Raw genomic sequence first — 288,358 nt, forward strand, 5'->3', positions numbered from 1 at the left:
GGTCTCAGGACCAGACAGAGAATAGAGTCTGGCCTTAGGGTATTGAACCTCCGGCATTAGTTCAATGGCACAGTCATATGGACGGTGAGGTGGTAATACGTCCGCCTGACCCTTGGAAAATACGTCGGCAAAGTCTGAGTAACTGGCAGGAATCCCTTCCAGAGAGACGGCTGCCAACTGAATAGGACTTTTTATGCAAGACCCAGAACACTGATCACTCCAACGTGTGATCTCTCCAGCCTGCCAATCGATCTGAGGATTGTGTTTCTGGAGCCAGGGATAACCTAAGACAACTGGAACTAAGGAGCAGGAGGTTAAATAAAAAGAGATCATCTCCTCATGCAAGATCCCCTCTCGAAACTGTAACAGAGGAGTCTGACACGTGATTACTCCACTGGGGAGAGGATCACCATCCAGCCCTCGCATGATTAGCATTTTATCAAGGTCTAATTTGGGAATACCCAACTTACTGGCAAAAGAGACATCCAAAAAATTCCCAGCTGCCCCGCTATCGATGAAGGCGGAAACAGGAGTCTCAGTCTCGTTTACCCTGACACTGGCCAGTACTAGTAGTGCGTTACGAGAAGAGATAAGCTGAAGACCAAGATGAACCCCCTCACAATTCACTTGGTCCGTGCGTTTCCCGACTTGTTCGGGCAAGTGCGCACCACATGACCCTTACTGCCACAATAGAGACAAAGACCAGCGGACATCCTACGGGCTCTTTCATCTGGAGTAATCCTAAAAGCCCCCAGCTGCATGGGTTCTTCTTCCTCCTCAGACGGAACATAACCAATCGAGGTGGGGCGAAGCACGGAGCCTCTCTCGGACTTCCGCTCGCGGAGCCGACTATCAATCTTTAAAGAAAGCTCCATTAGTTTATCTAAAGTCTCCGGTGCAGGGTATTGGATGAGGCTATCCTTGATCGCCTCTGATAACCCCTGCCGAAACTGACTGCGTAAGGCCGGGTCGTTCCAACCACAGTCGTTGGACCAACGGCTAAACTCCGTGCAGTATGCCTCTGCCGGATTCCTCCCCTGTTTTAGGGCCCATAAATGACTTTCGGCTGAGGCCTCTATCGGGATCGTCATACAATAATCCTAGTGACTTAAAGAAGGCGTCAACTGATCGGAGTGCCGGATCGTCCGGTGTGAGACCGAAGGCCCAGGTTTGGGGATACCCCTAGAGTAAGGAGATTACCAACCCTATTTGCTGTTGCTCAGACCCAGAGGACCTAGGTCTCAGACGGAAGTATAGCTTACAGCTCTCCCGGAAATTGTAAAAATTTTGGCGATTACCGGAAAACCGGTCCGGGAGGTTCATCTTGGGCTCGGGAGTCACAACGGGGGGAGCTCGGGACACCTCCTCCTGGGATTTCACACGCAAGGATAAATCTTGCACCATCTGGGTGAGGTTCTGTAGTTGGTTGGCAAACGCCTGGGCTGGATTGGGTGTAGTAGGGTTCATAGTAAATCCTGGAAAAATTATCCCCTAATACTCTGTACTCCCTTCCTGGTTTTAGTATGGCCGGTGATAATGTTATGGTTTTGTCGGGAGTGAACCCGTAGCCGGGACTGCTGTTCAGAACAGCCACAGCGAGACCCTACTCTGTCTCTGTTGGCCCCCAAAGTTAGGTAACCGGTTCCTGCTGAACTAGGCTTCGCCTTTAGCCGCCATGTTTGGAAGGGCGAGTTAAGCCCGCCCTAACTCCGGTGCAGCCAGGAGTTATGGGGTGACAAGGAACCGGGACCTCCTGAGGGTACAGCCAAGAGGAGAACTAGCTAAGGGACCTGACTGAAAATTAACAAAGGGCAGCTTGCCCAGCTAACTATGCTGCTAAGCGCCAGCGACCTAGTCGCCAACCACCGGCGACAGAGTCGCATGCACAAGAGAAATACACCACGCAAAAGGCACACTACAAACAGGACAAGAACAACACTAAACAATGAAAGAAGTGCCGGAGGCACGACCTGTAAATCAGGCAATAAGATAACCAGCGACCGGACAAAAGTGCCTGCCAGCAAGCCGCTGGACAAGGTCAGAAAATAATACGAAACCCCAGAATGGGTAATAATACAAGAGCAGAACTGCCCCTAAAAGGGGTACTCACGGATACCAGGGAAAGGCTGGACGCACAGGCCAGAAGAGCACTTCCAACAAGAATTCCCTGGAGCCGGGACAGAGAGCAGACAGGAACCACTTTCACAGGAGCTATCACAGGCGGGGCTTGTGAGAAACAGAAGCCCTTAAATAGGGACTGGCATTGGTCCAATATAGGCCAGCCCACCTCCTGGTCCAATGGTGGACTGGGCACTGGGTAATTGATAGCCTGACCCTAAGAATGCGGGCAATGGCGTCCGCGTACTAAGCAACGGTGCCGCCGCGTCATGCCCCCTTGTGCCGGGTCCTTCCGGCTTCCGGGATTACCCGGACATGATGCGGTGGCGGGCGGAGGCTGCGCCCGACTGCAGCGTCCCCTGGGGTCTCTGGTTGCCGAGCAAACAGACGGCGTTACGTCAGAACGCGCAGCCGGGACGCGCCGCTGTTCCCCTCTGCCAGCCACCGGAGACCGAGGTGCAACATAAACGAAAGGAATATATGAATGGTCTGATTTTATATGAACAGTCTAGAAATGTTTCTGTCCCTTCACACATTTTTTCATTGTTTTAGCTTATGGAACATCTATTCAGACTCAAGACTTTCCTGTTTACTTAATTCCCTTGAATATTGATTATGAAAAGCTTTTCTGTACTTACTTACTGTATTACATTCATTCTAACTGTTAAGCGCCTTGAGTCTTATTGGATAAAAAGCACTATATAAATAAAAGTATTATTATTATTAATAACAACAACAACAACAACAACAACAACAACAATAATAATAATAATAATAATAATAATAATAATAATAATAATAATAAATAGATAATTATAATGTATGGATTACACCCAACATTCAGTACTACAGGTGTCTCTGGGTTTCAAGGCAGGAATTCCAATATAGAGATATATGGAATAAATTACATATGATGCATGTTTGTCAAATAGATGTGATGTGTGCTACATTTCAGCAGTTATTACTAAGCAGATATGTAACATTCATTAGAATTAACAACAATTAATAATTACAAAAATGTTATGAGTTAATATATAACAGATACAGAGTGCTAAAACGAATACATATTTAAATAACTCTAAAAACCACATTTATAATTCAGATAATTAAGAATTAAATAGTTATTTTCCTGCTTCTGATCAGACTTGTGTTTGTTCAGGAGAATCTTGCCTGGAGCAGAGGCTATTCTAGTTTTTAGGTCAATTCTGGAACACCGCTGAAGCATAATAAATCTAGTGGGGTTTTTCAAATACATTTTATGGCATAAGCTAATGCTGAGTAATATTACATTATCCTGATTATATTATAAACTGTTATAGGAATATTGTCTATTTTAAATATCTGCTTCTATGGAATACATACCTTTATATAATGATGTTGTAACCAGCCATTTAAGTCAGTTTCATGTAAGATATGGCACATTGCCCACGCATCCATTCTCCCTCATAATAAGGGTAATTCAGACCTGATTGCAAGTGTGCGAATTCGCAGCAGCCAGTCAAATGAAATCCCGATTTTTAAATGAATACGCTCTAGATGTGTATGGATGCATGTCCATTGTAGCTGAGAGAATATGCCTAAAATCCATCTTAAAAAGCTCACCATCTAATGATTTTTACACTGGCCACAAGTCACCGCAGGCTCCTAGCATATAGCCCGCACATTGCAGGCTATACGCTTGCGCAGTTCATTCATAATCGATTGCTGTGCGAATTTGCAGCTGTGTGATCAGGTTTGAATCGGGCCCAATATGTATATATATGTGTGTGTGTGTGTATGTATGTTTGAGGTAAAGAAACCAGAGACTAAAGTAAATAGTAAAGCTGCCCATAGAGGGTCCATTCCCGGACCGTCCCTTCTGTACTATGAGATGCGCGCTCCTGCACATACTTTTTGTACTAGCTGGTAATCACATCGCATCGCATTGCATGCACACTGCATGCATAAGACATGTGATGCGATGTGATGTGTACTATTTAAGTCCCGAACGGATCCGTTAAACGGACCGTGTATGGCAGCTTAACTTAGAGTCACATTAGAAAACCAAATTCAGAGTAATAACCAAGCTTTTTAGGACTCAAACTACTTCCAGCATCTCTCCTCTTCATACCCCAGAATTTTCAGGGGTCCAAGCCTCTCTTTCAGTGCAAGTGATGTCAGTTCAGACTACAATACAGCCAACCAATTAGACGCAGTTTGCCACTCTTAAACTTTGTCAGTACTTCAACATTGTACAACTTTCAGTTTCTTTACCTCAGGTATACAGATTCAGTACAGATGAAACGAATAGTGAGAATCCCAGGCGCTGTCCAATCCCTATATTCTTTGGATATCAGGTATCTTTATGTGCTACTTGATACCTGGGGCGAAATGTAATAGAGTGCGATTTTTTAGACATGTGCGATTTTTGGTCAAAAACGGCCGAAATCGCACATTTTCCGAAAATCGCACATTTAATAGGTTGAAAATCGCGGTAAAAATCGCACTTTTTACCGCAAAATCGCACTTTTACAAAGAACGATTTCTGTTCTCACTTCAAATCGCATCCAGATGTTTTCCTATTAGAAAGTACCCAAATCGCATATGTAATAGGGTGCGAATTTAAAAATCGCAAGTGTCACCTTACCAAAAAAACGCCAAAAAAATAGACTACCTTAAGGCAGGCGATTTCACTCCCAGCATATGTTTCAAAATGTGTTTTAAGCAAAAAAAGTGTCAAACCATAAAAAAATACACCTGAACCTTTCAAACACAGGTGAACGTTATAATTGCTCACACCACCATTATAAATAACACCCTAATCATTTTCACATGTGAGGGAGTTAGCAATGGAGATTATGCAGTGTGGTTTTGAGCTACTGCTGTTGGACGATATACGGATTGAGGAGCTGCATAGGAGGAGGCAGCATGCCCAGAACCAGGTACCCATTCCACTTCGTGCTGTACGTACTTACCGTACAAGGGTCTACCTGGCCTCTCTCTCAGATCAAGAGGTTGTGCAAATGTTTAGGCTGACTCGCACAAACCTCCTGAACCTATATGAGCAGGTGAGGGATGATTTGGAGCCTTTGGCTAGTAGTAATTATGCGGTGCCTGGACTGCATAAATTAATGTGTGCCCTGTACTTCTTTGCTACTGGGTCATTCCAGTCAGTAAGCTCCTGGTCACTGGGGATCACACAGGCCACTTTCTCCAGGCATTTGACTCAAGTGCTATCTGCCTTAAAGAAGCTGTGGCGAACATATATTTCATTTCCACGGTCAGAGTCTGAGTGGCAGGATGTGAAGGTGGGTTTCTATCGGCTCTCAGCATTTCCTAATGTGCTGGGAGCCATAGATTGCACCCACATTGAGATACGGGCACCGCACAGGAGGGGGTATGTGTTTGTGAATAGACGTGGCCGTCACTCCCTGAATGTGCAGGTGGTGGCTGATGCAAACATGCGTATACTCAGTGTAGTGGCAGGCTACCCCGGGTCCTGCCATGACGCATATATACTGAGCCAGTCGTCACTCTATGCCAAATTTAATCAAGGAGACATGCCAGAGGGATGGCTACTTGGTAGGTACCTTTTACATTAATCAATGTGTGTGTCATGATTTTGCTTACTGAACTATGTAGATTACACTGCTATGTCTCTAAAATGTATACACATAAAACACTCACATTATGTAAATAATTCATACCAGTTCCTGCAGAAATGTATATATACATGTAATCTAATGAACACACTTTAATTAACATGTGCAGTGTTCTGCTGCTTTATATAAGTAAGCAGGCCATGATGGACTATGGACCCTGAGCCAAACACACATTGTAGTGTATGGGCTACAAAAAGTATGCTTATGTTGCTGTTGTTTTGTGCCTGTCCATGTGTATTCTGGGCCAAACTTTATTGTGAATGCACATTGCCTGATATGATGATGAGCGGACAGAGTGTTGTACTCACACATTTTGCCAATATCAATTTTTATCTTGTAATGGGATATGTGTTTGACATGGAAATTTTACCAAGATGCCACTAATATTTTGTCAATTGTGCAGGAGATTCAGGATATGGATGTGACTGGTGGCTAATGACCCCTCTGCGTAACCCACGTGGCCCTTCACAACAACAATATAATAGTGCACACGCTACTACCCGCAATGTTGTGGAGCGCACCTTTGGGTTGTTGAAATCTCGTTTCCGCTGTTTGGACCGTTCTGCAGGAATCCTGCTTTATCAACCCAATAAAGTTTCCCTAATTGTCCAGGCCTGCTGCATGCTTCACAACATTGCCCTGGTCCAAGGCAATGAAGGGTTTGAGAACTTTGCAGCAGTGAGGCAGGAGCCATATCCACAAAGTTCTGAGGGGGTAAGAAATACCCAGAGGGGGAATGAGATGCGCAATACAATCATTCAGCAGTATTTCTCAGGTAAAACATCCATTAACCTTACCATAACATAACTCTATGCAAGTAATGCCACAAATAGCAATCATTATGTGTGTTTCAAAATATAGGGGAATGACATCCAACTTTGTCAACTCCATAATGTAGAAAGCAGCAAAGACCCAGATGTTTGATGGTATGTAAATTTAGACCCCAAACCCCAAAACCATTTAATGTGCACTCCAACGTGTTACTGTAATGTTTATTTGTAAGTATTATATAGTATAACATTTTAATCAAAGGCAGCATTGTAATTGAATTCAAACTACTGTTTATTTTTTAAACAAAATTAACACGTGTGGCCATGTTTTTGGCCAATTTCAACAAAACTTATATGGCATACAGTACATAAAGAAATAACACTGTATGATTGAAAATTAACTAACTATTACTGTGGCTGTCTGCCACGCCCACGAGATGGTGGTTTAACTACACCACCCCTTGTGCGCACGGTCCGGCGAGGCGGAGTCATTGGTGATGTGCTGAGTGGGGTTGTGGAAATGCTGGCAGTTGTGACACTGCTTTCCCCAGCTCTCTCACTAATTAAATATGTATGCAGTGCCACCAACGCTGATGTTTGGCCTTTCACTGCCTCGGTCAGGTCTGAAAGCCTTTGATCTAGATTTGCGGCCATTCTAATCCTCGTCCCTTCAGCCACACGAGTGGATTGCGCCACTTTTCGAATGTGGTGCTGAATTGAATGGAGATGCTGACCTATTCCTTGAAGCTCATTACTTTGAGTATCCATGAAATGGAGTTGTTTTTGTCTGAAGGCCTCCAGACACTGAGCTAGCATGTCTGCTGTGGGGGCACGTGTGGTTTGGGGTTGGGGAGGTGGTGCTGTACTTTGAGCAATTAGGGGAGTGGTTGGTGGTGGGATTCCTTCTGCTGAAATTTCATGTATTGGCTCAAGGATAATGTCTGCTATATCCTCTTCCAAGGATGCAGCTTGTTGTTGGGAAGTTCCTGTATAATAGAAAAATATGTTCCTTTTGATGTCCACGTAGATTAAACACCTCCATATGGAGGGCAGTGCATTAATAATTTTTCAATATGTTAAATGATTAGCATTGCTAAATACCTCTATCCTCAACAGAAGTACAGTGCAGACATAGTATTATGAATAGCAAAATTTACTTGTTTTGGCTGATACATAATGATGAAAAAATAATAACAATATCATCTACACTCACCAGGGTCACCTGCTTGTTGTACTCTCGGATTTTTACGTCGGGGACCAGTTTGACCACTACGCTTCCTTGGTGCTGTAAACAAACAGTATGAATGAAAAATCTCAACTCCTGAAACTCAATAGTAACATCACTGTGTGTACCATTATCTAAACACAAGATTAACTGTAAATATTTGTGAAGCTGTAATGTTTATTTATTTTTTATCATTTTGGAAAATAAATGTGCTATGCTAAAAAACACACAGAAATTTTAATGTAATTATTTGCACCGTTAGCAATGAATTATTGTTCCCATTGTGTAAGGTTGACATTTGTAAGCAATATACCTGGTGCTGTAGAACTACACATCCCAGCATTTCTGCAGACTTTGCAAAAATAATTGTACAGAACAGGAAACATGCTGAGATGTGTAGTGCTGCAGCAGCAGATGACTAAAACCAAACAGCCAACTACAATGACCATGCTTTAAGAACATTAACAAAGCTAATTAACAGACATTTTAAAATTATACATTGTGGAAACTCACCAGGCCTGTCATGAGTTTGTTGCTGGTCTGTGTCATGGACGTGGGTCCCTGGCAGCACCTCGGGTGGAATTATGCGCTTCAGCTCCTCCTCAAATGGTGTGTACTCCACAATGACGCGGGGCCCACCACCTGTCCTGGTTGCCTGTGTTAGCTCTTTGCCCATTTTCTTCTTCAATTTGCGCTTTATATCATTGTAGCGCTTTTTCACGTTGGCAAGATTACGCTTATAGACGCTCACAGCATTTACTGCCTGTAAGATTTGGCGCCACATCAACCTTTTTCGTGCCACACCTGTGCGGTCCGACAACTCGCCAAAAAGGCGGGGAAAAACATCCACTACAGCCCTTACCAGGGCACAATTCTCCTGATAAGAAAAGCGTATATTTCGCCCACTGGCTGTGTGGCCAGGTAAAGGCCCTTCTCCATCATCCTCCTCCTCCTCACCTTCCTCTAATCCACCCTGTTCCTCCTCATCCTCCTGTTCCTCATCTCCCTGCACTTCCAGCTCTGGATCCGAAGTTTCAACAATTTCAGCAGCCTCCTCCACAGTACTACTGTCAGTGTGACTATCTAATTCCTCCTCCTCCTCTCTCCGCACAGGCAGTGTTCTCCTTGACATTCTCTCCTTATGCACTGTACTTCTCACTCTCATGTGCTTACACCCTCTCAAAGGACAAAATGGTGGGTGTGGGCTTTATATAGGGTGTGTGATGCATAATGTAGGGGACTAATGTCTACCAATCAGAGCCTGTGACAGATAATGCAGCATGCACTTTGTAGATAACTGTCATTCCGGTTGGTTGCTGTAAGCATGTGTCTGATTTAGAATTTGCCTAACTTTAATGAAGGCAGACACAATAACCTCACTCTAACAGCGCATATGCGCTGAAAAGCGCTTTTTAACATGACTAAAAATCGCACATGCGCTGAAAAGCGCTTTTTAACATGACTAAAAACCGCCGCATATGCGAATTCGCGGCAAAAAACGCGATTTTTAAAGGTGCGATTTGGTGCGATTTTATTTTTGTCTAAAAAATCGCACCCTATTACATTTCGCCCCTGATATCCAAAGAATATCCGGGATTGGACAGTGCCTGCGATTCTCATTATTTGTTTGGTTTATATTGTATAGAAGGGGTTTGTTCCCTTAACGTAGATACGGTCACTAGGTCTACAGCAGGATGCTACGTTTTCAGTGTCCATGTCGACTGTGTAGAAATTTGGGACAAAAAAATGTGAAAAACCCCATGTCGACCTTCCCCATGTGGACCTATTGCTTGTATCGACCTAATGACCAGGTCCACCTTCCTGCATGTCGACAATTGCTCTGCTTCGCTCTCCATGGTTTTCTCTCAAAATCAGTCTCTTCTCTCTCTCTCTCCCTGAAGCTCAGCCCTCTATACACATTTCTGACTCAATTATCCATGGCCCTCTTATTAACACTCATGAGATTTTTACATATCTCTCTACATTGACAATAACATCCACAAACTGTCGCCAGAAACAACACTCACAAACCACCTGCAGCTACACTTATCTCTCTCTACTACTTCTATTAGCTGGTGACATTTCACTTATTCCAGGCCCCAGCTGCTTGCCCCGCTCGCAGGCACCTAACTCTCAGGAACAAAGTAATCCAGCTAACCTCATAAACATCAAATGCCTCCCTTCACCCCCCAAATCACTAAAATGTGCGTTATGGAATGCACGCTCTGTTGGCAACAAATAAACATCCATCAACGACCTCTTCATTTCAAACAACTTCAACCTGCTGGCTATAACAGAAACATGGCTCTCACAATCCGACACAGCCTCCCCTGCAGCCCTGTCACATGGTGCTCTCCACTTCACACACACACCCAGGCCTGGTGACGGCAGAGGAGGTGGGGTTGGAATATTACTATCCCAATCCTTCACATACAAAGTTATACCACAGGTTCCATCACTCACATTCACATCATTTGAAGTACATTCCATCAGAACTTACACTCCTTTCTCGCTGCGTGTTGCAGCTATCTATCGCCCACCTGGGCAGACAACATGATTTCTGGAAGATTTTTCTGCCTGGCTCCCTCACTTCCTTTCCGCTGACATCTCAACCATCATCATGGGTGACTTCAACATTGCTATTGATAGCCCAAAATCTGCTGTTAATGCCTCCAAACTACTCTCTCTAACCTCCTCTCTCGGCCTCTCCCAATGGACTGACTCCTCTACTCATCGGGATGGCCACTGTCTTGATCTGATATTCACTAAGCTGTGCTCAGTGTCGGAATTCACCAAATTCTCCTTTCCCTCTCTCAGATCACAACCTTATCACCTGCATGCTGTCCTCTAGTACTTCTAACTCTAAAACACAGAAATCCTTTAATCCACCTCAAGCCCGCAGAAATATTAATGATATTAATTTTCAAGTACTCTCCTCCTCACTGCAACAACAGCTTGCTCCTATTTCTGCATTCACTACTCCTGAGATGGCGGTATCACACCTAAACCTAACCCTCAAAACAGCCCTGGATGAAGTGGCTCCAGTTACCCACCACACTCCACGTAGGCCTAGACGCCAACCGTGGCACTCTAAATTAACGAGACACCTACAAAATATCTCACGCAAAGCTGAGCGTAAATGGCATAAATCTCACAGTCCAATGGATTTCTTTACATATAAGAATATCTACCAGTACTATAGTTATGCCCTGGAAACTGCCAAACAAACATATTTCCAAACTCTCATTTCTGCTCAAGCTTCTAACCCAAAACGTCTTTTTAATACATTTAAATCCCTTCTCAACCCTCCCTCACCCAAGCCACCAACCACTATCCATGCACAAGATCTTGCTTCCTACTTCAGGGATAAGATTGACAAGATCAGAGATGAATTGGTATGCTCCAACTCAGTTGGTGATATGCTCAATTCCATACCTGAGCCCTCTGAAGCATTTGCTTCATTTGATCCCACAAATGAAGATGAAGTATCTGCACTTTTCTCTGCCTCACACTCTACTACCTCTCCTCTTGACCCTATACCCTCGCAAATAAATAAATCTCTGTCTCCTGTGCTCATTCCAATCTTAACTAAAATCTGTAACCTCTCTTTCTCTACTGGTGTCTTTCCTTCATTGTTCAAACAAGCAGTTATTACTCCGATTCTGAAAAAACAGAATTCTGATCCAAGCTTTCTCTCAAACTACCGTCCCATTTCTCAACTTCCATGCACCTCCAAACTACTTGAAAGACTTGGTTATACACGCCTCACACACTTTCTTAACTCGCACAACTTAATGGACCCGCATCAGTCAGGCTTTCATGCCCAACACTCCACAGAGACAGCACTGACTAAAGTTGTGAATGATCTGGTCACTGCTAAGTCTAAAGGCCACTACTCACTACTAATTCTTCTAGATCTCTCTGCTGCTTTTGACACTGTTGACCACACACTTCTCACACAAACACTACAATCCATAGGTCTTAAAGACACAGCCCTCTCTTGGTTCTCATCCTACCTCTCTAACCGCTCCTTTAGTGTTCATTTCTCTGATTCTACCTCCTCTTCGCTACCTCTTTCAGTTGGAGTACCTCAGGGTTCAGTTTTAGGTCCCCTGCTTTTCTCAATCTATACCTCATCTATTGGCAAACTAATCAGCTCCTTTGGATTTCAGTATCATCTGTATGCGGAGGATACTCAGCTCCTCCTATCCTCCCCGGACCTGTCCCCATCTGTATTGAGCCGTGTCTCTGAATGCCTTTCTGCTGTTTCATCCTGGATGTCATCTCGCCACCTCAAACTTAATATCTCAAAAACAGAATTAATTATATTTCCGCCAATAAATAGTAGTTACCAACCTGATATCTCTATCGCTGTTGAGAAGATGACAATCACTCCTACCTCTCAAGCTCGCTGCCTAGGTGTTATCCTTGACTCAGAACTTTCCTTTGTACCCCACATTCAATCTGTCTCAAAATCATGCCACATGCACCTAAAAAACATATTTAAAATTCGCCCTTACCTTACACAAGACACTGCAAAAACTCTAATCCATGCTCTCATCATCTCACGCATTGATTATTGCAATAATTATCTCCTTATTGGCCTTCCCCAATACAGACTCTCACCCCTACAGTCCATTATGAATGCAGCTGCAAGGCTAATCTTCCTAGCCAGACGTTCATCATCTGCAAAGCTACTCTGTCAGTCACTTCATTGGTTACCTGTATTCTACCGTATTTAATACAAAATTCTTTTACTTACACACCAAACTACACCAACATACATATCTTCTCTTATATAAAAATATCATCCAACACGACCTCTACGCTCCTCCCAAGATCTGCGTCTCTCATCCACACTCATTACTCGCTCCCATTCCCGACTGCAGGACTTTCTTCGGGCTGCACCCACTCTGTGGAATGCCCTCCCAAGCACAATAAGACTCTCCTCCAGTCTCCAAGCCTATAAGCGTTCCCTAAAAACTCATCTCTTCAGGCAAGCTTACCAAATTCCAGAACCAGTCATAGAACCTTGCATTCTGGTGGAATCGATGCAATAAAGAATACAGTATCTATCCTTATGTATCAATGCCTATTTCCCTATAGATTGTAAGCTTGCGAGCAGGGCCCTCCTACATTTTGACTGTCTGTAAATACCCTGTTTGTTGTATCACTGTCTGCTATTGTAAAGCGCAATGGAATATGCTGCGCTATATAAGAAACTGTTAATAAATAAAATAAATAAATAAAATCCTGCCTTCTAGCTATTGATCCATAACCCCTTAGGGAGTAGGAGAACAGCACCCTGAAGTGAAAATTATTCTTGACTTTTTATGAACATTGGACATACTGTATGGACATTGCTGGCGCACAAGTATGCGGATGCAGCACAGTTGAGATTATACAGTGGTGCATGTGTACAGACTAGCATTTTAGTATTGTTACATTTGTACACTGAAATGTTTCAGGAACGTTATTTGAAAGACGATCTGTCAGTATCAACTGATTCAAGAGGCACAGGTACAAGTCAGGGATATCAATATGTCCCTTAAGGTGTTATATGGTGTTATATGTCCTTTAAAGTTAAACAACACTGTCAGAGAGTAACACTGAGGCATACAAACTTGACAATCCAGTTTAGGAACAATGAGGAACAGATTTCCTGGTAGGAACTGAAAAATAGCATGGGTATAACAGGTATATGAATGAAAAATATATTTAAAAAAATGAAAAATATGAAAAAAAAGAGAAAAATATGGAAAAAAAATGGCAAGTCTGACAAATTTTAAAAATGGCATCGGAAGTTATAGTCTAAGGTGAAAGGAGTCTGCTGTCCTCTGAGCGACAAGTGCACAGGGCCCTTGTCTTACTATAAGAGTCTTAAGGGTGAAATTGTTGTTAAACGGGTGTGATTTTCCTGTCCCGGTCATACCCACACAGTTTTCACTTGTGCCACATGACAGTTACCTATAGACATATACCCATGTACAATCATTAATAAAAGTTTATCTATAAAATCACCCACAAATGGGATCAGTTTAAATGCACTTTATAGCACCTAAAAGTTTATCTCTCTCACTATAGCATTCTCTGGGGCACTATTCATATGTAGCAAGTGCCCCTTGATATATGGATCACAGCATCCAATATCTAGGTCAGCGCACCCTGTAGCAGATTTTTTTGGTACTTATTTCCTAGCACGGCACCCACGATCTAGATTGTATGTGTCGGGCTGATATCTCAAGCATTGCATGCATCTTATGTGTTTGTGCGGCATAAGATGCATGCGATGATACAATCGACGCGATCTACGAGATTTTTACATTGCAAGCATTGCATGCATCTTATGTGTTTGTGCGGCATAAGATGCATGCGATGATACAATCGACGCGATCTACGAGATTTTTACATTGCAAGCATTGCATGCATCTTATGTGTTTGTGCGGCATAAGATGCATGCGATGATGCAATCGACGCAATTGACGAGATTTTTACATTGGAATCAATGTGAAATGGTCCCTGAGACCCAATTTAACATTTATTCCAATGTAAAAAGCCCCCCAAACCCCAATTTTAATTGCTAACCCCCCCTCATGGGTGAAATGGCCCCCCCATTGTTAACGCCACCCCACTATTGACACCAACCCGAAGCTTGGCGAGCGCAGCAAGCCCGCGAGGGGCAGCGGTACGCGTCCTCTGACCTTTCCATACCCCCACTATCCACGTCGAGTTTATTTTATATAGTGTGGCGAGCGCAGCGAGCCACCGGGCCCGAAGCGTGGCGAGCGTAGCGAGCCCCTCGAGGGGACGCGGAATATATGTGAAGTAGTCCGCGTCCTCTCACGGGGCTCACTGCGCTCGCCACGCTTCGGGCTCGGTGTCTCGCTGCGCTCGCCACGCTATATAAAATCAACTCCACGCCGACGTGGGTAGTGGGGGTATGAAAAGGTCGGAGGACGCGTACCGCCGCCCCTCACGGGCTCGCTGCGCTCGCCACGCTTCAGGTTGGCGTTGATAGTGCTGGTGGCGTTAACAGTGGTTATTGGGGGCTCACGATTTAATCTTATATCATCTTATGGATCTCATGGATCTTATGCATCTTATGGATGCATAAGATCCATGAGATGCATAAGATGAGATCCATGAGATCAGGAATAACGGGTAGAAATAAGAGGCAGGGTGCCGGGTTGCTGCAAAATTATGCAACCCGGCACCCTGCCTCTTATTTCCACCCGTTATTCCTAATCTCTCCATAGGAGTCCAGCACACAATAGAGACAACCTACAAGCCTTTCCCCGCATGTAGGAGTGTAAGCCACTCAACGCGCCGGACTGTTGAGATTGTAGTCAACATAGTATTGACATATGCCCTTAGTTTGAAGTGGGCTAGCAGCCCAAGGCAATTTAGTAGACAATCCTGCACAAGAGTGCAGACAACTCAGAGGAATCTGCTCCACTGACATCAGTGACACACACGCTCCATGTAGCACACATACCAATTGCGAACTCAACTCCCCTAGGGGGAACATTCAACTGCGCAAAAATTTGGAAACAATTTCCTTTTTAATCATTTCCTTCCTTGTCTCCCTCACATCTATATTACCTTTATATAGAAATGGTCACATAGTTTTTATCTTTACTCATAGATACACATTGCTACAGCAATTATATTATACACACTCTATGTGATACGAACTTCCACCCCACAGAAGAAATGATACCCGCTCAGTTGACACGGACTGATCATGTTGATTTAATACACTTGATTCACTGTTTTTCTCATTTTTTTCACTAATGCACATTTGTCTTTATTATGTATCAGTACGTTCACCATGAACTTGTATGCAGCAATACGGCTTTGTAAAATATCCCTTTGTCACATTCACAGCACCATTGAGTCATGTTGCCTAGGCAACCAACCGGAGCGGAGTCTGAGCGATCGGGATCTCTGACAGCGAGACCTGCAAGCTAGCCGGAGGTTTCCAGTCCCAGCGGCGTGGAGTGTCCCAATGGCAACGATCGGCTGCACGTCGGCGGCATGAAGGCAACAGCAGGCGCCGTTGACGTACCAGATGCAGCGTGAGCCAGGTGAGACAGAACACCAAGGCGCTGAGGAAGGAAGCCCTCGGTATAGGCAGGTAAGGAGGCAGCCAGAGGTTTGACGCTTCAGACAGCGCCCGGCGGGGGGAGGGGCCTCATGACACAGGTGCAATTGATTCACTTCGTTATCTCTGTATATAACCAATGTATGTTCACTCATCTCACTGTGGCCCTTATTCTGGTTCGTGCGGTACGGCCCGCGTGCGGCCGTACCGCCGATGTTTTCCGTCTGCACATGCGCAGAGGTCAATCTGCGCATGTGCAGGCGAATTCGCCGCACATAACGTTAGTACGCCGCAAAGGGGGCGTATAGGGGCGTGAGGGGCTTCATGCCCTCATTTCCCTATGTATACGCCCCGCGTTTCATGGGCGTTCCCATGCAAACGCGGGGCGTACGCATGGTAATGAGGCCATGACGCAACTCATGGGGGCGGAAAGCTGACGTCGCCGGATGTCAGCTTTCAGCCCCCATACAAGCTACCACACGGACGATTGTCCGTGTGGTCTCAGCTTGCGGGAGCTGCCGCGGCGTGCGGACCTGCCTTCGATGGTCGACGACCATCGAATGCAGGGGGCAGCTCCCACCATGGTGGAGGCGTACGCCTCCACCATTTTCATGCGGATCGGCAGCCGTCCGTGTACGGACGGCCGTGCCGATCCGTCTTGTAGGCGGGGATTCGTCTGGTGCGGTCGGAGCCCAGAATAAGGGCCTGTATGTGTACTGTTCTTGAAAAAAGTCACCCGACTGAAACGTTGGACACCACCACAGCCTGGTATTGACTCTTCATTTATCAGACCTCTGAGTGCCGCCGTTCCCCCTTGGGAAAAACTGTCTACATACAAGGTATTTCATACCCTGGAGGGCACCGGAGCAATTTGACCATCTGCAACAGTAAGGAGTGCCGGCCCTACCCCACAATTGTGTGTATATATATATATATATATATATATCCATAAATTGGGGATAGCACTCTCCAAATGTGTCGACATCTGCTGGGGTGCCATCATCCAGAAAGTCCCAAAGATTCAGGTACTTCCAAATATATGCAGAGAAAAATGGAGACACTCACCGGACTTGCTTGTAACTTATTTTAATCTCACCAGTACATTAGTGCATTATAGTGGGTACAGGTCGAGGTTTCGGTCCAGTGCAGGACCTTTTTCAAGACCCCCTTCCTGCTCTCTCCAGTGTGCCAGGAAGTGGGTCTTGAAAAGGGTCCTGCACTGGACCGAAACGTCGACCTGTACCCACTATAATGCACTAATGTACTGGTGAGACTAAAATAAGCTTCAAGCAAGTCCGGTGAGTTTCTCAATTTTTCTCTGCACATATATATATATATATATATATATATATGCTTCATATGGCTGGCACTCACATTTGGGTCATGGTTAATTGCTGGAGTGACTGTCCGTTGCCACAGGTTATTTTGCAAACCATATGGAGAATACACATCCCAAATAAATGGCATCACTCACCAGTCTGTTTTTCTCAGTCAACAGAGTTTATTCAGGCAGTATGGCAGAGGGTGCAGGGCATCTACGTTTTGGTCCTCCTCTGGGACATTTGTCAAGATAACATGTGGATGGCATGTGATTTATAGTAGACATGACCCGGAAGTACTGGTTGCATTGTGATTACTCTGTCTGAAGTTAAGAGCCAATACACAGCAGTAAATAATGTATTAGTATTACTATTCGGACATAAATGTGAAAATCATCACAAAGAAGCGCTATTAATTAAATATTAAATATTAATTAAATATATAAATACCTGAAAGGTAGCATGGCGAGGAGGATCCATACCAAGTCCGGGTCACTGGTGTCAGTGACCTGCATGTTGGAACGCATGCCAGTTCCACATGCAGGCACGCTATTAGATCGGGATAATCTACACATCCGAAACTGGATGTAATGTCAGTGGAGCGAATATTGGAGCGCAACACTGTGTGTAACCTCTAATATAAACCGCATAGGTTGAAAAAAATTGGTATATTGGCGTAGCATATATTTTCACTTATAGCCAGCGTATAATATCTCTTGTTATCAGCCGGTTAGCGGGTCAGATATTTTAAATGCTTAACAATATTTCTCTTTCAATGGTCCTGGTGACACAGCTCAACACTGGGATGTAGGAGGGTCCGAAGGAGCCAGGCACCTATCCTAAAGCTTTTAGAGGGTAGGCTCCTCCCATACTGCATCCCGGACTCTTCAGTTCGTGTTAGGTGCCCACTGGAGTGGGTGCTATTCTAAAGGGCTGCAGGAGCAGCCGAAGAATTAGAGTAGTTAGGGAATTTTTATTATTTTATTAACTTTCACCCTAGCTAGGTAGGCACAGTGTGAGGATTCTCATTAGTGAATCCTCACACTGCTAGCGCAGCAGGAGCTGACAGAAGCGCGTCCTGTCAGCTCACTGTGCACAGGGGAGATGCTGTCTGGCCTCCCTGTGCAGCGCTTACAGCTTCTTTTAAGAAGCTGCCTGGGCTCCGGAGCACTCTGAAACTGGCTTCACGCAGGTGCGGATCATGGGGGACAGGCGCTCCGTGATGGCGGCGGCCATTTTCTGCGGAGCTTACACACTGAGCTCCTGTTATGAGAGGACAGCAGTGTGTTACAGGCATGTTCCAAGTTGTCCCCAGTCGAGGGGGAGATACTGGAACTAGGAGATCCTACTAAGGGAGCGGCTGACTGGGGGTGGTTGGCGCCAAAAAGTCACGGACCCCGCAGCAGCAGGGACTTGGTCTCTTCCCTCACTCTGTTTTGGCGCCTTTCAGAACGCTTGCAGCGGAGCTGAGCTGGCTTACAGATCCTGACAGAGTGTTTGGATTTCCTGGGCATCGTTTCCCCGCATCTGAAACCGACAGACAGATAAGTGGCTGGGTGCATTGACTCTGTATAAGCGCTGTTGTACATTGTATGCACTGTGTGGTTACTTTACATCATGTCTGAGCAACAAGCTGTGGTTTTGGGGGAGGGAGCCCTTAATACTATGAGCGCTTGTAATGTGTGCACACAAAAATTTGTACCTGAGCAGATGGCCAAGGGGGGTTTGTGTATTGCTTGCGCTGCTGTGAGACCCATGGGGTGTGAACCCCAGAGGGCAGAGCAAATTGAACCCGCGTGGGCTAGTGCCCTGGGCAGGTCTGTTAACGCTTTAGTGCAATTGCTGGACAGACAGAGTGATGCCTTGGTAGAATCTCAGAGACCTATGTCATCATCTCAGCAGTCCTCTGGCTCCTTGCCTCTTACCCAGGCAGATCCTGCCTTCATACAGGTGATGCAGGATACTGCAAAGGGGATCAACAGGTTTAGTGATTTACTAGACAAAATTGATGTTGATGCTGTAGGGACCCCTAAAAGGTCTTACTCGGTGCCTTTATTGGTAGATGAAGAGGAGAGAGCATATGCAGACATTCCCTGGGAGCAGGGTGATGATTCTGAAGATTCCTCAGCCGCAGGGGTGGAGGATTTGATTATAGCTGTTAAACAGGCTTTAAAACTTTCAGTGGAGGATAAAACTCCTGCTAAAGGTGTATTTAAACGGCAGCGTAAGGAAGCTGTTACTTTTCCTTCAGATAAAGGTTTACAAGAATTGTTGGAAGGAGCTTGGAAAACTCCTGATAAAAGGCTGCAGATACCAAAGAGATTCTTAAGTTTGTACCCCATGCCGGAGTCTCATGCGGAGCTCTGGGAAAAAGTGCCAGTAGTTGATGCTTCTGTGGCATGTCTGTCAAAAGCTACTCTATTACCAGTGCAAGGGGGCGCAGCTTTTAAGGACCCGGTGGACAAAAAGCTGGAGGGTAATCTCAAAGCTATATTTGAAGGGGTGGGATTCACCCTACGTCCCCTTATTGCTTCAGCCTGGGTCTCTAAGGCCATGATTGAGTGGGCCAATGATTTATGCACCATTTTACATGCTGATCCTGGTGTGTTATTGCTAGCGGAGAAGCTTAAGGCAGCTGCAGAATATGTGTTGGAAGCCGAAGAGGAAGCTCTCAAAATGGCGACCAGAGTTTCCACAGTGTCTATCAATGCCAGGAGAGTACTCTGGCTTAAGGCCTGGGAGGCAGATAATGAGTCTAAGAAGGCCTTAGAAACATTAGCTTTCAAAGGAAAGTTATTATTTGGATCTGAATTAGAAGAGATTATTAAGCAGGCCACGGGTGGCAAGAGTACCTTCCTGCCTGCCCCCGCAGCCAAGCAGACATCAAGATTTTCTGCTTTTAGGCCGTCCTTTCGGCCCTCCCCTAGAGGTGGTGCGTCCTTTCGAGGACAGTCATTTAGGGGAAAGTTTCAGTCCTCCAGGGGTAAGGCCCCAAAGTCAAAATTTGGTTCTTTCCACAAGAAACCTGTCACCAAAGGAGAGGACAAACCCTCCGCATGACTGTCAGGGGATTTGCCCGGCAGTGGTAAAGGTGGGGGGTCGTCTATAACTGTTCAAGGATGCCTGGGCGTTACTAGACCAGGATTCCTGGGTGTTAGACATTATAGCCCAGGGATACAGAATTCCCTTCAAAGGTCTTCCTCCGAGAAGATTAATTCCCACAGTTTTACCAAAGGAAGCTCGGCTCCGTACAGCTCTCTTAAGAGCAGCTCACTCTCTGTTAGAGAAGGGGGTGGTAATCCCGGTTCCCAGGGCAGAATGGAAGAAAGGCTTTTATTCCACTCTGTTTCTGGTACCCAAACCAGACGGGTCTTTCAGACCAATACTGAATTTAAAGTCACTAAATGTCCATTTGTGGGTAGACCATTTCAAAATGGAGTCTCTACGGTCAGTGCTGCTAAGCCTGGACCAGGGAGAATTTTTGGCGTCCAGGACGCGTATCTTCATGTCCCCATACACCCGGAACATCAGGCCCTGTTGAGGTTTGCGATAGGAGACCTGCACTTACAGTTCCAGGCGTTGCCCTTTGGTCTGGCCACAGCACCAAGGGTTTTCACCAAAATAATGTCTCTAATGGCGGCTGTGCTCCGACTGAGGGGAATCACAGTGATACCTTATTTGGACGACCTGCTGTTCAAAGCAGAGTCAGCACACAGGTTGCAGAGTCATTTGGCAGAAGCCATCAGTTTTTTGCAGGCTCACGGCTGGCTTTTAAACTTGCAAAAGTCTCAGTTGGTGCCGTCACAGAGACTCCAATTCTTAGGGGTCATTCTGGATACCCATCTACATCGGGTAATTTTAACGGAGGCAAAGGCCAGGGACCTGGTTGCCCTAGCCCAGGAGATTCTCAGCTCTCGGAGCACATCAGTGTGGAGGTGCCTCAAGCTGCTGGGGAAGATGGTGGCGTCTTTCGAGACGCTGCAATTTGCCAGGTTCCACTCTCGGGGGTTCCAGTGGAACATTTTGACGGCTTGGTCAGGAAACACACAGACCATGAAGTCAGAACAGATTGTGCTGTCTTCGGAAACTCGAGCCTCCCTGAAATGGTGGACAGATGTGGATTCCCTTCAGTGGGGTCGGTCACTGCAGTCCTGAAGCTGGCTGGTAGTCACTACCGACGCCAGTCTCAGGGGCTGGGGGGCAGTAGTCTTGGACCTGCGTCTGCAGGGCTTGTGGACTCCAGAGGAATCTGCCTTACCGATCAACATCTTGGAACTGAGAGCTGTGTGGAAAGTGATTTCTCTGGCGGGAGACAGGTTACAGAGGCTCCCTTTAAGGATTCAGACCGACAACGCCACAGCTGTGGCGTATCTGAATCACCAGGGAGGCACACGCAGCAAACTGGCCATGTGGGAGGTGTCCAGAATCCTCTTGTGGGCGGAACAGAATGTTCCAGCTTTATCAGCTATATTCATAGCAGGAGTGGAGAATATAGAGGCCGACTTCCTGAGCAGGGAGGAGCTGAAGGAAGGGGAATGGAGCCTGAATCCTCAGATATTTCATCAAATTACCTTGAAGTGGGGAACCCCGGACGTGGACCTGATGGCATCCAGGTTCAACCATCAGGTGCCCAGGTTTTATGCCAGGACAAGGGACCCACTGGCAGAAGCAGTGGATGCCATGACTATCCCCTGGGAGGGGAATCTTCTTTATGTTTTTCCGCCAGTCCCAATGCTGGCGAGAGTGTTGAAGAGAATACAGGCTCAAGAAATCCCAGTGATTTTAGTGGCCCCGGATTGGCCAAGGAGGTCCTGGTACTCGAGGCTTCAGAAATTGTCTGTGGACTCGTGGCGTCTACCTCTGAGGTCAGATCTTCTAAGACAAGGGCCGTTCAATCATCTGGATTCAGCTCGATTAATTTTGACGGCCTGGCTGTTGAAACCGCCATTTTAAGGAATAAGGGATTCTGAGGCAGTGGTTAACACCATGATAAAAGCCAGAAAGTCAGTGTCTTCGGCAAATTATTATAGGGTCTGGAAGACCTATATTCGTTGGTGTGAGAGACAGAAGTCTCATACATCACGCTTTAAATTGACAAAAATGTTGGAATTCTTGCAGGATGGTTTTTCCTCTGGGTTAAGCCTTCAGTCTCTAAAGGTGCAGATCTCGGCCTTGTCCATTTACTTCCAGAAAAAGATTGCATTATTGCCGGAAGTACAGACCTTCCTACAGGGGGTGTCTCGGTTGAAACCTCCCTACAAACAACCAGTAGCACCATGGGACTTATCGCTGGTTTTGGAGTGCCTTCAGAAGGCACCTTTTGAACCATTAAGGTCGGCTGACCTTAAATTCCTTACATGGAAGCTGGTATTTTTGTTGGCAGTGGCGTCAGCAAAAAGAGTATCGGAGTTGGGAGCTTTGTCCTGCAAGTCTCCCTTCCTGATATTTCATGATGATAGGGCTGTTCTTCGGACAGTACCCCAATTTTTACCGAAAGTAGTCTCTGCATTTCATATAAATCAGGAGATAGTTCTGCCTGTGTTTCAACCCCCTGAGGGTTCAAGGAAAAGGGACAAATTGAGGAGTTTGGATGTTGTGCATGCTTTACGCATTTATGTGGACAGAGTTAAGAGTGTCAGAAAGACTGATACCTTGTTAGTGTTGTATGACATACACAAAATTGGATGGCCTGCTTCTAAGCAGACCATTGCTAGGTGGTTGCGCTCTGTTATAGCGTTTGCATATACAAAAGTTGGTAGGCCTGTCCCGGCCAGGATTATTGCGCATACCACCAGGTCGGTTGCCACCTCTTGGGCGGTTCGACATGGGGCAACAGCTGAGCAGGTTTGCAGGGCTGCCACTTGGTCATCTGTTCATACATTTGTCAAATTCTATAGGTTCCATGAGTTCGCGTCGGAGGACGCATCATTCGGGTGTGCAGTGATGAGAACTGCAGACCTGAGCGTCCCAGTGTTGAGCTGTGTCCCCAGGACCATTGAAAGAGAAAAAGGGATTTTTGTAAGAACTTACCGTTCGAATCCCTTTCTCTGATATGGTCCTGGTGACACAGCGATCCCTCCCTTACGCTCAGTAAGTATGCCAGGTTCATGATGTTTCATGTTATTTGGTTAAAAGTTATTGTTGAAAAATGTGCATATAATATGTGCAGGCGTTTGTACTGAGTTAATGTATTCCAGTGGCTTTGAAAGATTGAACTGAAGAGTCTGGGATGCAGTAGGGGAGGAGCCTACCCTCTAAAAGCTTTAGGATAGGTGCCTGGCTCCTTTGGACCCTCCTACATCCCAGTGTTGGAAAGAATGGTGTGCCCCCTAGGGTGCACAGACAGGCGCTATCAAGGGTGCCTCGCTAAGAGCAGCCACTTAAAAAGGGGTTGTCAGCCCCAATAGACCAGGCAAAAAAGAAAATGAAGTGGCGCTGGTTTGATGAAAAGGGTATATAAATGTTTAATAACAATTAAAATTGATAGGTACAATTGCACAATATGAAAAATATTAAATAATGAAAAATAAATAATAAAGAATAAATAAATTGAATTGAGGAATCAGATAGATAAAAACAAATATGTTGTTATAACTGGACCGGAGGCTGAATTGATGAATCGAAAAGTGTGACCAGTTCCATTGGATGAGGAGGTATAACAATAATTTGAGAAAGATCAAGGGGCCCACTGGGCTAATAGTTACCACACGATGTCTCAGATGGTCTAATCCCAAATATGGTTATGGGGTGTCCTCAATTGGTTGCGGTGGTGGGGCCACAATGGGCAATGACCCGATGATGACGGGGACTAAGGTTGTATATAGCCAGGTATTTTCCACTTCGCTAGAGGTCCCAATTTAGCGGTTGATAGAATGCAGGTGTCCTCAAGGTTGGTAAACTTGAATGGCAAGTGATGTAAGTGGCCAACCTCAATTCCTGCGCTCGCTGTATACAAGATGTCTGGTTGGGATGATGACCGATGATTGGTATTGATGGTAACAGGCTGAGAGAGCGTGGGTGACAAGATGACAATGAAGATCCAGATGGGCTGGGTAGGCAGGGGGTATTCAATGGGTACAGTTGGTCCGGTCCAGAGGTACTCCTAACGCGTTTCGCTGCTTGAAAGGTGCAGCTTTTTCACATGATTTGTTGGTATGTCTAGAGTACTACAATAAAGTGCTAGTGCATTACAGTACAAATATCAAGTATTGCACATATATAAATCATATGATTAATAATATTTATAATTGATTAAGCGGGTCAGAAGCTATACTGCTGTGTACTTCCACCTCATTGTTAATGAGTAAAATATGGACAATCGATGGTTTCCAGCTACACATCCAGAAAAACAATGTACTGTATAGAGTAATTTAACCCACGTGGCCAGATGGTATCGAGTTTGTGTATCCACATCGCTTTGCGGCGTAACAGCAATTTTGCTCTATCTCCGCCTCGGGTCAATGGTGGAATCCTGTCTAAGACCATACAGTGTAAAGTTGATTAGGGGTGATGGGCAGTCACAAAATGCTTCACTTCTGGCTTGTCTGTCTGTCCAGTGCTCAGGGCCGTCGATATCGATAATCTATGATTTGCCATCCTTTGTTTAAATGGACATATTGTTATGCCTACATATACTAGTGAGCATGGACAGGTCAGGGTATAGACCATGTAGTCCGACATACAGGATAAGCGGTGTAAGATGTTGATCTTTTTCCCGTATGTGGGTGATGGAAATACGATCCTGTTGTCATGCTCCGACAAGTAGCACAACCAGTGCATTTATAGCATCCTTTTTTAGCAACAGTTAACCAGGTATTGCTAGCTGGCGTCGGTGTCATTTGTGGACGCATCAAGAGATCTTTTAGGTTGCGTCCCCTTCTGTAGCTGATAAGTGGTTTGTTAGGTAGCTTTCCTTTGAATATAGGGTCAGAGGCTACCACATGCCAATGCTGCCTGATCAGTTGTTGTACTTGTTGACTAGCGGTGTTATACATTGTGGATATCACAAATGGGTTGTTGTCATTTTGCTTCTTTTGGTTGATGCTGGATGCAGCGAGCTTACGGGCCTTCAGTAGACAATGTGAGATGGTTGCATTTGAATATCCCCTCGTTAGAAATCTGGCTGTCATCTCTTGTAGTTGTATTTCCGCGATGTTTGTCCGAATTATTTCTCAAAACTCGCACAAATTGAGAAATCGGCAAGTTTCTTTTCAGTCCAATGGGGTGGAAGCTTTCCGACCGCAACAGTGTGTTGCAGTTTGCGGTATAGCTTGTGACCATATCCGCCGTCAGCTGTGTAGATTGTAACATCAAGGAATTCTATAGACTCCATTTGTGCGTTAATGGTAAATCAGATTGGTGAGTCAATTTAATTGAGATGATGAAACATTTCCAACAAGGATGAGGGAGTATCATTCCAAATTAGGAATATGTCATGTATGAAACGATGGTAGCAGGTCATCTTACCTCCAAACTGCGGGCAAATGTGGGTCCTCTCATACGTATCCATAAACAGGTTAGCGTATGAGGGTACGATGTTACTGCCCATAGCTGTACCTGCAGTCAGGAGGTAAAACCAACCACCGTATTTAAAGTAATTGCATGTTAGAGTTAATTCTAATAGGGCAATCAAAACCTCGACTGGTGGTTGAACTTGGTGACTTGTCTAACAAGACTTGTTAACCCTTACAAAACTGCAGCTACTTATTCAAAATGATACACGATAAAATGTGAATGTGCCCACTTTTTTGATGGCCAAACCAGCATTGGGTCATATGCTAGTGACACCCGTCTGTTGATTTCAGGTGTCAAATTTGTGACCCAAGACTTGTTAACCCTTGAAAAACTACAGCTACTTATTCAAATGAGACATTATGATGTCTATGTGCCCATTTTGCCTGTATATTTCATGCCCAAATCAGCGTTGTGCAATGCCAAATACACTTGGGCCATTTGTAAGTGATACCCCTCTGTTGATTTGAGGTGTAAATTTTGTGGCCCAAGACTTGTTAACCCTTGTAAAACTGCAGCCTATTCAAAATTATAAAATGGTGCATGTGCCCACTTTGTCCATGTACTGTATTTCATGCCCAAACCGCTGTTGGGCCAGGCAAAATACACTTGGTTCATATGTAAGTGACACCCTTCTGTTGATTTCAGATGTCAAATTTGTGGCCCAAGACTCGTTAGTCCTTGCAAAATTGAAGTTTCTGAAGAAGAAGCTGGAGATTGAATAAGAAGTGAATAAGAAGCTAACTTCATCCTCATGACTTTAATGGTCTCTATGGGCCACATGAAATGAAGTGCAAATTGGACAAAAATGCAAGTTTAGTCCTAAACTCGCACGTTTTGCCTATCTCGCAAATATAATAGAGTGCGTATCTGGATGATTTCACATTGGTCTTTTTCATCTCACAAAAAAAACAAACAAACAACTCGCATCCAGATATGTAAGTTTGCTGTCGTAATGCACCGGGAAAATGTAAATGCCATGTAAATTAAACACAGATTAACCCCGTAATTAACAGGTCCCTATTAGGCTACGTGCTAGGTGTACCTATAGATATAGGGTGGACCTAGACTCTCTCTCTCTCAGATCTGGAGGTGGTTGAGCTGTTTACGCTAAACCTCACAAACCTTCAGAACTTATATGGGCAAGTGAGACATGACTTGGATCTTTTGACTGGCAGCAGCAATGCAGTGCCTTGGCTGCATAAATGAATGTGTGCCCTGAACCTTTTTGCCACAGTCTCTTATCAGTCTGTGAGCTCATGGGTGAAGGTGATTACACAAGCCACTTTCTCTAGGCATGTAAGTGTTAGCTGCCTTGATGAATTTGTGGTGTACATATGTCTTATTTCCCAATTGTGACAGGGACCTGATGGTGGCTTTACCTAGGCTCTCATCCTTTCCTAATATGCTGGGAGCTATAGATTACATACACATTGAGATAAAATATCTGCACTTAAAGAGCTATTTCTGTTTAAATAGACATGGCTACCATTTCCTCAGTGTACTTATGGTTTGCGATGCTAACCCTATTCACAGTGTGTTTGCAGGTTACTAAGGGTCTTGCCATGATTCCTATATCCTGCTCCAGTCAGCCCTGTGGAAGATGTTTGAGGAAAGAAACTATGCCGGAAGGCTGGATACTTGGTATGTGCCATTTCATGTTACCTAATATATGTATTTGAATGCTCCAGGTATATACGCTGACTGCATATTCGATTGAAGTATGTCACTTACTACCTAACGCACACACTGATTGAAACTATTGCTTCACATGAATCTCTGTAAGCTACTATTCCATTACAATTATCCAAATCCATGTTGTAAACATTTTATAAACAACGTTATATAATACTTGTGACAGATTTTTACACTCTACTGATACAGGTGATTCAGGATATGGGTATCAGACTTGACTCATGACACTTGTGTCAAAACCACAAGGCCCTTCCCAATAACGGTACAACTGTGCACACAATGCCTCCTGAAATGTAATTAAGCAGACATTTTGCATGCTGAAGTGCAGGTTTGCACTTCTACTCATGGGAGTAGAAGTGTATCCTGCAATAGGTTTAAAAGTTTTTCCGAGCCTTCAACACATTTTATTTAGACAAAACTTGCACAAGGATGTTTCGTGAGAAAGCTTTGTCAGGGTCAGGGATGTTAGTGTAAAGATAACAGACCTATAACTAGTATAGCTATAATTCTTAATATTAGGCTCAATAAGAGAGAGCTTTGGTCTTCCCCAAGTCAAAGAACCCCCCCAAAAACTAGGTTCTTCAGGGAGTCAAGGAGATTGCTACTACATTCAGGGAGAGTTGGAAAGTATTGTGTGCACACTTTAACCTTGACAGGTTATTGGGTCACAATAGTGTGAATTGCTGTTTTGTAAATATTATGTTCTCCACAATCTACCTAATCATTTTTTGCAAGTTGGCACGGTACACTAATTTGGGGTCCATGTGATCTATAAATGAAACCTTTTGCATGTGCGAATCTCTGTCTTTGTTGACCATTTGGTGTCGACCTATTGATTGTAGGACCCTTTATTCCATGACCGATAAGGAAAGTGGTAATTATCGTTTTATTATGTTTATTTTAAAATGTTGGATAGGTATTAAATGTATATAAACTTATTTTTAGGCTTTCTGTGGCAGTATTCAGGCCCCAAGCACTATCCTGGAGCCATCCGAAGAGATGACAGCTCAATCTCCACAGCTACTTGGTGAGTCTGGTTAAAAAAAGAAAACACACTTTAACAATGCATCATATACACTTGCACATAAAAGTCAGCACTGTATTGAATGGTCTTGCACAGGATTGGTCCAACAATAATTCCCAAGATTGAAAACTCTGGGCGTTATAAACTTGCCCCGTAGTCTCCAGGTTTGAAAAAAAATATATTTGACTCCCTTCTTAGAAGACCTACTCAAGTGATGAGTATGCCGGGCTTCTTAAAAATGGTAAAAAAGTGTTTTTTAACCTTTTTTTTCCAATTAAGACAAGCAAAACAGTGTAAATACCACACATTTCGATTATCTCATCTCTATGAATAATATATTTTTTTTAACCAAAAGTGTTGCTTTGCCCTGCATCTTGGCAAATTGCCCATTTAAAAAAAAAAAAATTATGAGTTCCATTTTTGGATTTTAGTAAATCGCTCAGTTTACAAATCACATGTGAGCGTGCAGGTACCCCTTGTATCTTGATCAATAAATATCTCATAATCTGAGAGCTTCTGGAAAAATGAACATATGCATATAGAGAAAATGAGAAATTAACCGGTGAATTGTTAACCAGGTCAGGAGAAAGTAATTATGTTTTGCAGGCATGCTAGTTTTAGAGTTCCCAAGTGCTTCAAATATGCAGTGCTGAACTAGTAAAACGAAATTTAATTTACAGTATATATTCATTAAATCCTATAATTACTGTACCCCTTGCATTTAATAATAATTAATGATTCCCCTTGTGTTTAGCATTAAGTGGGTCCACTTATATTTGTGAAATGATTTATATTTAAAATTACAGATGTGTCCACATACATCTATCCTCAAGTTGTGTCATACAAAACATTTGAGCTGTAGTGCCGGGCATCTTTGCATGTGACTTTTTTTGTTAAAAAAAGCTTATTCGCACCAGCTGCTTTTGCTGATTAAAATGATATGTGGCATGCATTTGCATTTCAAATGGAACCTGAGGATGCCTGCACCCATTGTGATACGGATCGTGCGTTTTGTCTAGACCGCATCGCATATAGGCCCTTATTCTGGTTGACTCGCTCGGGTGCGAATTTGCACGCTTGTGAGTCAACCAAAACCCGCCCTGCGAATGGTGGTACGCCTGCCCACCTTCGCACAGAGTTCGATGGCGCGGCATGCAGATGGATGTTTTACATAAACGTCCATTTGCATGCCATAAGGAACCTCCCTATCTTTCAATGGTCGCCGACAATCGAATGATGCTGAAAGCGCACGCATATGTAAGGGTGGTCCAGACCACTTATACATATGCATGTAGATTTCCAGGGAATTAAGCAGCTGACATCCAGTTATGTCAGCTGTCTGCACCCCGCACGTGCGTAACAAACGCATTACCATGGCTCGCCCAGAATTTTCATAGGAACGCCCATGAAACGCTGGGTGTTCATATATGCTAATGGTTCTGCCCACCACTCCATGCCCCTCTCCACCCCCTGCTCGAAAGGCAGGGAAGGTGCACCCAACAAATAATTTTTCGCCGAGTTCACACGCATCCAGCGTATACACATGGACAGGAATGCTGCCACGCATGCGCATACGCAAAACATCGGTTCCCTGTGCGAATTCGCACCCAAGTGAGTCAACCAGAATAAGGGCCATAGTTCAAAATGCTAAAGTAGCGGGAATTTTTAACAAGATGCAATGCGATCTAGTACAAATAGTACGTGCAGCACATACTTTTTGTACGATGTGATGTGCGTGGAAGTGCGCATTGCAAGCCCAAAACGCACTGTGTGTGGGCACCTTTACAGTATTTTTTTTGCACAAAATGAGTTTTGTCACATAAATCTGAATACTAAATAAAAGAGAGACAGTCAGGAGTGGTTTATGGTTTTCCATACTGGACCGCACAGAGGGCCAAATATATCTAGCTTCAAAAAGTGATAAAATAGAGAGAGATAAACAGCCAGCCAATCAATCAGCTTCTAACTATCATGTTACTGACTGGGTTTGAAAAATGAGATGACATATTTGTATGTTTCAAATATGTAATAGGCATCATGGTGTGTGGCATAATGTGTAACTGGCATCACGGTGTGTAGCACAATGTGTAATGGGTATTACGTGTGTGGCCTTATGGGTAATTGGCATTACGGCATGCGGCTTTATGCGCAATGGGAACTAGGGTATAGAACCTTTTGTTAATTTATTTGAATCCCACCACTGGGTATAGCGGTCCCACAGTCGGGATCCCAACAGTCATTAGCCCGACGTCAGGATCCCGACTAGCCGGACCCAGACAGCATGGTGAGAGCAACTAAGCCCCTTGCGGGCTCGCTGCACTCGCCACGCTGCGTGCATGGTGGCTCGCTACACTCACCACCTATTTTATTCTCCCTCTATGGGGGTCGTGGACCCCCACAAGGGAAAATAGCAGGTGGCCGTCGTGAACCTGGCTGTCTGTGTTTTGACAGTCGGGATCCCGACGTCGGGTGAATGCTTGTCGGGATCCCAACTGACCCCGTCCAGCACCCCCTCATTCAGCCTGTTATGTGCCGCAAGACGATTGGGCTCACTATTTTATTCTCCCACCATGCCCTAGTGTATGGTAGGGCATGAAATAGCGCCTGTCGGCGCAAAAAACAGTTACAAACCCCATGGCAACCTTTTGACTGTCGACCTAGACCCCTGACGACCTTGATTGACCCATGTTGACATAAACCCCTGTCGACCTTGCTGCATGTCGACCTAGTGGTGTTGAGCTAATGACTGGCGACTTAGTTGTTGTAAATTCAATGACCGTATACCTTCATATGGATATTGTTTATAAACAGATGTATGCTTAATGCAGGAGTTCCCAAACTGTGGGGGTTATTCTTGTTCACTCTTTCTGACAAATTCCTTCTTAGATGGACAAAACCATGAGCACTGCAGGGGGGCAGATGTAAAATGTGCATAGAGAATTAGATTTGGGTGAGCTATTTTGTTTCTGTGCAGGGAAAATATGGACTGCTTTATTTTTACACTGCAATATAGATCTCACTTTGAAGTAAAACCCCACCTAAATCTTGTTATCTCTGCACATGTTACATCTGCCCCCCCCCTGCAGTGCACATGGTTTTGTCCATCTAAGAAGGATTTTGTCAGAAAGAGTGAACCAAAATAATCCCCTGTGTGCCTAGGCACCCTGGAGTGCCTCAGGACACTTGTAATGGGATTGGTGGTTTAGGATAAATTCATTATAGGGCAAAGCAATAGGCAAAACTAGATTTGGTGGCCAATCATGAAATATGTGGGCAAACAAAAGTGAATCTGTTTTCTTGCTACATAATTGATCCTAAAGGTCCCCATACACGCTGCAATAGCAGCGTGCAATGCGACGCGATGCGTGCTCCCACGGGCATCCATCGTACAGTACATAAAGTATGTGCTGCACATACTTTTTGAACTGCCCACGTATCGCATCGAATGCAAATTGCATGCAAATCGCATGCGTTGCAATGCGATTCAACCAATAATGAGTCGCATTGCACACTACTATTGCGGAGTCTATGGGGACCTTCAGAAGGACATATAAACACAATTCACTTAATAGCTGCCCATACGACTACAAAGCTGAAGGAGCTGATTGAAAGACCTCTTTGCTGTCTTACATATGCGAGTGCCTGTATGGGAAGCAGACGGGCATCTGACATCCACTGATGTCTGATGCCGCCCCCGTACCCGCGTCGTCGGGGAATTACTATGAGCTTTTTTTATGGGAACACCCATGAAACTCTGGGTGTTCCCATGGGTGAATCCTCTGGCCTGCAAACCCATGCCCCCGCCCACATTGATTTGTTCAAGCGCCAGCATGGCTATTCGCCGTGGCTGCTCACACACAGAGGCTGCACATACCCCTAAATGGACTATGCACATGCACAGTCGCAAAACATCGCTCCCCTGTGTGAACACGCAGGGGAGAGAATGAATCAGAATAAGGGCCATCAGAGCCGGCCCTAGCCAATATGATGCCCTAGGCAAGAATTTGGCTGGTGCCCCCTAGCACTGCCACTAGTTCCGCCTCTGACCCTGCTCACCTTTCCCAGCACCATCATCACTCATCACAGCAGTCATCATTTTGGTGCTCCTACCCTCTATATTTTAAAAAGAAACATTGCGCACATTTGGCGCGCATCCCAAATAGGGGTGTGTTCTCGCTGGGAAGGGGCATGGCCACACAATAGTACCCCCAATTCAAATTATGAAACACATTAGTGCAACTTTATTCACATTATTTCATGCAATAGTGTCCCTTATTCACGTTACATCACACAGTAGTACCACTTAACCTTTTATACTTTACTTCTTACAGTAGTGCCCATTATTCACATTACATCACACTGAATTGCTCTTTTTTCACATTAGACCACACAGTAGTGCCCATTCTATATGTTACACCATACAGTAGAGCACCTTATACACATAATGCCACACATTAGTAATGCCTTTATACACATAATACCACACAGTAATGCCCCTTACACATGACATACTGTACATTATTAATGTCCTTATAAACATAATGCACATTACACATTATGCCAACCTTTATTAATGCCCTTATACACATAATGCCCCTTACACATATGCTGTACATTATTAATGCTCTTATAAACATAATGCACCTTACACATTATGCCAACCTTTATTAATGCCCTTATACACATAATGACACACGTAATGTCTCTTACACATATGTTGCACATTATTAATACATTTATACACAGCACACATATGCCCCTTACACATATGCCGAACACTAATGCACAAACAACCCACCTGCACACAGCACTCACAGAGCCACTAACACTGTGACCTCTGCCTTTGCTTGGAAAAGAATGTGACCTCATACATCTTGCCTCAATACGCCATGCAGCTCCCGACCAGCTCTGCTAACATCGGGCACCTTTTTTGCTGAAAATTCATCGTATTTGCATTATTATGTGACCAAGACACACAAGCAGCTTCCGATAATTAAAATGATATGCGGCATGCCTACATTCTGTGTGCAACTGTGGCTGCATCTGCATACGAAATGCTATATTACAGTGATTTCCATGAATACACTATTTTGTATGCAGATACAGCTGCACTCACACACAGAGTATAGGCATGCTGCATATAATTTTTATCAGCAGAAGCTGCTGGTGCCCCTAGGCATTCCAAATGCCCTAAGCTTTTGCCTAGTTTGCCTATGCCTAGGGCCGGCTCTGAGGGCCATAGTCCCACAGAATCCATAGGTAACAAATCTAAGGCAATCCTTTTGCTTTATCTACTCATCAGATCTTACGTGCGAAGGATGCGACACCCACGCTTAATAAATTATCCCACTGGTCTGACCACTAGAAATTCCGAATTAAATGTCCAGCTTGCCCAGATGCTCTAAGGTATTTACCTATACTGCCTATGCCAATGGCTAGCACTTAGTATAATGTAACATGGTAATGTATGAAAACCATGTATACAAATATATATATAAAATTATTATAAATTATCTGCAATATCTGGTGTAACAGGAACAAGCTCACCAAAAGTAGATTGCACCAAAAAATATTCAAGTATAAGGGATATATAGTCCAATCAGGGATATATAGTCACTAGGTCGACAAGAGGAAGGTTGACATGCATTGGGTCGACCACTGAAGGTTGACATGTCTGAATGTCTACATGGGACTAAGTTGTCAGGGTCATTAGGTCGACTCATGCATTAGGTAGACATGGGCTAGGTCGACAGTCAAAAGGTCGACATGGGTTTTTTTTTTTTTTTTTTTAGCCGACAGTCGGTATTTCATGCCCTACCATCCACTAGGGAGTGGTGGGAGAATAAAATAGTGTGCAAGGCACCGTGCCCGAAGCAGTGCGAGCGCAGCGAGCCATGCAAGGGGTTGCAGTGCACTTTTTTTAGTATCCATGTCCACTGACTGTCGACCTTGCCCATGTTGACCTAATGACCCTGTCAACCTGACCTTCAGTGGTCGACCTAATGCATGTCAACCTTTCTCTTGTTGACCCTTTGATTAAGGTAGAAAAGAAGGTGTACAGGTCAGAAGGTGTGTTTAATGTGGCAGACTTGCTGTTATTGAAGACCAACTAGGCAGCTCCAATGATATTTTTCAAATTCTGCTTGCAAACATTATCTGCAAAGGCATTCAAGGACTTCTGTTGTGTTCCATGATATGTCCTGTATTTCAATCTTGTCACTATTGAAATCAATACCATCAAGCAGTTACAGATAATCTCTCAGCCAATCAGCAGCCACCCATTGATTTCAATGGGACTTTTGAAATCTCCAGCCCGCTCGCTGCTGTCTCTTACCCGCCCCTCTTCTGGTCCTCGGTGCTGGCAGCAGCAGGATAACACCCCCCCTGCACTGCTGAAACAGCCACCTCCGGCTTTAAATATACCGCTGGCACTCCTGCACTGCTGACAAAACCGTCAACCCGCAATGGCGACGCCAAAGTCACTTCTGCAAAGCTTACACCACCGCCTCCTTCTGACTGAGGACATCACCACCATCCCTGTACTGCCAACACGACTGACATCCCCGACACAGTAAGTATACTTTTGCTGTATCCGACCCAAGCTGTATGAGGTTTGTACTGTATCCAACCTGCACTATATCCTGCACTGTATCTAACCTGCTCTATCTGCCGCACTGTAACAAACCCACACTGTATCCAACCTGCTCTATATCCCACACTGTGGGGGTCATGGCCAGTGATCTGGAAGCTGATGGTCACGATCCCTGCCTCCTTGTATAGGCATACACATGTGTGCATATGCATATTCACACCCCTATTCACCACAGGAGAGTCTCTCAACGGGCCCCCCATCATGTGACATTGGTGTCCGTGGGTGGGATGCATGACTATCACAAAAAAGTTGGGAGGTATGCAAACAGGTTAATCACCTACACAATACTCACCACCATGCACAGTAGGCCGAGTGGTATATGGGAAACTGAACCTGATACTGAATTTACTTGGTGATGCAGGTAACTAACTGGTGGCCAGATTCAGTGGTGGATGCAAGTTGTGTTGGTGCTGCATCTTTTGTAGCAGTGGATCTGAGCAGTTATGTAAATGCAGCAGATGTCTTTTATAAAAAGGCATTTACAATACTGCTGCTTTCTCAGATCCATCTACCCAGAGGAATTAAATAAAGCAGTGGAATTAAATAATATCATTTAAATTTACATTTATTTTTATTTTCATTATTATTTATTATTAATATATTTTTTCCTTTTACACTGTATTTATTCATTTCTAATCCATTTGCTTGTACATCATAGGGAGGGGGTGCTGAGGGAGGGGGTCAAGGGAGGGATTTTAATTTGTTTCGATCCGTTTATATTAATTACTTATTATTTTCATTATCATCAGTATTTTTACTCTTATTCTTTATCCTTAATATAATATTTCCCCACCTCTGTGTATACTCTAGAAATATTTATGATACCATTATAGCCTAACTGCCATCCAAAAAATGTTTACTGTATAATGCTAAAATTGCTGTGCGGAGAACAATGTCCACTGGCCGACTATCATAATTCCTAGTTATAGATTAAGATCTATTATCTTTCTAAATTACCAATAACGATCATAAACATCCATTATATAATAAAGGTAGCGGCCACTACATATAACCTCTCTGGACCCGTTAGCTTATTAAATAACGACCACTGTACAATGTTGCCATGGTACCCATTTCTGTGTGAAACAGACGCTAGCTGCGGCCCGCCGGAAACTATGCATTCCAGGACTAAGCAGCAAACTGCGTTCCAAAAGCCGAAAGTGTGTCATTTGACGCACCGGACACCGGAAGTTTAGCGTAAGTACCGCTACGGTAGTGTCTAGATCCCATGCAGTTTTGGTAATTTTCCCATCATGCCCTGGGTCCACGTATACCTGGAGGGGGAATATAAATCTGTGGCGAGCGAAGCGAGCCACCGTGCCCGAAGCGTACGAGCGTAGCGAGCCCGCGAGGGTACAATGCTGCAAAAATAAAACAAAATAACCGACACCTACATGAATTACACATAAATTAAAAAACGTTGTGAGGGCATCTAACAACTTCCGCCCTCACTGAACGTCACATCCTGTAACCTATACTGCATGGGAACTAGTCTCTACCGTACCGCTACTCCGGAATAACAAGTTTATGTAAGTAATATCTTCTACATTTCTGCTCGTTTTTAATGAATTTTAAAAGCGATCATTTTAGGTTTGTCTTCTGCTCATATAAAAATGTTTATAGATCTTATTTTCACAATACTATTGTTAGTTACTGGGATTGCCTGATTGATTGTGGGGAGTAACCCAATTAGTATGGGTATATAAACCCCATACAACAAGTCCACAGCATCACCTTGAAAAACCTGATACCCTCAGCGAAACACTTCGGTGGGACTGTGGACCCCTTCTTGGCACCTAAGAAATTCTGCCACCTCCATTATCTAGGCGGACTCCTGTGCAGCAAAAATCCTGCATTGGCGACTTATTGGCTAAACCCACAATACACCTTAACCTGTTTAAGGACTCTACCAATTGGGAAGCTACACAAGGTTCTTGATATTCCTCCAGTGGCTTTCTAATCTACAAACAACTACATCTCCGCATAATAGTGAGGACCATGGACCCAAATCTGGAAATAATCCCAAACTAAAGTGGTGAGACTTTACATTTGCCAAACAAACTGCCATAAACTGCCGATATTTGCATATTACAAAGGAGGACTGATCAAACTATATAGTGACCAGATGAGGGTATCAATTACTTTTTAATACCTGTTTTTTTATTATATGTTTTAATATTGTGTTATCAATAAATGTATTATCAACAGGCAATCCCCTTATGTGATAATTATACATGCAGCGCTGCCATTTCTCTGTTGTTGTGCTATCTCAGATCTGCTGTATGCGACCAAAGACACAGCATCGGATCACCCACATGCAGAAATGGTACCAACACTGTTGGGAAATGGAATGGAGCATTAAAGTGTGACTTCGTAGAATCCTCAAGGTTGGGACGGTGGTGTGTAAAATGTGAACACTTTCTCCTTTTGAGATTGTGGTGTAGATTCAGATATTTCAGACTATAGCTCTGAGTAGACGGAGATGGGAGATGTCTTCACTTAGAGTGGGGCTGGCTGTTCCAGTTTGTTTCCTGACGTATCCTCCCTCACAATTTTTTTATATTTTTTTTGTGTGTTTAGTGAATTGTTGGTGGGAAATAACAGTAGTTCAGTAGCCATCCTTCTGCGCTGCTGAGGTGTACTCCCCTTCAATACACTAGGTAGACTGATTTTTTTTTTTAAACATATGTTTATTGAGTTTTTTCTTCAAAATATAATGACAACAATTTCAGGAATACAGAAGTAAATAATATGTATGGCAATACACTGAAATGCGGATGTACAGCCGATTATTATTATTATTAGCCGTTATTAGTAAATTGACAATAAAGAGCATGAATTATTATTATTACATTTTTATTTATAAGGCACCACAAGTTGTACCTTATAAATAACCTTAATGATTCATTGTGGTCTGTGAGTCAAGTCAATCATATATTCGTATATCTTATCCAGAACGTCCGTAACAGGGAAATTCCTATGATTGGATGATTTCATTGTTAAAGATTATAAATCAAACAATAATCATCTAATATGAAGTTATAATGCGTACTTTGTAGACATGGGGGAAGGGGATACAAAAGGTTGGGAAATGTAGGGGGGGAGGGGAGGGGGGGTTAGTGTATTCATATAGTAGTAAATACAATATCTTATTTATAGTTGTGCTCCCAGAACCAAGTTTTATTTCCGCTATTGCAAATAATCACATCAGACAGAGATTGTCTTTATCGAACGTGTTTCACCTCCACCAGAGTTTTTGAGATGATGCGATATCTGAGCTTTCAGCTCAGGTTTTAATGAGTCTAGGTAGCGATTCCATTTGTTATTGATTATTCTAGTGCCTTTCTCTATGTCTGGCAACATAGATTGTTTATCATAAAGCATAAATTTCAACAGCATATTTTGTACTTCCCCAAGCAGTGGAGTGGATGATGTTATCCAATGCTTCAAGATCACCTTTTTTGGCTACAGTGACAATTTTACATATGGGTGTTAAGGATCTGTCCATCCCACTGGTCAACCATTGTTGAAAATTTGCAAATAGACAGGCGTAAGGATCTAGAGCAAGGTTAATATGAAATGTAGAGTTGAGGAAGTTTACTAATTTGTGCCAAAACTTCTTTACCTTTCTGCATTCCCACCACTTGTGAATGAGAGGTGAGGTGCTAGATCTACATTTAGGACATAGACCTAGTTCTCCAGGAATTAAGTGCTTATGTTGTGCTTGTGAAAAGTACGCTCGATGAATGAATTTGATGTGTACTTCTTGTAAGTACGAAGAACTCTGTCTTCATAAAATCTGGTAATCTAAAAGTAAATGAGTTAGGGGATGAGATTTGTGGGAGATCCCTGCCATGCCGCTTGTTTGATCCCACATTGGTTGTGAGTTGGAAGTTAAAAGTATGTAGTATAAGTGTCGTGTTTCATAAGGTGTTTTGTGTACATTTGTAAGAAGTTTTTGTATGGGGTAAATTTGGGGTGGGAGATAACCAGATGAAGGGATTGATCAAATATAGTGTCTAATTTGGAAATAAGCAAAAAGATATCTGTTAGTCAGATTAAATTTACTTTTAAAGGCAGTGAAAGTGAGCATCTCACCGCCTGGGTCAAAGACATCCGAGGTAGCTGCTATTCCTTGTTGTCGGAGTTGGGTAAAGACCTGACTTTCCATACCTGGGACGAAGGCCGGGTTGCCCCAAAGGGCAATTCTAGCACCATTACCAGGGTTGCGTTTGAGAATTGTATTGATATTTAGCCATGCCCTGTATGTATCAATAAAGAGGGGGTTAAGCATTATATTTTGTCTTTCTAGGTAGACTGATTTTAACCCAATGGCTCAGTAGCCTGACCGAATGGCCTTGTTTGTGTTATTGGTATGGAAGCGGAAGACCTCTTCTATGCAATAAATTGTGTGTTGTGTTAAGTCATGTAACTCAACTGATTAGATGAATCATCTTTCTTCCACCACCATCTCAATACTGTCTTATTGAAATAATAAAGCTGATCTCATGCCACTTATCTCTTCTGGCATTGTTAATTTGATACTTTCATATAACGTTTTGGTCTATGGATAAGACCACAATATGTGATACACAACAGAAAAATGTTGATATTGTAGTGTAGGGAATTTCCCCCCCCCCCCCTTTTAAATATACTATTAATCCCACTAGATAATATTATGTGAATAAGCAGCATGTTTATATGAACCAATTTATCTACAACAAAGTTTCTGTTATTGGCTTATTGCAGTTTTGTCAAATATTCAGGAACTCCCCCTGTAGAGATCATGGTATGTTGGAGTGAGATTAAGGTTCTACTTTATAGCTATAATATAAAAAACATATGGAAAGCAGCCATAAATTGATAGAAAATGAATAATTGCTTTCTCAAGAAGTGAGATTATTTTGTGAATAAGTGGAGGAATGATCTCAACCTGGTGCTCATTTGCCCACTTGTGTATGATTAATCTGGAAGGTCAGGCGAAGGTGAAGATAGGTTGAAGAGCAGCTATGAGACTATGCCTTGTTTTCCTCAGCTTTCCTGATGAATACATTACAGCCATAGGCGAATCTAGGGGGTGGTCCGGGGGTGCACAGGACCACCCATTAGCCCATTTTGTAGCTGAGGGATGGGGCTTTCCAACGAGCCCAGCCCTGTGTCTCTAGCCCCCTGGGAACCGGAGATACGGCCAGGCAAAGCTGGAAGTCGTTTTCCCTATAGGATAAGATGGGACCCGCTAATTGCGACCCCCCACCCAGTTCAACGGCTGCCAGTTCCCCCTTCGGCATCACTGAAGCTCGGGATTAATCTCAGTCGAACCCAAATCTCTGGGCCTTCAATCTGATACCAGGCTGGATCCATATGGGTTAATTGGTTCCAGGGATATTGAGGTTAAACCGTTTATTTTTTTTTTCATTTCTTAAATGTAATTTCATGACCGTTTATGTTATTTGAGGGCAGATTTCTCTGGAACCAAACAGCCCAGTTTCACGGGACCAAAATCATTCGAAGCCAACTCAAAAGTTCTTCAATATGATACTGGTCTCATGTAAATAGGTCAGTTGGTTCCGAAGATATAGCTGGTTGGTTAAAGGGGGGAAGGGAGAGGGGAGTGGTTGTCTCTCCCCCTCACACCGAAAATGCAGGGACTAGGCTGGTGTATAAGGGGTCAGCCTGGGAATGTCCCTGCATGATCCTGGGACCATATTCCCAGGTAAATCCCTGCATTTTCTGTTGTGAAAGGGGCATTATTTCAAACAGCCGTGACCTGCAGTGCTCTGAATACAGCCGGGCAGCCCACTGCTCTCTGCCCAGCTGTCAATGACTGTCACCCCTGCAGCTTCCGCACCAATTCTTCTGCTAGATTTCACCTCAGCCTGCCCCCCCTTTAATCATGTGGTGCTGGCGCCCGGTGTGCTCCCCCGATGTCACGCACAACAACAGCGCACACAATATTTAAAATGTCCACTCGGCTAGAGGGGACACCAGGAGGGGAGTGGGAGCGTGCTCTGCGCTGCGCTCTGCTCCTCTCCCCAATGAAGCAGCTGCACCGCTCTCCATCTCTCCCTGCAGCACCAGCGAAGGCTCATATAAAAATTTACAGTACAGTAAGTGGCACTTTTGGGGGCATTGCTTAAGGGATGCTACAAGTGGCAGTATGTGGGGGCATTACGCATAATGTGTGGCTTAATGTGTAAGGGGCATTACAGTGTGCAGCATCATGTGTAAGGGGCATTATGTGTGCAACATCATGTGTAAGGGGCATTATGGTGTGCAGCATCATGTGGAAGGGACATTATGTGTGCAGCATCATGTGTAATGGGTACTATGGTGCGCGGCATCATGTGTAATGGGTACTATGGTGTGCGGCATCATGTGTAATGGGTACTATGGTGCGCGGCATCATGTGTAATGGGTACTATGGTGTGCGGCATCATGTGTAATGGGTACTATGGTGTGCAGCATCATGTGTAATGGGTACTATGATGTGCGGCATCATGTGTAATGGGTACTATGGTGCCATCAAGCAAGAACCCCCTAGAAATGAGCACCTAGGTAAGCAGCACTTATGTGGCAAATATGTAATGGGCATTACGGTTTGTTATATAGTATGTAATGGGCATCATGATGTGTGGCACAATGTGTAATGGGCATTATGGTGTGTGGCCTTATGTGTAATTGGCATTATGGCGTGTGGCTTTATGTGTAATGGGCATTACGGAGTTTGCTAAAATGTGTAATGGGCATTACTGTGTATGGTCTAAAGCAGTGGTCGCCAACCCGTCGCTCGCGAGCTACTGGTAGCTCGCTGTAGCGATCCAGGTGGCTCGACCACTCTGTGCCCGCCTGCCCGTCCCTCCATCGCCCACCGCCGCCTTCACCTGAGACAGACGCTATCAACTCTAGCGCCTGACAGGGTGCACAGCGCTAGGCGCTCCCGGCACTTCCGGGTAGCGCTGCAGCGCTATGCTTACTATCAGATGCTAGAGGTGAAATATTACCTCTAGCGTCTGTCCCCCCCCCCCCGCTCAGCCGCCCATCCAGTCATCTATGCTTCCCCACAGCTACTCTACTCCCCCCACAGGCTACGGTGCCCGGACACTCCGCTCCCCCGCAGCAAGAGGCGAGAGGCATCAGCTTTACTTATTGGGTATGTAGTGAGTAGTAGCTTGGAAAAGACACATAAATATAATAAGTTCACAGAGTGGCTATAACACTACAGTACCAGTGGCTCAGTGCAATATACTGATGCACTGATAAGCTGCGGGGAGGGAGGGGTAGGCAGGGTTAAAACAGCCGCTGCCCAGACCAGCAGACAGGCATCAATGACAGCTGCTGGGCATCCTCCCTCTGTCACTGTAAGTGTGTGCACTACATGTTTGGTGTCACATGTGTATGTCTGTGTTATATATATATATATATATGTGTGTGCATTTATGCATGTATATATGTATGTATTCTATGTGTGTGTATGCATGTGCTGTGTGTATATATATGTATGTGTGTTGTACCATAAAAGTGAAATACGTTTTGAGGAGCATTTATTTTATGTTTTTAGAATTTAGATAATGAAAGGTGCAAGGTTGGTGAGGGGGACAGAGAGGTGCAGGGGGTACAGAGAGGTGAAGGAGTTATGGGGGGACAGAGACATGCAAGGGTTACTAGGGGATGGAGATGTGATAGAGAAGTGGAGGGGGGAAAGAGAGGTGCAAGGGGGATGGGGGCTGAAGGGGTGCAGGGTGGGCGGAGATGTGCAAGGTGGATGGGAGTACGGAGAGGTGATGGGGTGACATAGTCGTGCCACCTCGACATGCGGTAATCTGATCAATACTGTATTGTTTTGAAAAATGTCTCTATGGTCCTTAGAGAAGTTTTTCAACACAATGAAGTATTGATTTGATTACCCCAGACTCCAGAGATATATATCCCCCATGCCCCCATAGCAGAAAAAATAGGGGACATGGCCTCGCAGGAGTACCACGGTAGTAGGTCATGCCCCCTAATTTCGGGAAGATGTCCCTTCTCTAACTCCAGTGTTGGGAGGTATGTATGCGGCATATTGGACATTGCAGTGTGTGGCATATTGTGTCTGGGGCATTGCAGTATGTGGCATAATGTGTCGGGAATTACAGTGGGCGGCATAATGTGTAAAGGGCATTTTTTGTTTATTAGGCAGATTTTTTTTATGTTTTTTTTACTTTAGTAGCTCTTCAGGCGGATTATGTTGTCTCGAGTAGCTCACGCCCCAAAAAAGGTTGGAGACCACTGGTCTAAAGTGTAATACCACACCCCTTTTTGTGATGCCATGCCTCCTTCACATGAGGCCACGCCCCTTTTGAACGCGCGGCTACGCCGCGCAAAGGTCCCCCTGCTGTTGTCTCTAGATCTGGGACCACCCATTACCATAATTCTAGATTCGCCTATGATTACAGCATATGTAACCGTCAGTATTTTCAATCATGTTTTCAGCTGGAAACTACCTAACCGCAATATATAAGAAATTGACAAACATTTTCCATGCCAAAGCCACAGTAGGAACATTCACAACTGAAAGGCTAACTTTCCCATTTACCAGAGTAAAGGAAGTATCATTTTATGAAATAAAGATACAATTAATCACATAATACCACTCACATATTGTTCTTTTATTTCTTAATAAATTTTATAATGTATTTAATATTTTCAATTATAACTTCAAAACAAGAGAAATTCTGCGCTGAAATTTTCAATTAACCTTTTGGCTGAATTATACAAATTATTTTTTTTAAATGTTATTTTTTATTTTTAATGACTAGAAAAAAAGATATATCGCTGTAAAATATGAATAAAGAAATATACGATAGGTGGCCACCTTATTTCAAATGTAATACATTTGATAACACATGAATAAAATTATATAAATATAATCAAAAATAAACATATATATATTATAAACGTTCAATATATTTTAAAGTATTTTTACATATATATTAATGGTATACTGCTTTTAGAATTTGCCATACAACCTGTATCAGGATATGTCTCGTACGCTTTCCAATTAGGGTCCCAATGAGGAGAATATTGCAATTTTTGTATTTCGCAATATATTGTATAGAGTGGTCAGTCTGGACACCACTAACCGGTTGCAATGTGTATTAATATTTACGGCAGTGTCCAGCCAATATATTGTTTGTTAGGGGAAGAAATAAGCAATGTAGGGATATTAGGAGAGCACCACGTCTCTCACCCGTGGTGTGCTCACTCTCCTTTCTGTCGAGATGACGTTAAGGTTTGTCCACAGCTGTAGATGAGCAGGGTCTGTATGGTGTTTAAATGGCAGTTGGATTTATGCAGCTCTCACCCGCAATGCCGTTTAAACAAGATGACCTCCGACCAAATACCTCCCACTCGTGGGGTGCTCTAATCAACAGACTGATGTGGACACAAGGATGAATGGTGCGGCAGTAAGATGACGGTAAACTTGTCTGCTGTGGATGAGTCAGGTCTGTATGGTGTCAGGCGGCAGTTGGAATGTGCGGCTCAAACCCCCAATGCCGTTACACACGATTGACTCTGTCCTAGTACCTACCACTCGTGGGGCGCTCTAATCGACAGCTTGAAGTGGACACAATGATGGATGGTGCAGTGGCAAATGGAATTGGTGGCTCACGCCCGCAGTGCCGCTGTGAACAGTGTTCTCAAACCTGAGATGTAGACGCTGTTGTCTCCTGTGTCTCTCTCCTCAGGATAAATGGACAGGTGTGTCTGATCTCGTCGTGGGGTTTGACCAGATGGAAAGACTGATATAGATAAAAGTCTGGCAAAGTTTGATAAATGCCTTGTAGTCCTTTAGGAGTATGGCAGCAGTTTACCAATATATAGATGGTGCTGGGCAGGATCCTAACGCGTTTCGCTCATCTGCTGAGCTTTTTCAAAGAGTGATATTTTCAATTATGTCATTTAAATAAATATACGTCTTTGCAACCCACCATCCCCTTTTGTCGATAGGCCCCCATTATAAAATATCTTCTCCCCTTGCCATTAAAAATATACCCCAAGTGCTCTTAAATCTTAATAATCATATCCCACACAACACACCCCCTTAATAGCAAAAAAAAATTCCATTTCTGTACCATGGCAGCATGTGACCAATGTATATATATATATATATATATATATATATATATATATATATATATATTTGTATTATTTAACCCCCCTCTAACATTTAACTACCCCAGCCCCACTGGTTATAGATTACCCTTGCAGTTAACCCTTTCCCCTTTATGCAGAGTGCAGCGGAATGTGTGTCAGAGGGAACTGATGATCAGACACCCTGCAGAGGGTGCACTTGCAGAGATCAGTGAAATTGTGCTGGGTGAGGAGATAAAGCCCTCTGCAAACTATGCGGTGAAGTCAGTGGATATGCACGATAATCATATTATCATACATATCATTCAGTGTATACAAACGATAACAGTAAAGATGGGTCATTTGTACATGCATTTGCCTATGTTGTTTATGACTAGGTAGGTGCATGTCATGTGCGAAGGATAAAGATGCATTTTTCATAAAACAAAATGGTCAGTGGTGAAATTGTTCAGTGTGTATGCACTGTATCATAAATTCTGCAGCTCCGGATAGCTACAGAATGGACAGTCGCATCACATGTCAGGTAGCCAGGCTAGTCGTTACAAATGATGATGTGAAATGTATGATTTTATTATATGTCAGGTAGCCAGGCTAGTCGTTACAAATGATGATGTGAAATGTATGATTTTTATTATATTTTTTAATTCTGATACCCAGCAGGATTGCTGTAATCTACAGCCAGGTGATTTAAACTTTAAATTTTCATCTGGTGCTCCGATAATTGCAGGACATTCGCCCCTTTCACTGAGGTTTACACAGAGGGCAGTATTCAATGCTGTTCGTTTGACGCTTTTTCCTGTGAACAGGGCTAATTTTTTCGAAATGGCAAATTATTTAGACGGAAATGGTGTTCACCGTATTCACACTGTTCACCAAAATTGAACAGCGAGCGTCCTCCTGTTTGCCGTTTTATAGTCGCCGCTATTCGCTGTTGTTTTTCTATGGGGAATTTAGCATAGTTTTTGATTATTTCATTCTTTTTTGGTGTCTACAAGTCACTTTATTTATTATTTGAGGATCTTGATTATTTTATTTCTTTTCAAGCGCCACATTAATATATTTTAATTTTTTTGTTGTAATTGTGTTACTACATGATGCATTTGATAGGTAAGGCTTCATATGGCTGCTCTTGCCTGCCCCCTCACCTCAAGAAAAGTGTCATGCTCTTCCGGCTCCTGGTCTTAGCATCCCCAGCTGAGCTGCTGCTGCTGGACCCCGCCCTCTGCGCCAGCCATTCCCCCTCCCTACCAGCGCTGCTGTCTGCTGAATGTGTGGGCTGGATTTTGTTATTTTCGCCGTCAGAAGCAGCGAGCCCCTGACGCGTTGAATAGGGTGACCAGGCAGGCTGGCGGCAGACACAGAGGACGGTGCAATCACGGCAAGAGCATGAAGTACCCAAAACAGTTGAATACTGCACAGAATATTTCCAAAAAATTACGATCTGTAAATTAAAAGCTGGACATTTTAATCATGATATTTTGTTTTGTTAGGTTTTTTGAGGACAGGTGGCCACCTGAGATTTATTTAATTTATATCTAATTTAAAAAAATAGAACGTATTTAATATTATATCAAGTCTTTTGTTCTTGATTCAGACCTTCATTCACCTGCTAAAATTAGCGCAAAATCCACTTGCCCTTTCCAATTTATTCTTATGCCAGCACTCTTTTCTACAGTATATTAGTCAGCACATTCTTTATTGAAAAAATCAGTGTTATCCGTCTATGAAAAGGGTAGGTCAATAGCTACCAATGTACTATAGATAAATGTATATACAATCACAGCTAAAGCTGCCATGCAGGGTATAGGCTGCCATCCACTTCACTACACTAAAGGCCCCCATACACTGAGCGGGTTAGCTAGGCTCCGGGCACCGAAAGTTGACAGGGCGCCGGAGACGCACACCACAAACAACATCCTGGCCCTGTATGCCGCCCAGCCCGCCCGCTGTCTTCTGAGTTAGTTAGGACTCAGAGTTAGACACAGTCTACAGAAAAATGGCCGCCTGCCTAATGCACTGAGGGCATGTCTAGTGCAGGAGGCCGGAACAGAGGGTGGGGTAGCGAGGTTGTAGGCACCGGCAGCTAGCAGGAAGTAGTCTGTGTCGATCACAGGCTGCTGTGCCTTCCACCTTACTTCTGGCCTGTGCGTTCCACCTACTTCACTGCAGCTCGTCTCGGTGTCAGGCATCCAGCAATTTAGGTAAGGCTTTACAGGGGGAGCAGCTTGTGGGGTCCTGTTAATATACAAGGGAGTAGCCTGTGGGGTCCTGTTATTATACAGGGGAAGCAGCCTGTGGGGTCCTGTTATTATGCAGGGGGAGCAGCCTGTGGGGACCTGTTATTATACAGAGGGAGCAACCTGTGGGGTCCTGTTATTATATAGAGGGAGCAGCATGTGGTGTCCTGTTATTATACAGAGGGAGCAGCCTGTGGTGTCCTGTTATTATACATAGGGAGCATCCTGTGGTGCCTGTTATTATATAGAGGGAGCAGCATGTGGTGTCTTGTTATTATATAGAGGGAGCAGCCTGTGGTGTCCTGTTATTATACAGAGGGAGCAGCCTGTGGTGTACTGTTATTATACAGGGGGAGCAGCCAGTGGGGTAATGTTGTTGTTGTTATTATTTATTATTATTATACAGGGGGAGGTGTCGGTCTGCTATAAATCGGGGGTGGGGGGGATGGGGGGGGGTGGCATGCCTTTGCTCTGGGCACTGTGGCATCTAGCTACACTGCTGCATACATTGTCCTAAGGACATGTTAGACCCAATTTCCCCTGAGCTCCCCACGGAAGCTCCCCAGGAGAGCTCATTTCCGATTTGGCACTTGATGTGCCATTTTTACATGTGATAAATCACGTGTAATGACTCCTGGGGAGCTGCTGGGGCAGGAGATTGTAAAAAATGGCTGGCTGCCCGGCACTTGTCGCACAGCTCTTCCCGACACTGCCTGCCTGACACTGCCCAATAACCGCCGCTGCATGGCCACCTCCACCCCCTGGGCGCTCAGTGCATTCCGGCACTAGCTGCTGCCCAGGACCCACCGCTACTCCCCCACCCCCCCCGGGTGCTCAGCACAGCCCGGCACCCACTGCTGCCTGCTCCACCGCCCGTACCTGCACATAGGTGTGTGCTAGTGGTGCTTCACCACTGGCACACACTTACGGAATCAGAACCAACACATTGCGGGTGCTATAAAGCACCCGCGATGTGCTGCTGATGGGTCCGATACAATAGATTAAACCTGCAGCGGATTCAATCTGTAAGGTCGACCTGATGCACACGGGACCACACATCGGGTTAGAGAGGATGTCAAACACATCCAATTTGGGCCAATTTATCAGCCTCATCCATCGGAATCTGGTGAAATCAGCCCAAATTGTATTGGGGGTCTTAACACATTAGGAGTATTAGCTTCTTTATGGCAGCTAACACCATCTTTGTGATAGTGGGCATCTCAGTAAGAAGAACATCGACCACATGTGTGTCTGACTTGGAATCAGGACCTCTGACTCCTGTAAAGTATGTTAAAATACATTTGAGCTTGCACATTGTGTGATTATCTGGGCCATAGGTGCCGATTCTGTGGGTGCTCAAGGGCCCGAGCACCCACGGAAATTGATGAGCACCCACAGGCCTGAGTCCCGCTGCTGGGCTGCCATATTAACTTGCTAATTTGTGGCTGCAGCACCCACATCACCGGACCTGGCACCTGGGTAACAGTATGCCCGGAAGAGTGTATTCTGTCTGCGGAGTACCTGCACTGTGGGGGCATTTATGTACCTGCACTGTGGGGGCATTTATGCATGTGGATCTCTGTTGCCATAATTTGAATATTGGAGACAACTGTGCTCCATAATATAAATTGGTATTATTTTGTGGCCACACCCCTTCCCCTTGAAGCCACTCCTCTATATTTTTGGCTTGAGCACCCACCAGCAAAAACATAAATCGGCACCTATGATCTGGGCAATATGATTCTGGTATACTGTTACTAAAGTGTTAATAATTGTACAGAAATGGTACTTCAACCTATTCACATGAAAAAGAACATAGCAAAATATCAGGACTAACTTACGTGCTAGGATCTATATTCCCAAAGTGTGTATACTTTTGCTGCACTTTCTAAGAAAAATTTGAATTAAAAAACAAACAAAAAAAACATACTTTAATTAAATGCTTAAAACTGGCTTTTGACACCATTGATGAATACTTCACTAGATGAATTCTAAAAGATGACTCAGAACACCTATTAAATGGATTACCTGTGAATAATAATTATACTCCTTGTGAAGGAACATCTTGTTAGTTAAATCTTCTGTAATCAGAGTAATTACTGTATATTATTTATACTGTAAGGTATTATTTTAAAACTATAATGTGAACAATCTTTGATTCCAATATTACCTTAACAGTAAGTAATTATCTGCCCAACACATTTCATTGCCTGTCAGGGCTGGATTAGCAATGGGCCGAGTGGAGCTGCAGCTCCAGGCCCTCCTATGAAAATAGGCCCATCATCCACGGGGGATTAGCTGGAGACAGGGAAAAAAATTTCCTGTCACCACCAGGGGCTGTCCTACAGCAGCACCTCCAACAAACAACTTGTGCACTGCAGCGGTGGCCGGATTCATATAAAAACGTGCAGCGCAGTGGAAGGCTGGTTCACAAGCCCTCCGTCACGTGTGCTGCAAATTTGCATAGTAGTGCGAACGCCATGTGACATTGCACTGAGTCACATAGGCGCCATCGCGCAGGGCTCTGCGTGGGTGCCACACTTACGATGCTGTGCTACCAATATCCAGGGGCATGGGGTGGAGTGGACTGAGGATGGGAGGAGCCAGCACATCCTCGTGGCGGTGTCGGGAGTGCTGCCTGTTGCTGTATGGAGGCTGGCAGCACCTGACCTTCCTGACCATCGTGGATTTTATAAGCCTGGAGGAGCCAGAAAGTGAGTACTTTTCGGGTTGGGTACTTAGTAATGAACATGGTGGGGGCTTACTAACGTTGAAAAGTAATAATGGACACAGTGGGGGTGGGACTTATATTAATGGACACAAAAAGAGGACATAATAATGGACAGACTGGGACACATGGGCATAAAAATGACACGGCTGGGGAACACAACATAATAATGGACACATGGGGGACAACATAATAATGGACACAGGGGCATAATGGTAGGAAGGAGGACTACAGAATAATTTGATATGGGAGGGGGGATTAAAATGGAGACGAGGGGGGACAACATAGTAATGGATGTGAGGGGGGAGCACAATGCAAAACTAAGAACAAACATTTATCCCTCTCTAGTAGCATCTATTACTGGTGCTATAGAATTAATTATAGTAAATATAAAATTGTTTTATCATGACTGCAACTAGTGGCCTGTTGCTTGACTGGATCAGATACGCAATGCCGGCGGTCGGAATCCCGGCGGTTCGAATCCCGACACTGAAATCCCGACCGCTGTAATCCCGACATGGGGGGGGGACGTGGATCGCCCCCCTTGCGGGCTCGCTGCACTCACCACGCAGCGGGCCCGGTGCCTCGCTACGCTCGGCACGCTATTTTATTCTCCCTCTATGGGTGTCGTGGACACCCACGGAGGGAGAAAGTTTCGGGATTTCGGCGGTCGGGATTCCAGTGTCGGGATTCTGAACGCCGGGATCCCGACCGCTGGCAAATTGACCGCATCCCGCTTGACTGGCCCTACACAATATTATTATTGATATATAAAATATAACAATTCATAAAAAATAGTCAGCTTAATTTAATACACTGCAGTTAAATAATATAGTATAAGTCACCAGACCATGTTTAATTCTTTAATAGGAGACTCCTGGATGGAAATTATTTCTTTAAGTTCACAAGTTCAGGTACCGGCCAACCACACCGGCAGCATTCTACACACTTGTGGATTGTCGTCCTGCCAAGTAAATGCGGTAGGTTAATGAGTCCAGGATAAAGATATCCCCACAGATACGTATATTTTGGAGATCACTATATCTACCTAAAGGGGCAAACAGATGTGGCACCCCGGCTTTCTTGCTGAGCGACATGCTTAAGCACAATAGCTCAGCACACTTTGTGGGACACCCGCGATGCGCCCTGCAATGCTGTCTGCTGAGCAAGCATGCTGAGCGGGTATTTGCCTATTTTATTAGGAAAAGCCCCGCAATCTAGCAGGAAAGTCAGTGCCAGCACTGTCTTCCCTGCAGGGCCGCGCATTGCCCTCGCTACCGGTCATGCACACGGAGCAGTCAGTGGGTCTGAAATCTCCCCGTGTGTTTGCCCCTTAAGTTTCCCAAGCACTACCAAACCTGCTTGAAGTAGTGCGCTGCTATGGCTGGAGATGTATGCAAGACAATAAACAATGCATTGGGAATATGCATTGGGAATATCCTCATCCGCATTCTGGGACTTGTGATTCTCCAAGTCCGGTGATGTCAGCTGCCCACCCCCGGCACCCACATCACCTGGCAATTACCATGGGAACGCCCAGCATTTTATGGGCCTGCCACCCCACTCCCCCCGCCCACCGCCCGCAGTTTGTTCTCCATGGCCACACGTACCCGGCGTATGCACAAGTCCCAGCATGCAGGGCATTAAAGAGCTCACTGGGTCTTGTAGTTCTACAACAATGCAAATAGTTATATAAAACACTGACACACAAGTAAAACTGTAATTCAGACTACAAACATTCACACTATACTCACCTGTAGGTCAACCGCAGGTTTGTCTCTTCTCTAGTAAAAGCCAACTGTATGGACCTGCAGAAGGAAATTATACTTACCGACTCCTCTGGCGAAGTTCGGAAAACTCGGCTCCTGATTGGCTGATGGGTGGCAGATCATGCACTTCGAGGGGAAGAACAGAGAATGTAAACATTCCCGCTACTCTCTGTTTGGCTTGGTTCATGTACTGGCGTGTTTTTTTTTTTTTCCTGTCCTGGCATGCTACTTGGAACAAAATGGACCAATCTTCGCCGGAGAATGCGGTAAGTGTAATTTCCTTCCGTAGGTCTGTACAGTTGGATTCTACCGGACAAGGGGACAGACCTGCAGTGGACCTAATAGGCCAGTATATTGTGTATATGATTGTAGAGTGTGATAAACTTTTACTGTACATCTGTGTCTGTCTTATTTAACTATTTGTTAAGGAACTACAAGACCCAGCAGGCCCATTAATGCCCCGCATGCTGGGACTTGTGATTCTCCAAGTCCCTGCACACGGTGCAGGCTTGCTGGTACTTGTAGTTCCAAAACATAACACAATGATTAATGTATTTTTTACACTTAAACAGCCCGGTGCCCACTGCGCAGGGGCACCTGGGACAGCCCCGTTCTTTAATTCTGGAGGAGACCCCTTTATTGGGGGTTACCCACTCCCCCAGGGTCCCTGCCTGGTCTGACCAGCCACAGGGATTAATGCTTTGGCTGGCGGAACTTGTATAAATAGTTTCCCCTGGCTGTGGCATTACCCTGCTGGCTGTTTGTCCCCCGTATATTGGGAAACCAGGGCCAGCCCTTGAGTCTGGTGCTGGTTTTAGAAATTACGGGGAACCCCTATTTGGTTTCAACCCTGAATTTCTAAAACAAGGAACGGCTCTTTGAGCCTGGGGCTGGTTATAGCTAGGGGGGATCTGACATATACGAATGCATATGGGTGCCTAGGTACTTATATGTTAGTTGGGCCCCCACTATAGTAAGTACGCTCATACCCCCCACTATCCATGTCGGCATGGAGTTGATTTTATATAGTGAGCCCCGCGAGGGGACGCGGAAAACTAAGCGAATAGCTTAGTGGCTGCCCAACTAACATATAAGTACCAGCGCCTATGCTATCGGGAAATAAGAATCCCTTGAACACAGCATATTAGTAAATATGCCCTACTGTATTTACAAATTTTATTTTCCAAAAAAACGGCCGATGCTGGTCATATGCATTCGTACTCTGCATCAGCCGTATTCATATTTGTTTAGTAAATTCCCCCCTTTGGCAGGTGTGATAACTGCTTACTTCTTTGAGGAGTGGACTCCATCCTTTAAGACTGGAACTTAAAAGTTTAGATTATTGTTTAGACTAGTTCAAATAAAAAATAATCATTTAAAATCTCTTCAAGTTCTAATATGCCCCCCTTTTATTAGAACTTTTGCAGACATAAAGGAAGAATATGGTCTAGTACAGACACAGTTCTATATGTTCCTCCAAATAAGACACTTAATTCATTCCTTGCCACCTGTGGGATTGGAGGGAATGAATGAAGACCCGATAGGAAGCATCCTCCAGTTGGCAAATAAAACTACCTATAGATTAAGGCATTATTATACGAAGGCCTGGGTAACAGAGGGAGGGAAAAAATGGTCTAGAGCAATAAAAAGTTGGGAGGGAGATATGGCAACAAATTTACAAAGCACGATAATTTTGAAACAATGGCAACAAACATTGAAGCACTTGCACACTGCATCACTCCAAGAGGTATACCTGAAGGTATTATATAGGGCCTATGTAGCACCAGCACAGAGAGCCCATATGATTATTGGAGAGACGGATGCATGTGTGAAGTGTGGCCAGAGAAAAGCTACATTTTTTCACAATTTTTGGCAGTGTGGCAAAATAGCAATATTTTGGAATAAAATTATAGGCTTTATAAATAATATATTTAATCTAAGGATCAATAGAAACCCCAAGGTATGTTTGCTCTCCGTAATGGATGAATGGGACCTGGGGAGAAGGAAAAAAATCCTAACTCCAATACTGACGATAATCCTTGGTATAGCAAAAAAAACGATTTTAAATCATTGGATTAAACGCTTAGCTCCAACCATAGGGGAGACTAAAAACCTCCTATTTAACAGTCTATATATGGAAAGACAGGCAACCCTACCAGATATAGAGACTGGGGTGATACGATTCTATAGAAAATGGGGCCCATATATCGAAACTCTACCTGGGGAGCAACAAACACAAATTTTGCATATGTATGAGAAGACAGCATGGTCAATGACTAGACAATTGGGAAATGTCGAAAATTGAAATAGATGCCACCATTAATTGGGATACAATAGTACCATAAGGTGTGAGAGATAGAAAAAGAAAGTACTAACAATAAATAAGGAAAATAAGTAAGATGATAAAAAGACCCTCAACGGCTAAGGAACAGGTTTTGTTAGATAAATGTTTGTTTGTATTCGTCCCTTTTGTAGAAATGTATGTTTTAGTCTTCCCTATGTCAAAATTCCATCCCCGGCAGAATAATAAGAATAATTGAATAAGACATATACTGGGGTCGAAATACCCTATGAGGGTAAAAGTTAAAATAAGACGGGCAAGTCTTTTTTCTTTTTTATTTATATATATGTATATATGGGTATGTGTGTATATGTATATGTATACTGTATATCTTTTTTTTTTTTCTTTTCTTCTCTCTCTTAAGAGAGGCAAGGTAAAAGAAAGATGGGGGAAGCCCAATGGAAATAAGGTTATATGAAAACATGTGGAAGAAAGAGGAGGAGGGAAGGGGGGGGGGGGGAGGAATAAAATAGGGGGGTGGGGGGGGGGGGCATGATATAGATCACTATGGGCCAATAAGATAAATCACAATTAAAAATTAAGAAAGGGGGGAGGGGAGGTAGGGGATAGAAATATAAGGACACATAAGTAGACACGGTTAAATAAACACAATATACACAAGGCCCCAGAACAAAACACAGAGATGAGCACAATCACAATACACACACACACACACACACACACACATACACAATAAAGTAGATAAACACACGGAAACCCCCAACTCATAAAAGGGAGAAAGTAGAAGACCAAAAGGTAAAATAATACCTCCTTCCTTGTTCACCCTAGGGGAAAAAGGCTATAAACGTAGATAGAGATATATATGTTGCCGGTCAAAGATACGTTAAATATATGTTGAAGGAAACCCAACAGGGAAAAATGGAATATGTATGTTATATGTAAATGCAGAATATGCATGTTTGTATTATGTTATGTGATTATAATGTGAAAACAAAAATAAAAAGTTAAAAAAAAAAAAAATCTCTTCAAGATAACAAGTGAGGTGCTGTTTAACAATTTGCTTCAAATCTAGGATCACCTAGTCAGGCACCCATAGATAGAATAGATGTGATGCTCCTTTTTCCCCCACCCCCAGTGTTTACATATTGTAAATATGACGTTTGTTGGAAAATTATATAACACAATGTAATTTTAGCACATTACATGTGGCAGTGAATATAGTATTATTATAGACTCCCCACACTCACATAATTATTCATCAGTGTTTGCCCTTCCTCTAGCCATGGCCCATGCTATGCTCTCCTTCTACCTTCCACACCCCAAAATGTGCTCCCTTTCTGTCTACAGTCCGCACATCCTGCTCTCCTTTTTTCACTGTGCTGTGCTGTGCTCTCCTGTTCCCCAATCCATAGCCAGAGTAAGGGAGGGGCGCAGGGGATACTGTACCCTGCCCCCCACTGTCAGGGGTTCCCCTTGGCCAAAGCTACCCCTCTTGTGCAGCAGCAGGACCAGAATGCGAGCAGGACAGTATTCAGTGTAAGCAGACCCAGCAGTATCGTGTTTCCTGAGCAACCGTTTTTAGGATTCGTGATGCACGCACAATAGCGATTTTCGCAATGTAACGTGCCATCCTGAATCAGGCCCTTAGTTCTCAAGTTCTGAAATCCATTTGCTTGGGCACAAATGTTTATTATATCTTTAAAAAACTATTCCAACTAAAGCAGAAGTTTGACAGCGTAAATTACTACACTGCTAATTTGTATAAAGAGCTGTTAGTGGTCCTTCAGGGCTGAGAATTACTATGCTGTGGGGTGTAATTTCTCTGAAAATTCAATTAGTTCAGATGCATTGCACAGCTATTTTTTTTTTTATTGTTATTGGGGTACTAAAATGAGCGTTCTATCATCTTTTTTACCACTGGTAAGCTGATGACTAATTGCACGCTCACCTGTTCCATTTTCCATTCCGTTGATATACAAGGGTATCAATGAAGAGTGATACCTTTCGGTTATAATGACTTTTTGAAGTTTTCTTGTACACCATCCAAAAACTTAACATCCATATGTCTATAGTGTAGAATTTTCCAGAAATCGGCTGGCCACATAAAAGCTTTAAATGGCAACTATTTAGAGAGCACTGTTTTATAACAAAGGCACAATCGTGTAATTGCTTTTTTTATTTGTCTTTTGCTTTTCACATTTTTTTGTTCTGGGTCACGACTGCAAGAAGAAGAAAAAAAGAGAAGCCAATCGAGAAAATTGGTGATGCACATCTTTTGCATGTACATGAGTCAGAAACGTAATTATGGAGCTCAAAGGTTTCACACTGCAGAGAAACAAAAATCAACATTTAAAAGCAAGTGATGGTAGTATCACAGTTATTTTTATTTGTTCCCTTTTATGTTTTGCCAATGCAGCCAATACAATCTGCAAGGTCATCATCTAAACTGGATGTGCCTGCAAAATATAAATAATGTGATATCCTTATATAAACATAAAGCATATGGAATGGAATATGCATTTCTTGTATTATACGGAGTAATTGCAATTATGGGCTATAATCACATATTTAATTAACATGTTCCAAGATTCTGTGTGCATTTGGAAATCTTAATTGGACTGCAGAAAGTATGCTCTGTATGTGATCGGGTGACGTCTATTCGGGTTATGCGCTGAGGGTGTTGTTGCGAACTGTAGCTCTCTCTCTCTCTCTCTCTCTCTCTCTCGGCCAGATGTACTATACTTGAAAAGTGATAAAAGGAAGAGTGATAAACCACCAGCCAATCAGCTCCTACCTGGAACATCACAGGCTGTGTTTGAAAAATGAAAAATGACAATTAGTAGCTGATTGGTGGCTTATCACTCTCCATTTCATCACTTTTCAGGGCTTAGTACATCTCTCTCTCTCTAAATAAATATATATATATATATATATATATATATATATATATACCTATGCTTGTGGGCACTTTGTCATGGTGTGCATGTCTATGTATAGTTAGGAGTTTAAAAGGTACAACTCACCTGATGGGCCTAATTCAGACCTGTTATTTTTGCAGATGGACTAAACCATGCTGCACTGCAGGTGGGGTAGATGTAGCATGTGAGAGTGTTAGAATTGAGTGGTGTGTGTTCAAACTGATATCTAAATTGCAGTGTAAAAATGAAGCAGCCAGTATTTACCCTGCACAGAAACAAAATAACTCATCCAAATCTAAATCTCTCTGCACATTACATCTGCCCCACCTGCAGTGCAGCATGGTATTGTCCATCTGCAAAAATTACAGCCTTGCTAACAGTTCTGAATCAGGTCTAATAATATTGACATCCAAATTGGGACAGAACAGTGAATTGCCAGGAGTTGGGACACAAAGTCCTCTCTTGCTTGGGGTCCAGTTATTCTGTGCTAGCCTCTCAGGCCTCTTCCACTCACAAATTATAACAAATTAGCCAAACCTGCCTTTATTGGCCATTCATTAAGCCCCCCCCCCCCACCTGCACGCCAATTTTCCTGCATGCATGCGAATGGATGTTTAGTATAAACAGGCTGTTCATCCTCTTGACTTGACCGTTTGATATGTTCAGCTTTTCATTTTTTTTTTCTCTTTTTTAAAATTAGCTTTTTATTGAAATTTTTCATAAAAATTTTACAGGGGGGTTTACAGAAAGAATAGATAGGGGAAAACGGGGAATATTAGGAGCAAATTGCAAAAAAAAAAACAGTAACAAAACAACATAAAAAAACATACTTGTGTAATAGCACGGCGCCCGTTACGTAGTTAGAGTAGTGTCCCTGTCAGAATCAGCGTAGTATTCGCGCGGCCAGCATAGTCAGTCAGAAGTAGTGTAGTGTTCCCGCGGCCGCTTAGCGCAGTCAGCGTCCCTGTCAGAAGTAGAGTAGTGTTTCCGTGGCCAGCGTAGTCAGCGTCCCTGTCAGATTCAGCATAGTGTTCACGCAGCCAGCGTAGTCAGCGTCCCTGTCAGATTCAGCGTAGTGTTCCCGCAGCCAGCGGGACGCAGTTACTGTAGTCAGTCAGAGGTGAAGGTGAAGTGACTGCATTATTTCTGACGCTGCTAATTAAGAATGGCTGCAGAACCTCTCAGCATGTTTAACCTGCCGCAGACAGAGGAGGAGTCGTGGCCTTTTTTTAGCAGCACTATTTGCTGCCACTGATACAAACCTGTGTTAATGGACACCCAATGCGCCTGAGTATGAAGGAGTGTATGTGGCGCTGCCATATTAAAACCTGTCGTAAGAAGGTCAGTCTCCGTGCGGCACATTGGTTCCCAGGGTGTCATGTACCATTTCTTACCCTCATCCGTTTTATTTATTTATGGGCAGAGGAGCTCACAAGCATATCTTTTTGTGAGCGACAATAAAGTTGTTGAATTAAACCACCATGCTGTACAATACCCTTATGCGGGTGGCCTGCACCGTGGACTTAATGTCGCAGCCCCAACGCCAGATTGGTGGTCCGGGAAAAATAGTGGAGGTGGATGAGAGTCTGTTTGTACAGAGGAAAAGTCATGTCGGACGACTGCTTCCTCAACAGTGGCTGTTTGGAGGCATTTCCAGAGACACCGGTGAGTGTTTCATAACGCCTGTGGAAAGACGCGACGCCAGAACCCTGATGGCCGCCATCAACAAATATATAGAACCGGGGACAACTATATATTCGGATTGCTGGTGTGCATATAACCCCGAACAGCTGGAGAAGGCAGGGTACCACCCTGCACGGGTGAACGACTGCTATAATTTCGTTGATCCGGACACTGGGGATCGTGTAAGTGGCGCATCAGAATCTGGACTCCTATCTCCAGGAATTCATTTGGCGAAAAACTGTCGGCGCAGAAAACACTTTCCAGCGTATATTCTTTATGCCCCTACTCTGCTCCTACAGGCTGACAAAGCAGACGACACAGATGCAGACACAACTGCATCAACTTCAGCTGCAGTTTCTGTGACTGCAGAATCAGAAGAATAACTGTTTAATTATTTTCTTTGGTCTTGATAATTTCGATATTATTGTACTTTGTTAAGTTGCTTTTTTCTTCTTTATTATTAACTAAAATCCAGGTACCAGTTAACACATGTCGTTATTACTGTCTCAGATGTCAGGGCCGTAACTAGGGGGGGGGGGGGGCTGGGGGGTCACGCGCACCGGGCGCTGGAGGGGGGGGGGGGCGCTGTCAGGTTCGGGAGAGTGACAGCCAGCGGGGTTTCGGGGACTGATGTAGCCCGAGTCCCGCTGCTGTTAGCTAACCCGTCGCTTGCGAGCGACGGGTACGCCACTCTGACACATATTAGTATGACAAGCGGCCCGACTATAGCCGCTTGTCATTGACTTTTGAATGCCATTGCCGCCGCCGACGCCGCGTTACTGTCCGTCTGTGCCTGCCGCGCACAGCATTACTGGGAACGTGGGAGGGGACATGATGACGCGGCAGCCGCCCCCCAGCCATTGGTTGGCGCGGCCGTGTCACCGCGTCCCCTCCCACGCTCCCAGAAATGCTGTGCGCGGCAAGCACAGACGGCAGCCACATTATCGACTCCAAGCAGTTCTAAACTTTCCCCACGTCCCCTCCCAGGCTCCCTGAATCTGTGCAGGGCGGGCGCAGTAGGATTTTTGAGATGCCAAAACGGCTGCTAAGTAAGGAAAAGGCAATTATTTTATGTGCATTAGTGTATATATATATATATATATATATATAAATATATATACACACACACACACACACACACACACACACACAGTGTGTGTGTGTGTGTATATATATATATATATATATATATATATTTATATACACTATATATATATATACATATACACACTGTGTGTGTGACATATATGTTTAATGGAGCATCACGCTGTGGGGCATATGTATAATGGGCATCATGTGTGTGGCATAAGTTTAATGGAGCATCACGGTGTGTGTCATGTATAATGGGCATCACAGTGTGCGTCATATGTATAATGGGCATCACAGTGTGCATCATATGTATAATGGGCATCACAGTGTGCATCATATGTATAATGGGCATCACGGTGTGTGGCATATGTATAATGGAGCATCACGGTGTGTGTCATGTATAATGGGCATCACAGTGTGCGGCATATGTATAATGGGCATCACGGTGTGCGGCATATGTATAATGAGCATCCAGGTGTGGGGCATATGTATAATGGGCATCACGGTGTGCGTCATATGTATAATGGGCATCACAGTGTGCATCATATGTATAATGGGCATCACGGTGTGTGGCATATGTATAATGGAGCATCACGGTGTGTGTCATGTATAATGGGCATCACAGTGTGCGGCATATGTATAATGGGCATCACGGTGTGCGGCATATGTATAATGGGCATCACGGTGTGCGGCATATGTATAATGGGCATCACGGTGTGCGGCATATGTATAATGGAGCATCACGTTGTGGGGCATATGTATAATGGACATCATGTGTGTGGCATATGTATAATGAGCATCCAGGTGTGGGGCATATGTATAATGGAGCATCACGGTGCGGATCATATTTATAATGGGCATCCCAGTATGCGGCATAGGTATATTGGGCATCACGGACTGCACTTTTGGGGTCATGTGTATCTGGCACTGCACTATTGTGGGCATATGTGTATCACACCTCCATTTTCCATGGCCGCACCCCATGTGGCTACAGCTCTTAGAGAGCTGACCATGCCCTCATAGCGGAAAAAATGGGGGATGTAGTCTCGCAGGAGTACCACGGTGGTAGGTGAACGCTCTAATTTTGGGCGCACTGTCCCTGTTTTCAGGTTCATATAGTTTCTAGAGGGATCATTTATAAATATATATTTCATTTCAGAATACAGTGTATATATAATATATGATATATTGTCTTGTTTGTTGGTTTAATATCACCCTTCTGTTGTCTGTAAGCATATATATATATATATATTTTTTTTTTATATTTTTTGGGGGGGGGGGGGGGGCACTAAATGAATGTCTTGCCCCGGGCACCAGAAACCCTAGTTTCGGCCCTGCAGATGTATGATATGGCAGGTGTGAATGTGTTCTTAAAACACCCCCACTATCCACGCCAGCCCGAAGCGTGGCAAGCGGACGCGTCCCCCCGACCTGTTCATACCCCCACTATCCACGTTGGCGTGGAGTTGATTTTATAAAATGTGGCGAGCGCAGTGAGCCACCGAACCCCGTGACGGGACGCAAATTACTTTACATGTATTCCTTGGCCCCTCGCGGGGCTCGCTGCACTCGCCACACTTTGGGCGCGGTGGCTCGCTGCGCTCACCCCACTTTATAAAATCAACTCCACACCGATGTGGATAGTGGGGGTATTAACAGGTCGGGGAAACGCGTAACGCGTGCGCTCGCCACGCTTCGGGCTGGCGTGGATAGTGGGGGCTTGAAAATGAGGCGTTTGCGTTGCAAACTTCCCGTCTCCCTGGAGTGGACATGGGCAGGGTTGCCGTACCCTGCTGCAATAATTACTGAGACGCAGGAGCTGTCTGAGATGTGGGAGCGTCTGAGGCGCACCTGCGTCTCAGACAGCTGGAGCGCCTCTCCTTCGGTGCCCACATGATCTCTCTGCCGGCGTCCACCAGCGCAGGGGATCTGGCAATTACCGAAGATATGTGAGAGGCGCTCACTAGGCTTGCCATGGACACCGGGAAAAGAGCCATGGACACCGGGACAGAGCCATGGACACCGGGGACAGAGCCATGGACGCCGGGGACAGTGCCGGGCTGCCGCGAAGTCACTATGCTAAGTACACTAACTACGCTAGGCAGCCGTTGGCCTGCCATGGAGTCACTGAGCTAACTACCCTAGGCAGCCGTTGGGCTACGCTGACAGCGTAGCTTAGCCTACACTGAAAACGTAGCGTAGCCAGGCGCCGTGCTATTACACAAGTACCAAAACGCCATATACAAAAAAAAGAAATAGTAGACAGTTGCTCAAAAATTGCCTTAAGGAATAATGTCACATTTACATGGGATAAATGGATGTATAAGAAAGAAAATCCAAGTGATGTGTACTCAACAATGCCATATAGAGTAATAAACATACACATCACATTTCAGGGAAGACAAAGATTAAGGGGAGTGTAATGACATAAGGTTTGTGGAATTGCTATAGATCCGTGATGGCTAACCTTGACACTCCAGCTGTTGTTGAAATACACATCCCAGCATGCCCTGCATCAGTTTTAGCATGGCCAAATAGTAAAAATGTAGCAGGTAATGCTGGGATGTGTAGTTCAACAACAGTTGGAGTGTCAAGGTTAGCCATCACTGCTATAGATAGAAGTATGGCCCATCCTTTCTCTATTTAGAGACCAACTGTTACACTCACCAGGGAGTGTTGGTGAACCCTAGCAGGGTTTTCCTGGGGAGCGCCTGGAGAGTGACGGAACAGATGAAAGGGTAAGACCACTATGGATACTGGACTGCAGGTCTTCAGCCGAGGGGCCTCTGGACGTCTTCTGGGTAGCCACCCAGGACACAAAGGTCTAAGTCCACAGAGCACACAAGCGAGCCTTCTTGCCAATAACAGCCCTTTTCCCACAAGACTGTAAACGTCTACCGGTACTTGTATGCCGCCTGGTCTTACGTCGGCAAGTGGCAGTGTAGACTTAAATCCAAGGGCCCTGGGCAGCTACCGGTAGGGAGCAGCAAGCATGGAACTACACTGCCTACAGAAACTAACTAAACAATAGGATTTAGAGACAAGAAGGGTACAAGAAGCGAGGACTAGGATACATAAACTCAGACTAACTGAGACAGAGCACTGAACAATGACAAAGTGAGCAAGACTTAGACAAGGAAGGTGCAATGATTAATAGCAAGAATAAATGCAAACACAGACTATAGAGACACGTACAAATAGTAATAACTTATAATATACATACACTGAACTGTGTGGCCTAAAGCCACGGTCTAAGAACAGGCCCAAACTGAGAAGCTGACCTCACACAGCTAACTATGAATGTCTGCTAAACTCCCTGCCAATAAACAGTATAACAAAAGCTAGATGGTACTTGCTTGCAGGGGAGAAGGGAATAAGCAGCCTGAAGGTATCAAGAGGTAGCTACCTGGGATTCAGGTATCAAGAGGTTAACCAATAGGACCGGATATAACAACAAGATCAGAACAGTCTCCAAACACTTCTATAACCGGCATTGGAGCAGCCTAAATGAATCTCTTATAAAGGCTGCTTCCTGTGTGTCCACCCCTGATTAGTAACTGCTACAGCTGCATGCTGCCACAGGTGTACTGGCTAATTATTACAAATACCTATGTACTGGCTAATTACCTGCTGCTACCTTGCTTCCCCGTCGCCTAGGCAACCTCTGAGCAACTGTTGCCGGGACCAGCACTGCAGGGGAGGAGGAGTATTTGGTGTTAGTGGTTTAACAAACAAGTGTTTGAACAGATGAATCATCTTTACACACCAACTAAAGGAAACTTTATTGCCTTTTTCAAAGCTCCTTAAAATACACGCAGACTATATCAATGGTAATATGCAAAAATCTTTACCCAGTTTTTTATTAATGAGTGACTCATTTCAACTAAAAAATTATTTTATTGAATATACCACCCTTGATATCGCTCATGCGATTAGTTGATAGGTTTCTTTAATTTTTATATTTTGTGTTTGCATTGTCTTTATATATTTATATTATATTGTTTTTTACATTTTATATTATTTGAGGTAATAAATTATTTTCATCTAAGAGAACCATCTAAAATTTACTGTTCACAGCCAGCGCTGGCAGATCTTTTCCTATTTCGTCATTTTGACTGTTGGTCAATGGGTGTCGGTATTATGGCCGTTGGTATTGAGGTAAGGAGCTAGCTGATAATCAAAGATAAATGGAGCTTTCATTTGCATAAAGTCTTTAAAGGGTGTTATGCTTATGGTTCAATTACATTTTTAAGTAGGTCAGTTTCTTTTAACAGTAGTGCCTACTTTTTTCCCTGTTAGGATTTTTAACTGTGTGATATATGCATCTTATTAAGAAGATGTGACTCATTCATTGATTTAATTTATCCTCTGGTCAGTTCTTGACTACCCTATCCTTCTATCTGAGGATATGATCTATGATTACCTGGAACTCAGGACTGTAGACTCTTCTGTTGGAGTGCTGTCTTGGCAACAATGGTGGTCTTTACTTTTCTGTGGCACACTTACACCACCCCACTGATTAGTATGGAGCCGCATACATGTTGCATAGATCTCAAAAGTGCACTTCAATCAAGCTTTATGGAAATATCATAGATGGACTCACTTTTCCTTGATGCAAACTGATATCATGACTGAATTCTCCACATTGTGTTCAATGGTGCTTGTCAAGTTAGGATTTTTTAAAAATGGTCTGATCCTTTCATGCTAGCATAAGTCCAAGCAGACCAAACTGTTGTCCATAAGTAGTGCACATAAATCTAAGCATACAGTAATTCAACATTTTTTGCTACTACCAAGTATGAATCTCCTCACTACATATTACATGTGTGGATGTCCTTCACCAAAATTGATAAACGAGGTACCATTTTAGAGATTAAGTTCTTCGCTTCTGATGAATTCTTAATTTAGAATTACACATTGTATTGTTTATTTAATAAGTTAAAAATAGACTTTTGGCCCTTCGCATGGGAAATGATCGCATGGGATCACCAGTATAAGATAATGCTAATCTTCAATAAACGCAGTGGATAAATGAATACAAAGTTTTTGGTTAAGAAAAGGCAAACTGTATCGTATGAAAGCTTGGCATACTCTGGACATTGTAATGGGTGGAACACTAATTAAATTGATCAGTCAGCTCACTGTGTTAGGTGTGGTAGCCTGGCTCAGCATGCTGTGAATTACAGTTCAGCAACTTCTGGAGGGCAACAGAGCAGCCAACTATATAACATTGTACAACGTAATACCTTCATTTGTACTGAACAACATGTTTTTTTTTTAAATATAGAACTGCAGATAACCTTAACTGATATTAATAAGGCAGTTTACTTTCTTGAATACAGATAAAGCCTGAAGCTATGACTTCCCAGGGGAGCTTTTAAACCTATTATTTCATTGAATTTAACCAAAATTAAAGTAGAAAGTATGGAATAAGAGATTTATTAGTCAGAAACAGGAACAGTACTTATCGCTGAGATAATCGTTTACTGATATTTTCCAATGGTAAAAATATATTTCTTACAGAAATAATATTTTTAAGAAGAAAATACCCAATTACTTGAATTCATTGCTCTTGGAGTGGGGTAATGCAGAGGTACATAGCAGAAGTATTTTACAGCCTAAAGATTTGTAGTCAATTACCTTAAGCACAAAAAGCAGCAAAAGAAAATTATATTTCTGCTTTTTTATTGGTTGCCAGTAACTTATGTGTAAATCAAAAACTGTTTGCTTCAAGTTCAGTATTTGCCATATGTAATATCTAAACCCAGTGCTATTTTTCAGCAGGGACTAGCAGGAACTGAACCTCTCATTAACCCCTTCAGTGGTGTTTTTTTTTAGGTAGAGCTCCCCACTGGGTGAGTTGTTTAGGGGGAGCGCTACCTAAAAAAAAACACACCACACTGTGTGTAGGGTCCGGGAAGTGCCGCTGAACACTATGTCAGCCGCTGCCCAGCTCTGCGCCCCGGAACCCAGCTCTGCACCCAGCATGTCAGTAGCCGGCACTGAAGGCTGTAATACAGCAGCCGGGGAGGGGTGAGGAGGAGGCGTGGCGGAGGAGAAGGAGCTGAGCGATCAACTAAGCAGTGCTGCCCATTCTGTGCACTGAAGCATAGCCCGGAAAATTCTCGGGATTACCACTGAAGGGGTTAAATATGGCATCATCAGGAACTGGGTTAGTGCCTTCTTTTTCTAAATTATATATGTGTGTGTGCGTATACATAGAATTTAAAACATAGAATTTGATGGCAGATAAGAACCATTTGGCCCATCTAGTCTGCCCCTTTTTTTACCCTTCAGGTAAACATAGAAACATAGAATTTGACGGCAGATAAGAACCATTTATACCCACTATGGGGGTGATTCTGTAAGGCTCGGTAAGCAGTGAAGTTCGCTGCTTACCGAGTGCTGAAACGCCACCCTGCTGCCATGCCGGATGCAGGGAAGTTGAGAAGGGGGGGGAGGGGAAGCGGGTACTAATTACCCGGGCCCAGGCTTGCTGGAGGGGCGTGGCAGTGGCCCTGGTCCAACCCCCCTTCCCCTCCATCCCTACTGGGCAGCAGCACACACCTACAGCTGTAGGTGTGTGCTGCTGCTAAGTGAGGGGGGACAATTACACACCCAAACATTTTGGGGGTGTGGCCTAATAGTGGAGGTGACACACCTTCCATAATTAGGCCATGCCACAAATTTTTACCGGGGCCCAACATACCTCTCGGCTGCCCTGGCCGGATGCCCCCCCCCCGCTGTGTCCCCTTGGTACCACTAACACATCAGCTCGCATGCATCCACTAGCAGAAGGAATCATTCAATGGTTGCCAACAACCGAATGATTTCTCCTGCCTTCGGAAATAAAAGTCAGTCTCAAACTTAGACAGCGACTCTACTCTGTCCGCTTGACGCGCCGATTCATTGAAATCATTATTGGCGTGCATCAATTTATTGCTTCACAGCTCAGGAAAATATAAAAATTACACAGATCTGCTTAAGACAGTTTCCCTTTTCTTCTGCCAAACCTCATACAGTCAGTTTTACTTAAGTGTGATATGGAAAGTGCTGTCTGGCTTTTATTCAATCTTTTAAACAAACGGGATCTGTCCAAAATACACATTTGTAGAGATGCTCTTCTAATGAAGAATAATGTGAGTGCTCATTTGGCATTGCTCATAAAACTCAAGTATTTTACATTTTCACAAACTGTAATCTGGCCTGTTGAAGAAACAGTAACTTAGCATTTTTTTCCTATGATTACTACAAGCTTTTAATTATTTGGTATAATCATTGTAAGATATCTGGTACTTTTTAATTACAGATACAATAATTACAAGATTATCAAATGGTTCTTTATTAATAGCACTTTCAATGTAAACTCTAATCAAAATTGGTATACTTAAGATCCCTTATGTGCTTTTCCTTCTCTTAATTAACCATTTTCGATGGCACGAAATTCTGCGGTATTCTGCCACGCTGATACTTGTTGTTCCAGTGTCCTCTGCTGATAGCGCTATGGTTATGTACCCTGTCCTCTATTGTGTTAAACTTTAAATACTGTTTTGCTTATTTGTTTATGTATTCTGTAATTGGGCGCTGCGGATCCTTTGTGGCACCATATAAATAAAGGATAATAAATAAATCCCTGCAGTAAGGATGCTGGTGTTCAAAGTCCAACCCCGACATCGAGATGAGAATACTGCTACTCCTCTAACCCTCGCTTGCAGAAGCCTAAGCTGCAGACTTATCCTATCCCTCCCCACTAATGCTTAAACCTAACCCTGCTGCCTAAACCTATAAACCTTACCCCCCTCCCCGCAGCCTAACCCCCTTTCTAACCTTGGAGGCCATGACATGTCGCTATCTAGAAAATGAATTGCTTAATTGCATGTTACGTGTGTGTGGTCATGGGTAAGGCAAGTTGGCGGTAAGAACGTGGTATATTATTATTATTATTATTATTATTATATTATTATAATTTTATTTATAAGGCGCCACAAGTCTTTTGCAGCGCCGTACAAAGGAACAATACAGGGAGACAAAGCTTGGCATAACATTGAATAAATAACAAAAATACAGTACAAATAAAGAGCACCACAGATCAATACACATTACAGCTTAAATGTAAGTAGTGAGGACCCAATCAACATACAACTAGAGGCTTGAGGCCAATGATGGAGATGAGTATGCAGATGAAGATGGTCACTGAGTGCTGGAGTATAGGAGAGCTGTGAGTGAAATGTGAAGATAAGTGGGCTTTAACAACAGGAGGGAAGAGGGCCCTACTCGGAGCAGCTTACAATCTAGTAGGAAGGGGAGACAGACAGATTACAAGAGGTGCAAGCGAGTGGGTGGTGGTTAGATAGCAGGATGTAACCAGGCAAGGGGTCGGAGAACCAGCTGGTTTATGCAGTGGAAGGGTATGCTTTGATGAATAGGTGAGTTTTCAGTGCCCGTTTGAAGCATTGCAAGGTCGAGGAGAGTCTAATGGAGCGGGGGAGTGCGTTCCACTAAAGGGGCGCAGCACGGGCAAAGTCCTGTACTCTAGCATGGGAAGCAGTGATCAGGGTGGAGGAGAGACGACAATCATCAGCCAACCGTAGAGGGCGGGAGGGTGTATGAATGGAGATGAGGTTAGAGATATATGGAGCAATGGAATTAGAGATGGCCCTGTATGTGAGTGTGAGGTGTTTGAAGAGGATTCTGTAGGGGAATGGAAGCCAGTGCAGATTTTGTTGAAGGGGAGTGGCGGGATAGGAAGATAAGCCTGGCTGCAGCATTGAGGACAGATTGGAGAGGAGCCAGTTGGGATTGAGCGAGGCCGGTGAGGAGAGCATTACAGTAGTCAAGCCGTGAGATGACCAATGAGTGGATGATCAGCTTAGTTGCACTCTGTGAGAGAAAGGGCCTGATGCGAGCAATGTTGCGTAACTGGAACCGGCAAGAATGGGCCAGGGCTTGGATGTGGGGTGCAAAGGAGAGGGAGGAGTCAAGAGTGACACCCAGACAGAATTGGGTAACGGGGGAGATGATGGTGTTGTTAACAGTGATAGAGATATTAGTAGGGGCATAGCTCTGGGTGGGGGAAAGATAATAAGTTTGGTTTTGTCCATATTCAGCTTCAGAAATCGCTCAGACATCCAGGTGGAGATGGCAGAGAGGCAGTTGGAAACGAGAGAAAACAGTGGGGGGAATGATCAGGAGAGGAGAGGTAGATTTGGGTGTCATCCGCATAGAGGTGATATTGGAAGCCAAAGGAGTTAATGAGTGCACCCAGAGAGGAGGTGTACAGAGAGAACAGAAGGGGGCCAAGGATGGAACCCTGAGGGACCCCGACAGGAAGGATGGAAGGTGGTGAGGTGGAGCCAGAGGCAGAGACTGAGAAGGAACGGTTGAAGAGGTAAGAGGAAAACCAGTTGAAGACTGTGCCAATGTTTTGGAGTGTGTGGAGGAGAGGGTGATCCACAGTGTCAAAGGCAGCAGATAGGTCCAAAAGGATAAGCAGGGAGAAGTGACCCTTGGATTTGGCTGACAGCAGGTCATTGGTGATTTTCACTAGGGCAGTCTCAGTGGAATGAAGTGGGCGAAAGCCAGATTGAAGGGTATCAAGGATGGAGTGGTCAGACAGGTAGCTGGTGAGACGCCTGTAAACCAGCCATTCTAGTATTTTAGAGGCAAATGGGAGAAGAGGGATAGGGTGGTAGCTTGTGGGAGATAAAGGGTCCAGGTTTGTTTTTTTAAGAATAGGCGAGACCAGAGCATGTTTGAAGGGTGAGGGAAAGATGCCAGTAGAAAGAGATAGGTTCAAGAGGTGAGCAAGGTGGGAGCAGCCAGTGGGGGAGAGGGAACTGAGGAGACGGGAGGGGAGAGGGTCCAAGGGAAAGGTAGAGGGGGGAGAGGATGAGATGAGGGAGCGGACTTCCATAGCTGTAGTAGGGCAGAAGGATGACAGAGTGGGGTAGTTGGGAGGGGAGGATGATTGGGGTGGGTGGGCAGCAGAGGGGGTATGGGAGGAGATATCATGTCGGATTATCTAAATTTTAGAGAGTAAGAAGGAGGCAAAGTCAGTGGCAGTGAGGGATGAAGGGAGGAGGGGTGGTGCAGGGCGAAGTAGAGTGTTAGGACTGAGTATCACTGTCCAGGCTTGATATTACTGTTTCCCAATTTTGTAAAAACGAGTCACACCCTGTTCAATATTCTGCAGTGTGGCTAGTCTCTTAAACAAAATAATGTTCAGCATTACATGTTTGAAAAATCAGAAATTATGGAACAATGTTGCACCCGTGACACCACATTTTGGGCACAGTCCAAGGTCATCTGGTACATAGTGACTTCTGTGTGGTTGTGAAATATATACCCTATTACGAAATTTCAAGTGAGTCTCCTGTAAGGAGGTTGCTTGAAGATATTTTAAGGAGGTATCACATATTTAAAACAGATCCAAGATCTCTGGTAGTGTCAGAATATCTCTTTTCCATTTCAATTCTAGTGGGCGTCTTAAAGCAGCTTTGTCTTGAGATACTAGGGAGAGGTATAAATATTAAAGTCTATAGCCTAAAATATTATGCAGTGATAACAGGGACAAAATTGGGTTGGGAGAATCTGTATCATCCTATGCTTTCGTAAGGATTGAGCAAAATGGCGTGCCTGGAGATACATGTAAAATGTATTATTTTGAACGCTGTATTTTTCTATCAATTTAGATAAAGGTCAAATTACTCCACCTGGATTAAAGACATTCCTTTTTGCAGTGATGCCCTTTTGTTTCAATTCCAAAAATATCTACTTTTCTAAGCTGGGAATAAAATAGGGGTTACCCTAAAGGGTGAGCTAGTGTATCTTCTACCTCTTCTTCAATCTCTTATTAATCATCAGCCAAGACTTATATGTATCTCTGAAAAGGATAGATTTTCATATATGTGTAGGGATAGAAGACTTTGGGGCATGTAGTAAGGCCGCTGGAGAATAAGGGTAAAATATATTTTCCTCTACTTGTTTATTTGTATACATTGATCCATTGGTGAACCAATCCGTTATATAGCGGAACTGAGCCACTTGTTTGAAGGAGCATATGTGAGACAGTCCAAATCCTCCCTCTGATTTTGGTAGATGAAGTCTTGCTAATGGTATTCTGGGAATTCTTAACATTGTCACAATAAAATGTTTTGTAAAAAAAAAACATTTGCACAGTGATATACATCCTCCAAATGGTACATAAGGATTCTCAAACTCCTCTAGGGTGACCAATAATCAAGGCCATAACTAGGTGTTTGTTAGTGGTGGGCGCATCCACGGGGAAACAGAGGATGCGGAGCAGGGAAGTGCTCTCCCTGCTTTACATCCCTACTGGTGTCTGGCTCCTGTGCCAGATTTGCCAACCCTTCTGCTTTTTGCCCGAGTCCCCCACTGCCCTGCAAATTTAAGTGCAGCTCACACTCATTTACGTGTGCAGGAAAGTAGCCTGTGGCCCCGCCCCCAACAGATGCTGACAATGCTTTCTAGACAGCACACCAGCAGCTTCAGTGGCTGCACAGCTGGGTGCCAGCCCCACAGAGACATGCAGCTGGATCATTCAAATTGTTTGCTGTGTGCCATGGATATCTTGCTATGCGATTATAAAATCCTGTGTATTGTGAGTGCAATTTTAAATTAAAAACCAGCCTGGTTAAAGGAGTTATTTGCACTATTCTCTCTTTTTTCTTCATCTCACTGGTATCTATTTACTACGGAATAATTTTTTCCTATAGGTGATTCCATCCACATATGTTCATGAAAGTGTGATATCATTGGAAACCTTGGAAGGACTCTTTGAACCCAATTGGGTGATATTGTTCAAAATTGTTCACTTATGATTATCTATTGAGTGCTCATTGTTTTATGCACATATTTCTATATTCATATGTCTTTTTAGTAATATTTTGGGATTATTACCTTGTGCATGATATATCTGCAGCACTTTAGGTTTTATTGCTCACTTTTCATTGGATTATTTACCACATTTGAGCTGTCCTGTCTCAGTGCTACTGAGGTGAGGGCTGCTGACTGAATTGCTGGTTCTTCATTGCAATCCCCTCTCCCAGTGCATGACTCTGGCATGGGCGGGATCTGGCTGCTCAAGTCAGGCACCAGCAATTCCCCACAACCTCCTAGTGCTGCTTGTTAGTGCCCTCTGCTGCTGGACCTGACACCTGTTGGGGAAAGATATGGATTGGAAAGAAGAGCTTCCTTCAGGCCCCTAGCTCTCTCTTTGGGCCTTATTTTGGTTCATTCTTTCTGACAAAATCCTTCTTAGATGGACAAAACCATGTGCACTGCAGGGGTGCAGATGTAACATGTGCAGAGTGAATTAGATTTGGGTGAGTAATTTTGTTTCTGTGCATGGAAAATACTGGCTGCTTTATTTTTACACTGCAATATAGATCTCACTTTGAAGTAAAACCCCACCCAAATCTAATTCTCTCTGCACGTTACATCTGCCCCACCTGCAGTGCACATGGTTTTGCCCATCTAAGAAGGATTTTGTCAGAAAGAATGAACCAAAATAAGGCCCTTTATCTTTGCCTAACACTCAACCCATTCTTTCTTTCTATCCCTGACAACCTTGCACCCCTCTGTCTCTATCCCTGAAACACTCTCTCTTTGCCTGACATCTACTCTTTCTTTATCCCTGATGCAGTTTCTCACACCTTCTTTCTTCCTTCCTTCCTTCCTTCCTTCCTTCCTTCCTTCCTTCCTTCCTTCCTTCCTTCCTTCCTTCCTTCCTTCCTTCCTTCCTTCCTTCCTTCCTTCTCTCTCTGCCTGACACCCTATCTATATCCCTCTCTCTCTATCCCTGACACCCTCACTCTCTCACACCTTTCTTTCTGATTCCTCTCTCATTGTCCCTGACACCCACTCTCTCACTGCCAAGGCAGAGTGTGTGTACCCAGAGGTGCATCGACCTCTATGTGATTTATTTGTTTATTTTTGGGGGTTTCCCAAATTTGAGAGTGGTTTACTTGTTATCATAACATTTTGCATTGTTTTCTAAATATTGCATCTGTCCTTACTTCTAAATATTTAAGTTTAAATTTGAATTATATACCTTAACATTATAATGGCATATGATGCGACCGAGCCGATTTAACATTGTATGTAATGTTAAATGGCCGTTTAAAATCGGGTCCATCGCATGCCATTATAATGGCATGCGTTGCGACCAATGCGATGGACCCGATTTTACATAGGAACCAATGTTAAATGGCCCCCATACCTGATTTTTGATTGTATAGCCACCCATATGGGTAATTTGTATGTCAAATGCCCCCATTGTTAACACCACCCCATGATGAACGCCAACCCGAAGCGTGGCGAGGGCGGCGGTATGCGTCCTAAGACCTTTTTCATACCCCCACTATCCACGTCGGAGTGGGGTTGATTTAATATAGTGTGGCGAGCGCAGCGAGCCACCGAGCCCAAAGCGCGGCGAGCGCAGCGAGCCCCCGCAATGTAACGCGTAATACGTCTGAAGTAATGTGCGTCCCCTCGCATCCCCTCATGATTCGCCCGCCCAGCAGCCAATCATGTTCGCCATCTGGATTTCCCCGAACATGATTGGCTTTTGGGCGCACCTAACTCCTTCATTGGTGGGGTCCCCATTTCCCCAGGTTCCCTGCCCATGCTGTCAGGGGGAGAATGCTTTGGCCGTGGGGGACTTGTATAAAAAGTCTTCCCCGTGCTGCGGCATTACCCTGCCTGCTGGTTCTTGAAATAAGGGGGACCCCTACTCATTTTGTCCCCCGTATTTTGGGAACCTGGACCCGCCCTTGAGCCTGGTGCGGGTTTTATACAATCAAGGGGACCCCTATTTGTTTTGCCCCGTGATTTTATGAAACCAGGACCGGCTCTTTTGGGCATCCCATTTTTTTTAAATCATTTTACACTTTTTTGGGACAGAACCATGCACAGATCACACTGGTCTGTGCATGGTTCTGACAATTTGCCCATCACAATCTGGTCTGTCTGTGTGGCAATTTTTATTAATGTTTTCCCAAATTCGCATCCCATTAAATTTGCGATTTGTATACTTTATAATGGGAAAACATCTGGATGCGAATTCCGGAGTGACTAAAAATTGCCACTTCGGAATGTGCAAAATCGCAGCAAAAAGTGCAATTTTTTATGCCCCAATTCGCATCCCATAAAATGTGCGATTTTCGGAAACAAAAAAAAAAATTCCTATTAAATGTCACCCCGCATCCTATTATATCTCGCCCAAAATATGAGAAACAGCAACGCAAACAACTGAATACAGTTATTTCAAGATGAGCAGCATGCCCAAACTACACCTGCATAAAAGCTGCTTCTTTAAACGTACTTTATGCCATGTTTGTCCAGGTGTTCTCAGCTATTTTGTCTATGAGAGCATTACCATTTTTCTTTACAGTTGAGCCTAAAATCCATGATGTGTATGCTTTTGTCAGTGACTTCAAGTTTCAGTAGTGCTGAGCTTTTATATTAATCTCTTAGTGAAAAAATAAAGCAGTGCTTAAAGTACATGGTAGAAATGGGTTGTGAGCTGCACACTGAGTCAGAGTGGTTGGAGTTAGCAGAGGTACCAGTAGATGACCAGCCTGACAGTATAAGCATAGATTGGGTGGTTATACTGCACTCCACTCCTAATGGTGTAATAATGTCTATGGTGCAGATTGATACCAGGAGATAAGTGTAATGGAGTATATATTTAATGATTACAGTGCCTATCACATTAACATAAATGCACACAAGTGATGAATACACGTGGTGCTGACTTGATAATTGATGGCCTCTACTTGCAGCTAGTAGTGTAGGGTGAATAAAGTTGGTATAGAAAAGTCTTGCTGAGATAGCAGCTCACAGTGCAGGTGCTGGCAACTGTACTTGTTGTTTTTACAATGACAATAAATTATCTTATCTATCTTAGGTGCACGCTCCCATAGCGGAGGGACCAGTTGGGATGTGAGAAGGCACTGGGGAGTTGGCGCAAGAGGTGGCACCGGAGGCTGGCATTCCACCCTCCGGTGGTGCACCCGCACGTACCTGGTGTCTCCGATGTTCATGCTCTTCGATCATCCCTCTGCATCTCCTCCTTTTTTTGCCGGGGCCTGAGTGAACCGCAGGTCTGCCGGCTTGCGTTCCACGGTGTCTCCACAGGCAGACGTGACTTCCAAGTTAGTGATAGTGCGAGATCTCGCGTTCTGAGATCGCGCTGTCTGTGAGGTGTCTTGGTGAACAGAGACGATTTAGTGGAGGTGTGTTGGTGGTATTAATTGGTGTCTCCAACACATTTCAACCAGGTAGGCCTTCTTCTAGGGAGTTTTTGCAATGCTTGTGAACATTAAAATGATTTAATTTTTGGGGCGGTCTTTGTGGCAGGTTGTCCTGTATGTTTCAAATGGGACTAGTTGATAGGTACAGTGAGCTGTCACTTCTCTGTGGTCCATCAAAAAGTGGCCAGTGTTTTTTCAGAATACATGGGCAAGTTTAGAATAGTTTGTGATGAATAGTATCTCTTGTGATGGTATTTGTATGGTTGTAGTGTGATGTCTAGGTATTGTGATAAATTGAAAGTTAGTGATTTGCTCCCGTATATAATCGGTCTCCCTGGTGGGTGTATTGGGTCTTTGTGACTTTTGGGAAGTTAGTAAAAACTGGGATTACTAGATGTTTGGTCTGTACGAATTTTTGTTTATGAGTTGTTTCTGGAGATGTTTCTCTAGTTCTTTCTGGATTACGTCTGTCGGATCTTGATGTAGTTTTTTGTAAGTTTGTTTGTTGCTGAGTATTCTATGTGCTTCTGTTATACCCCTTTTAGACATACTACCTGGGATTTTGGTCAGGTTTACCCAGGATTTTCAACCCAGGTCACTCCCGGGATTTTAGTAACAGACCCCCTTTCACACTACACCTCAAATCCGGGAAAAACCCGGGTATACCCCTTTCACACATAAGCCAGGCTTTTCAAGCATTTCAGTGTGTCATCATTAAAATGGGACACGCCCCGGCAGCAAAAAAAACCAACATCACATGTTTAAAACTGAAAAACCGGGTAAACCCATTCAGACATAAGCCGGGTATTATACCCGGGAGTTAAATACCGGGAAAAACCCATGTCAATTGCAGGTGCTCAGTATCCGGGAGTGAAATCCCGGGTATACCCTTTCAGACATACGCTAGCCCCGGGTTTGGGCGCGTTCATGTGAAAAAACCCGGGATTTTCGCGTATGTCTGAAAGTGGTATTAGATAATCAGTTTTGTCTATTCCACAGCCTTTGTCTGCTGGTTTGATGATTATAGAATGGAGGTCTTGTAACTGTTTCAGGGCTGTATTTCTTATGGTTTAGGTTGTTCTTTGTGTCTCTATTCTGTTTGAGTGGTGCTGGTGTTGTAGATAAGTACTTTTGAGAGCTAATTTCTGTGTAAAGTTTAAAGGTCCAGGTATGTTTGAAATGTATCAAATTTGTTTTTGGAAACAAACTTGAGTCTCTTGTCTAGTAGGTGTAGGTGATCAGTGGTGAGAGTGTAGCTGCTTAAGTTGAATATGCCTTATCCTATCTCTGTCTCTTGTTCTGGGTTTTTTACCTTTTTTGATTTTGTCGCCTCCCTTGCATCCTCTTCTAACCTTTTTAGTTATCTTTTGTTTGTTGTATGTGTTCTGTGGGTGTGGTTATTGGTGGGTTCTCTAAACAATATGGGTGGTGGTTGGCACATCTTGTTGGTGTCAGTGAACTTGTTGGTAATGCGTTGTTTGTGTCGCTGGTCTCTATTGTGTGGTGGTTATCTGTGTAGGTCCAGAGGTTTCTGTGTGTCTGCAGTCGAGATGCTTAAAGGATTTGTCAATGTGTTCTGGTTAGTGATGGTGTTGTGTATGTTAGTGAGTGTTAAAACTGTGGCAAGGCATGCTGGGAATTGTAGTTTCACAACATCTGGAGGGCCGCAGTTTGAGGACCCATGGTTTATATCTTTGTCGAGTTTGTGAATGGAAAAAGATAATTCTGAACCGGAATTGGTGGTGAACGAGTCGGTACCTAGGGTGGAGTCTTGCAGCTTTTTCTTTGATGTTGGTTCTATGTCTTGGACATATATTTTTGTTACATGAGGTTCAGTAATTTGTATACAGGACGCCTTGAGTTCTGTTTCTTTGAGAGTATTTGGTGGGGGTTTGTGTTTAAGGATGGTCTTGTGTTTCTGTTTGTTTAGATGGGTGTCTGTGGTGGGTCTCTTAATACAGAATTTGTCTCATAGGATTTTGTTATTTTTCTTCTCGATTTTGAGTTTGTTGCTCAAACCCCGCTCACCGCCCACACGGCCACCCACCCTCCCTCGCACACCTCACCCTGTGCAGGAAGTGGGTGGGCAGCTGACATCTGCTGACATCAGCTGCCCGTCCCCCGCACCTGGGGAATTACCATGAGAATGCCCATCAATTATAATCCAGTGCAGGTGTAATTTTAATAACAGTTTATGGTAGTAACTTAAGCGAATAACTGTTATTTGCACTAGCTGTGGTGAAGCACTGCTATGGGCTTTGGCATCAATGAAACACTGCTACTGTCACTACATTTAGTAAAAACACTGCTATTGCCACTGGCTTTTGTGGTGCAATGCAGTTGGCTTTGGTATTAGTGAAGCACTGTTATTGTCATTGGCTTTAGTGAAGAACAGCTCTTGGCACCACCTGTATTGAAGCACTGCTATTGTCTTTATTGAAGCACTTCGATTTCTACTACCTTTTTTGAATCACTTCTCTTGTCAAAACCTTTATTGAAGGGACCACCTTTAGTGAAGCACTGCTATTGGCACTGGCTTTAGTGAAGCACTGCTATTGGCACTGGCTTTAGTGAAACATTGCTGTTGGCACTGGCTTTAGTGAAGCACTGCTGTTAGCTCTGGCTTTAGTAAAGAAATGCATTAGTGAAGTACTGCTACTGTCACTGCCTTTCGGGGCTGATTCTGGTTGAATTGGTAAGCTCAGAGAATCACAACTTACCGAGTTCCAGAGAGCCTGTCCCCCCCCCCCCCCCCCCGCCGTTTCCTCATATGTGCCCGTTGCTGGAGAAATCATTTGATGGTCGGTTACCATCGAATGATTCCTCCTGGGCTCACAAATAAAAGTCAGTGGAAACTGACTTTTATTTGTGTGTGCCGGGACAAAGACAGGGTGGGCGTCTTACGTCATATGACATGAAGCTTCTGCCCTGGAACACCTCCTCCCACCCGCTTTCCCATGGGAAGGCCCAGCATTTTCATGGGGACGCCCATGAAAGGCTGGGCGTTACCATGGGCAACACCCAACTTCTGGAAACTGCTTGGCAGAAATGAAGAGACTTTTAAACTCAAGATCTATCAACTTGAGCACCACACACATGGAGAAATTTAAGTAATAAACAATTTTATTGAAATTTTATTGTATTAAAATCAATGATTAAAAAAAATATATCAATTAATACAGCATAATTAGCTCCTGATGAACAATAAAAAAAGAGGTAATTATTATAATTGAGCTAAACCAACTCCGGAATAGTTTTTCCTTCTGAAGAAACCGCCACAGTTCTATAGCGGAGAAATGCGTCAAGAATGATTAAGGGCTCAGACCACCTTGTATGACATCTGTCTGGAGTGCCTTCCACCCTCATAAGATGGTTACCCTCCCTCTGCCTCATTCGCACATCGCTGACAGGCCCTCACCTGCTCATCTTTGGAAGCTGCGTACGAAGAACCTGCAGCAACATCACAGGTTAGTGCGGCTCACTCCCTACCTTGGGACTTCTACAGACATTAACTTTAATGAAGAATTGTTATTGGCACTACCGTTATTGAAGCACTGCTATTATCACAACCTTTAGTAAAGCATTGCTATTGTCACTACATTTATTGTAGCACTGCTACTGTCACTACCACTAGTGAAGCATTGCTATTTGCACTGACCTTAATGGAGCAGTGCTATTGACACTACCTTTACTGTTATTTGCACTGACTGTAGTGAAGCATTTAATAAAGCACTGCTTTTAGCTTTGACATTTGTAAAGCACCGCTTTTGGTATTGGCTTTGTGAAGCATTGCTATTGGCTTTGGCATTAGATGAGCACTGCTATTGGCACTGGTTTAAGTGAAGCACTAACTATTAACTTTATCTTTATTGAAGCATAGCACATTAGTGGAGCAAGACTATTGGCATTGGCTTTAATAAAGAATGCTCTTGACAATACCTTTATTGAAGCACAGATCTTGGGACTACATTTAGGGCCTTATTCTAATCCACTCTTTCTGACAAAATCCTTCTTAGATGGGCAAAACCATGTGCACTGCAGGTGGGGCAGATGTTACTTGTGCAGAGATAATTAGATTTGGGTGGGGTTTTACTTCAAAGTTTGATCTATATTGCAGTGTAAAAATAAAGCAGTCATTATTTACCCTGCACAGAAACAAAATAACTCACCCAAATCTAATTCTCTCTGCACATGTTACATCTGCCCCCCCTGCAGTGTACATGGTTTTGTCTGTCTAAGAAGGATTTTGTCAGAAAGAGTGGATTAGAATAACCCCCTTAGTGAGGCACTGTGTACACTGGCTTTAGTGAAGCACTGCTATTGTCACTACCTTTAGTTAAGCACTGCTATTGGCACTGCTACTGTCAGCTCTGCCAGGTCCTGGTAAAATGAGTGGCATGGCCAATGAGAGGAATGTGGCCATGCCCCTGTAAATAAACAACAACTTAGCAGTGGACAGCTGCCCCTCTCTCCAGCTCAACACTTAACAGCATGTCCCCTCCATCACACCCAGGCCCCTACATCAAACATGGTCCCGGGTAAAAAGTAGCCGCCCCCCTCTCGTCACCACTGGCTACTGTCCCTGCCTTTAGAGAAGAACTGCTATTGGTACTGGCTTTAGTGAAGCACTGCTATTGGCTTTGGGATTTGTAAAGCACTGCTATTGGCCCTGGCTTTATTAATTAAAGTACTGCTATTGGCACTACCTTTAGTGAAGCACTGCTATTGTCACTCACAACCATTAGTGAAGCAATGCTCCAAGCACTATCTATATTGAAGCACAGCTCTTGCATAGTGCTGTATTTAGAGAAGCACTGCTATTGTCACTGGCTTTAGTGAAGCGCATTGGTCTATTTAAGGTGATCATTAAGCTTATTTTGGAAAACTTTTGGGACCATTATAATATTGAGGATAAAAATGTTTTTCTCTGGCCTGTTTCTTCGGATCTTTTCTTGTAAATTTGCTAGTACATTTTTGTAGTAATGCTGATTCACTGTTCTTCTTCCGCAATAACACCCTTGATACTAAAGTAAACATAACAAGGATTTTGATTAGTTTGACATGCTTTCTTCATCCTTTGTGATGACATTTTCCAGTGTATGGACTTTGTCTCTTGATCATACTGGAAGATCCATGTTCCATCACAGGTAATAAATAATGTGAATCCAATTGAATTTGTTCCAAAATGTGTGTATAGGATTCAATAAATATTGGAACCTTGAAACCATCTTAGCACAAACTTTTGTCATGTTATGATCTTGATGCAAAACTTGGCTAACAGTTTCTTTGTCAATGTTTACCATTTCTGTTGTCATTTTAAACAATTTTCTAAACTTTTTCCATATTTTAATTTGTTTTTATGTGTGCAAGACCTTCCGATAACTATCTATGTGTAGCTATTCTGGAAATCTGTGCCGGTATATTATTTTTGCCTTTCTCCTTTAAAAAAAATAAAAATGACTGCCATGCAGACAGAACTTTGTGGGCCCTACAACAATTTGAAGAGGCCTTTGTTCCAATGCTTCTAGAGAGAGACCTTACTGCAGCAGGGGTTATGCTCCCTAATATTATTAACCTAGTTCATTTTGTGAGCCATAATAGTGCCTTAGTTAATGTATGCCAGTACACATTATGCCACACAGTTCACAAAATGACATAAAATGTCCCCAGTTCATAGTATGTCATATTATAGTGCTTCCACTTCATATTGTGCCACATTACAGTGTGCCAGTTCTTATTATGTAACAATATAATGCATCTGATTAATTTTATACCACATTAAATTGATCAAGTCCTGGGCATACCTAGATATATTGTAGGCCACAAGGTTGTTAAAGGCCCTTTCGTATCATCTAAGTCTCAGTTCACAAAGTCCAAGTAGCAAATGAGAATTGGCTTTTGAAGACCAAATTCAATATATTCCAAACTCCAGCCATATTAGTTGCAAATACAGATGGTACTGTATATTAAGCTAATGATGGAATAGCTGTGTAACCAGCCAGACTGTGCTTGATCTAATCCTCTCCAGGTAGTTAACGCCGGCAGGGCCGGCGCCACCACTAGGCAAATCTAGGCATTTGCCTAGGGCGCCGGCCACTGGAGGGCGGCATTTCGCCCCCCCCCCCCCCCCGTGCCGCGGGGGTACCTGTCCTGCGGCTGTGTATATAAAGCTTGCGGCGGCAGCGGGGGGTCCCTGCAGTCAAGAAATAACGAGCGCTATCCGCCTGGCTACGCGGAAGCGCTTCTGTTGTGGAAACACTGGCCGCACGCTGATTGGCTGAGATTCAGCCAATCAGCGTGCACCGTGCGGCCAGTGTTTTCACAACAGAAGCGCTTCCGCGTAGCCAGGCGGATAGCGCTCGTTATTTCTTGACTGCAGGGACCCCCCGCTGCCACCGCCGCAAGCTTTATATACACAGCCGCAGGACAGGTACACCCCCCCCCCCCGGCACCGGGGCGCTCCCACCCCGACTCGCCTGGGGCGCTCCGGTGCCTTGCACCGGCCCTGAACGCCGGACCCCTGCCAACTGATTATGGGGAAATGACTGTATAAAGTGGGGATAGCCATCGGTGGATTATCCATCGATTGTCTCCATCAATGGTCCTATTGATAGATAACCTCAATCATTTGAGCCATTGGCAAGTAAATTATCAATTGTTTTACCCTCCAATGGCCCCTTCTTTTAATGTGCAATGACTTGTGGGCTAGTCAGAGCCTGGGTGCTGGGCAATTTAGGAGAAAAAAACAGGTAAGTTACCATTGGTCATAGAACATCGATAGTTGATACCCATCACACTATAAAGGAAATCACATGGTGAGCTACTGGTAACCACATGGGGGAGTAATAGGTACTGTAGCTCACCACACTTAGGGCCTTATTCTGGTTGGTGCGGCCAAACGTGCGTACGTTCTATATTAGCGTACGCTCTCCGTACGCAGCCGTTGGGGTTAAGTCCACCCACAAACCAGCCGCATACGTGCGGCCAGAAACAACGTCGAAGGGGAGTGGCGTACAATTGAGCGTACGCCAACGTACACGGACGGATCAGCCCTTAGACTCCGACAACTGGCGTACAACAGAGCGTGCGCCACCGTTTACGGACGTCTCTCGTCCGTCTTCCCGCCGACTTCTTGCGGAAATCTGAGCGTACGCCAGTTTGCATGGACGGGTCGCTATTGTTTTCTATGGCAAACTCAGCTTATGTCACCGCTCATGAGAAGTGAGCGTACGTCCGTGTACGCTGGCATACCCTTCACATATATGGACCTGCAAATCTTGCCTTTCAACTATAATTCAGACAATTAATTAATTATTCTAATTGTTATTCAATTATTGTTTTCTATTAACTCAATTGTCTACCTTAATAAAGACCCTAATAAAACAACATTTTAACCCTCATTACATGTATATTTGTTATGTTCTAATGTGGCATTTTAAACACTATCTATGTGTCCCCACATTGCTTTTACTTGTAAATAAATTTATGTTGGTGTTTGTGTGTATGTACTAAATTATGTCCATAATTAGTTTGATCTGATTTTTTTAACATGTATACCTACCCTGATGTTATGTGTGATGTTTTCATCTAACAACAATAAAAAATCATGCCTTTTCACTATGTGTTATTTCACCCCAAAACACACACATTCACACATCATTCATTAACCCTCACCTCAAATTACCAATATAACTTACAGGACACATCTGTATGTACCTGCCCTTACAAACCCTCTAACATTTTTCTAATTAAAAACACAGGCAATTTCTAACTGAATATAAACTTGTATTTCTTACAAACATAAAAACAAAAATAATCAAACAATTAAAGGAGGGCCTCCAGGCGCCAAAAAAGAATGTGCAAATAAAGCAGGGTTACAAATATTTCCTGCAAAATGCGGACCACATCTTCTTGGTGCTGTTCAGTGTCTGTAGTGAAGGAAAAAAAAACATTATATTGAATATATAATATACACAAATGTTTGTTGTATTTGTACATAATAAGAAGTTGTGAGTTAAGTGTGAAGGCCACATACATTTTTAAACTACATTGAAGATGGGTATGCTGTAAACACGTTCCTAAATACTATTCTGTTAACACACACATACTGTACATCAGGGGCGGATTGGCCTACCGGGAAACCGGGCTGTTTCCCGGTGGGCCGGCATATTTTGGAGTGTAAGGGGCCGTCTCCCTCCTTTACAGGGCCGGCCGCGGCATCTACGTGCATTTTCCCCTTATCAAAGATGGCCGCGGCCGGCCTCAACTGCTGCCACAGTTAAAATGGCCGCGGGAGGGCTGGTGCGCATGTGCGTGCGCACGCAGCCGCTCCCGTGGTCCAGACAGGCTTGCTGCTCTAAGAAGCCACCCCCGCTCCTTTACAGGGCCGGCCGCGGCATCTACATGCATTTTGCCCTGAAGAAAGATGGCCGCGGCCGGCCTCAAGTGCAGCCACAGTAGAAATGGCCGCGGGAGGGCTGGTGCGCATTCGCGCGCACGCAGCCGCTCCCGTGGTCCAGACTCCAGACAGAGGCTTCATGCTCACAGGATTACTCTTGGGCTGGAGCCTGGAGTTGAGCCTGGAGTTGAGCAGGAGAGCAGCACTACCCAGTACCCACCCAGCAGCACAGCAGCAGCCAGCACTCAACAGCAGGGTAAACTAGGTAGTAGGAACTAAGGGCACACTGGCAGAATATATATATATATATATATATATATATATATATATATATCTGCTAGCAGAGGAGACATTTCTAAAAATACATTATCTTCTACATATATATATATATATATATATATGTTTATATATATATTCATATATATCTATATATTGCACAGGTAAAGGTATGTCACTTTTTTATGCATTTATAAAAAAGCTTGATAACCGTTAATAAGACTGAAACGCTGCCAAGCAACCTTATCATTCCTGTTCCTAAGTGCGGGCACCGGACGCAGTGAGGGCACCAGACGCAGTTATTCCATATAATAATTTGGAGTGCCGGACCTGCCCGCACTTAGGAACAGGAACGATAAGGTTGCTTGGCAGCGTTTCAGTCTTATTAACTGTTATCAAGCTTTTTTATAAATGCATAAAAAAGTGAAATACCTTTACCTGTGCAATAACGTGAAATGGAGTGAGTGAGACGCTCCGGCGTTGTGCGCCGGCCTGGTGCGTCCCCCAGCAGTGACGTCACTGTACAGCAGGGGCGGATTGGCCCACCGGGAAACCGGGCCATTTCCCGGTGGGCCGGCACATTAATGTCCAGAAACGACCGCTCACACCCCCTCCCGGGCCGCAATCTCCGTGGTTAGCGGCGCCGCAGCAGCAGGGAGCACTATGGCCCAATCAAACATGGCCGCGGCAAGCGCCTCCTCCCAAAGTCAAAATAGCCGCTGGAGGGCTGCTGTGCATGCGCGGCCGCACGCAGCTCCTCCCGCAGCTATTGTGAGTTGTGACAGTGCAGAGGTAGCCGGATCACGATTGCGGGTGCGCGTGTGACGTCACCGCGCACCCGCCCACTACAAGGCTGCCTGCAATGGGGTCCGCTACTGTTTAGTAGCCAGTGCCACCCCACAGAAATGTTCATTATATATATATATATATATATAGATGCATATATAGGTATATATACCTATATGTGTGTATATATATATATATATATACACATACATACATACATACATACATACGTGTAATGGGCATTGCGGTGTGTCACAATGTGTAATGGGCATTGCGGTGTGTCACATAATGTGTAATGGGCATTACAGTGTGTCACATAATGTGTAATGGGCATTACGGTGTGTCCCAAAATGTGTAATGGGCATTGCGGTGTGTTCCATAATGTGTAATGGGCATTACGGTGAGTTCCATAATGTGTAATGGGCTTTGCGGTGTGTCCCATAATGTGTAATGGGCATTGCGGTGTGTCCCATAATGTGTAATGGGCATTGCGGTGTGTCCCATAATGTGTAATGGGCATTGCGGTGTGTCCCATAATGCATACCTCCCAACATGACCCATGCCAGGAGGGACACTATGCTCTCCTCCTGGCCTTTCCTCTTAATGTATGATTACCCTCATCTGTGTTGAACTAGTTAATGGATAAGAAAGGTGTTCATCACAGGTGATGGCAGTCATACATTAAGTGGAAAGTGCAGGAGCAGAGCAATGTGTCCCTCCTGGAGAGTGTCATGTTGGGAGGTATGCATAATGTGTAATGGGCATTGCGGTGTGTCCCATAATGTGTAATGGGCATTGCGGTGTGTCCCATAATGTGTAATGGGCATTGCGGTGTGTCCCATAATGTGTAATGGGCATTGCGGTGTGTTCCATAATGTGTAATGGGCATTGCGGTGTGTTTCATAATGTGTAATGGGCATTGCGGTGAGTTCCATAATGTGTAATGGGCATTGCGGAGTGTTCCATAATGTGTAATGGGCATTGCGGTGTGTTCCATAATGTGTAATGGGCATTACTGTGTGTTCCATAATGTGTAATGGGCATTGCGGTGAGTTCCATAATGTGTAATGGGCATTGCGGTGAGTTCCATAATGTGTAATGGGCATTGCGGTGTGTTCCATAATGTGTAATGGGCATTGCGGTGAGTTCCATAATGTGTAATGGGCATTGCGGAGTGTTCCATAATGTGTAATGGTCATAACGGTGTGTTCCATAATGTGTAATGGGCATAATGGTGTGTTCCATAATGTGTAATGGGCATTACGGTCTGTCCCATAATGTGTAATGGGCATTGCGGTGTGTCACATAATGTGTAATGGGCATTACGGTGTGTCACATAATGTATAATGGGCATCAGGGTGTTTGGCATATGTATAATGGGCATCACAGTGTTTGGCATATGTACTGTATATTGGGCATCATGGTATGTGGTATATGTATAATGGGCATCACGGGGTTTGGCATATGTATAATGGGCATCACAGTGTTTGGCATATGTACTGTATAATGGGCATCAGGGTGTGTGACATATGTATAATGGGCATCATGGTATGTGGTATATGTATAATGGCATCACGGTGTGCGGCATATGTATAATGGGCATCACGGTGTGGCATATGTATAATGGGCATCACGGTGTGCGGCATATGTATAATGGGCATCACGGTGTGCGGCATATGTATAATGGCATTGCGGTGTTTGGCATATGTATATTGGGCATCATGGTATGTGGTATATGTATAATGGCATCACGGTATGCGGCATATGTATAATGGGCATCACGGTGTGTGGCATACAGTATGTATAATGGGCATCATGGTATGTGGTATATGTATAATGGCATTGCGGTGTGAGGCATATGTATATTGGGCATCACGGTGTGCGGCATATGTATAATGGCATCGCGGTGTGAGGCATATGTATAACGGCATTGCATGTGAGGCATATGTATAACGGCATTGCGTGTGAGGCATATGTATAATGGCATCACGGTGTGTGGCATATGTATAATGGGCATCACGGTGTGTGGCATATGTATAATGGGCATCACTGTCTCCCCTCCCTGCATCCCCTGCCACTCTGCATTCCCCCTCCTACCCTGTATCCGGTGACACCATGCCCCCCTCACACTCTGCGTCCTGTGCCACCCTGCGTAAATCCTCACTCCCTTCATTCTCAGCCACTCTGCATCTCCCCTCCCAGCATTCTACGCCATCCTCTGTCCCCCCCCCCTCCCTGCATCCTCTTCCACCCTGCCACTCTACTGTGTTGGGTGACCCCCTGTCACCCCCCCCCCCCATCTCTATCTCCCAAGCAACACAGGCTGCAGAATAAACGCTGTATGCATGCGCCTATTCTGCAGCCTGAGGGGCTAGGGACATAGCCAGCAGCTCAGAGAGCCACTATCCATGCCCTCACAGCGGCAAAAAATTGGGCGTGACCTCGTTGAAATAGGCCACACCCCCATATTGATAGGCCACGCCCCCAAAATTTAAGGCGCGCCTCCGGCGCGCAAGAACGCTCCGCCCCCCCATCGGGGCTGCTTCAAAATATTTCCCGGGCTGGTTTTAATTCCCAATCCGCCCCTGCTGTACATATTACATAAAATTATAAAAATTACTCCTTCTTGGATGAATGTATGCTGTATCCCAATTGGTAGTTTGGTTTTGGGGGACTCACCTCTAACCTCACAATTAGGCTGTGCTATTTAAGGGTTATGACATTGTTGCGGCTTAAGCACTCCTTACTTAGTAAAATGTTGACCATTGCCGTACTAATTATAGGCCTAAAGCTATGTTTGTAAAGCATGCATCCGCATGGCCTCACACACTATTAACAAAACAATCTATAAATTAATGTTGCACATCATGCTGGGAAGTGGTTACACAACACCTGGACCCACATAACCTCCACACCACTAATGTTGGATATGTCATTGGATGTACTGTTATGTCAATTATTCTGTACTTTCAATTATACTGTAATTTAAGCGGGAATTATCGCCGGGAAATATCGGCGTAAATTAGCTACTACATTGCGGGGAAAAATATACGCCCCCTTGTTCATGGCGGGAGATTACCATATAAATATTCAGTCAGATGCAGGCCAGAATTGCTGCAAACATGTCTAGCTCAGATGATTCCGCAGCTGAGGACGCTCTACAGAGAGCTACAGCAGAATCCCTGCTTGAAGCTTTGACCAAGAGGGAACAGGAGCGGAGAAGGAGGGCCCAAGAGAGGAGTAGCCTGCAAGACCAAGCGGGCCCCTCACTAACAGGCCCTGTTCAAACTCCACCAGCTCCACAAGGGCCAAGCAACCAGCCAGAACAAGAGGTTGCATCTCTCCAAACAGGTGTGACCCAGCAGGTGCATGGTGAGAGAACTGGGGCCACCAGAAAACGAGCTGCAACATCTAGGGTGAGGACTGAGCAGGATACCACCACCAAAAAGAGAAACCCTGCATTTGTAGAGGCAGAATTGAGAATTTTAGTGCCCAGGGCACGCGAATGGATCGAATTGCCAACCAGGAAGCCGGGTGCCAGTGCAAGGAGAAACCTTTGGGACAAGATCACAGAGGAAGTGAACCAGGTGTCACCAGTGGTCAGAGATTGGCTAGCGGTGAAGAAAAGGCAAGTGTGTTTCTCCCCCTGATAATGTCATATGTGTGTACATATGTTACATGTATGTTTTGAGAATAATAGAAAGGTGTGTTTGTAGATAGTGCTACACTTCAATGTCACATGTGAACACAACCATGTCTAATAACCCACATTTATATATGAAACATGCACCATTGGTGTGATGTGAGGTTATGGGCACAGTTCTGCTCATGTGAAGTATGTGATGGGACAAGAGAAAGTGTGTTTTTGAAAAAGAGTTGTTGTAACATGTTCCATATGATGCTACTGAAACAAGAATGACCAAACTGTGCACATGTAGCTGGTGAGAAACTACACATCCCAGTATGCCTTCCCATAGTTAAATTACTCCATAATAACCACACTGTCAAGCTATGGTGGAATGTGTAGTTTCACAACAGGTGGAGGTGCATAATTTGGCCATGGATGATGTCATTTCTGCATAGTGATCTATGTATGTGCATTTAGTGGCCTAATAAATGAGATGAGACACTGAAATGCCTCATAATGGAGACATTAATGTGTGTGTGGGACACATATGGCTAAAAAACATAAGATCACCCACACTAGGAAATGTAACGTAGTCATGATGTTCACTAGCACAGTGGTGCACATATCTCATGGTGATATTTGTATTTTTAAACTTGTAGGTGGACAGACTTCAAAACGACACTGAAGAGGAAGATGACTGACCGGTACAACCACAGCATGTCCACCGGGAGGGGGCCTATGCCAGAGAGCTTGGAATATACCCCCCTGGAGCAGGAGGCCTTGGATGTAATTGATGTGGCCGAGGTCAGGCGGATATCCAATATGGATAGTGAGCTCCCGGTGGAGGTCTTTGCTGCTGCTTTTGATGGTAAGTCACAGTAATGCATTGTATTTAGAAAGATATTTTTTAGTGCGTATGTGATGGTGACATTGTTTTCAATTATTATCCTAGAAGAAGCAGAAACACAGGATGAACCGGCAGCATCTTCCTCTGCAGAGCCACAGGTGGAGCAAGTGGTCCAGCCTCCACCAACACGACACCCCCAGCCACAGGACACATGGGATGCCAGGTGGAAGGTGATACTGGAGAGGATGGACCAGCGAGCGGAGGAGTCTGCGGTCTGTCAGCAGAAGGTGTTGGAATTTCTCGGAGATTGGAAGTTCACAAAGAGCCAGCAGTGTGAGGCCTTAAACCGCATCAATGACACTCTGGCGGCTGGCATGCAAAGCATTGACCAGCAACTCAGCCGCCAGAATGTCATTCTTGCGGAGCTGCTGACCACCGCCAGGTCCCTAAGGGACAATCCCCCATCTGCTGGCCCACCCCAAGCTGCTCCCCAACCTTCCACCTCTGCTGACCCTCCTGTGTCCACTAGGGGAAGACGGCGCAAGCCATCTGAGCCAGAGGCCCCTGTCCCCAAGGCCCCATCTAAAAAGGGGAAAAAAAGGCCCAAATAATGAGACCTGGTTCACTTCCTCTGTGGTTGGACCCAAAATGTTTAAATTGCACTGGGCATCCACTTCCTGAGTTGGCCATCGATCCATTTTCGTGCCATGGGCATTAAAGTTCTTATTTTGACCTCTACAAATGCAGGATAAATTTTTGGTGGTGTGTATCTTGCTTAGTATTCACCCTGGTTGTTGCAGTACGTATTCTGGTGTCCCCATTTCTTTCACCATTGCATTTGCAGGGTAACACATGTTTGGAGATATGCAACCTCTTGTTCTGGCTGATTTTTATTTTTGTGTATATTTTATTTGTTTATTTGATTTATGACATTAAAGTGTCAAATAAGCTGTGATGCTGAACAGCAAATAAATTTATTTTAAAAATTACAACACAATTGTTGTATGTGTAATTTCTTGTGTGAAACAAATACTACATTTATGTGTACTTACTGACCAGGGTATTTTTGAGCATTTCTTGAAGTGTGGTAGAAGTTTCCCATGTGTAACCCTCTCCATGGCCATTCACATGTTCCTATCCAACTTTTCCCTGCTAATTAGTTTGTGTCAGCACATGTGCAGAACAACTTAATAGGTGAGAAAGCAGTTTGTGTGCAGGTGAGGTAGCTCCTACATTAGTAGGTAAAAGCAGGTCCAGAACAATGCTTTCCTCATGGAGTGGGTGAGGTAGACAAACAAGGGTCAAAAGGGACATTTGTGTAGGAATGCATATGTGTCCTCCCTAAAAAAAGATGTGTGAATCGGCCAAACATGATAAAATTGCTTGTGGACAAACATGTTTAACTTTTTACATATATATGATTTTACAATGTCATAAGCAGATGTAGGAATCCTTTGTTAGAGATATGTGAGTGCAATAATGTGATTGGTGGCATCTTACATCCAGAGTGTAGTAAAATCCAATTCATAGCAGATCAGATAGTGGTACAGTTCTGTATTTTGGGTACTATACAAAGATTGTGTGCAAAATAGTGGGCATGGGCTTAAAACATTGCTGAAACATCCTTTGTAGGTGTTAGATGTGGTTTATGTTATTGTATCATAAATACAAAACCTATGTTTGTATTAGAGTGAACACGTTGACACATGTCGACTTGTGTAGATTGAGTGTGCTACTGTGTAAAGTCTATGAAAGCACGTAGTGAATGTGTATAACTGTTTAACAAATACCTACCTTAGCATATATAAGCAGGTCTTAAAAAGATTCTTAGCTTAAATTAAACAAACCTTTAAATGTAGAGAAGTATAGAAAGATAAGCTTCCAATGTGTTTGAGTGCTGTGTGTAGGCTTGCAGGTAGTGAAATCATGGTTTGGACTTAATAGACTGCAGCATTGCTTATTACATTCAGGTGTATGTGTTTGAGTAGTAATCAGCGTAAATTAGCAAACCCAGGCGCACGCTGGCATGCGGTATCTGTAGGGGTGGTCTGAGGTGGCGGTTGGCGGCCGCCTGTTTTGTGTCCGAAATGAACGGTGCTTTAGCCGATCGTGCGGTAGTAGCACCGTTCATTTTTGGTGCACACCCCCGTGTACGCCCATGTTTACGCCCATTTTCCCTCATTATTTCGGCCGCTCCCCTCAACACGCCCCTATGCCGCCCCCAATGCCCGTACTCTCGCGTACAGGTTTTTTTGCACGGAGAGACCCGTCCGTAAGCGTTGTGGAGTGCCCGCGCCTGCGCATTGGAGATGGTACGCATGCGCAGATCATTAAAAACCCCGGAACGTACGCGTACGGGCCGGCCGCACCAACCAGAATAAGGCCCTTAGTACTTTGTTCTTTGTTTTCACTGCCCCAGCACACTGAAACCAAAGCATTTATGGTAAAGATGCATGCATGGTAAACCTGTATGGTAAAGGTTTACCATGCAGAGGAGAGATAGTGGCCGCTAGACTGTAGGTGCTGAGTAGGCGATTCTCTTTATCTCACTTCTCACAAGTTGTCTGCACTTCCTGGGTGATGAAAGGTCTGGCTCCTTAACATGATGAGTATTAAAGTACTGCAGTGCTGCCCATAATGCAATCATAAAATGCACATGCCCTTGGTAATATTGTAACATTTAAAACGTGTTTGTTTATACTTATTTCACTCAGTCAAACAAGCAAGATGATAGACCACTTTTATTGAGCAATACAAATATACAAAGGAATTAAGGGATTCTCAAACTAATATATGCATAAGTGTTTCTTTAAAAACAAATATATATATATATATATATATATATATATATATACATATATATGTAATACATATACATTTATCTTTAGAAATTATATAAATGGACCTATAACGTTTCCCTAGTGTACTGTATATCAGTATCACCTTTCTGAGGTGGAATCTATGCATAGTTGCCTACCCTCCTGCATTCTGCAGGAGACTCCCTGAAATAGCAGCAATCTCCCTCTCTCCCTCATTAGTGTAGCAATCTCCCTCATTTCACCTAGCCCACATTACACTGTTACATTTTTGGGGAACAAAAGGAATGAGAGACAGATACATGTGCATTGAATCATCAACGTCATTTCCCAGCACTTTACCAAGTATAGTAGCTCTTACTAACTGCTTTGGGGCCCAATTACATTTGGATCTAAGTCATTTTAAAAGATTTCTCTCAGATGTAGCAGTACACACCCACGCTTCTAGGGGCCACGTTCACAATCTCTTTTCACAATCTCTCCATATATGGAAATAAACACGCCCTTTGGGTGGAGCATGACACGCCCCCTCAATGGGGCGCTGTGCAAAAATTTGATTGCCATATATAATCTCCCTGAAACTAGTTTTCAAAAGTAGGCAAGTATGAATCTATGTCAGCTGGCTCTGATGCTGTTAGGTGCAACATGTGACCGAGCTACTGCATGCGCAAGGGAATGTATACAGTATACACCATAAAGCTCTGATGTATCCCTGGACAACAACAGCTTGTGCCTTCTGGAAATAACCATATCTTCATGTTCCAATCTGAAAATGACTGGCTCTTTAACTTTCTTAATATCATCCTGGACATTGTACAACATCTTCCAATTAGTAGATAAGCCAATGGTAAAAGCTATATTCAGCTCTAAAAAGCATTTACCGGACCACAGATATTCATCTGATCTCCATAGACTAATGCAAACACCCCATGCAACTGGCAATAATAACTCCAGTGTATTTTAGTTGGGAATGGTGCTGGCTAGATCAAGTTGTAAATGTGCTGAAAAATGATTGCCCTGTGTCCCTATTATAAAGGCACAGCCACACTTTATTTCATAGCTGCCTGTTATTGTCTGCAGCTGTGCTTGGCTTTCTGATTAGACTCTTTGTAACAAATGGTTTGAAAACATTATAATCAGTACAAGAATCATGCCCTAAAATTATGTGTTAAAGTAGAAATGTGATTGTATGATGTGCATATAGTGTTTGCTTGGGTGAACACTGAAAACTGAAACAAAACAAAACAAATCCATTATATAACACACAGAACTTTACAAGCGTGGCCAGTGCTCATATTTGTGTAATTATAAAACAAACTAGTGAGATGCGTAAACAAACATGATTACAGATACACATTGCAGGGGATACGGAAACACAAGGGTGAGTGGACCAAGGTCTGCGCAAAAAGGAGGCAGCTGGGATGTGCACTCTTTAGGGGTATTCTTCTTCACCCCAAATGGATAAATGCAAAAACAAAGTGAACAGAGTACCCTTCACCAGCGCTTCGATATCAATAAAAAAATTATTATTATACTTCCCCTTTTTCCTCCAATTCGAGAAGAGTAGGGGGGGGGGGGCAGGTTATCCTCAGTAATCAGAGGTGGTTAAATCCATATGTGGACAAAGAACATCATCATAGTGAAATACAGTTTAATGATACAATCAATACAAGGTACATCAAAATACTTTTAAAAGCAGGCAAAAAAAGGGAGTGTTTTTCCACATATACTTTCAAAAGAAAACCTGGGCACACAAAACATAAAGTGTCTCCGGTGATGGAAATGAATAGCCAAAAAACTTTTACCAGAGGTGTTGGAACTGAGTCGCGAGAAACAGTTCAAATAGGGATTGTTAATCAGAGCAGCAGCCCGGGCAGCTTGTGTCTGGAAGCAATCCTGGTAAGGTAATCGGCGAATCGTCTCCTCCACCAGAGGCACGCCAACGCGTTTCAACCAGCAGACTGGTCTTTTTCAAGGCTCCTGAATGATCTGTGTGCTATTTAAGTCCGGTATAAATACGCTGTCTCCTGCAAACTTCCGCTCTATGCCGGAAGTTTTGCGGTTGTCATGGTTCCTGTGTTACGGAGAGAAGGGCTCCCCGCGATGTCCATCTCAAATTGCTGCAGTTCTAAAGTTCCGTGTGCTGAAGGCAGCGCTGTAGGTTCCGGCTAGACTACCGGTGACCTTAGGCGCTTGCGTCTCCTACTTCCGCCCTTATTATGATTAGAGTCCGTCTGTGGGCTTCCGCCCTTACTGTCCGTTATTTATCTGTGTGTCCGCAGCAGCCGGACCGGCTGCTGCGGACACACAGATAAATAACGGACAGTAAGGGCGGAAGCCCACAGACGGACTCTAATCATAATAAGGGCGGAAGTAGGAGACGCAAGCGCCTAAGGTCACCGGTAGTCTAGCCGGAACCTACAGCGCTGCCTTCAGCACACGGAACTTTAGAACTGCAGCAATTTGAGATGGACATCGCGGGGAGCCCTTCTCTCCGTAACACAGGAACCATGACAACCGCAAAACTTCCGGCATAGAGCGGAAGTTTGCAGGAGACAGCGTATTTATACCGGACTTAAATAGCACACAGATCATTCAGGAGCCTTGAAAAAGACCAGTCTGCTGGTTGAAACGCGTTGGCGTGCCTCTGGTGGAGGAGACGATTCGCCGATTACCTTACCAGGATTGCTTCCAGACACAAGCTGCCCGGGCTGCTGCTCTGATTAACAATCCCTATTTGAACTGTTTCTCGCGACTCAGTTCCAACACCTCTGGTAAAAGTTTTTTGGCTATTCATTTCCATCACCGGAGACACTTTATGTTTTGTGTGCCCAGGTTTTCTTTTGAAAGTATATGTGGAAAAACACTCCCTTTTTTTGCCTGCTTTTAAAAGTATTTTGATGTACCTTGTATTGATTGTATCATTAAACTGTATTTCACTATGATGATGTTCTTTGTCCACATATGGATTAAACCACCTCTGATTACTGAGGATAACCTGCCCCCCCCCCCTACTCTTCTCGAATTGGAGGAAAAAGGGGAAGTATAATAATAATTTTTTTATTGATATCGAAGCGCTGGTGAAGGGTACTCTGTTCACTTTGTTATTGCAGGGGATACGGTCACTAGGTCTACAAGCATTATGTCGACACCATTAGGTCGACATGCAGAAAGGTCGACATGACTGAAGGTTGACGTGTTAGATCAACAGGGTCATTAGGGTGACACAAGCATTAGGTCGATGTGGGGATGGTCGACTGTCAAAAGGTGGACATGGGGTTTTTCACTTTTTTTATGAGCCGACATGTGCCGACTAGGGCGTGGTGGGAGAATAAAATAGTGTGCCCGAAGCATGGCGAGCGCAGCGCACCATGCAAGGGGACGTGGTGCTACGTTTCAGTGTCCATTTTGACTATGTCGTAATTCGAGACAAAAAAAGTGAAAAAGCCTATGTCGACCTTTTGACTGCCGACATTCGCCATGTCGACCTAATGCTTGTGTCAACCTAATAACCCTGTCAACCTAACCCATGGCGACCTTTAGTCATGTCGACCTTCCTGCATGTCAACCTTAATGCATGTCTAGCTTCTTGCTGGTGACCCAATGATCCATGCCCATTTGCATAAGGGGCAATAGATCTGACACCCCTGCTGGATGGATTTACATAGCATTAAGCCACTCTTCTTGTTCAATATGTTCTTCACTTCAATGAGACTGAACAGATTGGAATTGAATACTGTCACTTACCTGGTCTGGCTTTAAATCATCTTCAGCCACTTACCTTTTCTAGCTGTCTTTCCATCATTCATTAAGTTGACATAGATACATGCTGACTTGACCAAATTACATTACGCAGCTTTATATTGATTGCAGAAAAATACCTGACACAGCTTCATATTTGACACAAAGGACTTTTCGCTCCACACATGAACCTGTCATGAATGCATTAAATGACGCAGGTCTCTATTACTGTCAAATCCCTAAAGAGGCCAATGTCCTACTTCGGCTGAAGAAGACCAAACTATTGTCATGAATAGTAAAGAACCAATAGAAAAAATAAGACCGAACTTATACATACACGCATTATTTTATATTAAATAAATGTATGTAATAGCATAAACACCACATGGTATATATACTAATAAATCTCACAGATGATATTAGTACATTTCAGGGGGGTATTAAGGTCTGCGGGGGCCCTGGACAACAAGATGGCCCCCACAGACACCCCCCTCCCCAGGGAGGCTGGTACCTGGGCAGCGCAGGCGGGCAGGAGGTCCCTGCAGAGGTCTGGGCAGTTAGTGCTGGGGTCCCTGCAGCTTGTGATAAGTCAGCGGCAGGGTCCCTGCAGCAGATGAGAACTAGTAGTGGTATTGTCTACTAGTTCCCATCTGCCGCAGGGACCCCACCTTTGACTTCCCATCCGCGGCAGGGACCCAGGCGCTGACTGCCCAGCCCGCTGCAGGGCCGCCTGCGCTGTGCCACCCGCCTGCACTGACCGACCCTGCTGCCCGAGCACAGGGCGACAGGAGCCCCACACCAGCAGCAGTGCCGGCATGGGGGCCCCTTATGTGTGGGGGCCCCGGGGTGATGTTCCTGTCGCCCCGTGCTTAATCCGCCTCTGGTACATTTCATAAACATGCATGCATTCTTTCACATTAGTTAGAGCCCACCATGAATCAAAAAATGTAGTTGAAACATTTATTGAGGTAGGTAAAAACAGGTCAATACCGTAAATCCCATGTACTGTAGGTCGACAGTTTTTCCAAATAGTTTTTAAGAAACACAAAAAATAAAAAAGCTTTTACTCGGAAAATAAAATTCTGAATAAAGGTAAATGGTAACTTCTGGGTGTGGTGTAGCAGGTTGACAGCGGAAAAAGGTTGAAACAAGGAAAAAGTTGACATGACAAAGGTCATTGACTCATGTCATGAGTTTTTCACATTTTTTGGGCATCAATATCGACACATAAGCACCCAATCAGGACCACCAATTAGCATACCACGTCTTCTTGCATGGCAAGTGAAGCTTTGACTCAATGAGTGTCCAAGTGGATGGTAAAACATGAAAAAGTGAAGAAAAATGGAAAATTCATGTAAACCTTTTCATGTGTCTACTATTGCCATGCCGACCTACTGCATGTGTCGACCTTTTGATCATTTATACCATATTATATGTTGTTAGCCTAGACATTGTCTGCCATCCGGATACCAAAACTACTGTATTACAAAGTTGTAAAATGAACCACAGATGTATCACACACAAAAAATACATTTAGTGTGCTCATTATACCAGGCATGGTCAAACTATGGCCCTCCAGCTGTTTTGAAACTACAAGTCCCATCATGCCTTGCCACAGTTTTGCTAATAGAGATTGCTAAAACTATGGCATGCTGGGATGTGTAGTTTCACAACAGCTGGAGGGCTGCGGTTTGGACATGCCTGGATTATGCATTCAGTGTGTTCATCATGTAAAGACTATTGATGGGTAGGCAAACACCAGTCTAATTAAATGGGAATAGCCTTAACAAGTGATATGGTGGAGAGTTATATGGAGTAATAAAGTACCAGTCAATCAATTCCTAACAGTCATGTTACAGACTATGGGGTAGATGTATGAAGCATTGATAAGGGAGGTGAAGTGATAAAGTGCCCGGTACTGTATCACCGGCCAATCAGCTCCTGACTGTTAAGTTACAGGCTGGGTTTAAAAAAAGGTACAGTTAGGAGCTGATTGGCTGGTGATAAAGTGCTAGACACTTTATCACTTCTCCTCCCTTATCAATGCTTCATACATCTACCCCTCTATTTGAGAAATCACAGTTGGGAGCTGATTGGCTATTCCTTTATCACGCTTTAACATTCTCTACTTTATCACTTAATACATTTGGCTCTTATTTCTTAAAGTACTTGTTAGACTTCTGTATGTTTATTATAGCAACCACTGTTCTCAACTGTGCTTATAGATAGATATTGTCAGTGTATGTCTGATAGTTGTTGATAAAGTTTTTCAGGTACTTCCTGTTTCTCTCTCACTGATCTTTAGTGCAGTAGCTGGTGATGCAGCAAGTCCAGAGTGCAGCATGCAATCCAAGTTATATGTTCATCATTAAACGTTCTTCTTGCAAATCTTACAGCATCTACTTGTTCTAAATGCGTTCCTGCTAACAGGTTATGGGCCCAGGACTGCAGAAAGAGAAGTACTGTAACAAGAGTTAAAAGTACTCAAACAGAAAGGCGGAACCCAGAAGAGACATGGCTGCCATTAACAGTGCCTCAGCCAAATTTACAGTGATGAATCTGACTAACCAGAATTACCAGACATGGAAATTCAAAGTAAAGATGCTGCTTATAAGAGAAGGTACGTGGAAATGCATACAAGAACCTAAACCTAACCCAGTCACAGAGGAATGGACTGAGAGAGATCAGAAAGCCCAGAGTACAATCTCTCTCAGTATAGATGATGATCAGATCGTGCATATATGTAACTGTGACAGTGCAAAAGATATGTGTGATGTGCTGCAGAAAGTGCACGAGAGAGCAAATTTAAGCAATAAGCTATATTTAATCAGAAAGCTGTATCAGTCTAAACTGCTTAAAGGCCAGGACATGCAGGATTATATAAGATGTACTCTAGAAATGGTAGAGCGTCTGCGTTGCATAGGAGAAGAAATAAAAGACTTTCATATAGCAGCCCTGCTACTCAGTGGTCTCCCAGATAGTTATGAGACACTTGTAACTGCGCTAGATGCCAGACCAGACGATGAACTTACATTAGAGTATGTGAAAGGCAAACTTGTGGATGAATATAAGCGCAAGACTGAGAGCACAAATAAGGATGAAGGATCCTTAGCAGAATCGGCATTAAAGGTGCAGAACTGTTTTCAGAAATCCACTCAGAGACATGAAACACGTGAATGTTTTGTATGCAAGAGACCCGGTCACTTAAAGGCAGATTGTAGAGTTTGGAAAGCCAGAATGGATCAGTTAAAGAAACAAGATGCTAAGCAAGAAGCAAAATGTGCTATAAAAGCCAGGAAACACTTCTAATGCTGAATTTGCCTTTCATAGTAACAGAGGTACATCAGTGATAAATGCGTGGTGCATTGACTCAGGAGCTACAAGTCATATGACTAATGATAAAAATTTCTTTACTCAGTTGGACCAAAGTAATTCAGAAAGAATAGCTACAGCTAATGGACAATACATGGTTTCAGGAGGAATAGGGGAAGGTTATATTTACTGTCCAGTCTCTCCAACATTTACCAAAAAAATATTTATGAAGAATGTACTGTATGTGCCCAATCTTGACACTAACCTGCTATCAGTGAAAAAGCTCGCCAAGCAAGGACATATTGTGACATTTAAAGGTGACAAGTGTATTATTACAAATGGAAGCCACATTCTTGCAGAAGGAACTATCAAAGATGAGCTATATCAGTTAAAGTGCAGAGAAGTTGTTAATACCGCTAAGCAGGAGCATGTTAACTGCATCCATGTATGGCACCGTCGTCTAGGGCACAGAAATCCAGCAGCAATAAGAAAACTAGCCCAAGAACAGCATGCAAATGGTATCAAAATTGATCCTTGCACACAAATGATGAAGTGTACCAGCTGCCTAAAAGGGAAAATGACAAGAAAACCTTTTCCAAAAGCAAGTAATAGTAGAGCTGAGAATTGTCTGGATATAATTCACACAGATGTATGTGGACCAATGAAAAATATGACCCCAGGACAGAAAAGATATTTTCTTACATTCATTGATGATTACTCCAAATTCACAACTCTTTACCTGCTGCAAAGTAAGGATGAAGTCTCAGAAAAACTTGAAGAATATCTTGCCCAAGTAAACAACAAGTTCGGAAGATTTCCAAAAATAATGCGTGCAGATAATGGCACAGAATACAAGAGTGGCAAAACACAAACCATTCTGAAAAGACATGGAGTTATATTCCAGACTACGGTACCATATAATCCAGAGAAAAATGGTGTCGCTGAAAGAATGAATCGGACACTATGTGAAAGTGGGCGGAGCATGCTCTTTGATGCAGATTTGCCAGCAACTTACTGGGGAGAAGCAATCATGACAGCCTGTTATCTCCAAAATCGTTTATTAGGTAAAACAACTGAAAAGACTCCATATGAACTATGGAATGGAAAGAAGCCTGACCTGCATCATATTAAAATATTTGGAAGTAAAGCATTTGTACATGTTCCAAAGGAAAAGCGCTCAAAATGGGATGCTCGAGCAGAGGAAGGAGTGCTCGTAGGTTACAGTGAGTCTCAAAAGGGATACAGAATTCTACATAAAGAAACCAACCAGGTGACAATAAGTAGAAGCGTTATAATTGATGAAAACTCAGTGTATCTTACATTTGAAGAAATGACACAGGCAGTGCAGCTTGAAGAACAACCACCGTCAGTAGAAGAAAATAATATTGAAGTTGCTATAAGTGATCCTGTTACTGCTGAAGAGGAAAGATTACCTCTACCTCTAGTCAGGAGTTCTACAAGGTGTAATAAGAATATTCCACCAAAGCGACTATCTTATCTTGCACGAACAGCACCAGAACCTGAACCAGAATCCTGGAAAGACATGCAAAAACTGCCCACTAATAAAAAGGAAAAATGGATTAAAGCAGCTGATGAAGAAATGGAATCTCTTAAACAGCTCCAGACATGGGAACTTACAGAGTTACCTGTAGGAAAACATGCAGTTGGATGTAAATGGGTTTTTAAAACCAAATATGACTCTGAAGGTAAAGTCCACAGATTTAAAGCAAGATTAGTAGCAAAGGGCTATACTCAAAAATATGGTGAAGATTATGATGCAACTTTTGCACCAGTTGCGAAACAGAGTACTTTCAGAACTTTGATGGCCATAGCTGCTTTAAGAAATATGGAAGTAAGGCATTTTGACATTAAAACTGCTTTTCTCAATGGTGATATTGAAGAAGAATTGTACATGGCTCAGCCTGAAGGTTATATAGTAGAGGGCAAAGAGCATCTTGTCTGCAAATTACAAAAATCTCTCTATGGTCTCAAACAATCAGCTAGAGCATGGAACAGTAAAATAAATGAAGTTTTACTAAACGAAATGTTCACAAGAAGTAAGGCAGACTCATGCCTATACTCCAAGTTTGAAGATGGGAAGTGGATGTATCTACTCTTGTATGTGGATGATTTGATTATTGCCCATGAAGAAAATGAAGAAATCAAAAAGTTAAGTGAAGTTCTGAATTCACACTTTGAAACTAAAGATCTGGGAGAGGTGACATACTATCTAGGAATCCAGATACAGCGGAAAGAAGATGGAAGTTTTCTGCTCAATCAATCTGCTAAAATTACTAAAATTCTTAATCAGTTTAAAATGTCAGAGGCTAAAGGTGTGACTACGCCAATGGACGCAGCTTATCTCAAACTGGAAGGAGAAGATGATCTCTTGCCCAATAATGAACAATACAGACAAGCAGTGGGGGCACTTATATATGTGGCAACCACTACAAGGCCAGATATTTCAGTTGCCATGTCTCATCTTTGCAGGCGTGTGAGTAAACCTCGTCAAAGAGATTGGAATGCAATCAAGAGAGTCATGCAGTACCTTAAACACACACAGGACTTGAACCTGACATTGTCAGAAAAAGGAAATCTTGAATTGACAGGATATGTGGATTCAGATTGGGCAGGTGATTACAAGGATCGTAAGACAACAAGTGGCTACCTATTCAAGGTTGGAGACAGCCTAATATCATGGTCCAGCAAAAAGCAAATGTCAGTTGCCTTATCATCAACAGAAGCGGAATACATCTCAGCAGCTTATGCCAGTCAAGAAGTTGTTTGGTTACGTCAGTTACTACAGGATTTTGGAGAGTCAGTAGCAAAACCAACGGTATTGTTTGAGGACAATCAGGGATGTATAAAACTTGCAAACAGTGAAAAGATAAATGCTAGAACCAAACATGTTCATGTGAAGCATCATTTTCTACGTGATCTAGTGGAGCAAAATGTAATTCTTCTTGAATATTGTGAGACTGACAATATGTTAGCTGATATTATGACAAAGCCAGTACCAAGGCCAAAGTTTGAGGATATCAGATCTAGAATGGGACTTGTTTGAGAAGCAGTAGTTGAGTGGGGGTGTTAGACTTCTGTATGTTTATTATAGCAACCACTGTTCTCAACTGTGCTTATAGATAGATATTGTCAGTGTATGTCTGATAGTTGTTGATAAAGTTTTTCAGGTACTTCCTGTTTCTCTCTCACTGATCTTTATGCAGTAGCTGGTGATGCAGCAAGTCCAGAGTGCAGCATGCAATCCAAGTTATATGTTCATCATTAAACGTTCTTCTTGCAAATCTTACAGCATCTACTTGTTCTAAATGCGTTCCTGCTAACAGTACTGAACAAAGATTTATATATTTTTTTATTTCTCTTTGTATTTACAGGAAGCTGGAACATGTATTTTCTATTGTAGTAAATTGCAACGATTATATTTTAAAAACATTCCTAGATTATTTTATAACCACTACCATTATAACAATCAAAGCAATTTCTATATCTCAGAAAACATATATAAGGTGGAAAATTGCAGTTTACCACGATATTTCCTTGGTTTTTCTGATGTAAATAATTACCTGTTAATTACCTGAAAATAAAATTAGCAATTTATTTGGGAATATAATAATACCACATACTGTAAATGTATTTTATTGTACGTATAACATACAGTAGTGATAAAACACAGATGTGCCCATAGTAGTCCCACATAGCATGTATCACAGTGTAATACTACTTCTTGCAAATATGTGCAAATAGCTGGCCATAATTTCAGGGATGTGACTTTGGGCCTTATTCATATCTGATTGCAGTACAAATTTGGGTACTTATGTAATATCTGGGCTCCCATTTTTCTTATGAGACCGCGTCCCCTCGCCACACTATATAAAATCAACTCCATGCGTAGTTGGATAGTAGGGGTATGAAAAAATGGGGTGCATTTAACATGGGAGCCCAGATAATACATAAGTACCCAAATTTGTTCTCAAAATAGGCAAAACCTTGTGCATTTCAGGTTGGACAGATGTAACATATGTAGAGTGAGTTAAATTTGGGTGTGGCGTGTTGAAACTGAAATCTAAATTGCAGTGTAAAAATAATGCAGCCAGTATTTACACTGCACAGAAACAAAATACATGTTACATCTGCCCCACCTGCAGTGTGCATGGTTTTGCCCATTTTGAGAACAAATTTGTACTGCGATCAGATCTGAATAAGGGCATTTGTCATAACACACATTCTGTACAATATGAATTTATTAATGCATTAGTGCTTGACACACATAACAATGTATTCAGGAGGAATTGGCGGAACAACAAGTATATGTTTCTTATCCCTTATTACATTTCATCAATTAATTTACATTCCTCGTTGTTAATAATTTGCACTAGGCACCACATGTTTGTATGCAGAAGGCTCTTGATTGAGCTATGTTTCATACTGTAATAGTTATTATGCTTTTAATAGTTTACAGTCACAGTGCTCTATGCATAGGTTGTCACTGACATTCTGATCCAGCAATCAGCACTTAAAACAACAATAGCATACCTCCCAACTGTCCCGCATACCACGGGAATGTCCCGGTGGACGTTTCCACGTCCCTCCCATGGCCGGCAGTGTCCTGCGGCGGGGGGGTCAGTTGGGAGTCTGCATGCGCACAGTGCCTATTCCTGCAAGCAGAGGGGCTGGGGGCTGGCCAGCAGCTTACAGAGCTGGTAGCTATGCCCCCACAGCATCGGAAAACGGGGGTGTGGCCTCACAAAATGATGCGATGTATAGGCCATGCCCACTTGCCGTGAGGCCATGCCCCCTAATTTCACCGGTGCACATCTGTCCCTCCCTGCCCGCGTTAAAAAGTTAGGAGGTATGCAATAATAATCTCTAAACCTTTTTGCACTATACATTAAAAAAAATAATTTTTCAAATAATTAAGCCATCCTTGAAAAAGTCCACAGACGAATCATATTGGAAAGCTTCTTAACCCACTGTACATATTTTTGGGGTGTTATGTGTAACATTGGTAACTGCTGAAAAAGCCTTTCAGAATTCCCCACCAGCTCCTGAAAACCTTTCCTGCTTCACAAGCAGTGCCGCAGCATCGCAGACAGGCTCCACCGACTGACTCTCAGAATCTCTATCAGCTTCTACACCCTGTTCTGGGCTCAAGTAGGCAAGAAGAGAGAGAGAGGCAATGGGGCAGATGTATTAAGCCTTAACAAGAGATAAATGCAAGGGTGATAAGGAGAGATAAACGTCCAGCCAATCAGCTCCTTACTGACTTTTTTCAAACACAGCCTGTAACATGGCAGATAGCAGGTGATTGGCTGGGCGTTTATCTCTCCTTGCATTTATCTCTTGTTAAAGCTTAATACATCTGCCCCAATGAGTGAGTGACACTTTAACCGGACACACTTAGGGACAGTGACTGTGAACAATCCTCATCCATACGTTTTACGAAAGCCTACTAATTTGTATGTGTGTGTCAACAGCCTTTTTCCCTCTATGTAATTTTTTATTTATTTGGTTATATATATATATATATATATTTATTCACTTAATTATTTATCTTTATTTGCATTTATTTTTTTATCACTGTTGTCATCATCTGCATATATTATAATAAAATATGTATACACTTAATACATTTTTCACATAAGACAGTAGTCTGTTTTTATTATACCACAGGTAGCATTGCATTCTCCACAACTGAATAAATGTGTTGTATTTCAGTCTCCAATTGTAATTGAATCGGGGTACTTCTGCTGTATGAAGGTCTTCTCACATCAGCAATGTTCAATGAGGGTGTTTCTGGCACCGCAGTTTTCTGGAAGTGTAAACAGTATCGGCCTGGGGTATTAATGGCCCACCAGGAGAATGTAGTGGTAAAGGCCTGTGGTCAGGTGTGTGGCCAATCTTCAGAGAGGGTGTGGCCAGTTCCCACAGAGGCCTCGATAACCATTAGAGCAGCGGTTCTCAAACTGTGGGTCCTGACCCCAAAGTGGGTCCCGACCTTCTCAGCATGGGGTCGCGACTCCATGTTGCTGACCATAAGGCTGATGACTTTTCTAATCTCAGTCAGTGATTAAAGAAGTCTAAAACGTGTTGGATTGTCTGTTATTTTAGACTCCTCCCATCATTTTGTGCCTCCACAATGCTGCCATGTATGTTCTGTCTGCTGACTACATATGTGACGTGATGACCTTCTGCAGTAACTTGCTGGGGCCCTGTAATTATATTTATTGTTTGATGGGGTCCTAGAGCAAAATAGTTTGAGGACCGCTGCATTAGAGAGTGCACAGTCTGGGCTTCTTGATAAATATATGGCATGCTGGCCAGATAGATGAAACTGGCTCCACCTGCTATATATATATATATATATATATATATATGAGGGGTACATTGCAGAGAGCACTCACCAGACTTGTTGCATATCCATATATGTTTATTCACAACAGCATAGAGGCGACGTTTCGGTCCTCTATGGGACCTTTTTCAAGACCACCCCCAGGAGCAAGTGTATATGTATACATATATATATAGCTATGCATTGAACATCAAGTACACACACACACACACACACACACACACATATATATATATCTTTTTTTTTTAATGCATTAAAAGAGCCCTCCCTTCAACAGGTGCAGCCAGGATTGCTCAGAATGGCAGGCGGTGGTGCAACAGTAGGAGCCAGAGACGCAAGTGTTTAAATTGTCCAAGCGCCTCCAGGACAAGGCCGTGGGAGGCAGAGCACAATTAGCTGTCGTGCTTGGAGGATGCTGGCATCAGCGTCTTCCAGCACCATTTACAGGGTAATGAAAGACATCTTCCTAGTGCGACAGTGCATGCGCCAGCCACCAGGTCACTCTTTGTGCTCCCACTGCCATGTCCCAGTGGCGCTGGGCCGATTTGAACGCCGAGCCGCATATTGTGAAGGGAAAAGCCACGGGTTGGCCACCCCTGTTCTAAATCTTTTGCACCGAAGATTGGGCTGGTAAAAGTTCACACTTTTAATTGACGGTATTAATCTAAGCACATATGTACGACTCTGTATATGTTCATGTACATGCATGTAGTGCTGTGCATGCAATGTTGAGCAATTATAGTCATCTTGTGTTCATCTCTGCATTAGTCTTTACTGGAAAACAAGTGATTAATATTTCACATGGAAAAAAAAGATATATCTCAAAGTTTCATATACTGTATACTGATAACAAACCTTCAGCTCTTGTCTTTTTATACTGGCTTGTGTCTAATTTTGTAAAGAAAAAAAATGTACAAATTGACAAAACACCAAAAAGAACTGCTACTTTATAATTGCAGAAAATACATTCAAAACTAACCATGTGCTAAATGCAATAAATATGAACCAGAGATATGGTAGTGGAAATATAACACACAGTGGTATCACAATACTGCAGGTTTTACGGGTCACACCACACATATGCACCCATTTCTTCCATGTTGGCAGTGGCAGTGCTGCACAAATTACTAGGAAAAAGGCGCAACGGCTATTTTCCCAGTGTTTTGCACATGCGTAGAAGGAAAATCACCAGTAAGATGGCCACTGCAACTTTTTCTGTTACAGCATCAGAGACTATTAGCAGTAAGTAAGGCACTGCTGAGGACAGAGACCAGATGGAGACTGATACCAACACCCTCCTTTCCTAATATGCCCCTGACACCACACATACTGTAGCACACACTTAGTGCATACTATTTCTATTATGTTATTAATGTAATAATGTAATAATAAATATAATAAATATAATTTTGAAATCACTGTAAGGCACCAGGAACGGCGCATGTGCAGTACCGACGTACGTACTGCGCATGCACATGCCCCTGGTTCTATGGGCTGCTTCGGCTGCAGCCCATATAAGCTAAGGAGGCAGTGCTTTAGGGAGGGAATCCCTTCCAATGGGACTGCCTTGGATGACAGCCCATAGGTAAAAACGGCCACTGGTTTAACCTTTTATTTGAGACTTTGAATGTGGTTGATTGATTGTATTATTGAAAAATTACTAACGTGAAAAATAAAAATGTAATAAGTCAATAATGTACTTTGCTATTTCAATTTTATGATAGCTCACCTTTAATTCAAAGTGGCTTGTAAGGTTCCATAAACCACTGTTCTGTACTAAATGAATGCATGTCAGTCTTTATCAGGAATGCTGCTGCATACATCCACAAGGAGTGCAGAACCAGCAGACTTCAGAGTTTACTCTAGAACTTGATGACAGCGCAGCTTCTATAACATCTTAATTACATGTGACATCACACCAGCTGTAGGACTATAAACAGAAGAATAAAGTGGAGGAATTGTGTTAAACTTTTCGGTACTTGTTTCCTAGCACGGCCACACCGATTCAGATCGGGGTGGTCGTGTCGGAAAAATCGGGTCGATCGCATCGCATGCGATTTGGTCGCATGCGATGCGATCGACGCGACCGACCGATTTTTTACCCGATTTTTTTCATTGAATCCAATGTAAATTGGGTCCCTGGGACCCAATTTTACATTGGATTCAATGAAAAAAATTCCCAACCCCCCCAAATTTAAGCGCGTTAACCCCAGCCCACGATAGACGCCAACCCGAAGCGTGGCGAGCGCAGCGAGCCCGCGAGGGGCGGCGGTACGCGTCCTCCGACCTTTTCATGCCCTACTATCCACGTCGGCGTGGAGTGAGAATAGAATAGTGTGGCGAGCGCAGCGAGCCACCGAGCCCGAAGCGTGGCGAGCGCAGCGAGCCCCGCGAGGGGACGCGGATACCTTCACAGGTAAACGCGTCCCTTCGCGGGCTTCACAGGTGTCCGCGTCGCCACGGACACCTGTGAAGCCCGCAAGGGGACGCGTATAACTGTGAAGGTATCCGCGTCCCCTCGCGGGGCTCGCTGCGCTCGCGGACACCTGTGAAGCCCGCGAAGGGACGCGTTTACCTGTGAAGGTATCCGCGTCCCCTCGCGGGGCTCGCTGCGCTCGCCACGCTTCGGGCTCGGTGGCTCGCTGCGCTCGCCACACTATTCTATTCTCACTCCACGCCGACGTGGATAGTAGGGCATGAAAAGGTCGGATCCGATTTAGCAGCATATTTGGATATTTTATAGATTAAAATATTAAACACACAGGGTGTATAAAATATTCTTGGGTACTTGTTTAGTTTCACGGCGGCCGATATATCGGATGCGATATCAGCCGATATATCAGTCGATCCGATGCCATTTTTTACCTGTTCATAACCCCATATCCACTACGCATGAAGTTGATTATATAGTGTGGTGAGCGCAGTAATCTGCGTCCCCTCGCAGGGCTCACTACGCTCGCCACGCTTCGGGCTCTGTGGAGAGCTGCACTCGCCACACTATATAAAAACAACTCCATGCCGAGTGGATAGTGGGGTTATGACCAGGTAAAAAAAATCGCATCGGATCGCATCGGATTGGCCGATATATTAGCCGATATCGCATCCAATATATCGGGCGCCGTGAAACTAAACAAGTACCTATTCTTGAGTAAATTACATTATTCAATTGATTGGTGAGGATTATTCTTATCAATGTGCTGCTTATTACTTCAAAACCTTGTACCAATGGAATGTCCACTGACCTTACTAGAAGTTAGAAGTCTTAGGATATATATCTGTAGAAGTGGCTAGGCACTGAGGTTTGAAGAATGCTCCAAGGCACCATCTCCAGTGACACTGACAGATATGGACAGTCGTGCCAGTGTTTTTCATTCTGAAAGAGCTGAGATCTATGATGAACTGAAAGGATTAATTCCAGTGACAGGGCATGCTCCAGAGAGCAGGAAGACAGCTGACAAGACGCAATAAATTCCTTGTTTCTAGAAAGTGCAGCCTTAACTCAGATAGTAAAAGCTATCTGTCTTACTGTTGCATATATGTTCCAGGTGGATTTTTAGGCATACTTTAAACTATTACAAAACACCCAAGACAAATCTTACTTCCAATAGTCTTTGCTTAAAGAGTTTAGGGGTAAAGTAATATAAATATAATCACTTAACTGTAAAGGATCATTCAAGTTTTTCATCTGGAATTCATGGCGTTTGCTCACTTTAACACCTGATGGTAAAAAATACTCAAATCAAATATAAACCAATGGGATTGCTCCCACTTGTGTAGTCAAATACGGTGCATAGCAGTTTGATGCACTTACACCATGGATAGAAAATAGAAGTCATAACAATCTACATTAGAAAGTCATATCTACAGCAGATCTGATTTTCATTGCTTTTTTACTTAATTTTCAACAAAAAAAAACAATGCCTTACAAATTAAATTAAGCTATATTGGAGCAGAATGTATAAAAATTACACCAATGGCTGGTGACCGCATTCAGTATCAGATTAATCTGAAGATGTTTGCCTTAAAACAAAAAAAGCACCCCCCCCCACTACTACATATGTACCTAACTAACTATACTATATTAGGATTTCATCCTACACCTCAGGGTCCTAGATTCTTATAGGCATAGCCAATCTAGCAAATTGCCTAGGGAATTTGCCTATATCTAGGAGCCAGCTCAGATAACACTGGTGATCTGGGGTCACCCAGTGGTCGGTGTAGTCACTTGCAGCTCTGCTCCTGTACATCTGAGCCACAAACTGAAATGCTGTAGTGGGTACAAGTGTGCTGCACAGCCAGTGATGTGGTGAGTGGTATAAGAATCTAGGACCCTGAGGTGTAGGATGAAATCCAAATGAGGAATACTCAGTTAGGGAACAGTCATCCCATCCATACATTAGATTGCAAACAGCATTGTCTTTTTGATGCAGAGAGTGCCACAACTCTGATCTATAACAAACACACACACACACACACACACACATATATATGTGTGTGTGCAGATTAATCCAGCTGTGGCACTACATGTATAGGGGCCTTACTGTGTGGCACTATGTGTATAAGGTCTATGTGTAGAAGGGACTTGTACACTATGTGTACAAGCCCCTACTGGACTTGTAACTTGGTGTGACTGCTATGCTATTACTGGTGCCTGTCCTTGTGTTTCCCTCCTATATCCCTATAGATTGTAAGCTTGCAGCAGGGTCCTCCTACCTCTAAGTCTGTCTGTTGTTACCCAGTTTGTTTTATCACTGTCTACTATTGTAAAGTGCAACAGAATCTGCTGCACTATATAAGAAACTGTAAATAAATTAATAAATAAGGGCATTACTGCATGGCACTATGTGTATAAGGGGACTTGTGCATGGCACTATACAGTAGGTATCAGGTTATTCCTATGTGGCCACATGTCTATAAGGAGTTCTATGCAGTGGCATACTGTGAATAAGGAGCACCATGGGGTTTCATAATGTGAATAAAAAGAACTATAGGATGGCGTAATGTGAACAAGGAGGATTATGGTGTGGCGTAATGTGAACAAGGAGGATTATGGTGTGGCATAATGTGAATAGGGAGCAATGTGATGTGGTGTAATGTGAAAAAGGAGCATTTCGGGATGGCATTTTGTGTATAAAGAGCACTACACTGTGGCGTAATGTGAATAAGAAGCACTACACTGTGGCGTAATGTGAATGTAAGGATCACTTGTGTGCCTTAAGGTGAAAAAGGAGCAATACAGTGTGACATAATGTGAATAAGTAGCATTTTGGGGGAGAAAAATGTGAATAAGGAGCCCTACAGGGTGGCATAAATGAATAAGGAGGCTTCCTCAAAGCAGGACCCTCCTGCGCCTATGTTAAACGCAACTCAGAGAAAGGACATGGCCTCATGTGGGAGGATCTTTTTAATCATTTTGGGGTTATGCTCACCACCCTGCACTGTATTGATCCCATTCACGTGACCACAGTATCTATTCAAGGATCACCTTCTGCTTTGCAGAGCAGCATAGTAGCGGGTGATCACTGGAATTCCATCCTACGGTGCAGGTCTGCAGATGAAACATTGTGACTGTGTCTGAATATATAATTCAGACACAGTGCTGAAATCAGAACAGTTGGGAGGTATGGAATTATATCTGTGCATGCAGACGGTAGTCAATGGGTCCCTCAGGCAGTAGGGCCCATATGGGATTCCTCCGTATGTTGAATAACAGTAAGCAGCACAGTTACTATACGTGAACTTTATGTGTTCAACTTCATGTTTCTGTTTCAAAGATTTGTAATTAAATTGTAGGGAGAGAAGCACAACGTGCAATTTGTTAAGTATGTTTGAACTTAAATTTGCTTAAAAGGATTCGGAGTTGGCACAAAATACATTCAGGCTCTTATAAATTAGAGTAATTAAAACAAAGTAAGTAGAGTAGTTAATGGGCAGACAAATTGCACAGAAGATTAAATAAATCAAGTAAATGCTATAAACTGGGAATTGTTTGGGATTATCTGTACAGGATACATGGGAGAACAAAGCACTTTTGTATTGAACAAAATAACAAAAGTGATTTAAATGTGATGCCTTTAATGGTTCATTGTCTAGGAAATCATTGGATGCTTGCTTAAGGTCTTTATATTGGGCAGATTACAAACAAAGCCAACATACACAAAGAATATAGGCCATAAACTTGAAATGCACCATGGAATCATAACGAAAGGATACACAAATATATATTAAGATAAATTATTTTCCCCAGAAATATTATTGAATGTAAATATTCAAGTTACAATATTCTGCAATAGTTTCCAATTTCTCAACTGACCCGATGTAGGCCAGGCAGTACTGTTTTAAGGGCTGTATTACCCCATCCTGATCCAGCCACCACTAGAGCAGGTAAGCCCCATTTACTGCTGCTCTTCTTACTTTATGGTAAGTATATTTTCTAATACCTATATAGTTAATATATATAGTTAATCATTCCAGTGTGGCTCATTGCCATATTTTTAATGAATTAGAGTGTCCAGACCAAGTGCCAAGTGGACTATTTATCTTTGTGGTTTAGCCAGTAATCTGCATTAAGAAAAATGATAATTCCTGTCATTATGCAACATTAGAGAGGATTTCTCTACAGGAAGGCAGAAGGTAGATACAGAGGAGAAGAAAAACATATACATATAAAAAAAAAAACTGTTTTAAGCAAAATGGCTGGTTACTGTGGCTGTGAAAGCATAAATAGGAATTGATAAGAAATATTTTAAATATCTGGGCATAATCCTAGGACTAAAATAGGAACATAATGGGGGATATTCAATGTGGGATTCCGACTGTTGGAAAGTCCCGACAGTCGGAATCCCGGGCCGTTTTCGGTCAGTACCTTTTTTACTTTCAAGAATGGTCAGGGCACAAGTATTATTTAACAAATATTAAGGGAATTTTGGCACTCTCATCTGCTTCACTACTAAAAGTTAAAATACAATATCATATGTGGGAAATGAAACTGAAACAATCTTGGACAGCAGATAAGGACCTAAATTTGGTTTCTAAGTAATTTAACGATCATTAACATGTATTTAGCAATCAATATTTGTGGGTTATCACTTAAAAATTAATATCTACAAATATTAAAATCTGCATATATGTATATATGTGGCACTGTAGTAGATATTTGCTATGATCTTTCATTTTAATTTTGAAAAGCAGTCCCCAATAAGTTGCTGCGGGGCTTCTAAAATACTGCCAGGCTACAGAATCTTCCAATGGTGTTAGCCATTGTAAGGGCTGTTTCTAGCAGAGCCCAGAACAAAAAGTTCCTTCAGTGCCCCTTAAAAGCAAAAAGTATAATATTTTTTGTGTTTACTTAAAAAAATTGCACCTTACTTACAGTATATGGTGGTTTCACTGCAAGACATTTATCCTCCCTGGGCAGACAGTGACTTCAGTCAGTATTCACAATTCATGTAGATCACATAGCCTGGAAGATGCCTGTTTTTTTTTAATCAATATAAGCAGTGTTATCATCATACAACAGAGGTTCAACCAGATCCATGTCACCATGTCCCCCCAGCCTCCCCACTTTTCTCTCTCCAGTATCCTGTCCCAATGTCACTCTAGCCTAATGCCCGTCACTCCAGCCTCCTGTCACATGTCAATCCAGCCTCTTGTCACATGTCACACCAGCCTCCTGTCTATCCAGATTCCTGACCTGTGTCAATTCAGCCTCCCGGCCACTGTCACTCCGGGCCTGTCTTTCCTGCCTTCTACTCCATAGGATTGCAAATTCCTGAACCCTGTCACTTCAGACTCATTTAACTCCAGCTATTGCCCATGTTCAGCTTCCTGTCTTTCCAGCCTCCTGTATTACCTCAAAAGTCAACCACATCCCAGCCCCCTCCAATTTACCTTCTTGACCACCTGCATGCTCCTCTTCACACTCCTCTTTCCTTTTCAGAATGTTGGCTGTACAGGACTTGTTGAGTTAAATGATGCAGTGAGCTACGCATGTGCAGAAGGCACCTATTGGAGATCGTGCATCTGTGGAGAGCCTATGGGTACTAGCTCCCAAAGGCTGTTGGCCCTACCAGCCTACCTGTTGAATCACTATTGGCTATTGTGACCTGTAGGCTACATATCACAATATTAACCAGGAAATGGATCTGGTATCATTCCCCAGCAATGTACATGCATGAACTAATGAATGAAAAAGTGCAATATCGTGGATTTCCTCCAACCAAGGAAGTAACCTAATTGCATTATTAATTTAATTTTTTTATTGTCTTGATAAGCTGCAATAAGAAGTTGTAATTATTGGTCTAAACCCAATGATTAATATATATATATTCCTAATTACCTTACCTGCACTATTTTGACATAATAAATGTAAGTTAAGCTTTGGTTGGTGATAAAGATTTGAATGCTTAATTGCTAACTGCAAAATATGTGGACATGCAGCACTTTTCATTTTGTATCAATGTCGTTATTTGCCCATCTAGTGCATATAAAATTGCACAAAAGCATTCTGTCATTTTTAAAAATACTCAGCATGACTTTTTTAAGTATTTTGGAAACACATAGCGGAAAGCGAAAAATCACTTCATTGTGACTTCTTTAAAGGGCAGACTAGATGGGCTAAGAAGTTCTTATCTGCTGTCAAATTATATGTTTCTATATTTCACTTCTTACCTCTTCTTACTTCTTCTTTGCAGTTTGTACTTTTCATCTAAAATACAGCTCAACTAAGGAAACATGTGTTATTGCAAGTGAAGGGTCGGTAAGTCAGTAATGTCTATATAAGTACATGTGTCACATCGTAGAATATTTTATAACATGGGTAAAAATTTAAATGTACATAAACTTCACTTTCCTACACAAGTGTCTGTAGCCAATATTCAGTAGCTGGCCAAGATTCTTCTTTGAAAATATACAAACATGAAAGCTATAACCCCACAGGAAGCACAATATTGAACCCATGGTCCTAATTCAGACCTGATCGCAAAGCTGCTTCTTTAGAAAATGGACAAAACCATGGCCCTTATTCTGGTTGGAACGGCCGGAGCCGCATATGCGGCTCCGACCGTGCAGGCGAATCCCCGCCTTCCATACGGATCGCCACGGCCGTCCGTACGCGGACATGTGGTGGTCCGCATGAAAATGGCGGGGGATACGCCTCCACCATCTTGGAGCAGCCCCCTGCATTCGATGGTCACCGACCATCGAAGGCAGGGCCGCACGCTCCACCAGCTCCCGCACCCATAGACCTCACGGACACTTGTCCGTGTGAAAGCATGTATGGGGGCGGGCAGCTGACATCCGGCGATGTCAGATGCCCGCCCCCAACACATGCGTCACAGCCTCATTACCATGCGTACGCCCCGCGTTTGCATGGGAACGCCCATGAAACGCGGGGCGTATGCATAGGGAAATGAGGCTAAGTAGCCCCTCACGCCCCTATCCACCCCCTTTGCGGCGTTAAAAAAAATTGTGCGGCGATTTCGCCTGCACATGCGCAGAGTGCCCTCTGCACATGCGCAGAGCGAAAACATCGGCGGAACGGCCGCATGCGGCCGTTACCGCTTAGAACAGAATAAGGGCCCATGTGAGGCAAATGTGAGGCAGGTGAGGCAAATGTTACGTGCATAGAGAGTTGGTGTGTACACATGGTGTGGCTTTGGCTAGTGGATGATTTAGACTAAGTGATTTTGACTATCTGCACTGGAGATTTTGACTATATGCACTGGAGATTTTGTCTATGGTCACTATAATAGTCTACGATCTAGTCAAAATGGACTTGCCTAAACAGTCTATTTTGCTAGGCTATACTGACTTAGCGGGGCCATGCATCAGTATCTCCTGCATGTTTAACACTTTCTAGGCGATTTTGACTATCTAGTCAAAATGCACCATGTGTACACCCCTTTAGATTTGGGTGAGTTATTTTGTTTCTGTACAGGGTAAATACTGGCTGCTTTATTCTGAAGGTGCATACACACGGTGAGAATTCACTTTCTATTCGACCTCTATTTGATCTAGGTCAGAATCTTTGTCTGGATCTGGATTGGTTACAGTGTTCACATTCGATTTTGGTTATGTATTACAGATCCGTAATATATAGTCTTGGCTGCTAATACTATTTTTCTGTTCGATTGACACTACACGGAGCATACATTGGGATCGAATCTGCATCGAGTGTAGACAAAACTTTTGATGCCCATCTGATTTTCTATTCGATTTCGACTTTGCTTCTATAAACAAAATTAAATTAACAAATAGTGCATATCTCACTGTGAGTACCCTCATTTAAACTGCAATTTAGATTGTAGTTTGAACACACCTCACCCAAACCTAAATCTCTCTGCCTATGTTACATCTGACCCACCTGCAGTGCAACATGGTTTTGCCCATTTTCTAAAAAAGTAGCTTTGCAATTAGGTCTGAATTAGGCCCCATGACCGGGATGTAATGGGAGTCAGTTGAATATTATCAGATTTTTAACAAATAACCATTTTTCAATTATTTCTAACCTTAAAAATCTAAATATCTGTCAAAATAGCTCATGTACCGTACTCGTGTCATTTTAGCATTTTTTCCACATAAAATGAATATTATTCATAATGAGATGCAAATTAGATGCACAAGCAGCTTCTGCTTAATAAGATATATGTAGCATACAGTATGTCTATATATTGTATGTAATTGCAACTGTATCTGCATAGGAAATGTTATGCTACATTGTTTTCAGCCGAACACTGTATAATAATATGTTTCCTAGCATGGCGCCCAGATTTCCTACGTACAGCACCGTAGGGAAATTGCATCACATCGCATGGGACATTATAATGGCATGCGTTGCGATGCAATTTTTTAATGTAATTTTTTTTCTATGCTCATTGTACCCCACTATATCGCATCGCATTGCATCGAATATCCCGCAAAATCGCATGCGATTTAATAGAATGAAATTAGCTATTAGCGATTTTGCGTCAGATGCGATGCGATTGCCCGGGGCTGAGAGAGCAGTGAATAAATTACATAGGAAAATCGCATCGCATCGCACATCTCATGGCCCTAAAATGCAGCCATGAGGGGTGCATGGGTAGTAAGTGGGAGACTTGTCCACTGATTTGTGGGAGCCTCCTGGCCATTTAGGAGGTTAGCCAAGTATGGTACGGATTAGTGTGTAACATTGTGTAGTCGCAGTGTTGTAAAAGACTAGGCACCTGGGAAGCAGCACTGAGGCTGTTGCTTTTTCTAGATAATTAAGGCTTCAAAATTGCATATTTGAAATCCATGTGGGAGAGAAAAGCCTCTGAGTCATTGTGTGATAATGGAAGTAAGGCCTTTCCACAGTTTTACATGCTGTGTGAAATACCAGGAGAAAACCTGCTTTCTGAGAGCTCCCTGCAGCACAACCTCACTCCTACACCCAGCAGAGAGCTTCTTTATCATAGTGACAAACTCTTAAAGGCTACGGAAAACCATTCTGCTAATAGATCAGATGCAGAAAATCCAGACAATATGTAATATAGGGGCTAATTCAGCATCAGTTGTAGTTTTACGAAGATTCGCAAAACTACAACTGCAGTCACTAGCATGCAGGAGGCTGCTCAGCATAGGGCAATGCATCCCGCATGTCGTGCCCCTTTCCGCACTGAGATTGCAAAACTTTGCAATCACAATGCACAGATGCAAATGGTTCACTGTGTAGCAAATTGCTTGCATCTTATGGGTAGAACTCTGCCTGTGCAGCCTAGCTGTGAAGGCAGGTGCTAGGGCTCCTCAAACAGTCCGGACACTTCTTCGTTGTCCGGACTGCACCCCTCCAATGCCTTGTCAATGCCCTGAAAATGCCACATCAACACCCCCCACCCGGAGGCCCTTATACTGTGGTTACATTTTTAAGAATGTGGCCCCAGTGTTAGTGCTTGCATCTGCTCTCTACCGGATACACCAAAGCTCAGATTAGCGCTAATCGTCTAATAGTGATTTTTGCCAATCAGCGTGGCTTGTTGAATTAGTCCAATACTGACATATAAAGTAAGCAAAGAACCATAAGCACGGGTATGTAAATATAAAAAAAGGACTCTCTATAGATTATTTTGGCTATGGGAGATAAATGAACATGCCTGACAATAAACGATAAATCCAAACCTTCACAATCAGACTAATGGGGGCCTACACATGGGGCAATTTCAGGGCATTTTCTAAGCTAGTCAAGGAAAGGAGAGAGAGTAGTTGCGGCGTATGCACACCAAAAAAAGAAAGAAGGTTTTTGTAGGGTTTTTTCTGGAGTTTACTCCAATTTTATTCAAAAGTGGGGAATCCTATTAATCTTTAATAATGAATGGATTCAGGATTGCCCACTGTAATTGCGAAATCAGGGAGAGGTTAAAAATGACGAACATACAAGATACAAATACATGATATATGTGAGAAAAATTGTTAGAAAATATGTGCTAAATAGATTTAAAATGTAGGTAGAAGGGGCTGATGGAAATGGTGCTGATTCTAGACTTGGGATATGGTTCACCAGGATATATTGCAGGAGATATGATTTTACAACATGGTAGTCTGTCTCAGATATCTATGTGTCATTGGCTATGTTGCTTGACTTGATATCTGGCAGATAAGCTATGCAATCCTTGCCGGACCCTTATAAGCACTAGTTGGTACTCTGCTGGTGTGTGGAATTGTTAAGCTACATATACAGTTAATTTAGTTATTATAGATGGTGGTACATCTTTTGTATCTCCAATTCATAAAGGAGGGTGGTACAATTAAAGCGGAGAAGGCCGCCAAAGTGATATTTATGCCACTATATCGTATATGTGGGCATGTACATGTCACACAGTTTTTATTCGTTTGAATAATTTTCTGGATGTGATTGGTGTACCCTAGTTTATTCTGAGCTAAATATGTCGCTTAAATTCCAGTTTATTTTTATTTTATGTATACAGTGTCAACTGCATACTTGGCATATAGCCTAGGCACACCACAGATGATTGTATAACCCAAATAGAGTGATGTGGCTGTGCTTATTAATACTTTTGTGGTTTAATTCTGACCCCTAGTGGTAAGAGGAAAGAAATCATGTAAGCCAGCTAGTCTTTGACAGATACAGACTGCTGGTTCAGCATATATAGTACCAATCTTATAAGTGCGGGTATAAGCACAAGTCTAGTCTATTTACAATTGATAGTACATTAAACAGCACCCATTTACAGCCCTCTATCTAACACTACAGACATTGGAACACGTGTTTCGCATATACAGCTTCTTCAAGCCAACCAACAGACTGTCTCTCCGTTGGTTTATTTATTTAAGTGGCCCGCCAATCAATATTGGAGTAGTAATCACATGGTTCTCTGAGAACCAATGTTTAATCGTTGGTCCGGCTATTGATGCGGGTGAATTCCGCCCTTACTGTGGCATCCCCGACGGTGACGTCATCACGCCGATCACGTGATCGGTGTGTCGCGTCATACGTCGTGTCACGCGGTCCCTCTGGACCAATCCTGCGGTACGTGTGTTAAATCCGGAAGTAACCTCGTTGGTGTGTTAGCCCTGTATTGAGCATATGTAATAACACTCGAGTTATTATTGCTCTTAGGTCTGTAATGTATAATGTCAGTTCATCGGGATTAATTGGTGAGATTGATCGGATGTTATTCTTTTGATATCTCTATTGTTGGGCCTCAGAGCTTAAGGGTTGAGTGTATTATCATTAATGCTCATTAAGTTATGCTTTATCCCCAGAAACGGGGGCCCTGTACTGTGTATAGGTGATACTGAGGATATTCAGTCTGAATGCATGCTCCCCTGGAATCAAGCCCTGTACTGGGCATATGTGATATCATTTTACGTTTATGGTACCCTGTTGTCCACTAAGTGTGTTGTGATATTATGGTATTGTTAGTTGGGGCTGATCTCTTAAAGCCCTGTTCTCATATTTTAATACACTGTATCTATAAGGGTGGTGGTTTTATTTGACACTTTGTAATTTGATTGAGAATGTATTTCTATTAAAAAGAATAATAATTTTAATAAAAAAAAAAATTCTAAATTTTTTTTTTCTTTTAATCATTTTTTTTTTATTTAATAAAAGAATTGTTTTGATTTTTGACAAAAGAGTGGTGTTGTTATTTCACATGCCCTGTGGTGTTAAAATAGTGAATGGGTGACCAAACAAAAAATAAAAATTAAGAAAATAATTAGTGATAAAAAGTGATGAAAACAGGGGGGATGGCGGTAGGTGTATAGTTGAGTAGGTAAATAATATAGTGCTGTTACTGACAGATATATGTTTATACATATTAAGTGAGGATGGTACGGTGCTGTTTATATTTAATTTTGCAGTGTATACCAATTGTATACGCCTGTCATTAGTGGGTGAGTGTCTTTTGTCCTGAGTCGGATCTGTGATAGTGAAGGTGGTGAGAGGGATTTGTACGTTATTCCAACATATAGTGGGTGGTGTGGGTGTGGGTTCCAAAATTGGGGTGATTATTATTTTCCAATTTTTCAGTTGTTGTTTTCCAATTTTTGGATTGTTGTTTTCCAATTTTTCTCCTTATAGGATACAGTGTACTGAGTGCTCATGATATATGCACATCTTGTCCCTAACCTCATCAGAATTGGGGGACCTTGAAGTGTGGTAACTGGTCAACCATATAGTTGTGATAATTGTGATGATAATTAGATATAGACTTTTAATACTAAATTCTAAGTGGATTTTTGAGTACCGAGTTCATGGTAAGTATTGTTTGTAAATTGTGGAATTCCAAGTTAATGGTAAGTATTTTTATATATTATATTTTACTTTTATATTATGTTCCAGGATTCCATTTTTAATGGTTTACAGGTTTGAAGATAAGTACCGATAGGATTGATATAATCTTTGTTCCATATCCTGTTGAGAAGGTAGTGTGGCAGTTATCTTGCCTGGTAGGTGAATATTGTATGGTTTATAATCCATCAACACTTTAGTGCCGGGGAGGGATTAATGGTATCTTGACAAGATTGGATCCATATTCGTTGATACCCTAGAGGGGCTTAAGTTTCCCATGTATGTCTGGGCAGGATTTGTGTGAGCAGAGAAGGGTATGGGTACCTTTGGTTGTTTGCAACTATAGGAAATGAATATAACTATTGTATTCATTAAGGAAGATTAATTTGGTCTCGGCTTTGAGTAGTTCAGTGTCCAGATTGCCTCCTCGTATACCCATGCGGATGTGTCTCATACCGAATGCTTTAAGCCCTTGAGGGTCGTTTCCATGGTGCCTCATAAGTGTCTGGCTACTGGGGTTAGCCTCTTGAATTTGGTGGTATCTTTTATCGCATTACGGATTGAGCAGATGTGTTCTAGCACTCGTACTTTGAGTGGTCTTTTCGTCTTGCCCACATAAATTTTCCCACAGGGGCATTGGTTGGTAAATCACCCCTATGGTTGTGCAAGTTCATTAATTTTTCACGATTTACCGAATTTGTCCATATATGTTTGTGTGGGTACCATATATTGACAGGCCTTGCATCGTCCACATTTTGTCGATCCCTGTCTTATGGTCCTCATCTGATACTGGTCAGCCAAGTGACTATGTACCAGGTGGTCTCCAATGTTTTTAGCCCTTCGCCAGCTGACTTGGACTGTAGGGGGGAGGCTATCTTTCAGGTCATCATCTGTTTGTAATACTGCCCAGTGCTTCTGGAGTATCTGCCGTATTTCTCTCCAGTGGTTGTTGAAAGTCCCAATGAACCGTACAGGTTCGTCTTTGATGTCTCGTTTCTTGGGGACGAGTAAAGATTCCCGGGGTGTCTGATCAACCGATTTCTGTAATTTTTTAATGAGTCTATTGCTATAGCCTCTTTCGGCTAGGCGTTTGGAGAGTTCTTGTTCTCTTTTTTTGAAAATCGCAGGGTCTGAGCAGTTGCGCTTGGTTCTTATGATTTCCCCTTTCGGGATAGCTTTAATGGTGCTGGGCAGGTGTGCACTCGCAGCGTGTAAGACGCTGTTGGTTGCTGTGGCCTTTCTATACATGTAGGTATAGATGTTTCCCCCTGTGTCAATTCCAATGGTGAGATCTAGGAAATGAATCTGTTGCTGGCTGGCTTTGTATGTTAATTTGAGATTGAGTTCATTTATGTTTAGTATTTTTATGAACTCATCTAAATCGCTCTTGTCTCCATCCCGTAGAAATAAGATGTCGTCAATATAACGAAGGAAGAGTGGGATATTATCTGTATATTTCGTATGGGATTCTTGGAAGACCACCTCCCTCTCCCACCACCCCAGGTACAGGTTGGCATATGTTGTGGCACATGCTGTCCCCATTGCAGTGCCCCGCACCTGGAGGTAGTGGGTGCCATTGCAGGTGAAATAATTTTTAGTCAGGATGAAAGTGATGGCGTCAATCAAAAAATCATTAAATTCATAATTTGTGTCCATATTCAGGAAATACCTTGTGGCTTTAATGCCATTTGGGTGACTTATGCTGGTATATAAACTTTCGACGTCGCAGGACACCAGCCATGTGTCCTTATTGACTGCCAGATGTTCTAGTTTATTTAGCACGTCCATCGTATCGCGGAGGTAAGATGGTAATGTTGTTACATATTTTCTCAAGAATTGGTCTGCATAGATACTCAGTTTTTCAGTGAGTCCGCCTTTCCCTGATACTATGGGCCTCCCGGGTGGAGTTTTGGCACTCTTATGTATCTTGGGTAGTAGATAGAGAGTGGGAGTCTTTGGGTTTTCCACTTGTAGAAATCGGTAGTCTTTTGAGGATATGATTTTTTTGTCATGTGCTGATCCAATTAGTTTATTGTATTGACGTGTATATTCCATACTTGGATTGAAGATGAGCTACATGTAACACGTTGTGTAACATAGTTGTTTTTCTATTTCTTGGATGTAAAGGTTTCGTGGCCATAAAACTATATTTCCTTTATCAGAAGGTTTCACGATCATGTCCTGCCAGGTTGTTATCTCTTTCAATGCTCTACGTTCTTCTGCATTGGTATTGTTGTTTGTCGATCGTTTTTGTGTAAGGAGATGATCTAAATCCTGTGCGACCAAGGCCTGGAATACTTCAATTTGTGGACATATTTTGGGATCCGGTGAAAACGTGGATTTCTTTTTTATTTTAGATTTATCAAATGGTTCTGGTTTAGGTGGAGACAGATCTATTTGTGTTTGCTCTGAGAGGTTATCATGGAAATCTGATGTTAATTCCTCTAGCATCCGGATGGCCGTCAAATCCACCTCATCAAAATTTGTTGATATGCTTTGATTTGGTTGACTGTTGAACTCGTTGGTGGGGTTGGACGCTGGATTGGGATTTTCCTCTTTCTGTGTTTTTTGTTGGGCAAATAACTTTTTAAGTAGGATCTTGCGGGTAAAGAGATTGAGGTCTTTTTCTGCCTCAAATCTGTCCATTGATGATGAGGGTGAGAAGGAGAGACCATGTTTTAGAATTGATTCCTGACTGTTGGATAATACTCTGTCAGTCAGGTTAATTATTTTGAGGGAGGTTGATGTTGTGGAGATGGGATGTTGGTCTAGTGGAGTTATTCCCTGAATCTCCTCCTCTCCCTTGTCTCTTCCCTCCATTCGGGTGCAGCTCTCTTTCTCCTTCCTCCACCCCTGACCCCTCCTGATCTTTCTCCAGGGTCTCTGCCTGGTTTTCGGCCTGTTCCTAAAAAATTCAGACGAGAGAGTCTTTCATCTATGTTGTCATTATCTGAGGAATCAGGTTCCGATGTAGTGTAATTAGAAGTGTTTCCACTTCTATTGGGGGGGTATTGCGATCTTGTAGTTCTAATGCTCCATTTGAATATTTTATTTGTTTGGAAATCCACTTTATCCCGCTGGAACTTTCTCTTTTTCCTTTCTATAATTTCTGTTTCGTAGGTTTCAATTTCCTTTTTATATTTTTCATTTCGTATTTGGAATTGATCTAGGGATTCAAAATTTTTCAATTTTTCCCCTAATTCAGAAATTTCTAGTGAAAGTTTTACAAGTGTAATTTCGTCATGTCTGACTAGAATTTTCATTAGGTCTGTTGAGCATTGAAGGAGTGTCTTTTCCCACTCCTTCTTAAGGTCGTCATTGGCCAAGTCGAAGGCCGGAAAGACCCTAGGTCTTAGGCCCCTTGGGACTAGGTTGCTCTTTAGATAATTGTCAAAAGTTGCCTTGTTCCAAATTGTTTTGCTCTGCTTCATTAGAGCTAATTTGAGAGCGTAGAGATCATCTGCCCAGTTGGGTGTTGGACCTCCTGTTCTTTCAGGATTATCTAAGAATATGGAATCCATATCGCTTCTGATTTTATCTCTTCGGTTCTCTAGGTTTTGCCAGACTAAAAGTGGCCATGTTGAGAGACAGTTTTGTTGGAAGTGTGTTGATAATATTGAATTTTGAGAATAATACTTTATAAGTATTCTTGGTGCTAGAGATCGAGAAACTGCGTGAGCAGTAAGCAAGTTGAGGGGAGAGAGATTTGGATGAAATCTGCACACAAGTTAGTAAACCCAAAGTGTTGGGGGTAGTAACACTATATTCATTGGATTTTAGCGGGGGTGCTATCCTAAAACCCCGCTAAAATCCAATGAATATAGCGGTACTACCCCCAACACTTTGGGTTTACTAACTTGTGTGCAGATTTCATCCAAATCTCTCTCCCCCCATTTTCTAAGCTATCTGACTAGATCATTTAGAAAATGTCCCTACATCGCTCCATGTGTAGGGGACACAGCAATAGCGATGCATGGCCCCACTATGATCTGGGCCTGACAGATCACTCCGCACACAGCGCTGGCACATCACTGTGCTGATTAATTTAGCATCACTCAGATCGTTCAGAAAAATCTTCCCATGTGTAAGCCCTATTAACCGTGTTTATATGGATATAACAACAATATACTGGTCTACTCCACCGAATATCAGGGAGGCCTCTCAGGAAAATCAATCATGCTTCTGTTTCCTGCTTTCCTCCTTTGTGAAGTGGGCATAGCACAGACATGATGATTATTTGTGCCAACATGCCCTGCCTCACTGCATGAGGAGGCAATTTGCATCAACATCAGACAAGCAATTAAACAAGATGGAACTGGGCGGCAAGTGGCGGCCATTATGGCCCGAATAACTTCATCAAGGCCCCTGCATAAACATGTTCTCAAAGGGAAGTACATCAATGAGTTAAACATATTCCAGGTGAAACTACAGTATTCTTTCTTTCGAATATCCAACAGCAGGGCGATACCCCGGATACATCCAAATAGGATCTTAGATGTTTTTTTTCACCTCTAACCTCCACCCATAAAATACGTACACACTGATTCTAGTCATCATATATCATATTCATAGCTTACATACAGGGACACCAAGAGGAAGGAGGGTGGGTATTAAACACCTGGACCCAGGTGTTTAATACAGTATGGCGGTCTGGCCAAGGTCAGCTCATGCCCAGGCTGATGGCAGCTCTCAACGATCCTGTTTACATACAATATAAACAAATACGTATTAAACCACAGTAGAAAAATCACTGGGAACATGGCATTGGCACCATGCTCTCAGAGACCTGCATATGTGCAGTCTCTTACATGATGCGAGTCTACTCCCCTATATCCGCCACTAGAGAGGGGGGAGCCTACAATACTCTTTTAATATGCCTGAGGTGGAGACTACGGTGTGATAACAATAATTGGATCACTCTGTCTTCCCCCAATTTAGAGGCACATTTGCGTATCTCTTGCCTACTTCTGAAAACTAGTTTCAGGGAAATTATAGTTGGTAATAGAATTTTGCAAAGCACATCCATTGAGGGGGCATGTCATGCTCCACCCAAAGGGCGTATCTAGTTACAAATATGGAGAGATTGTGAAAAGAGTTTGTGAACGTGGCACCTAGAAGCGTGGGTGTGTACTGCTACATCTGAGAGGGATCTTTTAAAATTAATTACATCCAAATGTAGATGAGCCCCAAAGCAGTTAGTTAGAGCTACTATACTTGCTAAAGTGCTGGGAAATGGCGCTGATGATTCAATGTACATGTATCTATCTCTCATTCCTTTTTTTCCCCAAAAATGTAACTAGGTGAAATGAGGGAGATTGGTAGACTAATGAGGGAGAGAGGGAGATTGCTTCTGTCTCAGGGAGTCCTCTGCAGAATGCAGGAGGGTAGGCAGCTATGTCTTTAGGCGCACTGGTTGAAAAACGCAGCAATAGGCAATTGAAGAAAAAACTTATATTACAGCTGTACGAATTGTTGGTATAGATTTTATTTGAAATAGCGAAAAAATAATCTAGCAAAGATGGGCAGCCAAACAATGCAGGCTAGAATTTTTCTTTTCGACTGAAAACAAAATGTCCTCACTGTAAGTAAAAACAGGATATTTTTTTTCAGGATGGCTCCATATTAGATTAATTCCTTTTACATTTATAGATATTACTTAGGCAAATAAAAAAAATGGGTATCAAGGTATAAAACACATGCAATGCTGTATCTTTTGTAATGTCCCTTATATGTTATTCATGAAAAGGGTTTAGTGTATGCAAATATGCGTGTGGAAAGACTTTGGGGTCTACCTATCCTTTTCTAGTGGGAAGAAACATTTTCTTTTGCTGGAATATACCAATAATACATTTATCTGGCAGCTGTGACCGGACTCCAGCCCTGGGGCATTCAGCAAGCTGGCACGCACAACTACAGTGAAACTGAAATCCTGGCCTTGCAATCCTTCTTAAATAAACAACTATCTATGGGTGTAGCTGGCTCATGCATGCACAGTAAACTTTGGAGCCTGGACATGTGCTTTAAAAAAAAAAAGTGAAAAATATAATAAAACATGTCAACAGTACAGCATCTGTAAAGTTAATCCTTCTTAATTAATCTCCCCAATGCTTTTCATTGCGAAGATATTGTAAGGGGTAACTGGTGTAGGCAATCACTGATGATACCTTGCTATCTACAGCCTGGGCACTTGCACACCTCCAACATCTGAAGGGTAGAAACTGGTACAAATTCAGAATGGGCACAGGTAAAGGGGCATGGCCACACAGTCAAGGGAGACAGTGTTTCCCCTATAATTTTTTTTTAAATAATACAAAGAATATAGCTATGGCACACATTCTGGGCCTTATTCTGATCGGAGAGGCCAAACGTGCGTACGTTCACAATTACCGCACGCTAGCCGTACGCGGCCGTTAGGGTTAAGTCCACCCACAAATCAGCCGCTTACGTACGGGCAGAAATACCGTAGAAGGGGAGTGCCGTACAAATGAGCGTACGGCAACGTACGCGGACGGGCCAGCCCTTGCACTCCGACAACAGGCGTACAACTGAGCGTACGGCGCCGTCTACGGCCGTCTTTCCTCCGTCTCCCCACCGCCTTCTTGCGGCGATCTGAGCGTACGCCAGTTTGCACGGACGGGTCCCTATTGTTTTCAATGGAAAACTCAGCTTATGTCACCGCTCGTGAGAGTGAGCGTACGTCCGTGCACGCTGGCATACCCTTCACATATATGGACCTGCAAATCTTGCCTCTCAACTACTAATCTGACAATTGATTAATTAATCTATTTGTTATTCACTTATTGTTTTCTATTAACTCAATTGTCTACCTTAATAAAGACCTAATAAAACTACATTTTAACCCACATTACATGTATATTTGTTATGTTCTAATGTGGCATTTTAATCACTATCTATGTGGCCCCATATTGCTGTTACTTTTAAATCAAGTTATGTTGGTGTTTCTGTATATGTACTAAATTATGTACGTAATTACTTTGTCCAAAATGTGTAACATGTATACCTACCCTGATGTTATGTGTGATGTTTTAATCGAACAACATTAAACATTCATGCATTTTCACTATGTGTTATTTTACTCAAAAACACACACATTCACACATCAATCATTACCCCTCACCTCAAATTACAAGTATAACTTACAGTACACATCTGTATGTACCTACCCTTACACGCCCTCTAACATATTTATTATTAAAAACACAGGCAATTTCGAACTGTAATAAAACTTTTATTGGATACAAAAATAAAAAGGGGGGGGGGATAAATAAAAACTTAAAGGCGGGCCTCCAGAAGGCCAAAAAGTAGCTGCAGGTACACCAGGGTGACCATTATTTCCCGCATTATTGCGGCCACCTCCTCCTGCTGCTGTTCAGTGTCTGTAATGAAGGGATAAAACAAAAAATTAATATACACAAATGTTTGTTGTATTTGTACATAATAAAAAGTTCAGAGTTATGGGTGAAGGCCACATACATTTAGAAACTACATTGAAGATGGGTCTGCTGTAAACACAGTACTAAAAAATAATATGTTAACACACACATACTGTACATAGTAAATAACATTAATTCAATTACTCCTTCATCAATGAATGTATGCTGTATCCCAATTGGTACTTTGGTTTTGGGGGACTCTCCTCTAACCTCACAATTAGCCTGTGCTATTTAAGGGTTATGACATTGTTGTGGCTTAAGTACTCCTTACTATTTTAAATTTAGGACATTGCTGTACAAATTATAGGCCTACAGCTATGTTTGTAAAGCATGCATCCGCATGGCCTCACACACTATTACCAAAACAATCTCTACATTTAAGTTGCACCAGTGGCAGATTAAGCCTTTGGGGGGCCCGGGGTACTTTAGAGCGGGGGGCCCCCTTGCATTTGTCATTACTGGCCGCACACTGCATGGGCGAATATTATACTGTCAAAACATAGAGTAAAGGCAGAATAAACTTGGTCAATGGTTACCTGCAGGGGATATATATATATATATATATATATATATATATATATATATATATATATATATATATATATATAGACAGGGGGTTTGCGGCACTCGGAATAATAATAGACACCATATATATATATATATACACACACCACATGAAAAGCCTGTGTTTGTCCCTCTGCCCCTTACTCTGGAGGAGACCTCACAGTCCTAGTGCTGCCTCTGATTAAAAACCCTCCTATGACTAAGCTGCTGCTGCTGTTCTCCATGGACCTGAGAAGCATGTAATGAGCTCCACCAATCAGAGCTCAGCACAAACTTCTCAGCCTCTGTCCTCTGGTGCAAAGTGTCATGGGACTTAGTCAACTCCCAGAAATGCACTGCACACTTGTGCAATCAGTGTGCCTTGCCTCCCGATGCTCAGCACCATAAATCATTGTCACATTGGCAGATAGGTGAAGCTGCAGCACTACCCCACCCATGCACAAAACATTTAGCTAAAAAAAAAAAACATAACTTAAACATTTTCTTTTTTAAAAAAAAAATGACAACCACAGGGGGCCCCTAGCTAGAGGGGGTCCCAGGGGCACTGACCCCTTGCGCCTCCATTATAATCTGGCCCTGTGTTGCACATCATGCTGGGAACTGGAGTTACCCAACACCTGGAGCCACATAACTACCACACCACTAATGTCGGATATCTCATTGGATGTACTGTTATGTCAATTATTCAAGGGGTGAGGCATGGCCACACTCAAAAAAACCACCAAGGGGACCCTTGTTCCTGGAGAAGGACAGGACACACCTCATGGTCGGCCTGCAGTGATATGTTGCAACTAATGTTGATGTTGGATACACATATGTGGTTGTTGTGATTGTTTATGTGTAGAAATGTGTAGGTCAACATTAGACACATTATTTACTTACGGCTACTTGAGCCATCCTGGGCGCCGCTGGTTGGCTGTGGAGTGGTTGGGGGGGGCAGGAGCAAGGAGGATGGTCCTGGTGTTTGGACCGAGGTAGTGGGTGTGACTGGGGAGTGGAGAGGTTTGGGGGTGGGTGGTGGAGAGGTGTAGGGGGGTTGGAAATGGGGTGGGGAGGGGGGGGGTGGGGGTTGTGGAGGGGGTGGGGGTTGTGGAGGGGGGGGGTTGTGGAGGGGGGGGGGTTGTGGAGGGGGTGGGGGTTGTGGAGGGGGTGGGGGATGGGGAAATTGTGTGGGTGCAAACTGCACCCTGGGTCTCCTCTTCTTCCTCCTCCTCTTCTTCCTCCTCCTCTTCTTCCTCCTCCTCCTCTTCCTCCTCCTCCTCTTCCTCCTCCTCTTTCTTCTCCTCCTCCTCCTCCTCCTCCTCTTCCTCCTCCTCCTCTTCCTCTTCCTCTTCTTCCTCCTCCTCTTCCTCCTCCTCCTCGGCTGCCTGGTCCCGGGCTGCCTGCTCCCGGGCTTCAATGCGTGCCCTTGCCCGTGCTGAAATGTTCATGTTGATGGCATAGAAATCGAAGATTGGGTTTCATAAAAAAGGGGGAAAGAAAAATTCACATTAGTCATGCTCATAACCTTCAAAATTATCATTGCTGTGAAATTTCAGACATTTATCATGCAAACTATTTGATATCCTACACCCAAAAACTGATCAACTACTTAAACCCCCCCTATACACCCCCATATACACCCCCATATACACCCATATACACCCCCTATACACCCATATACACCCCCTATACACCCATATACACCCCCATATACACCCATATACACCCCCATATACACCCATATACACCCCCATATACACCCATATACCCCCCATATACACCCATATACACCCCCATATACACCCATATACCCCCCCTATACACCCATATACACCCCCATATACACCCATATACACCCCCATATACACCCATATACACCCCCTATACACCCATATACACCCCCATATACACCCATATACACCCCCATATACACCCATATACACCCCCATATACACCCATATACACCCATATACCCCCCATATACACCCATATACACCCCCATATACACCCATATACACCCCCATATACACCCATATACCCCCCCTATACACCCATATACACCCCCATATACACCCATATACACCCCCATATACACCCATATACCCCCCCTATACACCCATATACACCCCCATATACACCCATATACACCCCCTATACACCCATATACACCCCCATATACACCCATATACACCCCCATATACACCCATATACACCCACATACTCAGGGACACATTTATAAAAAGTACAGAAAACATTTGCAAAATAACGCAGGCATACTAGTAAATAAAAACTTACATCGGGCAATATGGCGGCGAAGTGTGCTGAGCAACACTGGCTGCCGCCGGCGCAGGTCCGACCAGCGCCGCTCCAGTTGAGCCAGGCTCCTATCCACGCCGGTCCTGGCGAAAATTAGCCGCCGGGCAGCATTGTATGCCCGCCGCTTTTCCCTATTAGATACATAAGGGCCCCTGGGCCCCAGGCGGCGGTCCATGACCTCAACCAAGGCCAATAGCTCCTGGGTAGAAAACGCCCTAGCCCTGGTTGAAGTCATGGTGGCAATGGCGCAGTTATTAATTGCAGGTACATATATCACTTTTGGTGCTTGCTGATTGGTGTAAAAAATTGTTTGTTTGGTATTAACTTTATTAATCCTTCTTACATTAACAAACTGGATGCGAATAGAAACTTACGCGGACCGTTCCGATATACACACACCACAACCAACAGCATGCATTCAATGAAGAGAGAAGTACTGTATTTACAGTGTGCGGAAAATAATACACGCAACCCTCTACTTATAACTACGCTGCCTAAAGGGGGCACGATACACCGATATGCATGGAGAGGAGTACTGTATATACAGTAGGCGGAAAATAATACACGCAACCCTCTACTTATAACTACGCTGCCTAAAGGGGGCACGATACACCGATATGCATGGAGAGGAGTACTGTATATACAGTAGGCGGAAAATAATACACGCAACCCTCTACTTATAACTACGCTGCTTAAAGGGCCACAATGCAACATGTTGCTGTATGACAATTTCATACACATTACATATGTAAGGAAAGCATTATAACGTGATGTTTTGAAATGTGACTCACAAAGCATACACGAACTCCAACAGATACCAGCTGACAACACTCATCATTGGAATGACAGGTGCACACATTTCACGATGTAGCCCACAATGCTCCACAACCTGTGTATATACATATACGGGTGATTGATCAGGTGCATTGAGACCTGCGTAATTTAAGCAGCAATTATCGGCGGGAAATATCGGCGTAAATTTGCATCTACCTTGCGGGGAAAAATATACGCCCCCTTGTTCGTGGCGGGAGATTAACATATAAATATTCAGTCAGATGCAGCCCACAATTGCTGCAAACATGTTTGACTCTGACGATTCAGCAGCAGAGGACGCTCTGCAGAGAGCACAAGCCGAATCCCTGCTTCAAGCATTACAGAAGAGGGAACAGGAGCGGAGAAGGAGGGCCCAAGAGAGGAGTCGCCTGCAAGATCAAGCGGGCCCCTCAGTAACAAGCCCTGGTGAACCTCCACCAGCTCCACAAGGGCCAAGCAACCAGCCAGAACAAGAGGTTGCATCTCTCCAAACAGGTGTGACCCAGCAGGTGCATGGTGAGAGAGCTGGGGCCACCAGAAAACGTGCTGCAACATCTAGGGTGATGACTGAGCAGGATACCACCACCAGAAGGAGAAACCCTGCATTTGTAGAGGCCGAAATGCGAATTCTCGTGCCCAGGGCACGCGAATGGATTGAATTGGCAACCAGGAAGCCGGGTGCCAGTGCAAGGAGAAACCTTTGGGACAAGATCACAGAGGAAGTGAACCAGGTGTCACCAGTGGTCAGAACTTGGGACGCGGTGAAGAAAAGGTTAGTGTGTTTGTCAGGGCAATTTTTCAGCAGTCTCCAGCAGGAACTGAGGCCCTTATTCTAGTTCACTCTTTCTGGCCAAATATTTCTTAGATGGACAAAACCATGTGCACTGCAGGTGAGGCAGGTGTTACTTGTGCAGAGATAATCAGATTTGGGTGGGGTTTTACACCTGCCTCACCTGCAGTGCACATGGTTTTGTCCATCAAAGAAATATTTGGCCACACATGGCACAAAAGATCACCCACACTAGGAAATGTCACGTAGCTAGGGGTACCACCTAGTCCCTTTAATTCCGGACACATATTAATTACACAGGTTCTGTGGCTGGCTGACTTCAAGACTCCACTTCACCTAATTTTAAACTGCCACAGAACCTGTGTAAGTAACATGTGTCCGGAATTAAAGGGACTAGGTGGTAACCCTACACGTAGCACAGTGGTGCACATATCTCATGGTGATATTTGTATTTTTAAACTTGTAGGTGGACTGACTTCAAAAGTGCCCTGAAGAGGAAGATGACTGACCGGTACAACCACAGCATGTCCACCGGGAGCGGTCCTATGCCTGACCATTTGGAGTATACCCCCCTGGAGCTGGACTCCTGTGACGTCATCGATGTGGGGGAGATCAGGGGGATCTCCAATATGGACAGTGAGCTCCCGGTGGAGGTCTTTGCTGCTGCTTTTGATGGTAAGTCACAGTAATGCATTGTATTTAGAAAGATATTTTTTATTGCGTATGTGATGGTGACATTGTTTTCAATTCTTATCCTAGCAGAAGCAGAAAGTCAGGATGTACCGGCAGCATCTGCCTCTGCAGAGCCACAGGTGGAGCAGGTGGTCCAGCCTCCAGCAAGACGTCGCCCCCAGCCCCAGCCACAGGAGACATTGAGTGAGAGCCTGTTGGTGACGCTGGACAGGATCGAGCAGCAAGGGGTGGATGCTGCGATCCGTCAGCAGCAGGTGGCGGATTTTCTGGCGGAGTGGAAGGCCACAAACCAGCTGCAGGTTGAGGCGTTGAACCGCATTAATGAAACTCTGGCGGCTGGCATGCTAAGCATTGGCCAACACCTCAGCCGCCAGAATGAACTTATTGCGGAGCAGCTGTCCACCGCCAGGTCCCTAAGGGACAATCCCCCATCTGCTGCCCCACCCCAAGCTGCTCCCCAACCTTCCACCTCGGCTGACCCTCCTGTGTCGACTAGGGGAAGACGCCGAAAGCCAGCTGACCCAAAGGCCCCTGTCCCCAAGGCCCCATCTAAAAGGGGCAAAAAAGGGCCCAAATGAGACCTGGTTCACTTCCTCTGTGGTTGGAGGCCAAAGGTTTAAATTGCACTGGACATCCGCTTCCTGAGTTGCCCATCGATCCATTTGCGTGCCATGGGCATGAAAGTTCGTATTTTGACCTCTACAAATGCAGGATATTTTTTTTTGGTGGTGTGTATCTTGCTTAGTATTCACCCTGGTTGTTGCAGTACGTATTCTGGTGTCCCCATTTCTTTCACCATTGCATTTGCAGGGTAACACATGTTTGGAGATATGCAACCTCTTGTTCTGGCTGTTTTATTATTTGTGTGTCTATTTTATTTGTTTTTTTGATTTCTCACATTAAAGTGTCAAGCTGTGATGCTGAACAGCAAATAAATTTATTTTACAAATTAAATCAAAATTGTGGTATGTGTCATTTCTTGTGTGAAACAAATACTAGATTTATGTGTACTTACTGACCAGGGTATTTTTGAACATTTGTTGAAGTGTGGTGGAAGTTTCCCATGTGTAACCCTCTCCATGGCCATTCCCATGTTCCTATCCAACTTTTCCCTGCTAATTAGTTTGTGTCAGCACATGTGCAGAGCAACTTAATAGGTGAGAAAGCAGTTTGTGTGCAGGTGAGGTAGCTCCTACAGTAGTAGGTAAAAGCAGGTCCAGAACAATGCTTTCCTCATGGAGTGGGTGAGGCAGACAAACAAGGGTGAAAAGGTACATTTGTGTAGGAATTCATATGTGTCCTCCCTAAAAAAAGATGTGTGAATGGGCCAAACATGATAAATTAGCTTGTGAACAAACATGCATAACTTTTAAAATATATATGATTTGACAGAGTCATAAGCAGATGTAGGAATCCTTTGTTAGAGAGATGAGAGTGCAATAATGTGATTGGTGGCATCTTACATCCAGAGTGTAGTCAAATCCAAATCATAGCAGATGAGATAGTGGTACAGGTCATAATTTTGGGTACTATACAAAGATTGTGTGGAAAATAGTGGTCATGGGCTTCAAACATTGCTGAAACATCCTTTGTAGGTGTTAGATGTGGTTTATGTTATTGTATCCTAAATACAAAACCTATGTTAGTATTAGAGTGAACACACGTTCAGTGTGCTACTGCGTAAAGTCTATGAAAGCAGGTAGTGAATGTGTCTGTTTAGCAAATACCTACCTTAGCGTATAAAAAGATTCTTACCTTAAATTAAACAAACCTTTAAATGTGGAGAAGTATAGAAACATAAGCTTCCAATGTGTTTGCGTGCTGCATGTGTGGCTTGCAGGCAGTGAAATCATGGTTTGTAGTTAATAGACTGCAGCATTGCTTATTACATTCAGGTGTATGTGTTTGAGTAGTAATCAGCGTTAATTAGCCAACTCAGGCGCACGCTGGCATGCGGTATCTGTAGGGGTGGTTTTAGCTGGCGGTTGGCGGCCGCCTGTTTGGTGTCCGAAACGAACGGTGCCTTAGTCGATCGTGCGGTAGTAGCACCGCTCATTTTGGGTGCACACCCCCGTGTACGCCCATATTTACGCCCATTTTCCCTCATTATTTCGGCCGCTCCCATCAACACGCCCCTATGCCGCCCCATTACCCGTACGCTCGCGTACAGGTTTTTTCGCACGTTGAGACCCCGGCCGTAAGCGTTGTGGAGTGTTCGCGCCGGCGCATTAGCGTATCTGCACATGCGCAGATCGTAAAAAACCCCGGGACGTACGCGTACGGCCCGGACGCTCCAAGCAGAATAAGGCCCTCTGTGTCATAAGTATTTTCTTTATATTATTTTAGCGTTTTGAAATATTTACAATAGTTTGGGAGGCACCGACAAGCGTGCCTCCCACTAACTAGTGTAAGGGGATAAAGTGGGGGGTGGGGCGAAGACGTGGGCTAAAAAGCCAATTAAAATTAACTGCAAAAGTGGTACTTCTAGAAGTGTTTCCGACAGGGGCTGCTGTGATTGGTCAGCAGATCCAGCTGCCGTCCAATCACAGCAGCCCCTGTCGATTAAGCTTCTGGAAGTGCCGTTTGCCCCTCCGGTGTCACTGTGTCCCGGGTCCTCTGGTGAGGATAATTTATTTTTTTCCGGGGGTGGAGGGGCAGCTATGGTGATGGTTGGAGGGATGGGGGGGCAGGGTTTCTGTTGTCGGAGGCGGCCCCCGGGCAGGGGTCAGGTATCGGCATGGTGGGGGGAAGGAGGAGGGTTGCCATGGTCACTGTGACAGTGCCTCTCTGTTCACAGCCACCACCGCGCGTCACTGGTATCTTCACTGTTACAAAACAGCCTGAAAATGTTTTATTTTTTAAGATGGAGTCTTCTATTCATGTTATTTATTTAAAGGCCAATTTCTTCAGATGCACTGGCATATATTATTTTGTAGTGTAGTTACAGTGAACTTTACATGCTGTTCATGTTGCCTTTGATGGGCTAAACAACCACCATAAACAGCTCCCTTTCCACACTCTCTGTAAAAAGCAGTAATCAATTTAGCCATTAGTATGGCTCTTACACTTCAGTACTTTATTTAAAATAAGCAAACAGGAAGAAAGTACAGCGGAACATTTATATAAAATTTCATGATATTTTCCTCCCAACAACAGCAAAACTACGGGTCTGATTCAGAGTTTGTACAAGTGAAGAAACCACTATTTGGCGATTTTCACACTTCCGTGTATTTGCACGAGCTGGAGCGTGAATGTGCAATCCATGAAACTGCGATCACTGGCAATTGCAATTTCAGAGCAGATGGGGACCGTTTCTGGGAGCAGTCCACTCAATGCAGGAATGTCCGGAGCACCAGGGGGAAGGCCCACGGCAGCTGCGTGACCTCACATACAGCCACTGCAACCTGACACATGGCCAGCCTGCTTCTGGCTGCGCAGCTAGGGGGCAGCCAGTGATACAGTATGTGAACACTTTGCTGTGTAGCGAAGCACTCGCACCTTTGCCATGTGCACGAAAAATGTTGTGGACATATCCCCTGCAGCCGCCGCCACAGGCTGTAGCAAAGATTTGCAAAACTACAACCCACTATGAATGAAGCTCTCCTATCGGTACTGGGACCATGCACCTAGTACTAAAAGAACACAAATTATTGTTGCATGCAGAAGAGACAGCTGAACCTGCAAATTGTGCTCCAACCCTCCCAGTGTGTTCAATCCTTTTTTCCCTGTGTCATTTTACATTATTACACATAACTCAATAAATGGATATCTATGGTATGATTTGGATTGCCTGGGTTATTGTTGACAATTGGTGAAATTTACTCACGCATGCATACTACAAGATGTAGGCATGTGCAGTCGTTTGAGTGTCAGCCGGCCTACTACTCCTGTAACACAATTACATGCCTGTTTTTCTGTTACTGAGCACAGGTCTTTGCCTTCCAGGCTTATGTTGGGTACACACCAGATGACACTGCAAACACTATGTTGTTGCTCAGGATTTTCCTTGAGCACCCAGGGATTCCGGGACAAAAGATATAGGATCTTATTGTGGTTGAGTCGCAAGGCTGCAAATTTCAAAGCCTTGCGAGTCCACCAAACGCCGACCGTGCGATCCCCTGCCACACCTCTGTGGTGTCTTAGGTCTGCGGTCACCCTGTGCAGAAAGCGGGCAGACAGTTGACATCAGCTGCCAGCGCTCTGCACCTGCATCATCGACGAATTTCCAAGGGAATGCCCAGCATTTTCATGGGAAAGCCCATGAAATGCTGGCATTCCCATGGGCACGGCTGCTCACCACCGCCCCCCACTCTGTTCCCACAGTGCTGTGTGGGAGCTTCCGGTGAATATTTAATTCACCGTGGCCACTCACACCAAGTGGCTGCACATGCGTATAATGCATCGGTGTGTTATTGGTGTGCCGCAAGTTGGAAAAGGTTGAAAATTACTGCTCTAGTGGATGGTAGGGCATGAAATACCACCTGTCGGCACATGTCGGCACAAAAAAGGTGAAAAACCCATGTCAACCTTCCCATTGTCAAGCATGTTTGGGTCAACCTTATGACACTGTTGACTTAAAGTCATGTCAGCCTTTTTCAGGTGTCGATCTAAGCTCTGTCGACCTTCAGAGGTTGACCCAATACATGTTCAACCTAGTGATAGTATACAGAAAAGTACTGCATACTGTCACATAGAACATATATATATTTTTTAAACCCCATACACACTAGGTATAGTACAAGATACCATACACACTAGGTATAGTACAAGATACCATACACACTAGGTATAGTACAAGATACCATACACACTAGGTATAGTACAAGATACCATACACACTAGGTATAGTACAAGATACCATACACACTAGGTATAGTACAAGATACCATACACACTAGGTATAGTACAAGATACCATACACACTAGGTATAGTACAAGATACCATACACACTAGGTATAGTACAAGATACCATACACACTAGGTATAGTACAAGATACCATACACACTAGGTATAGTACAAGATACCATACACACTAGGTATAGTACAAGATACGGTACTTGTGAGTTATCCGGGCTGCCGATTTTGTCCTTAAGTTTGGTTAACTTAAGGACACCCGACCGACGCGATGCCCACGATTTAGCTCCAAATCGGGGGCATTGCGTCGGTCGTGGCCGTTATAAGGGGCCGCGACGCGATGCCCCCGATTTCCCATAGACAGTAATGTTAAAAGACACGATATCGGGGGCATCGCGTCGGTCGTGGCCGTTATAAGGGGCCGCGACGCGATGCCCACGATTTCCCATAGACAGTAATGTTAAAAGACGCGATGGACCCGATTTCCCATAGACAGCAATGTTAAAATAAAATTACAATGTGAAATTGGGCAATATGTTTTTAAAAAAAATGTTTCATGGCCCCCCACCACCGTTAACGCCACCCCGCTATTGACGCCAACCCGAAGCGTGGCGAGCGCAGCGAGCCCGCGAGGGGCGGCGGTACGCGTCCTCCGACCTTTTCATGCCCTACTATCCACTAGGGCGTGGAGTGAGAATAGAATAGTGTGGCGAGCGCAGCGAGCCACCGAGCCTGAAGCGTGGCGAGCGCAGCGAGCCCCGCGAGGGGACGCGGACACCTGTGAAGCCCGCAAGGGCACGCGGATACCTGTGAAGGTGTCCGCGTCCCCTCGTGGGGCTCGCGGGGCTCGCCACGCTTCGGGCTCGGTGGCTCGCTGCGCTCGCCACACTATTCTATTCTCACTCCACGCCCTAGTGGATAGTAGGGCATGAAAAGGTCGGAGGACGCGTACCGCCGCCCCTCGCGGGCTCGCTGCGCTCGCCACGCTTCGGGTTGGCGTCAATAGCGGGGTGGCGATAACGGTGGTGGGGGGCCATGAAACATTTATTTTAAAAGCATATTGGCCAATTTCACATTGTATTTTATTTTAACATTGCTGTCTATGGGAAATCGGGTCCATCGCGTCTTTTATCATTACTGTCTATGGGAAATCGTGTCGGAAATCGGGTCCATCGCGTCTTTTAACATTACTGTCTATGGGAAATCGTGGGCATCGCGTCGCGGCTCCTTATAACGGCCACGACCGACGCGATGCCCCCGATTTCGGGCGCGATTAAAAAATCGGCAGCCCGGATAACTCACAAGTACCCAAGATACCATACACACTAGGTATAGTACAAGATACCATACACACTAGGTATAGTACAAGATACCATACACACTAGGTATAGTACAAGATACCATACACACTAGGTATAGTACAAGATACCATACACACTAGGTATAGTACAAGATACCATACACACTAGGTATACCATACACACTAGGTATAGTACAAGATACCATACACACTAGGTATAGTACAAGATACCATACACACTAGGTATAGTACAAGATACCATACACACTAGGTATAGTACAAGATACCATACACACTAGGTATAGTACAAGATACCATACACACTAGGTATAGTACAAGATACCATACACACTAGGTATAGTACAAGATACCATACACACTAGGTATAGTACAAGATACCATACACACTAGGTATAGTACAAGATACCATACACACTAGGTATAGTACAAGATACCATACACACTAGGTATAATACAAGATACCATACACACTAGGTATAGTACAAGATACCATACACACTAGGTATAGTACAAGATACCATACACACTAGGTATAGTACAAGATACCATACACACTAGGTATAGTACAAGATACCATACACACTAGGTATAGTACAAGATACCATACACACTAGGTATAGTACAAGATACCATACATACTAGGTATAGTACAAGATATCGCTCTGAAGAGTCCTTCTGAGTAATATGTTTTACTATATAGCCTAGTCTGTACATTGAATATTGTTACCATTGCATGCTCCCATGCATCATTACGATCCCCTCCCTCACTTTAACATGTACAGATGAGGGAGGTCCTCATTAACGACATCCATGCTGCAGCTGCAGCATGTCCCCCACTCCCCCTGGCGACGTTCACCCCCTGCCGGCATCGGAAAATGTGTATGCACGGCACCCTGCTAGGTCTCCGCCGCTGCCAATATCAGCGTCAGCGGGGATCGGCTAATGTGTATGGGGCTTAAGGCTATATATAAATTTCCTATATTGGTGGAGAGACAGGGTAAACGGTGATATTTTGGTGGAGAGACAGCAATATATGGCTGAGCAATATATCTCCCCCGTGTGTACGGGGCTTTAGGTGTGCAAGCACTAAAGAAATCATCCGATGGTCACCGCAAACTGGCATGCGAGGGGGAGGGTGGCCATTTATGCAGGCAGCGTTTAGATGACCCGTAAAGCTGCAAATTTGCAGCTTTGTGGGTCAATCAGGATGACCTCCACAGTGCAATATGTACTATAATTTATTTTTATTTTGATTATATAGTAAAAATCGGAAACTCATATCGCACAGTGTGTATGCACCTTAGGAGATAGCAATGAAAAAGTCTCCAAGAGAGAAAAAAATTGAATATGTTTTTATAAACCTTTTTTATTATACTGTTTCTGTTACACCAAGGGGCAAATCCAATTAATTGCAGGTTAAGTTGCGTGGGCTGTTCACATGGGTAAAGTGCCTGGAGCTAATCAATTACAGACCCGTGATCAATCAAGGCAGCAGTTAATGCTTGTTTCTGCTTGTTCAGTACATGTTAACTCCCTTTGCAGAAGTGATACAAACTAAGCCTGACAATACCAGGGCAGTACTTATAATATGGACAAAGCAGGTAAAACTAACCAACAGTAACAATAAGCGCTTTGAGTCCTGTTGGAGATTTATATAAATTTGTATTGATTTAACTTTTCATTTGCAGTCACAAAGTTATTTAAAAGGAATTGATGGGGTAGTCAGTAATGCATAAAGGGCCTTATTCTGCTTGGTGCGGTAATTTCCGAATTCTTTCGGAGGGCGCTTTTTAGCCGTCTGCACATGCGTAGGCAACGCTATGCGCATGTGCCACGCATGGTCTCCGTACTCGTTCTCACTAATACCGTACAGAAATGTCCACCGAATTGACTCGGGAAATATGGGCGTTTTTGGGCGTCATTCGGTCTTACACAAGGGCGTGGTTTCAAAGTGGGAAAAACTGGGCGTAAATATGGGCGTACACGAGGGAGTGCACGAACTCTGGTAGGCATGCATTCGGACAGCACACCGACTGCAAACGAACCAACACGCATGAAATATGCGGTCTTCATAAGCAAGTTTCACTTTGCGGAGACCACTTGTCCATGTGCTAGGCATTTGGTTCGCCCAATTAGTACGCCAGCACCTGAAGCACTGTCAGCTGAACACAATACAATCCACTCCTCTACTCATTACTCATTAATTACACTCTTTTCATTGCTTCAATTGGAAGCATTGCTGCCTAAAGGGACCATTACTTTTAAAGACACAAAGATAAGTTAAAACACCACTGCATGTTTGCTATTTTACCCACATTTACACTGCAAGCAATGGTCAGAAATTGGTACCAATAATATAATTTTACATGTCACTTTTACATTCAGCAATAACACCACACATTTGGGGATAAAAATAGCCTATTTGCATAAGTGTGTCATGTGACAGATTTATGAGTTCAGATAATACAGTAGTCGTGAGTTTTGCGGAAATACACCACATTGGTGCGTACGGCCAGCTTCCCGTCCGTTCTGACGCTGTAAGACCGTGCAGAATCTTTGTGTGGCCTCCGCACACGCACGGTTTGGATGTTGTCTGAAAACACACCCTCTTCTTAGAGAGTGAGTCCGTCCGAATGCGGAGGACCTGTGGGCGTTTGTTCTTACAATGTCCGCACAGTGTGGCGTGCGGTCCGCTCCGAAAGAATTCGGAAAGTTACGCACCAACCAGAATAACCTCCAAAGTGACATGTCCAATTGTAAAGCGCAACGGAATATGCTGCACTATATAAGAAACTGTAAATAAATAATGACCACATTGGGCCAAACTCCACCCGCTAAGCAGCGATCACTGTCCGGTTGAACGCCCGCCCCCCGCCGTCAAATCCCCTCGGTACCATGTGTGTACGAGAACATAAGACATACAGATGGGGCAGGCCTCTTCCTTGCTGGCGAATCGCCTGAACGTCACCGCTGGCGATCCGCCAGCAGCCTGGCCTGCCATCTGACTGAGACGCACGTGCAAGGGGAACCCTGTCCGTCTCCGCCTCAGGGAGACAGACAGGGTTAGAGGGGGGGTGCGGGCAGGCGGCGGGGACCCCGGGTTACCGCCGTCAAGCTGGCGGTGACCCGGGGGAGCGTCTGGAAGCGCCGTCGGAAGGGGATGCGCGCGCCTCTCGTGCGCGCGCGTCCCCTTCTCACTATGGATATGGCCCTGGCGGAGGATGGCGGCTGGCGTCGCCATCACCATCCCCTGCCAAGATGGGACCTGCCCCATCTGTATGTCAACTGTTTTCTATGGGTGAAACGGGTTCAATGTGAAAGGTACAAAAATGGTAATTAAACGGTAATATACTATTTACAACATGCAAGGTAAATGGGGTTTAACTTGCTCTGACACATTTTAAGAAACATTTAAAATACCGGGTCTAAGCAGGTTTTGCAAAGTGAAAGCAGTATAAGTTAATGATCATGGATAAACTTAAGCTGAATACACACTATACGATTCACAGTACCGCTGATATCATTAGCAATATGGGCAATGTTCCCCGAATGCATGACCTAGTTCTAAAACAATGGACAGTATCGCTGCATTGTGATTTTGGGGGCAGAACTGTAATCGGGACCATTATGAGGAATGCAATTCGGTTCAAGTTTCATTCCCAATACTCCGCAGAGACTGCCCTGACTAAAGTTGTAAATAATACAACTGCTAAATCAATATGCGATTAGTCATTTCAAATACTGGATCTCTCCTGCATTTGACATGGTTGAGCACTCATTTCTCATACAAATCCTTAGTCTTCAGCACACTGTCCTATTCCTGTTTTCATCCTACTTAGAAAAATCACTCAGTGTTAACTTTTCCTGATCAACCTTGTACCCATTTTCTTTATCAGTCCAGTTACTACAAAGTTAATTCATAGGTTCTCTACTGTTCTCTACAGTATACCACATCTCTCTTAAAACAAACAATCTCTTTTTATATTTCTGTATAACACAGATTTATTCCCAGGCAGGGGCGAATTTAGGGGTCAGGCCGCCCCTAGGCACAACATTTTGGGCCGCCTCTTAGATACACTGTGCCAGCTATAGCCCCTTTGTCACTTAGGTATCATTACACAATTGTGCTATACACCGTAATGCCCATAACACATGTATATATGTCCACTTTAGGACGGCACTCACTAAAACCTCCAATCAATGCTCATGGTGCTCACTCCATGTGCATACAGATTCCAGTATCCAGTGGCACTCCCTCAGACTTCCCAAAAATAAATAGCCAACACAGCAGAGATAGTGCTATCATTTTGGGGTTTAACCCCATTTGCTTGCAAGCAAGTCATACTGTACAATAAGATAATCTTGACAGACATAAATTAGACTACTAGCTAACCAGAGCTTGGTCTTTTTCAAAAAGACTACACATTCCCCTTTCCACAATCAGAACATAAATGTGGGAGAAACAACAGAGTACATAGTGATTTACAATTTTAATATGAAACAATTAAAATTACATGTATAAGTGTGAAGTAAACTTGTTATAGATTACTACAGACTGGCAGCTGTGCACACTATTATATACACATCTCTTGAATTAATAAAATAATTTTACCTATATAGCAGATAAAAGAAGAGGTCCACCCTCCACAGCTGTATGCTGTCCCGGTGGCCTCCCACACCCGACAGGGGATACCTGGAAGTTCAGCTCCATGTAGTCACACCCAAATCCTACCTCATTGAACAGCCTGCGCGCCCAGCAAGTGAGTGAGCCGCAGGCTGCTTGCCCTATTGCACAGCTGAGCCGTCGCTCTGCTGCCCTGTACTGCTACAAGGCACCGGTGGCTCAGCTGTCAATCAGCAAACTGGGGAGGGAGCGGAGAGCGCGGTGCTGATCCGTAAGAGCGATCCGATCTGTGGCTGGAGGGGGGGCAGACCTGTTCTGATAACAGCCAGGCAGCCTGCAGCTCTCTGCCCGGCTGTCCCTACTGTGCTGTTAATTCTTCTTGGCTGGCAACGGCCGGGCTGTCTGGCCCATCCTGCTGCCCATGAAAGGTGCTGCCCATGAAAAGTGCCGCCCCTAGGCCCGTGCCTCACTAGTGATAAATCCGGCCCTGTTCCCAGGTCAAAGACCCAGGAATGTCAACCTAAGTTGATCCTTTCACACAAGAAAAGGTCTCCTGTTTAAAGGCAAATTAACGGGTAGAATGGCTTGACCCGATAGTTTGGTTTTCAGTGTGAACGGGGTATATTAATATCTTCCTGCAGTTTCCTCTTGGGTGACCTAGCCTCCATACGCCATGCGTTTATCCCCAGGACAGAACAAGCTAGCACTTTGCAATGGTAGAATGCTTCTTTATTTTGATTCCAGCAATAGGATCATCAGAAAAAATAAGCATTAGCTGTCTGAAGAAGCGGGCAGCAGTCCCACGAAATGAGTAACAAAGTCTATGTAGAACATCACATGCTGCACCAGACGAATACATGTTTGTTTTGATGCCATGCTAGCAACCTTTAACAAAATTTATTTTGAAGAAGTGGTACTTACTATTCAATTGAGGGAACTGGTGCCAGAAGGAATTTGGGGCAGATGTAATAAGCCTGGTGAAGTGATAAAGCTGTGATAATGTGGAAGGTGATAATGCACCAGCCAATCAACTCCACTCTGTCAATTTTTTAGACAGAACTGATTGGCTGGTGCATTATCACCTTCCACTTTATCATAGCTTTATCACTTAATACATCTGCTCAACTGTTTGCAAGGCAGCAAAAATCATTAATTGTTTACACCCAATCCCTCAAGCGGTTAGGTCACTGGACTCCATATTTATATTTGGCACAAGATGCCTTGTTTGAGTAAGCTGCCCCAGATGGTGTAGCATAACAAGTTTTCCTTTAAATAAATATGTGTCTTATTCATACCACAAATGGAGCAAAAAACAAGTCAATCTCTACCAGGGATGCCGGACTGCTACTTTAACCACACACCTGGCGTAAAATGAAGCTGCAGCTGCTGTACTGTAGCACATTGTATACAGATTCAGACTCATTCACTTGCAGATATATTCTTTATTATTATTATTATATACAAGTTTTGCAGTCTCCTTAAGATCTTTTTCAACATAGTACAGGCCGAGCATCCGTTATCTGGATATATCTGAAATCCTAAAGTTTTCAGACTATTTCGGGGTCCTCCTACCCCGCACCGGTTTTCATACTCACGGGTCACCTGGCGGTCCCCCACCATCCACGGTGGCCATCAGGCTCCTCTTTAGAGGTATCCCCGGTCCCATCATGACGTCACCAGCGCACCCGCGCAATGCATCCTTGGGACCAGGGAAACCTCTGTAGACAAACCCGATGGCTGCCGTGGATGACGTGGACATTGGGGGACCGCTGGGGGACCGCTGGGGGACAAGATGAGTATGTAAAAAAAAAAATATTCCCGAGAAATATTTTTCATGGTCCTGAGCATTTCGGACCATGAGCATTTCGGATAAAGGATACTTAACCTGTATTGCAAGTTGGAGACACATTTCAAAATGATGCTCTGTTAAATCCAGGACACACAGGACCTGGTGCGCAGAGGGCTGTTTGGTGCAAGTGCAACAATTGTGTATGAAGACTCATCTGAAACATATCCAGAATATGCATAATACTGAGGTCACTGGTTCGATTCCCACCATGGCCCTAACTGTGCGGAGTTTGTATATTCTCCCCATGTTTGCGTTGGTTTCCTCCGGGAACTCTGTTTTCCTCCCACAATCCAAAAATATAATGGTAGGCAAATTGTCTCCCAACAAAAATGAACCCTAGAATGTCTGTGTGTGTGTCCACTGGGGCAGGGACGGATGTGAATGTTCAACTATTCTCATTAAAGCGCTGCGGAATATGTGTGCGCTATATAAGAAACTTTTAATAATACCCCACACAGGACACTGCAAAAATTGTATGACTGGTGAGAGGACAAAAAGCTGCCTGTGCTGCACAAGCTTTCCCGAAAACTCAAAAGCTAAATAGAGCGTGCCCCGAATTCTAACACAGTGAAGAAAGCATAGCTCCACATATGGGTGACTAACCTTTAATATGCAAAATATTTCTAGATAACATAATTAGCAATATATTTAGTGAAATTCAGCAATTTCTGCCTGCAATACCTGATTTCTTATATGCATCTATTCGTGATTACATTTATTTTCCCCTCATTCAGCACAATATACATGATATATGTGATCACTATGCAATACATTCCAAATGCAATTTGTCCTTGTGCGAATTCTTCTTTTTAATGATCATCTCGTGGTAAAGAAATAAGAATTTTCTGTGTGTTTAACTAAAAGATTACTAATAAAACATTCCACAGCTCACACACACACACTAGCAGCAGCAGAATCATATGCTGAAATAAGAAGACACAGATCACGGGGGTCAGGAAGCTGTTTTCTCTACTGCCAGGGGTTCTACATGGTTTTGATGAAAATAAATATTAGAGTTTTCAGCTTGCCCAGAATTTCTTTGGTGGAACCATGGCTACAGATAAAAATCCCAAAAAATCAAGAGATATAGGGGCAGATTTATTAAGCTCGGTGAAGTGATAAAGTGTCTGGTTTTTATCACCGGTCAATCAGCTCCTACCTGTGAAGTTACAGGCTTGGTTTGAAAAATGACAGGTAGGAGCTGATTGGCCGGTAATAAAAAACAGACACTTTATCACTTCACGAGCGTAATAAATCTCACCCACAGTATCTGGCATGGACGGCAACAATACCTTACGGCCCCCATACACTAAGCCAACTTTTTCTTATGAGCAGCTCTCCGGGAGGATTCACATAACTCACAGGGAGCAATAGGCGGAGGGAGCCAGGCTACAGGAGATACAAAAAAACAAATATTTGAATGGGTAGTCACTGATTGGCTGAGAGAGCTCTCCGCTTGGTTCCCCTTGCTTGGCTCTCGGTGCCCCCCCCCCCCCACCCGGGCTCTCTTCCTTGACCCCCCCATCGGATGTGGTGTATTGCAGATGCTAAAAAGCACCCGCTACGTGCTGCTGACGGCTGCACAAAAGATTTGTCTTATATACAGCACGTATGATCTCACCCAATTTATTGGCCCGATCCGCCCAATCGGGAGAAATTGATCCCAAATCTCATTACACCATCCGGGGATCACGGATGGTGTAATGGTTAGCATTATTGCCTCACAGCACGGAGGTCATGGGTTTGAGCCTCACCATGGCCCTAACTGTGCGGAGTTTGTATATTCCCCCTGTGTTTGCTTAGGTTTCCTCCGGGTACTCCAGTTTCCTCCCGGGTACTCCAGTTTCCTCCCACAATCTAAAAATATACTGGTAGATTAATTGGCTTCCAACAAAATTAACCCTAGAATGTCTGTGTGTGCGTGTACATGTGGTAGGGAATATAGATTGTAAGCTCCACTGGGGCAGGGACTGATGTGAATATTCAAATATCCTCTGTAAAGCGCTGCAGAATATGTATGCGCTATATAAGAAACTGTTAATAAATAAATAATAAAATAAACAGTGTATGGGGGCCTTTACTGGTCTTCCCCTAAACAACTTTTAACACTCATAGGACTAGATGTACTAAGCTTGAAAAGTGAAAAATTAGGGAGTGATAAAGTGCCAGCCAATCTGCTGGTAACTGCATGCGGCATGCTGAGTTTGAAAAATGACAGATAGGAGCTGATTGGTTGGTGATTTATAACTCTCCATTTTATGCCTTTTCAATGTTTAGTACATCTTGTCCATAATCTATATTCAATACAGTGTCTAGAATATACTAATCTTTCTTGCAAAATTTTCTTCTAATGCTGCTCTGCTCCCAATATCAGATATTATTATTATTAATACATTTTTTTATAGGGTATGCAAGTGGTTTGCAGTGCTGCACAGATGTCACACATTCGAACAATACAGGGTACACAGAACTAAACATTACAGTAGCTGCAAACCTAAAACAGAGCACAGGTAACAATTAGCAACACAATGCTCAGTGCACAATACAACTGAGATGTAGGGAAGCAAAGTAGTTATCCAGGGCAAGGTTGTCATAGGAAGAGATGAATGATTACAAGTGACAAGAGATGCGGGTAAACACAATTGCTGATTTAGAGAGAACTGTAACTGAAATGCAAGAGAAGAGGGCTGTGAGAACAGGGGAACAAGTGGTGGAACAAGTGGATCCTGGATGACTCACCGACAGTCGGGATTCCGATGTTGGAGAAACGACCTTGGAAAACCTGACTGTCGGGAGCCCGACATTAGGAATCCTAACTTACACTATTTTCCTTTGTGTGGTCCACGACCCCCATTGCGGGAGAACAGAATAGGTGGCAAGCCAGCAAGCAACCATGCCCACAGTGTGGCAAGCATAGCAAGCCTGCAAGGGGCTTAAATGTGCTCACCCCCTGTCGGGCTCTTGACAGTCGGGGATTCCGATGTCGGAGAAACGACATTCGGAATCCTGACTGTAGAATAGTTATACCTATGGAAGTCGAGTTACACACACGCCATTTTAGGATAGTATGGCCGCCATTTTGGTTCGCAGAGTTGCGCAAATAAAGTTTCCATACCCGAGTATGTGTGACAAAGTGGACCAGAAGAGTAGCCATACTATCACACATAAATTCATAAATACATACTGACACTAAGTAAAAAGTAGTTAAAGGTTTAGAACGCCACGCATAGCTTAGTTAGCCCTGCATACATCTGTCTGTATCATGTTTAGTACCGTTCCGTTCCGTTCATTGTGCAAAGTATTCCGGTCATTGCGAATATTTCGCAATATACACGGCTCGATAGTTATGGACATAATCCATATTCCAGGGACAGTTTCTGTTGAAAGTATGTAACAAAGGAATCTAGATGAAACCGGTTCTTATCACTGCTGACGCCGAAACCACCAAACAAAGGACTCTTAAAGTTCACTCCCCTGGACCTAGCCAAACCAGGTGTATCATCTAACCCCCCAATCACAGCTGACCTGACATTCGACCTCTGACCAATGAGAACGGCCTTTGACCTCCCCTTTCTGACCCTATAAGATAGGCGACCCAGAGCAGCCAAAGTCTCTTCGGCACATCTACCTTTCCCTGACTTACCACCGGACTATAGTTCATCCCTGAACGATAGTGAGCTCTGACCAGACTGCGCTTCGCATATTTGATGAGAACGGTAACGGTTGCATTAACGGTATTTATTCTTATTGTATTGATTGGCTGATTGTGTCTTGTATCTGTTTTCTTTCCCCCTAGCTGAGCCTGTTTAGTATTCATTGTTAGTATATTGTATCACTTGTTATACCTGTTTATTCTTATTTTTGTAACCCCCTTTTGTCCATTAGGGACTTAAATACAACCTTTTTACGGAGTTCTTATCTCCTTATTTCTATACAGTGGTCGTGTCTGTTTATTCGCATAATAGCGACAAGGTATATTACGGACACTGTCCGATAAGGTATATTCGCAGATTAGAGACAAAGTACTGCGAAGGAATCTCTGATTAAGGTACTGGTTCTCTGTGTACATAATACAATAAAAGGTACACTACGCTGCGCTACGCTTTGTTCGCACGTAGTTAGGTATAAAGGGTACGTTGGTTGCGGACTTATTACGTAACCAGCGCTTTTCATTTATTGTTTCTCTAGTCATATTTAATCGCCATTAACAATTGAGGGCTCGTCCGTCCGCTCCACATTCCAGAACTCAGTACCAGGCGTGCGACCCGACCTATACCAGCAAAAGGGTGGAAGTATTTATTTGTTTCCATTGCTGGATAGGCCGAGTCCGCGGCGGTGCGGGGTTCGGGAAGTGCTAGCGCTGAACCCGGAGTACAATAAGTGAAAGCCACGTGTTTTAAAGTATATCATACCTAAGTGTTTAGTAAACTGTACTTCTGCCTGCCACAAGTAGTTTAACGGGGTATAGTGTCTTGGGTTGCTTGTTTATTACAGTATATGTACCACGTGCGATAAGGTTCGCACACGTGGAGTCTGTGTTTATTATAGTACATAGAGGATCCCCTCTGTGCAAAACTATAACTTTTATTGTTAGTTACTGCAAAACCAGAGACTCCGCCACGTGGCGACAAGCCCTGGGCCTTTTGCAGTAACGTAAAGCGTCTATTGTATATTACGCAAGGTGCGCGCGCACGTGCCCATATCGGGAAATTTTCGCATCTTTGTACGTGATTTACGGATTAAGTGCGGGATTTATTTCGCATCTTGATACGTAACTTTCGGACGGAGTTAAGGGATTTATTCCACATTTAGGCGCAATTACTGCGTATAGCGAAACCCGAGTGCAACCTTGCAAATACACTATAGAACACGTGGGTGGCCGATTCATCGGCGGCCTGTGAACAACGCATGTACACACGTGGCTGTTCATTGGTACTGCACATGCAGCACACATAGGAACTCAAAGGTGAACAGTATTAAACCACTAGCCTTATTTAAAACAGTATAGTAATATACTGTGGATGGGGCGGTGATTTAATAAAGAGAAAAATAAGTTTTTTTTTTCTTTTGTTCATTTTCTCATAAGCAAGCAACTCAAGCATTATTTTAATAGATTCCTATAGCGTATTATAAGGGATTTATACCTGCATAAGTATCTAGTGAAAAGCTACCGGCCTGGGAAGATTTTCTGTACAGAAATATTTCAAAAATAAGCATAAGACCAAGGTGTAACTAGCGCCCAGTGTGAAAAATAACTGAGGCGAACGGGTGTGTGACGGCATGACTCAAGCGCAGTGTAGTCCAGTGTAGGACAGTCCAGTTAGGACCGGGTTCACGTGACGACGTGCCCATAGGAACTGCCCCTTCAGTGGAATTGATTCCGCTAGGAGGGTACAAGAAGATACATCGGAACGCACTTGTTTCCGATTAGCTACTTTAGAAATCCAGTTTTTGGGGGTATAGGAAAACAAGTTTGTTATACCCTGGAAAAATTGTGCCGCACCAAGCAAGTTGGCTAGAAGTTCGCTGCTAGTTGAAAGACTTGGTGATTGAGTATCGTACCTCGTATCCTTCGCACCTGCTTGACTGTGGGATGTTCTAGGAAGCTGTAGAAGTGAGTGTTTGGGGAGCTCTCAGATAGGTAATAACCCACCGATATCTATTAAGCTGTGAACGTTTATTCCTGTAATTATGGGTAATAACGGGTCACGCTGTGATAACGTGCATGTTAGGGAGGAAGCAAGCCGGCCAAAAGGATCGGCTGCTTTTATTATGTGCAGGAAGCACGGTGAACTCGCAGTTGTTTACCAAAATAAATGGAGAAAAATGACACAAGGCAGCAAGTTAGAATTTCCCAGTGTTGGTAGCTTCGATCCGGAAATCTTATCGGCAGTAAAAGATGAAATATGCCTACTCTCCAGTCGTAAGGAGAGAGTGAAGCATATAGATATTCTTAAATTGTGGCAGAAGGAAGGACAGGAACAATGGGGAAGCAGAGGTCTGGCAATACCAGACGCAATCAGCCACAATATAAATGCAACCGCTGCCACAATAGAATCAGCTCCCCCACCCCCATATGTGCCGAAGGGGATAATGACTCATAAGAAAGTTATAAGTAATAATGTATCCGTTGCTAACCTGTACCCTGTCTTATCCCCTTACAAGGAAACCCGAGAGGAAAACGAGCAGCTGTTGGCACTGGCCGTCTCTCATGCAATTAATATGATTGAGGGAAAAGCTCAACCCGCTGTTGAGGCCCCAGCACAGGAGGAGGAGACGGCTGATGCCAACAGCATAGTATTGGACTCAGGTAATGATGCACCACACAGCACAGACACAGACGACTCCCAAGCAGGTCCCAGTAATGCGAATGTGGTACAAACATATCCTATGCGCACACTGGAGGTTCCCTATGGTAAGGCAGACAGAGAGGGTGTGATACCTACCAGAAAGATGACCATGCTAAACCCATGGACACGGTTAGAACTACGGTCCATCATTTCAGATTTCCCTGATCCTAGGAAAGATCTAGCATTGTGCCGGAAATTTGTAAGGGATCTAGGAAACTCTGATGAGCCCACCAACAAGGATTGGAGAATCATGTTGAGGGCCTGTCTCCCCACTCACATTGACATCCCGAAATTCATTCAGGATAGTGGATTGAAAGTGGACAAGGAGATAAATGATGAGATAAACCAGGAGAATATACGCCTGATTAACTTACAATTGGGAGTATATTTTCCTGCGGCAGTAGAATATAGCAAGATTTTCACCATCAAACAGAAAGATGGCGAAACTGCTGCTGATTATTTTACAAAGGCCTTACTGGAGGTATCAAAGTACACTGGTGTCTCCGAGCCTAAGGACGACCCCCACCTGAGGGAGATGATTGTCTCTGTGCTGGTGGAAGGGCTTAGGGAAAACCTGAGAGCCAGAGTCCAAACTTCTTTCCCAAATTGGCGCGGAATGACAGTGGATGCCCTATGGGAATCTGCTGTGGACCACGACCGCAACATTAAGAAGCACAGGGAACTGCAAACTGACAAACTGATGATGGTTAGCATCCAAGCCCTTACTAATGCCCCAAACAAAGCTGCATACCAACGAAACACCAGGGACACAGGTAGAAAACCAATTATCTGTTACAACTGCAATGGGGAAGGTCACTACTCAGCTCATTGTAGGTTAGGAAACCCCAAGAATTATCAGACACATAAGCGAGAATGGGAATCTCACAAAGGTGAGACACGGAGATACCCAGCCCCTAGACAATGGGAGGAGACAGACAGGTCACGCAACATGCCTCCTCCCCATCTGATGGCTGACACTGTGCTAAGGGCAACCCAGGTCAGACAATAGGAAACAGGTCATACCTGTATCCTACAGCCAGTTAGATTAACTCAACACCTTAGAGAGGAACCTCAGGTGAAGGTTGATATAGCTGGAGTAAGGCAAACCTTTTTGGTTGATACAGGGGCGGCCAGATCTGTTCTCAACACTCCTCTTCACTTGGGTTTCACTAACCAATCAGTAGCGGCAATTGGGGTAACAGGAAAAATACAACATTACCCACTGACGAAACCAGCGGAGGTTACAATCGGGCCTCTGCATACCAAACACTCTTTTCTGTTGGCTGCAGCGGCCCCGACTAACCTCCTAGGTAGAGATTTACTATGTAAAATGGGATGTGTCATCTATTGCACTCCCGATGGGGTATTCCTAGATACTCCTAAAAATCTTACACAAGAAGTGCAAGATATGCTGGACAGTCCTCAGAGGCTAATGTTGTATTCCACTGTTGTAGAATCAAATCCATCTAGGGTAGCTGAAATTACAGCACAAATACCGGGTTCCCTTTGGACTAAAGATGGACAGGACGCTGGGCTAATGGCAAATGTAGCTCCAGTAGAAATCCGCTTAAAAGAAGGCAGGATAGCCCCAAAAATACCGCAGTACCCTTTAAAACCTGAAGTTGAGCTAGGAGTATTCCCAGTGATCCAACGATTGCTCCAACAGGAAATCCTAGTTAGAACTTCCAGCACGGCCAATAGTCCCATCTTTCCTGTGAAAAAGAGCGGGGGGAGGGGCTACAGACTAGTGCAGGATTTAAGAGGGGTAAACAAAGTAGTTGAGAGCCAATTCCCCGTAGTGCCAAACCCAGCTGTCATCCTAATGCAAATCCCACCTCACTGTACTCATTTCACAGTCATTGATTTGTGTTCAGCGTTCTTCTCCGTCCCTTTGCACCCTGACAGCCAGTATCTGTTCGCCTTTACCTACAGAGGAGTACAGTATACCTGGACACGACTTCCCCAGGGGTTCATAGACAGCCCCAGCATCTTCTCCCAGGCCTTGCATGATTGTTTACAATCCTTTCAACCCATGAGTGGTTCGATACTGATACAATATGTCGATGACTTATTGTTGTGTTCTGGGTCACTGGAGTCATCAGTGGATGACACTAGACAACTACTGATGCATCTCTCAGAGACAGGACATAAAGTATCAAAGGATAAGCTGCAATTATGCCAGACCAGGGTTAAGTATCTGGGCCACTGCCTTACCCAAGGGCTGAGACACCTCACCGACGACAGAATCCAAGCGATTCAGAACATGACACTGCCACAGACCCAGCATCAGATCCGTACGTTCCTAGGCATGTGTGGATACTGTCGCAATTGGATCCCAGGATTCTCTATTCTGGCATTACCACTACAAGAGATGGTTTCCTCAACTAAGCCAGATCGGGTCTCTCATACTGAGGAATCTGAGCTGGCTTTCGAGGAACTAAAGGTGAGCCTAACAAAGGCCCCAGCACTGGGAATGCCGGATTATGGGAAACCCTTCGAACTGTACGGAACTGAATCAGGTGGGTGTGCGGCAGGAGTACTTGTACAAAAACATGGTGATGCCAACCGACCAATAGCGTACTACAGTGGCCAGCTGGACACAGTAGCACGCTCACTCCCAACTTGCTTACGAAGTGTGGCTGCAATAGCACAACTAGTAAGTAAGAGTGAGGACGTAGTGTTGGGACACGATTTAACTGTTCATGCTCCCCATGCTGTCTCTGCCCTCCTAAATTCTGCCCAAACACGTCATGTGTCCTCAGCACGGTTCACTAAGTGGGAACTGGCGCTGATGGCCCCAGTAAATATTACCATCAAAAGATGCAACACACTAAACCCAGCCACATTCCTTCCTCATGTGCCCTCCAAGGCACAAAGGGTGGAGGGTGATGGGAATGTTGCTGAAAATGGTAAAGCAGAGTTTGGCGAGGGTGAGGACAAGCATGATTGCATGACCTACCTGAATCAGACCTTCACAGCACGTCCTGACATAAGCGACAGCCCATTAAGTGAGGTAGACATAACCTTATTCACAGATGGTAGCTGTCATAGACAGACGGACACGGGAGAGCTGTGCACAGGCTACGCGGTAGTAGATGGAGAAGGTATTGTGGAAGCTGAACCCTTGGGACCACCTCACTCAGCACAAGTAGCGGAACTGGTGGCACTGACCAGAGCATGTGAACTGGCCCAGGGAAAAGCAGTTAACATATATACCGACTCCAGATATGCTTTCGGAGTAGTGCATGATTTTGGAGCCCTATGGCGCCTCCGAAATTTCATGACGGCGGCTGGCACACCAGTGGCGCATGCGACATACATTAGGAGACTTCTGGGAGCTATTCAGCTTCCAGACAGAGTGGCTGTTATCAAGTGCAAAGCTCACACATCAGAGAAGGACCCGGTGTCACTTGGTAACAGCCGCGCTGATGAGGCAGCGAAAAGGGCCGCATGCCCTGTAAATATTTTCACCCATCCTACCAACCTTTGTACACTGAACATGGTATCCACATCCAAACTGATAGACATGCAGAATTTGTGTTCCCCACAGGAAAGAGCAGTATGGAAGTCGAAGGGATGTGGCCAAGAGTCCACCGGACTTTGGAGAGATGGACACGGGAAACCAGTGGCCCCCAAGGCATACCTTCCTAGTCTAGCCGAGGCGGCCCATGGGCTGACACATCTTGGGAAGGAAGGTATGTGCAAGCTGGTAAAGGCCTACTGGTGTGCACCAGGGTTCGCTTCTCAAGCAGGTAGAGTGGCAATGTCATGCCTCACCTGTTTGAGGAAGAACGTTGGAAAAGCCATCCCAACAGAGCCATCCCGCATCCCTCCTACAGAAGGCCCTTTCCAGGTAATACAAATCGACTTCATACAGTTACCACCCTGTAGAAATTTGAAATATGTATTGGTTTGCGTTGACATGTTTTCCAGCTGGGTGGAGGCTTTCCCCGCTGCCTCCAACACTGCTACCTTTACAGCAAAGAAAATATGTCAGGAGTTTGTCTGTAGATATGGTATCCCAAAGGTCATTGAGAGTGACAGAGGCACTCATTTCACAGGAGAGGTCTTCCAAATCATGTGTAAACTCCTGGGGATTAATAGTAAACTTCATACTCCATATCGTCCCCAGGCGAGCGCCAAAGTTGAGAGAATGAATGGTACTATTAAGAACAAATTGGGTAAAGTGATGGCTGAAACAGGGTTGTTATGGCCAGAGGCACTGCCTATTGTGCTGTATAGCATTAGGACCACTCCCAGGACTCCGCTCAACTTGTCCCCCTTCGAGATATTGTTTGGTCGGCAGCCACACATCATGATAGACCCACAGGATGATCTAAAATGTAACAATGAGCTAACTGTACAGTATATCCTAAAGCTAAACAAACAGCTAAGGGAGCAACAAAAGCAGCTGAAGTTACTGAACCCTGATATGCCTACAGAGAATTGTCATAATCTTAAACCAGGAGACTTTGTTATGATCCGAAATTTTTTACGCTCAGGTTGTTTGATAGACCGTTGGGAAGGACCGTACCAAGTTTTGTTGACCAGCACTACATCAATTAAAGTCGCAGAGAGAGAGACTTGGGTACATTCGTCCCACTGCAAGAAAGCCAGTAACCCAGAATCCCAGTGTGCAGAGAGCGAAAGAGAAGAAGTGTCGCTAGAAGCATTGTTTCGGGAACACTGAGAAGCAGCCAAGGTCGGGCAACCTGAGCGAACAAAGGTCCAAGAGCAGAGCAAAATAAAAGTCTCCTGGGTAGAGATGATGGAAGGACTCCAAGCAACAGGTTCACAGTTATGCATATATTTCTTTGTTTTCTTTCTGTGTTCTTTTCTTCATCCCAAGATACTCGGTGGCTGCCACATTCTAGAGCGATCGGAGCGGAGTTCTGACAGTGTAATAATGGACCCAGATATGGGTGAGGTAGAATCCCTAAACCAGCTTGACACTTTGCCCATGACAGGATAAGGTAAAAGGTATGAGGGAAACGTAGTTCAAGGGTTATGTGATGAGTTATTGTCTGGCGAGTACTGTGTCTGTAGATATTGTCAACCTAAAATGGAAGAAGAATGCATCCAGCGATGTCAGTCGACAATTAAGGCAACTACAGGCCGACATCCTTTGAGTGATTATCACTCACTAGTGGGTAAGGTCTTAAACCAAACAGAATGCTGGGTGTGTTCACAAGTGTTACATAAAAGGAGTAGTGTGAGCCTAGTCCCATACCCGCTTAATATTTCAGAGATAAGCGTATTAAACAAGGGGAGGCCATTGGATAAGAGATACCTGTATACCAGGTCCCCTAGTCTTAGATTACACCCATACCAAGTGGATAAATCCCTGGTATGTATGAACTTCTCGAGTTCCAGAGCGATTGGTACTTGGGAAGTGACATGGCATAACCAGACAATAACTTACTCCCAGCGTCCAGATGGAGAGCCTATTGACAAGGAATTGATGTTAAAAATCCGAACCAGTGGAAGACATTATAAATATGTTTACACGGTGAAGAAAAGTAAAATGATGGCCGGCAGAGTATCAGCCGGCTACTGTAATATGACCCTACAGCCAGAAACTTGTGAGGAACAAGTCAGGGAGCAGGGGACGGGAATGTTCTTATGGATAATGTGTGACAAGATCATGAAATACTCTGTCCCTTATTTTCTCCCTGACGATGTTTATTATATTTGTGGTAGAAGGGCGTACAAATGGCTCTCCATGAACTACGTTGGAATTTGTTACCTAGGCAGAGTGTTACCTGAAGTGATGACCCTCACCCATGATGAGATGGTGAGCATACACAGAGGCATACCTCCTCCTTACACTCATACCCATTATGATCAAATCCATAAAAGGGATTTAACAATCAGGAAAGAACCCCTAGCTTCTGAAATGATACACGAGTCATTCGGTATCCAACTTCTCATTGCATTAGATATCACCCATACCGCCAGAGGAGTCATACATTTTAAATATATACAAGCATTAGCCAGCTTGGTAGATAACATCACTGAAATTTATGATGACACCTTTAGATACACCGGGAAGGAGTTGCAAGCATATAAAAGAGAGCTAGTCCAACATCGGATGGTGCTGAACTATCTGACAGCTATGACAGGAGGATATTGTGTCACCCTCTCTACACAGTTTGGGGTGAAATGTTGTACATATATCACCAACAATACTGAAGACCCAGAAGAAATCATCGATCATCGGATGGATGAGATTCTTCAGCTTAAATGGGAATTTAGAAGGGAACATAATATCAGCCTGGCAGAAATAGGTAACAAAGTTAGTGAATGGACCTCCTGGTTGAATCCAATGCACTGGTTCTCTGGTTTAGGAGAATGGGCGCAAGGGATCATAGCTAGCATAGGAAAACTCCTTCTCTGTATCGGTGGTGCCATCATAGTCTTTGTGCTATTGTTCAAATGTTTAAAGGTGGTGACCCGGGGAACGACAAAACGTACCGAAATCATGAGTGTAAGAACGAGAGATACAGAGGAAGACCAGGGTTTGGTATATGACCCTAGAATCGAAACCACCTCCCTTTAAAGAAACCATATTTGTGAACGTGTATATGTTGTAACCACCCTTGTTTTTATTTTTATCCCAAAATTGTACATTATCCTTCGTGACCCTGAGTAGATTGTTCGATAAATGCGGCCCATCGTTTATCCGTGATCCCGGATCGGCCAAGAGCAGATGGTTTACTCCCCTTATATGTTTAATTCATGGATCCCAATTTCTTTGTTAGGATTATGAATTTCTGTATTATCGTGTGAAATGTTTTGTATTGTAACAGTTTTATATTTACTGTTAAAGGGTGGACTATGGAAGTCGAGTTACACACACGCCATTTTAGGATAGTATGGCCGCCATTTTGGTTCGCAGAGTTGCGCAAATAAAGTTTCCATACCCGAGTATGTGTGACAAAGTGGACCAGAAGAGTAGCCATACTATCACACATAAATTCATAAATACATACTGACACTAAGTAAAAAGTAGTTAAAGGTTTAGAACGCCACACATAGCTTAGTTAGCCCTGCATACATCTGTCTGTATCATGTTTAGTACCGTTCCGTTCCGTTCATTGTGCAAAGTATTCCGGTCATTGCGAATATTTCGCAATATACACGGCTCGATAGTTATGGACATAATCCATATTCCAGGGACAGTTTCTGTTGAAAGTATGTAACAAAGGAATCTAGATGAAACCGGTTCTTATCACTGCTGACGCCGAAACCACCAAACAAAGGACTCTTAAAGTTCACTCCCCTGGACCTAGCCAAACCAGGTGTATCATCTAACCCCCCAATCACAGCTGACCTGACATTCGACCTCTGACCAATGAGAACGGCCTTTGACCTCCCCTTTCTGACCCTATAAGATAGGCGACCCAGAGCAGCCAAAGTCTCTTCGGCACATCTACCTTTCCCTGACTTACCACCGGACTATAGTTCATCCCTGAACGATAGTGAGCTCTGACCGGACTGCGCTTCGCATATTTGATGAGAACGGTAACGGTTGCATTAACGGTATTTATTCTTATTGTATTGATTGGCTGATTGTGTCTTGTATCTGTTTTCTTTCCCCCTAGCTGAGCCTGTTTAGTATTCATTGTTAGTATATTGTATCACTTGTTATACCTGTTTTATCTTATTTTTGTAACCCCCTTTTGTCCATTAGGGACTTAAATACAACCTTTTTACGGAGTTCTTATCTCCTTATTTCTATACAGTGGTCGTGTCTGTTTATTCGCATAATAGCGACAAGGTATATTACGGACACTGTCCGATAAGGTATATTCGCAGATTAGAGACAAAGTACTGCGAAGGAATCTCTGATTAAGGTACTGGTTTTCTGTGTACATAATACAATAAAAGGTACACTACGCTGCGCTACGCTTTGTTCGCACGTAGTTAGGTATAAAGGGTACGTTGGTTGCGGACTTATTACGTAACCAGCGCTTTTCATTTATTGTCTCTCTGGTCATATTTAATCGCCATTAACATACCACACCCCTCCAAGGAGCATTCAGCCAATGATTGCCTGTACATTACTAAAATCAAAATACTATATTTCTGCTTATATATACACACACACTTACACACACACACACACCAACATACGTCTCTGTCACTTATCTAATATCAAATTCAGATTTTCCTTTAGATTGTAAGCTTGCAAGAAAGGCCCTCTTTGAGATTACCCAATCTCATTTTATGACTACTTTGCTCCCAGTTGCAGAGCACAAAAGAACATGCAGTTGCTATTTAATAAATGTTAATAAACAAGTGCTTGGGACATAGTAATGCAATTTTTATTATGACAGACCCACACAGGAAGCTGAGGCCTTGTTAACATTATTAATGTCATCACACCCCTTCCGGCTTCACTGGGATTTTATCCCTATAGATTGTAAGCCTGCGAGCAGGGCCCTCCTACCTCTATGTTGGTTTGTTTCTACCCAGTTTGTTTAATCACTGTTATTTCCAATCGTAAAGCGCAACGGAATATGCTGCACTATATAAGAAACTGTAAAAAGATTATCTCCATCTCCATAATAAGACTCCATCTTGGACAATGCTCTGTATAATTTCCTCAATTTTTTTTATAGATATGTCCTCATACACCTATCCTTTCTGCACCACATTTGGCAAGATGCCTGTCGGGATTCCTGTGCCGTGCTACATTTTCCATGGTTTTTATTTTCCAATTGTTTGGTTGTAGAATCTGATATTTAAAAGGGCATTTACTAGCAAGACACGGCTAGTAAAATAATTGCTCTTTTAAATATTGGGCATAAACACATTCAGAAGCGCTGGGATCTACAATGCAACCAGCCCTGAATGACCTTTTAGGGGGTCATTCAGGGCTGGTTGCAAGGTACTGATTTTTGATACTGCGCATGTACAGGATCCATTCCTATGGTCATGGAATGGCTACTGATAGTCATGGAATGGCTGCTGCAGACAAAATTTACTTAAAAATTGACTGTCAGTAAGGGACCATTCGGAGAAAGTAAAGACGGCCCCCATACACGGTGCGATAGCACCGTGCAATTCGATGTGCGCTGCCGCAGGCATCGCATCACACAGTACAAATTGTATGTGTTGCACATACTTTTTGTACCACCCGCGGATCGCATCGCACGCAAATCACTTGCAAAACGCATGCGATCATCGCACTGTGTATGGACACCTTAAGGAGTGAGTGGTAGCAGAAACACGGGTGTGTAGGGCCATTTCAATGCATGACTCGCTCTGCACCTGTGAACCTGTATACAGCAACAGTGGCTCTGGTATTAATAAATTAAGCTGGTTGGGCAGTCGGGGGAGGGGCGGTGTATATATATGTTATGTGTGTGAATGCATTCTGTATGATCCCTGACCTCTTCCTAAACGATAGGGACATGCCTCCATTTTCACAAATAAATCACTGACCGTTTGCAGCTGGGGATACCAATCCCGGGCATTTTTTCAAACCTGGGAATTGGGATTGAAAAATGCTCAATCCTGGGATTCTGGGATTGGCATCCCTAAAAGGAAACTGCCGAGTGTCCCTTACATTTACTTACTTGGGGGAGCAGTGGAGCCGGGCAGGAGGGAGGTGGTGGGTGGGACGTTGGTGATGCTTGTGTGCGGCCAGTAGATGCTGTATGGCGGAGGGTTCTGACGGCAGAGACGCAGCAGTGCGGCCTGCTCAGTGTGATTTGGTCATAGGTCACACAGGCAGGTCGGGAACAGCTGGGCTCAGACGATACCCGGGATTAGACTGCGCATGTGCAGTCTAATCCCGAAATCCAAGGAATGGACACTCCAATCCCAGACATTTTGTGGGCCAAATCCCAGGATCCTGCCAATCCCGATCCCGGGATTGGCCACCCTAGCTGTGGCGGTGTCACAGAACCCATTTGCGTTGCCCTCTATATAATGCCTGAGCAGTAGTGGACAAAGGGCCTTATTCTGATTGAGTCAGATGGCTGTGTGTTCGGTCTGATGGCCGATGTAATGTGTTTGCGCATGTGCAGAGGCATTTCTGCGCATGAGCAAACACGGCGTGAATTCCGTACAGAAACCGATCGGTCAGAACAATCCGAGCAGGGGGTGGAGAGGGGGGCGTGAAGGGCTGTTTGGGCTCATTACCATATGTGTACGCCCCAGCGTTTCATGGGCGTTCCCATGAAAACGCTGGACGTACCTATGGTAATCCGGCCGTGACGCACGTGTGGGGGGGCGGACAGCTGACATAGCCAGATGCCAGCTGCCCGCCCATATCTTTGTTTTTGCACGGATAAATGTTCGAGTGGTCTGGAGCACTCAGAGCTGTCTGACCGCTCGGTCCATCATTTGATGGTCGGTGACCATCGGAGGATGGGGGAGGTTCCCACAGATGGGGGAGTTGTTCACATGTAAAATCCACTTGCGGTCCATTCGCTCGGCGTCTTACCGCATTCGGACGGTGTGAGCGATCCGTATGGTAGGCGGGACGAAGAACACTCGGTGGCCGTCCAAAAATATGCATCCGTCCGAGTCAACTAGAATAAGGCCCATGATGTATTCAATTTTGCTTCTGTCTGTAAGCCACTATACATTATCTAAATGTATTTATGTTTGCATCATATATAATGTTACTATATTTATATATACAGTCACCGAAACTGAAAGGTACACTGTAAATATTCAGTAAATTTAGTGCACTGAAAAGAAGAAACTGAAGTACTGTAACAAATACTGCTTAGTTGAAAAATACTACTGATTTGAAGTTAATATTTTACCAATATTGCCAAGGTGGGAATCTCGTCCATGCCAGCACAATTCCAGGGGCAGCAGGTTTTTACTTTGCCTCCTGGCTCACAAGATGTTACTGAAACTCCCTGACTGACAACAGTGAGTAGTGGATGAGCTTCCAGTAACTGCTCTGAGACTGCAGGAGTGACACGATTTGGGTCACAGCGTTGCTTCCTACTGTCATGAATGACTCTAAAGGCAAGGAAAGTGAAAAATAAATTGGAAAAAGATTTGGGAGTCAGAAAATAAGGGGAATGTCCCAGAATAAACTACAGTACAACACTATCTTGACCAGTGAAATAAGCCATTTGAAAAATAATTTTAAAAACCTGAAACTTTTGTTCTTGTTTGTTTAAAAAAAAAATGGTCACGCTGTAGTTTTGTGCAGTCTCATACCTCCCAACTTTCAAAGCAGCGCCGGTGGGACCTGCCTGGGAAATGCCCCCGGGCTCCCTGCCTGTGGGAATATACACAACTGTCCCCCCTACTGCGGGACACTGCTAACCCCAGGCGGGAATGTCCCCCAAAAAATGTGACATTCCCACGGAAAGCAGAACAGTTGGGAAGTATGCAGTCCACAAATGAAATGATGGGTGTCATTACTACTACTATACTATTATGTGAAAAAAGAATTAAAGATGTATATAACTGCTGCTGTTATGTGATGATGTCACCAAATTATAGTTTTTGCATGGAGATCTGCTAAGCAGTTCAATGACGAGTTGTGAGTTAGAAAGAGAGGGATTACGCTTATGTGTAAATTTGTATAATTTATGCACAGTGCCCAAGTTTAAATGAGTTCCCAGCAGACTTTGGCCTTAGGGAAGTATTCAATTACCAATCAATGATCACATGTAATTGTGTTGCCAGGGACTATTCAATTAGCCCCGATAAGCTTCTCAAGCCATGGCTTATCAGGGATCTTGTTTCAGCAGCCTTGGGCAGGAGAATCAAAGTCCCCCAAAACAGACACATTTTCCCTGAACCTGTAATATTTCTGGCTAAATTTTTTTCGGTTGACCAGATTAAATGTGCAAAAGCAAAAAAGAAATATATTGGAGAAATTCATCAAACAATTAAGTTTTACACTTTTAATGTTTTTGTGGCTAATTAGATAACCCCTTAATGCTTTGACTGAAATAATTTATTTTGTCTGGACACCTCCCTTTATTACAAAGTAACACACAGCACAAATTATGGACCAGATTCAGGGTCTCATGAAGGCCGAAAAGTGAACACACGTAGTGATTTATTAAAGTGAGCATGTGCCACACCCTTACATACCTATGCATAAGCACAATGATAAAGGATGAGTGTGCAGCTGGTTGTCTGTGAAATTAGTATTTATAGGTACCAACTTTGATGGATACCTCGCAATGCACTCAAGAGATCTACTTTGTGTGAGTGCTGTGTGCATGTCTAGCCAGACTGTTGTTATTATGAGTCATGTGCATGAGGAAGAGGTGTCTGTAATTAATATATTTCATCCAGCGTAGGGAAGGTGTGTCAATACTATTGATGACAATAGATCCTATGACCATGTGCATGAAGTCATGCAAATAGTACAACCTAGTAAACCTGTTTGAAGAGTTCATCCGTAATTGATTAGATTATTGGGAATTACCCCTCACATTAATTGCTGTAGCTGGGGGGAAAGATCACAAAGGAAAAGGCACAATCGTGGTTTTAATGCATGGGGAATGCATTCTGCATTTTACCCCAAATCATTGGGTAAGTGCGCATTAATCTTATTAATTGAATATCTTTTTCCCCGGGTGGTGTGGTAATCAGCTGGTAACTGAATTCCTCCCTTCCGATTTGGTACATCTATGAGCTATTTTATCAAGGCTGAACCACATAACTTTATTAGGAGTCTTTAGGGAACATAAGAGAAGGACTATCGTGGATCATTAATGCCAAGCTGATTAGCTAATAATTTCAGCAACCTTGATAGCATATTCTTTTGGTAATCAGCCTGCAGAGGACAGATCTGAGACTTTTTGTTAACAACTTACGGAAAACCAAATTAGCAATTGTCACATACTACCGATGATTGTTCTGGGAACTTTCACTGTTATAAGATTAACATTAGCAGGCATTAAATAAATCAGGATATAATCTATATAGGTATATAAATGTGTAACAAACCCCAGTATTAGATAATTACATGCAGTACATTTTTAATGCAAAAAAAAAAAAAAAGTACCTATACTTAATGCAAGTGTTGGTACTCATCTAATGTTAATGGATGTAACAGTAGATTGATTTCAGGATTTCAGTATTTAGTATGTCAACTATTAGAATAATGACACCATAAAATTGACATTGAGGATGAAGTATGTTCAGAATGTTGAAAGATAACATATCAACATCCACAATTTTGACATTGACATAATGGACACATGGTCAAAATATTGGCAGTGTGAATGTTGATACATGCAATTAGGTTAGGCTACAATGATAGGGTTATGCAATTAGGGTTATGGCTAGTGTTAGTTTTAGGCTATAATATCAGCGTTGATAATGTAAACATCAACATTCACAATGTTGGCATTTTATTGTGAACATGTCAATGTCATTGTAACGTAGTTATTATATGCTTAGCATTCTGATTGCCAAGATCACTCAGTACAATTTAGTTTTTAAATGAATGTACGAATGCTTTAATTGAATACTTCCTGTTTCTGGAACAGATTGCAATATTGAAATATTGTGCTACATACCACTGATGTGTATCATCAGAAAAAACACTAATTCCATCAAGAACACCCACCAAACTTAAAATTACATTTTTGGGGTGGAAATTACCATGCTGCCATTTGCTCATACCAGAGGTTGGGCTACATGGAGTAAAAAAATAAACACTATATTTATGATTGTGAAGGTTTATAGAAGATGTTGCCCATAGCAATCAATCATATTCCAGCTACTATCGTTTAGAAGGTGCTAAATAAATCATAAGTAAAATCTAATTGGCTGCTATGGGCAACATCTCCATTAGTTCCACCGCAACTCAGGAAGTGATTGAACCCATTTCAAAATTGTATAAAATGGAAAAACTGCTAATTTATCCAAACTAAGAAAATCACTACCAATCTTGTAGGTACTTCTAACTTTAGGTGAGTACCAACACCATGCAGTTGCAGTAATACATTGACAAACTTAACGGTAGGTTCACACTAGAAAGATCTTGGCATGATATATTGCTTCCAGCTAAATCAGAACAACATAGTCTGTTCTCGGAATTGCAAACTTCTGAGGAACGTATGCGACGTCTTCTGGTTGGTGGTGCTGCATGCAGCATTGTACATTGTCCTGTCATCCCTATCACGCAAGTGTGTATGCGTGACGGGATGAAGAGTCCTGTCACATGTCGCATCTGCCAAAAACACATCATTCTGATGTCTACCCAAAGACTACCAAGTGTGAGGCTGCTAATATACTCCTGAAGATCTCCAGCCCAATGGTACTACTCCATAACAATTCTATACTCTGTAGTAACCCACTCTGGCTTACAAACCAGAAGGGGCATAAACATATTTAAGAGCATAGTAGGCAAGTAACACCATCTGCTCTAATATCCACATTCAGTATGCCATTGCTTACCAACAGTATAGTAACATGTAAGGATAAATGAGATGGGAAAACCTCTACACAAGCTAATTTAGGGTATTGGACACTGTTGACCAAGGGTGCTATAACTTTTATTATATTTGCACATACAATGCAATTCAATTGTACAAAGTAAAAAAATAATAATTGTGCAGTTAAGTAAAAAGAATAACAATTAAGACCTTGGAGGTGATTCAGACCCACTCATGGTGGGCCAAATTCACTCCCCTGGCCGATGTTTGGGGATTGCGCATGCACTAATATGCGCATGTGCAGCCACTGAAGTGAACACCTTTGAAGAGCATCACACTTAGGGGGCCACCTAGCGTTTCATGGATGCGGCCACAAAACAGTTGGAGCACCCATAGAAATTCCGGGCGTACCCCTGCAAACGCAGGCATGTCATGACGTCAGCGCCTGCCCCGATTTATTTGGGAAGTGTATGCTCGAAAAGTTAATCCAGGTTAATTTTTCTTTCCAGTGTTGTTTGTCTGTGAATTATTTGCTCTGATTGATACTTTAAATACTACGCCCATAAATAGGGGTCTATATAATATTCTGCACACTAAGGGGCAATTCAGCACGGATCACTAAATAGACAATTTGCAAATCAGTTAATTATCGAATGAATGCGCATGCAAACCGCAGGCTTTGCGCATACACGAGGCGAATTAGTGACAGAAAAAGCCTATGGATCCTAAATACAATCCCCTTGCAGTATGAATGACTGGAGTTTAGGGGTGATACCCCGCCCATTTTTCAGAGTGGTTGGAAAAACGCAGGCATGCCCAGGCAATTTTAAACAGGGTCTGTGACATCAGCGATGACCACTTCCACCCGGTCTCAGTCGCAAATAAGTGGAAGCTTCAGAGTTACTCACATTTGCACAGATGGCAAAAAATGTGTGTTATATCATTCGGGAATTGAGTATGGATTTGGTTATGGATTGCGATTAGCGATCCATTCGCAAAACTTTCACAATTTAGCTATGGAAGATTTCTCTTTCTGTGTCGGTGGCAGCTTACTCCTCAGTCTACTGCTAGTTCTCACATTAGCGATCTATGCTGAATTAGCCCCTAAGTGTATTGTCCATAGGTTCTTTATTTTAGGTAAACAGGGCCGGTGCTACCATCAGGCAGCTGCCTATGGGGCGGCACTAAAGGTATCCGCAGCATAATAACGCAATACTGCTGACTGTCACAGCCGAGGGAGCCACCCTGCACATACTGTACCTGCTGCTGCCTGGCCGACAGCCACAGCCTGACCTGTCTGGTGTAGTTAGCCAGCACAGCCAATGCCTACCCCCTTACCTCTGCATTTTGCAGCTCCCTCCCCCGGGACCATTCACCAATGTACAATATGTCTCAGGGTCCCTTTTCCCGTCCTTCAAGAAGCCCCACCCCCTGTATATGAGGCCAAGACCCCTTTCTTATCAGCTTCTCGTCCTGCATGGCCTGCAGCTGCCTGGGCTGACACCACAGAACTTCCATGCAAGCATAGGTAAGTATTATATTTGTGAAGGAGTAGGTATTTTATTTATTATCTGAGGGGTTGGGGTGTATATTTATATTACCTGTAGAGATGGAGTGTGTTATATTGTCTGTGTGGGTGTATTACCATTATGTGGTTGTATAGTTTTATTTTATTTTTTTATTCTCTGAACTCCAATAATGAAATATCTGCAGCCAGTGTCCTAAATGTAAAATCATATCCTATCAGTGGCAGCCTATACCTTTTCTGGGAGGGGGCTGCCTCTGGCCATTATGCAGGCACCTCTTGCAGCCTATGGGTGAAAATCGCCACTGTATCCTATCATATCAAAGGTGCAGACCCCCCTCCCCCAGACAGCATAATCTCCTCTCTTTCTGCTGGCAGGTCAGTGTCTCTGTATCTCAGCATCTGTATATCTGTGTGTCAGCATCAGTCTGCCCATGTGTCCATATGTCAGCATTTGTGTGTCAGTCTGTCCATCTGAGAGTCTGTCAGCGTCAGTGTGTAAGGGGTAGTGTGCATGTCTGTGTTGTCAGAAGCATGCAAGAAGTATTATTTTAATATATATTTAGTATATGTAATATACTAAGTTATATGCGAGAAGCTGAGAAGTGGATATTTGGTGGGAGGAGGGGTGGTGGTAGGTTCTGCAGGTAAATTAAGATTAGCAGCAATGACTGAAAATGGTAGAGTCTCCCTGTGGCCAAATGGTCATAAAAATGAATAATACTTGTTTGGGAGGACCTAGTAATAACAAAGGCCCTCATGTAAAATAAGGCACAATTTCACACTGAGACACCTAGCTATGGCTGCGTTTTGGTGTCAATAAGCAGAACATACTGTAAATTCTTATCCTGTACTATGCCATAAAATGTCATAAGCAACCTTTAAATAAGACCCAAAGTGTCTCTAATCGTGTGTCCACGCGGGCTGATGTGGTGGTCGTGGGGACCAGACGGGGTGCCGGCATCAGCTGGCAGGGGGGAGGGATGTCGTGGGCCATGCTGCATTCAGATAGCAGAATTAGACTGTGCTACACAGTCTATTCCTACATTTGATTCCGATGCTGCGAGGCTGCACATCGGGATTGTATCAGGGTCGGTGCTGCTTCGCACGGTGTGATTTGCACTATGTGATATGCAATTTTTCACTATATAGTGAAAATTGCACCATGCGGACACACCATAATACATCAGAGGAGATGTAGCCAGCCTTGGAGAGTGATAAAGTGGAGTAATTGGCCAGAGAAACCAACCAGCTTCTAAGGGGCATATTTACTAAAGCTTCTAAAAATGAAAAGAAGTGATGTTGCCCATAGCAACCAATCAAATTCTGTCTATCATTTTCCAGGATGCAATAGAGAAACAATAGACAGTGGGGGTTATTCTAGTTGATTTGCACAGCTGCGAATTCGCAGCCTCGCGAGTCCCCCCAGACGCCGTCTGCTGTATGCTGATACGCCCGCCCCCTTGCACGCCACATACGTTCGCACGGGGCTGTGAATGGATGTTTAACATAAACATCCATTCACAGGCTATGGGGAACACCCACATTATTTGATGGTCGCCGACCACCGAATGATGTTAAAGGTGCAAGCACATCTAAGGTTACTCTCAGGTAACCTTAGATTTACGTGCACACTCGAGAGGAAGTGGGTGGGCAGCTGGCATCCAGCGATGTCAGCTGCCTGCCCCATTACCAAAATCATAGGGTGTTCTCCATGGGAATGCCTAGTGTTTTCATGGGAATGCCCACTGCCACCCCATGGCCCTCGCCTGCAGTGTTGGGTGCATGCGCCTGGCAAACACCCTGTTCGCCGTGGCCGCATGCACCCTGCGTCTGCACATGCGCAGAAATACAACATCGGTTTCCCTGTGCGAACGTGCGGGGGATCTGAAGAGATCAGAATAAGTGCCAGTATCTGACTGGTTGCTATTAGCAACATTCTCTGTTTTAATTTTAGAAGCTTTAGTAAATTTACCCCTAACTCATATTAAACACTGTGCTACATAAACAGCAATAAGAAGTGTATTGGTTGCTGTGGGTAATGTCTCTACCCCATCTCTTGATACACTTGACAATTTTTTTTCTTTCAACTCTCAGACTGATCGTTATTTTCAGAATGAGGAATATCATTTATGAATTTATATGTTTATCAAATAATTTTCTATAAACTGTACAATAAATATGCAATATTAGTTGCAGAACAATTTTTTTTTTTCATATACTGCACATTCATATAAGAAAAATAGCTATTACTTTACTATGGAAATATATTTATGTTTCAAAATCTCTGTGCATTAAAACAGAAGGTAAATATTCATTAGTATAAATATATGTGACCTTCTGACCACAGAGAACCAGCATGGCATCTAAAATATCACACACAGACTTGTCTGACAGGCAGTCACATCCACCTTATCTATTATTCAAATGATCTGATCTTCAGTAGATGTTTCGTAATTGGCACTGCAAACCAGAAATAGCAGTTCCAGGTCTGTTCAAGAAAATGAAATCCATAGCAACAGATGCAATTTCGTCGTCCCCCTATTCATCTGAACTGCATTACGCTGCTAAAGAAGTATGTATTTTATTGGTTGCTATGGATTTCATTATTTGATACACAACCTGATCACTGTATCAAGCTTGTCAACCCTCTGTATTTTTAAAGACAACCAATTCAACCACATTCTTCCCTGCTCAAGATTGTTCTTTTTCCTGGTGTTTGTTCTAAAAACTGAAGACTGGGAGAAATGTTATCGGCCTATTAGACTTTATGTAACTTCAGCAATGTCAGATTACCTATTGGTAATGTTGTACTTTGTTGCAGTTAGGGTAAAACACCACTATGGGAGCTGCTGCAAATGACTAGGTAAATACTGTAAGGTGATCAATTCATCCTCGGAAATATTTGCCGTTTTCACGTAGAATAGATTGAATTTGCATTCAATCTATTCAATGTTCTTCCCCCCCCCCGCCCCCCCCACATTCCGAAAGTAGGAAAAGACGTTGATTGGTGGAAAACGCAGAAACAGACTATTTTGCAAATTTAGCATCCATTTCCGTGAATGCAGATTCAGCTTTTCAAAGAGCCGAATCTACAGCGGTAAATCCCCCCAGGATTGAATAGGTTGCTGGCCGACATTTTCAGGTACTGGAAATATCAGCCAGCATTGAATATCCACTATAGGGTTATGTTTACTTAAGTGTGGGTTCTTAGTGGTGAAAGTTTGGGTTTTTTAAAGTGGACATGTTGCCCATTGCAACCAATAGGATTCTAGCTATTATTGTCTAGAAGTTGCTAGATAAATGTTAACTAGAATCTGATCTCCACCTCTAGAAACCCCCATAATGTATACTGATGAATACATTGTGTGAGCAAATCATAGACAGCAGAGTGGCAATCAGCACTATGCATTAGTCATGGACATGTTTTTCTTACTTATTATAGCTCTGTAAACGTGTTTTTCATGCATTGTAAAAACCCACTCACATCAGTCATGCTACAGCCATAATCTTCTGTAACACCCATTCTGTGCATTGGTGTTTGTCTCCAAATTATCAGCCATCATGTCCCTGACATTCTCTAGTAACAGATAGGTTTTGCTCTGAATGGTAAACTTTGTGCACTATATGGGTGTGGTTGGACGGGCCGAAAGTCAGTATACCGACATCGAAATCCTAACTGCCAGTATTCCAACAGGGGAGCGGTTGCAAAGAAGCCCCTTGCTTGCTCGCCATTCTGCGCTCGCCACAGGTTCTTTATGGGAGTCGTGAACCCCCATAAGAGAGAATAGTCTCTGTCAGTGGGGATCCTGACTGTCAGCATTTAAACAGTCGGGATTCCGATGTTGGTATACTGATCGTTGGGATCCTGTCTATCGGGCCGTCATCTAGCCCCCGCACTATATGGCAGCTTCTTGAAATACAATTTTTTTTTACAGTACCTGCACAATTCAAAATAACTTAAAGAATAATAAATATAACAAATGACTTTACGGAAAAACATAGAGAATCTATCTGACTTACAGATGCAGTTGTTCTTATCTAGCCGGACCTCGGCGTGGCATTCACCAACGCCCGCAAGTGAATGTGGTGTGCGTGCACCTGAGACGCTCACATGCAGCATTCACGTCAATGGATGCGCAAGAGTGTGAGACACCTGCGTGTCCAAGTGCGTCGGATGCCAGAAATGTATCACTGACGAAGCCGATGAGGATGGCTGCATCTATATTTCTCAATTAAAATGAGATCTTAGTATAATTATCCCATAGATGAAATGCTGAAAATTGGCCTGGCTACAAAAGTCGTGAACATTTTAACATTATTCTGTTTTTTGGTAGAAGTTGTATGACTTGGTATACCAACTTTCCCAGCACTACAGAGATTAATGGTGCCTTATAAGTAAATGATGATCATAATTATCATCAGTTTATTTTTAACCTGCCTGTTTTGCAGCTCTGAACAGAAAGAGAAAAATTAAAAACAGCATAAAACCAATAATACAAAGAGACATGAATATACATGCCACAGTTGAACATCAAGACAGGACATGTATACATCAGGTATTATAATCATACAATTCAAATTCTGTGCATTTCATATATTATGTAATTATCATACAGTTAGAGATAGCAGAAAGAATGGACAGTGAGTGAATGGGTAGATGTGGGGGTACATAAATGAGACATAGGACCAAATTCAATTAGCCCTGTCTGTTAATTCCAGTTCCTTTTTCACCAGAGACTCTTTTTAAACACTGCTAGCGTGTTAATGGTCGCTCATACAAAGAATTTGTGATAGACCTATGCAGCACCCATTAATATGCTAGTTATCAGGGATTCTATATCAAGCCTACTCAGGCTAAAAAGAAATCCCCTGTCAAGTGCAGTCTGCTATTTGAATAGCCCCATGGGATCAATCAGCCTGCAGAAAATTACTGTGGCTAATTGAATTCCCTCCCTTAGGCAGAATGAAATTCTCCTAAGCCCCGTACACACGGGGGAGATATATTGCTCAGCCATATATTGCTAGCAATATATGGCTGAGCAATATATTGCTCAGTTTCTCCTTTTCATCAGCGACCAGAGATGGTCGCTGATGAAAGGGAACCTCTGCTGGCGGTGCCGCAGAGGAAATCAGCTGGTCGCAGGAGCGGTTAGAACGGAGCTGAAAACGGGAGCGCGCATCCGGCGATTTATCGCCGGGGCACACTTCTGTCACTGGCAATATGGTCGCCTGCGACCATATTTCCAGCTATTTCAGCCCCTATCGCCCCCGTGTGTACACAGCTCTACAGTATTGCTGGTCCCTGTTGAGAAAGCAGCTAAACTTAAAGCAGAAATTAGTTTCACAGTACAAACAAGTTGGTTTTGCCTTAAAACTGATTACTACTTTAAATCTACTGCCGATATCACAAAAATGCGCCAAAACTAGTAATTAATATACTTTTTTAGTTTAGACCATTGGCTACATAGGGCCCTGCTTTTAAGTACTTACAGAGGGAGAAGGCAGGTGGAGACCCTAGGAATTGGTAGAACAAGTGCAGATACGATGAGTGTTAAGAGATGTGTCTTTGAAGTGAATGTAAGCATTGGTGAAACTTGGAGTAGTGTAAGTTGGGGAAGACAATGTCAGATGGAGTAGGGTTTGGGAAAAATCTTGAATATGGAAGTAAGTATGAGGTGGATACCATGGGATAGGAGAGACATGGGTCTGAAGAAGTCAGAGGATTGAGGAGTAATGTATCTCAAGAGAAGGCCAGATATGTAGTGGTGGGGAACTGTTGAGGGCTGGTATAGATTAGGAGCCAGGTTAGGTATTTAGTGGTGTTGCAGAGGTGGAGCAGTGGGAAAGATAGATATTGCGCTAGTATTTAATTTAGATACACATATAGAAATGTGCCACAGAAAAGCAGGAGAGGTGAGGCAGCTTTGAGTAACATGCATGGCATACTAGTTTACGTTATTTCCATACAAGTTTTTAGACCTTGGAATTCTGGGAGTTGTGTTTTTTTGTCCCACTTAATCAGACAACATATCATTCAATCAGACACCTGTTAAATATGGCACATAGCATAACAGTGATGTATAATGTATGTAGGTCAACCAACTGTGTCACACTGATTAAGTCAAAATTAGTGTGCAGTGCTGGATATAATATTTTTTGGCAACACATGTCTCTGGGATTGGCTGTGCTTGTGTTAAAGTAAAACAGATGCACTGACCATGAGGAAAAAACGAAAACACCATTGTACGCTGCAAAAAATATAAATGATGCTGCAAGCACTGTAATTAATGAAGGGATACCTGCCTATCATGAGCCTGCAGGGTCATCCACCTTTCAGTTCAAGCAAAGTACAATTTAGAAATAATTTTGGGATTCTCTCACACAGGGTGATTCATAACTGAACCTGTCAACTTGATATATCCACCTGTCCCATTGCAGGGAGAAATACTGACCATGCATTGATGGCCTGCAGGACAGGGCCAGGAACCACTGATATTCCTCTGTACCTGTTGGCCTGCAGATGATGTTGCTACGGATAATGGATAGATGTGAAATGTAATAATAATAATAATTTTTTTTTTTCTGCACAATATAATTATTTTATCATGGTACATCTATCTTAACAGATGCATTTGTTTATTATTGACTGTGGTTATTTTTATTTTTCAAAACAAAATGGTAAAATTAGAAAAGATAGAACTTTGAAAGCATAGAGGCTACTAATTGTCCCCCCTCCCCCATTATAGCTGCCTCCTTTCCCCTTTTACCGAACTCTGTTCCTTATTAATCTTACATGCTCTACAATGTTTCCTGTTGTTGAGTATTTGCTTTCTTCAAGGCATAAACAGCATAGGGGGGTTGGCAGTGAACAAGAAAGGAACCCATCAGGTTGCTGGAAATTAACCACTACGCTCTGTTTCATGTAAGACCTTAACACTTTTGCAGGAAACAAAACCATTTGGTCTGTAAAAATAGGAAAATAAAATAATTGTGTGGCCTGGGAACACCAAAATGAGTATTTGTGTTTCTTTAAGTACAACAATGTGAACTGCTTTTTATTGTTCATCACATACCTCCCAACATGACCCTCTCCCGGAGGGACACCGTGCTCTGTTCCTGGACTTCTTTCTTAATGTATGATTGCCATCACCTGTTTCACACAGCTTAAGTGATAAGAAAGGTGCTTCACCACAGGTGATGGCAATCACACATTAAGGGATACGACCTGAAGCAGAGCAATGTGTCCCTCCTGGAGAGGGTCATGTTGTTAGGTATGCATCATGAGGGTGCATAAGCAAGCAGGGTGATAACATGTGCATGGAATCCCCCCAATAAACTAGACATACTGCTGCTATGAACAAACATTACTAGACATACATATTAAGTATAAACTGAATGCAGGTGCGGAAGTCAGCTTAGGAAATTGTGCTCTTGCCCTGGGGGGTAGGAAAGATGAAGTAAATGGTAGCAAACCCAGGCCTCTGACCTGCCAATCATAGCATATTTGTTCTGTCTCACTATTTTTTAAGACTTGAAAATATGTTGGCGCTGTGTAAACAAAAAGACAATAATAATACATAATGGCCTACATAACCGCCACTACATTGTTTTAATGTCCCTGTCATTCTTAAACACTGGCACAATCCATAATTCCGCCAACCATTTAATAGGCCTTTTATTTGATGCCTGCAATATTAAATAGGCACTTCTTAAGCAGGGTACACACCTACAGATTTATCTATCCAATCTGTCTGCTGGGAACAAAAATCTGCTAATATTTTGGCGCAAATGACAGTCAACCTTTTGCTGCCAAATATTGGAAGATAGATAAAAATGATTGTTTGGATAAATATGTTAAATTCAATGTATTTAATCATTGTGTATGAATGACCATTGTCTTTTTCAGCATTTGGGAGCAAATTTTCACTTCTAATATGCTACCATACAGATTTTTGTTCCCACCAGATAGCTCGGACAGATAAATCTGTAGGTGTGTACCCAACCTTAGTCATCTTTACTGGTATATGGAGTCTTTTTTTTTTATAATTTTTAGTTTAATATTTTAGTATTCTGTATTTTTTTAGCTTAAGTTTAAGACCTTCTCTGGATTATTTTTTTATGGAAGAACAAACCAATGATGTCAGTGCAAGTGTTGGAAATCATCCCAGTCAAATACATTGGGAGTAAACTCCTTGAAGTTGGGAAGGACGGCTTAAATAATATTTTCAAATTCCAGCTGCTGTGAGCACAGTCAAAAATAACTGTTTAATAACATAGTCATTATTAAAGGCTTTTTATAGATAATAAGAGATGGTGTTTGACCTTAGTAATGGTTTCAATTCAGTCAATGACAACTTTTAAACTTATTTAAGGAAAATTGGGTATAATCTACTCCAGAATAATGTAATTTCTGATGCTGACGGTCACCAATTCTCTGGTGCTCTTGTTCCAGGTTTTATAGTCTTACAAAAAAGGGCACCGTCCCCAGGAATCCCATGCGGTGGCATTATCTGCTGTAATATTTTTATAAAATTCATTGAGGGAATGTAATAGGCTGTGAGAGTCAAAAAGAGGGAGATTTTGTGAGAGTTCCTTTTTTTTTTAAACCGGCAATCATTTGCATGAAAAAATTAACTGAAATCTCTCATTTTCCAATTCCAATCTACTTCTTATTTATTTAGCACCCTCTAGAAGATAGTTGACAGGATCTGATTGGTTGCCCATAGCAACATCACATGTGAAGTAGAATATATATTTTAGTACATTTCCCCATATATGTTTTTAATGTGATACAATACAATGCCTGTTGAAAATTACATAACCTTTTGATTGTTGCTGCTACAACTTGCACTGAGAAAAACATCTTGCAGTATAGCTACTGGTACAGTTGCTTGTTGTAGGCATGTTTGAGTATGTTAATCAGATTGCAGGCTATACTATTGGGTAGATGTATGAAGCAGTGATAAGGGAGGAGAATTGATAACGTGCTTGTATTTTATCACCGGCCAATCAGCTACTGACTATTAAGTTACAGGCTGGGTTTAAAAAGAGCCAGTTAGGATCTGACTGGCTGGTGATAAAGTACCAGGCACTTTATCACTTCTCCTCCCTTATCACTGCTTCATACATCTACCCCTATAATGATTTTACCATTGCTACAACTTCCATTCATCCATCAGGATGTTACATAACAGCTTTAAGGCAATAGTGAAATTATTGTACATTCATTTATATGTATAAAAAAAATGTAAACATAAATAAAAAAAGAAACCATCTATGTGTTAGGTATCAGTCAAGAGTAGTATACCTTTGCAGAATGGCTAAAAAACTAACATGTCATTTAAATAATTAAAAGTCATTGGATTTGAGATTGATACCCTGTCAAACTGACAGCAAGGCAGAATCAATTGTACATACTGTACACAGAGAGAGAGAGAGAGAGAGAGAGAGAGAGAGAGACAATAATTTGTAATGAATCAGCATTGTCTCCATATTTTTTATAATGTACTGTAGCAGCGATTATAAAATTGCAAAAATGAATATTAACGGCAGTAGGGGAGTCCTATTGACCTTTTAAGAAATCAGTGCAATAAGTTGTGATTGTCTGTACAATATGTTCATTTTAAATCCACTTCCTGCTATAAAAAAAAAAAAAAAAAAACACAGCTTGCATTACATAGTATTAAAATAAATTGCCATCATCCCAGAAGGATTATTGGTCATATATAAATAAAGCAATGCACTCTAAATTGAAAATATAAAAACTGTATCCATTGTCCATTAATCATGCATTTACAGTTTGCAAACACAATAATTACTAAAAAGAGAAATCCATATTCACACTCTCACTATTACATTCCAGACCACTAAACAAAGCAGGAAAAAAAAATAAGGTTAGTTGCCGAACTGGAAAAATGTAAAATTTTATTCCAGAAAAAATTAACAAGCTACACAGGAAAAGTTTGGCAAATGCAACTTTATATTTAAATTTCACACACATCTGTATCTTAAAGAATGAAAGACTCACAGACTATAATGTTATTCTAAAATACTAAAAAGTATATGTTTTGTACAAGAATGAAAATAAAATAATTGAAACAACCAATACACCAAAATGTGCAGAAAGTATAAACAAGACCGAGCCTTCAGTATAATAAATGCTTCACAAACTGTGCAAAATATAATACTAAGGCTTTAGTCTCTCCAAGACAGCTTAAATATAAACATACTCCACTGCCTGTGGTTCTTCTGGATCAAAATATGCAGCACATCTGGGAAGCTGATCATACCCAGGCAATGTGCATACTGATTTTAGGAACAATAGGAGTTCAAAGAAAGAGGTGATTGAAACATTCTTTCATGCACTCCCAACTGACTGACCAGTTACTGATTGAATTTGTTCAATTCAAGGTTAAACAAAATGGAAGATACTAGATAACCCATTAAGGCAACATGTATTTATTCTGTATTATTATGAGTGCTCCATATGTAGATGTTTTAATACCGCAAATTGAATATTACGTTGCCAAACAGTTTGATATCTAGGTTTTATTTTAAACAAGACTTAAATCAATATTTGCCAAATAAAAGGAAAAAGAAACACAAAATACATTTAAATGCATGTTTCACTGTTAAAGAAAACCTCCTTTTTTTATAGAAAGAATATTTGAAAAAGTAGAATATAATTTTAACCAAAAATACTGCTTTGGAATGCTCCCCAAGACTGACTACAGGGTAACAAAATCTCTCAGTAAGGTAATCCAGTAATGCATGGCACATCCGTTATCAGTTACAATACTTCATTCCCACTTGTCAATCTCTGCAAACCCCAAACTGTATGAAATATTCAAAGAGTCTTTAAACTCTTAAAAGCATGTTTATTAACACATTTTACCTCAATTCAATTTATTAAGATGTCCAATGCTAACCTTTCTGGATGTTCTTGTTTATATGTGGTGATATACACAGCATTCACAGCAGTGGTTCCTAGCACCTGTCATTTCCAAGCCCTAACTTTCAACCACAGAAAAACAATAAAAACTGTGGTTCAGTCCTTTATTTCCAATAACAAACCTTCCCTGGTGGCCAGCAGGAACACTTTAGGTTAAAATAGGATTACAGGTGCGCTATGCAAAGTGTGCACAATGCTACTAACGCTCCATTCTTGATCTTCTTCTCAAGACATGGCTACAGGCCACAATTGCTTAGCAGAGAAGGATAGTGTTTCACAAGGCTAAAGATTTTGCAGATGCTCCCTCATATAACACAGTAAGGTTCCCTTGGTAACCTGGATTTTCTGCAGTAAAGAAGGGTTGTGCTGAAACAGCGCCTCAGCTCCCTGTTTGAGAAAATGCAGACAAAAGGATTGATTCCAGCTTGGGCGAAACTCATCCAGACAGCTGCTGTTAGAAATCCTCCTGGTACCACGGGACCTCTGGCAAAAACTCTCCAGTAACAAGCTACCAAGTAGGGCCCCCACAAGGTCAGGAAAAGGAATGTCATAATATAGAACATTCTACTGATTCTTTTTTCCATTTTAAATTCATCTAGAACCAGTAGCCTCCTCCTGCCTGTGGTATTTGCATTTTGCCTTATTCCAAGTAAGGTGGGTGGTGTGGGACCCCTTCCAAAGCCCGCAAGCCAATTAGCTGCTGCTTGACCGCTGGCTCCTGGACCATGAAAAGTCCAATTCTGACTTACTGCTGCTACAAACTGGACTGGCTTCATTTTCCTTCGGTCATGAACAAAAAATATCAGCTTGAGGTAGACAAGCTGTGTAGCTAGAAGGATGAGAGCAAGAAGTAACATAAATCCCAAGGAGTCGTTGGCCCTGAAGGATCGATGCTGAAATGTGCATTGGTCTTCCTCTCGAATAAAGGAGTAGGTGCCAACATCTAAAACTGGCGGAAAGGCCATAGCTACAGATAAGGTCCATACCATGCAAATGACTGCCAAGCAAGTCCAAAATGTCAACCTTTTTGTATAAAACCGATGGTGGGCTATAGCTAAGTATCTGGTAACACTTATGCAGAATAACATGAATGCCGTGTGAAAACAGGACAACACCCCAAGGAAGGCAATCACTTTGCAAGTAAGAGCCCCATAAGTCCACGTTGAGCCATTCTTCACTGAGGTGAATACAAATGGAAAACAAATAGCAGATCTCAGGATATCTGAGCAGCACAAATCCAACAGGAAGTAGTAAGGAGCTCTGTGCAAGGTTTTATCTTTGACAAGCAAGATTGAGATAAGAAGGTTACCCACCACACTGACTCCTATAATAAAGCCCAATGATGTTAGCTTCAAAAATGCTGTTAAAGGAGACACATTTTGCAGAATGTTGTCAGCTGCATGGCTATCGTTCGCCATAGATGGAGGATATATTTTATTGCTTCAGTCAAGTCTCATGGTCTATATACAAGGGCAAGCACAGGATAGATCCATACATTTTACTGCAAATGTAATCCACAAAAACAAGTGATCTTGCGTCTGGGCACACATTCTGCGCTTCCTTCCTTCTGATGTGTCATGCTGTCAAGAGATCTGAAAAAAAAAGCTATCAGTTTTCAAGCTAGCAAGTGATGATGAGAGAAAGTGCTAACATAAGAATGTTAATTTATGGAGCACAGAAAAGGAGTCACAATCGAGTACTATCATTTGTTATTAAACTTTGTATTAATTTGGCTTTACTACAAGGAACATTCGGATATTTTATTACATTAATCCATACATACATGTTCACAAATGTAGACAGATAGATAGATAAATAGATAGATAGATAGATAGATAGATAGATAGATAGATAGATAGATAGATAGATAGATAGATAGATAGAGTGCATTATACATAGCAAATAACAAAACTGAGGAATCCTTAGAGCCACCATTGTGCACAAAATAAAGATCACACCCATATATATGACACAGAATTGACATGGTCTATAAAGCCACCTCACTGCATACATGGGCATTATACAGAAATGATTATTCCTTCCAGCTTCCTTCAGATAAACAGACTGGGAAATCTCTGGCAATCACTCCAGTATTTAGTGTATTGTATTGCTTAAGACACTAATACACCCTACATTTTACAAGTCCCTAACAGTAGGATTTCCCTTTATCCTGGATAAATGTGTACACATTATTGGGGATTAAACCCTCTCTAGTTGCCATTATAGGATGATGCTTCCGTGGGAGAACAAATGAGAGTGCATCTGAGCTGGGGAGCACAGCTAACTGTACTAAGAGATGGGCTCCATTATTAATACGAATCATTGCAACTGTTACTATGCTACTCTCTGATCTCAGAGGATAAGGAGAACCTGGGTTTTAAGTCTGCATGGGGCATTCTTTTGTCTATTCATGTCTCTGTATATTAGAACACAGCAAGGAAAACATGTAATCTTTTATTCCACACTTACACATACATACTGTGTGTGAGTATATGTGTGTGTGTGTGTATACATGAGTGTGTGTAGATGTGTGTGTGTGTGTGTGTGTGTGTGTGTGTATATACACACACACACACACACACACAGATATATACACACACAAAGAGCTTACCTATGCATGTATGTATTCTCAGCATGCATGTTACATGCAGGAGAGAGTACATTGCCCCTTACCCGTGCCTTGCTCATGGGGGAACGTTCTGTATGGCCATAGAAAATGTCCCTTTGTTAGGGCTTTATCACTATCAGAGGAATGCAGCTCCCATCCCCTGAGTCTGCCTGCAACACTCCATGCTCAGACGTGTAGTACACAGTGTGATGTAGCCTTACTGCTTGTGTGATCTTATTATGCAGTTTATTAGCAGAAACACTGGGTAGAATTATGGAAAATACCGATCACCTAATGGCCATCTGCTTACACAGAATCCTACACATGCATATGAACCCATCAAAGCATCAAGCTAGGAGAGTGAGAGCGAATTGTCCTACCTGTTGTTGCTAAATATCCTGACAAGAGTATTTGTTTCCGTTGAGGCTTCTTCTTTATACAAAATGCTGATTTTTTTTCTTCTTAGGTACCTTGCCTGAGAATATAGTCAGTGGCTCAGGCGGCGCATGCGCTGTGCGGCTCCTTCAGCTGCTGGCTTCATCCTCCCCTGTCGCAGCGGCACAGTCTCTCCCAGCAACAGCAGCAGCAGCAGCCTACCGCTGTCTCACTGAGGGCACGTCAGGCGGCTTCTTGCCTACCTGCTGCTGCTATTGCAGCTCCCACAGTCATCTCATAAACACCTTGCCCATCCCAAGCCGGACAATGAGACCTGCAAGACGTGGAGTGTGCCCGCTTCCTCCGGGCTCAGGGTGCACTGTCTGTGTGGCTGTGCAGCAATGCTTGCGGATTGCAGCTGCGGATTCTGCAGCGGCTTCGCAGTGTTTACCAAAATATTTGGCTTAGAAAAGAAACGCAGACAGCCATATTTCTTAAATGTTACATTATCGACTTTGTTTCATTTGGGGGGTGGGGGGACATCAGGATTGGAAACACCCAGAGTGATGCATTATTTTCTGGAGAGCTAAGTGGGCGGAGAATGATGAGCACATTGTTACTGGGAAGATCATGGAAGCATTTGCATGCATCACCACCTCAGATAGGGAGGGATAGCAAATGATTGATAGGTCATTTATGCAATGCAAACATGTCTCTTCTTATTTTCCAATTACAATTGAGATTAAAGTAACCTTTATAGTGTGCTAGTGATACAGCATTTTATTTCTCTTTTTGGAAACAGCCTAGAAAATGACATGCCATTAATTGTTTTACCACTAGGGGTTGCTGTTCTGAATAAGGAACATACTGTATGGGTACTCCCAAATGTAGTGATTATGGACAGGTTCCAGAGATACCTGATACCCGGCTATGGCTGAAGAAGGCAAGTCTGACACACATTAATACCCCTTTACACCAAAATCCCTGGCCAGACCCTGGTCTTTGAACACAGGAGTTTCCAGGGTTGGACCCAGCTTCATACCCCATTTACACAGCACCGTGACCCAGGTCGGACCCAGGTCTGCGCTGTTTACACTGAACCTGGGTCAGCACTGCTTTTCCCTATAGATGACATTAAAATTGTCCATTTTAGGACTGATAAACTGCCAGCCAACCTTCCCTCAATGATTTAAAATAAAAATTAAAAGACATGACAAGCACATGAAAAATGTTGGTTTGTTTATTTTGTAAAATATTTTTCAAAAAGTTTTATTCATTGCTCAAGCACACATAGCGGTATAAAAGTTCAGCATCACCCATGTGCTCTCCCCAGCCCCTTCCCCTGCAGCAGTAGACCGAATCTCACATGTGCTCCCCCCAGCCCCCCCCCCCCCCCAACAAAAAAATAATGATATAAATGATACTGCATCCAATTATGATTTTGTGTGCACTGCCCGTATCCTTCCTGGCTGCTATCTTTTGCCACTGCAGCGCACTGTGGAAAGGCGTCCAGCACTTCTGGTATCCTTTCAGCACTACCCGGATGTCCCAACCTGGGTTGGGACCATTTACACCGCCCACGACCCAGGTCCAACCAGTGTTCAACCCTGGTCAGGACCTGGGTAGGAGACCAGTGTTACTGGACCTGGGTTGACCCCTTTTACACCAACGTTGACCTGGGTCCGACCTGGGTACAACCTGGGTTATTCCTTGGTGTAAAAGGGGTATTAGTTATACACAGTTAGTACAAGAAGGTCTTCTACTTCTCCAGTAATCAAGGGGCTAAGCTAACATATTAACTACTGAAATATTATGCCTGGAGTCTTTGAGAATCTGGCCATAGATTTTGGAACTTTTTCTTTTTACAGTAAATCTTAATGTAGTTGCTATAGGAACCAGTGTGTCACTACTCCTAGGTTGACATATTTTGGATGAATGAAAACTGTCAGAACAAAACAAGATGTTGATTTCAGTGGCACCATTGTTCTACTACATCTGGTTCATAGAATCCTGCTCAGTGAGGTAAAAACACATCAGGGTTTTTTAAAGTATAATTTTTCTGTGAGCTTCTATCAAATAAAATGGGGTGGCATTGGGTAAATCATAAATTGAAAAGGATCTAGGAGTTCAAATAGACAACAAACTGGGGTGTAGTGCTCAGTGTCACGCAGCAACTAAAAAGGCAAATAGGGTACTAGCCTGAATAAGATGATGTATGGAGACTAGGGACTCAAATGTAATTATGCCTCTTTATAAAGCATTGGTTAGACCGCACCTCGAGTATGGAGTACAATTCTGGGCCCCACATTACAAAAAAAGACATCATAGAACTGGAAAAAGTCCAAAGAAGAGCAACAAAATTAATAAAGGGGAGAAATTTAATTGAAATTGAGAAAGTTCGAGCAGCAACAAGAAAGAAATTGGGATCATTCCTTCTGGCTGCAATTAGAATGTACAACTGTCATGGTCTGAAGAAGACCTGCATGTTCCTAGATTCTTGAGTTATATTGTTTGGATCTTATCTTATTATGTGTGTTCTTGTTATTATGCTATTACTCTTATCTGTACTTGAACCTTGCTGTAACGATTGAAATTTCTCCATTGATTGAAATTTCTCCATTGTGAAACGAATAAAGGAATTCTATCTATTCTATCTATCTAAGCCTACTTCCACTGATGATCTGTGGTTATTTCTTGAAGAAGAATTAATGTTTTGAAAAAGAAAAAGGGTGGTCACACCAAATTTAAACTATTAGCACATCTATTTTTTTTAAAGCATTCTTAAGCCCCCATACACACTATATAATTTAAGGCCTATGCACTCTAGAACAGGGGTAGCCAACTCCAGTCCTTGAGAGCTACCAAAATTTCATGTTTTCCAGCTCACCTTGCAGGTACACAGGTGCACTGATTACTAACACATTTTAAATGATCTACAGGTGGAGGTAATTACTTTGAGGAGACAACATTGTTAGCTCTCGAGGACTGGAGTTGGCTACCCCTGCACTAGAAGATATGAAGGACCAACGATTAAGGTGAACAATTTCCCTTTTATGAAAGATGAAAGATATTGGCTAATTCGAAGGTGTGAGGATGATGGCGGGTGAGATGACAGGGGTGAAAGCGGCTGCGATGACGGGGTGAAAGCGGGTGTGGGGACAGGGGGTGAAAGCGGGTGTGGTGACAAGGGAAGTGTGGTGACGAGGTGTGAGGTGACTGCGAGCGAGAGGGGGTGAGGTGATGTTGGGCGAGATGATGGCAGACAAGAGGAGGTAGGTTACAGCGGATAAGGGGGAGGTGATAGGGGTGAGTTGATGGGGAGCAAGAGGGGGTAAGGTGATGGTGCAAAAAGGGATGAGGTGATGGGGTAAGAGGAGAGGCTATGGAGAGGAGACAGGTCTCTTTTACCAGCATCGGCTTCCTCCTGCTCACCAGCGCACGGACAAAGGGAGCTGAGCTACACGGGTCGAAGAAACGGAGCTACACAAGCCTGCCAGAATGAGGTAAATTATGTATGAGAGAGACTAAAATACTGTGGGCAACTGTTAACTGGCATGGGCATTATGTGTAAGCAGCATTACTACTGTTGGCAACTGGCCAGGGCCGGATTATAATGGAGGCACAAGGGGTCAGTGCCCCTGGGCACCCCACTAGCTAGGGGCCCCCTGTGGCTGTTTTTTTTTTTAGCTAAAGGTTTTGTGCATGGGAGTGGGGTAGTGCTGCAGCTTCACCTATCAGCCAATGTGACAATGAGTAATGGTGCAGAGCATCGGGAGCCAAGGCACACTGATTGCACAAGTGTGCAGTGCATTATTGGGAGTTGACTAAGTCCCATGACACTTTAAACCAGAGGGCAGAGGCTGAGAGCTCTAATTGGTGGAGCTCATTACATGCCCATGGAGAACAGCAGCAGCAGCTAAGTCATGGGAGGGTTTTTAATCAAAGGCAGCACTAGGACTGTGAGGTCTCCTACAGAGTAAGATGCAGAGGGACAAACACAGGCTTTTCATATGGTATGTATTTATGTGTGTGTGTGTGTATCGATATATATATATGCAGTTACCCATTGACCAAGTTTATACTGCCTTTACTCTGTGTTTTGACAGTAATATTCTCCCATGCAGTGTGCGGCCAGTAATGACAAGTGCAAGGGGGCCCCCCTGGCAAAAGTACCCCGGGCCCCCCGAAGGCTTAATCTGGCACTGCAACTGGCGAAGGCAATACGTGTATTCAACAATACTTCTGTTGGCAACTGGCATGGGCGTTACCTGTACCCAGCACTACTACTGTCAGCAACTGGCGTGGGCATTACATGTAAGAAGAGCTACCACTGTCAGCTACTGGTGTGGGTATATATGTAAGCAGCACTACTACTGTCGGCAACTGGTTTGGGCATTATGTGTAATTAGTGCTGAAACTACAGCAGCGCCGGGGAGAGAGAGAACTTCAGCGGTGGCCGAGGACACCTGTAGCAGCACCGGGGAGAGAACAACTTCAGCAGCGGATGGGAAGAGCACAACTGCTGCGGCAGCAGGCTCAGTGGAGACCTGCGGTAGTAGCGCTGCTTACATGTATGCCCACACCAGTAGCTGACAGTAGTAGCTCTTTTTACATGTAATGCCCACGCCAGTTGCCGAATGTATTAGTGCTGCGTACATGTAACGCCCATGCCAGTAGCAGACAGTAGTAGTGCTGCATAAAGGTAACGCCCATGCCAGTTGCCAACAGTAGTAACGCTGCTTACACGTAATGCCCATGCCAGGTAACAGTTCTCCACAGTATTTTAGTCTCTCTCATACATAATTTACCTCATTCTGGCAGTCCTCTGTCCTATGTAGCTCCGCTCTTTTGACCTGTGTAGCTCAGCCCCCTTTGTCCAGTTTAGCTCCACCCATTGTAACCCTATAGCTCCGTCCCCTCCGGACATTGAATCCCCGCCCCCTCTGGACCATGCAGCTCTGCTCCCTCCCACCACTGATTTCAACACAGAACCAGGCGGAGGTGTCTTTCATCCGCCGGGTCCCCTGCCTGACATCCTGGCCACAGAAGCTGCTACAGATGAAGTGACAGGAGCTGGGGAGGTGAGTTAACAGGAGTCAGGAAAGGTCCAGGCAGCAGCGACATGAGCGATATTGTCCATATTGAGCTGAATGTTTGGCCGACATCAATATCATTAATGGTGCGTGGGGGCGCACCATTCATCATAAGATATTAGGCATACATACTACAAGAAAGGGGCTTCTGAACCATATTGATGCCAATATCTTCTACTGTGCATTGGCCTTTAAAGATATCTCTCATTTTGGCTCTTCTATACGAAAGTATACCTGGCCAATAAAAACTGATTCTATGCAATATCTTCTAAAAAAATTGATTAATGTTTATGCTCAATATCGGGAACTTCGGGGTAACCTCACTGACTCATTAAGCAAATTGTCTAGTATGTCTGGGGATAAAGGCCCATACACACTAGAAGATATTGGCACCAATATCATTCGGAAAGGGGATTCTGGACAATATTGATGAGAATATCTTCAAGTGTGTATGCCTAATATTATTTATTTACAGTTTCTTATATAGCGCAGCAGTTTCTTGGAGGTAAACTTGGAGGTAAGAGGGCCCTGCTGCAAGCTTACAATGTATAGCAGCGATTTTCAACCGGTATGCCGCGGCACACTAGTGTGCCGCAGCCGCTTACCTGGTGTGCCGTGGCTGTTTTAATGTAGCTGGCCGCTTCCGTGTGCAGCTCTCGCTGCTATTAGTTTCAGCTGTTGCCGCCCGTTGCCCAGCCCCTGGTTGCTTCCGTAGGATGGCGTGTGACCTGTGATTACTCAAAGGTTATGCACGCCACCTTGCCACCTCGCCTTTCCGCTTGGAGTGCCTGCCTGCTCTGCCCGCCCGCCTGTGCACCACCGCTGCTCCTCCGGGTCCACTTCCTCTCCTACACCCACTACTGCTCCTTGTCCACACTGTGTGCACCAGGTATGTGTGGCAGGAGGAATATGCGGGATAAGCGGGCCTCTGTTTGTAAAAAAACATTTTTATGGAGGGCCAGCTTCCTGCAATATTAGAATTAATGAACAAATGGGCTATGTGTGTATATCTGTATCCTTACTTTCTTATCTCTTCTCTTTCTGCTGGGTATGTGACATCAATACTGTATTTGTACTACTGTGGGGGCCACTGTGTTTGTATAATTACTGTGGGGCCACTGTGTGTGTTTTTCCCCTGTGGGGTCCTGATGGTGTGCCTTGGTAATTTTAAAGTCTTAACGGTGTGCCGCGAGTTGGAAAAGGTTGAAAATCACTGATCTATAGGGATATACAGATGTATCGGGCCTCATTGTTGCTGGCGATCCTCATTGTTGCACGGCGCCTCTATCTGACTGAGACGCGCACACGTCTCAGTATCCGGGCGGCGGGGCAGCGAGTCGGAAGCAATACTGTCCGCCTCCCGCTCGAGGGGGCTGGGGGGGACCTCTGGCCACTGTGGGGGGGGGGGGTGCAGTCGCCCGGTGTGGGCACTGGGCGACCGTCGGAAGGGGACGCGCGCGCACCTCGTGTGTGCGCGTCCCCTTCCAGCATACAGATGGCGGCGGGGCAGGGGATGGCGATGGCGACGCCATCGCCATCCCCTGCAAAGATGAATCCCGCTACATCTGTAGGAGGGAAACACAAGTACAGGCACCAGTAATAGCATAGCAGTCACACAAAGTTGCAAGTCCAGAAGAAAAGCTATATAATACATAAGTTCCTCAGTGGGTTATGTCTGTGGAAATTAAATATTATAGGCTTGCTTAAAGAGGTGAGTTTTCAGGGAACACTTGAAAGTTTGGAGGCTAGTGGAGAGTCTTAATGCATGGAAGGGCATTCCATAGGGTGGGAGCAGCCTGATAAAAGTCCTGTAATAGTGAATGGGAGCCAGTGATCCATGCAGAGTAGAGACGCAGATCGTGTGCAGAGCGGAGTGGTCGAGATGGGAGATATTTTGTGATAGGTAAAGAGATATATGCTGATATAGTGTTTTATATTGAATAAAGTAAAATACAGGCAACCAATGGAGGGACTTGGCAGAGCAGATCAGCGGGCAACAAGCTTGGCAACAAGCTTGTGGGGTAGGGTAGATTGTCGAGTTGTCAACAGTTATGGAGATATCAGGATGGTAACTGTTCTTGGCTAGTGGGAATATAAGTAATTCCCTTTTGGAAATATTGAGTTTGAGGTGGCGAGAATACATCCAAGATGAGATGGCAGAGAGACATTCAGAGACTCGGCTCAAAACCACTGGTGACAACTCTGGGGTTGATAGATAGATTTGAGTATCATCTGCATATAAGTGATACTGAAACCGAAAGAGCTGATTAGTTTGCCAAGAGAGGAGGTATAGATTGAGAAAAGCAGAGGACCTAAGACTGAGCCTTGTGGAACTCCGTCTGACAGAGGTAGTGAGGAGGAGGTAGAGTCAGAGAAGCGAACACTGAAAGAGCGATCAGATAGGTAAGATGAGAACCAGGAAAGGGCTGTATAATTAAGACCTAGGGAGTGCAGTGTATGTAGGAGAAGAGTGTGATCAACAGTGTCAAAGGCAGCAGAAAGATGTAGAAGAATAAGTAGTGAGTAATGGCCTTTAGACTTAGCAGTTGCCAGATCAATCACCACTTTAGTCAGTGCTGTCTCAGTGGAGTATTGGGAACAATATACTGTGGTGCCCTCTGTGCAGTCTGGACATTTAGGAGCAATAAACAGCAGCACTGACGGGTTTGGTGAATAAAATCTTCAAGTGTATTGATCACAAATATATGCCCGACGTTTCGAGGCTTGGCGCATCTTTTCATCACACCTTGAAAAACAGGCGTCATCACCCGGACACCCCCTGACGAAGTTCAAGTGATGACGAAACGGGTTGGGCGTGGTTTCTTGCAGTGGCGTGATTCCTATATGTGAATCGAGGAGGTCAGTTCACCTACACGCTTGTGGCTGTGAGGCTCTGGTTTGATGTTAGAGATGACTACCTGACTCTCCGTTTACACTGCTGGCAAGCTGTTTGTGTCTTACTTCAATTATATGTGAGTTTGTTTATTATATAAATTTGTATCTATACTTTTATTCATTGTGCGCTGTCTCCATATAGATATACTCGTAAGCCTGCTTGAAGCAAATGCTTCGAAAGCTAGTCTGCTACCTTTTGATTTCCTCTGTGTTTGTGCATGTGAGAGATAAAGATGTAGTTTCACTCACTGTCAACAGATGGCAGTGTTTCTGAGACACACTCCATAGTTCATTTATTCCAGCAGCTTTCACACACACAGGTTAAAATTCATGTAACATATTATCCATGATCAACCACCGTGCACATGTTGTGCACATGTATAATCATATATTAAAGTTCACCACATGGAAGAAGTGCATATCCATACAATGAACTTGCAATGGCTGAAAGCACACAGGTTTCACTCAGTGGCGTAGCTACGTTTTGGGCGCCCCCCTGCCCGAGCAGTTGCTTTAATACCGCTCGGGACAACAAAGCTTCCGCTCATAGCACCCCCCACCCCTACCGCTGGAGGATAGGTAGGGGCCCCAATACCAATACATTGCTATGCCCAGGAGTCTACACTGCTGTTAAATATATATGGGTACAAGAAAAAGGGACAGTCAGCGCCAGGTAATACAACAGGTGAGTGCGAGACTTGATGCTTACTCAAAATAAACTGTTCCCCCTACTGGTATTAAGGGGTGTCTGCTCAGGTCCCAAGAGAGACAGTGGTGTGCTGTCTCTATAGGTACGGGGTATATGAGGAAAATGTTTTAGAACCCGGCGACTCCAGTTAAAATATATATAAGAGTAGGCTGTATGTTAAAAAATATTAATACATTTATTGGGCTATACAATAATACAATAATGAGAAAAAATGGGGGTGGGATATCTCGTTTAGAGTAAAAAATAGAGAAACTTTAAAAAATCAATAAAAAATAAAAATAAAAATAAAAAATATGAAAAATACAAAAAGGAAAATGTCTCTTTAAAACATATGTATCAAGATGATTGCGAATACACAATAAGATCAAGGTAAAATAAATATATGGAATCGCTTAGCTTTGTAGTGTAGGGAGCAATAAGCTCAGAAGTTGCCCGACATGTTTCGTCTATGATAGACTTCCCTGAGGAAGTCTATCATAGACGAAACATGTCGGGCAACTTCTGAGCTTATTGCTCCCTACACTACAAAGCTAAGCGATTCCATATATTTATTTTACCTTGATCTTATTGTGTATTCGCAATCATCTTGATACATATGTTTTAAAGAGACATTTTCCTTTTTGTATTTTTCATATTTTTTATTTTTATTTTTATTTTTTATTGATTTTTTAAAGTTTCTCTATTTTTTACTCTAAACGAGATATCCCACCCCCATTTTTTCTCATTATTGTATTATTGTATAGCCCAATAAATGTATTAATATTTTTTAACATACAGCCTACTCTTATATATATTTTAACTGGAGTCGCCGGGTTCTAAAACATTTTCCTGTTAAATATATATATATAATTATTATTATTATTATTATTTATATACATTTGGTCTATCTATAATACTTTAACTGACCCGGCGTATACTGGGTCACCTAAGTGTCCATCTCTGTGCTTTGCTCCGCCCCTCTCTGGAAACCCCCTTCTGAAAATCCTGCGTTTGCCCCTGGGAAACCTGTTCTATTGTACTGCTGGTGCTGCTCACCAATCCAGCATACCTGTGTGACCTGAAGTGTTGGTCCTGCTCCGCAATCCAGCAAACCCTGTATAGAGTAATAGTGCCTGCACACCTAAGCGCTGGTACTGCTCCTTAAGATAGGGATCAAGATAGGTAAGTATCAGTATGTGTGTAATGTATGTATTAAAGTTTTATTTTTCTGTGTCAGTGTATATTTATTTAACTATTTTTTAACTGTGGAACTACAAGACCCAGCGGGCCCTTTAATGCCCCGCAGGCTGGGACTTGTGGTTCTCCAAGTCCCAGCTTGCAGGGAAGGCTTGCTGGGACTCAAAATTCCACAGTTAAAAACAATAGCTTATTCTATTTTTTACACTCAAATCAGCTCGATGCCCACTGCCCAGGGGCATCAAGGACAGCACCAGGCTTCAGCCTGGTCAGGTAAGTCCTGGAGGGGGGGGACCCCTTTATTGGGGGGGTCCCCACTACCCCAGGGCCCCTGGCCAGGCTGACCAGTCAGGGGGTTAATGCTTTGGCCGGGGGGACTTGTATAAAAAGTCTCCCCCCGGCTGTGGCATTACCCTGCTGGCTGGTTTGGCCTGGGGCTGGTTCTTAAAATACGGGGGACCCCTAGTTATTTTGTCCCCTGGATTTTGGGAACCAGCCCCGGACCTGGAGCCTGGGGCTGGTTGTTAAAAATCAGGGAACCCCTATTTGTCGGGTTCCCTGGTTTTTAATTACCGGCCCGACTCTGTAAGCCTGGTGCTGGTTACGGCTGTGGGGGGGGACCCCACGCCGTTTAAAAAAAAAAATGTATTTCTTTTTCTTTCTTTTTTTTACACACTGCAGCCTGCACAGATCTGACTGATCCGTGCAGACTGCCTACAGTAATTCGTATTAGCGGCCGTATATATGGCCAGCTAATACGAATTAATACGACATTGTAGGGTTACAAAGCAGTCGTATTCGACTGCTTTGTAAATCCCCCTCCGGAACACAACAAAGCATACGAGGTATGCTGTCGTATTAATTTGTATTAAGAATACGAATGCAACTTTTTGCATTCGTATTTTTAGTAAATTTCCCCCATTATGTTTAAATAACCCCTAGCTTTCTCAAATTATAGGACTGGGTATATTCTTAAAAGTACCCCTTCTCCACCGCTTAGTAGCGAGTTGCGGAAGGGAAGTGTTGCCATGTGGAGGCAGAGGTATATTGTGCGCTCCACACACCTCCGTGAGTGGAGCGCATCGTCACCCTGGCCAGAGAACTCACTCTCTTCAGCCGGAAACGGGAAGTGATGCTTTGCGTTCCACTCAATGCAGCACGTGGAACACAGTGTCACCACAATCTGTGAATCCTTCACAGTCAATTTAATTACAATAGGAAGCGCTCTGCATTCCACACACTCAGCGTGTGGAATACAAACAAACCCTATATGGGTTACACCCCTATTCCTTTTTATATTGCATATGATCATTATCATATAAATTGGTTAAAAAACAACAATGAAGATGGGGATTAGAACTTTCTAGAAAATCTCATAAGATTTTAAAAAGTTTATAAAACAAGTTTATAAAGACAGACAGAAGAAAATGGTGTTAGGGACTAGGTGGAATAATTTATAGGAACCACTTTATTTCAAAATCAGCATTTAAGGCATTTGGTTCCATTGTCCCCACCTCGTAAATTAACTTAGTTTTTAGCTAGGGTTTATTCACTACCTTTAACCCGCCAGTTTCCCTCTACTTTCTTTATGCCTATTATAGTTTTTAATCTTTCTAATGAGCAATTATGCTTTTCCTTGAAGTGTTTTGAAATGGAATGATTTTTGTAACTTTTTTAATATTTCTAAGGTGTTCGCCCCATCTATCTTTTAACTTATTACTCGTTCGGCCAATGTATTGTAGGTTGCATGTACATTCTAAGATGTATCTGCAGTTTGTACTATTGCAAGTAATGAATTTGGATATCTTAAATTTCAAATCATTTAAATTTGACCGGAATTCTTCTACTTTCATTGGAGTTTTCCTGTGTGTGCGGCAGACCAAACAGTTTGCACATCTTTTATCTAGTACTGTACTTTTCACCAAGCGATTCTTCAAATTCGCTGCTTTCCTGTATACGAATGCATCTTCCTTTAACAAGTACCGGTGTTTCTTAAAAATCTTCTCTACAAGTTTATATTTACTGTTAAATGTTGATGTTTTTTTGCTTCATTTTTATATTTTAAAAGATCTTCCTGTGACATATCTTCAAATTCATTGATCAATACATCTATCTTCATCGAATCATATCCTTTATTCACATTATTATTTTTTGTTTCACCTTCTTGTTCCCTAAAAGTTGCTTTGTCAGAACAATTCTGTCGTATACGTTGCACTTGCAGATCCCCACTGACACCTATATTGGCTGCGGTGGGAACCCGGCGGGGTGACGGCATCCCGGCTGGGTTGTGGGGCCCTTCTGAGTAATATCTTTCTCTGTATCACCTAGTATGTTAAGAATCCGCATAGCAGCCTTGAAGGAGTACCAAGCAGCCAACTCAATTTTCATCAGTTTAGTGTTACATGTTACAGATGTGTCCTCATACATTTTTGCTACAGTCACACCAAACTTTATTCTTCAGGTTGCGTGAAAATCTTCTAGAGTTGAGTGACTTTTATGCTTATGTTTTGCTAAAATTGCATCTTAGTTGTAAAGCAGTATGAGTAGGAAACACAGTGTGCAATTGAATCTCAGCTGCAGATTTTTCTACTACAAGTTCTGTTCCGCATACAGGCCCTGATCTGGTTGACTCACAAAGCAGAGCCAACTAACGCTGCCTGCACGAACGCCCTCCCCCCCCTGGACTCTTAATGTCTTTGCAGGCCTGCAAATGGATTTTTGCATAAACATCCATTCGCAGCCTTGTGTGCGGGCCCAAAATGATACGATGGCCGACCATCGAATGATTTTTCAAGCGCTTCCTAAACGAAGACACCAATGACTTAGATTAGTGGTGCCCTGCTCCGAGAACAGGACAGGCAGCTGATATTCAGTGATCTCAGCTACCCACCCAAGGAAGCCACCCCCGATCGCATGGGGACTCCAGCATTTTCCTGGGAGCACCCAGCATTTTTGTGTGTATGCCCAGTGAAATTCTGGGCTTTTGCATGCAAATGCCCCCCGCACACCTCCTGCACCCCACCACCACTGCTGTGAGTGCCGCAGAGACTTTGCAAGTCTCAGAGGGTGTCTGCAGTGAAGTCCTGCATATATTTGCTTATGCGCATGCACAGATCTTCAACATCGGTCGCCGTTGCGAATTCGCAACCGTGCGACCAAACCTGAATGAGGGCCACAGACTCAGTCAAACACAATATACATGTATACAGTACATCAAATTAAACTGCACAGTCTCCTGGTGCATCCTAGTTGTATTGCATTATGACTAAGACGTAATGTGCTGCATGGCCTATTGAGGCTCGATATATGAGGACATACTGTGTTTGTATATGATTCATAAGTAGTTTTCGTAGTAGGGAGCAAACAAATCTGAATTTTAGCTTTGCTTAATTTCCAAAACTTTTTCTTCAGATACAGAAACTGAAAGTCTAGCCTTCTGTATCCAGAGCTGTCCCCAGATTCTTCATTAGGCCCACCTTAATGTGAAATGATAGTAAAATGATTTAATGTGTCCCAACCAATGTAATGTACTTGACATTTTTATCTCCAGCAGCATAGGTTTTTCATTCTTTAATCACATTTTTTGTGACTTAGGGCCTGATTCAGTTGTGGTTGGAGTTGCTATCAGTGCGGCTTCCTTGGAAGTGTGGGTACAGTGCAAGTAGACATGTCAGCTGTAGGCTAGAAGTAATAGTTCACTTACTGTGACAGCAGTAAGTCACATGAGCAGCTTTTGTGCTGGATAGGAATGCATGGAGCTATTGGCACAGAGCTGTGCGAACGGCTCTCTCAGCCAATCAGCAGTCATGCCATGGCTTTCAACAACATTTTGAAATAGTTCCGGAATCCAAAATCCACGAGATCCGACTCCAAGAAGATTTTGCTTTGTTTTTGGACCCAAACATGGCAGGAAGATCTGAGCTGGGAATCGGATTCTGTAAGTTTGGATGGGTCCGATTTCTAGGTAACCGAACATGCTCATCTCAAGTGAAAATATATAAACACTGTTCTATATAATAATAATAATAATAATTAATAAATATTAATTACAATAATACAAAAGTTATAATGTATGATATATTATTGAGCATGTCCTACATTTGATATCTACCTCAAAAAGCTATCAGATTATATAAACTGCTAAAGTCCTTTCACCGCCATGATCTCCCTCCAGGCCAGTACAGCACTGACAGTACCACTGGTCCTTGAGCTTCTGCAGCAGGTACCCCTGCCCCCTACACAGCCAGTGCGGTGCCATTTATTACTATGTGTAACACAAAGTTGGACTACATGATGGGGTAACATAGGGTTGGGAATGGGAGTGGGGGAAGGGGGTTGGGGAATGGATTGAGTTTGACCAAGCAGATTATTTTTTGCTCATTTGCAAGAAGCACTGCTTTCGGTGCCTCCAAAATCAATGTAATAACTGTGCAGCAATGAAAATGATTAGAGTAATATAAAGAAGATTCTTATGACACAGGTATGTGTCATAAGTATTTTCTTTGCATTATTTTAATCACTAATGACAGGGGAGTCACTGCCTCCCCTGACTGCACGTCCCTGCACACTACTGAGACAGTGATCCCGCACTGGCTGTACTTCCTAGCAGTATTATTATTACACCTGCAGTTTGTCAGTATGCCAAACATGTTTCTAATTTGTGTAAGTTACAAGCTGTAATGTAATCCTTTTTCTCCTGCTGTGAAAACTGCATCTCATGTGTCTCACAGCACTCCCTGGATCTCTCACTTTCTTGCCACAAGAGAAATCCTGATCAATTATCTAGCTGGACTTATTATTATTGTTATTATTATTATTAATGATAATCTTTATTTTATATAGCGCCAACATACAGTATTACACAGTGCAGTTAATATTAACTAACTTTTTATAGCTGCTTACGCACAAGGGCCCTTATTCTGGTTGACATGGAAAGCTGCGAAATTCGCAGTGTCATCTATGCACCGGCAGTCATCCACACGAACACCCATCCCTGCTCGCATGCCGAATATCCCCGCATGCATGTGAATGGATGTTTAGCATAAACATCCATTTGTAGCCTTGCATGCGGGGACAAAATCATTAGATGGTCGCCAACCATTGAATGATTTTGCAAGCTCTTGCAGATCTAAGACACCTCTCTGGTGTCTTAGATCTGGGGGCTCCCTGTACGTGAAGAGGGCTTGTAACTGACTTCTGCTGACGTCCACTGCCCACCCCCGCAACCGCATCACCGGCACATTGACTTGGGCGTTCCCATGGGTGCAGCCCCTCGACGCTGCTGGCGGTCCGCACTGCTAGGTGTGAACGGACCAGCAAATAATCAGTTTGCTGTGCTCGCTCCCACCAAGCAGCTGCACATGTGCATAAAGTTTATGCACAACACTTTTATTGGTAAGCTGCTCAATCAGAGGTCTGTCATTCAGGTGCCAACAGGGAGGGGTAAATCTGGTTAGGAAAAAAAAACAGTTTGTATCCCTATTGCACACTGAATGAGAAATATACATATAATAATCAGATAATACAGAGATCTTGGTTGCATATATCTGCAGATATAGGGTTAAGCCCCCAGGCCGTACGTCAAGGCATCTCTGTCACTGGGGGTCCCTAACACTGGGTATGCGTCTGCAGATATATGCAACCAAGATCTCTGTATTATCTGATTATTATATGTATATTTCTCATTCAGTGTGCAATAGGGATACAAACTGTTTTTTTTTCCTAACCAGATTTACCCCTCCCTGTTGGCACCTGAATGACAGACCTCTGATTGAGCAGCTTACCAATAAAAGTGTTGTGCAGTTGAGAGGCATAGATGGGTCAGCATTAGGAGGGATTGCTGACACCTGAGTGCCATTGGAGAAGCCAGGGGTATCTCCAGGTAAGCTGGCTCTCAGATGTTGTAAGCCATTATCATGTGGCCTTACACTGGGCTATTAGGCCCATAAATTTGTTATTGTGCATGGGATGGGTTTGGGAGTGTGATTCCCCCTTTGTTGGTATGGCTGGTCTGCTCCAGGGTAGCACACCCTAACACTTTATTAACATTTATGTTTTTCCCTATCACATTGTATGTATTATTTTAATCACACCTTCACCTCCCTACATAGCACTTATGTGCTTCTTATTTAACACCTACTAACTTTCATTTGTGTGCTGCCCTGGAGTAGTCAGCCTGTGTCGGCATGTTGGGGGCCCACACCCCAGACCCATACCCAGTGTTAGGGACCCCCAGTGACAGAGATGCCTTGACGTACGGCCTGGGGGCTTAACCCTATATCTGCAGATATATGCAACCAAGATCTCTGTATTATCTGATTATTATATGTATATTTCTCATTCAGTGTGCAATAGGGATACAAACTGTTTTTTTTTTTCCTAACCAGATTTACCCCTCCCTGTTGGCACCTGAATGACAGACCTCTGATTGAGCAGCTTACCAATAAAAGTGTTGTGCAGTTGAGAGGCATAGATGGGTCAGCATTAGGAGGGATTGCTGACACCTGAGTGCCATTGGAGAAGCCAGGGGTATCTCCAGGTAAGCTGGCTCTCAGATGTTGTAAGCCATTATCATGTGGCCTTACACTGGGCTATTAGGCCCATAAATTTGTTATTGTGCATGGGATGGGTTTGGGAGTGTGATTCCCCCTTTGTTGGTATGGCTGGTCTGCTCCAGGGTAGCACACCCTAACACTTTATTAACATTTATGTTTTTCCCTATCACATTGTATGTATCATTTTAATCACACCTTCACCTCCCTACATAGCACTTATGTGCTTCTTATTTAACACCTACTAACTTTCATTTGTGTGCTGCCCTGGAGTAGTCAGCCTGTGTCGGCATGTTGGGGGCCCACACCCCAGACCCATACCCAGTGTTAGGGACCCCCAGTGACAGAGATGCCTTGACGTACGGCCTGGGGGCTTAACCCTATATCTGCAGATATATGCAACCAAGATCTCTGTATTATCTGATCATAAAGTTTATGCGCATGCATAGTTGCAAAACATTGCTCCCCTGTGCGAACGCTCATGTTCAGAATAAACCCTAAGGGGTCTACACATGGTAGTGGCCAGGTTGGGCAATACTTACCTACTTCAAAGTTCTTCTTTTGGGAGTAGTGACCTGCAGGGTACTTCGGAGGGAGGGGCCAGGCCTCTGACATCATAAAGCCCCACCTGCCATGTTGTCAAAATGCTGTGATTCGCAGGTCTGCGGAAAGGGTGGCGCTAAAATAAGGCAAATCACTTAGTTTGAACCACACCCCCTCCCATGAACCTGCAAATGCCTGTGATAATCTCTCGATCCTGCCAACTTCACTAGGGTGCAGGCTGGATGCTGGAGAAAAGTTTAGGGAGATAAAGTATTAGCCATTCAGCTTGTAAGTGCCATATTACAAGTAGTTGTGTTTGACAAAAAATTACAGGAGCTGTTTGTCTTGTGCTTCCGCTTTGTCTCTCTCCAAGGGTTGGTACATATGCCCCTATATCAGTGGTTCCCAAACTGTGCGCCTAGGCTCCCTGGGGTGCCTCGGGGACACTTGCAGGGGTGCCTCGGGTTGGTCGTCCAGGACCAATTCAAATTATTTATGATCAATTATTTCTGGACAAAACCAGTGCTGGTGGCTGCCAATCATAAACTATGTGTACAATCAGAACCAAATCCTGCCCTTTACCACATAACTGAACCTAAGAAGCACATATAAACACAATATACTTCATTTGATATATATTTTTTGGGGCCTAGGGGTGCCGTGGAAAAATTCTGATACTCTAGGGTGCCGTGATTAGAAAAAGGCTGGGAACCCCTGCCCTATATGATTAACAATTCATGAAATTAATATTATGTTCCAGTGACATTAATGTATGAGATGTCGGATAAAACTCAACATGAGCTCAATGCAATTACTGTGAATGATTAAGGATGTGTCAGTCAGAAAAGCAATGTAAGGCCTCGATTTGGAGGCCGATTGAGACTCTATCGATTGATTTGTAGCAAACTACTGGCAACAGTTACTGGCATTCCACACTCTCTCTGCATCTCAGGAATAGAAGTTTATAAGGTGGATATGAAAAAGGGTGGAGTGGTATCAGCACACGTTAGGTGACAACATGTATGACTGTGGTGGTCAGTGCTATATGGGCCCCTGATTTTATCGGCGCTGCTATCTACAAGATATCATGCAGATATGCCAGGCAAATGTATAAACAGCCAGTGGTACTGACCATTCCAACAGCTGGAGGTATCTATTTTGACAGCTTCAGCTATTATTGCAGCATCACCACAGCAGACGCTTCCGGCTACAGGTTGCACAGTAGATCTTGCAATGTTAACAAGATCTCTCGTATGCCCAGTGGAGTCAGTTCGGAGGAGAGAAACATCTAATAGATAATGCTTCACTATGGTAAAGAGGCAAATGCAGGAATAGCTATACTGTCATGATCTGTGCGGGTATAATACATCTAACTGTTAGTCTTTTGTCTGCAAAAGCTGAAGGGTGTTACTGCGTGTCAATGGGGTGATTACATGGAAGAGATATCTTTTGGCTCTGCAGCTAGAGTTGCAGCTAGTTCTGAGTCATGTGTATACGCAGTGCATGCCATTTTTAGTTGCATCTTTTGCAACTTGAATGGGGTAGATGTTTTGTTTACAGTGATGGAGGCTGGTCTCTCGGGCATAGGACTGTCCAATCTTAGTCTCTCATGATTTACGATTATTGTAGGTGGGCAAATTGTGACTTCATTACAGGCTCTAATAGGCCCATGTATGAGTTATAAAATTTGTTGTGTATAATAAATGGTGCTCCAGCCAGTCAGTTCCCAACTGTCATTTTTCAAATATGACAGCAGCTAAATACATGATACTGTAGCCGCTCAAAACAGCCTGTTTGAGCGGCTTTCAGCTCAATGCCGCCCAGTGTGTATGCCACGGTGATAAGCGGTGAGCGCTGCTGCGCGCTCCCTCAACATCGCCGGGAAAGCCGCTCATCTGCTGGTAATACCAGCAGATGAGTGGCTTTGAGGATGGCTTTGCATAGCGCTGTGCTATGCAAAGCTGTCCTCCCCCCTCAGTCGGCGCCGGGCAGGGGGAAAGCTGCTCAGTGTGTATGCACTCACTTTAGGCCCATACACATTAGAAGATTTTCATTTCAAAAGACTTTGCCAAAATCTATGATAGATATATCTTTCACCAAAGTAGTGTGCACACACTTATGCCTCTTTAAGACCGCACTTTTTACCCATTATTTTGCCGTTTTAAAACGGTAATTTGTGCAGTCTGAAAGGTGCAGAGTGAATTTAACGGTTATATTGAACGGTTATATTAAAGACATGCAGTGTGAAAGGGGTTTTAGTAGGCAGACCCATTTTTATAAACGTTTTAAAATACCTGGTCAAAGCCAGTTTTGCCGTCTGAAAGCAGCATTAGCTATTTTCCCCAAAGAGCAAGAGATTTTCAGGAGGCGAAAGACTTTGATGAAAATCTTTCATAGAAAAGGCTATTTACATAATGGGTGGGGTTTATATGTATATATATATATATATATATATTTATATATATATATATATATTGCTGGCGCAGGCCAGTGATGTATACGTTATCGCTGACACTGTCCACCAACGTTTATTAGAATAGGCGGTAATGTATGCATTGCTGGCCTGCGCCATTTAAATAAATACATTGGTGGGCAGTGAGCATTTAAATAAATATACGTTGGTGACAGTGGGCATATAAATATACAAACATTGGTGGGCAGTGTTGGCGGTAACCTATACATTGCTGGCGCACGCTATTAATGTATATGTTACCGCCACCACTGCCCACCAATATTTATCTATTTATATGCCCACTGCCCACCAATATTTATATATTTATATGCACACTGCCCACCAATGTTTATATATTTATATGCCCATTGCCACCAATGTTTGTATATTTATACTGGCTAATAAATATTCATTGGTGCCCAGTGGTGCCGGTGATATATACATTGCTGGCCTGTGCCAGCAATGTATATATTCCCTGGCTAATAGATATTCATTGGTGGCCAGAGGTACCAGTAATATATACATTGCTGGCCTGTGCCAGCAATGTATATATTACTGGCTTAAACAATAAAACATTGGTGGCCAGTGTGCTCCGTATGGAGCAAGGCAGGGGGCGGGGCGAGTCGGGCTGGAGGGGCGGGCTGAGCTGGAGTGGGTGCTGCGGAGCAGGGCTCCCTGTGATGCCGTGCGTATCTGTCAGCAGGGACGGAGGCAGAGGGCGGACGGCTGGAACTGGTGAGTATGCACTTCAGGCACCTGGGGAGCAGGGGGAGGGAGAGGGGTGGTCAGCCAGGCTGAAAGTCTCTCATCTTTCAGCCCGGCGGCCGTGGCGGCCTTATACATCTTGCGATGATGGCTAAAAAACTAGCATCACCGCATCGGTGGCCCATTTCAGTCAGTTATTCAAGAAATCTGAAAAATCTGTTTAATTATTATTTTAGACTCCTCATATAATTTTGTGCCTCCACAATGCTGCCATGTTCAGTATGTGCAGTCTGCTGACCACACATGTAGGCCCTTATTTTGGTTCACTCACAAAGGCAAATTACTTCTCAAATGGATAAAACCATGTGCACTGCAGGTGGGGTTTAACTTCAAAGTGAGATCTATATTGCAGTGTAAAAATATTCCCTGCTATTCCCTGCTCAGAAACAAAATAACTCCCCCAAATCTAATTCTCGCTGCACAAGGTACATCTGCCCCACCTGCAATGCACATGGTTTTGTCCATTTGAAAAGTAATTTTCCTTTGCGAGTGAACCAGAATAAGGGCCGTAATGTGATGACCTTCTGCAGAAACTTGCTGGGATCCAGTAATTATTTTATTGTCTGAAGGGATCTAAGAGCAAAAGAGTCGAATTATACTCACCGATAATTCCTTTTTCTTCCTAGAGATCCCATGGCAGCCATAACACTGGGATGTTTCCCTTCCCCCATAGATCAGACAGGAGTTTTTTCTCTAGGACCGTCCACCTTGGGTATAACAGCCTCCTCCTCCTTCACCTCAGTGTCTTTTGAATGTCTTCGTACTCCTGGAGAAAAAACACAGTAATAACACGGGAGGGCAATAAGTGGCTGCCATGGGATCTCTAGGAAGAAAAAGGAATTATCGGTGAGTATAATTCGACTCTTTCTTCTACGATCCCCATGGCAGCCATAACACTGGGACATACCCAAGTAAAAACACACGGGAGGGATAGCTGCATGAAATATTTAATATGGCGAAGCCAGTCAAACGGACATCGCTCCTTGCAAAAAATGATTCCCAAAGTGGGCAGTAGATACATTAAGTGCGTAATGGTTAGAGAAAGTATGGACCGAGGACCAGGTAGCAGCTCTACAGATCTCAGTAATAGATGCCTTCGCCTTATTCGCCCATGATGTGGAGACTGCCCGAGTGGAATGTGCCTGGACGATAGGGGGCGCCACTTTGTTTTCCTTCTTGTAGGCAAATAGGATAACCTCTCTTATCCATTTCGAGATAGTTTGCTTAACTGGTGCTCCTCCTTTCTTTATTCCTTCTGGAATTACAAATAGATGCTTAGTGGATCTAAAAGTCTTGGTTCTTTCCAGGTATATAGAAATGGCTCTCACCAGATCTAATTTGTGCCACATTTCCTCTTAATTCTGAGGATTTGGATAAAACTCGGGAAGCGTTATCTCTTGATTGAGGTGAAATCTTGAGATAACCTTAGGTAAGAATTGTGGGTGTGTTCTCAGCACCACCCTATCAGGAAACACAATAAGATAGGGTTCCTCAATCCACAGCGCCTGTAGCTCACTCACCCTCCTAGCTGAGGTGACTGCTACAAGAAAGACCACTTTCCAGGTAAGTAGTTTGAGCGGAATGTCTATAAGTGGTTCAAATGGATGTTTGGTTTATACTGTAAGCAATAGGTTTAAGTCCCACGGGGCCACAATCGACTTGATCGGAGGCCTAGTTCTCTTCATGGCCCTGCTGAACCTCTTTACCATCTTCTCTTCAGCTAATGGTCTATCCAGCAGAACACTTAAGGGCGAAACTCGTGCCTTGATGGTGGCTGTTGCTAAACCTAATAGGAATCTGTCAAACAAGAATTGTAATACTTCTCCAGTGGGAATCTTGGAATATTCACCTGAGAACTGACCCCATTCGATGAATTTTATCCATGTCCTGTAATACGCTAATGAGGAGACGTCCTTTCTGGCCCTCAGCATCATATCAGTGACCTGTGATGAGAGATTATGCTTCTTTAGAATTTGCCGCTCAATCTCCACGCCCTTAGACATAATGTCGCGGGTTCTGAGTGTAGTACTGGGCCTTGCTTCAGCAGATCCGGTCTGTTGGGCAACTCCCATGGTTTCTGTACAGATAGTCTTAGGGCATTCGAGAACCAACCCCTCCGTGGCCAATATGGTAGGATTGCCACCAGGTCTACTTTGTCCTCTTGTACTTTCTTTATCACCTTGTTTATCAAGGGAAAAGGTGGAAATATGTACCCTAGTTTAAACTGCCATTTGATTGTAAAGGCATCCAACGTCGCTGCTTGGGCATGATAGTATTTTGAGCAGAATGTCTTCACCTTTCTGTTGGAGTGAGTAGCCATCAGGTCTACCTCCGGAACTCTGAATCTCTGTATTATCTCTCTGAATACATCTTCGTTCAGTTTCCATTCTCCTAGATCCAGCAGCTTTCGACTCAGGAAATCTGCAATTATATTTCTTCTGCCTGGTATGTACACTGCTGAGATAGAGAGAAGATACTTCTCCGCCCATGTCATAATCTCCTCTGACATTCTCATTAGTTTTCTGCTCCTGGTGCCTCCTTGATGATTTATGTGTGAGACCACCGTCACATTGTCTGACATAATTCTGACATGTTTCCCCTCTGTAATTCTTCAATAGGCTTATAGCTTCCCAGACCGCTTGAAGTTCTCTTACATTTGAGGAATTCATTGCTTCTTCCAGGGACCATACTCCCTGCACTGATGCATTCGTCATGTGTGCAATCCAACCAGTTAGGCTGGCATCTGTGGTTAATACCACATAACTCGGACTCTCCAGACTGGATTTCTTCTCCTCCAAGTCTCTTGTCCACCATAATATGGATTTTCTTATTGGATCTTTTAACGCTATTAGATGATGGTCCCTGCATCCTCTTCGGATCAGAGGTAACAGGTACCATTGTAGCTTCCTCATATTTGCCTGGGCCCATGGTATAACCTTTATGCAGGACGTCATCATTCCCAGCAATTGTACTGCCATAATCAGTGTCACCTTCCTTGAATATAGAACTGTCTCTATCATTCCTTGGATTCTCCAACATCTTTCTGGAGAAAGAGCAATGTTGAATTTTACAGAGTCTATTAGTACGCCCAGGAACTGAATATTTTGGCTTGGTGAAAGACGACTCTTGACTTCGTTTATGACCCAGCCGTGTCTCCGTAGAGTTGACAAAGTCAGATCTAGGCCTTGTAGAACTTCTTCCTCTGAGTCTCCAGCGATTAACAGATCATCCAGATATGGCCATATCAGGACTCCTAATTTTCTCAATTAGGCAATCAGGGTGACCAGCACCTTCGTGAATACCCTCAGAGATGTTCTTAGTCCAAAGGGCAGGCACATGAACTGGAAGTGCCTGTTTGACACTGAAAACCTGAGGAATCTTCAGTGAAAACTGTTTACTGGAATGTGATAATAAGCGTCCTTCAAGTCTATAGAAGCTAAGAATGCCCCTTTCTTTATTCCAGCCACTATGGATGTCAAACTCTCCATCCTGAACTTTATCTTCTTTATGTTCTTGTTCAGATCCCTCAAATCCAGGATTGTCCTGTATTCCCAATTGGTTTTCTTCACCAGAAATAAGTTTGAGTAAAACCCCCTTCTGTGATGTCGCCTGGGAATTTCTTCTGCAGCGTTTATTTCTAGCAGTTGTTCTATCTTCAGTAACAACTCTCTCCTTTCTTCCATCAATCTTGGTGTTCTGGATCTTAAAAACCGATCTTGTCTCGGATATCTTGCAAATTCTATTGAATAACCCTTCTGTATTATATTCAGGACCCATCTGTCACCAAACGTCTTTCTCCAGACCTCTGGGAAATTCAATAGTCTTGCTCCTATCTTGATTCCTTGCGGATAGTCATAGTCTTCCACCTCTGTCAGACTGAAATCTTCCCCGAAATGGTTGCCGAAAGGACTGACGTAACTTCTCGCCTCTTTAAAAGATGGTTTAGGTGTTCCTGGGTAAGGAAACCGATTTCTTCTGTCCTGTGGGAGCCGGACAGATTTACCTCCTGACAGTTTCTGAATCATGGCGTCAAGTTTGGACCCGAATAAATAATTTCCCTCAAAGGGTAATGCTGTTAATTTATTTTTGGAATTTGCGTTGGCACTCCATGGCTTTAGCCACAACGCCCTTCTTGCTGTTACTCCAGCTGCCATGGATTTTGACGCAAAGGATACAGAGTCAAGCGATGCTTCACATAAATACTCAATGGATTTCTGCATTATTTCCAAGCTGCTTAATATATATGCTTTAGATATTTTGTCTTCTACATCAGTATGTAGGTTGGCTGCCCAGAGTCTAAGGGCACAGGATACAGATGCAATCGCCACCGATGATTTGAGCGCTCCTGAGGAAGCAGTATGCAACTTTCGTAGAGAGGTTTCTACCTTCTTGTCCATAGAATCCTTGAAGGCTGCTGCGTCTTCTACAGGTATTGTTGATCTTGACGTGAGTTCTGCAACCGCTGCATCCACCTTTGGAATTTTACACCATCCAATAAATTCTTCATCCTTATACGGATACATCTTCTCCACTCTGTTACTAAGGGTGAGCTTCTTGTCCACATTTGTCCACTCCTTAGCAATTATCTCTCTTACTACCAGTGGCGGGCTGGGCCGGGGGGCAGGGTGCCATGTGCCCCCCAGGCCGCTTTATCAATTAATGCTGCGGGCCGCCTCATACACTGAAAAGGGCCCTGGTGGTCCAGTGTATTAAGGGTGGCAGCCGCAGGCAGCTTCTGTCCACCCGGCGCCCGGCCGGTATTATTCATTCTGACGGTGATGTCTCACTCAGTCAGACTATGCTCCGCCGTGGCACGCCGCACACTGGGAGCAAGAGGAGGGAGAGTGACAGTGTATCATGTGCCTTCACCTCGACCCCTCCTGCTCCAGTGTCTGACGTGATGATGGCCGCGCTGCAGCATGTGGTGGCTGGCGTCGCACAGCAGCCCACAGCTCCTCCATGTACTGTCAATGGCAGGCTGCCATTGACAGCTTCCAAAGCTGCTCGCCATCGCCGATCTACCTTCATCCCTGCTGCTGCTGCTGCTTCAGGGGACACACGCAGGGCAGCAGCACAGAGGTAGGAATGGGGGGGGGGGGGTTTCTGGGTATAGGTTGCCAGAGAACGGGGGAAGCACCAGATTAAAGAATAGAGCCTAGTTTCGGCCCTGCACAGGCGCAGCTAAATTAAGTCCCTTACCACCTAGCATGTGCCCTGGCTGGCAGCGCCCAAGCAGCGGCCCCAGGCTCCCCAGGGCTCCAGGATGCAGAGCAGATCATGGCAGTCCTGCACCCCCCAATGTGTGCCCTGGCCAGTGGATCCCAGGTCCCCAGACACCAGGATGCAGAGCAAGGCAGCAGCTTAATGAAAGGGACAGTTAAAGTTGTTTGGTGCCCTCACTTGCACCCAGGTGGCCCCAGAAGCAGGCAGCCAGCAAGTGGGCATTACAGGGTTTGATATTATGTGTAATGGGCATTATGGCACGTGTAATGGGTGTGTGACATGTAATAATCATTACAGTGTAAATTTTTGTCTCCCTATTTTTGGTTTGGCTGGCTCTTAGATTAACAGAAAATTTGTTAAGACCTGGTATAAAGTGTAATGAACATCACAGTGTCTGGCTTAACCTGTAATGGGCATCACGGTGTGTGGCGTAACCTGTAATGGGCATCATGGCATGTAGCGAAACATGTAATGGGCATCACAATGTGTGGTGTAACGAGTAATGGGCATAAGGGTGTGTGGTGTATCATGTAATGGGCATCACGGTGTTTGGCGTAACCTGTAATGGGCATCATGGCATGTAGCGAAACATGTAATGGGCATCACAATGTGTGGTGTAACGAGTAATGGGCATAAGGGTGTGTGGTGTATCATGTAATGGGCATCACGGTGTTTGGCGTAACCTGTAATGGGCATCATGGCATGTAGCGAAACATGTAATGGGCATCACAATGTGTGGTGTAACGAGTAATGGGCATAAGGGTGTGTGGTGTATCATGTAATGGGCATCACGGTGTTTGGCGTAACCTGTAATGGGCATCATGGCATGTAGCGAAACATGTAATGGGCATCACAATGTGTGGTGTAACGAGTAATGGGCATAATGGTGTGTGGTGTATCATGTAATGGGCATCACAGTGTTTCGCGTAACCTGTAATGGGCATCATGGCATGTAGCAAAACATGTAATGGGCATCACAATGTGTGGTGTAACGTGTAATGGGCATAATGGTGTGTGGCGTAGCATGTAATGGGCATCACAGTGTGTGGCTTAGCGTGTAATGGACATTGCGGTGTTCAGCGTAATATGTAATGGGCATTATGGTGTACTGCCAGTAAAATGTGCAATAAAGTATGCGATAAGCCTTTGAAAATGTTATCTGCAAATCCATTTTTACCATCAAATGATTTTCCTAGTGTGTGCAGTCTGTGCGTAGCCCATGACTTACTCTGGTGCTGCGATAGAAACAGGAACAGCGCCAGAGCTGATGTCACAGTCTGTGACTGTTATTTATGGGCCAGTGCTCTGGACTTGCCCCCCAGGCTAAAAGTTGCCAGCCAGCCCCTGCTTACTACTTTGTTAACTGGGAAGGACCTTCCTTTTCTGGATCTGTCTTCGAATAGAGGATCCTTTTCAACTGAAGTACCTGGGGCTTCCTGGTAGTTCATCGCCTTATATATGTTCTTTAATACGTTTTCCACAATATTAACCCCTTCCCGACATTTGACGTATATATACGTCATGACTTCTAACTGTCACTGCGTCTAGAGACGCAGTGACAGAGGGACGATGTCTGCTGTCCCTGACAGCAGACATGTCCCTGCATGCCCAGGGGGGGCTGCGATGCCGCCCCCCCGTCGGCGATCGCTGTGATTGGCTGTTAAGTGTGAACAGCCATTCACAGCGTTTTCTGTGTCACCGGCGAATAACGTTCGCCGGTGACACAGGGATCGGAGGTGATTGGTGCTGTAAAGTACAGCACCAATCACCGCGGGGTGTAAGGGTGACACTGGTGTCACCCCACCTCACCCCGCCCGCCCCCAAAGGCCGTGATTGGTTCGTCGGACCGACGAACCAATCACAGCCATGGAGGGGGGTTTAAACTAACGGTGACTGCACTGCAGACGCCATTCCGGTCTGGAATTGCGTGCAGTGCGGTCACCGTACCCAGCTGCCGCGATATACTGACCAGAACCCCTCTAAATACTTACCTGATCACTGCCTGGATCTTGCTTATTCTTGTGACATCCTGTGACATCCTGTGCTGTGTTGTGCTGCTGCGAGTTATTAGATAGAGAGATAGAGAGAGAGAGATAGAGAGAGATAGAGAGGCCTAGTGACAGAGAGTGCTATATTTTGTGCTGCTGCAGTGTGATAGAGCTATAGATAGAGAGATAGAGAGAGATAGAGAGAGAGAGAGAGAGAAAGATAGAGATAGATAGAGAGATAGTGACAGATTGTGCTATATATTTTTTATATAACTGACTGCTGCCCCCCCTTTTGTGCTGATCAGTATAAATTAACTGATCAGCAACTTTTTGGGGGCGCAGGTTTTTTTTTTAGATATATATACCTGTCAGTGCTGCTGCTGCAGTGTCATAGAGTGAGAGATAGAGAGATAGAGAGAGATAGTGACAGAGAGTGATAGAGACTGCTATATTTTGTGTCTGCTGCCCCCCTTTTGTGCACCCCCAGCAACTTTTTGGGGGTGCAGGGGTTATTTTTCATATATATAACTGTCAGTGCTGCTGCTGCAGTGTCATAGAGTGATAGATAGTGAGAGATAGAGAGATAGAGAGAGATAGTGACAGAGAGTGATAGAGAGTGATATATTTTGTGTCTGCTGCCCCCGCCTTTTGTGCTGATCACTATATCTGAGGTGATCAGCAACTTTCAACTTTTTGGGGGTGCAGAGGTTTTTTTTTTTATATATACCTGTCAGTTGCTGCCAGTTGCACTGTCAGTTGCACCAAAGGTTGTGCACCTGCTGCCCCTCACTGGTAATCAGTGTCGCATCACTGATCACCTTTTTTTTTTTGTGGGTGCTGTGGGGTCTTTTTTTAATTTTTTTTTACACACACTGTGATTTTGTGGGTGTCCTGTGGCCACTGTGCGCTGATCAGTGACGTACATCACTGATCAGCTTTTTCGGCACAGGGTTGATCTATTTTTTATTTTTTTTTTGATCAAATTCCTGTTGCCTTTGAGCGCTGTTCAGTGACGGACGTTACTGACCAACATCTGTGCTCAATTTTTGGCGCAGGACCTTTTTTTTTTTTTTTAACCCCTTCAAATTTTTTTTTTTTAACCCCTTCAATTATTTTTTTTTTTTAACCCCTTCAATTTTTTTTTTTTGTATAAAGTATTTTTTTTTTCTGCACTACATACACACTACACACTACATACCCCCCGGGTTGAAATAAAGTTTGTACCCCCCCCTACACTATACACGTGTTGAAACATTTCACTACCAGTAACACAAAAATAAAAATGGCATCCCAAATGTCATCCCAAATGTCCTCCCAAATGTCATCCCAGTCATCCAGAAGAATGTATTCAGTGGAGGAGGCATATGCCATGCTTGCCTCTGACTCTGACACAGCCAGTGAGGCAAGCGGGGAATTTGAAGGATTCGTCTTAAGCTCCTCTTCCTCCTCTGGTGATGAGGGACCCCCTCAACGACGCCCCCGTAGAGCAGCTGAGACCCCCCCCCAATAATTGATCTCGTATGGACCCCACCACCAGACAATTTTGAGCCCCAGGTTCCTGAGTTTTTTGCCATGCCAGGAATCCAATTTGATTCCACAGGTCTCAGAGAAATTGACTTTTTTAAATTATTTTTCTCTGATGATTTTATAAATTTAATGGTGGACCAAACTAATTTATATGCCCAGCAGTTTATTGCTCAAAACCCCACGTCATCATTTGCTAGGTGGACCCCTGTAGATGCAGTAGAGATGATGACGTTTTGGGGTCTGGTGTTTCATATGGGCATAGTAAAAAAGCCAGAAATTAGGCAATATTGGAGTACAGATGTTCTGTACAGCACCCCATTTTACCGTATGGCCATGCCCCGGGCTCGATTTGAGACGATCCTTAAATTTTTGCATTACAACGATAATGCACAGTGCCCACCCAGAGATGATCCCACCTTTGACCGGCTATTCAAAGTCAGGCCGGTCATTGATCATTTCAGTGCCAAATTTGAAGAGATGTACATCCCAGATAAATTCATTTGCATAGACGAGTCCCTTATACATTTTAAAGGAAGGGTTAAATTCCGCCAGTACCTTCCCAGTAAGAGGGCAAGGTATGGCATAAAAATGTATAAGCTGTGTGAAAGCACCTCAGGGTACACTCACAGGTTTAGGGTATATGAAGGGAAGGATTCAAGAATTGAACCGCCAGAATGCCCCCCCTCCCTCGTAGGTGTTAGTGGAAAAATTGTCTGGGATTTAGTGCACCCCTTCCTGGATAAAGGTTATCACCTCTATGTGGATAACTTTTACACTAGCATCCCCTGTTTAAGGCCCTTGGTTCAAGAGGTACAGCAGCTTGCGGTACTGTGCGCAAGAACCAAAGAGGCCTCCCAAAAACGCACATTGCCCAAGTAATGAGAAGGGGTGAAAGCAGGGGAATATGCACCGAAAATATGTTGTTGGTCAAATATAAGGACAAGAGGGATGTCCTTATACTGACAACAATTCACGGAGACAGTACCACCTCCGTCCCTGTACGAGGTACCAGTACCCACACCTCAAAACCTAATTGTATCCTGGATTACAATAGGTACATGGGCGGAGTGGATCTTTCAGATCAGGTACTGAAGCCGTACAGTGCCCTGCGGAAAACAAAAATCTGGTACAAGAAGCTGGCCGTGTATATCATCCAGATGGCACTGTATAACGCTTACGTGCTATTCCGTTCTACCGGCCAGAGGGGGACATTTATGCACTTTCAAGAGGAAGTCATAAAGGGCCTAATATTTGGGAACCAGCAGGCAGAGGGCCCCAGTACTTCTAGTACTGGCCCCCGTATTGTACCAGGGCAGCATTTTCCGAACGAAATCCCCTCCACTGCAAGAAAGGGCAGGACACAAAAAAGGTGCAAAGTTTGCTATAAAAAGGGAATAAGAAAGGAAACTATTTTCCACTGTGAAACTTGCCCCGACAAACCCGGCCTATGTATAAAGGAGTGTTTTAAAATATACCACACATCTATGGATTATTAGGTTCATCATTTCACCGTGCTTCGGGGGTCTTGCTAATGCCACATAGCACCCACCAACATTCCACCAGAATCTGAGCTGCAAAATCCAAAAATCACTCCTTCCCTTCTGAGTCCTGCCATGCACCCAACTGGTATTTTTTGGTCACATATGAGGCATTGCCATACTCGGGAGAAATTGGGGCACAGATTTTGGGGTGCTTTTTCTCCTTCATACCTTCTGAAAATGAAAAATTTTGAGCCAGAACTGCATTTTTGTGTAAAAAAATTTAATTTTTCATTTTCACTGCCCAGTTGTACCACAATTGGTGAAACCCCTGGGGGTTTGAAATGTACACTATACCCCTAGATGAATTCCCTGAGGGGTGTAGTTTGCAAAATGGGGTCACTTGTGGGAGGGTTTCACTGTATTGGTGCTTTGGGGGTCTTGCTAATGCGACATAGCACCCACCAACATTCCACCAGAATTTGTGCTGCAAAATCCAAATATCACTCCTTCCCTTCTGAGTCCTGCCACTTTTTGGTCACACATGAGGCATTGCCGTACTCGGGAGAAATTGGGGCACAGATTTTGGGGTGCTTTTTCTCCTTCATACCTTCTGAAAATGAAAAATTTTGAGCCAGAACTGCATTTTTGTGTAAAAAAATGTAATTTTTCATTTTCACTGCCCAGTTGTATCAAAATTGGTGAAACCCCTGGGGGTTTGAAATGTACACTATACCCCTAGATGAATTCCCTGAGGGGTGTAGTTTGCAAAATGGGGTCACTTGTGGGGGGGTTCCACTGTATTGGTGCTTTGGGGGTCTTGCTAATGCGACATAGCACCCACCAACATTCCACCAGAATTTGTGCTGCAAAATCCAAATATCACTCCTTCCCTTCTGAGTCCTGCCACTTTTTGGTCACACATGAGGCATTGCCGTACTCGGGAGAAATTGGGGCACAGATTTTGGGGTGCTTTTTCTCCTTCATACCTTCTGAAAATGAAAAATTTTGAGCCAGAACTGCATTTTTGTGTAAAAAAATGTAATTTTTCATTTTCACTGCCCAGTTGTATCAAAATTGGTGAATCCCCTGGGGGTTTGAAATGTACACTATACCCCTAGATGAATTACCTGAGGGGTGTAGTTTGCAAAATGGGGTCACTTGTGGGGGGGTTCCACTGTATTGGTGCTTTGGGGGTCTTGCTAATGCGACATAGCACCCACCAACATTCCACCAGAATCTGAGCTGCAAAATCCAAAAATCACTCCTTCCCTTCTGAGTCCTGCCATGCACCCAAATGGTATTTTTTGGTCACATGTGAGGCATTGCCGTACTCGGGAGAAATTGGGGCACAGATTTTGGGGTGCTTTGTCTCCTTCATTCCTTGTGAAAATGAAAAATTTTGAGCCAGAACTGCATTTTTGTGTAAAAAATTTAATTTTTCATTTGCACAGCCCAGTTGTATCAAAATTGGTGAAACCCCTGGGGGTTTGAAATGTACACTATACCCCTAGATGAATTCCCTGAGGGGTGTAGTTTGCAAAATGGGGTCACTTGTGGGGGGGTTCCACTGTATTGGTGCTTGGGGGGTCTTGCTAATGCGACATAGCACCCACCAAAATTCCACCAGAATCTGAGCTGCAAAATCCAAAAATCACTCCTTCCCTTCTGAGTCCTGCCATGCACCCAAATGGTATTTTTTGGTCACATGTGAGGCATTGCCGTACTCGGGAGAAATTGGGGCACAGATTTTGGGGTGCTTTTTCTCCTTCATACCTTCTGAAAATGAAAAATTTTGAGCCAGAACTGCATTTTTGTGTAAAAAAATGTAATTTTTCATTTTCACTGCCCAGTTGTATCAAAATTGGTGAAACCCCTGGGGGTTTGAAATGTACATTATACCCCTAGATGAATTCCCTGAGGGGTGTAGTTTGCAAAATGGGGTCACTTGTGGGGGGGTTCCTCTGTATTGGTGCTTGGGGGGTCTTGGTAATGCGACATAGCACCCACCAAAATTCCACCAGAATCTGAGCTGCAAAATCCAAAAATCACTCCTTCCCTTCTGAGTCCTGCCATGCACCCAAATGGTATTTTTTGGTCACATGTGAGGCATTGCCGTACTCGGGAGAAATTGGGGCACAGATTTTGGGGTGCTTTGTCTCCTTCATTCCTTGTGAAAATGAAAAATTTTGAGCCAGAACTGCATTTTTGTGTAAAAAATGTAATTTTGCATTTGCACAGCCCAGTTGTATCAAAATTGGTGAAACCCCTGGGGGTTTGAAATGTACACTATACCCCTAGATGAATTCCCTGAGGGGTGTAGTTTGCAAAATGGGGTCACTTGTGGGGGGGTTCCACTGTATTGGTGCTTGGGGGGTCTTGCTAATGCGACATAGCACCCACCAACATTCCACCAGAATCTGTGCTGCAAAATCCAAAAATCACTCCTTCCCTTCTGAGTCCTGCCATGCACCCAAATGGTATTTTTTGGTCACGTGAGGCATTGCCGTACTCGGGAGAAATTGGGGCACAGATTTTGGGGTGCTTTTTCTCCTTCATACCTTCTGAAAATGAAAAATTTTGAGCCAGAACTGCATTTTTGTGTAAAAAAATGTAATTTTTCATTTTCACTGCCCAGTTGTATCAAAATTGGTGAAACCCCTGGGGGTTTGAAATGTACACTATACCCCTAGATGAATTCCCTGAGGGGTGTAGTTTGCAAAATGGGGTCACTTGTGGGGGGGTTCCACTGTATTGGTGCTTGGGGGGTCTTGCTAATGCAACATAGCACCCACCAACATTCCACCAGAATCTGAGCTGCAAAATCCAAAAATCACTCCTTCCTTTCTGAGTCCTGCCATGCACCCAAATGGTATTTTTTGGTCACATGTGAGGCATTGCCGTACTCGGGAGAAATTGGGGCACAGATTTTGGGGTGCTTTTTCTCCTTCATACCTTCTGAAAATGAAAAAATTTTGAGCCAGAACTGCATTTTTGTGTAAAAAATTAAATTTTTCATTTTCACTGCCCAGTTGTACCACAATTGGTGAAACCCCTGGGGGTTTGAAATGTACACTATACCCCTAGATGAATTCCCTGAGGGGTGTAGTTTGCAAAATTGGGTCACTTGTGGGGGGGTTCCTAAATTTTAGCATCTTATGGTGCCTAGAAACCTACATGGTGCCTAAAAAATTATCTCATAAAAAGGAGGCTCCAAAATCAAGTAGGTGCTCCTTCTATTATGAAGCCTGTGGTTTGGTCAACGTGCACACTAGGGCCACATATAGGATATTTATGAAAACAAAAGAATTGGGGGAATCAATTTTTAGTCACATTTCTCTAGTAAAATGTACTGTGTTCCTTAGAAAAAATTATTAAAATTGCAAATCTGCAAAAAAAATGAAATTTTGAAATTTCACCTACACTTTGTTTTAATTCCTGTGAAACACCTAAAGGGTTAACAAACTTCCAAAATGCTGTTTTGAATACTGTGAGGGGTGCAGTTTTTGAAATGGTATCATTTATGGGGGTGTCTCACATACAAGTCCCTCAAAGTCACATCAGAACTGAACTGGTCCCTAAAAAAATCAGTGTTTGAAATTTTCTTGAAAATTTGAGAATTTGCTATTCATATTGTAAGCCTCCTAGTGTCCAAAAAAATTAAAAGGAAGTTGAAATAATGATGGAAACATAAAGTAGACATATGGTCTATGTTAGTTATTAACTATTTTGAGTGGTATGATTATTTGTCTCACAAGCAGAAAATTTAACATTTTGCAAATTGCTAAATTTTCCATTTTTTTACGACATTTTGGTATTTTTCACAAAAAAACACAGACTGTATCGACCCAAATTTACCACTAATTTGAAGTACAATGTGTCACGAAAAAACAATCTCAAAATCACTGGGATAAGTAAAAGCAAAAAAAAGTTATCCCCACTTAAGTGATACATGTCAGATTTGAAAAAAAGGGCTCTGTCAGGAACGCAAAAACTGGCTCTGTCAGGAAGGGGTTAAGATTGAAGGTTCTATCATCCTCAATTTCACCCGATTCATTCGTGGAATCCCTTATTGGATCATCCATACCTGATGAACCATCATCCTGACTCAGCCCAGCTTGTGATCTGGATCTCTTTGCTGTCTGTGACTGTACAAATTCATCTTTAGATACGAAATTTTGCTTTATCCATGACATAAGTTCCTTTAATATCTCAGTATGATCTGATTTCTTCTTTATAACTTCCCTTATGGGATCCTTATGTTTTACTTCACAATCTTCACATAATGATTTGTTTTGACTAGCAGAAAACACCTTGTCACATGACATGCAATTTGACTCAATATATTTCTTCTTAGAAACCCTTTTCTTCGGTACAGGGGTACCTTCTGTAGGCACACTATAAGAAATAATAAAGTATACTAAGTAACTTGAAAATAAAACATCTAAATGCCCAAAACCAAAGGGCTTACCTCACAGGGGCATTATCCAGCTTAGGGGGAGAAGGCACATCCATATCAGCAACAGCTAACTCCAGAACAGCGTGTGATGCCATGAGTAGCGTTTATGCTGTGTTTAAATAGGGCGCCATAACCCTTAAAGCGCCGTCCGTGCAACAGTCAGGATGGCTGAGCGGAGCAGATATTGTTTCCCCTGTTTCCGGGAACACACTTTGTGCGCACACACAGATAGCTCTGGGCGGAAGTCAGACGCCGCCGCGTACTTCCGCCCTTACAGTGCTTAACACTGCAGCGTGCAGTCGCGGCTTACAGCCCGGACTGGCGCATGTCTCTAGCCCAAGCTGCCTTCTTATGCCTTGACTCCCGGCCACAGCTGCTGTCTCCATGCCGGACTCCAAGCTCCAGAATGTATGTACATACCAATTACTTTCTGCAGACGTAAACGGGCGTATGTGCAGGGGTATAGATAAATCCAATCCCCCTCACATCTTCTTCTCCCCAGGAAGCCACTCCATAATAAGAGGTAACCCTGTTTGAAAATAAACAAATACTCCTACTCTGTCCTCTCTAAACGGAGACAGGAAAAAAAGACACCGAGGTGAAGGAGGAGGAGGCTGTTATACCCAAGGTGGGCAGTCCTAGAGAAAAAACTCCTGTCTGATCTATGGGGTAAGGGAAACATCCCAGTGTTATGGCTGCCATGGGGATCGTAGAAGAAATAGTTTGATGACCCCTGGTCTAAAGATATAAGAGGTTGATAAGTGTTTTGAAGTGACACAGGTAATATCACCTGATATCATAGCATACATTATGTGCCCCCATAACTATCAAAGCCTGATCATAACCCAATCAAAACAAATCATATAATTATCGGGCAAATGGTTATTAAAAGAGGACTGCTACCAACCTGCATGTGCATCCATCTTCTGACTTCACTAACAAGCTGCTATCACAATGGACCTGACTACTGTACCTAGAACATTGATTTGGATCTCATACCATATAGCCATCCATGTACAGTAACATGATTGGCCCGGTAGTGAGACTAGGGGCCTTATTTTGGTTCACTCTTTCTGACAAAATCCTTCTTAGATGGACAAAACCATGTGCACTGCAGGGGGGCAGATGTAAAATGTGCAGAGAGAATTAGATTTGGGTGAGTTATTTTGTTTCTGTGAAGGGAAAATACTGGCTGCTTTATTTTTACACTGCAATATAGATCTCACTTTGAAGTAAAACCCCACCCAAATCTAATTATATCTGCACAAGTTACATCTGCCCCACCTGCAGTGCACATGGTTTTGTCCATCTAAGAAGGATTTTGTCAGAAAGAGTGAACTAAAATAAGGCCCTAGGTGTGTACTGCCAAAAGTTATGTCATTGTCATAGGTGGAAAAAAATATTATCAATTTTGAACTTCCAAAGTGCTAATAAAACCCTTACTGTTCATAAACAGCATATTTCCTGGTATAATCTAATTATATGTTAAAAAATGTTGGATTCAGTGTGAATTGTTTCTAGGGTACAGTGGGTTTAGTTTTTAGATTAGTGTCTGTTCTATTATCTACCTGTTAATGTCAAGGTTAAAGCCGTAAATTATCAGTTTTTATATATTTGTAAAAAATTAAATGAAGTGACTTATTTTTTTTTTAAACTAAAGACAATCGCTCACATGTCATTTATTAACCTTCAGTCCCTAATTACATTTGAAATGCACTTCCAGAGGTTTTCTTCTCGTTTCCACATTATAAACTGCACAATTTGTTACTCTCTGAGCATGTTGCCTGGCAACACAACTCTGACTAATAATGTGTTCCACCTGATTGCAGTTGCCTTTGCATACAACTATTAAGGAAATGTGCAATGACCATGTAATCAGAATAATATTTTTTTTAGATATTTTAAAAATTGATTCTTCTTTTAACAAAAATATGTGTAACCTATAGTAGCATGCTCTATGTTACACTGTGCAACAGTATGTAACAGCCCCATTGCCACTGCTTCTCACTGTAGCAGACATGAGATGGGACGCAGCATCATCGTATATCTGACTGAGATTGTGGCACTTGGCTGTTACATCATGGCTAAGTGCCACATTACCAGTACAACACTGGCATGGAGCAGCAGCAGCTTCACATATGAAGAGCTAATTGTAGCTTTCCCTTCAGGTCAGCAGCTTTAGCTGGGAACATAGCAGGGGCATTAAAATCAGTGGATAATTAATATTATAGGCCTGAAAGCAGGTCAGAGGCGGTGTAAATGGGACATGCCGTGTCCCTTTACATGGGACTTCTACCCAGGTCCTGACCTGGGTAGAACACGGCTAGGACCTGGGTAGAGGGCGGTGTAAATGGGTACGCCAGGTCATCCAAAGTGCCCATTTCATGGACATTTAAAAGGCTATGCATTGAGCCTTAAGCAAGCTGCGTATTCCCTTACACACCGTCTTGGAGTTTTCCATATATCGAGTGGCTCTCCCAGCCACCAGAATGGTGGGGAAATCTCCGATAACCTCTGCTAGCTGCTCACCTCCCTCCCCCTTAGGGGTGCGCACATACAGAGCACAACTGGGCAGTTCAGGGGGCCTGAGAACACAATATGTGCCGAATCGCATCATCTTAGCCTCCATCCACTGCTATACAATGCCTGTTTTCTCTGCACTGTGTAGTGCGAGGTGGAGCCATGATGATGCAGCACACCCTCTATACAGCACCCCTTTACATGGGCAACCTATGGCTCTCCAGCTTTTGTGAAACTACACATACTAGCATGCATTGCCACAGTTTTAACATTCCCCAATAGCCGAACTGTGGCAAGGCATGCTTGGACTTGTAGACTGAGAATTGCCCAGTCTGTATGGGCCTTTAGGATAAAATACACGCTATAGCGCATATTTGTAAATACAGAATGTGTTTGATTTTTTTAATCCCATACACTGCACATTATATTTACAGTAGGTCAGTGGAGAGGGGCAGGGTCAATATGACATTATTAAATAGAATCATTAAATTTTGGCTCTGCTCCCTCCCAGTAGATCCACAAATTACTGTATTTTTCCCAAGCGATCACATGGTGCAGGTCCAGCTTCCATCTACTTCAGCGTACGTACGTACGTACAGGGCCAGCACCACCACTAGGCAGCTCTAGGCATTTGCCTTGGGTGCCCGGCACCCTCATCCCCCCCTCCCCCTCCATGGTTTGTGGATGAATTAAGATGTTTGTGCTGCAGGGAGGAGGGGGGATATCAGGACTCGGGAGAAGTTGCCCAGTGCCGCCGGGGGGAGGAGGGATGTCGACCACCACTGCAGCGCTGAGTGGAGGAGTGGGGGGGTTGTCGGAAGTAGCTGCCCAGCGTCGCCCCCCCCCCCCCCCCCCCTGTGGATCCCGGTAAACGGCGCCCGCAAACCCCCACCCCCGCCCCGTGCCATGGAGCAGGTCGGCATCAGCCGCATCCACCCCCCCTTCCTGAAACTGGTCAGTGTGGGAGGGGATCGAAGGGGGGCGGGTGATATTGTACATACTGTACACATAGGGCTCTTAATAATTTTGTGCAAAGTTGTAGTTTTCTCAGAGAACATCAGCAAACACTGGCTTACATTTTGAGCTGCAATTATGGTCATCTCTGCATTAACTGCAGCTACTGTTATAGCTACTGAAACATTATTTTTATACAGGGCGTGATTCTGGTACATTCGCAAAAGCAAACTCCAGAGAGAGTTACATTTGGGTGAGGTGTGTTCAAACGGAATTCTAAATTGCAGTGCAAGAATAAAGCAGCCAGTATTTACCCTGCACAGAAACAAAATAACTCCACCAAATGTAACTCTCTCTGCACAAGTTGTGAGATGGTACTGGACTGGACAAGATAAGTATGACGGGAGCTTTATCAAAGCTTGAAGAGAAACAAAGTACACAGCTTGTGTCATTTTTCAAACACAGCTTGTAACATGGCAGTCAGGAGCTGATTGGTTGGCCCTGTACCTTATTTTCCCCAAAGGCCTGGAATATGAAATGCAACATAGAGCAATGACATTGTATGATTTGAAAATGCATGTGTGTATGTGTGTGTCTGTTGTAAATGCCTGATCAAGAAAGTTAGTCTTGAAAAGATGAATTTAAAATGTATTGTTAGCCAATAAAATTCATGTTGTTACCGCCTGAGGTCCTGCGCCCTTCCAAACCACAGATTTTTGTCCAGTATGCCCTGTACATTGAAATAATGTACCTAACTGAACTATCATTTTCAATGCGGCACATCATAAGATCATAGTTTCAAAAATGTAAATAGAGAATAAGGCTGAGGGCCTTAATAGTATATACATACCACTTCTGCCTTTTGTCCTGCAGCATTTCAAAACAGTTTATCATCTATACAGTATATATGTCTAGTGTCCATGAGTCTCCAAAACACTGCCATTTGCTGGCAGAGAGTGAAACTACATCTCTTTCTCACACATGCACAAACACAGACACATATATATATATATATATATATATATATATATATATATATGTTTAGTGTCCATGTGTAATCGAAACACTGCCATCTGCTGGCAGCAAGTGAAACTACATATTTCACACATACAGAAACACAGAGGCAATCACAAGGTAGCAGACTAGCTTTCGAAGCTTTTGCTTCGAGCAGGCGTAGCTAGCTTTAGAATAATTGTAAATACTGCTCACAGGAATAAAGTTTTAAAGTAACAGTTTATCAATTACAACATTGCTATACTGTATGTTATGGCTGAAATAGTACATACCTGGTGTTGGGATGTGGAAGCACTGAACTGAGATGCTAGCCCCTCTACAATGTTAGCTTCAGAAAGTAAGGCCCTCTCCCCTTTGTTTTCTCTTCATATTTAAGCAGTCTGTGCCTTGTAATTATATTTTATATACAAGTATAATTTGTACATATGCTACTTGTAATTGTTCTTTCCCCTATACCAGGGGTTCCCAATCTTTTTCTAATCACGGCACCCTAGAGTATCAGAATTTTTCCATGGCACCCCATAGGCCCCCAAAAATATATATCAAATTAAGTAGATTGTGTTTATATGTGCTACTTAGGTTCAGTTATGTGGTAAAGGGCAGGATTTGGTTCTGATTGTACACATATTTTATGATTGGCAGCCACCAACACTGGTTTTGTCCAGAAATAATTGATCATAAATAATTTGAATTGGTCCTGGACGACCAACCCGAGGCACCACTGCAAGTGTCCCGAGGCACCCCAAGGAGCCTAGGCGCACAGTTTGGGAACCACTGCCCTATACAGTATATGGCATAACATAACCCTTTGTTCTGTTAATAGTGAGCTCTAGTCAAGAGCCAGTAAAGCCCCACCTGCAGTGCACTTGAATTTGTCCATTAATGAAGGAGTTTGCTATTGCAAACCAAGTAGTTTACTTGTCCTTGACCTATGACTAATGTAGAAAATGGGTTCCGGATAGAAGTCAAAAGTAATTAAGTTTACTCCATATGGCTGACATGCATTAGGTCGAAAGGTAAAAAGTTGACATGGTCAAAAGGAATGCAAACATGACCACGTTTTCCATTTTTTTGGTACTTTTTAATCATTTACCATCTACGTGGACTATTATTGGAAATAATAACCTGTGCTGAGCGCAACAGTAGCGGAGGAGCTACATGTGAAGTACATTTCGTTATCTTTACAAAACAATACAAAATAACTTTTCACTGTGTTTTATCTTTTTGTGGTGCCTACATTTTTCATGTTGACCTATTGGCCCTGTCAATCTTTTGCCTCAGTCGACTGTATGGGGTCGACCCATTGACTGCTTACCTATTTCTGGTCGACCCAATGTGATCAACATGTTTAATATATTACACTCTTTACAATGGTAAGGTAATTAGGTCAGTTATCAAATAGAAACAAGTTCAACAGTAAAAATAGCCTGACTTTATTTAGATTTTTGTATTATGAGACTTGCTAGATCTAATTTGCAAGAAAAAAAATATGGAGCAGGTATTTTTAGCATGCTGTGGTCATTAGTAGCAAAGTGACTGTAGAAATTGCTGTAGGTTTTAGATCGTTGTATTCATGTATAAAAAGACAGGTGTTATTGATTATGCAAAAATACTTAACCCTTAAACTTAAAAACTGGAAAAATTGTAGTGTTATATTTTCAAGAGTCAATTTTTGTGTGGTCCATTTTGTTTAACTTTTGGCAGTTTTGCTTATTATTTGTATGCACTGCAAAGCATAGACCAGGATACACATGTGCATATACTGTAGAACTAGGATTGGGTGCGAAGATGTTTATACAATGCCTGGGTAATAGTACCTGACAGAAATAGGTGCACTTTGCTGACATCTGGACAACATTGCCTTTTGATAAATATGGTGTGTTTGCATGGGGGGCCTGGTCAGTGAGGGAGCCCACCATTGGTCCTACCTTTGCAGTGCCAGTGAGAGTAGTAACTTCTCTCCCTCCAACTTCCTATACAGCATTACACTCTCCCCGAGACCTGCTGACATACCTATATAACCATTTCTAGCTCTGTCTGTCCCCACTCACTATCATGGCTCCTTTCCCTCGGTCTTGTCTCTTCTCCAACTTTTCCCTCCAACCTGTATCTCTCTCCCCCCCCCCCCCCCCCCCCCCCCCCCCACACACACACACACACACACTCTTATTGTTATGGAGTTGAGTTAGCTGCAAACTTTTCCATGGCAACTACTCTAGAACAAGAAGAAAAGAGTCACATGGTGCACATCCAGCCATTACTGCCAGCTTTGCCCTATATGCTCCAATGCGATGGGGAGAAAGGTCTCATTCGGCTACCTCAGGGCTCACCTTGGTGACATGCTGGGCCCCCTGCACCTTCTGCTGTTACTGGACACCTGGGGGAGTGGTGATCTTAGTCAGTTGCAGGCTGTGATAGGTCTGATATTTTACATGTGTGTTTTGTACTGTATCTGTAATAGTGACTGCTATGAGCAGACAGGCTGACAAGCAGTCATCCATGCTTATCTCCTACCTCTGCACTTTATCACGATTACTCTTCTTTATCAGGAACCTAAGGCTCTTAACACCTTATACCCCTTTCACATTGCATTTTGGACCTGGGTTATTGTTGGGTTGGTGACTAATTGACCCGTAAGAGCTGCGGTGTAAAAGCACCGGTTTATAATCTGGGTAGACCAACCAGGCAATTCGACCTGGGTTATTGAAAATGGTTAAATCTGTGTTGTCCTTAGTATAATGAGTGACCTGGGACTTATGTAATAGCGACAGACCCGGAAATGCGATCCTGTGCCCAACCCGACTTGCTGTGTGAAATAGTGTTTATACTTTTAGACAGAGGCGCGACAGGAGACTTTTGCCTGACAGTGAGTCACTTTGCAGAGGAAGCACCGTTCTGAACCACCCTTTTGGTTTGCAGTATTTCAGTGCAGGAGACAGTCAATGGGAAAACAAGGAGTACAGCAGCTAACCTGTGGCCACCATCACTAAGAACAGCGTTGCTGCTGTGCAGGCAGGCTGACAGTGGTATTAAAAAAAAAAAAAAAAAAAGGAAAAAAGATACACCTCACATCTGGTATGCTTTATCAGAGAAAAGTTTCTGCATGCCGGGTGCCCCATCTGCTGACTTGGCACAACATGCTGGCCAGGTTTAATGGCAATCGCTGAAACGGTCTGGAAAATTATGTGTTGATGAATCCTCTATCTAGTGTTGACCCAGAGACCAAACAACAGATGGCCCAGTGGACCTCAGTCGGAGGTGACAGAATTTCGACATAGGCACAGCGTGGCCAAACAGATGGTGGCTGTTTTTGTAGCCAAGCCTGGTCATGTAGCTTCCATACCACTGGGTACTAGTACATCAAACAATGCGTGACAGATTGCTTGAAATCCAGGCGCCAAAAGCTCTCACCAGTGGTGCCCTTCACATCACGACAATGCACCTGTCCATAAGTCCAGGAAAGCAGTGGATTTTCTGGGCTATCAATACATCCAGGAGCTTAGTCATCCACTCTACAGTCTAGATCTGGCCCCCTGTGACAAATCAAATGCAAGATGCATTAGACCTTGGAGCATGTAGAAGACATACCTGCTTTGGACTGGTCCAGCTGAGGCGGACGGCTGTGGCATGTTCCAGAAGTGACATTAAACGGTGGCTGGACTTCCCCCAATAGTGATTCCGGTGGAATCCCGTCTCCTCCCCAGCAGACCACGTCCCTTTTCAATACAAAGCCCCTGCATAATAGCAGGTACACTACACATACTGTATATTACACTAAGAACAGATACTACACTTGATTTTAGCCAAAAGGCAGAGAAGCGATACACACATTCTGTATATAACAGACAACCCGCTGGCATTTCCCAAACTCACTGTCTCACATTTCAGTCAAAGACACCATACATAAATTCATAGATGTTTTTAAATGAAACATTATTTTGGCACAGGTATCAAACTGGAAAAGCATATGCTACTGTATACCATAGCTCAACATGTAGGAGATGTACAAAGCCTTGGAAGGAGATAAAGTACCAGCCAATCAGCTTCTGTCATGTTACAGGCTTTGTTTAAAAAAATGACAGTTAGAAGCTGTTTGGCTGGCACCTTATCGCTCTACAAGCTAGTGGATCTGCCCCCTTATCTCATCACTATTATGGCTTTAGTAACTGGAATAAAACACAATTCAAACGTTTGCCAAGTGGGATCAGCTGAGGAAAAATGTACTTTACTACCACATTAGCAACAGCTTCAGCACAAGTCCCAGCTCTGGGATATCCACAACTGGATGAGCTACAGGTCCACACATTACTATTTTACAAGGAAAAAAGGAATCGTACACAAAAAGCAATTATATTACACCTTTATTGGAAGAAATTCTAAATTACACTTGAATTGCCAGTTACTAATAAGCAGTATTATATTGAACACTAAAGGATTGTTTTTGAAATTGCCCTAGTCGATGTAATCCTATGGCCCTCATTCTTGTTGGCTCGCAAAGCAGCTTTGTGAGCCTTGTAACGCACATCCCCCACTACACGCCAATTTTCCTTGCAGTGATGCAAATGGATAATTTGCATAAACATCCATTTGGAGCCTTGTGTGGGTGCCTAAAATCATTTAATGGTCGCTTACCATCGAATGATTTCTGTAGCGCTCGCTAATTTAAGTCACACTCCATTCGCTTGGGGATGCCGAGCAGCTTCCTGGGCGCACCCAGCCACCCTACTGTGTGGGCCTCAGAGGGTGCCAGCAGTGAAGGCCTGCAATGCGCTTATTCGCTTATGTGCATGGGTTAGTTCGGTAATCAGAATGAGGGCCTATGTAATAACAATCTTGTATTTGAGTTTTCAAGAAAAAGTTATTCTTTTGTAGGTCTCGGTTTTACACAGTGATAGCGTGATATACTGTGTGGAAATTACATTTTTAAATTATTAACTAAAAATACAGGTCATAGGAAACCATTTTTATACAAACAGCAGATATGTACCGTCCAGAGTGAAACCAAAGCATAGCTTCTAAAGAATGATACAGATGAAACTTCAAATAGGCAGTGTAATGTAATATACAATATTTTATAACCTGGGTGATCCAGTGGTTTGATGTATGGCAAAAAGTAGCTGTAAACGTTTCATTTTATTTTATTAATTGGGTGCTATTCAGCAAAATCATTCTCTAATGGACAAATCCATGCTGTACTGAAGGTGGGGCAAATGAAACATGTATAGAGAGAGTTAGATTTGGGTACGTTGTTTTGTTTCTGTGCAGGGTAAATACTGGCTGCATTATTTTTACACTGTAATTTAGATTTGGGTGAAGTGTGTTGAAACTGAAATCTAACTCTCTCTGTGCATGTTACATTTGTCTCACCTGCAGTGCACATGGTTTTGCTTTGGAGATCCTTGCTGAATAACCCACATATTTAATTCCCTATGTATGTCTCCAATCATTAGCTGCCACTCCCAACCAGGGCAGACTAGTAGCAATTTTTGCTATATTTAAATATCAGATTACCCATGTGTTTTTAGGAAAATACTTTGCAACATTAAAGAATCAAACAAAGTTTAAGATAAATTACATTAAATATTTTAGAAAGTATGAGATTAGTGATGTGCTCACTGAATGTGATTCAATGTACATAATTTATGTAAGTACACAGTCTTGCATTTGTGTAAAGTTACTCAATTTATTGTAATTCAATACTAAATAGGTCAAAACCAAATTTGATTTACTATGAAATAAGCTATTTTCCTTTACAGACAGTATTCATATTTTGAACAGATAAGTAATTTCAATTGCAGTGACTTTTCATTTAGATTATAAAACAATACAAAAGCATTAACTGGTATAAACACAAAATGCAATGCAAGTACATTTCTAGTACTGCCCATTTCTCTTCCTGGCATAGTAGCCCAAACACGCACAAAAACCAATGCCCGTAAAAACCATTCCAAGCAGAATTGCTATTGCGTTTCCTTCATCCATTGCTTCCACTCCTGGAAGCAGAAACACCAGTGATATTAACACTGACAGAACTTTGTACATTTCTCCAGAGAAAGCCATGTGTTCCGGAAAAAAAGGGATTTTTTTTTTGCTGTGTACAAAAAGAATAAAAAAAAAAAGAAAAAAAAAGTGGTTAGTTATTCTTCGTAACATATATTAAGAAAACAAAATATGTGAATACTAGTAAAATGGACCTATTGTAAAGGCCCATACACACTTGTAGATTTTCATTTTAAAAGACTTTGCCAAAATCTGTGATAGATATACCTTTTCACCAAAGTAGTGCGTACACACTGAGCTATTTTCCCCAAAGAGCAAGAGATTTTCAGGAGGCAAAAGACTTTGCTGAAAATCTTTCATTATAAGGCTATTTACATAATGGGCAGGGTTTAGGACCCATTTTATTCAATGCATTTCTGTTCTTGGGGCATGATTCAGAGTTGATCATTGGGCTGCGTATATTCAGAGCCAAGTTATTAGGTAAATGCAGGGCCAGCGCCACCACTAGGCAGCTTTGGGCATTTACGTGGGGCACCAGCCACTGGAGGGCGGCATTTGGGAGCAACTTCCCTTCTTGGTTGGAGCCAGGTGAGCCTCGCCTCACACCAGCCACCCCAACCGAGCATCACACCCCCCCCCCCACTGACTCGGTGGCCGCATCAAGCTCCCCCTCCCCCATGGACTCAGAGGGGCGGCCGCATGAAGCCCCCCCCCACTTGGCGGCCGCATCATCTCTCCCCCCCTGGGAGCGAGGCACCCCCTCCCCACCTAGGGCCCTGCAGTGCGTCGCAGCGGCCCTGGGTAAATGCCGCCCCATGTGGCACCGCCAGGGTAAAACCCCACCCACCTGCACGGCTGCAATTTAATTTGCTGCCGTACACATAGGTAGTAACAAAACATACATTGGTGGGCAGTGGTTCCAGTTATATATACATTGCTGACATGTGCCAGCAATGTATACATTACTGGCTTATACAATACATTGGTGGGCAGTGGTGCCAGTAATATATACATTGCTGGCATGTTTATGGGCCTTAAGTGCCATCTGCCCACCCTGTCCCCGGCATACTTGCCTCTCCTGCAGGATGGCTATTCCTTCTCAGTCACCTGCAGAAGGAGAAGTTGGAATGGAGCACTGACGATTATAATATAGCTAAATTTCAACTATATTTTACACCGATTGGAACAAAAGGAGCCAAGAAATTATGTAATTACAATAAAATTGGTTGCTTATATACATTTTAGACTTTGGGTGAAATTAAATAGGATGAGAGATTTGGTAAGAAATCTCCAGGTTTGGTACTTGTGTATTATCACGGCGCCCCCGATTTCCATCGCAGGGCATTGTACAACCATAAAAAAAAAGTCGCATCGCATGCGATGGGACATGATTTTAAGTTGTACAAGCACCCAGATGCCTAATTCCTATGTTAAATGCCCCCCAGACCTGATTTTTAATTGTACACCCACCCTGATGGGTAATGACTATGTTAAATGCCCCCCCATTGTTAACGCCACCCCACTATCAATGCCAACCCAAAGCGTGGCGAGCGCAGACAGCCCGCGAGGGGCGGCGGTACGCTTCCTCCTACCTTCTCATACCCCCACTATCCACGTCGGCGTGGAGTTTATTAGATATAGTGTGGCGAGCGCAGCGGAATACATGTTAAGTAATCCACGCCCCCTCTCCATGCTTCGGGCTCGTATTCCGCGTCCGCTCGCCACGCTTCGGGCTCGGTGGCTCGCTGCGCTCGCCACACTGTATAAAGTCAACTCCACGCCGACGTGGATAGTGGGGGTATGAAAAGGTCGGAGGACGCGTACCGCCGCCGCTCGCCGCGCTTCGGGTTGGCGTTGATAGTGGGGTGGCATTTAACATACTCATTACCCATCAGGGTGGGGTTACATTTAAAAATCAGGTCTGGGGGGGGGGGCATTTAACATGGGAATAAGCCCAAATCGGGCATGATCGCATCGCATTGCATCACATGCCATTATAATGGCATGCGATGCGTTGCGATGTTAAACTTGTATACTCAGCCCGGGGCCGGTACGAAACGGTAGGGGTCTGTGCAGGGTGGCAAGGGTCGCGTTAAGAAGCCCATAGGCTTCTATGGGGTATCGACAGCTTTTGCTGGCAATACCCCAATACTCCTCGCAGCTAAAACCCGGCGTGCGGTTTTACGGCATATTAAAATGCGGTAAAAACACAGATAAAGGGGTTTTTACCGCATTTTTCACTTAGTGCATCCCATCCTCTATCTCTTATCCTATTAAAAGGTCACCCAAAGTCTTAAATGTATACAATAAACCAATTTTATTGTAATTACCTAATTTCTTGGCTCCTTTGATCCAATAGGTGTAAAATATAGTTTAAGCCATAAACATGGTGCCAGATTTTAGTTGGGAGTTGCAGTCCATAAACCAAAACCGTCGCTGACTTTATTTCATACTAAAATATAATCACCACTAACTTGATTGCACTCTCATTCTGCAAGGCATAGCCCAAGCCTAGCTAACCTATAGCTCTCCAGCATGCCCTGCCACAGGTTTAACATTCTGCAATAGCAAATCTGATTCCTACCATACTTTGGTGTATAATTTTTCACATTTAACAGGTGCAAACTGCAGTTATATACTTTAAATTCAGTGACACACAGTTTACAAATACTTTCAGAATATAATTTTACAGAATGGTAAGGCAAAAGAGGAAGTGGTTTTGCACCTTTACAAAATACCCTGTTCTGCCACAATATTCAGTTTGCATGAAAAAACAAAAAGAGGCTTGGGAGTTTGACACTATTTTAATTCATTTAGGAATATATCAAGCTATAAAAAGATAATATTGCAACTACAATTACCAATGTATCTACTAAGAGCTGCATACACATTTTTTTTTTTTTACAACTGGAGATGAAAAAAAAAAAAAAAAAAAAAAGGGTGTGGATTGTTTTATTGACCACACTTGGGTCGACACCATTGGGTTGACATGTGTCTAGGTCGACATGGGTTTTTTAATTTTTTTGACCTGAATGTCGACAGTCAACAGCAGCCCCTTGCATTGCTCACAATGTTTCAGGCACACTATTTTATTCTCCCACCACGCCCTAGTGGATGGTAGGGCATGAAATACTGTACTGCCTGTCTGCACACGTTGGTTTAAAAAACCCATGTCGACCTAACGCTATGTCGACCTAAACCCATGTTGACCTAAGTTTGGTCGATAATACAACCGTATACCCCTCATATGCTGTTTGAAACAGGGTCCTGAAAATTGGTACAGGCTATTAGAGGGTACACATCTGAAGACCCTTTCTACTAAACCAAGTGGAATTTGCAGTCCACAAATTATATTAGTTATACTGGCTATGTAAAAATAGCCCTTTTGCAGGAGATATCAGCGAAACCTCCTGCAATGGGTTAACTAATGCTTCAGACTGTAGTCCCCATTTATTCTCAATGGGATTGGTTCTTTCTCCTCTATGTATTAGCACCAAAACATACATCAATAAGTGGTGCTATTATTAAGTGCAAAATATGCGAATTATACTCACCGATAATTCCTTTTCTTCCTAGAGATCCCATGGCAGCCATGACAGTGGGATATTCCCCTCCTCCTACCAGATTAGACAGGACTTTTTTCAGGGACCGCCCCCCTTGGGTATAACAGCTCACACCTCCCTCTCCTCTGTGTCTTTCGAGTGTCTCCGCACCAACGTCCCTGAAAAACTTCTAGCACAAAGGGTGGGAAATAAGTGGCTGCCATGGGATCTCTAGGAAGAAAAGGAATTATCGGTGAGTATAATTCGCATATTTCTTCTACGATCCCCATGGCAGCCATGACAGTGGGACATACCCAAGCTGCACAATAAACGGGAGGGAGCCAATATGAATGTAACAGAGATTTATTCAAGAGACTTATCTTATGGACAAGGCCTCTTCAATTACAAGATTCCCAAAGTGGGCTGTAGACACGTTCAAGGCATAGTGGTTAGTAAAGGTATGGACGGATGACCATGTAGCGGCTTGACAGATCTCCGATACTGACGCCTTGGCCCTTCTAGCCCATGATGTGGCCACTGCCCTGGTTGAATGTGCCTTGATGATTGGAGGCGGTCTCTTATCTTCATTTTTGTAGGCGAATACGATAACTTCTCGTACCCATCTCGAAATGGTTTGCTTCGTAGCCCTAGAGCCCTTCTTCGGACCCTCAGGGATAATGAATAAGTGATCAGACTTTCTGATCTCCTTTGTACGGTCCAGATACACTGAAACTGCTCTCACCAGATCCAGCGTATGATAGGCCTTCTGTTCGTCATTAATCGGCTCAGGGAAAAACCTAGGCAAGGATATTTCCTGATTCAAGTGGAACGCTGATATGACTTTTGGCATGAAGTCTGGGTGAGTTCTCAGCACAACTCTGTCAGGGAAAATCACTAGGTACGGTTCCTTGATCCAGAGGGCCTGAATCTCGCTGACCCTCCTCGCCGATGTTATAGCTATCAAGAACAGTACCTTCCATGTTAGGTACTTTACCGATGAGTCTTCCAGGGGTTCAAAAGGCTGTAGCATTAGTGCTTTTAGCACCAAATTCAGATCCCACGGGGCCACTAAAGATTTTCTTGGTGGCCGTATTCCCTTGATTGCTCTGCAGAACTTCTTTACTAGCTTTTCCTCAGCTAATCTTCTGTCCAACAGTACACTGAGAGCAGAAATCTGTGACTTAATGGTGGCTACCGCCAGCCCCAACTCGAACCCTTCATACAGGAATTGCAAGACCTTGGCCGTAGAGATATCGGCAAACTGACCCTCAAAGTTCCCCCATGAGATGAACTTCTTCCAGGTTTTGTAATATATTAGCGAGGAACCTTCTTTCCTTGCTTTCAGCAACAATTCGGTCACTTGTTCGGATAAGTTATGGCGCTTCAGGGTCGCCCGCTCAATCGCCATGCCCTCAGCGAGAAGCTTTCTGGCTCTGGATGACATATTGGTCCCTGTTTCAACAGGTCTGGTATCACCGGCAACACCCACGGTGGTTGCACCGCCATCCTTAGTACTGCAGTAAACCAGGCTCTTCTCGGCCAAAATGGAAGCACTACCAGTACTTCCACTCGGTCCTCTCTGATTTTCTTGAGCACTCTGCTGATCATGGGGAATGGCGGGAAGATATATCCCAGAGTGAACTCCCATTTCACTGAAAACGTGTCCAGTGCCGTGGCTTGTGGGTGAAAGGATTTCGAGCAGAATCTGCTCACCTTCTTGTTGGAGAACGACACCATCAGGTCTATCTCGGGTTCGCCAAACCTGGCGACTATTTGACTGAACACCTTCGAGTCCAACTCCCATTCTCCCGGCAGAATCCTCTTGCGACTTAGAAAGTCCGCTACAGTGTTCTCTGGACCCGGAATGTACACGGCCGAGATTGATTGCAGGTTGTTCACTGCCCACGACATGATCTTCTCCAACACTCTCAGTACAGGTAAGCTCCTTGTACCGCCTTGGTGGTTTATATGTGCCACTACTGTCATATTGTCTGACATGATCCTTAGGTTGGTATTCCGAAGTTTGTTTTGTAGGCAACAGATTGCTTCCCAAACGGCGAGCAGTTCTCTGACATTGGATGACCTTGCACTCTCTTCTGTGGTCCAAGCCCCTTGTACCGAGCTCCTCCCAAGGTGAGCGCCCCAACCTTGAAGACTCGCATCGGTCGTCATAACCACAAATTCTGGGTTTGAGAGACTGGAGCTCCTTCTCCTTAAGCCAGAGCTCCACCACCTTAACGAATTCTTCGTCTCGGCATTCAGGATTATCTGGAACCCCTCGTGGGTCTGATTCTTCATGAATGGGAGCAACTGCCACTGTAGCTTCCTCATGTACCACTGGGCCTATGGAATGATATGTATACATGATGTCATCATCCCTAGAAGTTGTAGCGCCACCTTCAGGGGGCATCTTCCTTTTGTTAATAACAGTTGCGTCAGATTTTGTATCTTCAGACAGCGGTCTACCGACAGGCTCACTGAAAACTTTACTGTGTCTATAAGGACACCCAGGAACTTGATTGTCTGGCATGGCTGCAGCTGACTTTTTTCTTGGTTGATCACCCAACCATGTTTCTGCAGAAATTCTATTGTAATTTTGACACTCATCTGGACCTCTCTCACTGATCTTCCTGCCAGCAATAGGTCGTCCAGGTACGGCCAGATTTGGATTCCCTGCTTCCTTAGTTCTGCCACAAGTGTCACCAAGACTTTTGTGAACACTCTCGGCGATGTCCTGAGCCCGAAGGGAAGGCAGGTAAATTAATAATGTTGGTCGAGAAGCGAGAACCTGAGAAACTTTCTGTCCTCTAGTGACACGGGGACGTGATAATAAGCGTCTTTCAGGTCTATGGACGCTAACCAATCTTCTTGTCTAAGACCCATAAGGATAGAGCTTATAGTTTCCATCTTGAACTTTAGCTTCTTGACAAAGAGATTCAATCCTCTCAGGTCCAAGATGGTCCTGAAACCACCTGTACTCTTCTCCACTAAGAAGAGGTTCGAATAATACCCCAGACGTACTTGGTCTTTCGGGACATGTTCTATTGCCCCTATTTGTAGAAGCTGTAGAATCTTCAAGGTGAGAGTCTCTCTTTCCAGTTTCTTCACTGGAACTCTTGACCTGACAAATTTGTTCTTCCAAGGCCTCCTTAGAAATTCTATTTGGTAGCCCCTTTCCACAATATTGTTGACCCATCTGTCTGATATCGATGTCTTCCAGACTTCCGAAAACTGAAACAACCGGGCTCCAACTCTCACCATTGAACCACCATCATAACTTGGCACCTCTCCGATACTGTTGACGAAAGGACTGGCGAGTCATATTCGGATTCCCCCTGCGGGAGTACTGGCGACCGGGCCGATAACTTCTTGCCTCTCTATAAGTCTGCCTGCTAGAGGTAGGGATGGGAAACCTATTCCTCCTGTCTTGGGGTAGTCTCACAGACTTCCCCCCCGAAATTCTCTGGATCATCGAATCCAATTTTGAGCCGAACAAGAACCCGCCTTCAAAGGGTAGTGCCGTTAGACGATTCTTGGAGTTGGCATCCGCACTCCAGGGTTTGAGCCAGAGCGCCCTCCTGGCCGTCACTCCTTGTGCCATCGCCTTAGCCGAGAACGACACCGCGTCCAAAGAGGCCTCACACAGGTATTCGATAGACTTCTGTATGGTCTGTAAGCTTCTCAGCAGATATTGCTTGGAAATCTTCTCGGTTATGTCTGTATGGAGCTCCGACGACCATAGCCTCATTGCCCTTGCCACCGACGCAATAGCCACACTGGATTTAAGCGACAGCGCAGAGGTCTGGTGCAATTTCCTAAGCGAATTTTCGATCTTCCTTTCCATAGCGTCTTTAAACGCCGCCCCATCTTCCAGTGGTATGGTTGTTCTAGACGTCAGCTCTGCCACCGCTGCGTCGACCTTGGGCACTAGACACCACTTCAGGAAGTCCTCATCTTTGAAAGGGTACATTTTATCCACTCTCGCCCATCCAGCCATCCTCTTATCCGTGTTGACCCATTCCTTATTGATCATCTCACGGACTACTTTGTGAACCGGGAAGGTTCTTCCTTTCTTCGATCTATCTTCGAAAAGTGGATCTGCTGCGGTGTCTGAGGCTTCCGGGTAATTCATGGATTTGTAAATGCTTTTCAGCACACTTTCCACCAATTCGAGGTTGAAAGATCTTACATCTTCCTCTATTTCACCTTCCTCAATGTCTTCTGCCTCCACTGGTTCTATCTCCTCCGAGGAACCACCCCCTTCCGTCAGCATTCCAGCCTGCTCCCGAGACCTCTTGGGCTTCTGAGACTGCAAGAATTCCTCTTTGGAGACAAACGACTTTTGCATCCAATCCATCAGTTTTTTAAGGACATCCGATTGGTCCGACTTATCCACCTTAGGCTGTGGGATTTTGTCACATTCTTCACACAGAGTCCTCTTATCGGCACTAGCAAATGCCTTGTCACAACTCATGCAAGTACAGGTAAGGAATTTCTTCTTAGCTGTCCTTTTCTTATGAACAGGTGATTTAGGCACACTGGAAACAAAGCAGAAACCTAACTAGTATCATGCAAAATAAAACCAACTAATGCCCAAAAACCAAAGGGCTTACCTCAAAGGGGCAATGTCAGGCTGCTGGGAAGAAGGTGCTTGCTGCTGCTGGCTTTCCTCCATGGTTCTGCTGCTTGTACAACACCACAGGCTCTGCAAAGCATGTCCGTTTATATTCAGGACAGCTTAACTCTTTGTATGCCAGCAGCGTTTCTGTCTGGCGATTTCTGCGCCCATTTCCGCAAAGCGGAACCAAAAAATCCGGTCCCCGTTTCCGGGGACATTATTCAGGTGCACACTTGGTGCACCACGCCGGCGGAAGTGACGTTTTATGCGCACTTCCGCCGCACGCGTCTCAGCACCCGGCAGCTCTCAGCGTCGGCTCCCAGCCAGACGCTTACACGCGCTGACCATACAGCGATCAGCCACGCGCCAGCCTCCCTGCCAGCTCTGTCTCCCAGCGTGACTACCCAGCTCCACAGCCTTCAGGTAACGCTGCTACACACCCACACAAAAAACGGGGGTCTTGCAAAATGACATGCTGCCGGGATTTTAGGCAGGTAACTGGCGCTAAGCACAGTTCTTACCCTTAGTAGCTGCTGGAGGCAGGTATCTCAAAGGCCACACTCCTCCGCAGCTCTCCTTCTTCCCGGGAAGCCATCCCATATATGTAAGAGGTAGCCCTGTTTAAAAATAAAATAACGCCCTGCCTGTCCTATCTAGACGGAGACAGGAGAAAAAGACACAGAGGAGAGGGAGGTGTGAGCTGTTATACCCAAGGGGGGCGGTCCCTGAAAAAAGTCCTGTCTAATCTGGTAGGAGGAGGGGAATATCCCACTGTCATGGCTGCCATGGGGATCGTAGAAGAAAATATAGTGTGCTATGCATTTAATATTAGTGTGGATTTAAATTTTGGGAGATAGCCCAAGGAAGAGATTAGACAGACATACAGACACACACACACACACACACACACAGACAGAATAACCCCAAACTGCACAGCACCTCTGAGGGATCCCCTGTTAGACGGGACCTAATGTTTTTAGAGATGAAAAAGTAAGGTGATTCAGCGTGCGCTTGTAAATATGATCACAACATGTCTATAAGAAAATAGTAATTTTTTAATAAAAAGTTGCCCTATGGGCATAACAATGTATATACAAAATGATTAAATCTTTCAATACAGCATTGGTTGATTATTTAGCCGATGTTAAACTTCCAGATGTGGATGAAGGGCCCTTCATCCACATCTGGAAGTTCTAACATCGGCTAAATAATCAACCGATGCTGTATTAAAAGATTTTATCATTTTGTATATACATTGATCACTCCTGTACTGACAGGGGCAGTAAATTCCTTGCCCGCGTGCTCTCCTGGGGGCAGATGTAACATGTGCAGAGAGAGTTAGATTTGGGTGGGGTTTGTACTTCAAACTGATATCTCTATTGCAGTTTAAAACAAAGCGGCCAGTATTTACCCTGCACACAAACAATAAAACACCAAAATGTAACTATCTCTGCACGTGTTACATCAGCCCCACCTGCAGTGTACATTGTTTTGTCCATAAGAGAGTGATTGTGCCTTTGCGAGTGAACTAGTAGAACAACCCCCTATATCTTTAGATATATTGGGCATTGGCTGTGTTGCACAGCAGACACCATGTCTGTGAACAATGTCATTCAAAAACATATTGCTGGCACACACAAAGATCATGTATTGTGTGCGCACATGTCAGTGACATCCTCATTTGGCTCTATATGCAGAATGATGCTCCTCATGGCCGGTAAGCACTTACCGATGCCAACACACCGCCATGTCCCCTTCGCTGCTAATCTCGCCTGGTACAAACTTTGTTAATACCCCTTTCACATTGCATTTAATTACCAGGTCCATGCTGGTTCAACACGGTATCTGGTGCGATGTGGAAGTGGATACCTGGTCCAGTAAACTGGTAGCAACACAGCAATTCAAACCGATAAAAAAAGAAGGGTTCTTACCAGTGTGTTGCCATGTTGCTTTGTGGTCTGAAAGGGTAATCGAGTCAAGCGACCCGTTTCCCATTCACACTATGGAGGAGGCAGTGCTTGGAGCAGCGCCAGCTCTAAGCGCTGCCTCCTCGCCCACCCCTTCATGACCTCAGCAAACCAGCAATATTGCCGGTTCGGACCTGAACAGCGCAAAATGCAGGGTCACACCGGGACTGAACCGTTTCAAAGTCCCGGTGCGCCCCCTGCATTTTGCGATGTGAACATGGTATTAATGTGTTCCCAGTCTTGAGGATTGAGGTTGGCAACCACTGTTTTACAATATTAAACATTATAGAATTCTGCACTTTGAATTTCCAGTATCCTATCACCCCCGCCAACAATTACCATCTCAAAGTAGAACATAGGGTACATGAACATGCTATATACACATATATTGAGACAGAGCAAAGAAGGCTGCATTAACAGACTGAATAAAGGTGGCCATACACACGCAGATTTATCTTCAGATCTGGATGGTTGGAACAAAAACATGGTTATGGATGAGAGCAAATGACAGTTGACCATTTGCTTGGAAATGCTGGAAAACTGACAACTGTCATTCAGATATTACAAGGTTATTGTTCCAACCAGCCAGATCTGAAGATAAATCTTACTAGTGTATGGGCACCTTAAGTAAGACAGACATGTTTATTGTAAACATCTCCAAGAACACATCTTTCTAATCAGCACACACACGACATACTTTATTTATTCATGGTTGTGGCTAGAACCACTTCTGTTTTGTGAGTTTTCCCAGTGGTATCCGGACTATTTGTCGACCTGCAAAAAGGTCGACACTACCATTAGGTCTACAGTGTCTAGGTTGACAGTCAAAGGGTCGACATGGGTTTTTTCACTGTTTTTTTTTTGAGCTGACAGGTGGTATTTCATGCCCTACCATCCACTAGGGCGAGGTGTGAGAGTAAAATAGTGTGCCGAGCACAGCGAGGCACCGTGCCCGAAGCATAGCGAGCAATGTGAGGGGCTGCGGTTCACTTCAAACTGTGTCCATGTCGACTGTGTCAACATTTGGGCAAAAAAAAAAACAGTGAAAACCCCATGTTGAACTTATGACTGTCGACCTAATGGTAGTGTCAACCTTTTTGCATGTCAACCATTTCACATGTCGACCTAATGGTTGTCTATCTTTTTTGCTGTAGATCCCTTCTCCCGCTTCCTTCCCAGCATGCACTGGGTCCACGTATACCTGAAGGGGGAATATAAATCTATGGCGAGTGAAGGGAGCCACCATGCCCAAAACATGGCGAGCCAGCGAGGTTACAATCCAGCTGCAATAAAATAACCTACGCCTACATAAAATAAATAAACGCTGTGAGGGCATCTAACTACTTCCACCCTCACCTAACGTCACACCCACAAAACAGAAGTGGATCTAGAAACAACCTTTATAAAATAATAACCGTTCATATAGGTTGTATGGTTCTGAAGATTTTTGCCCAATATAAATATATTATTGTTTCATAAACTCTTTTAAAAGTGTGGCTAATAAGAAGCCTGTCCATTTTGAAAGGATTTTATCAGCCCCTGAAATGTGAGAGCTAAGCAAACATAATCCGAGGTCTCAATAGTGCAAAGCCCTAAAGGAACAACAACACTTCTCGGAGCACTTACCTTTCCTTGGTGAAGTTTATCAGCTCATTAGAAGCACACTGCCATATGCTCACCAGCTGTAACAATTGGGAAACGCAGCTTTTGTTAAAGTAAACAAGGAAGGTTTTGTTTTACAAACATATGGAGCAATGCAGCAGCCCCTAATGTACCTGAGCAGTGGTGGTAAGCTGTGGCTGCAGACACTGCCCGCACTGAACCTTAAGAAAGCTGCTCCAATCTGCCGACTGAAACTTACTTAGCAAGGTAAGTGCAGTCAGTGCAACACACCCAAGCAGGAACACATCAGGAAGAGAGGCAGGAAGTGCTCTGTACTACAAATCCCATGATGCTTTATGTGTGTACAGCACAGAAGTTATTCCTATTCACTGCTCGCAGCGAGCAGAGACAGTCACACACAGGGAAGGTCATATGCGAGGCAGAATTTTTTTGCTGCACTGTGTGTAATCACTGAGTCATTGTGTTGTGCTCTAAAGCTAACACCTGCTTCTTATTATTTTTGGTTAACTAATGAAAGACATGAGGCTGATTTATTGCCATGGTGCTTTGTAACCTAACCAAATGTCCTTTCATTGTCTGGGTATTCTGGCATTGCAGTGAACAATTAGCAGGAGGTTATGCAATTAGACATGGTGTGCTTATGCAGTCGTGATTACAGGAGAACTGAATTACCCCCAGTCTGCTCCTGCATTCATTCTTGCGAAGCTCTGTGATATTCTGCTTTGTTTTGGACATAATACAAATTAATGTGTTTGTGCTCAGAGTAAGCTGCTCTGCCCAGACACAGCAGTTGGATGTCAATCAAGTTCAGCTGTCTGATGATCTGTGAAGTACATTGGTTCAAATAACCAAAGCTCTGAACTATCTATCTATCTATCTATCTATCTATCTATCTCTTGTATCTACATTTTAAAATTAAATACATATTAAAATAAAATTGTGATGGTACATTTAAAGCTCCACATAAGAATGCGCACAATACTTCCTATGAGCCGTGCAGCTTCCTATCAGATGAAACGACTGATGATGACAGGTTTTTTTAGTGATCTCCCTGTTTGAACCCAAAGTAATATACACTAGGGACTAGTTACAAAGCGCAGCTGATGTGCACTGATGTGCAAAACACATTGGTTTCGCTTCAATGCATCTGAATCCCTCAGGTACCCTCTGCTCTACAATCTAGAAGTGTGCATAGGCATACCTCCCAACTGTCACGATTCCGTCGGGACAGTCCCGATTTTCGGGTCCTGTCCCGACGTCCCACCCGCGGCAGGCATTGTCCCGCTGCGGGGGGTGGCAGTTGGGAGAACCCCCAATCTAGTAGAATAGACGCTGTGCGCATGCGCACAGCGTCTATTCTCGTATGAAAATGAGGTCGCGGCTAATTAGCATAAGCCGCGCCCTCATTTGCATACGCCCCGCCCCCTTTTCGGGCGCTCGCGCGGCTTCGCCGCGCGAGTGTCCCTATTTCTCTCGGCCACAAGTTGGGAGGTATGCATAGGTATTCGAAGAGGCGGAAAAATCAGAGGAGGCGCACTGCATAAAAGTATAAGAGAGCTATTTATGACAGTGCGATCAGCCATAAACCAGGAACAAACAGCTGTTTTCAACAGAGCATGGTCATTGCATTGGATTGCACAATATATCTTTGCATTACCACTGGGGAAACTAGAGATTCATTTATGAGGCGGTGGTTAGGGCAGTGTCTATAGAACTATATTGGGACTATGAATCAAATTAACAAGTGCTGGTAAGCAATCTTATTTTGATGCAGAATGATGTCATTTTAGGATGCAGTGGCAGAACTTCTGGGTTGTGGGCCAGGTGCAAAAATATAATTTGTCCCCCCTTCTACACCTGAACCCAGTTCATAATATGCAACATTGCAGTGGGTGAAAAAGTGAGGTAGGGGGGAGACAAGTGTGACAAGGAAAAACAGTGGGTGACGGGGTTGGTGCAATGGTAGTTCCGGCTCTGTTAGGACGGTATTGATGCTGGTCATAGACTGGGTTTTTGAAAGCTCATTGTCAGAGAGAAGGACGGTTGGGGAGATGTTTTAAACATTGTAGAGAAAGGAGTCCAACCAGCCAGCTCTCTGAGCTACAATAACACATGAGATTCAAATACCTATACCAGATCCCATTTCATATTGCCCGAAAATTGTCTTTAATTGGATAATGACCATTGGTGGAAAATCAGCCTGCTTTTTTGTCGGGTAAAATAATTCTCGGGACTAATTAAAAACCTCCTATAGAATTACTGGCACATCTTTGCCAGGATTAAGGGATCTGGATTGTTAAACATGTTTAATGGCCCCAATCCCCTGTCAGGGGATAGTGGCATTGCCCTAATACATTGCAGATGTAGGGGGCATAACACATTGAAAAGAAAACGATAATTTGACCCTGCTCCCTTCTCTGTTTTAACAACAGAATTCTTCCTCCTCTTATTTAATATTACAATACAGATCTGACCCCTATTGAGGAAACTGTTGGTTTAATTATACTTGACCTATTAATATACAGTAGTTCAGTTAAGATACCGACAGTGATGTGTTAATTAGATGTTGTTATTATTGCTTATCTTAAATGGATATTACACAATTAATCTCAGAAATGCTTTATAGTTTGTCTGCTTATTATTTTGGTACTTGTGTAATAGCACAGCGCCCATACGTAGTAAGCGTAGCGTCCCTGTGGGAATCAGCATAGTGTTCGCTGGGTCAGCGTAGTCAGTCAGAAGTAGCATAGTGTTTCCGCGGCCAGCGTAATCAGCGTCCCTGTCAGATTCAGCGTAGTGTTCCCACGGCTAGCGTAGACAGTCAGCGTTACGCAGTTGCCCATTTCAGTCAGAGGTGAAGTGACTGCATTATTTCTGACGCTGTTAATTAGATATGGCTGCAGAACCTCTCAGCATGTTTAACCTGCCGCAGACAGAGGAGGAGTCGGTGGGTTTTTTTCAGCAGCACCATTTGCTGCCAATGACACAAACCTGTGTTAATGGACACCCCATGCGCTTGAGTATGAAGGAGAGCATGGGGCACTGCCACATTAAAACATGCCGTAAGAAGGTCAGTCTACGTGCGGCACATTGGTTCCCGGTGTGTCGTACACCATTTCTTACCCTCATCCGTTTTATTTAGTCATGGGCGGAGGAGCTCACAAGCATATCTTTTTGTGAGTGACAACTAAAGTTACATAGAAACATAGAATTTGACGGCAGATAAGAACCACTTGGCCCATCTAGTCTGCCCCTTTTTTTAAACATGTTACCTCAAACCATATTTGATCCTTATTTTTTTGTAAGGATATCAATATGCTTATCCTAAGCATGTTTAAATTGTACTACTGTATTTGTGTCTACCACCTCTGATGGTAGGCTATTCCACTTATCTACTACTCTTTCTGTGAAGTAATTCTTCCTCACATTTCCCCTGAATCTTCCTCCCTCTAGTTTCAGTGTATGTCCTTGTGTTCTGTTGCTCCTCTTCCTGTGAAGAATGTCTCCCACCTGTACCTTGTTAAAACCCTTGATATATTTGAAAGTTTCTATCATGTCCCCCCTTTCCCTTCTCTGCTCTAAAGTATACATATTAAGATATTTTAGTCTTTCCTGGTACGTTTTGTGATGTAGGCCATGCACCATTTTAGTTGCTCTTCTTTGTACAGTCTCTAATGTATTTATATCCTTCTGGAGATATGGCCTCCAGAACTGAACACAATACTCTAGGTGAGGTCGTACCAATGACCTATACAGTGGCATTATTACTTCTTTCTTTCTACTGCTGATACCTCTCCCTATGCAACCAAGCATCTGACTTGCCTTCTTCATTGCTTTGTTACATTAACTACCTGCTTTTAAGTCCCCTGAAATAGTGACACCTAGATCCCTCTCTTCCTCAGTAGTTTCCATTATAGTGCCATTTATACTATATTTAGTCTTTGGATTTCTGAGACCCAAATGCATGGTTTTGCATTTTCTGGCATTAAACTGTAGTTGCCATTCTCTTGACCATTTCTCTAATCTACCTAGATCATCAATCATTTGTTTTACCCCTCCTGGTGTGTCTACCCTGTTGCATACCTTTGTGTCATCTGCAAAAAGGCACATTTTACCCTCAATTCCATTTGCAAAATCACCAATAAAGATATTAAAAAGCACCGGTCCAAGTACAGATCCCTGGGGTACTCCACTTGTAACCTTTCCCTCCTTTGACTGTATTCCGTTTACTGCATCTCTCTGTTTTCTGTCCTGCAACCACGCTCTTATCCATTCAACTATCTTAGAATCCAATCCCAAGCTTTCAAGTTTATTTAACAGTCTGCGATGTGGGACAGTGTCAAAAGCTTTACTAAAGTCTAGATAAGCTACATCAACAGCCTCACCTTGATCTATTACTTTAGTCACCCAGTCAATAAGATTTGTTTGACATGATCTTCCCCCAGTAAACCCATGTTGTTTTGGATCCTGTAAATTGCTGGTTTTGAGATATTCTACAACTCTTTGTTTTAAGAGTGTTTCCATCAATTTCCCTATTACTGATGTAAGGCTCACTGGTCGATAGTTGCTTACCTCTTCCTTGCTTCCACTTTTGTGCAGTGGGACTACATTTGCTGTTTTCCAGTCCTCTGGGATTACTCCAGTAGCTAGTGACTGGTTGAATAATTCTGTTATTGGTTTTACCAGCTCCCCTTTAAGCTCTTTTAGTATCCTTGGATGTATCCCATCTGGCCCCATTGATTTATCCACTTTCAGTTTTGAGAGTTCTGTGAGGACTTTCTCCTCTGTAAATGTACTTGTCTCTCCCTCAGTTTTCTGACTATACTTGCAACTTAACTGTGGCCCCTTCCCCTCTCTTTCAGCAGTGAATACTGAGCAGAAATAATTATTAATATTATCTGCTATTACATTGTCCCCCTCAAGAAAACTTCCAGTTGTCGAATAAAACCACTGTGCTGTACAATACCCTTATGCGGGAGGCCTGCACTGTGGACTAAATGTTGCAGCCCCAACGCTGGATTGGTGGTCCGGGAAAAATAGTGGAGGTGGATGAGAGTCTGTCGGATGAGTGCTGCCTCAACAGTGGCTGTTTGGAGGCATTTCCAGAGGGGTTGGGATCATTTGGTCTATTGCATTATGGTCGAAAGTCATTAGGTCGAATCCATTAGGTCGACATGACTCTAGGTCGACATGGGAAAAGGTCGACATGATTCTAGGTCGAAAGGTCATTAGTTCGACAGGTCATTAGTTCGACAAGGTCATTAGTTCGACATTGTCTATGTCGACATTCACAAGGTCGACATGGGGTTTTTCACTGTTTTTTTACCTGAATGTCAACACAGTCGACATGGACACAGTTTAAAGTGCACTGCATCCCCTCGCATCGCTCGCTGCGCTCGCAATGCGTCGGGCACGATGCCTCGCTACGCTCGGCACACTATTTTATTCTCCCACCACGCCCTAGTGGATGGTAGGGCATGAAATACCGCCTGTCGGCACATGTTGGCTCAAAAAACAGTGAAAAACTCCATGTCGACCTTGTGAATGTCGACATAGACATTGTCGAACTAATGACCTTGTCGAACTAATGACCTGTCGAACTAATGACCTTTCGAACTAGAATCATGTCGACCTTTTCCCATGTCGACCTAGAGTCATGTCGACCTTTTAGCATGTCGACCTAATGGATTCGACCTAATGACTGTCGACCATAATGCAGTAGACCAAATGACCGCATCCCTTCCAGAGACACCAGTGACTGTTTCATAACACCTGTGGAAAGACGTGATGCCAGCACCCTGATGGCCGCCATCAACAGATATATAGAACCGGGGACAACTATATATTCGGATTGCTGGTGTGCATATACCGTGTTTCCCCGATATTAAGACACTGTCTTTTTTTTTTTTTGTAACAAAAAACACCCTAGGGATTATTTTCGGGGTAGGGCTTATTTTAATTAACATGCCCACCATGCCCCCAGTCCTGCTTTTATAGCCACCATGCCCCCAGTCTTTCTTTCACAGCACCTTGCCCCCAGTCCTGCTTTCACAGCCCCCAGTTACAGCACCATGCCCCCAGTCCTGCTTTCACAGCCCCCAGTTACAGCACCATGCCCTCAGTCCTGCTTTCACAGCCCCCAGTTACAGCACCATGCCCCCGGCCCTGCTCCTCACCTTCTTCCAGTTCCAGTTGTTCGTCTTGCTTTCCACCGGCACCGCTGCTATCCGCTCCCGCCATGTACAGAAGCCGCGTGATGAGCGCAGTGACATCATGCGCAGGGCGCGATGCATCCCTGGGACCTGGAGCTGGGGTATTCAACGGCAGAACAGCATTGTACTGTACAGCATCCCTCAAGCGGTGGTGAAGGGGGTTAGCGAGGGGTTAGAGTGGACCTGAGGGTATTGAAGTTGGTGAACGCACTCAGGTAATGTGAATTTTGATAGGGCTTATTTTCGGGGTAGGGCTTATTTTGGACCAGTCATCAAAAGCCAGGGTAGGGCTTATTTTCGGGGTAGGGCTTATTATCGGGGAAACACGGTAACACCGAACAGCTGGAGCAGGCAGGGTATCACTATGCACAGGTAAACCACCGCTATAATTTTGTTGATCCGGACACTGGGGTTCACACCCAAAACATTGAACGCCTTTGGGGATCGTGTAAGTGGCGTAACAAACATCAAAGGGGCACCGCGCACCAGAATCTGGACTCCTACCTACAAAAACACTTTCCAGCATATACTTTATGCCTTAACTCTGCTCCCACAGGCTGACAAAGCGGATGACACAGATGCAGACACAACTGCATCGACTTCTGCTGCAGTTTCTGTCAATGCAGAATCAGAAAAATAACTTTCATTTTTTCTTTCTTCTTGATAATTTCGATATTATTGTACTTTGTTAAATTGCTTTCTTCTTATTATTAACTAAAATCCAGTTACCAGTTAACACATGTCATCATTATTGTCTCTATTGTATGATATGGCAGGTGTGAATGTGTTCCTGAAACACCCCCACTATACACGCCAGCCTGAAGCATGGCGAGCAAATGCATTACGTGTCCTCCCAACCTTTTCATACCCCCACTATACACGTCGGTGTGGAGTTCACTTTATAAAGTGTGGCGAGCGCAGCGAGCCACCGTGCCCGAAGCGTGGTGAGCAGACGCGGATTACTTTATGTGTATTCCGCGTCTGCTCGCCATGCTTTGGGCTGGCGTGGATAGTGTGGGTTTCAAATGGAGGCATTTGCCAGTATGTAACATGGAGCACTGGTAAATGCCTCCTTTATTGAGTATCAGACGCACTTGCGTCCGCATAACCGCCTTTGTGCAGGAGACGCACGTGCTACCGAACCCCCTAACCCCATCTCCCTGAAGCGGACACGGGCAGGGTTTTCGTACCCTGCCGCAATAATTACTGAGACGCAGGAGTGTCTGAGACGCACCTGCGTCTCAGACAGCTGGAGCGCCTCTCCGCCCGCATTATCCCCTCTCCTTCGGCGTCCTCCAGCGCAGGGGATCTGGAGGTTACTGGTGCTGTGTGACAGGTGCTCACTAGGTTTGCCATGGACGCCGGGGACAGAGCCGTGGACGCCGGGGACAGAGCCATGGATGCCGGACACAGAGCCATGGAATCCGGGGACAGAGCCATGGACGCCGGGGACAGAGTCACAGCGCTAACTACGCTAGGCAGCCATTGGGCTAAACTGACAGCGTAGCTTAGATTACGCTGAAAATGTAGCGTAGCCATGCGCCGTGCTATTACACAAGTACCATTATTTATATATTCATCCTACAGGCCACACATCAGACCAACTTTCCTCCAACCATCCAACAAGTTGGTTGGATGGAATTAAAATCTGGTACTGGATAGGAGCAAATGTAATTTGTAATTAAGTAATTTGTTTCCCAAATCTGAAAATGGACAACAACTGTCACTCAGACAATGTACTGTAGTTGGACCTATTTGATTTAAACAATTTCACTAAATGTTTTTGTCCATGCTCTTGAGTTTGTGAGCAAATTGCTTATTGGCATTTGCCCCCATCCAGTACCAGATTTTCAGTCCAACCAACCAGGGGCGTAGCGAGGGTGGCGCTGGCGGAGCACCAGCTCCGGGCGCCGGAAGATCAAAGGGCGCCGGAGCCGTGCCTGCATCGCCTGCCAGCCCTGCCTGCTCCCCCAGCCGCTCGCACTTCCCCACTCACCACTGTGCCGGGTGACAAGCACGGCGCCGCCAGCCCTGCCTGCTCCCCCGCCCCCACTCACCTCTGTGCCGGGGCCCGGGTGACATGCAGGGCGCTGCCAGCCTTGCACTTCCCTGCACCGTGACTGTGAGAGCCGGGAGAGTGCCTGGGCAGATTTTCTGCCTCATACTCTTGTCTCTGCCTGCTGCCAGACACCCCCTTCTACCCCCCGGTTCCACCTGCCAGCAGTATTGGACCACATAACTGAGGGCTGAGGAAAGTAAGACCGCCACACCCTCTCCGAAATTGACATACTTTTAGTACGTCGCTCTATCAAAGCTGCCGGCCCGGGCCTCCTACAGCACCAGCAGCGCTCCCAGCAGAGCCCAATCACCAGAGGAAGGGGCTGGTGTCTTGAATGACCTGTGTGGTAGAGGGTGTGAGTGCTACACAGCACAATCAGTACGACTGTGTATATTATCGCAGGGGGGGAAGGGAGACAGACATGTTATATATATGCAGTGTGTACAGTATGTGTGTGTACTGTTTGTGTATATATGCAGTGCTTTGTGTGTGTGTGTGTGTGTGTGTGTGTATGCTGGGATGGATTTCTCACTAGGCCCATGAGGCACGGGCCTGGGGCAGCACCTATAATGGGCACCAGAGCTTGTCCCGCTCCCCGGCATTTTCCTAGGGCATTTGGAACGCCATGGGGCCAGCTCAGGGTCACAGTGGTGGTTTCAGGGACAGACGATGCCGGCTCTGCTCCTGCGCTGCCTTAGACATGGCATCTCTCACACTGAGCTGAGCCTGTGCAGCGTGAGGGTGGGAGCCTCCTTACCTAGCTGCCTGTTGCCCCATCAGAAAGAAGCAGGTGCAGGTTGTATATAAAAAGTTCGTTTTTTTTCACATACAGTACAGTGTTGTAAAAAGGTGTGTGTGTGTGTGTGTGTGTTCACATTCACATACGGAATAAAAAATTCTGAAAAGCTGATCTTAATGCCTGCCGTAAGGGTTAGTAAGGACTAAAGTCAACCCTTATGGCAGGCATTAAGATCTATATTTAATAGATATTGCACTTTCTGTTGATAAAATAAATAATATTTACTTTCATAATTAATTCAGCTTTTCAGAATTGTTTTTCCATTTGCAAATAATGTGGACCTTACTAGCATAACTATGTTTGATAATTTTTTATACTTAACTTTAATTTTGTGATTTAAATGACTGACGCTAGTGCAGTGTGTCTAAGGGGGCGGCCAATAATATAGTGCCTAGGGGCGGCCTGACCCCTAAATTCGCCCCTGACTGTATTTGTGTGTTTGTATGGGTGTGTATGTATGCTGTGTGTTGTGTATGTATGTATGTATGTATATATGCTGTGTCTGTTGTGTATGTATGATGCGTATGCATGCTGTGTGTATGTGTGTATTTAGTCCTTAGGGACTCCCTGTCTGTGCTCCCTGGAGCTTTAATTGGGCTTTGCTTCCTTCTGTGTCGTGAGTACTGCATGTGACATCATCATGTCACACTCACAGGCCCTCTGGTAATATTTGATATGTGAAAAGTAGTAATCAAGCAGCAGCACTCGGCAGATATTTTCAAAAGCCTGTATTAAAACATGTACAGCAATCAACTGATGTATAGGAGCCTAAATTACGGTTTGTTATATAGCATGCAATGGGCATCATGTGTGGTCTTATGTGTAATTGGCATTAGAGCATGTGGCTTTATGTGTAAATGGTATTACAAAGTTCGCTAAAATGTGCAATGAGCTTTATGGTGTGTGGTATAATGTTAGGCCACGCCCCTTTTCACTGCGCAGGAGCCTCACCTACTACAAATTGGGGGGGGGGGGGGCACAAAACACGCCCTTGCTCCGGGCACCGTGGCACCTAGCTACACCACTGCAACCAACCATTAGTTGGATGGTTGTAGGAAAGTTGGTCTGATGTGTGGCCAGAATAGGACTGTGCATACTTTTCATGGGTTAGGTATAATGAATTTTATTTTTTATTTGTTACTGGTTTCTTTTAACCCTTTGAGTGCTAACAGTGCTGTGAGCGATCCTCAAAATATCCGCAAAAAATGCCAGCATTGCTTATAGTGACTGTTCTTTTAGTATAAATAAATACAAATACAGCCAAGTCAATTGATTGAAGTTTAGTTAAATATTGCATCCAAAAAGAGTCACTGCGAGCAATGCTGGCATTTTTAATTGGTATGTTGAAGATCTCTCACAGCAATGTTGGCACTCAAAGGGTTTAATAAAAAGGTTTGCTTTCCAATTTTCACACCTATTTTGACAAATTCCCTTGCCACTCAAAGGGTTAATAATGTCTCCTTTTTCATAAAATGTATTCAATTACAAAACCCTTATTGGTTATTTTACAGCCTGTGCGCTGTTTCGTTGGGAAACTTTGGAACAAGGTCCATCACAACTAAAAGATAGGGGCCCATTTATGAGGGATCACATAGTCAATGTGATATGGACGGGATCTTACCAGCCAGAATCGCATTGCAATATTCGATCCTATCAACAGCATTAAACCTATGGTGGATGCGACTATATGCGGCCGTGTAGGGAACGCAGCAGGTATCGGTTGCTCCCTTCTTCATACATGTGGGGAGTACTTAATATTTACAGCTAACCCCCGAAAACCGGTGTTTTCAGGGGTATAGCTGCAAATATACTTTGATAAATGGGCTCCATGGTCGTTAGCGATTACCTGGTGCTGACCCCTGGTGACACTACTGGAAATAAGATAAAGGCCTGGGTGGACATCAATTACACTTTAAAAGCAAACAGCATAATTTAATTTAACCATGGTCATCTAAAGGTGCATACACATTGTACAATTTTTTGGACCAATTTTGTTGAAAGACATTTCCCTTGAACCCAGTGTCCTGGATGAAAGATGGTGACGAAAGATATTGACGACAGATGAAAGACGAAAGATCTAGCTACAGTTTATAGGCTCTTTTTTAAAAGATATCCACATTGAGCTGCATGCACAGTTGATGAACAATCTTGATGAACAACTGGCAGGTATGTGCATCATCATTCGTGGTTTGTCGCAGTCACACTGAAAGATATTTTTAACTATTTCGTTGAATGGCCGAAATGAATGAGATTGTTAAAAAAAATTGGTCAAAAAAATGGTACAGTGTGTATGCACCTTAACAATGTAAAATACAGGTAAGCAGAAGTTGGATCATATTCAACATGAAAAATTGTACAACCAAAGACATGATGTTACCAAAATGTCTTGTTTTGTCTTAGCTTCTGATAACAGCATTCTAAAATGTTTTGGTTTTCATGATTCTGGGACAACTTTAGCTAAAGTAATTAATATAAAAGCACAAATGGATGTACTGTAGTAAGTTAACATGTTTGTTTATCACAATACTGTACAATATATAGGAAACTTAGACATGAAATAATTTCTCTCTGAAGAACGTCTAATGTTTTTATGTATATTTAGCTAACATCTTCATTTTACACAAATGTGAAAAACAATAATAATTGGGTGGACTGAGCCTTGTCTGATGACAGCCTTCAGGCCAAAGGATTTCAGAAATTTGATTGTTTGCTAGAACTACAATTTAGTTATTCTGTTATGTTACATTTAAAAATACTTTGAAGATAGGAAGTAGACATCAAGAGATTGCAGCAAAAGAACATTTTCATTATTTTTTACTGCAAACCAAAGCGTAGCATCAAGTATTACCAGTAATTGTATTTGACACAAAGAATGAGGTGAACAGCAATGTTTATGCAGTTTATTGTACTTCACATTTACTGTGTGATGAACTATGCGGGGAAATTACATTGTCTGAGTAAATACTGTATAGAGTGAGTTAACAGAGTTTGGAATCCAGTGGCAGCTCGTCCGGTTGGGCAGGCCACACACTCTGATACAGTATTTCTAGTAAACAAAAGGGAAAACAGAATGTCCCGAGGCGCGATAACAAATCCTTGCAGCCTCAATAATGGTGGAGGACCACTGAAAGAGTCCCCACTAAGTCGGTCATAGAAACTGGAAAAGCAGTATTGATGGTGCTGGATTTTTGTCGTAGATTGTTTGTAGGATGGTACGTGTTCAATGATGTTACTCATATAGGGCCTTATTCTGGTTGGAGCGTCCGGGCCGTACGCGTACGTCCCGGGGTTTTTTACGATCTGCGCATGTGCAGATACGCTAATGCGCCGGCGCGAACACTCCACAACGCTTACGGCCGGTGTCTCAACGTGCGAAAAAACCTGTACGCGAGCAGGGTAATGGGGCGGCATAGGGGCGTGTTGATGGGAGCGGCCGAAATAATGAGGGAAAATGGGCGTAAATATGGGCGTACACGGGGGTGTGCACCAAAAATGAGCGGTGCTACTACCGCACGATCGACTAAGGCACCGTTCGTTTCGGACACCAAACAGGCCCCCGCCAACCGCCAGCTAAAACCACCCCTACAGATACCGCATGCCAGCGTGCGCCTGAGTTGGCTAATTAACGCTGATTACTACTCAAACACATACACCTGAATGTAATAAGCAATGCTGCAGTCTATTAACTCCAAACCATGATTTCACTGCCTGCAAGCCACACATGCAGCACGCAAACACATTGGAAGCTTATGTTTTTATACTTCTCCACATTTAAAGGTTTGTTTAATTTAAGGTAAGAATCTTTTTATACGCTAAGGTAGGTATTTGCTAAACAGACACATTCACTACGTGCTTTCATAGACTTTACGCAGTAGCACACTCAATCTACACAAGTCGACATGTGTCAACGTGTTCACTCTAATACTAACATAGGTTTTGTATTTACAGTAGGATACAATAACATAAACCACATCTAACACCTACAAAGGATGTTTCAGCAATGTTTGAAGCCCATGACCACTATTTTCCACACAATCTTTGTATAGTACCCAAAATTATGACCTGTACCACTATCTCATCTGCTATGATTTGGATTTCACTACACTCTGGATGTAAGATGCCACCAATCACATTATTGCACTCTCATCTCTCTAACAAAGGATTCCTACATCTGCTTATGACACTGTCAAATCATATATATTTTAAAAGTTATGCATGTTTGTTCACAAGCTAATTTATCATGTTTGGCCCATTCACACATCTTTTTTTAGGGAGGACACATATGCATTCCTACAGAAATTTACCTTTTCACCCTTGTTTGTCTGCCTCACCCACTCCATGAGGAAAGCATTGTTCTGGACCTGCTTTTACCTACTACTGTAGGAGCTACCTCACCTGCACACAAACTGCTTTCTCACCTATTAAGTTGCTCTGCACATGTGCTGACACAAACTAATTAGCAGGGAAAAGTTGGATAGGAACATGGGAATGGCCATGGAGAGGGTTACACATGGGAAACTTCCACCACACTTTAACAAATGTTCAAAAATACCCTGGTCAGTAAGTACACATAAATCTAGTATTTGTTTCACACAAGAAATTACACATACCACAATTTTGTTTTAATTTGTAAAATAAATTTATTTGCTGTTCAGCATCACAGCTTGACACTTTAATGTGAGAAATCAAATAAACAAATAAAATAGACACACAAATAATAAAACAGCCAGAACAAGAGGTTGCATATCTCCAAACATGTGTTACCCTGCAAATGCAATGGTGAAAGAAATGGGGACACCAGAATACGTACTGCAACAACCAGGGTGAATACTAAGCAAGATACACACCACCAAAAAAAAATATCCTGCATTTGTAGAGGTCAAAATACGAACTTTCATGCCCATGGCACGCAAATGGATCGATGGGCAACTCAGGAAGCGGATGTCCAGTGCAATTTAAACCTTTGGCCTCCAACCACAGAGGAAGTGAACCAGGTCTCATTTAAGCCCTTTTTTGCCCCTTTTAGATGGGGCCTTGGGGACAGGGGCCTTTGGCTCAGCTGGCTTTCGGCGTCTTCCCCTAGTCGACACAGGAGGGTCAGCCGAGGTGGAAGGTTGGGGAGCAGCTTGGGGTGGGGCAGCAGATGGGGGATTGTCCCTTAGGGACCTGGCGGTGGACAGCTGCTCCGCAATAAGTTCATTCTGGCGGCTGAGGTGTTGGCCAATGCTTAGCATGCCAGCCGCCAGAGTTTCATTAATGCGGTTCAACGCCTCAACCTGCAGCTGGTTTGTGGCCTTCCACTCCGCCAGAAAATCCGCCACCTGCTGCTGACGGATCGCAGCATCCACCCCTTGCTGCTCGATCCTGTCCAGCGTCACCAACAGGCTCTCACTCAATGTCTCCTGTGGCTGGGGCTGGGGGCGACGTCTTGGTGGAGGCTGGACCACCTGCTCCACCTGTGGCTCTGCAGAGGAAGATGCTGCCGGTACATCCTGACTTTCTGCTTCTGCTAGGATAAGAATTGAAAACAATGTCACCATCACATACGCAATAAAAAATATCTTTCTAAATACAATGCATTACTGTGACTTACCATCAAAAGCAGCAGCAAAGACCTCCGCCGGGAGCTCACTGTCCATATTGGAGATCCCCCTGATCTCCCCCACATCGATGACGTCACAGGAGTCCAGCTCCAGGGGGGTATACTCCAAATGGTCAGGCATAGGACCGCTCCCGGTGGACATGCTGTGGTTGTACCGGTCAGTCATCTTCCTCTTCAGGGCACTTTTGAAGTCAGTCCACCTACAAGTTTAAAAATACAAATATCACCATGAGATATGTGCACCACTGTGCTACGTGTAGGGTTACCACCTAGTCCCTTTAATTCCGGACACATGTTACTTACACAGGTTCTGTGGCAGTTTAAAATTAGGTGAAGTGGAGTCTTGAAGTCAGCCAGCCACAGAACCTGTGTAATTAATATGTGTCCGGAATTAAAGGGACTATGTGGTACCCCTAGCTACGTGACATTTCCTAGTGTGGGTGATCTTATGTTTTTTTGCCATGTGTGGCCAAATATTTCTTTGATGGACAAAACCATGTGCACTGCAGGTGAGGCAGGTGTAAAACCCCACCCAAATCTGATTATCTCTGCACAAGTAACACCTGCCTCACCTGCAGTGCACATGGTTTTGTCCATCTAAGAAATATTTGGGCAGAAAGAGTGAACTAGAATAAGGGCCTCAGTTCCTGCTGGAGACTGCTGAAAAATTGACCTGACAAACACACTAACCTTTTCTTCACCGCGTCCCAAGTTCTGACCACTGGTGACACCTGGTTCACTTCCTCTGTGATCTTGTCCCAAAGGTTTCTCCTTGCACTGGCACCCGGCTTCCTGGTTGCCAATTCAATCCATTCGCGTGCCCTGGGCACTAGAATTTGCATTTCGGCCTCTACAAATGCAGGGTTTCTCCTTCTGGTGGTGGTATCCTGCTCAGTCATCACCCTAGATGTTGCAGCACGTTTTCTGGTGGCCCCAGTTCTCTCACCATGCACCTGCTGGGTCACACCTGTTTGGAGAGATGCAACCTCTTGTTCTGGCTGGTTGCTTGGCCCTTGTGGAGCTGGTGGAGGTTCACCAGGGCCTGTTACTGAGGGGCCCGCTTGATCTTGCAGGCTACTCCTCTCTTGGGCCCTCCTTCTCCGCTCCTGTTCCCTCTTCTGTAATGCTTCAAGCAGGGATTCTGCTTGTGCTCTCTGCAGAGCGTCCTCTGCTGCTGAATCGTCAGAGTCAGACATGTTTGCAGCAATTGTGGGCTGCATCTGACTGAATATTTATATGTTAATCTCCCGCCACGAACAAGGGGGCGTATATTTTTCCCCGCAAGGTAGATGCAAATTTACGCCGATATTTCCCGCCGATAATTGCCGCTTAAATTACGCAGGTCTCAATGCACCTGATCAATCACCCGTATATGTATATACACAGGTTGTGGAGCATTGTGGGCTACATCGTGAAATGTGTGCACCTGTCATTCCAATGATGAGTGTTGTCAGCTGGTATCTGTTGGAGTTCGTGTATGCTTTGTGAGTCACATTTCAAAACATCACGTTATAATGCTTGCCTTGCATATGTAATGTCTATGCAATTGTCATACAGCAACATGTTGCATTGTGGCCCTTTAAGCAGCGTAGTTCTAAGTAGACGGTTGCGTGTATTAATTTCCGCATACTATATATACAGTACTTTTCTCTTCATGGCAATCGGTGTATTGAGCCCCCTTTAAGCAGCGTAGTTATGAGTAGACGGGGTGCGTGTATTATTTTCCGCACACTGTATATATACAGTTCCTCTCTATACATTGAATGCATGCTGTTGGTTGTGGTGTGTATATCGGAACGGTCCGCGTAAGTTTCTATTCGCATCCAGTTTGTTAATGTAAGAGGGATTAATAAAGTTAATACCAAACAAACAATTTTTTCAACCAATCAGCAAGCACCAAAAGTGATATATGTACCTGCAATTAATAACTGCGCCATTGCCACCATGACAGCAAACAGAGCTAGGCCATTCTCGAACTCTGAGCTGTTGGCCCTGGTCCACGTCATGGACCGTCACCTGGGGCCCAGGGGCCCATATGTTTCGAATGCGGACAAGCGGCGGGCGTATAATGCTGCCCGCCGCCTGATATTTTCCACGACCGGCGTCCGCAGAAGCCTGGGGCAGGTTGAGCGGCGCTGGTCAGACCTGCGCCGGCGGCAGCCCGTTCTACTGTGCAGCCTTCGCCGCCATATTGCCCGATGTAAGTTTTGATTACTAGTATGTCTGCGTTTTTTAGCAATGTTGTGTGTACTTTTTAAAAATAGGTTGCTGAGTATGGGGGTGTATATGGGTGTATATGGGTGTATATGGGGGGTATAGGGGGGTGTATATGGGTGTATATGGGGTGTATATGGGGGGTATAGGGGGGTGTATATGGGTGTATATGGGGTGTATATGGGGGGTATAGGGGGGTGTATATGGGTGTATATGGGGTGTATATGGGGGGGTATAGGGGGGTGTATATGGGTGTATATGGGGTGTATAGGGGGGGTATAGGGGGGGTATATGGGTGTATATGGGTGTATATGGGGGGTATAGGGGGGGTTTAAGTAGTTGCTCAGTTTTTTGGTGTAGGATATCAAATAGTTAGCATGATAAATGTCTGAAATATCACAGCAATGATCATTTGGAAGGTTATGAGCATGACTAATGTGAATTTTTCTTTCCCCCTTTTTTATGAATCCCAATCTTCGATTTCTATGCCATCAACATGAACATTGCAGCACGGGCAAGAGCCGCCAGAGAAGCCCGGGAGCAGGCACGCCGGGACCAGGCAGCCCCAGAGCAGCCAGAGGAGGAGGAAGAGGAAGAGGAAGAGGAGGAGGAGGAGGAGGAGGAAGAGGAAGAGGAGGAGAAGAAAGAGGAGGAGGAGGAAGAGGAAGAGGAGGAGAAGAAAGAGGAGGAGGAGGAAGAGGAGGAGGAGGAAGAGGAAGAGGAGGAGAAGAAAGAGGAGGAGGAGGAAGAGGAGGAGGAGGAAGAGGAAGAGGAGGAGAAGAAAGAGGAGGAGGAAGAGGAGGAGGAGGAAGAGGAAGAGACACAGGGTGCTGTTTGGACCCACACAATTTCCCCATCCCCTTCCCCCTCCACAACCCCCACCCCCACCACCTCCCCAACCCCCACCCCCCCCTCCCCACCCCATTTCCAACCCCCCTATACCTCTCCACCACCCACCCCCAAACCTCTCCACTCCCCAGTAACAGCCACTACCGTGGTCCAGACTCCGGGACCATCATTGTCGTTGCTCCAGACCCCCCCAACCACCGCACAGCCAACCAGCGGTGACCAGGATGGCTCAAGTAGCCGTAAGTAAATAATTTGTCTAATGTTTACCTACACATTTCTACACATCAACAATCACAACAACCACATATGTGTATCCAACATCAACATTAGTTGCAACATATCACTGCAGGGCGACCATGAGGTGTGTCCTGTCCTTCTCCAGGAACAAGGGTCCCCTTGGTGGTTTTTTTGAGTGTGGCCATGCCTCAACCCTTGAATAATTGACATAACAGTACATCCAATGAGATATCCGACATTAGTGGTGTGGTAGTTATGTGGCTCCAGGTGTTGGGTAACTCCAGTTCCCAGCATGATGTGCAACACAGGGCCGGATTATAATGGAGGCACAAGGGGTCAGTGCCCCTGGGCCCCCCTCTAGCTAGGGGCCCCCTGTGGTTGTCATGTATTTTTGACCAAAAAAATGTGTAAGTTATTTTTTTTCTTTTTTAGCTAAATGTTTTGTGCATGGGTGGGGTAGTGCTGCAGCTTCACCTATCTGCCAATGTGACAATGATTTATGGTGCTGAGCATCGGGAGCCAAGGCACACTGATTGCACAAGTGTGCAGTGCATTTCTGGGAGTTGACTAAGTCCCATGACACTTTGCACCAGAGGACAGAGGCTGAGAAGTTTGTGCTGAGCTCTGATTGGTGGAGCTCATTACATGCTTCTCAGGTCCATGGAGAACAGCAGCAGCAGCTTAGTCATAGGAGGGTTTTTAATCAAAGGCAGCACTAGGAGACCTCCAGAGTAAGGGGCAGAGGGACAAACACAGGCTTTTCATGTGGTGTGTGTATATATATATATATGGTGTCTATTATTATTCCGAGTGCCGCCAACCCCCTGTCTATATATATATATATATATATATATATATATATATATATATATATATATATATCCCCTGCAGGTAACCATTGACCAAGTTTATTCTGCCTTTACTCTATGTTTTGACAGTATAATATTCGCCCATGCAGTGTGCGGCCAGTAATGACAAGTGCAAGGGGGCCCCCCGCTCTAAAGTACCCCGGGCCCCCCAAAGGCTTAATCTGCCACTGGTGCAACTTAAATGTAGAGATTGTTTTGGTAATAGTGTGTGAGGCCATGCGGATGCATGCTTTACAAACATAGCTGTAGGCCTATAATTTGTACAGCAATGTCCTAAATTTAAAATACTAAGGAGTGCTTAAGCCACAACAATGTCATAACCCTTAAATAGCACAGGCTAATTGTGAGGTTAGAGGAGAGTCCCCCAAAACCAAAGTACCAATTGGGATACAGCATACATTCATTGATGAAGGAGTAATTGAATTAATGTTATTTACTATGTACAGTATGTGTGTGTTAACATATTTTTTTTTAGTACTGTGTTTACAGCAGACCCATCTTCAATGTAGTTTCTAAATGTATGTGGCCTTCACACATAACTCTGAACTTTTTATTATGTACAAATACAACAAACATTTGTGTATGTTATATATTAATTTTTTGTTTTATCCCTTCATTACAGACACTGAACAGCAGCAGGAGGAGGTGGCAGCAATAATGAGGGAAATAATGCTGACCCTTGTCTACCTCCAGCTCCTTTTTGGGCTTCTGGAGGCCCGCCTTTAATTTTTTATTTATCCCCCCCCTTTTTTTTTTTGGTATAAAATAAAAGTTTGATTACAGTTCGAAATTGCCTGTGTTTTTACTAATAAATATGTTAGAGGGCGTGTAAGGGTAGGTACATACAGATGTGTACTGTAAGTTATACTTGTAATTTGAGGTGAGGGGTATTGATTGATGTGTGAATGTGTGTGTTTTTGAGTAAAATAACACATAGTGAAAATGCATGAATGTTTAATGTTGTTCGATTAAAACATCACACATAACATCAGGGTAGGTATACATGTTACACATTTTGGACAAAGTAATTACGTACATAATTTAGTACATATACAGAAACACCAACATAACTTGATTTAAAAGTAACAGCAATATGGGGACACATAGATAGTGATTAAAATGCCACATTAGAACATAACAAATATACATGTAATGAGGGTTCAAATGTAGTTTTATTAGGTCTTTATTAAGGTAGACAAACTGGCGTACGCTCAGATCTCCGCAAGAAGTCGGTGGGGAGACGGAGGAAAGACGGCCGTACACGGCGCCGTACGCTCAGTTGTACGCCTGTTGTCGGAGTGCAAGGGCTGGCCCGTCCGCGTACGTTGCCGTACGCTCATTTGTACGCCACTCCCCTTCTACGGTATTTCTGCCCGTACGTAAGCGGCTGATTTGTGGGTGGACTTAACCCCAACGGCCGCGTACGGCTAGCGTGCGGTAATGGCGAACGTACGCACGTTTGGCCGCTCCGAGCAGAATAAGGCCCATAGTGTGATATTTATTAAAAAATAACAGAATATCATGTAAGGCTCCGGGAACTTGATAAACACTGAAATTACCTCAATAGGAACCAGAGAAGCGTACCGAACTCACAATGGAGTGTGTAAGGAAGTGTGTATAAAGGTATCTTTTAAAGGGTCACCTCATGTGGGAGTTTTACTGTCATATGGATGCGTACCGTACCGTCTCATATGGATGCGTAGAACTAGATGTGGTTACTCATATCACGGTTTCTTTGTCACTGATCATACGTTTCCTCAGCTCGGGACAAGCTCAGGGAGAGTTAGGTCCCATGCACAGAAAAATATGACAGGTGAGATTATGGCATTAAGTAAGCATTCCAACAGTGTTCCTCTAAGGAGTATGCACCACCGTGTATGTAAAGGTATCTTTAAGGTTCTCACCACATGTTGACCAAGTCTCCTCCAATCAAGTGTGTACCTAAACTTATAGTATAACAGATGGTGGGACACCTATAACAGTTTCTTTAAAACAGTCCCCCAACTTCTCCATATCAGCCCCACTCATGGGCAGAGTATAGGCACAAAAAACAATATGGGAACCAACTTAAAAAAAGTGACTTTAATAAAAGAAAAAATACTAAAATCCATAGAACATGCTGTACTTGAAATGCGGCCTAACTGGCCATAGGTCACCTTCCCAGGAAAGAATAAAACACAAGAAAGAGGGAGTCAGTCATTCTGTTTTCCAACATGTGTCGACAGCCCCTGCTGTCGTTTTCAAGGCTATATTGTGACTGCCACTATTGCTGACTTTTTACTGTATAGAGTGAGTTAACAGAGTTTGGAATCCAGTGGCAGCTTGTCCGGTTGCGCAGGCCACCCACTCTGATATGGCATTTCTGTTAGTTCTGTTTATAGCTAGGACCAGAACTGTTCACGGCCACATATTTTTGGAATTGATGAAGATGTCGTTTAACAACCTTGTGTTTTTGAGGTAAAATGATTTCTTGGGACTTATACGGGTAGATGTAATAGTGTTCAAGGTTATTGAGTAATAATACTTGGCAAAACCCACTGTGAGTTTGCTGCAAGAATGCATAGTAACTTGCCAGATGTACTGTAATAGGTGGTGAGTTACAGACTACCTATGTTACTTGCCGGTGACTTCAGTTATGTTTGCTGCTGCCATAACCTGTGAAAACCTGCCAATACACCTTTGGGTTTCTGTACATTGGTAATTTTTAATATCTCTTTATAGTAAGCATTGGATAGTACAAGTAACCTGAGTTTGGCATTGATATCCCTATATAAGCCAAGCATTCACCAATACACTGAGAGACTATATAAATAGTTAGATAATTGTAGGAGCGACAATAATTCTGTTGGTTTGAGTTTGTTTAGTACAGAATAAAATGACTCATTGATTTGTCTTTTGTACACTTGTCTGTCTAGTATTTTAGGTACTTGTGTATTATAGCGGCGCCCCCGATGTTGGTCGTGCAATGTTTTTATCGCATCGTATGCCATGCAACCGATGGTATACTATGCGACGCGATTTTACACGACTATTCGATTAAAAATTGTACAAGCACCCTAATGGGTGATTTTAAGCACCCTAATTGGTGCTTACAATGTAAAATGCACCCCCACACCACCCCCCACTATAAACGTGAATCCGAAGCGTGGCGAGCGCAGCGAGCCCCACGAGGGGACGCGTATACCTGTGAAGTTATGCGCGTCCCCTCGCGGAGCTCGCTGCGCTCGCCACGTTTCGGGCTCGGTGGCTCGCTGCGCTCGCCACACTATATAAAATCAGCTCCACGCCGATGTGGATAGTGGGGGTATGAAAAGGTCGTAGGATGCGTACCGCCCCCCCTCACGGGCTCGCCACGCTTCAGGTTCACGTTTATAGTGGGGGGTGGCGTGGGGGTGCATTTAACATTGTAAGCACCCATTAGGGTGCATTTAACATTGTAAGCACCCATTAGGGTGCTTATACAATTTATAATCGCATCCCATCGCATTGTATGGCATTCTATGCCATATACAATGTCATACAATTTTTAAATTGTATGCCATTGTACATCGCGCGATATCGCATACCATCGTATGCCTTATGGTATACGATGCGATGGGCGCCGCTATAATACACAAGTACCGTATTTTATATTTTACATTTAATTGTTCACTAATTCACTGTTCAGTAGGTTTTTATGGAGTCAGGCATCCTGCCCATACCTACTCTGTAAAATGCCTTACTGCAGGGCATCTGTGATTAATGGTTAATCATGATGTGGGATCATGCCGCAAACACTAATCTGAAAGGTAGCTTGTGGAGAAGCTGGTGGAGGAACTGCATGAAGCCATAAGCAGTGTTGGGGGCCTTCAGTCTGCGTTGGCTTCACCTCATGAAAGATGGCTTGTGGAGGAGATGCATGGAGCCAGGATCAGTGTTGGAGTCCTCCATTTTGCATTGGTTTTACCTTATGAAACATGGTTTGTGGAGAAGCTGGTGGAGGAACTGTATAAAGCAGTGTTGAATTTTTCCAGTCTGCACTGATTTCACCTCATCTGAGGAGGGATTTGGACAGGTGCTCTCTGATGGCCATATTGAGGACACAGATTGGGCACCCTCTCCATGCTCACCTTCAATTTTGATAAATATTTTAACACTAGATCCGCGGACAAGACCTTTTTGTCCCATTTAAAAATATAAACATCTGTTTCTCTTATTTCTAAGGGAAGGTGGAGTTTTCTGATTTGTAATTTTTCTTTGTATAAATTAAAATTAAAACCACTGATGGGGCATTTTTGTCACATATAGAAATCCAACGCTCTTCTTCATTGTACATCGTATTCGTCAGGTTTGATGATACTCATACAAAGAACATGATTGTTCAGCAAATTTCTTAGCCAAGTATAGCTATTTTTGCATTTGTTAGGAGATCATGGGAAGTGCAAGGTGAAGATGGGCATAGTATTTCAGTAAACGTTCAGGATAAAGTATTTATAAATGCATTACATCAACTAAATTGTGGGCAAAAAAAAAATTGGCTAACATGCCCCCCAACTCAATGCTTTTTCTATTCAAAAAAAGCACAACTTATATACACACCTACATCAAACACTCCATTGACACCTTAACCATCAAAATCAGTGTGTAGTTTTTGCTCTCACAATCTCAATCTCTCTGATCTCTAATACCAGCATTATGTACCTGGTTGTCATAGAAATTACAATGTCGAGTCCTACTGACACTTTTTCTCCAAAGCCCTGCACAATGGCTCGTGCCACCAAGAGCCTGCATTTCTGGATCTGGCAAGTCACCAGTGCACCGCTAATCACAGCCACACTATTATCTGCAAGTAAGCCGATTCAGTCCGTCTGGTTATTTCTTTGGTTCTGTATTATCTTCAAGCAAGCCGATCCAGTCCATCTAGTTATTTATTTGGTTCTGTATTATTATCTGCAAGCAAGCCAATCCAGTCTGTCTGGTGATTTCTTCAGTTCAGTATTATCATCTGAAAGCAAGCTGATCCAGTCCATCTGGTTATTTCTTTGGTTCTGTAGTATCTTCAAGCTAGCCAATCCAGTCTGTCTGGTTAGGTCTTCAGTTCTGTGTTACCTGAGAAAGCCGATTTAGTCCATTTAGTTAGTTCCTCGGTTCTGTATTATTGTCTTCAAACAAGTCAAGTCTAGTCTGTATTGTTGACTATTAATTCTTCTGGTCTTCAGTGGTTTCTTTTTTCCCGAATCTACTGTCCCAGAGTTGCGCGGGAGGACCCATACAGGGGGCCGTAACCTACATGTTGGGAGTAACTAAGTCGATACCCCCTTATGAGGGTCCCTGGTGAACTTCTACCAACATGTTAGACTATGTGCCCCCATACTGGAACTTGTTAACCATCTAAAACCAACACCGGACGAATTCCCAAATTAATGCGCAAACACAATATAGGACCAGCCTCATTCAAAGTTCTATACTGTAGGAAGTTTTCTGAAGCCAGTACAGCCTTTCAGGGTTCACAGAAAACAAGTCCCATGACAGAACGTCTGCTGTATGAAGAAAACATATTATTTTTACGCAAACAGGTCTCCTATATACATACCGAATACTGGCTTAATACAGACTGTCCAGGGAGACTCAGGGCCTGATTCTGGTTAACTCACAAAAGCAAAAGCTTTCTTCAATGGACAAAACCATGTTCACCGCAGGTGGGGCAGATGTAACATGTGCAGAGATAGTTTGTAAATTAATCAAGCACCTCCATATTCTGCTCATTCAGGACTAATGAGCAATAAGCCTGCTTGTGAGTTTTCCTAAAATGTACAATGAACTCTTATTTTTTTCTTATTTAAATTAGGTTTAAAATTAAATATCTGCTGTATATCCTTGTTTCCAACCTAGTAACTTTGGAACTGTAAAGGGGGGGGAATGCGCAAATATGAGTGGACAGATCCAACTCGTATTGCACAGTTATTCTGGCGCTGTTGTATACAAAATAAATAATGTATATTACACCACAAATGTGGTTCAATATAGTTGATCCACTGCTGCTGCAGATGGCTTTATATGAGTTGGCTAGAGCTCATAGAAAGAAACGTCAAAGAAATATGGGGTTTAAAACCACTTTGCGCTGCTAGTGGGTATATGTTATAGAATACCACTGGACAGAATGATACTGGACACACTGTTCAATATTTAAATGAATTTATAAAGAAAAATATAAAAATGATATACATATAAAAAAAAGGACATAAAATGCAACAATAATTCATACAATAGTATACAATGTTAAAAGCATTAATCTATATGGCCATATATAGGTCACGTTTGCAAACTAATATATGTAGAAATACTCCGGAGTATACTGGTGATGAGAGTTAGTAGCAGTCATTCATAGCGATTTGAATGCATAAGCAGGGGGGGAAAGGGAGAGGGGTGAGGGAAATGGAAGCAGGTGAGCCAGCGGCACAATCAGATGTAGCTCAGTCAATTCAGGCTTAAACAGCAGGTTAGTATGAAGCTGAACGGTATGCAGTATATCTCACCCTCCGTTGATGTAGTTGAGGGGATACGTGTATCGGGGAGCTTCTGATGGTTATTGGCTCAACCCGACCACAGTGCGGAGATGTTGTGGGGAGCTTGTTGGATCTTACCGCTCAACCCAGAATCCAGTGGCAGATGTATATGCCCAGATATCGTCAGGTATGGGCGGCTGTAGTAGGAGCCAGATAGCGGGAGGAAGCGGGAGGGGAACCTCGACCGCCGGATGGTGTTCACTCGCTGCTGCCAGATGAGAAAAAAGTCTCCGCCTCCTGAGACGAAACGCGTCGACGTCACTGGTCACGTCACGTCTGCAAACCTCCGTGTCTCCCTTCCCACCGCCCATCACACGAGCTGGTCTGCCGCGGTCTTTTTGAAAATCTTTGTGATCCACCGTCATCTGGCAGCAGCGAGTGAACACCATCCGGCGGTCGAGGTTCCCCTCCCGCTTCCTCCCGCTATCTGGATCCTACTACAGCCGCCCATATCTGACGATATCTGGGCATATACATCTGCCACTGGATTCTGGGTTGAGCGGTAAGATCCAACAAGCTCCCCACAACATCTCCGCACTGTGGTCGGGTTGAGCCAATAACCATCAGAAGCTCCCCGATACACGTATCCCCTCAACTACATCAACGGAGGGTGAGATATACTGCATACCGTTCAGCTTCATACTAACCTGCTGTTTAAGCCTGAATTGACTGAGCTACATCTGATTGTGCCGCTGGCTCACCTGCTTCCATTTCCCTCACCCCTCTCCCTTTCCCCCCCTGCTTATGCATTCAAATCGCTATGAATGACTGCTACTAACTCTCATCACCAGTATACTCCGGAGTATTTCTACATATATTAGTTTGCAAACGTGACCTATATATGGTCATATAGATTAATGCTTTTAACATTGTATACTATTGTATGAATTATTGTTGCATTTTATGTCCTTTTTTTGATATGTATATCATTTTTATATTTTTCTTTATAAATTCATTTAAATATTGAACAGTGTGTCCAGTATCATTCTGTCCAGTGGTATTCTATAACATATACCCACTAGCAGCGCAAAGTGGTTTTAAACCCCATATTACTTTGGAACTGTATTCAGATTATTTTTGGCAGTACCCATTCAGAGACAGTCAAAAGATGAAACTGACTAACATGGACCCGACTGGGAAAAACACTAACTAATGGCTAGGACTGGAAGCAGACACAAATGTCCACGGGCAAATGAGACAGAAGCTGCTGCAGGAAACTGGAACAAACTGGAGGGCAAGTGAATACCACCAAGGTGGAACTAGACAGGTGGAAGCAGTGAGCAAGAAGCTGGTAACAAGTCACAGGAGCTAGAGCTGAAGCTATAACCAGTATCCGGGTCTGCATCTGCAGAGAATATAACAGGAGCAAGCACCAGTCAACACTGCGGGAGAGACATAGGCCTCCTGAAGCACAAATTACTGCATCTGAGACCTATAGTTAATGAGCTAATTAAGTGACAGCCTTGTGCAGAACCATCACACAGAGTAGAGCTGCAATAGCACAGACTCACCACAGGGTCTCCCCACAGTGAGTCCCATACCAGAAACAGCTCACAGAAACTGACATAAAAATAATGAGCCACAGAGGTGGCTCATGACAAGCACACTGAGGACTATTTGTGCAAGTCCAAGATCCAGGGGCATAACTCCCAGAGGCAATTGAGTTGCCTGTCTCTGGGCTTCAAGCTCTGAAGTGGCACATGCATGTATAGCAGCACCTGGGATGTTTATAGTGGGATCCAAGGGTGATCACTGCTCTTTCAGTGGAGCTCTGCAGCACACCAGCTGCTGTTGCAGAATTAATCTGCATCCTGGCCCTAAAGAGGATATATAGAGGAAGAATAGTAGAGGTCTAAGAACAGATTCTTTGGCATCTATGCAAAATTAATAACTTCATAACACAAATGTAACAAAAAGCATAGGGTGATCAGGGGCACAAAAGACTTGTGACCTCATATGGACAACTAGTTATGTTTTAAATAGATTGGTGGGTGCAAGAGTAATAGTGTAATGTGAAAATGAAAGTATTATTGTAGAACTACAAGCAGGTCCTTGCAACCATTGAGCATGTTGTTGTTTGCTGAAGTACAAGTACTAGCATGCCCATAGCTGTCAATGGCTGGAGTACTAGTGGGATACTAGAGCATACCTCCCATTTTCTTGGGAGCCAGAGGAGGGACAGGGGTCGAAAAATGTCGGGGGTGTGGCCTAATTTTGGGGCGTGGCCTATACTCGCGGCTCATCCGCGAGGCCACGCCCTGTTTTGACGCTATGGGGGCATGACCCAGAGGCTCTGTGAGTCTACAGGTACATAGGAAATAGAACATATCTGATTGAAATTAAATTTTAATGAAACTTCTTCAAACCTCTTTATTTTTTAAATTATACTACTAAATCCAGATGGAGATACATTTGCTCTTTCCTATACTATTCCATATGAATTGAAAATGTTAAAAAATCATAACTGGGTGACACAACTTGTTCCTAGGGGAGCTGTAACAAGGGTGAACTGACTTGGAGTTTAGGGGGTCTTTTTAATGATTGGACATTACATCAGTACATCAGTCTCCCCATGCAAGAAAGTCACTGTGTTTAACATTATATGTATTGACTCCATCATTTATTCTTGTCACCTCTGCTAACATCTCTGCTTAGCACAAAACTACTGTAGCTGAAATTCTTTGCTTAATCCTCACTCATCAAGGCACGTTCAGATGCAGAAATCAAAAAGTCCATCACTGTCACTTGTTATTTTAGAATTAAATACTTAGTAAGCAGTACTCAATGTCAGTTACATTACATGGCCCCATAGCCATAATTTCTTTATTTCTTAACAGTTTCATTTATAGCGCACACATATTCTGGAGCGCTTTTACAGAGAATATTTGAACATTCACATCAGTAACCAAATTGTACAGCACAGCATTCAAGAAATACAGTACATTTCCATGGGCCGTTTCAAATTGCACTACACAGTAGCACAATCTTGATCACATTACACTGTAAGTGGTATCTTTGATTCATATTACACTACATTGTAGAGTCCCGTATTCATGTTATTCTACACAGTAATAATCCATACACATATCATATTTTTAATACGGCCGATTTGTAAATCAGGAACCACCATTCTTTTGAATGGGGATTCCTGGTGTATTCTATCGATGGTGTATTCATTCGTATTTGTAAATACAAATACGAATGTCCCATCAATACGAATACGAAAATACGATTATTTTTCACAAATTTTTCTTAATAAATTACCCCCTAATTGTCTACTACGACTACCACTACCCCTACTTCACTACTGTAAACAATAGTCCAGAGTTACAGTGTACCAAAGTATTGTAATATATTTTTATACATAAATCATGTTAGATGTGGTGGATCTGCAATTCCAAATTGTAGGTGTTTTCACCTGGTTTTAAGTCATTTTTTTGCCTATGCCTTTCTTGTTTCCACCCCCCCCCCCCCCCCCCACAAAAAAAATAAAAAAAATTATATATTATATAAAAGGAATGATCGGAAAAATGACAAAAATGGGTGAAAATATTTGCAATTGAATACAAGGGTATCAAAATAGTCCCTATTTTTTTGCCTAGGCGGAAAACAGTTGAATACCCCAAATTAGAACAAGATTGGTGGATTGGAAACCCTGGATGCACATAGGCCCTTATTCTCATTGAGTTGATCAGGTACACATTTGTTCGGATTGCGTATTCCTGCAGAGTGCGTGTGCATAGATTACGCAATGCGCATGTGCAACAGCGGCACTCCGCACTCGGATGGATCGCTACACACAAAAAATGTCCACCGAACACTGTTGGACAATATGGGCGTAATGTGGGCGTGTCTATGGGCGCGGTTTTAAAGTGGGCAAAACTGGAGCGTAAATCGGGGCGTCAACATGGGTGTAGACGAAAAGTGCTAGGCGTGCACTCGGACCGTGAGCAGTCGCTACTCAACACACCCAAAAACTTTGGTGCAAACAAATAGCTTTCATTACTCGGAGGGCAGTAGTTCATGTGCACCGCGTTAGGTGGGGCAATCAGTATGCACCGCCCCAAAATTTCTCTCAGCTGAACACAATACTAACCTAGTCCTCTGATCAATTTCCTTTAATTACTCCATTTCTCTACTGAGATTTCATGCATTAACCCATTCAGTCATTGCAGGCCGCACATGGAGGCCAAACATTTGTTTCAAAAGTTACATTAAAAAAAGTAATATCTATGAATCATGGCATGTGTGTTCTTTTGCCCAATTACTACATGTACACCCTTAAAACATAAGTGTGTTTATCCTGTTAACACAGTACTGGTCCCATTTAACAGTATTTGACATGTGTCAACTCTCATAATTGTATGCTAAAATAACCAATATGTAATTATGCATCAATACGATCATGTACTCTAAGCTCACTAATGTGGTAACAAACATGATTGAAGACCTGGTTTTGCTTAAAATCTTTTTGGCCTGCCCTGGCCATTTCTCCATTAACAAACATCAATGCTGTTTAGGGGCCTTGATTCAAAATTCTTCAGATGTGTCTTGTACTTTACATGTCATGTTGCTAGGTCACAACAATCATACCCTCTCGACTATCTTATACAGGGTGCTCAATCAATACCAAGAACACTCAGATTCATTGCCCATAGAAACCTCACATGTGAAATTCAACTCCCATCTTAGTCAATTTCCCCCAATGCATACATGTGTCCTTTCCTGAAACAAAAACACTGTAATATGAGTTCATCACTCTCCAAATGCAATACAATATGGGTGTGGGAACCCACATTGCACATAAATGTAGCCGCTGATCTGCAGATATCTTAATGCACAAACAACACAAAGGTAGCTTTAAATCTGTATTTATTTTGTTTTTGGCCCCATGCATTACCACTGAGCTGAGAGATATGGATATTTCCAACTGCATTTTCACTTTAAATGTAAAGACACTTTGCAGAGAATATAGGAATCATTCAAGGATATTCTTTATACCCGCTTTATAGACAGATATAGGCAACATTCCATCATGACACTGCACCTTCCTGGGCTCTTTTTGGATCATTAGAGCCAGTTATCACAGTGATTAAAATCACCTAATAACAGTCTGAGTCAGGTTCCAAAGTAATCTGGATTCCCTGGTCTGCACTCAGATACCTACATCATGCTAATTAAAAGGCGGGGAGAGCACGATTAATACAGAGACTCTGTATATAAGTCTGCATATGTGGATCTTTACCGACTATAAATTATCTTCTTTTTTAATATATTGTTACTACCAAAGCATTCAATGATAGCTCTGTGGCCTGTCAATTATTTGTATAGTGAAGCTGGTCACTCCAGTGGATATAGGATTTTAACAGTAATTTGGTATTTTTTATGTATATGTAGATTATTAATTATGATTTTTTTATTTGTGTATCTCACAAATATTATACAAGATACAGCATGCCACATAAATGTTCATAATCAGACAGGTGGACCTTGATGTTATGGCCGGTACGCGTGTCACGCTGCCGGAGGTGCTGGGTCCTATGATGCGATGCCGTGATTCTCACTCACGGATGCTTATACCTGCTCCTAATGGCGTTCTTCACGCTGCACAGTGGGCAAAGGTTGAAGGCTGATGGATGAACCTTCACATTCCCTTTGAGTAATTTATAAGTTTCAATGTCCTGATATCAGAATCTGCCTCCCTGGCCATTCACAACTCTCAACTGGAAATCAATTACAGTGGTGAAATGTAAGAAGGGTTTATTCTTTGATAGGTCTCTTTTCTTCAGAAAATGACAGTTTTGGTTGGCCTCGGTATGGTTACATTTTGGACAAGTATGGGAAGAGTACCCAGGTTCATGTGAAATTGCCTAAGGATACATTTAATGAATTATTTTAAAAATGACTCTTGGCATAGGCTTGCTGTCATTAACTTATTTAACTTGTATTATGTGTGTTTACAAAGATTATATCTGGTACTCTAAACTGGCCTAAGTAAAAAAAGTTTTAGAAATATTTTGCTCATCTCTTTATTTTTTAAGGGTAACTATTTCATACTTTTTCCTGGCAACAATGACAACTGCAATATGTTGCAAGTGGCAAAATGCCTACGTGGCTTGGCCCTCACTCGAGAACTCTCAGCTTGATGAAGCAGAACAATGGGGTAGTAGCAGAAAATACTATAAATGTGATAACTGTACAGGAGCAGAATTCTAAGGAAAAAATCAAACTGTGTTACATACAGTAATATTATTTTTTATATTGTCCGAATAATACACAAAATAACATAAACATTACTTATATGGGAAAACATTATAAATGTGTGCAACTGACAATTAAAAGCAATCAAAGCACAACAGAATTTGCTGTACTATATAAACAACTGTTAAATAAATACATCAAATATGCAGATTTTACAACATGTAAACTTGTAAAAGTATAACTTTGATGCTTATCTTTCTGGAAATAAAAAATGCACATACTACAGAAGTTAAATTTGTGCATTAACTAATTTCTACATACTACATGCCTATTTATAAACCTGTAATTTAGGCCATATCCACATGTCTGCACACAAGTTTCTTTAAATGCAAATTCTTTAGACCAGCAAGTCACACTGCCAAATCATGAAACTAAATGTGGCAATAAAGACTGAGATGTTTCTGTTTACAGGAAAGATCATTGACGGTTGATTACATTTTACTAAGAAGTTGTCAGAATTGGTTTATGAGATGTGCAACATTTTTGCTGACGCAGAGCAACATCTGCAGGAAAGGGTGTACTTCAACTGCAGCATACAATACTGTATTACAGTAGCTTCTGATAGGTTAGATCAAGTTTACTAGCATAGTTTTAGCTGAAGCTTAGGGCGGCATTAATTATTTACAGTGGTGGTTTTTACCTATGGGCTGCAGCCCCCAGGTAAAATCTGTCACTGTGCTCACTGTTAATGAAGCCAGATGCAGTTTGGGCCACCACTTTGACTTTTATGTGCTGCAGCTGAAGCAGCCCATATAAGCTAGGGGTATGCTCATGCGCAATACCGAGGTCGATGCTGCGCATGTGCCATGCCCGTGCCTGGTAGCTGCATTGTAGAGGCACCATGACTGTAGTGGGAACTGGAAGCAGCGGTTGAGCTGCGGTTGTGGCCCCCACCTACAATCAGCTAGGAGCCACTGCTGATTATATCCAGTTGCAGTTAGTCAGACACTACCTTGTTTATCATACTTGTAAACATTTATCATGTTTGTAAACTTTTTGGGGTGAATGCAGAGCTTGTAGAGCATATCTTGCATGTTTTTGCTCCCAGAATTGATTGCGTGCAATTACGGGATATGCTGAGTTGCGGGCATTACATTAAGGGGGCATTTTTAATGACATCTACAAGAAAAAGCAGTGCTGACCCAGGTTCAGTGTAAACAGTGCAGACCCAGGTCGAAATGCTGTGTAATACCGTTTTCAGACTGCAAATGCTGTGTCGCACCCAAGATAAGGACACGGGTCACATCCCCAGAGCGACACGGCATATACGTTCTGAAAGCTCCGACACTAACCCGGCTTATTGCCGTGTCGGTGACATCACAGGGGGGAGGCAGAGCTGAGCAGCGGTGCGTCATCGGGGGCTTGGAAGGAGGCAGCACTTGGAGCTGACAGTGCTGCCTCCTCCATACTGTGAATGGGACCCGGGTCGCTCGACCCAGGCACCCGTTCACACTGCACTTGACACGGATCAGAGCCATGTTGAACCCTGGTCATTACCAGGAATGAACTCCTGTGTTGCTCGACCCGAGGCCCTTTCAGACTGCTCCTTGACCCGTATTGGGGCCGCAATGACACGGCAATAACCCAGGTCTAGAGTGCGGTCTGAAAGTGGTATAAATGGGGTATAAAGCAGGGTCAGAGCCTTGAAACTCCAGCGTTCAAAGACCAGGGTCAGACCATGGTTTTTGGTGTAAAGGGGTATTATTGAATGCTATGGGCAATGTCTTATCTTCAATTTAACTCACATCTTAGTAAATGTACCCCTTAGTGAGAATGGAGAGTTACATGCAACTGTAACGTTGAAAATGTTGCCAATATAATGCAGTATGTTATATCCAACAATGGGGGCAACTAGATCACACTGAGAAAGGAAAAAAAACAATAAGTAGAGAAAATAGAAAATCAGGATGTACAACAGGTGAGTGTGCAAATGAGGTGGGTGCATGTCCTCTGCTACAGTGATATGGGTGGGTGAAATATAGTGAATATAACTGCAGTTATATAGCCTGTTTCACACAGATTAAAACAAATCACCATAAACCACAAGATCTTTGTACAGTAATGGCATCTTCTATTGAATAGAGCATCAGAGGCATCCCTCTGTTATGTACACAAGATATCCCTATAGATCCCACTGCGCTGAGAGCAGCTATCAGGAATCAAACAAGAGTGAGAAAACCCTTCTCACCCAAACATATATAAAAACAAAGAATGGTCAACTCCCAATTGCGCTCAATTACAAATATGAAAAGATTTATGAATGGCAAGGTTACCTTTTACGAACTTTATAGAGGAAGGTCTTTTTGTTTCAGATGGAAGAGATTTTCCACTGCTTCTTTTATAATCCTCATATAAACCAAATACAAACAATAAAAATAATATAGTGTAGTAGTCCTAATATAATGTTTTTCTAGTCAATATAAACTCTTTCTAGCCCAGATTTATGGGGGATTGTGTGTTCTCTTCTATATTTCTTATAGGGTCACTGCCGTGAAATTGTAAACATTGACTGATGCTCACACTCAGCTTACATTCCACAAGATAAAGGTAAACTCATAAAGGTATCTTTCAACAGTCGTTCCTCTCATCTTTCGTTTAGAGAAATAAACTTACATATATGCTTACTTGTGTCATGCTTAGTCTCCTCCTATAATGGTTTCTCTTCATCTATATGAAACAATCAACCAGGATTGTGATGAAGTAAATAAAAATACGTTTTTTTTTCCATAAAAGGATTTTTTTCATTAAAAAATATAAATGAAATACCAGGGGGTCAGAACTGAACACAGATTCTGCAATGGGAAGATGAAAACCCGGGGATAGCTCACCAAGAGCTGGTCTGTGGACTGTAGTGGGTGACACACTCCTGGAAAAAAAAACAGCAGCCAACACGTTTTGACTAAATAATAGTCTTTTTCAAGGCATAACTTTAAGTCCTCCTGGTCTGGTTTATATGCCCCTAATGACTAGTAACCTCCCTCGTAGGGGGAGTGGTTACCCATGGGCCGGAAATTTGGAGAAAAACCCATAAATGTAATTAAATAAAAGTGTAGGAGCGTATATAGTAAAAGGGGCGTATATGGTGAAGGAGGTAGTTAATTGCTTTACCTCCGAAAGATAAAATAAAAGTGCTAGATATAGGGTTGAGTGGTGTATAAAAAGAATTACTGGCGTGCAATTGGGAGTTGACCATTCTTTGTTTTTATATCCCTCTGTTATGTTTTGGGAAGAAAGAAGTTCTAGAATTGGTACTCTGTGTAGTTACCTAGATTAGGATCCGCTTTCTGCCATCACAATGTATGCATTGGAAGGGAGATCCTTACCAGTGACACCGGGGTTTTTTTTGTGTGTGACGGAGTGGCACTGGGGTGGGACACTCTGAGACACACCTCCTGGCGCTCGGCAGTCTAAGTTAAGTTCGAGTGAACTAGGTTGACTAGAAATATATATTTAGCACAGCTGCAGCATGAACTCCTGTGAGCCCGTCTAGACTCACACAAAAAGAAGAAAATGGGGGGGGGGGGGGGGGGGGTTGGAGTGAATTGCGCTGCTGATTAGAAATATTTTAACAATAGTATCACACTGATTGGCTGAATAAAAATGAATTTCGGACATACTGTAATTAATTTAGAAATCTTTATCTGGAATCAATAAAAAATAATACAAACAAAGACATACAATATATAAAAACAATATAAAATATAGCGAGAGTTGGGATCCCAATTAATTAGCTAGAACAGCTTTTGGTAAATTTTCAGCAATACCGTTTGTTTCAACAATGTTGTACAAAAATTCTGCAGATGGTGGTAGTTTGCAGTATCAGATGGGGAGAGAAAATGAAGTCCTGTTTATACAGAATAGTATTGTATAAGGACTGGCCGGTAAGTTGAATCACAGAAAGTAATATGCAGTCACAGATTAATATTATGCTCACCCGGGATGAAGGCGCTCTCTTTGCGCAAATATGCAAGGGTCTCCTGCAAGTGGTCCCAGTTGTTTTAAGGGATAAGATTCCTTCGAGATGTAGTTGTCACTCCTCTCGGCAGCCCGCCGGTAAGACCTGCTCGTGGTCAGGTGGGAATCACGGTTCTGACTGCGGCGGTACAAGGAGTGACTTGATGAGCGAAGTTTTCCCCTTTGCGGCGGACCCAGGTCCCCTTGATGTAACGTGGGGAATGGCTATTGTGCAGGCAGCTGATGGCCGGCAGCTCGGGGGGGAAGGAGCTGCACTTCAGCTGGGTGGTAGGTGCACAGCCAACGATGAGCCGGAGTGAGCGTTCGTGCTGCAGTGAGCCTGGGCAGCGTGAAGCGTGAGGCGGCTAATTGCCGGTAGCGTTAGGATGGCTTACGCTTACACTGAGAAGCAGGTTGAGGTATTGCTGACTGGATCACCGTCTCAGGTGTGTGGATGACGTCAATGCGTTTCGTTCCCGTAGTCGGCTGGGAACTTTTTCAAGACGAGTCGACACCAGTGACACCATAGAATTATAAAGGGAATTTTCTGTTGCAGTTATTATTATTATTATTATTAGAATTTTATTTAGAAGGCACCACAAGTGTTTTACAGCGCCGTACAAAGGAACAGTACAATTTTATTTAGAAGGCACCACAAGTGTTTTACAGCGCCGTACAAAGGAACAGTACAAGGGAGAGAAAACTTGGCATTACATTGAATAAATAACAAAAATAGAGTACAAGTAAAGAGCACCACAGAGCAATACACATTACAGCTTAAATATAAGTAGTGAGAACTCAATTAACATACTACTAGAGGCTTGTGGCCAATGATGGAGATGAGTATGCGGACAAAGATGGTCACTGAGTGCTTGAATATAGGAGAGCTGTGAGTGAAATGTGAAGAGAAGAGGGCTTTGGCAACAGGAGGGAAGAGGGCCCTGCTCTGGGGAGCTAACAATCTAGTAGGAAGGGGAGACAGACAGATTACATGAGGTGCAAGCAAGTGGGTGGTGAGTAGATAACAGAATTTAAACAGGCAGGGGGTCAGAGAATCAGCCTCAGGACTAGTTTATGCAGTGGCAGGGTATGCTTTGATGAATAGGTGAATTTTCAGTGCCCGTTTGAAGCTTTGCAAGGTCGGGGATAGTCTAATTGAGCGAGGGATTGTGTTCCACTGAAGGGGTACAGCACAGGCAAAGTTCTATATCAACTCCAAAAGAACCCTGATGCTGGTTGCAGTGCAGGCAGGGCAGCATAATTTAGGAACAGCTAATGAGAGAATAGTCTAAATAAATAAAAAATTATACCTGAGAGACAGTTCTCCTGAACTGAGGTTCACAGTGTCGGGGTCCACTGTGCACATCAAGGCAATGCCAGAAGGGTTGACAGTTGACATCCAATTTCAAATGTACAATAATGCACATCTGTACAATTTGCACAACAAACCCAGATGACAGCCTATAAAGAGAACTTCCATTAGTCTCCCCAAAAAGCATACAAGTTACAAATCATGTTTTTTTCTACAATGGCACTAAAACAGGTCCCACAGTGTATAAAAAAATATATATAAAGTTTTTTACTCACGCTGTGAGTATAGACAGAGGCAATAGTTGGTGTGGTGACACCCAGTGCACAATCTACATTAACACCCCCACCGTACCAGAGTCACGGCTGCCCAAAAAGGGGATGTGGCCTAATAAAAAGGGACCCCATTTTCATATGTCCGGGGGTGCGCCCAGCATCCCTGGAGATGCTTACTGCCCCCAAGGTGATGCTGTCTGTAGTGCCGGCCCTTTTTCCTGTGACAGAAGCCGAGTGCTGCAGGAGGATATTACACTGTAGCACTGCAAAAGAGCTGGAACTTTGGTGTCACCCCTTTTCAGGCAGACACCAGGGTGTGGGCCCCTCCAACACCATGCTAGTGAGGCCACTGAGTATAGAGTGTCAGTCTGCATTTTGTGTAAGTTAGATTTTGATATGTATTGTGTGACCTGTTATAGCGCCATTGCCATGGTGGAAAAATCTTTTTTTGTATCATACTGTACATCCAATGCCACCAATGAGAGTATAAGAATGTACTGTCCCCACAAGCTGAAACTGCCTATGAGAATTAGGTATACAGTTGTTCTCATAAGTTTACATACAGTACCCTACCAGAATTTGTGATTTTCTGGCCATTTGTCAGAGAATATGAATGATAACTCACAAACTTTTCTTTCACTCATGGTTAGTGGTTGGGTGAAGCCATTTCTTGTCAAACAACTGTGTTTACTCTTTTTAAATCATAATGACAACAGAAACTACCCAAATGACCCTGTCTTGCATGAACTGCACATTTAAGATCTCCCCAGAGTGGCTCAATGATATTGAGGTCAGGAGACTGAGATGGCCACTCCAGAACCCTTCATTTTATTTTGCTTTAGCCAATGACAGGTAGACTTGGCTTTGTGTTTTGGTTCATTGTGATTCGCATGCGCAGCTTTCGGTCTGATGAGTGCAAATTTTCCTCCAGTATTTTCTGATAACATGCTGCATTCATCTTGCCATCAATTTTGACCAAGTTTCCAGTGCCTTTGTAGCTCACACAACCCCCAAACACCAGCAATCCACCTCCATGTTTCACAATAGGAATGGTGTACCTTTTATCATACTGTAGGCCTTGCTGACTCCTCTCCAAATGTAACATTTATGGTTGTGGCCAAAAAGTAAAATTTTGGTCTCATCACTCCAAATGACTTTGTTCCAGAAGTTTTGAGGCTTGTCTCTGTGCTGTGGCATTTGCGTAGTAATGGCTTTCTTCTGGCGACTTGACCATGCAGCCCATTTTTCTTCAAATGCCTCCTTATTGTGCACCTTGAAACAATTACACCACTTTTTTTCAGAGAGTCCTGTATTTCAGCTGAAGTTATTTGTGGATTTTTCTTTGCATCCCAAACAATTTTCCTGGCAGTTGAGGCTGAATTTGTTTTGGTCTACCTGAACGTAATTTGGTTTCCACATAATCTCTAATTTTCCACTTCTTAATTAGAGTTTGAACATTACTGATTGACCATAGGTGCCGATTTATGTTTTTGCTGGTGGGTGCCCATGAAGCCACTCCCCAAAAATATAGGGGAGTGGCTTCATGGGAAGGGGCGTGGCCACAAAATAATACCAATTTATATTATCACAGGCCAACTCACGTGCTCCCTGAGGTAGATTGCTGGGGTGCGTGGCTCCGGAAGTCACAGGGTCCCTCCCTCAGATCTGTGCTGATGGGTACTTGCTGGGCGCCCTCTGTAGTTCACTCTCTGCCCCCTCAGTCACTGGGTGCTGGGGACTGTCGGCTACGGTCAGATGGCACCGGGGGCTGATGCGGTGATGCGGCTGACAGATATTGTGCGCTGCTGTCGGGTGCCGCCGGGACTGGAGCTGCCAATCTCCGCTCCGTCCTTCCTTCTTCTCCGCCGTCTCATTACACGCTGCCTCCGCTTCCTTCTCTTACGCTTCACTTCCCTCCTCTGGTGCCGGCTCCTTATTCCGCCGCCTTTGAGGACCTGTCTATCAAAGGTCCACAAAGGTACATATATATATACATACAGCAATACGGCGGCCCGTGGGTGCTCATGAATTTCTGTGGATGCTCAAGCCCTTGAGAACCCACAGAATCGGCACCAATTAAGCATTCTTAATTGCTTGGATATCTTTTTATATCCCTTTGCTGTTTTATACAGTTCAATTAAATTTTCCCGCAGATCATTTGACAATTCTTTTGCTTTCCCCATGACTCAGAATCAAGACACTTTAGTGCAGCACTGGGGGGAAAATGCAAGGGTCTTTCATGAGACCAGAAACTCACTGACCTTTTATACACACACACACACACACACACACACACACTGATTACAAGCAAACAAATGACAGGTGAGGATGGTTACCTTTATTAGCCATTCGAACCCGTTTGTGTCACAGTTGTTTGACAATAAATGACTTCACCCAACCACTAACCATGAGTGACAGAAAAGTTTGTGAGTTATCATTCATATTCTCTGACAAATGGCCAGAAAATCACAAATTCTGCTAGGGAATGTAAACTTATGAGTACAACAGGTGTGTTCAATGCATAAATGAAAGTCCCTGCTGCATTATTAAGTGAACACATAAAAGGGCAAGCTTATGGCATGCTAATTCACATACTGGTCCTTATTCTGGTTCACTCTCAGAGGCAAATTCCTTCTCAAATGGTCAAAACCTTGTGAGGTGCAGGTGTTGCCGATATAACATGTGCAGAGAGAATTAGATTTGGGTGGGGTTTTTCTTCAAAGTGAGATCTATATTGCAGTGTAGAAATAAAGCAGCCAGTATTTTCCCTGAACAAAATAACTAACCCAAATGTAATGATCTATGCACATTTTACATCTGCCCCCTGCAGTGCACATGGGGCCTTATTTTGGTTCATTCTTTCTGACAAAATCCTTCTTAGATGGACAAAACCATGTGCACTGCAGGGGGGGCAGATGTAACATGTGCAGAGAGAATTAGATTTGGGTGAGTAATTTTGTTTCTGTGCAGGGAAAATACTGACTGCTTTATTTTTACACTGCAATATAGATCTCACTTTGAAGTAAAACCCCACCCAAATCTAATTATCTCTGCACAAGTAACACCTGCCCCACCTGCAGTGCACATGGTTTTGCCCATCTAAGAAGGATTTTGTCAGAAAGAATGAACCAAAATAAGGCCCATGGTTTTGTCCATTTGAGAAGGAATTTGCCTCTGAGAGTGAACCAGAATAAGGCCCACTGTGTGACATCAGTTAATGCATTTTTGGACATTGTAATTTAATAGGCATTTCATGTTGACAATAAGGAAAGAAAGCAGAGCTGGTTAATCACATTTGTACTACTGTAGAATAACAAAAATGTCTGCCTATGGAAAGACAGGTTCCTCCTAGTGGATATATTAAGCAGTCATTACAAACTGGACTTTGTAATGGTCCCCATACACGCTGCGATTGTACTGTGCTATTCGTTTTGTACTATACAATGGTGCTATACGATTTTCCTGCTAGAATGCGATGCAATGTGTATTTTGTACCGTGCGATGCGATGTGTATATTGTACGGTGCGATGCGATGCAATGCGATTTGAACCCATTTTGGGCCCTGAAAAACTCCAATGTATATTCTGTTATTGTTAACTTGATTTAAACATCAAATAACGTTGTTTTAAATAATTTGTATGGTAAAAAAAAGTTGTATGAAGTAATCTCTGCTGTCTGAAATTTATTTTCTGTGTTCAGTCACTTTGCAGGCAAGTTTGCTATTATGGATTATTACCAGTACCAAGGCCAAATTCTCTATGCACATAGCATAGCAGTGATGGTGATGGAGCATGCCCACAAAAGGCAGAGAAGAAGGGAACGGAGCTGCTTGTCCAAAGAATGGTTCCTAAAGCGAGAAACCATGTCGCACACCACACTCCTTGCCCAATTACAGGAAAACAATCCTGCTGACTACTGCAATTTTTTGGGAATGGATGAGCACACTTTCAACAAACTGCTGCAAATGGTGACTCCCCTGATTAAAAAACAGGACACAATTATGCGGAAATCCATATCCCCTAACGACCGACTAGTAGCTACATTACGCTATCTAGCCACTGGAAGGTCTTTTGAAGATTTAAAATTCTCCACACGGATTTCACCCCAAGCATTAGGAAGGATCATCCCTGAGACATGTGAAGCTATATACAATGTTTTAAAGAAAACGTGTTTTAAGGTAAGATCGTTTTTGCACCCTCCAAATGTGCCTTAATTTACTAATTACCCTAGTTGGTCCAAAAATCGGCACCATTGCTCCCTGAGATAACGTAACACCGTGACAGTGGTTCTATTGCTCTCTCCCTTTCTCCCCCTCAACACTGACACGGACACCCAGCTGCAATCTCCTTGCCTGCCTTCAGCAGGGTTCAACACAGTCCTGTCTAGTTTTTGGGTAGAAACCTTACTCCGCTGTCAGACTGAAAGCACACGTATGGGTTAAGGCCCCTATACTCTGATCCCATTAGGTTTTAATTCCGACAGATCCAATGGATGTGGCCATGTAATCAGACCAAATCAGCTAATTTTTTAATGTTACTAATGACACTCACAATGCATATTTTTACATTTGTTTATATATATATATATATATATATATATATAGATAGATATAGATATTTATATCTATATATCTATCTATATATCTATCTATATATATATATATATGTGTGTGTGTGTGTGTGTATATATATATATATATATATATATATATATATCGTGGGTAGGGTTGGCACTCACTTTATATCCAGCATCCGCCTGGGGTCGCACATCAGTGGATCTTTGCAGAGAAGGGCCACAAATACAGTCCAATCCAAAAAGAAACAGCACTCACCAGGGCTTCAAATAGTTTTGCAATTTCAGCAGGATTTTATTCCATACTATATCATATCCATCACAAACAAACGGTCAGGTCGACGTTTCGGCCACAGAACGTGGCCTTAATCATGACCTATTCCAACAAGGCACACAGATATATATACACACAGATGTATACACTTCTATTTATATAGAAGTGTATACACACACATATATATATATATATATATATATGTATCTGTATATTTATCTATATGTTAATGTATATACATTTATATTTTTTAATATGTACATTTATCTATGTGTTAATATATATATATATATATATTTAAGTATGTATATTAATCTACTGTATGTGTTTCTTTCCTCAATCACTGTGCAGGATGCTCCCAGGTAGCTTCCTACCGCCGGCGGGCGCCCAGGTGGGGTGTGCCTAAAGGTCCCTATCCTGCCACCACCGGATGCCAGGTGTAGAGCATCTGGGTCTTTTGCTGCTTCTGCTGCCAACAGGTACCCAGCTGGGCTGTGCCTGGGTCCTTTCCCTGCCCTGACATGCCTGCATTTGGTGTCCCTTTTCTGCCGCTGTTGGACTCGCTGGAGCCAGGTAGGTAAATAGGATTTTAATTTTAAATGCTCAGTATTCGATTCTGTTTTGTGTTCTGTTCAGTTTGTGTTTGGAATTTGACTCTCTGTTGGCCTCCGGTGATGAGTCTGTGCCATTGCAACTCAAATCTTCTGGAAACTTGGTTTATTCACAAGGCTGATAGATAATTAGCTCGTTATTCCTGCTGGTAGGTTGGCTGGATATGTCACAGGTGTGCTAATCACACTTAAGGCATTCTCCCCAGCAATGCAGGGCCGGTGATAGCTTCTAGTTTCCTGTTTGCAGTTTCCTGTTGCTGAGAACTGCACTCTTGGGCTTCCTGTTGGTCACCTGTCAGGTCATTGCTCCCTGCAGCTTGTCTTGGCTGTACTCCTGTCCTGGTCTGGATTTGCCTAGTCCTGTCCTGGTCCTGTCAGAGTCTAGACCTGATTCAGTCTGGATCCGATTCTGTCCTGATCTGGTCCAGTCCTGGTTGCGTCTGGATCCGGTCCCGTCTTGGTCCGGTCCTGGTCCAGTCTTGATCCGGTTCTGTCTTTTGTCAGCGTATCACCATCCAGTCCTACCAAGTCGCTCCTGGTGTGCATGTTACCATCCTGTGCTGCCAGAGGTTTCGGTCTGGTCAGGTAAGTGCTCCAGTGGAGCCTGGTTACTTATCTCTTTATTTCTGTGGGCAGGCTGCCTGTTATCCTGAGTTATCATTACTATTGTCCTGGTCCAGCTCTCCATTAGTTTGTACCATCCTAAAACCTGGTTGCATCGGGGTCGGAGCGGGTTCGCTCCTTCGAATGTGGCGACTAAAGGAGAAGCCTAGCACCTCGCAACCTACGGTCACCTGCCTGGGACGGCCAATAGAGTCAGAGTAGGGTTTTGCCGTGGCCGTTCTAACAGCGGTTCTGGCTGAGGGCTCAGCCCACCACCATCATCCACATGTGCCTGTCACGGTACTCCAACAGTGGGGTCACACCCAGATCCGTTACAGCAGGTCTCAACCTAGAAGATTAGTCGGAGCCGCTGCAGCCAACAGAAAAGAATGTTTGGTATGCAAGGACCCAATGATAATCTCTGCTGATTTCATCAATGGGTAATGCTGCACCTTTCCTTTTACCCCAATTGTAGCTACCAATTGATTGGTACAACCTAAGTCAAGAGAAAATGTTTGAGAAAAGGCTAGGCCTTCCTTGTATCAAAAAAAATCGTTTTTCAACTGCTACACAACCATATCTGAGGCTCCTCCCTCAGTTATTGTGTCATGATACTTGGTTGTAGGATACAGGTATGATCTACTTTCTATTTGCACATTTGTGTCACCCTTAGGGTGGCGTTGGCTAACAGGTGGGGCAAGGGTTTTGACAACTCGACTTTGACAACCTGCTTGGCTCAGATATTGAATCTTGGTTGCAGGGAGCCATTGCAGTTTCAGTCTGCTGGACTCTGCAAAGGCCCATGTGAGGAGGAGCTACTACAGCTGACAATGCGCAGCTACCCTCCTCCATTGAGTATTTTTGTTACTGACAGCTGCCTCCCTCCAGTGACTATTTTTGTTACTGACAGCTGCCTCCCTCCAGTGACTATTTTTGTTACTGACAGCGGCTCATACGGTCTCTGCTGACCATTTCTGCTGCTGGCTGTATGAGCTGCCATCTGATCTGAGAGCTCTGATTGTAGTAGGACAGCCAGAGCAGAGCTGCAGGCATCATCCATCCTGCCAGTTCAAGTGCCCCACAAACCATTGCCAAACCATCCCAGCCCCATCACTGCCATTGTCATGAGATGGCCCTAGACTTGGATTACAAGCCCCAAGGCATTTGCCTAGTTTGCCTGTGCATTCAGTAGAGCTGGCTGTACTGGTTATACGTCATTACGTCAACACTGTTGGGCTGTTAATCTGTTGGGCTGTGCCTATATAATGCTGAAAAGAATACACATCATAACCAACATGCTTTTGCCAGTTAAGAATGAAATTTAATATTTGTAAAAAATTATGTTAATTGTTAAGGCAATACGTAGTATCTTACAAAATGTACTGTAGGTAGACTTATAAGCAAGGTCTTTGTTGAATTCTCAATCCAAAATGTAATTTCAGCAACAGTTATTATACAAGTGAATCACTAACTCATGTTGACAAAATATACCACACCCATATTCGGGATGCAGTTTAAATCCCGGCGGTCGGGATCCAGGCATTCAGAATCCCGACGCTGGAATCCCGACCGCCGAAATTCCGACACTTTCTCCCTCCGTGGGTGTCCACGACACCCCTGGAGGGAGAATAAATTAGCGTGCCAAGCGTAGCGAGGCACCGGACCCGCTGCGTGGCGAGCACAGCGAGCCCGCAAGGGGGGGGTGATCCACGTCCCCCCCTTGTCGGGATTTCGGCGGTCGGGATTCCAGCGTCGGGATTTTGAACGCCGGGATCCCGACCGCCGGGATTTCATACTGAATCCACCATATTCTACTCAGTCTTTTGCAGAACATTGCACCTTGGAATTATTTTCTTTTGGGAGTGTACTGAACAGGGCATCTGGGCCCCCTTCTCTTCCTGTGACCGGGCCCCCTCCTCTCTATACTAGCAGCCTATAGGAGGATCATACACTAATGCACGTATATCCTGAAAAATGCAGTGGCAGAGATTTTCTGATGATTTCTGCAGCACCTCTACTGTCATTACGCGAATTCGGCATGGGAAGTATTAAAAAATGGGGATCTGTGTGAAACGCATACACTGCACCCATTATACTGTATATACACCACCGATACTGGAGGTGAAGTATATTAATGATTTTGACTCCTCCTGGGAATACTATATAATTGAGTAAGCCACTCTTTATTGGTTATTTTATTTTGTTTTATCTTTGTCTTTTCCTCTTTTTTGTCATTTTTAAATCTATCACACATACTGTAGGGCAGTATTCAATTTGGCCAGTGAGGGGGTTAAACAGCGGGGATCGCCAAAACAAGTGACCCTTGCCATTTAACCCCCCCCGCGCCGGCCGCTCACCTTATTCAATGTTCTGAGGGAACCCTCCCTGTCAGATGAGGGCGAGGATTCCCCCAAACAGCGAGGTTCGCGGCTAATGCAGGGATCCGGCTGCATTTAGCAGCAAGCCTCGCTGTTTTGGCAGCCACACACACCGTTTCCATGTCGTTGTAAAAACCCAGCAATGTAGAAATGGCATGCAGGACTCGGAGGGGTCAGTTGAATACTGACAGTGCGAGCTGTGACAACGAACAATCAGCACTGCTCGCTGTCAAAGCTTGCAAAAAGCATTGAATATACCCCATAGGTTGGTATCCTTTTAGAGCAGCCAATGGATTTCCGGGGCTTATCCAATTTTCCCTGTAAGACGACACTTATCAGGGATTCTGCTTGAGGCATGTAAGGCAGAATCCCCAATAATATATTTAATATCTAGTTGTTTTAACCATAATATAACATTATATTAGTTTCTGAAAATTTTAGCTCTGCTTTATTACACAGTCTCTGTTTTGACCATAGACACAGGGCCAACAGGGGGGTGCCGTGGGTACAGCTGTCCAGGGCACCCGTACAATGCATCCCAACCCGGCGCCCCTCAGCCAGGAACGCACAATACACAGTGCAGCCTGCAGAGTGCCAAGCCTAGCGCTCGGCGCTCTGCAGGCTGCACTGTGCAGTGTGCGCTCCCAACCGTCCAGGAAAGAGGGAGATGTCGCACACCACTGCTGGTGGGACATGCCACGCCATTGATGGTAATAATGGGGGGGGGGTGGTAGGCGGAGGCGGGGTGCCAGCGATTCGGGGGGGTGCCACTGGGGGCCCGGGCCCCAACATTACTACCGTAGTGGCAGCCCTGCATAGACAAAATTGTGATTCGTAATCATACTGTATTACAGTGATAGAATTTGAAGACAAGAGCAAAAGCTTAGTGATTGTGCCTGCATAATAATCATTAATAATCATTACTGATGGCCTCCAGCAATTAGCCCTCACTGCATTGGGAAATGTAAAAGCTATTGTGATATTCTAAATCCAGTTGGAATAAAACTCACCAGTGACTTCAGATTTATTTGAGAAAACTAAGGCCAACATTCTGAAGTTTAACTACCACAGGATATTGGCTGTGTTTTTTATAAAAAAACAATAACAGGTAATGAACCGCAAAACAATGATTGATAAAATGTGGCATCAGGCATTTTGGACATTTTGAAAAATTGAGTAGAGAACATCACAAAATTGTGATGCTTAATTACACAGATTTCTATGGAGTTATTTATAATGTGCAAATGCATGGCTCAGCACAGATGCTTAAATCAAATTTAAGTCACCTGTGGCAAAAACCTGGACTGTTAGGCATACTTACCTACTTTTGAAAACTATGTTCAGGGAGATTATAGTTGGAAATGGAATTTTGCACGGCGTGTCATGCTCCATCCAAAGGGTTTGTCTAGTTCCAGATATGGAGATATTATGAAAAGAGGTCCATATTATGGGAAGGGTCCATTTAAAATGTTTGTACGGGTATAAAGTTGTACGGGTATAAAGTTGAGAGGGGCTCAACTGTGAATCCCACTATACTGTAAGCATTTAGCTGCTTCATGCACAAATTAGCCATCCACGAAATGATGGCACTCGAGACCAAATATGGACTTATGTCTTGGTATGTCTGACATAGGTCAACAGTGTAGCACCCATTTTGCAGGTGGTTTGGACTCTAATCACTAATTAGATGCCTACTGTATTCAAAACAATACTCAGGGCCAGTGTAAGGCGTCTCGGCACCCTAGACAAATTTTCAATCTACTGCCTCCACCCCCACACTGCCACCAATACCCACTTTCTAACCCCTCAAGTGAAAGTGTGGAGGTGGTGTCATAGAAGTTCCAGAAACACCACCTACATTAAGTACAACAAGGATTGCTTCTTCCTAGACGTCCTTAATTTTGTGATAGGCAGACTTGGTGGCACACCTTCAGACCTTAGTCAGCTGCCTACAGCTGTCTAATTGTAGAGCCAGCCGTGGCAATACTCATCACCACTCATAAAATTTTCACCCTTATGTAAGGCTGGAAATACCATTGTCTTGATTTCTTGATGTCTTGAGTCCACACCCACTTCTGTGACAATCCCTTACATAGCTGTTTTTTTTTCCGGAAAATGCAGATGCCTTTTTGTTTAGGAATGAAACCAATGTCTGCTGAACAGAAGTTCAACCAGACTTATGTCCCCTATGTCACATTCCAACCTCCTGACCCTATGTCTCTCCAGCTTATTTCCCTCTAGTATCCACAGCGCCCAGTTTATCCAGCCGCCTGCACCAGTGCCACTCAACAAGCCACTCCTACTACTGTGTCATGCCTATCTTCTGCCACTTCATACTTCTGCCCCTTGTGTATCACCAGCCTCCTGTCTTTCTAGCCTCCTGCCCTCTGTCTGTGCCTCCAGTGTCACTTTAACTTCCATCCCCCTGCCACTCCTCACTATGTTGTATTTCCAGTGTTCTGAGCCAACCATATCCACGGTCACCTCCAACATACCCTCTTCTTGAAAGTTTGCATACTTCTCTTTGTACTCCTCTTTCTTAGTGGTGTGGCATGGAGAAAAGTTGTGGTGGTGAACAGTTAATGCGCAACATTTGATATGCAAGAGCGATTGGGTCCTAGTGCCTGGCAACTCTTGACTGTTATTAAATGAGGCAGCATAGAGTATGCCTCTTAACAGATAGCAGTGCAGTTTATAGGCAGGGTTATTGTAACTGTGCCTCCATGTAACAGTGCCTCGGGTGATAAAGCTGCCAGCCCACCCTTTGAGCTGCCTCTTGTGGTTTACCATTTACTAGAGGATGGTCTGCTGATTTTAGCAATCAGCCCAGCTTATATCTTATACTGAAGATTTCTAAAACCAAAAATCTGGAAATGTTTGAAAACGGATCAGTAATCTCACACTTAACTTAAGTTTTGAATAACAAAGACTATGTGTAAGATAACAAATGAGCAGCATGATACAGTGCACTGTTCAAATTTTCTGCAATAAATGGTGGCAATTTAGACAAATGCAACATAAAACACACAGCTGCAGCTATATCTTTTGTGCAAATGGTCTGCCAAAGAATGTTTCACAAGGGAACATTTCAGGACAGACTGGAAATACGAATATATTAAATATTCACATAAGCAATAATCCAGACACATTGCGTATAAGTACACTTTCCTCACACATTATGACTGTATGTATATTACTTTCATGGCACATTTCAGGATATGTTTTAAGTCTGCAAACAATCACAATTTTTTTTGTTATTTCGGTATTAGTATATGATGGTAACAACATCAAAAACTGTTACCTTTTTACTGAAATTATTTGCTTTTTTCCATCTCTCTAGGCCACTTGTGTGTTTTGGAATATTTATCAGCCGTGACTTTCTGAAGCTGCCAGAATGGAAGACAGCTGGTGTTTTTTGCATTGTAAATATGCTATCTATCTAAACGTGGGTGGAGTAAACTCATCTTGTTCTAAAAGAACTTGCAGACCATGAACTGAAGTTGTAAAGACAAAAGTCTGTATAGAAATAGTTTTATTCTCCTTTTAACTTACAACATTTGCTTTATCTGCAGACTGCCAAATTGTAAAGAAGTAAGGAACATTAGTCATCAGTTGTGATAACTGCTAACAGAATGTTTCTGTTTTATGTGACTAATATAGTTATGTACTAACTGATGCCACTGATGCTCTGTTCTAATGTTCTCTTTGTCACATGCTCACAATAATAGACTGATTCATTTTCTATGACTATTTTTACAGGCCGTCATAACCGATTATTAAAGTGTCCCATGATGAACATACACAATTGATTATAATATAAAACTAAAGATTGTTTTATTTATGAAAATTACATAGTACGAAGGTTTGTAAACAATTCTCTCTCTCTCTCTCTCTCTCTCTCAAATAAATTCCTTGCAGCAATAGTAAATATTGCAGATTAAATATTCTGTATTGTCATTGTTTTTATAAGGGTCAAATTTGTAATGTACCTAACATGAAATGAACATGGGCCTGGTTCACAGTTGTATTTTATGCAGATATTTTCTCAGTT

The 288,358-nt window shown here is 43.5% G+C and overlaps 3 protein-coding genes, 1 long non-coding RNA gene and 1 pseudogene across 5 annotated transcripts; 1 reads left to right on the top strand and 4 right to left on the bottom strand.

Moving 5' to 3' along the window:
• Positions 1–6,937: 6,937 nt before the first annotated feature.
• On the bottom strand, positions 6,938–8,886 carry LOC146072987 (uncharacterized). The gene is made up of 3 exons (XM_083180157.1): positions 8,268–8,886; positions 7,743–7,814; positions 6,938–7,515 (listed from the first exon to the last, which is right to left on the bottom strand). Exons 1-3 carry the CDS (start codon positions 8,884–8,886, stop codon positions 6,938–6,940), a joined length of 1,269 nt encoding a protein of 422 aa, XP_083036283.1.
• A 6,912-nt stretch (positions 8,887–15,798) lies between these two features.
• LOC146072440 (uncharacterized) lies at positions 15,799–184,612 on the top strand. The gene is made up of 4 exons (XR_014473128.1): positions 15,799–15,891; positions 27,236–27,332; positions 28,329–28,410; positions 184,527–184,612. It is a non-coding gene; the product is annotated as an uncharacterized LOC146072440 (long non-coding RNA).
• On the bottom strand, positions 177,371–182,121 carry GPR85 (G protein-coupled receptor 85). The gene is made up of 2 exons (XM_083182757.1): positions 181,593–182,121; positions 177,371–180,196 (listed from the first exon to the last, which is right to left on the bottom strand). The coding sequence occupies exon 2, from the start codon at positions 180,020–180,022 to the stop codon at positions 178,910–178,912; it is 1,113 nt and encodes a 370-aa protein (XP_083038883.1). The 5' UTR covers positions 180,023–180,196; positions 181,593–182,121; the 3' UTR covers positions 177,371–178,909.
• Positions 184,613–224,584: 39,972 nt separating the features above from the next.
• LOC146076304 (U2 spliceosomal RNA) lies at positions 224,585–224,757 on the bottom strand (annotated as a pseudogene).
• A 521-nt stretch (positions 224,758–225,278) lies between these two features.
• On the bottom strand, positions 225,279–239,051 carry SMIM30 (small integral membrane protein 30). Of its 2 annotated transcripts, none has more exons than XM_083182760.1 (3): positions 238,923–239,051; positions 238,688–238,743; positions 225,279–227,025 (listed from the first exon to the last, which is right to left on the bottom strand). In XM_083182760.1, the coding sequence occupies exon 3, from the start codon at positions 226,992–226,994 to the stop codon at positions 226,809–226,811; it is 186 nt and encodes a 61-aa protein (XP_083038886.1). In that variant the 5' UTR covers positions 226,995–227,025; positions 238,688–238,743; positions 238,923–239,051; the 3' UTR covers positions 225,279–226,808. The 2 variants fall into 2 exon arrangements, with proteins under 2 accessions (XP_083038886.1, XP_083038885.1); XM_083182759.1 differs by having other exon boundaries at positions 238,837–239,034.
• Between the last annotated feature and the right edge of the window lie 49,307 nt (positions 239,052–288,358).

This window comes from Crinia signifera, chromosome 4 (genome assembly GCF_055691185.1).
Source record: "Crinia signifera chromosome 4, ASM5569118v1, whole genome shotgun sequence".
Taxonomy (NCBI): Eukaryota; Metazoa; Chordata; class Amphibia; order Anura; family Myobatrachidae; genus Crinia; species Crinia signifera.

Bases quoted from the DNA above. Each gene is read 5' to 3' on its own strand.
- GPR85 (XM_083182757.1), bottom strand. From the start codon at position 180,022: ATGGCGAACGATAGCCATGCAGCTGACAACATTCTGCAAAATGTGTCT.
- SMIM30 (XM_083182760.1), bottom strand. From the start codon at position 226,994: ATGGCTTTCTCTGGAGAAATGTACAAAGTTCTGTCAGTGTTAATATCA.
- LOC146072987 (XM_083180157.1), bottom strand. From the start codon at position 8,886: ATGTCAAGGAGAACACTGCCTGTGCGGAGAGAGGAGGAGGAGGAATTA. The intron at 7,815-8,267 runs GTGAGTTTCCAC...GTTTGTTTACAG, and splicing joins ACAAACTCATGACAGGCCTG to CACCAAGGAAGCGTAGTGGT. The intron at 7,516-7,742 runs GTGAGTGTAGAT...TCTATTATACAG, and splicing joins ACAACAAGCAGGTGACCCTG to GAACTTCCCAACAACAAGCT.